This window comes from Dasypus novemcinctus, chromosome 1, assembly GCF_030445035.2.
Source record: "Dasypus novemcinctus isolate mDasNov1 chromosome 1, mDasNov1.1.hap2, whole genome shotgun sequence".
NCBI classification, from domain to species: Eukaryota; Metazoa; Chordata; class Mammalia; order Cingulata; family Dasypodidae; genus Dasypus; species Dasypus novemcinctus.
In genome coordinates, this window is record NC_080673.1 from 40,246,931 (window position 1) to 40,454,487 (window position 207,557).

The 207,557-nt window shown below is 37.3% G+C and overlaps 2 protein-coding genes, 1 non-coding gene and 1 pseudogene across 8 annotated transcripts; 2 read left to right on the forward strand and 2 right to left on the reverse strand.

The window, feature by feature from the left end:
- Positions 1–12,781: 12,781 nt before the first annotated feature.
- On the reverse strand, positions 12,782–147,001 carry ARFIP1 (ARF interacting protein 1). 5 transcript variants are annotated; one of them, XM_058281050.2, is made up of 10 exons: positions 146,613–146,880; positions 129,887–129,966; positions 101,290–101,391; positions 71,313–71,421; positions 65,746–65,841; positions 63,274–63,386; positions 56,396–56,617; positions 48,758–48,915; positions 38,509–38,683; positions 12,782–14,641 (listed from the first exon to the last, which is right to left on the reverse strand). In XM_058281050.2, the coding sequence occupies exons 2-10, from the start codon at positions 129,962–129,964 to the stop codon at positions 14,486–14,488; spliced, it is 1,209 nt and encodes a 402-aa protein (XP_058137033.1). In that variant the 5' UTR covers positions 129,965–129,966; positions 146,613–146,880; the 3' UTR covers positions 12,782–14,485. The 5 variants fall into 5 exon arrangements, with proteins under 5 accessions (XP_058137033.1, XP_058137051.1, XP_058137102.1 ...); XM_058281068.2 differs by having other exon boundaries at positions 146,748–146,856; XM_058281119.2 differs by lacking the exon at positions 65,746–65,841 and having other exon boundaries at positions 146,613–146,883.
- On the forward strand, positions 54,300–54,406 carry LOC111767340 (U6 spliceosomal RNA). The gene has a single exon (XR_002799185.1). It is a non-coding gene; the product is annotated as a U6 spliceosomal RNA (small nuclear RNA).
- TIGD4 (tigger transposable element derived 4) lies at positions 146,909–207,333 on the forward strand. Of its 2 annotated transcripts, XR_011648534.1 has the most exons (5): positions 146,909–147,318; positions 154,753–154,824; positions 154,990–158,621; positions 167,792–167,883; positions 202,096–207,333. XR_011648534.1 is itself a non-coding variant. In XM_058281033.2 (3 exons), exon 3 carries the CDS (start codon positions 155,540–155,542, stop codon positions 157,076–157,078), a length of 1,539 nt encoding a protein of 512 aa, XP_058137016.1. In that variant the 5' UTR covers positions 146,909–147,318; positions 154,753–154,824; positions 154,990–155,539; the 3' UTR covers positions 157,079–158,707. The 2 variants fall into 2 exon arrangements, 1 of the variants encoding a protein (XP_058137016.1); XM_058281033.2 differs by lacking the exons at positions 167,792–167,883; positions 202,096–207,333 and having other exon boundaries at positions 154,990–158,707.
- On the reverse strand, positions 169,575–169,910 carry LOC139436933 (small ribosomal subunit protein eS24 pseudogene; annotated as a pseudogene).
- Positions 207,334–207,557: the final 224 nt, after the last annotated feature.

Genomic DNA, 207,557 nt, shown 5'->3' on the forward strand with positions numbered 1-207,557 from the left:
TCAGCCTTTAACAGCTTCATCCCATTTGCGGGGAACTCTTAATTACCGCATCCCTTAGGTTGCAAGCGTAGCCATGGAGACAGCACTAGTGTGGAGACAGCACGTCTCTCCTCGAGAGGCCACTGTGCCTCAGTTTCCAACAGACCAGCACGATCTGCCCCTTATTGTTCCCCGTGGGCATCTTTCTTTTTGCCCATAGTGCTCTAACCAATAACTTTCTATGGTGGGCCTCAGCAGTAACCCATGCCCACAATTGAACCCAATGCTGGGTTTGCACAGACTTATCATCCTTGGGTGCTACTGATCTTCCTTGGACCGTAACTTCTGTAAATAGGACAGCATGGAACACCTTGCTGGCATGGCAGAATATGACCCATCAACAAATTTAGAACAAGACCTTCTCATTTAAGACTGAGATTTAGCTGCCATTTTTCAATGAGACTCATAATTATCTTTTTCCTTGGAAGGGAACAGGTGAATAAGCCCAGGTTTTTATTAGGATATGCTGTATATAATGGTTTAGGATGGTTAATAGCTAGGTCTGTCACCATAGATTGCATCTCTCCTGTCTTCATGGAATAATAAGAGGGAATCTGTGATGTGGGGTGGTTACCCCGAGTTGTGTAATTTTACTATCAAGTCTAGATATAGAGTAAAGCACATCTCCTGGTGGTTCTACCCATTGGCCATTTTTGTGCCAGGTAGTACTAAAATAGTCACTGAAAAACACATAATGGCTTTAGCAAAAGCCCTTAATGACTCCAAAGTAACAATTTCCTTACTAAATGAAGAAGTTACACAAATGGTAGCATTACAAAATAGGGTGGTTTAGATATTCTTCCTGTATCACAGAGTGGAAGCTGTGTCCTCATTAATGTTCAATGTTGTATATGTTCCTGATCACTCCCACAATAATCTGTGGAATGTAGGTCCTATGGTCAATATAGGCCACTATGGAGGGGTGGATTGTGGGGACCCAGGGCCCCCTCCCCAACTCTTCAGCATGTAGCTGCCTGCGTGACCTGGACATAAGGTAAAGGTTACCAACCCTCCCTGGAGGGGAGAGAACGTATAGATGGTTTCATAAACGATAATCTTCTCAAAGTAGTAAGCATCCTTGGTAAACATCCTTCCTACGAGCATAGTGAAAACATCACCAGACCCCATGTACACCTTCATGGGACCCTAGCAGGAACTCTGCTCTCAGACCCTATGGAATGACCTTGTTACACCTTATATCACCCCTCATTTTCCCATCTTTTTGTGGAGCATGGTCTTCATTCTCCAAACTGCTACCATCAGAGATCCTCTCCTGTCCATAAGTCCCTATAAAGCTTATGCCTGACTAAGTCCCAGGTGCGTTCTTTGGTCTTGGGCCACACCAAATCGTGCCTTTCAGGAGCTAATTGGAACAATATCACTGAGCTTTACTTGAGAAACCTTCAGTTAGTTCTCTTTTTAGTTTACAATTATTCAACTCTTAGAAAACTTGAATCGGTGTTAGTTTTAAATGTAGGGTCTGGCTGTTGTAACATTCTAACTTGACAGGGAAAAATAGCTTTAAAATCTAACATAAAAAGATATCATATCTTCCCATTACCCATTATGGTCACAAAGACAAACCAACTTCGGTCCTTAGAAAGCCCTACCACCAAACGCAAGTGTAATAAAGAGTATGTCAGGTGCCAATGTCCTAAGTTACTCATTTTAACTGTTTTCAAATTGTTTGCTCTTCTAAGAAGCTAGAAGAGTAAACAGTAATTTGAAACCATAACATACACAGTAAAGGGAGGTCCCAAGCAGAAACCCAATGAATCAACAATATTGGTGTGTGAGTGTTTCCCTTGGGAAATGCTATGTGTATGTCCTGTGCAAGATTTTGCAGGGCATTTAAAGATGGGAGAAAGGACATGTTGGTAATCTGTAAAGACCTTTTTGTTCCCCTTGGGAACAAGTTATGTACTTGGTTTAATGAACCAGTTATGGACAGTTCCTCTTCCCTAAACTTTTATTACTTTGTTGTTGTTATTATTGAACAGATTTTTATCTTCTTTTCTCATTCTTACTAGAGTTTTATGACTAGATGATAAATATAGGCTTCTAGTGATCACATTCAGAGCCAACATTTCCATTTCCTCTATGTCAGTGCAGAAAGGCTGTGATTGGTTTCATGAATAATTCGCATTTAGCAAATTAACTTCTGTTTTTAATAAAAGGGTATGGACTTTGGATATGATAGCAAATAATAAAACCAGCCCACAGCAATCAGTATCAATATTTCTCAAGCCAAATTTGTAGTAATAATTAAAATGAACCATTTTTTGGAGAAAGTAAAGGGGGTAAGCTTTTTTGGTATAAATACCATTACTTTGAATGGCATCGAACACAAAGAGAACCCCTATCAAAACACTTAGTATCACAATTAGCTCACATTTACATCACTTTATAGGCCTGACCAGACTGAAACTGAAGAGGGGGAGATCGATTTGGGCTGAATCTTTTTATCTTTACTCCTAATTTGCTGGCTCCTACAGAAAAAAAGAGGGTCCTGTATTTAATCTAATTCAGACAGGTGGTTTTAAACATTCATTTGTTTTTATTTCAGGATGGGTGGGAAATTTTTCCTCATGTTTCTGAATCCCTTTTATTTCTTTTTTGTGTATATGATCAACTTTTGTATATTAAGTTGTATACTAGATATTAAAATATAGTAAACTTTATCTGCAGAATATATTCTATTGATGGATATTTCTCAGGACTGGCTAAAGAAAAGAGCAAATAATCTTACATTTGGAGTTAATATTTCTTGAAATGCAGCTGGTTTTCTAAGTAAAATGCAAGGCTCCCTCCCTCCCCTACTCCTTTATTTAAGGCATGGGTAAACAAATTTCTGAATTTTGAGGTTTTTAATTTATGTCATGCTTCCTGTGTAGTGATTTATTAAGGGCAGGGTTGCTGGGGCCTGTTGCATGCAGGGTCAGGGGTGGAGGGGAGGGCTTGCAGGGCAAGCACAAAAAACACAGGACATTTAATCTACACTGTAAAATGCAATTATTTTTATGCTAAAAATGACTTCACCAAAAATAAGGCAATTTCTCTTCCTAGGAGAACAGAAAACACTCTCCCTGTAGATTCTTATTTACCCAAAGTTTGACTGTCACACAGTTTACAATTTTTTAAAAAGGAATATAAATCAGAGAAAGCAGAAAATACTAGATCCTCACACATTTTACTTAACCCTCTACACTTACCATTATAGGAGATCTGAACATACTTTCTAGCTTTTTTTCCTTTCCTTTACAAGCATGCCCTTTTCACAGTTTATCTCATAGTTTCCAAGGGCAGCTACTTGTCTGCTGGGCATAATCAGGTTAAACCTTGTCTGAATGAGGTAGAGAGGAATGAGTCCTACTCCAGCAGCTCTACAGTGCAGGGACTCATAAAAGGGGGCCCCTTTGTGCTCCTAGTACAGAGTCTACAGAACTCACTCAATGGTTCAAAGACCTTTGTCTCTTGTGACAAGCTGAGCAGAGGCATCATAAAGAAATCTGAGGGGCTAATTCCAATAGTTGGGGGAGCGACAGGGGAGTAAGGGGAAAGAGGGGAACTGTGGAGATTATGACTCATCCCAAATTCCTAATTAGTTTCCAGATTATTAACAAATGTCACCTGCCAGGCTATCTTTAGTCAAGGCTCTTGACATTACCAAAGAAGACATTTTTTTGAGTGCATGTCTTCTCTACGTAATAAAACAATTTCTTCTTCATAAGGCTGCAATAATTGATACTACAATAAAAGACTTATCTACCAGAATTGTTTTCGAATTCCAGAAAACCATTTTATAGATCCTAAGATTCCCTGGGTAAACCTGAAACACTATGCACCCCATAGCCTTATGTGCCTATAGTTAGAATCCACACACTTAAACAGGTGGGTAACTACTTTTTTTTTTTCCTCCTTCTCAAAAATTGCAGTATTCAGGCTGATCTCAGTTTGAAAAGAGGGTCACATATTATACTACTAAATCTTTTGACCAACAATTTTGCACTGATGACCTAGAAACTACAGATGAATTCTGCCTCTTTGTCCAAATATTTAAAGGCAACTAGGGAAGAAGAAATCAAGCATTCTATGTTAGACTGACTGGCAGGGGAAAAGTGATAAGATGAAAAGCCTAAAAAAATAATATTGCACTATTATTAAGGTTTGGTTATGTGAAACTTGGGTAAACAACATGGATAGGACCATATCCACTGACTGAACTACAGTAGTAGAATGGTAAAATGCATTCTTCCCCACCCCACACATTTTATGCATACAGTTGACATTTCAATTTGGAACCAAAGGCTGGCAGCTTCTACACTCAAACACAGTCTGTTCTCCATACTGGTCCTCTTCCTTCCCAACACCATTCATTTCCATGGTTTGTGACAACTTTCTCCCCGTTAAACGAAATCGTTTGAGGACAGGGCAGTCTTAGTCATTGTATTATTTTAGTAGTATCTACCTCTGTGCTCTGACAATGGTTGGTAGTCGATGTGTGTCAACTAAACCTGTGATACTCATCACTAGTGAATAATACCAATGGCTAGAGGCTCCAGCAATGCTATTTGTTATTATTGACTACACGGAATGGCTTTTATGTACAAGACACAGGGAAGGCTGCAAACGTGTTCAAAACCATTCTTGCCCTCAAGAGGCTTTTTAGTCCAGAAGGATATCCTTGGTGAGACTCAAGCTTTCTCAAGTAGGATACAATACCATAACTTATTATTATTATTTTTTGAGGTACTGGGGGCTGTGGACTGAATCCGGGACCTCATATATTTGGGAAGCTGGCACTCAACCACTGAGCCATATCAGCTTCCCTGGGTTTTTTTTTTTTTTTTTTGTTCTTGTTACTTTGTTTTTGTTTCTTTTAATCCCCCCCAAAATGGCTCCCTTGTCTGCTTGTTTTCTGCTCATTGTGTCTACTTGTTGTCTCTGCTTGCTGTATCCACTTGTTGTAACTGTTTATTGTCTGCCTGTTGTGTCTGCTCCTTGTCTGCTTATCTTCTTTAGGAGGCACTAAGAACCAAACCTGGGGCATCCCATGTGGAAGGTGGGTGCCCAACCACTTGAGCCATATCTGCTCCCTGCTTATTGTGTCTTCTTGTTGTGTCATCTCGTTGCATCTGCTCGTCTTCTTTAGGACGCACCAGGAACCAAACCCAGGGCCTCCCAAGTGGGAGGTGGGTGCCCAACTGCTTGAGCCACATCCAATCTCCTGTAACATTTAAGGTGAACCAAAGAAGGGTAGGCATGCACAAGTGACACATTTCAAAAGGCATGCTGATGTTACACCTAATGCAATGCAACCAGGTGTTGAATGAAAAAACAACTCCAGTTTTGGCACAGTGTGGTGGTTTGGTAATGCATGTACCCCCAGAAAATCATATTCTTAAAGCTAATCCATTCTGGTGGGTGTAAACCAATCTAATTTTCATTAGATTACTTTAGTTAAGGCATGGCCCAGGGTCTTAATGCTCTTACTAAAATCCCTTATAAGAGGATAAAATTCAAGCAGAGAGAGAGAAGGTCACAGAAGAAAGCAACTGAAAGCAACGAAACCTCGAAGAAAAGGGGGAGAACAGCAAATGCCACCATGTGCCTTGCCATGTGACAGAGGAGCCCAAGATCACTGGCAACTGGTTTTGGGAGGAAAGCATCACCTAAAGATGCCTTGATACGGACATTTTTCTCAGCCTCAAAACTGTAAGCTTGTAAGCTAATAAATTCCCACTGTTAAGAGCAACCCATTTTGTGATATCTGCTTTAGCAGCCTAACTAACTAAAACAGATTTTGGTAACAGAAGTGAGGTGCTGCTATTGCTAATACCAAAAATGTTAAAAAGTCTTCTTAGTTGGGTAATGAGTAGAGGCAGGAAGAACTGCAAAGAGGACTGAGACTTGAAGCATGTGGTTTACACCCTCTAACTCTTTTAGGGTTACATCAAAGAGACACAAATTCCTAACTTGGTAAGACAACAGTCTGGCTCTGTCACTACTTGAGCTCAACTGTTTGCATAGGTTAGGTGTACAAGATTCCCAAGAGGCTACTATAAGGGGAAAAGATACTATAATAACAAAAAAGTCACTAGAAATTAAGCATGAATGGAGTTTTTCTTAACTGAGAAGTCTCAGTTCATCACTAGTGAAGATAAATTCACATAAAAATGAGCTACCAGGACTGAACAGGCATAGCTCTTCTTAGAATAAAGAAAGGTCAGTGTTCAGGTCACCAGCAAGGAAGTCTGGAGCAGCTCTGACTGAAGCTACTTGTGACTGGGGGGAAAAAGGACTTGTTTTCATTGCTCTAGTCATGAGCACAAATAGTGAACCCAAAAGCAAAAAAAACCTGAAAACAGCACAACAGTCTCTTGGTAAGTCATTGCTTTTTTTTTTTTTAAAGAACAAAGGGGCAAGTTAGAACTCAAACCTGCTATGAAGCTTTAATACTTTACATACCCCTTCCCTTGTGAGTTTAGGCAAGGTCTCCTATATTAAGTTTTTTTTTTTTAGTGTTATGAGACTTATAGCTGTTCATTTCTAACTTCTACTTTGTTTTTCTTATTTTATTCCTGGCTTAATTAGAAGAAAATGCTAACTAAGCGTCACAAAGAAAATACGCCCAGCCTCAATAAAGTTTCGAGAAAATCAAGACATTCAGTTATTTTTTAAAGGACTATCATAGGAAATATAAATAATGAATTAAAGGTCTGTCCCTCTTAGGTGGCATGCCAGTCTAAGAAGAAATTATTAGTATCCACGTCAGGGTGTTAGTGGAGTCAGGTGATGAAAGTCAACATGGGTAAGTCATTCAGCAAATACTCATGACCGTTTACACTTAAACATATTTTTTCAACTCACTTGATTGTGCTATGATTATATAGTAACCACTGTCATGGTAAAAACTCAATTCTCAAAACATTGTCTGGGTTTTTGCTACTTCTATTATTGACGTAAACTAGTTAGATTATTTAAAACCATAGTATGTTCCCTATTCTCACCTCTGAGATAGAAGTGGGGGAATAGGAAACAAAGAATTTGAGAACAATGTAAATGTCCAATACTTTTTTGGGGGTACTTGAAAGATTTAAGCTATTTTAATAATTTAAGAAATGCAAATTAGGAAAAACATGGTCAGGTCATAAAATATTTCAGGTTGAAAATTGGTCATTAAAAATTGCCAGTGTACAAATATAATTTATTTTAAGCAGTCTAAGTTGTTATACATATCACAAAACTGTTATATTTTAAGAAATCTGGTAGTACGGAATAGTAACAAATACAAGAGAACACAAAATTGACATGGGAGAAACCAGTGGTATTAAGCTAAAATAAATTTAGTGTTTATATTTTTGGACTGAACCTCCCTCAGAATTTTAACCAGCAATTTAGAATGCATCAATCTGTAAATGAGCTGAGGAGGAAAAGGAGAAAGAATATCTAGCTTAGTGAATACATGCTTTCCTACATGGTGTCTTTTTTCTTACTTAAGACATATCTTAAGCTCCTTCTGCTTCATCAGTTGCTGTTTCTGTAATCTTAACTGGTAAATAGAAAACTATTTAAGTTTACCCTTTTCTGACTCTGTTTCCAAATGCAAACCCATTTCTTTCATGTGCTAGAGGAGGGATCCTGATATCTGCAGGAGGGAAGCAAGTAGTGTCATTGGTAGTACCAAAAAAGGCTTCCTCATTACCTTGATGCAAGAGGGAACTGGTTTTAGTACATTCCTATCTGCATTTCAGGACCTAACGTCCTAGGTGGCTTTTTTTCTTTTATTACATTTTTATTATGAAAAAAATTCAAAGAAAAGTTACAAGACTAGCACAGTGAAACCCACATTCTCACCCAGCTATTTCAACAACTGTTAACACTTTGCCATATTTACGTTAAGGCATCTTTCCTTCTTTTTCTTTTTCTCCACCAGCTCTCCCCATATATGTAAGTATATATGAATGTATGTATTTTCACTGAACACTGAAAAGTAAATTGCAAACATCGTGTCACTTTACCTCTAAATATTTCAGGCAAGCATCTCCTACTAGGGACAATCCCCTGTATTGCCACAATATAATACCATACTTTTAAAAATTAACAAAAAATCCCTATTAGGAAGAAATACACATTCAAACTACTCAGTTATTCCCCAAATATCTTATATCGGTAATTATTCTGAACACAGATCTTAAGTCTCTTTTTTTATATCAGTATCTATAATTATCATTTGTGGATGACTTTCTGAAAAAGCCAAGTCAATTATCTTGTAGAATGTCCCAGATTCTGGATTTTTCCAATTGATTCCTCAAGGTGTATTTTAACTTGTTATTAATACCCTGTATTTTCTGTACATTGTAAGTTTAGGCAAAAAAGTTTGTTTAGATTCAGGTTAAACAACTCCCACGGGAATACCTCATAAGTGAGGTTGCATAATTTCTCCAGAGGCACATGATACCAAGTCATTAGAGATGCCAAATTTGATCACTTGCGTAAGATGGTGTTTGCTAAAGGCTGCCAAAGCAAAATATCAGAAATGGATTGGCTTTTACAATGGGGATTTATTAATTTATAAGCTTACAGATGAGACTGTGAAAGTGTCCAGATCAAGGCATCATCAGATGTGTTCTACCAAGAGGCAACTGTGAGCAATTAGGCACATGGTGGCATCCATTCATCTCTCTGATCTCCTCTAGGCCTCGTTGCTTTCAGCTTCTGGCCTTCAGTGTCCTCCTCTCAGCTTCTGTGTTCCATTGATTTCAGCTTCTGGATGACAGAACCTTCTCTCTCAGCTTCTGGACACTTCTCAGTGAGCTCCAGTATGTTTCTGCATGTTTCTCCCATTTATAAAAGACTCCAGTAAGAGGATTAAGATTCATCCTGGGCCATGCACTCTAATCAAAGGTCCTAAACTGAGGTAATTTAATCAAAAGATTCCACTTACAATAGGTTTACATGCACAGCAATGGATTAGCATTGAAAACGGGATTTTCTGGGGTCCACAAAAGAATCAAACCACCAAGATCACGAGAGACAAATCTATTTTTGTTAATAGTATTTATTCCCTGTGAAGTTGAGTAGTATGTGGGATAATCCTTGGTACTACGACAATATTGCTTTCATTCAACCTAATGCTTTCAGCAATCCATTGGTGAGCTCTGTGTTAATTATTTCAGTGGGGATGTGATTTTTCTAATTCTGTCATTCTTTACACATTTATTAACTGGCTATTCTTCTGCAAGCATCTTAGTATCTTAGGTAACATCCCAACATGAATTTGTAACTCAAATTAAATAGCAGTGAGAACACCAATGCTTTTCTGCATTTGAATTTCGGTTCAAAAAACTGAACAAGTTTTTATTACATGGCTCATTTGAGATAAAAACTATTCAAGGAGTTGGATATAGGGTGAACAAGACAGGATATACACTGTGTCTTTCTCCTAGAGTTTAGACTCTAGCCATAATAAATACATAATCCTCAAATGAAAGAATTATAATTTGTCTAAAAGTTCAAGCAGTTTTTCATAAAAAGCTTCCTAATTTAGAATTTGAAATCATTTAGGAGAGGAATAAAAGTAAAATAGCATATATAAATAATTTCTCTTGGGTACGTGATTATTAAAAAAAAAACAGCTTCATAATTTAAACACTTTAGGAAGACAGGATTAAAAAGCTACTTTCCCTCTACCCCATAATGCCCTCAACTTTTGAAAAAAGAAATTTTTTTATAGTGAGATTTTGCTTTTTCTTTAGAACATCAATAACCATGCCCAGAAGTAAAGACTTAAATAGTTTACACTTTTTCTTCCTTATGTGCCTTCATGTCAGCTGGGTAAACATTTGAGCCCTAAGTTATTTACATAAATACATATACCTGTACCAAAAGCAAAGTGACTTGAAAGTCTAAGCTATGGAAAGTGACTTCTAAGAGCAAAAAATGGCATTTTGTTCCTCTTTCAGCTTCAACAGTTAATGGTGAAGGTGAAACACAGTTTCAGAAAGCTAAAACTTCAGCATCAAAATCTTGGACTGAGGGTTTTATGGCAAAGTGTAGTTTGGGCACTCCCAAAACAAACTGTAATCTTGTTTTCTTGTGGATTTTTTGGGAACAATGTCACTGAAATTCCTAAATCTGATAGCATCTCAACCAATTAACTACACAGAAATAAAGTTAGGGCTCTGACTGGGTCTAATTTATTTTCTTCATATGCTATTCTCTTCTTCCAAATGAGTTAACACCAAAATAATACATTGTTACCATTTAATATACATAAACTACTAAAAGGCAACTTTTATTTCACAAAAACAAAGCTGAAATTCATAGTTTCCTGTACATTAGGAGGACCACTTGCCAATTTATTATAAGGCCCATTTATGCCAAAAAACCTGTTGAACAGGAAACCCTCAAGAAGGAACATATAACAGAATTTAATGAAATTCCTCAAAAAAAAGGAAAGTTGTTTGCATTGTAATTCTATTGAAATTTTTTTTTAGGTACTGGGGACCAGGGATTGAACCTCGTATGTGGGAGCCGGTGCTCAACCACTGAGCCACTTTGGCCCCCTGGGTTGGGTTTTTCGTTTGTTTTGCTTGTTGTTTTTGTTTTTTCAGGATGCACCAGGAATCAAACCCAGGACCTCCCATGTGGGAGGCAGGCGCTTAACTGCTTGTGCACATCCTCTCCCTGCCATTCTATTTAATAGGTCTTGTTATATTTAAAATTAGTGAAGGATCTTGTATCCCTTTGAACTGATAACCTTTGCACTAATGCAAAATGTAACTGGTCTTTTGATTTAAAAAAAAAATAGCCTATTCACAAATGGACAGTCTTGGCCAATAAAGTTTAAAATATAAAATTTTGTTCTTACAAGGGGATCAGATTTCTTAAAAGTCTAAATTTGGTTCAAATTGAGTGATAAAGCTTCTCAATCTTCCTATGTAACTGAAAGGGTCAAGAAAAGAGTTAGTGGCAAAATATATCGAGAATTATAGATATAAAATACAGGCATTTTATGGAGTACTTCACAAAATCTAGCATAGATTACACATAAATGTTGCACCAAACTAGGAATTTATATAATCTTTTATTTTTTTACATCTATGGTCATGTCTTGTGACAGCAACATAACAGAATGAGCCCATTTTGAGATACATATATAAGTTTGCAAACAAACAGTCTCATGAATTAAAATAGACTTATTTTTAGCCTTTTAGATAAACATAATGTGATGTCTTTTTGAGAATACTTTATAAAGTGCAGTGGGTAGAAAGGACAAACATCTTAAATACTTTAAAATGTACCTAACATGAAATCAATGGGAGAAGATTTTGTTTTTAAAAACCGAGAAGCCGATTAATACATAATACTTAACTTTAGTAGAAGTTTTTGAAACAGTGATTTAATTATGACGTGAAAGGGCATGATTTAAGGGGGGAAATTCATGTATTTAGTCCTAAATACTCATCTGGCATTGTATTTGGCGATAGGAGTTTGGTAAGTCACACATATTTTTGGGCCTTGATGTCTTGATTATTGTGTTAAACAGATGATTTCTAAAGAAATTTCTAGTTTTCACACCCTATGGATAAGCACCAACAACATTATCAGTGTGTTCCAAGTATGGAAGAAATGCTTCTTTAAGGTCTAGATTTCAGATAAATTGCTTCTGTAAACCCAGTCCTTCCTGGATCCTAAGTTCTGGGAGCTTTTTGGATGAAAAGTTCACAAGCCAGCTTTTCAGTGCATTTTTCTGTTTTTGAATAATTTCTACTTGAATGAGAGAAAAGTCAAATATCCCCTTATCCCCTGCATCTTACAGATCCCTAAATCTTATTTGCATCTTATCTTCCTGCTAGTTTTCTCCGTTCCACCCCACACATCTATTAGGTGATGTTCTGCTGATTATATCCATTCTTTTCATTTATGCATACTGGCTTTAAAAGCTAAACATATTAAAAATATGCTAAACAGGTACTTGTGTATAAGCTGCTCTCGGTGGTGTAAATTGGCCTAATTTTCCTTGAAAAGAAACTGATAATATATAACAAAGTCTTAAAAGTGTGGATATACTTTGAGGGCCCATTTTCATTTCTAGAAATACAACCTAAGGGAATGAGATATGAGTACAAAGATTAATACATGCATGTTAAAGGATATTCAAGGCACACCTTACATAAAATAATTGGTAACTAAAGTACCAAACTTCAGGGGATACACTGAGTAAATATGGTTCACAGTTTATTTATTGACTTGGGAAGGTATTCATTATATTCAATGAGGAAAGATGCTTATTTCTATTAAATTATATACTTTATAAAGACATACATGGACAAATCTATAAGAAAACACAAAAAACTGATATATGTTGTCTTCAGTGGCGAGTGATTTTTTTACTAATTTTCTAATTTACTTATTTCTTATTTAATTTACTTATTTCTTTCGTACATGTACCCATTACTCAGAATCACTGATATTTAGTTTATTCTCATCTATCCATGAACATTTTTAATTCCTGCAATTGTAATTAAAATGTGGTAAGACCATGAGGACAGGTTCAGCTTTCAAAAAAGATTCCAACTGAGGGAAAAGGATAACTTATTAAGATAAAACAATTACAAGTGAGAGAAGCATACTTTTTTCCTTGTTTTTTTAAGTTTACAAAAGACAAATCTCATGCCCTCAGAATATCCAAATAGTTGCTTCTTATTTTAAAGTAGGAAGAGTCAGAGAAACAAGGTACTGCAGCAAACATATTTAATAAGAATACAAAATTCATACCAGAGGCACATTCTGGGGAATGTAAATGAACTATCACAAGTAGTAATTCTGCTGGAAGAATAAAATAAGGCTCTCTCAGAGTACAAATATACAGGGAGGAATGACTTAAAATAGGTTTATGATTTACAACCACATTACATTGTATTAATCACTGACAATAGGCAATATTAATGAAAAAGCCAGCTAAAAGGCATTTGAACATATGTAACAAATTTTACACTCCACAAAGTTTGTGTATAATGGTAATTTTAAGTACTTCATTTCAATACAAAAGAAATGAACAGATGAAGATATATCTCTCAAAATATTAATTTATGTCTGTTAAAAAATTAAGAGAACTTTACATTTAATAAGGATTACGTTACTGATAGAATTACACAGCGGACACTCCAACCACATAACATAACCAACACTGCTCAGCAACTAAAACACCACTGGGCTTCCCAATCTCCTTTTTCCCTATTACCAATGCACTGTCCTACATTTCCTTTTCATTACGTAAATGAAAACTCCTTCCTTTCCATTCCTCAAAAGGAATAAAGAAAAACAAAAGAGCTAACTTAAAAGTTGATCTCAGCATAAACTTTAAATGTAGTTTCATGAGTACAAAGAAACCCAATGTTTATACACAGTGCTCCTTTCCAAGGAAGGAAGAGACACATCAAACATTATCTAAAAGGTTTTTTTTTATGGGTTGTGAACATTGGTTGAATAAGAATTACTGTATCTGAGAAGGCACATATTTGTGATTTAAGGCTTAAACGGTATTGTTATATATGGTAAGCTAATGAAAGCTGTCTAGGAATTCACTTTTATCAAAATGGAATTTACCCCCAAACTAGCTTTCTAAGCACAGATTTCTACTCTAGAAACCACTGAGAATCTTTATTCCCAAGTCCATCTGTTTTAAAAAAATTCTCTTTAAGCAGGTTTCATTAGGAATCAAAAGAAATTGCTAACATAACTGCCCAATGACTTTGGATAATGCAAATTTTCATAAGCTTAAAACCCTCACAGAAATGACAGTGTGATTTCTGCATCTTTAAAAAAAGTTTAAACAAACTTACACGGGTACAGTTTCATTTTTAAAAAGGTATTTGCCACAACTCCACAAACAAATCAGTCACTCATTAGAGCTGCTGCCTTTGCGTAAATGCTGCAGGAACACAATATAATTTTACTCTGCAAAATAGTTTCTTTTTTCTTTAAGACAAAACATGAAAATGAATCTCTTAAAGATGTCTAATATATTCATATATAAAATATCTGATGTTGATACAAATCATGTATACCTCCCTTTGGAAAAGTTATGACTGGCCCACATTTCCAGGACCAAAAACCTTAAATTTTTATCTTGCCAGTGCAAATGTATATTAGATGTTTTCAAACTACAGAAATATCCACCAACCCTTAAGATACAAAAGGATTTCTCAAAAAAGAAAACTGTGTTCAGATTATAGAAAGTATGTTTACATTAAAGCCACCCACCTTCCCATCAAATTTAACAGTTCAATTGTTAAAGTGTGAAAAAGGGAAAAATTAAAGCAGCCTGTGTAAGAATCACTACAAAGTTGTCACCCCTTCTCACTTTGCCTGACTCTGCTTAATTCTGATTAGGTTTGTTTAGAAATATAACAATGTGACTCTTTCCCCCCAGGTGTGACTACTGTTCTTCAAGCCAAGATGGGGCATCCACTCCAGGAGTTTTCAATTTGATATGGAACTGTTTAAGTGTCTGTTCAAGTTGCTTCTGATTCCCGGCAAAGTAAGCAGCAATGGCATTGTGGAAAAGGACCAGCTGATTGTGCAGTACTTTAACCTGTTGACAGGGCAGAGTTATAAAAGCAAGCATTAACACGAATGACATGACACCATGACCATGAAATATAAAGTGATCTATCACGTCTTAATTAAATAGTTCATTTCTCCTCAAGAAAGCCTGTTTTAATAATGATAACATATTTTACACGTTTCAATTGTACATTGTCCGTCAGGGTCAGTGTAGCAGTTTGATATTATTTATTAATTCCAAAAATAGATATTGGACTATGTTTGTAAACTGGTCTGTTCCTCTGGGTATATTAGATTGTATTAGATTCAGAGGTTTCATTTTTATTTGATTACATTATGATCAAGGTTTTGATTCAGCCACGTAAGAAAGTGACACAGCAGAGGAGAGGGTTGGAATTTTGATGCTGGAGCCCCGGGACGTAAATGGAGATGCAGATAGGTGAGGAAAGAGAGAAGGCTCCATTAGACCCGGCAGAGGTCCTGGGAAGAGAATGAGCCTGACAGCCTACAGCTGAACTTGTGAAGAGAGCAGAGCAGCTCAGCCTGGAAAGAAACAAGTTCCTGGGGAGAGAGACAAGCCTTGTGCTAACCTACAACTGAGAAAAGAAGCAGCTGGGACCACACAGCCTTAGGAGGAAGAGGACAGCTGAACCCTTGCAGACATCTCCAGCCATCTTGCTTCAACATGTGGCCAATGCCTTTGGGTGGGAAAGTACCTCTTATGGTACCCTGAATTGGACTCTTTATGGCCTTGTGACTGTAAGCTCCTGTCCCAAATAAATATCTCCTTTATAAAACCCAACAGAGTTCTGGTACTTTGCATTAGCACCCCTTTGGATGATTAATATAATCAGTGAGTCTTTTTTTTTGATGACTTTTGAACAGCTCCTCCCCAATAAAATAGAAAGGAAAAAAAATCTAACAGTAAGTCAGTTTAAGAAGTTTATTTTGTTAATCATTTTCAGACATACTGAGGGCATTAATGAAAAATATTAAATTCCCCCTCAAACTAAGCATACTCAAAATTATGTGAGCTATCAAAGATACTTTCAGTTACTTCAGTAAATTCTTCTTAACTTAAAATAGCTTAGATATGTTTATTCTATACACACGCATTCAACAAATACTTATTAAGTGTCTTCTATGAACCTGAAACCTGTTTCAGGTTTTGGGGATACAGACAAAAATCCCTTCCCTCGTGAAGCTTACGTATTTGGAGGCATGGGGGTGGAGACAAACAAGAAACAAAATAAGTAAAATATATAGCATATTATATATTGTGATAAATGCTGTACAGAAAAATAGAGCATGAAAATGAGTATAATTTTGGTGGTCAGAGAATACCTCACTGAAAAGGTAACATTTAAGTAAAGATTTAAGGAAGCAAGATTTGCAAAGAAGCAAACCATGAAGACATATGCAACAGGGTGCTGGAAGAGCATCGTGGGCAGAGGGAGAAAATAAAAAGCAAGGAAGAGTATTGAAGAGTCCAGGACATCAAGAATGCCTGCGTATCTGAGCCGAGTAAGCAGCAGGAGACGAGGTCCGAGAGGTTAGAGGTGTGCTGACCATAGGGGTCCCGCATTTCACAGCGAACATTTGCCTTTTACTCTAAGTGAAATGGGTAGCCTTTAGAGGGTTCTGAGCAGAATGGTGATAAGATCCAGCTCACATTCTAGTAGGCCCCCTCAAATGGCTAGGATGAAAATAAACCTGGGGGGAAGGGTGCTTGTCAAGTTAGAAATGTTTTTAGTTTTAGTAATATCAAGAATTCACAAACAAAACTCTATCAGAAAAATATTTTTCCTACAAGTACTACAGAACAAACCCACAGACAAGTGAAACTGGAAAGTATGAAAAAGAGATTAATAGTATCTGCTAGGTATAGTTTGAAATTAAAATTTCAAAATGATGTTACCAAAATGTATAATCTCATTCCTGTGTTTAAAAGCATGAGTGTCTGCATGCTCACATGCACAGAAAATATATTGAAGGGCAGTCATTTAGAATAGTGGTTAAGAGCATGTGTTCCAGAACCTTAGGCAAGTTACCTACTCTTTTATACCTCAGTTTCCTCACCTGGAAAATGAGGATACTAACAATGTGTACCCTGCAGGTGACTGGAAGGTGGGTAATTTTTAAAAAACTTACTGCTGGGTGGAGAATGGACTGGAAGAGAGTAAGAGTGGAAGTTAAGAGGTTTTGCAAAGGCATCTGTAGTTTAGACTAGGGGATGGGCAGGGGGTGAGGTGAGAAATGGACATATTTTCGTGGAAGAGCTGACAGTAGCTAGTTTTGAAGGGAGGAACTATGGGCATTTATCTTTCTTATACTTTTTTATACTAACTGAGACCTTTAAAATAATAAGCATACGTTTTATTATCAGGAAGACATACATTTTAAAAGGGGTAATACTCAGTAAAGAACACTAATAGAGTTCATACAATTTGCAGGCAATATTAAACTATATAAAGACTAGACAGAATTTAAATCTGGTTTCACTTGTGATTTTAATCAGCACTAAACTAAGTTAGATAAAAAACCCATTGCACCCTCTATCATTTTCAAACATCTGGGTCACCTCACTTGACCAGATGATTTAGTAAGAGGAACTGTGACATCACAAAGGAGCCAACAAAACTTCTTTCCTGAAAAAGAATCTCCTGAGTCTGTTTTATGAAATATTTTGGAATAGTAAAGGGTACAGTGGGTCAGCATACAATTATGTAAGAATGAGGATGGAATGGTATAATGTACCTATATGGGGTGGCACTGCTGCTTACAAAGACACAGAGCATTTTTGCCTCCCATTCTAATACTGGAATAAGTCATCAATTGAGAGCAAAATCACAGAATTTGTAAACTAGAAGGATCATTCTTACAGATTACCACATTCAACCCTCTGGTTTTACCAATAAGGAAAAAAATCCAAGAAAGAGTTAAGTGATCTGTTCTGTGTCACATGATGAGTACGTAGCAGAGTCAGGACTGAAAGCCAGGCCTTGTTATTCTTTGCCCACATATTCTCCCCAGCACAGTCCACATCCCAACATGGTGCAGTCCAAACTGCAAGAGCAATCTGATTAAAGAAGCAAAGCTACATTTTCCAGACTCAATCAGAGTAACTGTTCTGACTGGTATCCTGTTGGGCCAGAGCTCTTGGATTCACTGCTCTTCCATACAGCTGCATACAAACTAATACTTTTCAGATCAGCAATGGAATAGAAAAGGAAAAAAAAAAGAGCTGAGCTGAGAGGCAGGCAGGCACCTCCAGTAACAACCCAAGGCCAGACCCACATACTTTGTTTTGATATTGTTTAACTGGAGATCAAGGCCAAATCACAGTTTAGTACGGCCACACTGTAAACACAGCACTGTCAGAATCCTCTTTTATTTCAGTGAAGTATATATTCATTCATATTGTGAGCTTTCTGTGAGAAGAGGAATAAAATTCAAATGTCTGATACTATGACAGCCAGTAATCAAATGGTGAAGGTATAAATATGATTTCTATCCTACAACCTATACAGTACTGATACCTCAGGGAATTAACATTCTAAGCCTTGAGAACAAGTTGGGTTCACTTTCTAATTATTCAAATCTTTAGGGCATCTGCAGATTTACCTAAAAGTTGTTTAAAACAAAAGAAAATTTCCTCTTCCCTGAGAGGTAAGAAAGTTTCTGGCAGAAATATAGTTTAAAAGGACCAGATAGCATGAAAAAAATGAAAACTAAAAAAATATCTATACAAACTAAAAGAGGTACATCTTGAATTTGTCTGGTTAGATATTCAACCTTTCCAAATGAAAACCTTTCATACGAAATACAAGGATGACAACAAAACATTTAACAATATGTGTCAGGCACTGTACTAGGGACATAATGATAAATAAGGCATGGCAGCAGAAAATGATATTAGGATGATAAATAGGTAGTAAGAATGTATTGGATTAATTTTTTAAAGAAAGGTGCTTGTGGGGGCAAATTTTTTCCCCCCAAAAAAGGCTGAAGGAAAGCATTGGTATAGAAGAACTCTAACTCCCCCTGCCCACCCTCCCTCCCTCCCTCCCTCCCTTCCTTCTTACTTACATGGGGAATATAGCAAAGGATGAGGAATTTCAACTTAGAGACAATTATTAGGGAAACAGGCAACTACAGGAAAGGTGGGTTTCAAGTAGGCAATTTTAGAAAGTGAGGGAAATAGTCAATCGTTGTGAACTGTTACAATAATGGCCCCCAATGAATCATGTCTTTCAGTATACACAGCCTTGTGTAGTCTCTACAATGAAAATGAGCTTGGCCATGTAATATTAGAAAATGATGGCTGATAAGCAAGTGCTTACTCTCTTGGACTATTGCCATGACCTTGGGAAGAAGCCCAGTCTAGTCTTCTCTGGGATGAAAGTCTACAGGGAGAGAGGCCCCGGCATTCCAGCTGTGCCCAGTGCCCAGCAGGCCACTCAGCTAAGAGTGAAACCAGCAGAAGAACCCACCTAGCCAACCAAAGAAATTATGAGAAATAATAAAGAGTTGTCCTTCTAAGCCACTAAGTTTTAAGTGCTTTGTTATGCAGAAAAAAATAAGTGGCACATCTATGAAAAAGTAAATGCAGTTTTCTAGACATAAAAGGTGGTGCTAGAAAAGTCAGTGAAAAGGAGGAAAGTCAGCATGGGAAGGACAGGCTTGGGAAGAAGAAAGTCTAAGTTAGGTAAGAAGTAAAGGAAAAGAAGGCCTATATAACTAGGTAGTTTAGGAATGAGGGTAGTTATGAACCACAGGAAAACCTGAGAAAGGAAAAAGCTACAGAGTAGAGATTCAAATGAGAGAGGCAAAAATGCCACTAACTGGTTCCAAATTCTAACTAGTTTTGGAGTAAATGTGATATAGTATTTTGAAAACTTTTTTTTAAAAAAAGATTTATTTATTTCTCTCCCCCCCCCCCACCCCAGTTGTCTGTTCTCTGTGTCCATTTGCTGCATCTTCTTTGTCTGCTTCTGTTGTTGTCAGTGGCACGGGAATCTGTGTTTTTGTTGCATCATCTTGTTGTGCCAGCTCTCCGCGTGTGCAGCACCATTCCTGGGCAGGCTGCACTTTCTTTTGCACTGGGCGGCTCTCCTTACGGGGTGCACTCCTTGTGTGTGGGGTTCCCCTATGCGGGGACACCTCTGCGGGGCAGGGCACTCCCTGCACGCATCAGCACTGCGCATGAGCCAGCTCCACACGGGTCAAGGCAAGAAGGCCCGGGGTTTGAACCGCAGATCTCCCATGTGGCAGATGGACGCCCTAACCACTGGGCCAAGTCCGCTGCCTGAAAACTTTTATGTCCAACTTTCTGGGAGTAGTTAATAACTGCATTAGGCATAACTTGACTCTGGTTATAGGCCTGGCCTTCCCAGGGTTGTATTTGTTATTCATCTCAGGTCCTTACTAAATATCCCCATTGTTAGTTAATGGTTCCTTTTATGGAATGTAGTAGAAAAAGAGCTTTGGAATTATCAGGCATGGGTTCCAATCTTAGCTATACCACTTCCCAGTTATCTTTGCGACACCAGGCACAGGTTACTTTTAACTTTACTAGTCAAGATCTTTATCTGCTTATCAAGGATACCATTACCAAATTGAATTTGTAAGGTTGTCACGAAGGTTAAATGAAATGAGATACTACCTAGCACATTTTCTCACACATATTAAGTACTCATTGAATTTCAGTGGAATCTAAACTTATCTATTTGAGTCAAAACTTCAAATCACATTAATTTTTCTTAGTAAAATTTCATTTAGAACTCATTGATTTGGAACTTGTGAGAAGGTAGGAACTGATGTAAATTTTACCTTAACACAATGAAAAAAGGTGTGTAAATTTTGTTAAAAAGTAAAAAATAAAAATAGATCACAGAAAAACACAGCAAATGGACAGAGAGCAAACAACAGGTAGGGGGCAGGAAGGGGAGAAAAATAAATAAAAATAAATATAAGAAAATAAAAATAAATCTTTAAAACAATTGTACACTTGAAATATGTGCAGCTATTGCCTATCAATTATACTTCAATAAAGCTTGTAGAATCTGAGGTAAGAGACTTCAGAAAGTTCAAGGAAAGCTCAAGTCTGTCCCTAAAATACATTGCAAAACACACTATGGTAAAACTTCCATTAGGTAGATAATCTTTTTCCTTGCTTTTAGGGACTGCAGAAGGAAGTAGTTGAAGGAGAAAAATGATTTAGGAAGACTTAGCATAATTCCCATTTCTTCTACAAGTTTACTATATGAACTCTCTTTTCTTTACAGAATGAAGAAACTGGGATTAAGATTCCACTGAAATTTTCTGAAAAGTATTTGTTACGTATTTGGAAATAAAATGGCTCCAAAAAAAGCCTTTATGCCAAAATGCTTTCTTCCAACACAATAACATTATTTCTATACATTCATTCATTCATTCATGTTTACTTATTATTTATTTTGTACCAGGGGGCAGGGATTGAATCTGGGACCTCATATGTGGGAAGGATTTATCTATCTTATATCTATCTACCTACCTATCTATCCACCCATCCACCCATCCACCCACCCACCCACCTACCTACCTATCTACCTACCTACCTATCAGTCTTTTGCTGGGGACTGACCCTGGGACCTCATATGTGGGAAGCAGCACTCAACCACTGAGCCACACCAGCTTCCCGGAGTTGGGTTTTTCATCTATTTACTTGTTGTTTTTGTTTTCTTTTTAGGAGACACTGGGAACTGAATCTGGGACCTCCCACATGGGAAGTAGGCTCTCAATTGCTTAAGCCACACCTGTTTCCTCTATTTATTTGTAAATACAGTAACTGGCTCTCTTTTAGAGATTAAAGCCAACTCGAAGTTTATATTCTAGTTTATAAATCAGTCCATGAGTTAAATGTTCCTCCCTATTTAGAGATTTAAGGCTTTCTCACTAGTAACATACCTGAGTCACAAGAAGTAGCTGTATTTAAAAAATAATTTCTCCCAAATGAGGCAGGCTACATTAGGAATAGACAGATCAAGAATCTGGCCACAAGTACCCTACAAGATGGCTGCTGGAAGAACCTCCGAGAACCCCCATTCGGAACAAGATTTTCTCCAGAAGCCAGGAGAAGCCCCGGATATTCTCCAGGGACATTATCATTGGGCCCTCCTGGGCGACTGATGGGTGGGATAACCAATCAAAGTAGTAAACAACCGGGACTCTTCCACCAACATTAGAAAAGGGGTGGAATAATCAATAGTTTAAAAAGCAAGCGCAAAAGCAAAACTGGGGCGCTGCTCCTGCCTTTTCCCCCTGGCATTTTGTAATCTGTAATGGGGAGTTGTACTTTATAAATCAGCCCTCTTTATCTCTTTTCAGCCCCTTTCTTCTCTATTTGGGACCAATAATCTGTTATTTTCTCCCATATCTCTTCCCTCCCTTCCTTAATGAATTACTGGCCTAACTAAACTGGCTTAGCCAAGAACCTAGAGAAAATCCCAACACAACTCTCAGTGAAACCTAATCCATGGGAAATCAAAGAAAGAGGTTATTTTTCAGGACTGAGTTCTAGTTTTCACAACAGAATGGCATAGTACCATAATAATTACGGCAACAAATACTCTCACAGTAACTGTGAGAAGGTTGATGGGTAAAACTTTTTAAACTATACACACTCCAGAGCAGTTCCTTGGTTGAGAGAGAGCCTTTGGCAATCACAGCTTTTCAATTCTAATAAAAACAAAACCAAATTAAATTAAATTAAATTAAAAAAACCACTCCAAACAGAAATTAAAAATTTCATAATTATTTTTTTCTAAAAAGCTAGTCTCATTTTGTCATATCATATCAAATTAGATAAATCACCTGTTTTTTCTATTAGCATGAATGTGTTATACTAATAGATTTTTAGTTTTGATAGGTCTTCAAAATCAGATATATGTAAACTTGACATGAGAATGGTAAGTTATTTTATCCAACCAAAACATTACTAAAACAAATACAGAAGAAAATTCACAACATTGTGAATGTAATTAATGTCACTGAATTGCATACTGAAGAATGGCTAAAATGGGAAAATTTTATGTTATATATATTTTACAATAAAAAAAAAGGATATTAAAATAAACTAACCAACCAACCCTCAATATATTTTTAAAACAAATGAAGTAAAAATCTACAATATTTTGCTCTTCTGCCAACTTTTGATTAATTTTTACTATTCTAAGTGTAGTTGTTTGATATAGTTATGAAGTCCAAAAATAGATACTGGAGTATGTTTGGAAACTGTTCTAAAGTTTCACATTTACTTAATTAAATTATGATTAGGGCTTCGATTGGGCCACATTGGTGGACACTCACACCGATAGGCACTCACCCATGTCAAAAGAAGAGAGTTGGAGTTTTGATGTTGGAGCTTTGATGCTGAAGTCATGAACTGGAGCCCGGGAAAGTAAGGACACAGAGAAGCTTGGTCATGAGGAAAGAGAGATGGCCCCAGGAAGAGAAACAAGTCATTTGCCTCATAGTCTACAGCTGGCCTTGTGGAGAGACACAAACCCTAGAGAGCCTCATAGTCCACAGCTGACTTTGTGGAGAAAACAGAGGAGCTGAGTTCAGAGAGAAATGAACCCCAGGAAGAGAGCAACCCATGAAGCCTGAACCCTCGCAGACGTCAGCAGTCATCTTGCTCCAATATGTGGCAAAAGACTTTGGTAAGGGAAGTAACTTATGCTTTACAGCCTGGTAACTATAAGCTTCTACCTCAAATAAATTCCCTTTATAAAAACTAACTGATTTCCGGTATTTTGCATCAGCACCCCTTTGGCTAATACACTAAGCATATGATGTCTTCAATGCAGCTCTGCTTGACAGGGTACAAAGAATCCGCAAGATGTTTTGGTTATTAAATTAATATAAATCATTACCAATTTAAGTAAACAAATAGTATTAGGAAAGGCAGTTGCAATACAATTTTAAAGAAAACAAATTTTTGCAATCTTTAGTAATGACTGCTGTCACTATGTAAGCAGTTTCAACAGCACATAATATTTTATTTAGTTTATTAGGGTCACTTTACTAGGCCACTTGGCCTTGTAAAGGTCAATCTAGGAGAGATTCTGGTTTCTCAAATAGAACTGGCTCAGGGAGGAGAGTGCTGAAGAAGGTGAGGTGGGGAAACCGTCAAGCTTTGCTTTTAGATAAAGAGCAAAAAGCCAAAAGGTTTCAGGAAATACTTCAGGGTCATTATACCTTTTCAGGTACCTCTATATCTACACTAATGGACTGAGAGAACTAATAAGCACACAAATCAAAGAAAGATTCAAATACATATTCTTTAAAGATTGATTTATTTATTTCTCCCCCCTCCCTCCACTGTCTGCTGTCTGTGTCTTCTGTGTCTGCTTGTACTTTTATTGGGTGGCTCTGGGAATTAATCCTGGGACCTTCTGGAGTGGGAAAGAGGCGATCACACTCTTGAGCCACCTCACCTCCCTGGTCTGCTGAGTCTCTTATGATCTCTCCTCTGTGTCTCTTTTTGTTGCGTCATCTTGCTGCTGCAGTTCTCCATGCGGGCCAGCGCTCCTGCGCAGGGCAGCACTCCTGCACGGGCCAGCACTGGTGCAGGCCAGCACTCTGTGTAGGTCAGCACTCCGTGTGGGTCAGCTTGCCACATGGGCCAGCCTGCCTTCACCAGGAGGCACTGGGTATAGAACCCTGAACCTCCTATATGGTATACAGGAGCCCAACTGCTTGAGCCACATCTGCTTCCCTCAAGTACTCTTGATAGACTGTACTTTGATATGGTGGAGATGACACTAAATTTTATGGAATACCTACTCTGTGACAGACAATATGCTACCATTATAAGTATTCTGTACAGTAGTTATTAGCTTCATAGTATAGTTAAATAAATTGCCTAAGATTAGACCACTAGGAAGCAGAAAGGCTGGGATTTGGGAAATTTTGGAATGTCTTCTTCCCAGGCTGGTGGCCCATACCTATACCAACTTGCCTCTAGTTCTAGGGCAACAAACATTATGGAAAGCTTTTCTAACAAAATTTGAGACAAACCAATAAGGTACTGTTGAGCACTTAAAGAAAGAGTAGAAGTATAGAAAAGATATAACTTTAACCTCCTTCCTAATTTTGTCTCTGACCCTGAAGTTGCATTTAAACATCCTTGGAACAAAGATCTAACACAGGGGCTGGAGCATGTTAAAGAAATAAAAGTTAACTCAATGAGAAATAGTATAATATTAAACATTCATAAAATCTTTCCCCATTCACAGAGTATGAAAAATCTTTATAGAACTATTTATTTATATATGTTCTAACTTTAAAAACAGAACAGCGGAAATTTAAGAGGAGAAAAAGATGAGAGAGTTAACAATTCCACACAGAAATGGATGACGACAAATTTGACAAATTTTCAAAACCAAAAGAAACAATTATGGTAGTTTATAAATACATTAAATCATTGTGAACAAAATTACAAAGAACTTTCATAAAGATCTGCCAAACAATGAACAACCCAGATTAGATGTAAGTAAAACCACTAGAGAGAGCAACATCTGTTGAAGGACCTAAAACATACCATATAATACTTTAATTGCTGAAGGGCAAAACAAACTCCATTGCTGACTACTAAAAAAGAGGGGCAAGCTGGGGTTTTAAATAGAAACTGGTAGGTGAAATTTAGGAGCAGGACTGCTAGATGATGTCAAGTAGATTACACTTGAAAATTTTCTCCTGTTTACACACAGCATGTATCAATAGATGATAAATACAATTTACAAAGTTATTGACTAAAAAACCTAGAGCATTACTTCATAGGCATCAAAACCATTAAAAAGATACTTTACTTCTTACCAGACAATTTTTTTCTTCAAATTAAATTGAGATTACATAGCTTTTTATTCAGGGACATTGAAGTAATTTAAAAAGGAGGTAATTTCCAGTTAAAATAATTTAGCCTTAATATATTTATAATTATTAAGTTCTTCAAAGTATTAATTGGCTCTCCCAATTAATCTATAAAATCAGGGTTTATAGTAAGTGTACAAAAATATTGGGGCAAGGTGTGGCTTAAAAATGTGAGAACAGGCTGGGATAAAATCACTTTTTAGTAAGAAGTCCCCAACCACTAATATGTAAAGTTATTAACTCTTTCTTATTTAAAAATGTGCAATAACATGCTTTCCTTGCCCACCACCGAACTTTTCTAGTAAGTAAAAGATTATAGTAACAAGCAGGAAAGTACACCTGTCTTGGCTTTTTATTAGATTTATGAGGTATAATTTTATTAGTTCATAATAGTTTTTGAAAGGCCAGTCATGTCAAAGCAACAACCAGGTGAGAAAGAGAAGCACTATCAGAAATATGGGTGTGGACATTGGGAAACGAGTAAGAAAAGGAAAGACAAATATGAACTACAAGTGGGGGTAGAAGAATAAAATGTATTTTTCTGACTCACTGGGATAGGTTTCAACACATCATTGACAAGCAGAAGTTTAAAAGAAAAAGAGAAGATAACTGAAGAAAGAGCAGTTCACAGAACTAAGGCAATGTCTTATAATTCACTATCCATTGGTACATTAAAATAGAGAATGCAAAGATCTCACTCTCAGCAAAAATGTCTAGCATGTTTTAGCTCCCTCCCTCCTTTCCTCTCTTCTTTCCTTAATTCCCTCTTCCTTCCTTCTTTGAGCTCCAGGTTTAGATGTGACCAATGTTATTCTACCATCTTCTCCCTTGCAATTTAAAATATTTTATCTTGAGCAGCATGCATTATATACATTATACTTAACTAAAAGCATGGTTCTTGAGTCATAAAAACCTGGATTTGAATTTCAGTCTGGCTGAGACTTTCAACAAGTTACTTTTAACCTCTCTGACCTCAGCATCATCATCTGTACACTGGCATATGATCACCTCGCTCATTGCAGATGATGACTATATACCAGTAGACAGTTAAAGTATAGTACAGCATTATAATACAGTATAATATAATATACAAAATTATTCATATTTACGTTTCCTCCATATAAAGATTACTTGAAGACCAATGTTCATCCATTCTCACAATACTTATTGCAGAGGAAGGGAATGCTCTACACATGCATCCATGGAGCTTACCTCTAAGGGAAGAATGAGACCAGCAGGTAGTGACAACAAATGTGATATGTGATTTAAGAGGAGAAAGCCTTCGACATGATGGCAATACATAGGGGAAGAAAGAAAGAAACTAACTTTTAAGTAGCAAAAATCATTCAAGTTAGAGCTAAGCTCTCATTCAAATTTATGTCAGAACTACAAAAAGTAGTTAAGGAACTGAGTATTTCATTTCATCACTATGATGGAGCTACCTGTTAAGTGGCAAAATGGGGCCAGGAGCGGACTATAAAGTCATCAAATTGTGAAACAGCTTTCCTTCCTAAGCATGGCACTTTATTATATTTTGGAAAACTAATTTTTAAAAATGATTAAGACACAAAATATAAATAATTCTGATCCTATGAACCTAAGTTTATAATTGTTTATAAACTTAAAGGAAAACGCTTATAAAAATATTTAATAAAGCCATTTATTTTCTTTCAAAAATTGGTAAGCAGTAACACTACGTACAGATAAGAAGAGAAAATTTAACAAAAGTTTACAAATCATTTAAACATATAATCCAAGATTTTTTTTTTAGCAAAAATTTTTTTGGCTTTTTTTTAGAGATACATAGATCACACAAAATGTTACATTAAAAAATATAAGAGGTTCCCATATACCTCCCTCCCCCTGCCCCCCACATCAACAACCTCTTTCAACATTGTGGCACATTCATTGCATTTGGTGAATACATTTTGGAGCACTGCTGCACCGTCTGGATTACAGTTTACATTGTAGTTTACATTCTCCCCCAGTCCATTCAGTGGGTTATGGCAGGATATATAATGTCCTCCATCTGTCCCTGCAATATCATTCAGGACAATTCCAAGTCCTGAAAATGCCCCCATATCACACCTCCCAAGGTTTATTTTTATACTGCCACTTAACCTAGCAGATACTTCTAACCCACAGTAACATTTTTCTTCATGGAATTCTTCATTCTTATGGTTAATTTAACATTTTGTATAAACATTTTATTAAATGTCTTCCATTAGACTCTAAATTGCTTGCTAGCAGATAGTTTGTCATAATAATGGGTCCATAACAAGTACATTTTTAAAAAACCACAAAACTTACTGAATCTTCCCTCACGAAAAAAGCATCTTTTGAAAATTTAATGGAAGGATAGAAAATTGGAATATCAGGTACAAGACGAATAAAGAGAAAACTCAGTTATCACATGATTTTTAATCCAACAAAGCAAAGTACAGTTGAGTCATGCAAGGAACATAAGTCAACACAGAAGTGCTGAGTAATTACTAAGAAGATTCAAGGAAAGGTTAAAAAGAACATTGCAAAGTCAAATTTTTAAACACTGCTTAAGCCTTCTGAAATTTTAATTAGAAATACTAATGAAAGGTTTTACTTTTAAGTAAATCTGAAGTTAAAAGAACTAAAAAGAACTAAAAAAGTACATAATGTCAGTCATCTCCACCATCACTAAAACTAATGTAGATTACTAGTGACTTGCTCAAATACCATACTGATTTAGTATCAGTATAAAACTTACCTTTATCACACCTGGCAAACAAGTGAAAAGTAGATCTGAGGAGTACAAAGGCATCAATCATCTTACAGATCATTACAGTAATAATGGTTAAAAAGGAAATTTTTATAAGTGAATCCTATTTTCTCAATATTTTCTGCCATAAAATTAGAAATGTAGTCTCAAAGTTAAAGTAATAAACAATCCCCTCCCTTCAAACATATGTAACAGAAAATGAAATCACCACTCAATCTTCCAAATAAGTTGATAGCTTCTGACCAAAAAGAGTCAGAAAACAGATTTGGTTGGCTAAGGTAGAGTGCTCTCTACCTGGCACTTGCTCATAGTCTCATCCCTACTCACCCACTGACAAATGCAGATTATCCTGACTGTTTCTTGGGTGATTCCAATTTCAAAATCAATCCTAAAACTTTTTTTGACTGCATGGTTTATGTGAAATTAGTTACAGTCTTTTAAAATTTTTATTTTTAGGAGATACCAGGGATTGAACCCAGAACCTTATATGTGCAAAGCAAGCACTCACCACTGAGATACACCCACTGTCTTATTCTAAAGAGAGAAAGCAGGCAATGCATACCACCGGCAAAATTTACCCCTTCCATGTGGGTTTAGAAAAAATTTTAAAGGCATCTGGGAGCCAAATCACTAACAGCAGCAGCAAACAAGGTCCTATATGTGAAAATATTTTTTTATATAAGTGAAAGGTAATATACTATTTCTAATCTATCATTTAAGAATGAAGTGGGGAGCTTGTGTCCTAGCAAGTTAACTGTTTTTCTATTTTTTTCCAACACAGAATTGATAATTTGATTTTAAGCTAAAAGGAAAATTTTAGGCTTTGACTAATGTTTGGAACTATATGGAAAACAGAAATCCAACTGAGCCTCACTTTGAAAAAAGATACGCTTTTAAAAAATATTTTTGCAGTTATACATATTTTTCCTTTCTTTTTCAAATCTTAATTTTTTGAATAGGTAGGGTAGTAATGGTTTAAAATGGAAAGGATATAAAAAGTATACAATGAGAAGTCTCATTTTCACTCTTGTCTTCATCTACCCTGTTCCTCATAAAGGTAATTAATCAATTTTATTAATAGTGCCTTCAGTTTTTCTTTAAGCAAAAAACATGAGAAAATATGATCTTTCTTATAAACAAAAGGTATTGTACCATATATACTGCTTTGTTCCTTGCTCTTTTCATTCCTGAGGCTCTTTTTTAAACAGTTGTAAAGTATGCCATCAGATGAAAGAACCAGTTTATTCCATGGGTTATTTTTAATCTTTTGATATTATAAGCGATATTGCAATGAATAACCTCATACATACCCTTGTGTAGGCATGTCTGTATGACAGATTTTCAGAAGTAGGAATGATGTATCAAAATGTAAATGGTTCTATAATTTTTTTTTAAAGATTCATTTTTATTTATTTCTCTCCCCTTCCCCCGTTGTCTGTTCTGTGTCCATTCACTGTATGTTCTTCTGCATCTGCTTGCACTGTCAGGCGACACAGGGAAACTGCATTTATTGTTTGTTGCATCATCTTGCTGCGTCAGCAATCTGTGTGTGTGGCGCCACTCCCTGGGTGGGCTGCGGCAGCTCTCCTTGCAGGGTGCACTCCTTTCGTGGGGCACCTCCGCATAGGGGTGCCCCTGCATAGCACGGCATTCCTTGCGCGTGGCAGTACTGTGCATGGGCCAGCTTACCACACGGGTCAGAAGGCCCTGGATATCAAATCCTGGACCCTCCATATGGTAGGCAGGTGCTCTATCAGTTGAGCCACATATACTTCCCTTTATAATTTTAATAAATATTACCAGAGTCCTATCAATGAGGCGTTACTGTCTTGCACTACTATCCTTAATATGGAAGGGTCATTGTTTCTTCAATACTTGCCCATCAATGTGTATTGACAAACTTGAATTTTTGCTAATTTGAGAGATATAAACAGTATCTCAATGTTGTTGTTTTTTTCTTTAGTACTTATTTATCAGCTCCACTCTTTTTTTTTTTAAGAGTATTTACGTATTTTTTCCCCTCCCCTTTCTCCACCCTGCTGTTTTTGCTGTCTGTGTCCATTTGCTGTGTGATCTTCTCTATCTACTTCTCTTTTTGTCTTCTCCTTTCATCTTTCTCCTCTAGTTTTCACCGGGATTCGATCCTGGGGACCTCTGATGTGGAGAGAGGTTCCCTGTCAATTGTACCACCTAAGTTCCTGGTCTCTGCTGTGCTTCCCCTTGACACTCTCCTTTGTCTCTCTTTTGTTGAGTCATCATCTTAGTGCATGAATCACTTGTGCAGGCACTGGCTCGCCACACAGGCACACTTTCTCTTCTTTTTTCACCAGGAGGCCCCAGGGATCAAAGTCAGGTCCCCCCATACGGTAGGCGGAGGCCTTATCACTTGAGCTTCATCATCCGCTTCCCTCAATGTTATTTTAAGTTACGTGTCTCCTTATGAGTGAGGTGAGCATCTTCACAAATGTTTAGAGACTATTTCTGGAGGGTTTTTTTTTCCTTCTTTGTGAACTGTCTACTTAAAAGCTTTGCTAATTTTGAGTTGTTGGTTCTTTTCATCTTGATTTCTAAGAACTCTTTCACATTAATAAAATCATCCTTTGCATTTACTTGTCTTTTGATTTTGATTTTTTACATGTAGAAATATTTATTTTTAATGTAGCTGACTTTTTCAATTTTTAAAAAATTTTATGGCTTCTGTACTGCTATATTTATTTTAAATGTTTTAATGTCACTAGTATAAGAACCACAGAGAAATAAAAGTCAAGGTTAAGACTTAGTCACCTATGAATAAATACTGATGGAAAGTTACAAAAAATAAATGAAAATTAGCTGTTATACTAGGCAATAATGAATATAAATGATAAACATTATAAACTGAGTGCTTGTATAAGCAATTAACTGCTGATTTAGTGATTTATCATCTTAAAAGACATAAAAAAATGTTATCACTGTCTTATCTCTTTAGACTATTTAGTAAAAAGATTCAAGTTCCAACATGATATACTAACCTAATTTAAAGCTTTAATTAAAATTAAACATATCACACACAAATAAAAATAAGCAGCAGTTAGGTAAAGTATATTAGGAATATGGTGCTTAATTGTATTTTCTATCAAGCTGTTGGTGCATGTGAGTCTGGCTAAGCTATTTGTACTATTAATTAACCTTTATTGGTTAAAAAAATACTTGACATGTACATAGTAATCTTGGAAGACAGTACAAGTTGGCACTATTTTATAGCTGAGCACTGAGTGTCACCATTTTATACCTGAGGGCACTGAGACACAGAGAAGTAAAAAGGCAAAATCAAGGCTGCACAGCAAGTCAAAGAAGGAGGACCAAAAATTTGGTATTCTGGAGAAGTGGATTCGGCTCAATGGATAAGAGCATCTGCCTACTACATGGGAGGTCCACAGTTCAAACCCAGGGCCTCCTGACCCATGTGATGAGCTGGCCCATGGGGTGCAGTGCTGATGCGCACAAGGAGTGCCGTGCCACACAGGGGTGTGCCCCACATAGGGGAGCCCCACGCACAAGGAGTGTGCCCTGTAAGGAGAGCTGCCCAGGCTGAAAAAAGTGCAGCCTGCCCAGAAGTGGCGCTGCACACATGAAGAGCTGACGCAGCAAGATGATGCAGACAATGAGACACAGATTGCCGGTGCTACTGACAAGAATAAAAGTGGACACAGAAGAACACACAGCAAATGGACACAGAGAGCAGACAATGTGGGGTGGGGGGGGGGGTGGGGAGAGAAATAAAAATAAATAAATCTTAAAAAAAAAATTTGGTATTCTGATTCTTTGTCCAGTGCTCTTTCTGCTACACATACTATTTTCCTTTAAAACATGTATAAGAGAGAGCTAGGCCCTGCCATCATCAAGATGGCAGAGTGAGAGGCTTCAGGGCTCCATTCCCCCCAAAAAGCTTTGAACAACTAGCAAGAACTGGCAGAAATGTTTCTGAGGGCTCCAGAAAACAATTTAAGGACTGAAATAATACGATGATTGCCAAATCAAGAAAAGTCTTCTTAAAAGTGGTAGGATCTTGCGGTGCCCTTTCTTGTCCTTCTCCCACTCCTCCCGGGCTGCATGGAGCTGGCCCTGATCCCAGTGCGGATCCCTGATCCTTGTTCCAGAAAAACCTGCATGCAAATACTAGGAACGTGTTTCTCTAGTCTAGTCTGTCTGTTGGTGGCCTGAGGGACTTGTCCCAGAACTTGACTTGTATGTAGAAGGAAGCTCAGAGAACTCTCCTACAGAATGCTGTGGCAAAGCAGTCAAGTCATGCTGCCTGGGACAATGGATTGCTGGTTGTAGGGCATAAAATGCAATGTCCAGAACCATGAGAAAACTGCTTCCTAGAGAAGAGGGGACATCCTTGTATAAACAGGGGAATTCCTAGGACCTCACAGGCATGCCCAAGAGAAGAAGCATTTGCAGAAAGGATCAGAGAGGCACCTGTACTTTGACCTGGAGCTATTCTCATTCAACCCACTGTATGGATAAGCCCTGAAGGCCAGCGCTTATACAGGTCAATCTGCAAAGAGTGAGAAAAGTGCTTTCTTTTTATTCCTCTTTTTTTTTTTTTATTAGCTACTGGCATTCAGGAAGAACTTGGTCATAACACTAGTTGGATATGAGTTTAAGAAATAGATGCCACAAAGTCTAAATTCCAGTGATAAACACATTGAAATATCAAAATGTCCAGGTTTCAACAAAAGTTGTAAAATACACAAAGAAATAAGAAACAATGGCCCAGGCAAAGGAGAAAGTTAAAGGATTAGAAACCATCAAGGAGGAGGCCCAAACTGGAACATACCAAGGACTTAAAAGTGTTAACTATGCTCCAAGAGCTAAAGGAAAACACGGGGCAAAGAACTAAAGGTTATCAGGAAAATGATAGGTAAACACAAAGAACATAATAGAGATATGGACATTTTGAAAAGGTACTAAACAGAGTTAAGACCACAGCAACAGAAATTTAAAATTCCCCAGGGGAGTTCAATAACAGATTGGAGCTGGCAGAAGAAAAAATGAGTGAACTTGAAGATAAGAAACAGAAAGAAGAGTGAAGAAAAGTGAACAAAGAGAAACCTGTGAGACACCATCAAGTGTACCAATATAACCACTGGGGGAGTCCCAGAAGGAAGGAAACAAAGGGGTAGAGAGAATATTCAAGGAAATAATGTTTGAAAACGTCCCCAATTTAACAAAAGACATGAAGCTACACATCAGAGACACTCAACGAACTTCAAAGAGGATAAACCCAAATAGTCCTATGCCACCACATTTTATAATCAGGCGGTTGAATGCCAAAGGTAAAGTGAGCATTATGAAAGTCCCAAAAGAAATACAATGTGTCACATACAATGGAGCCTCAATAAGATGAAGTGTCGATTTCTCATTGGAAACCACGGAAGCTAGAAGGTAGTGGGAAGACATATTTAAAATGATGAAAGCAAAAAACTGCCAACAAAGAATTCTGTATCTGGCAAAACTGTCTTTCAAAAACAAGGGAGTGATTATGACATTCCAGATACACAAAGGAAAGTTGTGCAAACTGAAAGGAAAGGACAATACGTAATATTTTACTTCCTACAGGATCTAAAAGGCAAATGCATAAAATTTAATGATAAATCAATGGTTTTAGACTCAATGTATAAACATGTAATTTCTGACAAGAAGTATATAAAAGGTGGGGGACGGAGGGGCACGGGAACACAGTTTGTGTATACAATTGAAATGAAATTGGTATCAAAGCAAATGAGATTGTTACAGATTAAGAATGTTAAATTTAGGGAAACGGACTTTGGCCCAGTGGTTAGGGCGTCCGTCTACCATATGGGAGGTCCGCGGTTCAAACCCCGGGCCTCCTTGACCCGTGTGGAGCTGGCCATGCGCAGTGCTGATGCGCGCAAGGAGTGCCGTGCCACGCAAGGGTGTCCCCGCGTGGCAAGGAGTGCGCCCGTGAGGAAAGCCGCCCAGCGTGAAAAGAAAGAAGCAGCCTGCCCAGGAATGGGGCCGCCCACACTTCCCGTGCCGTTGACGACAACAGAAGCGGACAAAGAAACAAGAAGCAGCAAACAGACACCAAGAACAGACAACCAGGGGAGGGGGGGAAATTAAATAAATAAATAAATCTTTAAAAAAAAAAAAGTTAAATTTAGTCCCCATGTTAACTACAAAGAAAATTAGGGTCTTCATATTCTAATTTTTTGCTTCCTCTACCCATGCAAACAACAAATAACTACAGACAATAACAACTTCTTTTTTGAAAGAGTGTGCTTTGCCCTCACTAAAGCAAAGAGTGAGGTAATCAGGATTCACCCTTCTATCCCCTCCTAGTTGACTCATTCTCTTGCCTTTATCACTTCAATTTCCTTCACTTCTCTGTAGTGCACCTCCAATCTTAGGGAGAAATGCAAACACACAGTTGCTGAATGACTACCATACATCTAAGCACCAATGGTGGACACCATTAGGATTATGAAAGAAGAAACAAAGTCTACAAAACACCAGAAATGTCTATTTTCTTCTTTACTAAAGTAGCCTATATTTTGTTTTGAACTTTGAAAAGAACAGTAAAAGTCATACTGCCTTAAGTCACAAAAGAGCTTGCTACAGTAAAGGTCTAGAAAAGGGAAAATATCGGCGAAAGGAGAAATATTCAAAGAGTCTAAATTTGTCCATACTAATGTGCAACTCACTGTTGTTAGTCAACAGGGTGAGAATATCAGATTAGTAAAGATTGTGTACGTTAAAGGTAAACACAACTATATCACTGGAGGTGGGGGTGCTGGAGAGTACAGAATATAGATATTAGAACTCAACTGTTTCTATTGAAAATAAATGATAAACGTAGATGTTTGCATTTATCATTCAGCATTAATGCACATACACAGATACACGTGTACTTTAAAGACCTACTCCTGCTTGTATTTACAAAGCAAGGCTAGATTAAGTACATATGAACACTTCACGTTTCAAAAATACAGCTAAAATCTACCTTCCAATCCCTCTCCAAAAATTAAAAAAAAAAAAAAAAAAAAAAAGAAAAAGATTCTAAGAAGGAAACAAACAAAAACACTACCACAATGTCTGATTACTAAAATACTAAAATTTATTACCATAGTCACAGGCCTGGTTCTTATTCCCTTACCCAAGAAGTATTTACTTTTACTTTATGCACCATTCTAATTCTTTGGTTGTCTGGCCTGCTGTTTTAGTAGAGAATTGTTGCTACTGGAAGACACTCCAAAAGCCATGATAAGAGAATGAAAAGAAAGGGGGAAAAAAAGGCTGGAAAAACAGCTCCATATACTGCCAACAGCCTTCAGGACATCATCAAACTACGAATTAGCATAATCAATGATGTTTGAGATGATTGTTTTTTAAAATCCAATATACAAAATTTAGGAAAGTAGAGAAAGTATAGTATATTTTGTTAAAATTCAAGTACTAAATAGATTACTTGCCAAGTACCTTTGAAAGAGATGTTAAGATGTAAGTTTAAGTATAGCTTAACAAAAGAACAAAAACCCCAGATTTGGGACATATTTTCAAACTGCCAAGAAAGCAAACAGGGATGAGAGACAGTTCCTAGGCCTAAAGGCTTACTTTTTCCTCCCTTTTTAAAAGCTAGTAAAAAGAAAAGGGTAAAAGTTACTCGACAATAACAAAAAACAAAAGTTTTGCAATGGATCTGTCTTAAGCTATTATTTAAAACAACAGAGACCAAAAAGTACTTCTTCATAGTTCTGAAGAGTTAAAAAAGATTAAAAGGTTTTTGGAGATTTTTTTTCTCCTAGGTATAGCTGATTATGGAGTTCAAATACAATATGATGCAAAGCTAATATACTCATCTGTAAAATGGGGATATTGAGAGTATCTGCTTCATAAGATTATAAACTTCAGGAAAAGAGGGTTTTTCGTCTTTTCTGTTTGCTGATGTATCCCCTGCACATAAAGTATTCAGTAAGTATTTACTGAAAGAAGGAAAGTATGAAGTTTGTATAGGGAAGCGGACTTGGCCCAGTGGTTAGGGCGTCCGTCTACCACATGGGAGGTCCGTGGTTCAAACCCCGGGCCTCCTTGACCCGTGTGGAGCTGGCCCATGCGCAGTGCTGATGCACGCAAGGAGTGCCCTGCCACACAGGGGTGTCCCCACGTAGGGGAGCCCCATGTGTAAGGAGTGCGTCCTGTAAGGAGAGCCTCCCAGCGCGAAAGAAAGTGCAGCCTGCCCAGGAATGGCGCCGCACATACGGAGAGCTGACACAACAAGATGACACAATGAAAAGAAACACAGATTCCTGTGCTGCTGACAACAACAGAAGTGGACACAGCAAATAGACACAGAGAACAGACAACTGGGGCGGGGTGGGGGGAAGGGGAGAGAAATAAAAAAATAAAAAAAAAAAATAAATGCCAATTCTTTAAAAAAAAAAAAAAAAGAAGTTTGTATAAGGATTAAGTGAAAGAATGTAAAAATACATGTACTGGACAAGTAAGAATTTTCTTCCCTGATTCATCTCTAAATTTGGAGATCCACTATGAAATTTCAAAAAAGTTGTAGTAAGAGAAGTAGTAATGACACAGGTGTAGCTTATCCTTGTGATATTTTGCTTACTTTTACTTACTCTGGCAAGAACCACATAAGCATACATGGTTTAGGGGTGTTCATTTAAAATAATTTTTCTCTCCCTTTTATAAAGGTAACACAAGCTCTCATAGAAAATTACAAAGAAAACAAAAATTACTTATAATATCATCATCTAGAGAAAACCATGATTATGATTTTATAGATTTCCTAAAGTCACTTTCTCTCTTTGTAGAGGTCAATAACCCCTAAATTAGATAAATTCCTTTCTTTACTTCAAATTAGCTTTGGATAGATCATCCATAAAATACGGGGATACTTCATTTAACACTTTACTATATAATACTGATTCATCGTGGGCAGTATGTCAAAAATATTTTTCAACTTAAAATTTATGTTAATTATATGTAAACAGTGATATATTCATATTCATCAAAATACTGAAAGTGTAACTGATCTATATTTCTCTTTTCTCTTATGATGAGCCATCTTACAGACTAATATCAATGTGCTCAATGAATGCAAAAAGGCTGCACTATGCTTTTGCTGGAATGATGCTGGGCAATTTTTCTAACTGTGCTGATGTTCTCTTTATTGCCATTGTAACATTTTCGAGTGAATAATTTTGACCCACAGTAGCTAAAAAAATATGAGTGTTAGTGCTTACTTGCTAGGTTCCAATGAAATGTTAAGAAAACAAGAAGGTAACAAAAGACAACTGAGACTTTAATAAAGCCCTTTGATATAAAGAAGAATGTAAACATTATGTTTCCTGGGAGGATGGAAAAATTCTTTTGAGAGGCAGATGGAAGAAACCACGGGCGAAAGCATGTCATGACTTCAAAAGATGTGAGGAGTACAGGGTGAGGGACTACCAATATGCAATGTAAGATTCCATCTCCACAGGACTGAGCTATACCTACTCTGTAATGTGTGCCTACCAGCTCCCCCATTTCCAGAACTGTGATCCACCACACAAAATGAAAAGGCATGTAATGAAAGAAATCTTAAGCATGTGAACCTGTCCTGTACTTAAACCAAAACTCAGGAGCCTATCTTATATAGATCCATTTCCAGATGAGGCCTTTGGCAAGTCCATCTTAGCCCTCACTGTTCTTAGTCCTTAGATGTACACACGTTACAAGAAAACAATGTGGATAAGTAATTTTTTGGCTTATTCCTTCTAGATTTTGCTAACCGCAGCCCTAAACTGGATCTTTTAGTCATTCTCATTTATCAGTTACAAGGAAGAATGCTGTTCTCTTCCTGAAATCTACACCTACCATTAATAAAAAGGTCTCAAAATATCTGGAGCAGAGCCCATCATTGTGTAACTTTTAAAAATACTTGCTATCAATACCAATCTGAAGATCAATTTTAATGAACATCATTTTTTTTTTGCCAACTGTTAAATGTGAAAGACTTGCATACTGGAGTTGATGATGACTTTTATGTCAGAAAGATAAATATATTTCGTATGTACTTTTAAAAAGTCAAATATTGATTATAAATGGAATTCTTTCTTGTGATTAACAAGAGAGAGTAATGGAAAATTCCTATTTATCTGTCTTTTGTCATGGTGATGTTAAAGCTCACAGAAAGATCTCAATGTAAAGAGTAAATTTACCTTATTTTCTTCTAGAAATTTCAATTTGATAGAAACATCATTGCGCATTTTGTCATATTTTTCCTTATGTGCTTGGAACAGATGCTGTGACTGCTCAATCTTTGGCAGAGTGTTTGCATCACGTGGTCCAAGATTCAGTTCTTCTAAATCAGTACGATAGGCATCATATTCAATCCTGGAAAGAAGAGAATGAGAATAACATACAACAAAAGCAGAGTGAAATATGGGAGATAAATTGTAAATATGTAATATTTTCATATTATATAACAATATATGAGTTGAGAAAAAATTAATCAGTCCCTTGAACTGAAATGAATTTATTCTTAACTCATACTAAATTTAACAAACTTGGCTCTTTCAGGGCCAAAGAGGATTATTCAGATTCATTAAACAAAAATCAAGTGAGCACGTACGTTCCTTATACTATGCATAAAGTAGAGCTATAAAGATGAACAAAGTTTATCCTCAAGAAGCTTACAGTCTAGGGGGAGAAGCATGGAAACAAATGTAACACAAAGAGATAACGGAAACTGCCATGAGAGAGGGGTAAAGTATGATGGAAATTAAGTACCTTATCAGGTATATAAAAGAGCCTCTCAGAATGGAATTAAAACATTATAATTTTGATGGCAGGGAGCCAGAAGAGATATGGTGTGGGGCATTTTCAGGATTTGGAGTTGTCCTGGGTGGTGCTGCAGGGACGGATGCTGGACGTCGTGTGTCCTGCCATAGCCCACTGGGTGGAATGGGGGAGAGTGTGAACTACAATGTGGACCACTGTCCATGTGGTGCAGTGGTGCTCCAGAATGTATTCGCCAGCTGCAGTGGATGTGCCGTGATGATGGAAGAGGTTGTTGATGTGGGAGGGGTGGGGTGGGGGTTATATGGGGACCTCATATTTTTTGAATGTAACATTTAAAAGAAAATAAAGAAGAAAAAAAAACCATTATAATTAAAGTTGAAGGATGGTAAACGCTTACTAGGTGAATGGAACAGGAACACTGGTAAAACAATTCAGGAAGAGAATAGCATGGAGAAAGGCAGGGATTGGTAAGATATGACGCATTTGGGAAGTAATTCAGTATTATGAGGGCCTACAGATGGAACATAATAATGGAAGGAATTAAAGCCAGATAGGTAGGCAGGGTTCAGATTAAGCAGAACCTCACAAACTGTACTAAAAGGATTAGACTTAATCCAGTAGGACAGGTGATGGATAATGTAGCAGTTTTATACGGTTATGAACTCCAGAAATAGATATTGGATTATGTTTGTAATCTGGTCTGTACATGGGTGTGATTGTGTTATGATTAGAGTTTTGATTGGGTCATGTCATTAGATAAAAGGCATGGCAAAGGACAGAGCCGAGGGTTCTTAATGTTGGAGTTTAGATGGTGGAGTTTGATGCTGAATTCTTAAGATGCAGCACCAGAGAAAGAGACAGAGCAATTTGCCTGATAGTTTACAGCTAACCTTGTGGAGAGAGGCAAAGCCTAGAGAGCCTCATAGTCTATAGCTGATCTTGTGGAGAAAACAGAGGCGCTGAGCCCAGAGGAACCCAGGAAGCCTGAACCCTCACAGATGTCAGCAGCCATCTTGCTCCAACATGTGAAAATAGACTTTGGTGAGGGAAGTAACTTCTGCTTTATGGCCTGGTATCTGTAAGCTCCTACCCCAAATAATACCCTTTAAAAAAACCCAACCAATTTTTGGTATTTTACATCAGCACCTCTTTGGCTGACTAATAGAGAATTTGGTACCGGGAGTGGGGTAGTGCTTTTGCAATTACCAATATGCTGGAATGATTTTATAAATGGATAAAGGGTATTTTTTTTTGGAGAAATTGTGAGATGCTTGATGGAAAAGGCCTAGATTGCTTTGAATAGACTATTGATAGCAATATGGATGTTAAAGAGACTTTTTATGATGCCTTAGAAGTAAATGATGAAACTATTATTGGAAACTGGAGGGAAGGTGAACCGTGTTTTAAAATTGCCAGAGAACTTAGCAAGATTAACTCCTGGTGGTTCATGGGAGGCAGAATTTGAAAATGGTTAGCCTGGGCCTTCAGCTAAAGAAATTTCCAAAGCAGACCCAGAAAATGTGGCTTGGCTTCTACTTGTAGCTTATAGTAAAATGCTAGACAACAGAGATATACTGAGAGCTGAACTGTCAGGCACAAAGAAAACAGAAACTAATTCTGGAAATTCCAAGTGTCTGGAAATTAAGCTCCCAGAAGAAAGTGCCCCATTGGAGGACTTAAATAAACTTGGAACTTGTAAGTCAGGATTGAAAATACTGTTATCGGAAAGACTTGTGGAAAGTCTTACTGTCTGATGGCTTGGACCCCTGCGTCTTGCATGCTAAACCAAACAAGGTTTTTGAGAGAGCTGTATGAACAAAACCACTGTCAGCCTGGAATAAAAGGGACATGGAAAGAAGAGAATGAAGTGGAAATGACTTCAAGAGGAAAACCATGGAAGCTGAGATCTGGAATGAAGACATGACCTTGGGCCAAGAGAGGAACTCCTCCCACGTGTACAGAGAGGGGGAGTTTGCCCCAGCAACTGAAGAGGGTGGATGTTCCCACCCAATGTTTTGGGAGAGTTCTGTCACCCCAGGGTATAGAGAGGGTGGAGCACTGGGATAACTATTGAAAAACGCTGAGTTAGAGAGTGACATGACTCTGTTCAGGACAGGAAGATGATTCTAATGGTTATGTAAGGAATGGAGAATGGACTGAGGTGGAAGATTAAGAAACAAAAAACAAGGAAACCAATTAGAAGGCCATGGGCAAATGAAAAATGAGTTACGGAATCATGACAATGGCAGTGGAGCTAAGAAGAAAGAGCAGATACAAAAATTTAGGAGGCTAGACTAACTTGCTATGATAACAAGTTAGTTAATTCAAGGATCTGTAGACAAACTAAATCCCTACTCTGCCCTTCACTAGTTCTAAGGCTTTGAGTTAATTTTTTCATCTCTTTGTGCTTCTATATAACCTTCATACATGTAAATCATTTAGGGTACCTGGTTACAACAATTATCTTTAGACTACTTATTACTATGACCAGACTAGAAAGGGAACAGCCAGAAGCAGATATTTAAAAATAAGAAATGAAAGAGGAAAAAAGAACTAAAATAAATAGTAATATGTGGTGATTTAATGTAAAGACAAAAATACATAATGTCCTTTAACAGCCTCTGAACACATTTCTAAACAGTACTGATCCAGTTTAACACAGTTACAAAACTGACCTTATATCCCTTAATCTTTACATTCAGAATTTGTAAACATATCAGAGTAAAAACTTTCCATAGAAGCTCTTCTTATAGTGGTCATATCAGGAAGAGAAGTATAGTACTTTTTCAAAATGCAACTCTTTAAGGTTGTAAGTCTGAACCGAGTTCATATCAGTAAAGTTAATGATAATTGGTTATTTTATGGCTTATTTAAGACTTTCAGAAAACGTGTTCATCTCTGAAAAGTTTTCACCACAATTAAGTCCCTTGTGCTGCTACAGAGGAGTGCTGAATGGGTTTTAAGATTTTCTATCATGAAACACCACAGGGCTAGGAAATACTTGTACATGATGCATAATAGGGAGCACTGAAAGGCCACCCAGGCATTTGCCTAATTACCACTTTCTGTGGCCATCAATAGATGACCTTGCCCTATAAGTCAGCAATTTTTGGTTTTGACAGAAGAAAATTCAGCTACTGAGAAAATTTTAAACTGGGATTCTTTCTTTGAATAGTATTTCTCAGTAGGCAGTGTTTCAGTCTTTAAGTTATATTATAGCATTAAAACTGGTTCACTCCTCAGCTAGCTCACAAATGGCACAGAAATTCAAACTCAAAGCTAAACTTAATGAATAAAGACTTAACTTATAATCACAATTAAAAATGATCAATTAGAGATTAAAGTTACTGTTGGTTTTTAAAATATACATGGTTATCTGAAGGTTTCCTTTAAGTAACCAGCTACCAAGTAAATATAAACAGACCAATAATTTAGTCCAAAAGTTTAAAACAAATCTATGTATTAAACTGAGATCTTTTTTTTTTTTCTTTGTAAATATTTTTTTAATTGTATTTGACATTAGCACCAGTGCAGAACATGCTCAGCATCATAAGATCTAAAACACCAGCACAAGTTTTAACCATCTTTAAAAAAACATGTCCTTCTTATTAAGATGTCAGACTAGCAGTCATCAGATCAATAAATCTAACTCATATGATTAAATTTTCACTGTACAAGTTTCTCTTTTAGCATAAACTGAGATCTTATACCACATTGTACTTTGCCATATTTTTCATAAGATATGAATATTATTTTTCATAATTATATGTAAAATGTTTAGATAGAACCACTTCAAGCTTAAGGACTATTGATCAACAATGAAAGGCAGGAAGCCAATGGGTTCTCATCTTGGCTTTGAAATTGATCAGAAATGAGCAAATCCTTTAACTCTAGAGCATCATTTTTCTCCTCTGTAAATTATAAAATGTTTTGTATATAAAAAATGACTTTTCTGATAAATCATGTTTTAATTATGGTTTTTTTAATTAGAGAAGCTATGGGTGTATGGAACAATCAGGCACAAAATGCAGAATTCCCATATACCACCCTATTATTAACACCTTGCTTTGGTGTGGAACATTTGTTACAACTGATGATAGCAAGTTTTAATAATTGTACTATTAATTATAGCCCATAGTTTAAATTTAGGATATACTGTTTATGTAGTGGAGTTCCAAGGATTTTTTAAAAGAAATTATCCTATTACCATATATAAAATCTGATTTCCCCTTTTAATCACATTCAGGTACCTGTTTCAGGGCTATTAATTATGTTCAGAATGTGGTGACAAAGTCGCCACCATCCATTACCAAAACAATTCCATTGCTCCAAATAGGAATGCTGTACATTTAAGCCTTAAATTCCCATTCCCTTTCCCCACCCCACCCCCTGGTAGCCAATATTCCAGGTTTTGATGCTATGAGTTTGCTTATTCTAATTATGTCAAATCACTGAGATCACATAATGTTTGTCCTTTTATGTCTGGCTTATTTCATCAACATGATGCCATGCTGGTACATGTGTTGGGACTTCATTCCTTTTTACCACTGAATAATATTCCACTGTATATATATACAACACATTTTATTAATCCATTCATTGGTTGATGGACATGTGAGCTGCTTCCATCTTTTGGCAATTCTGATTAATGCCACTCTGAACATCAGTGTGCAAACACCTGTTTTGAGTCCCTGCTCTCAATTCTTTTGAGTATATGCCCAGTAGTGGGATTGCCAGGTCGTATAGTAGTTCTATACTAGATATCCGAGGAAATGCTCAACTGTCTGCAACAGTGGCTACACACTTTCCTTAAAAAAATAGCAGCCACCCTAATGGGTGCGAAATGATATATCATTGTGATTTTGATTTGCATTTCTTCTCAGGAGAGGAGTCTATTTAAGTCTTTTTTCCTCCATTTTTAAATTGGGTTGTTTTTTATTGTTAAGTTGAAGAATTTCTTTATATATTCTGGATATTAAACCCTTTTTGGATATGTGATTTCCAAATATTTTCTCCCATTGGGTAGGCTGTCATTTAAATTTCATGATACAGTCCTTTGATGCACAAAGGTTTTAATTTTAATGAGGTCCCATTTATCTATTTTTTTTCTTTTGTTACTTGTGCTTTGAGTGTACAATCTAAAAAACCACTACCTAACACAAGGTCCTGAAGATGCTTCCCAACATTTTCTCCAGGAGTTTGATTAATTCTGGCTCTTATACTTAAGTCTTTGATCCTTTTTGAGTTTATTTTTGTATAAACTGTGAGGAAGGGATCACCCTCCTATTTTTTTTGGCAAATGGAGATCCAGTTTTCCCAGCTCCATTTGTTGAAGAGTCCATTCTTTCCCAACTAAGAGGTCTTTGCCACTTGGTCAAATATCAGTTGGCCATAAATGTGAGTAAGTCTGTCCCTGTGCCAGTACCATGCTGTTTTGATTATTGTTACTTTGTAGTAAGTTTTAAAATCAGGAAGTGTGAGTTCTCCATCTTCATTCTTCTTTTTCAAGCTTCATTCTGTTGTGGTCAGAGAAGATACACTGTATGATTTCAATATTTTTTAAATTTATTGAGACTTGCTTTGTGATTCAACATCTGGTCTATCTTGGAGAATGATCCGTGTATACTCACGAGGAATAGGTAGTTTTTCTTGGGTGAAGTATTGCACATGCCTGTAGTTCTAACTGGTTTAGAGTATTGTTCAAGTCTTGTATTTCCTTACTGATCTTCTGACTAGATGTTCTATCCATTACTGAAAGTGGTATACTGAAATCTACTACTATTAATGTAGAATTGTCAATTTCTCCCTTCCAATCTGTCAGTAATAGCTTCAAATGTTTGGGAGCTCAGCTATTCAGGTGCATATATACTTGTTACATCTTGTTCAACTGTCCCCTTTATACAATGGCCATCTTTGTTCCTTGTAACTGTTTTTGACTTAAAGCTATTTTATCTGATATTAGTATAGCTATTTCAGCTCTCTTTTGATTACTATTGGCCTAGTATATTTTGTTCCATCTGTGGCAGTTTAAAATTATTTTATGAATTCCCAAAAGAGAAAGAATATGTTTGTAAACTCATCTTTTCCTTTGAATAGGATACCCTTTATTGGATTAAATTCAGTTGAGGGGCCTCTTTGATTAGATTATCCAATAAGATCACCTTAGTGCTTTGGATTGGACTATGTCAGTGAGGCATGACTCAGGTTGAGTCTCTGCCCCCTTGCTGGGTCTGATATAAACTGACAGACACAGAAAAAGGGAGCCATAATGTTTGATTTTTCTCATGTGAGAGTTTTGCCCACAGTTGAGCTGCAGAAAGGGACGCTCCCAAAAGGCTCAAGGAGTAGAGGTTGAGAGCGGGGGAAGACGGCTGAGTCAGAGACAAGCCCTACGCCAGGATTGCCTAAAGCTACAGAAAGGTGGAGAACTAAATAGAGATCAGTGATCATCTTGCTTTGCCACATGTCTGGACAGAATCAATAGTAGTTGATGCTGGTGAAAAAGCATCTCTGTTGATGCCCTGATTTGGGCATTTCATGGCCTTGGACCTGTAAGCTTTTACCCCAAATAAATCTCCATTATAAAAGCCAACAGATTTCTGGTACTATGCATTGGCAGACATTTGGCAAACTAAAACACCACCCTACTTGCATCTTTGAATTTAAGGTGAGTCTCTTGCAGAAAGCAAATAGTTGGGTCACACTTTATCCATTCTGCCAATCTCTGCCTTTTCACTGGAGAGTTTAACCCATTTACATTTAAAGTCACTACTGATAATGCAGAACTTTCTCCTGACATTTTGCAATTTAGCCTTTGCATGTCATATTTTTTTTGTCCCTCAATTCTTCTGTTAATGCCTACTTTTATATTTATTTGATTTTTTGTGTGTGTTGTACCATTTTGAGTGCCTTCCCTTTTTTATCTGGGTATATTTTTCATCTATTTTCCTTGTAGTTACCAGGGGGTTCAATTTTAACATCTTAAACTTTGTAACAATCCTACTTGGTTTGATACCAACTTAATTTCAATAGCATATACATATCCTTTCCTATACTCCTCTGTCCCCGCACCTCTTTTTTAGTACTTGTTACAACTTATATCTTTGTACAATGTCCAAAACCATAAATTTAACATTAGTTTTTATGCATTTGCATTTCAGTATCTGTAGGAAGAAAGAGAGTTACATACCAAAAAATACACTACAATAATAATGGATTTGTAATTACCCCAATGGTGTTGCCTGTACTGCAGGTCTTTATTTCTTTACCCTGCTTTGAACCACTGTCTTAAGTGTCCTTTACGTTTAGTCTGCACAACTCCCTTTACCTTTACCTGTAGGGCACGTCTAGTGGCGATGAACTCTCTCAGCTTTTGTTTATCGAAGAATTTCTTAATCTCATTTTTTAAAGAAATCTTCTCTGGTTATTTTCTTTCAGCACTTTAGGTATTTCAACCCATTGCCTTCTTGCCTTCATGGTTTCTGATGAAAAACAGATACTCCCTTGTTCATAACATGCTGTTCCTCTCTTGCAGAGATGTAATCCCTGATATGTCTGTTTCTTGATTTTGTAACCACCTGGTCATAAGACATTTTCTTGAGCTTCAGCTCTCCTATCAGGAAGCCCTGCCTAAGGCAAATACAGTGTACAGGGTTTTCCCTTCCTTCTGGACCTGTGTCTTGTCCTGGGTTTTTGTGTGTTACTTGTTTTGGAACTCCCTTGTTTTTTTTTTCTTTTTTTTTTTTTTTTTTTTTTAATTTTTTAATTTTTTATTGACTTTGTAATAATATTACATTAAAAATATATATGTGAGGTCCCATTCAACCCCACCCCCCCACCCCCCCTCTCCCCCCCCCCCAAAAACACTCGTTCCCATCATCATGACACATCCATTGGATTTGGTAAGTACATCTTTGGGCACCTCTGCACCTCATATACATTGGTTCACATCATGGCCCATACTCTCCTCTATTCCATCATGTAGGCCCTGTGAGGATTTACAATGTCCGGTGATTACCTCTGAAGCACCATCCAGGGCAGCTCCATGTCCCGAAGACGCCTCCACCTCTCATCTCTTCCTGCCTTTCCCCATACCCTTTGTCCATTATGTCCACTTTTCCCAATCCAATGCCACCTCTTCTATGTGGACACTGGATTGGTTGTGTCCATTGCACCTTTATGTCAAGAGGAGGCTCAGATTCCACCTGGATGCTGGATGCAATCCTCCCATTTTCAGTTGTAATCACTCTAGGCTCCATGGTGTGGTGGTTGTCCTTCTTCACCTCCATCTTAGCTGAGTGTGGTAAGTCCAATAAATCAGATTGTAGGTGCTGGAGTCTGTTGAGGCTCAGGATCTGGCTATCACATTGTCAGTCCAGAGATTCAAATCCCCTAAATATATCTTAAACCCCAACATTAACTGCACCTCCAGCACATTAGCATGAAAGTCTTATGAAGGGGAACTCCCTTGTTTACAAGAGTTTGACTGTCCCGTTTCCCAGGAGACACATTTCCCTCTCCTGGATGTTTGAAGCTAGCAAGACTTTGTGGTTTGATTTTTTTAAAAGTATGCTAGGGAAAAAAGTATGCTAGAAATAAAGTCTGAAGAGAAGGATATTACATGCTGAGTAACTAAATATTTCAGTATAGGTGGACAATTTCAAAGTAGACAAATGGGAAGTATATTTATGTCGTTTTTAACTAGTAGGTGGTAGAGGGTACTTCTGAAACAAAATAAAATAATTTTCACTTTCAAATCCCAGAAATATCACAACAATCTGAAAGATGAGAAAATAAGAATGCTTATTAAAATTGTTAAAGAGATAAAAGAAAGAATATCCACTGTGAATGAATTTGGGCATTATGAATAAGGGACAAAGAGATCTGGAAAAGACCAAACAGAAATGAAAAAGAGACAAGATAGATCCTTTGATAAAAACAAAAACAATGCCCATGAAAGATTTAAATAGAGACTGGAAAACCAGTTAATGGGAATGTTACTGAAGAGGTTTATCCAAAATTCTCATTTGTTTCTTTTCTCCACCTTCTGATTTTAATACAGTATTTGTAAATAATTCAAACAATGTAAGTTAAAAAACCAAGACCAAAACCTAAACCAGCCTCACCGCCTCATTCCCACCCTTCCCCCACCAGTCAACCACAACTTTTTGCCTTGAACTTTATTTCCAAATATTGAGTCAGTAAGACTCCCTGGTAGAGTACAGGGCCATGTCCTCCTGAAGCTGAAGTGAAGAGATCTTCCATTTCCCAATTCCTTATTAAGTGGGGTTTGGGTAGATATACATGATCAAGACACAATTTATTGGATACTCTCACTAAAGATTTTGAACCTCAAGGCAATGAAGCAAAAATTTAGGAACAGTTTGGAAATTATTTATTGTAGCTGTGGCAGCATCAAGTCCCAAATGCAACCAACATCAGATATTAGATTTTTGTGAGGTATTATCTTGACTTTGTTTCCTGTACAGTTCCAGAATCTTGTTCTCTTGCCTTTTTAATAGTTCTGTGGGCTACTCTATACCCTTCCAAAACATTCTTTCTCTGCCTATATTAGCGAGAGTTGGTTTCTGTTATTTACAACCAAAAACCTTAACTGAATTATGTGAAGTCTGTAAAATGGACAACATAGTGAAAATTGATACCTACCTGGCACTTTCATACTGTTTCACAGTCATTAATGTATCTTCAATTGTTTTGTTCACCAAAGTGTTCACACTGGCGATGAAAAAATTAATGGCCCCAAGAAGTGTCTCTCCATTTTTAGCCAGGAGCTTCTGGGTATCTGCATTATAGCCAAATTCTTCCTAAAACAAAGAACTCACCTTAACATACCCAATAATAAATTAGCAAATGTGACAAAATATCTCAATCTTATAACCAGTGGGAAATAGTTTTAGAAATCTAGCTATAAAAGTTATATTTTTGCTTTCAATCTTTACATACATAGGAATTTACATCAAAACCAACTATATTACTGAAAAAATCTAGTAAGACAAATTGTCATTAGTTCAGATGTATAAGTAAATTCTAAATAATTTAAAAGTTAAAACTACTTTGTATTAGAAAGAATCTTTTCTATGTTTTATTTTTATTACACTGTAAGCACAGCTGTTAGGAAGAAAAATATAGCAGATTATTAATCAGAGAAACAACTATAACTTTTTCAACCTAATTAGGTAATTGGCTAAAACTTCAAACATAAAATAGATGGTAATTTTTTGTGTTCTGACTCAATCTCCTCAAAGTATAAATATTAACAGCACACATTTCTTTGTAAACTTAGTGACCAGTATCTGACTCCAAGCTCAAGTCTATTTAGGCACCCAGCTGAGGAAAGATCACTCAACACCAGCTTTAATTCATTCTCTATGAATAAACTGAGTCAGCCCAGCAAACATTAAATGCCACTTGTTCAAATACAGCAAGAAGTAACCCTAAATTTCCAGAAGTGAAATCTTTCCAGTCTAAGTTTAATTAACAGATAATCATGAACGCATCTGACCAAAGAGTAATAAAATATTGATCTTATTTTATTGCAAAATGTCTCATTCAAGAATTCTGAAGTCTATTATAAAGTACTATTCAATTCCAGCTGAAAATAATATAATATTAAATTAAGTAGACTCTTAGAAGATGGCAATTTAATGTTAGTATTGTAGCTATAATTAAATTTCTTGGTGATGAAATACTCAGTAATTCAGTACACAGCAGGAAAGCAAAATTATTCTTATTGTGCTAAGAGCATTTTCCATTTAAAAAAGGTCCATGTAACTCTTTACTCAACTCTGGACACAGTATTCAAAATTTTACAGACTTTGATTTCTAAATATTGGCAGATACAGAATTATTGATATTCATGGAAAGAATATAAATCAATATGTAAAAACTAAAATGAGAGCCAGGACAACTGAAGATTTCTGGCACCAAGTTTCTACAAGCTAAGTTACACATTGAAATCTAAATCAACCTTACTTGAAATAGTAAAGTGCAGAAGAAAACATTTTTACAACCGTAAGCAGAAGTCAACAGGACATTTTACAACTGTATTTATTTCTTTTGGTATTCATTAAGTGGTAAAGGGTAAAAAAGAATGAACAAAGAAGAGGAAGAAAAATATGAAAGCTAGATTTGAAATAAATACCATAGTTCATAAAAGGGCAAACTCCTCACTGCATAAAAAAATGTACATCATAACATCCTATCCTTGTTAACATTGTGTTCATTTCTAAAAGTTCTCAGTATGCACAATTCACCTTATTAATTTAAAAAAAGCTGAAAGTCCTAATTTAGCCACAGGAAAATCTAACCTAGGAGACTGCTCATTTACTAAAAAATACTAGTAAATAGTAAGATGAAAAGAGTAGCAAATCATAGTTACATGGTAGAATTTGGAATCCTATATTTACAGATGAGAAAAAAGGCCTAAACTAAGAGTAAACTGACACTATTTTGCTTCCTGAGTGTAAATCCCACCTATACTTCTAGGAAAATAATATGTATAAAACTTAAGATTTTAATGTATACCCTGAAAACTTAACCTGGATAGAATACCCTACATAGAAAGGTAAAAGAGATATAGTTGTACAAGGATATAAAATAATTAGGACATCAGTTAGTAAATTCAGTTAGTAAAAACTGAATATATATATATATACACACACACACACACATTACAAATACATAAATATACTTAATTTTGCATGCTGAAAAGAAAACATTGACTCCTAAAAGTTCATTTACTTAAGATGGCAAGGTTGTGTGAAAAGGCTCCAAAATGTGTTCATCAATTGCAATCAATGTACCACACTAATGAGAGAAGTTGTTAATATGGGAAAAGTGGGAGGAATGGGGAGTGGGGCATATGGGAATCCCCTATATTTTTGTGTGTGGCATTTTATGTAGTCTATGTTCTTTTAAAAATAAATTTTTAAAAAGATGACAAAGTATTTTAGTATTCTCAGTTGGACAGGGGTATTCTATACATTATTTTCAATTGCTAAGGCAATACAAATAAACAAAACATAAAATAATCAAAGGATATACACACTAAAAACACAGCTGTAGTTCCAATCTGCCACTGAAGAAGGAAGGTTAATAAAATTGCCTGATATAAATATTTGGTTGCTTTATAGAAAGCAACGTTTGAAAACAATTGTTTTTTGTTTTTTGAACATCATTTATATCATTTGCCCGGAATAACCACCATTTCCCATTAAACTAATACAGGATGGAACAAATAATGAAAGCATCTGATTGGATCTAAAACACTAAATTTTAAAACTGTGATTACCTAATTAATAACAAATGGATTGTTTTAAACCACAATACAGAGCAGTAAAACACTAGAATTACAAGTATCAATAATAATTGACATTAATATGGATTGAGTGGATTTTCCTGATCTTAACATAGATGTAACCCTTTAGATTGAGAAAACAAAACTTAATTGAGGTGACATGAATAGAACAACTAGGTATGAGATGTGATAAAATGGTCCAGTTTTGGGATTTGTAGCTCTGCAACTCAAACCTTGATTGTGCCACTGACTGCTTTGTGTATTGTAAATTACTCAAATTCTTTGTGCCTTAATTTCCTTACTAACTAGATGAAGACAATTCCCTAACAAGCTTGATAGGAAGTGTAATGAGATAACCTGTATAAAGTTTCTGACAAATAATAGGCATTCATTAAAAGATAATTTCCTATTTCTTTCAGTTGATTTGCTTTTCTCCTTTTTAAAACAAAGGAACTGGACTAATTCCTCAACTCCCAAATGCTACAATCCCAACAATAGCTATCACAATCATCATTTACATAGTGCCACTATGTGCCAGCACTATGCTAGTATTTTCATATAGGTCTCAGTTAATACGACACATGGTGGCACATGAGATAACAAACGTTATCTCAAAAAAGGTCAGTCTGGGAGATTTCAGAAAAGTCTACCCTGAACATAGAGTTGGGGAGGCAAAAGGGAAACTCAAAATGGACAGAAAATAAGGAAGAAGTTGGGTTGGTGTGCAGTCTCATATTGCATGGAGGCTAACTACGTGCAGGATGGAGCAAGATGGCTGGAGTGAGCATTCTGTTTCTACCTCTTACTAACCAGGTGATGTTGGGCAGGTTCCATTATACTCAGTAGACCTAGAAAATCAGTCATCACAAGTTACCATAAGGGCTCAATGGGCCCTTTCTATTTTTTGTACTTTTAAGTAATTTTATAAACAATTTACAGAGGAATAAAGGAAAGGGGAAAAATAACTTTATTATAAATTTTAATAGAAAATTTTTTAAAAGATTTTTTAATTTTTTATTTATTCTCCCCGCCCTCCCCCAGTTGTCTGCTCTCTGTGTCCATTTGCTGTGTGTTCTTCTGTGACCGCTTCTATCCTTATCAGGGGCACCGGGAATCTGTGTTTCTTTTTGTTGTATCATCTTGTGCCGGCTCTCCCCGTGTGTGCGGCGCCATTCTTGGGCAGGCTGCACTTTCTTTCACACTGGGCAGCTCTCCTTACGGGGCACACTCCTTGCACATGGGGCCTACGCATGGGACACCGCTGCGTGGCACGGCACTCCTTGTGCGCATCAGCACTGCGCATGGGCCAGCTCCACAGGGGTCAAGGAGGCCCAGGGTTTGAACCTCGGACTTTCCAAGTGGTAGGCAGACGCCCTAACCATTGGGCCAAGTCTGCTTCCCTTTAATATGAATTTAAACATAGAAAACCCAAATTTTTATTCCATAATTTCCTGGTTTTGACAGTGTATGTACCCAAAGCAGGCAAAGTTCTTTGAATGCAAGTAACTGCTCATCAACTCTCACGTAAGAATGCAGAATATTGCAAAGGATTTGAGCAGACAATTCTCCAAAGAAGATATACAAATGGCCTATAAGAACACGAAAAAATGTTCAACATCATGCAAATCAAACCCACAATGAGATATTGCTTCAAACCCACTAAGATGGCTATAATCAAACAAACAGTAACAAGGGTTGGCAAGGATGTGGAAAAATTAGAACCCATGTACATTGCTTTGAGAATGTAAAATGGTGTAGATGCTTTGGAAAACAGTCTGAGTTACTCACAATGTTACACATAGATTATTTTTGACCCAGCAATTCCACTCCTATGTATACACCCAAAAGAACTGACAACATGTCCACACAAAACCTGTACATTCGTAACAGCATTATTCATAATGGCCAAAAACTGAAAACAAACCAAATTCCCATCAACTGATAAATGGGTAAACAATAAGTGGAAGGTACATACAGTGGAATATAATTCTGCTGTAAAAAGAAATGAGTATTGATACATAGCACATCATGGCTAAACCTTGAAAACATCATGCTAAGTAAAAGAAGTCAGACACTAAAGGCCACACACTATATGCTTCCATTTATATGAAATATCCAGAAGAAGCAAACCCATAATGACAAAGTAAATTAGTGGCTATAAAGAAAGAAGGGAATGGGGAGTGACTGCTGATACAGGATTTTTGATGAAATGTTCTGGAATTTGATAGTGGTGACTGATTTAAACAACTTCGTGAATATATTAAGCAGAAAAGAAAAACAAATCTCCTGAAAAGTATCTTTTAATGACTGCCTATTTTCTGAATTGTACACAAGGGCAAACTTTTATAGTATGAGAATTTTATTTCAATGAAACTGTTATTTTTTAAAAGTACGTGGCATATATCCATTTTGTAAATACTCATTCCAGGTTTCAAATACATTTCCAATAGGTTCTAGCTTATTATTTCTGAGTCTTCATCTTGCACTTGCATCACCAAGAACACAGTATTATTGATTCAAGTGCATCTCAAAGGCATCTATAACTTACCATTACTTTTGGATATTTTTAAATTCATGGTATCACAATGTAAATCCTCTGTAATCTCAAACAGGTCAAACTTTAATTGAAGTGGAGATGGCCATAGTCTTTAGTCCATTAATTTTCATTTTTAGATTTATAAACATCAGAATTTTTGATCTGATGTTCTTTTTATTTCTACATTACCAATCTCCTTCAAATTAACTTTGTATAAAAATCTGCATTTATCCACATCCTTTAGCAAAACAGGATGGTCCAGATTCTTGTCAAAAAGAATTATTACATGATGGAGTAATTTCTGTTGAATGACTAAATTGATGAAAATATATTTCCTTCATTGTTAAAAATATACTGTACTCACTTCAGCAGCACAAATACTAAAATTGAAATGAGATAGAGAAGATTAGTATGGCCCCTGCACGAGGGTGATGTGCAAATTTGTGAAGGATTCCATATAAAAAATACATATAATGCTAACTTATTGACTCTTGAATTTGAGAAAATTCATGTAGGATATCATATGAAAACTCACACTCAGGTTTCACTTAGATCAAATTTTGTCATTATCATTAGAGTTGATAAACTATCTCTTTGCAATCATTTTCTGATTTGTATAATAATAGTGGAATGTCATCCTCTGTTACAGTCCTCTCTTTGCCATTACAGGCAGAAAATGAAAAGTTCTAAATTCTTGACTTAGTTGCATGAACATTTAAAAAAAAAAAGAAAGAAAGAAAAAAGACTACAGATACAGTTTCTCCAGGCTTCCTTTGGGAAACACAATAAAAAGGATGAAGTAATAGTAATGATTTATTTTACTATTGCATCATTATTCTTCTAAGGTAATTCCATCATATCTTTGTTTTCCTATTCTTTTAGTCTTTTTTTGGCTGATGAGTAATGATGAAATAGACTCTAAGATGACGAATTAGCAAAATTTTTCAAGATAAGATCATTAAGATCAGATACTGTATCTCAGATTTAGAAAAGTGTCTGATGGTCCCATATGGCAGTTGCAAGACAAGAGTTTTTATTCTATTAAAAAAAAAAATCCTTCAAAGATCTTTAAGAAGGAATAAATACCCTGAAATACCTATCTTCACAAAGGGAAGTGTTCAAATAAGAAACTCAAAATTAAAACTGGGTCCAATGTTCTCAAATACTGAGAATTATCTTCTCAGTTCTGTAAAAGAATAATTTCCCCATATGGAAAAGGAAGATAATAAAAGCATCTACTAATTCAGAATATTAAAGCATTAAATGAGCTAATACACACACATCCCACTAGAATAATTTTGGTCACAAAGTAAACCCCCAACTTACGTTAATTATTATAATTAGTAGAGTCTACTGAATATAGCACTGATAACACTGCTGTAACACTACCTCAGATCCCACCCCTCACTAGTTCTATTTCCGTATCACTAGGATTTTTCTCCAGCCCATAGGTCCTCTAAAGATTCTAACAGATAGCAAGAGATCATGGAAAAACACAGACAGGCCTGGATATAAATTCCAATTCTAACACTTATTATTGTGTAATCTACCTTACCTACCTCTCTTAGCCTCAGTTTCCTCACTTATAAATTGGGGATAATATTTCTTGCAGTGTTGTAAAAATGAATTACGTGATATAATTGGTATTAAGTACCCAGTTCATTGCATGTTAAATTGTGAGTACTCAATAACTGTAGCAGTTATCATTCTTTATCTTTCCAAATATTATATTAGTTGTTCGGTTAAAACTGAATCTCAATATCTTTCACTATTATGATGTCACCATTTCACCAAAATTTATTTGCCCAAGACTCTAGATATCACTGAAGTGATTTAATGCTCTAAATTATCTAACTCTTCAAGTTAGAAATCTCTAGGCAAGGGATATCTGCACCTTTGGCTTCAGTAGAGAAAACTAACAAAAAAGCAGGCATAAATGGGGTCACTTAAAATACTAAAAGAAATTATTAAGAATGCTTTGCTCAACACTTAAGAGAAATATGCAGAAAAATAATTTCTAAAATTTATAATTTATATTAATAGTTCTATTGAGTATACATCATGAATCCAGTCAAGCAAGTTGCTCTTTGTACAAGGCACTTGGAGACTGGGTAAAGAAGTTTTAAATAAATGCCTAAATTTACTTTTTACCCTTGACTAGATTACATGGCTGTGGTTTTTTTCTATGCTCAGACAAGCTGAGTACTCCCCAGCCCCTTCTTACTTCTCTCAAACCAAGTTCCCTTCCCTGAAAGTGTTAGCTGATATCATTCCTAGAGTACAATTGGATCACTATGGTATAAGAGTCAGATGGGCCTTCTTAAGGATTATAGGAATTATCTTAAAAGAACACCTCAAAATTCCAATGTTCACCAAATCAAAATATAACAAATTACCTCTTAGATACTTCTATTACCATTTCATGTCTGATAGCTATTTAAATTAATCTTACATGGAGTTCTAGTGACTTCAAACTCAGGTCAGCAAATGCATCTCCAAGTTGCCTTTGAGTATGCACCATCTGGAAAAGCTGGGTGGACAATGTCTGAGCCAGTCTTAGAATATGTTCATATTTTCTCTTATTATCTCTTAATATATCAATCTGAGCTTCCAGTTCAAGGTCCACAGTTCTTGAGCCACGGCCTAGTTTCTCAGAGATAATCTGACGAGTGCACTAAAAGTGGAAAGATGCACTTTGTTTAGGAAAAAGTAACAACAAAAATATAGCAATGCAAACATACAAATGCTAGATCATATGGTATACACCATTTTTGGCTTCAAACAAGTTAGTTTAACAAACTGAAAATTGTTAGTCATCTTAGAAGTTCATCAGGACTCAGAAAGAAAATTTATTAGACATATCTCATTGATCAGAGTTAGTTTTAAGACTTATTTAGCTAATTTATATAATGCCAGAAGAGGTTTCTCCCATAATATATTCTAAGCTTAGTACATTTGGGTACATTATTAAAAAACAATGTTTAATTTAAAACACATTAGATATTAAGAGTAATATTGAACTGTTAATATAGGAATAATAAAAATACCCAAATTTAACTCTATTATTGGTTTGAAATTCTTTTTTTCCCTTCTATATTTCTCTTATATAGCCTGTATATATGTGTATATATTGGGGGGAGGGGTGGTGGCTGAAAGGGATAAAGAAGGAATAGAGGGGGAGAAGGGAGTGTGTGTGTGTGGGGGGAGACAGAGTAAGAGATTTCTATGTACTTTTTACTTTTGCCCAGAAAGCATGACATTAAATTGTTATTCTATTTTGCCCCAGAAATAATGATACAGGAATCTTTAATTTTTAGAAAGCACCAAATTTCAGATCTCATAGGAAATAAAAAATTATAAGAAATGTCATCACTCAATACTTTTTAGGGGTAACCACACAGAGCATTAATATACGTAACATTATTAAAAGTTATTTAAAATATTCTAAAGAGTAATAGATAATTTGGAAAGTACTGTGAATTACAATTTTTTAAAAAAGTTTACTGTGCTTTTATATTGTCTTTGAAACTTCTGGTTACAGAATTAATATAGTTGTAAAAATTAAAAGAATGCAGAATTACATGAAATAAAAGGTGAACATCCTCTTCCTGCCTTTAACAGTTCAATGTGTACTCTAGACTTTCCTTTAAACATATATAACCACTTATATAATGCTTTTAAAGTAAGCGAGCTTATGCTATGTAATATGTAACATCCTGCACATTTTTCTTTAAACATAGTACCTTGAGAATTTTCCTTGTCAATACACATAAATCTGTTTATCTATTTAATGTTAGCATATTACATGTACTCATACATTTTTCCATTTAAAATTGAAACAAATTTCCTACCACACGCAATTTTCTGACCAAAGATTTTTATGAATAACGTTTTCTTTTCTTTTCCTTTTTAAAGTAAAGAAATTCTTACTGATATAGAAAATGATAGTATAGGTGAGAGACCAAAACTTACTATGGAAAACACTCCTGGGAGAAGAAAATCACATCAAGAGAAAAGTTTAACTGTAGACATGTGTTTTGAATGCGAAAAAACATAAGCAAGAAATAATATCTGAAATGGCAACAAGATAAAGGAGATATGTCATTCATTTTTACACTTTTCATCCACACCAGGATTTTCTCTAAGCAATATTATCAGAGATGTTTACTCTTTCAGCAAGCCAAAGGACTTGGTGTATTATGTAGTAAAGGCAGATAAAATCATCTATTGAAAAGTCAAGAAGTCAGAATTCAGGAGGAGCTTTGTAGACTGGGCAAAATGAAAGAAATGTCTACTGTTGTCTAAGGAGACATTTATTCAAAGAAACAATGATTACAAGCAGGGAGTAGTGTCAAAGGTTTAAAGAGGAAATTGAAATTTTTTTTTGTTTTCAGGGAGCTCAGGAAGTGGGAAAAGCAAGGAAATACTGATTGTGAGACATATTAAGATAAATTGGACAAATATGAAAAAAAAAAAAAAGAAAAATATTTTAAAAAAAGATAAATTTTGGACACTCGAAATGAGCTTTGAAACTGAATTTACAGAGCTTGTATTCCAGGACAGGTAAATAAATAATCTTAAGGAAATCTACACACTCTGGAAAGAGAGTGCTACATACTACCTCTATAGGCAGCTTTGTTAAGAAAGTTGTACTGAGAAAATATAAAGTTGCTAGCCATTTCCCCCAGTTATCATGGTCTCAAAAGATTTTCATTTGTTTCCCCAAAGAAAGAATTTTTATTTAAATTGCTTCCTAGTGTATGCTGAAATTAAAATGCAAAACGTACACTGAGATCAGTATACTTTAAAAAGTTAAAATCAGAATAATCAAGAGAATTAAGAATCTCAGTTGTCACTGATGCTAAATGTATGTAGAATTTTTAACTATAATAATAGAGTTGATGGTAAGACATTATAGTGAATATAAATAACACTGCTGATTTATAAATGTAATTGTGGCTGAAAGGGGGAGTCTAGGGACATAAATGTCAACTGAAAGAAACCTATAGAATAATCTAGGGACTATATAACAGTGAACTCAGTGGTAGATAAGGATTGTGATTCATAGTACAAATATAAGAATGTTCTATGAATAAGAGGAAATGTATGTCACTATTACAAGGTGTTAAGTATATGGAGATACAGAGGAAAAGAAAAACACAATATAACTTATAGATTATCACTAACAGCAATATTGTACTATTCGTCTATCGTGGTAAAGAAGGTACTATATACCAATACTAAGGCAGTAATAGGCAGGTAAGGCATTTTTTTTTCTATTAAACTAAGGAAAATGTTCTAAAACTGACTGAGGCAATGAAAGCACAAACTGATGAAACTGAGAGTCACTGAGGATACACTTTGGATGGAGTATACAAAGCATGGCACTGTATAACACAGTGAACCATGAACTGTGATTAATCGATCAGATACGAGAGCATTCTCCCACGAATGTTGACAAATGTACAATACTGATACATGATGTTAATAATAGGGTGGTTTATGGAAAAAATATTGCAAATGTAAGTGATAGACCATAGTTAGCAGTAATATTTTGATAATGGTCTTTCATAATTTGTAACAAAATGTTCCACAACAATGCAAGGTATTGATGGTGTGGTGATGTATGGGAATTCTGCACATTATGCATGATGTTTTGTAAGCTCACTACTTCACTAATAAAATATAAAGAAAAAAAAAAAGAATGTCAGTTCTCTACCCTTCTTAAAACTCTTTAAAAACGGAAATGGCTTATGGTGGTGCTATTCAGTTTTCCAACATATAAAATTAAGAATTTATTTTGAAGATAATAGGGTAAATGAAGAAAGTTGAAGGGAGAGGACAAAGCTAAAGTAAATTAATGCCCTATATAACCTCCTACTCGGGGAAGGATGGATGAAAAGAAATAATAGTGTACAAAATTCACTCATTTTGAGTCATGAATTTATAAGATAGTCACTGTGTAATCTGGGTATTTCAGTAACACCAAAAGGTTTTCTGTAATGCTAAACAATGAATAAAGACATTTTAATACTAGGAAAATAATAAATTCATGGCAATAATTAACAGATAGTAAAGGGATTAAAATGAGGGACACAGAAGAAGGGATCATAGAAGGAAATATCAGAAAATGAACAGGGTAACTAGGTCAACCAATAAATGAATGAGGCAAGTTCACAAGAAAAACAGGAATGAAAGTTTGGAAAACACTGGTTTAAGATGATAAAGATAAATTTGATAAGGGAATGAATACTGTTGAAAAATTCTTAAACATTTTTAAAAAGTATTTAATGTTGAAAAAGATGCCATAAAGCTCTATTCTAGACTAGGAAATACAAACATAAACAAAGATAAACCAGAATTCATATGTTACTACATATGAGAACAAGAAAATAAATTTTGGTAATAAAATGAAGTAGATAAAAATAATATTTAACAAGATGAGTTTGAGCCCTAAACTTAAATTATTCCTATTATATATTTGGCTTTAATCACCAAACTAGTCCTAGAGCCAAAATAAACAACCAATAAATGTAACGTAACATATTCTCTTTGAGGGAAAATAAAGCATTTTCTAGAGGATAGAAACAGGTAGAAGAAATTAAAGGTAGGAAACATGCAGGATCTTAAGTCTAAATAAGAGTGGACCAAAGTCATAGCCAGAATCAAATTCCAAGAATGAAATGCATAACATGTATAGACCTAAATCAGCCTGTACTGACAGATTATTCTAAATGACAATGGACCAAAAAGGTCAAAAAGTCATTAAATCGCAGAGAGAGTACTTTAGATTCAGTAAGGTCATTACACTCTGAACTTTTTGTGTGTGTGAGAGGAGTACTACAGTCTACACACCTTGGACTATAACTGCCATAAAAGTAATGTAAGTCAGAATTTTTTTCTCTTTGACCAAGATTAAAATATCCAAATTGAGCTCTGATGGCAAAATAAAAACAAAAAAACAAGCTCACTCAAAAATAAAAGAAGTAATTTTTTTTAAAGGAAAATGATGCCTCCCTCACATAATATTATAACGTGTGTATAACAATACTTTAAGGACTGGCTATTTTCATTAACACAAACTTTAAGAGAGACTGAATGTGGTATAATACTACAAGAGCTAAATTTGGGAGAGAAGATGTGGTTCAAACAACTGAGCACCTGCTTTCCACATGGGAGGTCTTGGGTTCAGTCCCTGGTGCTTCCTAAAAAAAAAACAAAAAAGCAAACAAAAGAAAAAAAAAATCCAAATCAGGAGACAATGTGGCTTAGTGGTTGAGCACCAGCTTTCCATATATGAGGTCCTGGGTTCAACGCCCAGCCTTGGTACCTCAAAACAAAACAAAACAAAACTAAACTAAACTAAATCTGGGGTCTTAAAGTTATTTGACTCAGATTATTATAGAGTTAAGAGACAGAAGAATAGGAATAGATGACATAAACATACAGGAAAAAAGATAAAAGAGTTAGGAAAATGTCAACTAAATGACATAATAGATGAAGGTTCAAATGAACAAAAACTTAAACTTTAAAACATGTAATTTGTAATTACTAGGATGTGGTTCAGAAATAAGGCCTATATTTTTAGGTTCAAAATGTGTGGACATACAATGTTAATAGAGGAAATTTTAACAAATAAATGAACAAATGAATGACTTAATAAATAAATGAATGAAGCTCAGTCTGGTACAGAAGATAAACAAGTAAAAAAAAAAGGAAGCTTTTATAAAAGGGAATTCCAAGCGGCAGACAAAGGAAGCCACATGAACAAAGTTTTAGAGATATGAGAAAGCAGTCTATTTAAGAATCTCTGGATAATTTGATATGGATCACTGGATTCATGGGTGGAAGAGAAGCATAGAAGGAGATAAGTTCGAAAGGTATATAGGTGCCAGATTCACACCATTCTAATGACAATGGGAATTCACTGAAGGACTTTAAGGCAAAAGTGAATCACAGTAGGAATAGTAGAGAATGGAGTATGAGAGTCTGTTAAGAAGCTTTTACAAAAATGTGGGAGAGTAATAAAGACATGAAGTACATATGTGAAGGCTGGAATAGCAAAAAGGAGATAAAATCAAAGAATATTAAGGAGGCAGAATCCATAGGATTAATGGCTGCCTAAATATGTGGGATCAGATAGAAGATGGAATATAAGTTTGTGAATATTGGGTGAACTGTTGTGCTATGAGAGAACACAAAAGGAAAAACAAAACATGGATTTAGAAAATCCACATCCCTGAGAGAAAGGGCAATGATTAATTAGTAAGTAGTGGAAGAAAACAGCTTAAGCAGGCATCACTTTTTGAAGACTACCATTGGCATTTTCAAGATTCCATACTGACATAAAATAATAACTTTTTGGAAAGATTTATGTAACAGGCTTCAGGGCACTTTTACCATCTTAAGAAAACCTATACCCTGTAAGAGGATTTCAGATTATATTTTCAGAGAAATTAACTGGAAGAATAAATTTACTTCTGTAGTACTCTAGAAAAGGCACAGAAGAGGGACCAAAAGAGGGGCCTGCACTGTATAAAAGAACAGAATAATTCCTGATTTACAAACTACTAGACCCACAACAATTTATGAATACAGAGCAATGCTAATGCTTCAATCTGAGCTTCTAGGACTTTGGTCCACATAACTATTCTACTAATTCTACTGTTCTGTCCTTGTCAAGATGCAAAGATATTTAGATGGATTTGCAGCTTCATACTATTAGTGATATATCAAATATAGCACCAATTAAATAATTTGTTAACTTGTTTCACAGAATGCATAAGAAAATAATCAATTCTTTTAAGGCACTGCAACTAACAACATAAACTTTTGAAAGCCAGTTCATTTGCAATCTGGTGCCATTTGTACAGTTAATGCTCAGTAATTAAAACAAGCTGCAGAGAATTTAAAACTCTGGAGAGCAAATACACTCCTCTGACCTACAATTGGCGTGAAGTATCAAAAGGAGGGGTATCTTTAGCATTACTACATTGACTGTCAACTGCTATAAAGTAACAGAAGTGGGGTAGCTGCTATGGCAGCTCTACAACTAAATGTATTCCAAGGCAATATATATCAAGTTACGTATGTTTCAGTTAATAAGCATTTTATAATTTGTAAAATCTGAAATTTATTCTTTTGCTACTGACTTTCAATTACATTTATGCAAAGATCAATGATAAAATGCTTCATTCTTTAACTGTATTTCTATGTTTAGATACAGTATTCTCTCCTATATGTTCATGTAATTGCAATATAACACTAGAACACCATGAAAATGAAAATCCATAGAGCTATGTAGGGTAGGAACATTAAAAAATTACAAACCTTGTAGGTATTTAGACTCCATTTTCTAACAAGTTCTAACTTTTCCATTGCAGGATTTTTTATCTCATCTGCTAGAATAACCGGTCCACTTTTTGCTTGTGTTCTCTGGCCACCTGCATGATTTTAACAAAAGATAAAAACACAAAACACAACCTGAGAAAGAAAACAAAACACCGATGCTGTTCAAATTAAACTACTTAACCATTTTAAAATAAAAAAGCTTCCCACAAAGTGAAGACTAGAACTTGCCAGAATCTTTGAGGATAATTTCATTATGACTTAGAAACATTTCTGCCCATTAAAACCAAAAATCCTGTGGTTTGTCTGTCTTCTTTAAAAAAATGTTGCAATAAACCTTCTTTTCTAACTAAGCTGCTGTTTATTTCATGAAAAGTAAAGTTTTTATAACTAATCTTAGAAACTAGTAATCCAGGTAGCGGACTTGGCCCAATGGATAGGGCATCTGTCTACCACATGGGGTCCGTAGTTCAAACCTGGGGCCTCCTTGACCCATGTGGAGCTGGCCTGTGCGCAGTGCTGATACCTGCAACCCGTAAGGAGAGACGCCCAGTGTGAAAGAAAGTGCAGCCTGCCCAGGAATGGCACCGCACACATGAAGAGCTGACACAACAAGTTGATACAACAAAAAGAGACACAGATTCCCAGTGCCGCTGATAGGGGACAGAAGCAGTCACAGAAGAACACATAGCGAATGGACACAGGGGGCGGGGGGAGAAATAAATAAATCTTTAAAAAAAAAAACCAACTAGTAATCCTACAAAAAGCAATCTTTGCCAATGAGTCTGAAAGGCCATGTATTTCCCAGTCATCATCATCTCTCACTGTATTATGTAGACTAACATTGGCATGGTAGTTTTTGCATGGTAGAGCAAAAACTGAACATTGCTATAATGTTGCAGGATTTGAAAACACTTGAAATTTCAAAAAACCATTAAAAATAAATTAACATCAGAATGAAATGCTGGGTTAAAATAAGATCTCTACCTCCTTTTCTCAAGAGACAAAAACAAAACACACACACAAAAAGAAAAATGTCATAATTAATAAAGGCAGTGTAAAGCCCTGACAATGTATTGCTCCAACAATTAAGAAATTATGATATAAAGAGTCCTACAACTATATAGTTCATAATGTAAGATATTTTTCATAGCAGAAAATGTTTAATAAATTTTTATGACATTAATGATTTGGGATGGGGACTTTCTGATAATTTAAGAACAATAAAGTAAGAAAAGAAAAAGTTGTAAAACTGGTAACAAAATTAAGGTCAACAAAAAAATTTTTTTCTTCTCTCTCTTACTCCTATAGCCAGACCAGCCTTTATTATATCTTTACCACAATATAAGATCAAGAATGGTGCATAAAATCAAACACACTTAAGAATTTACAGGCGGCGGACTTGGCCCAGTGGTTAGGGTGTCTGTCTACCACACGGGAGGTCCGCCGTTCAAACCCCAGGACTCCTTGACCCATGCGCAGCTGGCCCATGCACAGTGCTGATGTGCACAAGGAGTACCGTGCCACGCAGGGGTGTCCCCCGCGTAGGGGACCCTCACACACAAGGAGTGTACCCTGTAAGGAGAGCTGCCCAGCATGAAAGAAAGTGCAGCCTGCCCAAGAATGGCGCCGCACACATGGAGAGCTGAAACAACAAGATGATGCAACAAAAAGAAACACAGATTCCCGTGCTGCTGACAACAACAAAAGCGGGCAAAGAAGACACAGCAAAATAGACACAGAGAACAGACAACCAGGGTGGGGGGGAAGGGGAGAGAAATAAATAAATAAATCTTTTTTTTAAAAAAAAAGAATTTACAAAATTCTCACAGAAATAAAATATAAAATGTTAACATTTCAAATAAAACATTTAGAGGTCAACTCCCTCCCCCCATTTTTATAGTCTAGCCATATAAAGTGCATGGCAGATACAATGCAAAGTCGTTTTCCCCAAATATTTTTCATGGGGTATATAAGGTAAATTGCATAGTATTTTGTTGCAATCTGCAAACTATTTGTAAACTGAGGCAGAAAATAAGAAAACACCATCCTTTCCACTTGACCCATTCCCAATAATCAACAGCCCAATTGTTGAAGACCCCATTTTGTTTATCTGGAAACAGGACAGAGCTGCAAAGACAGGTATTTAGGATCAAATAAGTGAGCCTACATTTTTCAGAGCAAAGAAAAGATGATTTAAACTATGAGCACATTACAATTTTTTAAAAATTAAAATGAATTAAATTTCAGGTTTGAGATAGTCTAAGAATTTTTAAAAGCCAGAAAAATAATCTAGAAAGATTATTTCCCTTATTGTTAAAAAAGAGTAGCAGCCACTAAAAAAGCCAGAATAACACACACCTAAGAATATAAAGCAAGTGATTATGAAACTGAGTGAATTAGTTTAGCTTCAGCAGTAGAAAGAAGGGCTTTATCCAATAGTGTAGCGAATACCTGCAGGAACAATTAAATCATTTCCTTGTTGTGCCAGTCGACTAGCTGCAACCCTGCTAGGAGACATAACAGATGGCAATGGTGGTGTTGGGGAACCTGAAAAGGGTAGACATTCAACTGTGAAAAACCTTTTCCTCCTCCAAATACTGTACATTTTCAATATATTCAAAAGCTAGAATAAGAAATTGAATTTAAACATTAGCTTTCTTGTGGATAAGCTGAGTTCTTCATATAAAGTGTTCATCAAACTATCAAAACCAACCAACACATAACTATAATTAATAGAATGTGATTAAAATCCCATAATTGAATGATTTAAAGTTTAAGTAAATATTCTATAACTTCCTACTCTTACAAATGAAGGTAAAAACTCTTACTCAAAAATCCAAAGGCTAAGGTAAGTAGCATGCTTTTATATCCTTTACAGATAAGTGAAGCACAGCCTTCACAGGAATTGTAGCAAAAATTTCAAATCAAATATCACAGTATAGATCCTTGCTATGTATAGTGTTGACACAAGGGACCTATATCAATTATGTCATCCAAAATTAGAAAGGCAAAATCTCAGGACCCAGATCTACTGGACCCAAATCTGCATTTTAGCAAGGTCTTCAAGTGATTTGTATGTACTTTGAAGTTTGAGTAGTAGGGGTGTAGAGTGTTATTCTCTAAACATATCTGGAACACTCTTCAAGATCTACTGATCATAAATGAAACAGATAACTGTATTTTTAAAAAAGCCACTCAGATGATCAGCAAACACAGCAAAGTTTGAGAACCAGAGAAAAGAATACAATTTTTGAACGAAACATAACTGAATTTCAAATTGTAGATTCTGGGTTTCAAATTCTGGCTCTACCCACCACTTAGAAGAAAGCCCTGCAAAATCACTTAACATCTCTGAGCCTTAGTTATCTACAAAGTAAGAAATGCTAACTAGCCAACATTGTTGCTAATGCCTAAGCATTAAACAACAACAAAAAAAACTACATAGCTTCAACTGTTTTCTTTACTTAAATTCTAAAAGTTGTACATCTTCAGTGAGGGGTGAAAATTAAAATGAAATTGACAAAATTATGAAAGTCCCTCTGTATTTATATTGAGACTATTTTAAGGTGTGTACAGTACTTTCCTATCAATTACACTCCTTTCCAGTTCTCTAGAAAATATCATGCACTGTATAAAATTCATAATTAAAATTTTCTAATAGTACAGAATCAACTTTCTTTACTTACAGTTAGTATTAATTGGTCACATCTCAGATATATTAAGTTCTGATGCTGAAATACTATTTCTAATAGAATGAAAACTTTAATTTGGACTAGATCGCACTTTAAAATTGAAACATGCAATAGATTGTCACTATCTTTCAAAGTGAGAGGAACTTATCTCTTTAAAATTTAAAACTGGAAGAGGTGACTGAAATTGACTAGTCTGTCCCTACCACCATTTAATTATAGGAGCTATGAAGCCCAAAGGAGTTAACACAGCTTCTTATTAAAGACTCAGATGTTCTGAATACTAAACTAGTGCTCTTTGCATCACACCATAATAGCTCCACTATTAAATACTACAAAAAGCAGTAATCCACAAGTTACTTGTTGAATTAGAAGGCATTTTAATAGGTTATATAGTCTAATCACCATTTTAAGCAGATTGTAACTCTACCATCTAAAGCACAAGGGTTTCTATTAAAAGGAAGAGTTAAATAAAAGCAGGCTGTTTTAAGTTTCATTTTTGATGAGCTCAGAAACAGAGTTCTGTTGTTCTGGTTATTAGTTTATTAATTTTGTGTAAGAAATAATCCCATGATACAACATGAGATTTGTATAATACACATAACAAATAACATAAAACTTCCCAAACTAAAATAGCAAATGATGTAGTGCTGAGGTAACTGGGCACTTGACTTTTTTACCTTACCTTTAAGGGTAATTATCATTTTTCTGTTATCTTCAATATTCTTTTTTAAAAAAGATTATTATTTATTTTTCCCCCAACCCCATTCCACCCACTGTATACTCTCTGTGTCCATTCATTGTGTGTTCTTCTGTGTCTGCTTGTATTCTCATTAAGAGGCTCTGGGAAACCAATCCTGGGACCTTCTGGAGTGGGAGAGAGACAATTACTCTGTTGCACCACCTCATCTCCCTGTTCTGCTACATCTTATTTTTTTCTCCTCTGTGTCTCATGTTGCGGCATCTTGCTATGTCAGCTCTCTGTGTTGGCCAGTACTCTTGCACACGGCTGCATTCCTATGTGGGCCAGCTTGCCCGCACCAGGAGGCCCTGGACATCAAACCCTGGACCTCCTATATGGTAGACAGGGTCCCAATTGGTTGAGCCACATCTGTTTTCCTATCTTCAGTATTCTAATCCTTTAAACAACTAATTACCCAAACTATTTGCCAACACCAAATAAAAATAATTTCAAAAATACAGGGTTTTGCTAATTGATTAAATTTGAGGAACTAGCTATTTCATCTCAACAACAGAAATCTAGGAATGTATAACCATATTATGACTTTTAGTCATTGAGTATATATGCAATGGCTAAAAGTGCCAGTAAAACAAAATACAGGTACTGAGTACACTTTGTTCTTTGATTTATTCATAATTTCCATGGATTCTGTAACATTTGTTTTTAGGCAGATTCCAATATTTATTGTTTTTTCTTTTTAAGGTGTGAATTTAAGTATAATTTCTTCTAAATTTGTTCTACATAGAGATGGAAAAGTAGGTGATCAATATTCTTTGGGTAATAACTGTTCAAATAGTAAAGAGTCAATTATTAAGTTATTGTTCAGTGGTTTTTTCCAGAGAGTCAACATCGCTCCAATTTCTTTAACAATCTTTCAGTAGACCTATTTGCTAAATTTTAGTAATTATGTCATTCTTCCCCATGTTCATTCCAATTTATCTATATATGTTTTAAACAAAGGTTCTTAAAACAACTGTAACTTTCCAATAAGTGATAGACTAATTCTGAATATGGCAGAATAAGTATCTTTTTAATATATTGATAAACAATACAGTTTATGTTAAAAAATGTTTTGTCAAGTACTTCAAAAGAAACACAAATTACTGGTAGTATCATGAAAGATTTTTTATTTCAATTTGAAGGATTAGGATGTAGCTATAAGCAAGTGAAACTGACGGACATTTTTATGCTCATGCATAGTAGTTTGTAGTGGTCAGTTGATTTTAAATATTGTAAACACTGTTCCACTTAAGGGAGAAAAGATGACATCAAATGTCACCTAAATAATTGCAATGAAAATACTTAGAATACATTAATAATAAAATAGAGAGCAGATGTTAATTCAAGTGGTTGAGTGCCTGCTCCCTATGAATAAGGCCCTGGGTTCAATCTCCGGTACCTCCTAAAAACCAAAAACAAACCAAGAAACCAACTCTCACTGGGGAGCTGATGTAGCTCAGCAGTTAAACACCTGCTTTCCACGTATGAGGTGTACAAGGTCCTGGGTTCAATCCCTGGTACCTCTTAAAAATATATATATATATGTGAATTATTTTCCATCCTATGCTGACATTTAAATTTTAAAATTGCTGACTGGTAAAAAAAATGACATCACATTTTACAAAGTAAGCCTCTTATTTCTCATGAGCTCTTTAAGCACTCCAACAGCCCTTTCCAATTCAGTTACCTATACCCTTAGATAAGAGTGCTACACAGTGCATACTAAGAAACTGACATGCATGCTCCCTTCCTTTCTATGGCTTTAATTTTCTGAACATAAAATGAAAAGGTCAAAAAAGTCACTAGTCATTTCACAGCCGAGGGCAAAAGTTATCTGGATTATCCTAAATGCCTATTTCTAAGATGACCTAGCAAAGAATATATTTCAAACCCTAATTTGTACTTGAATAAAGTACTCACCATTAGTATAATAAAAATAAAGAATACTCTTATCTGTAAGAGGGCTAAGGATTACAAGAGTATGGAGATCTTTTCATTTTGTGAAATTATAATGTAGCATTAAAATTAGTTTTTATTTCATTGAACATCAACTACAACTACTGCTTTAACTACAGTGTTGTCAACAATCTATTTTCCACATCTAAATTTTTTACATTGTTTTACTTTTTTCTCACCAATGTGAAAATAAAAACGCTTGAGAAAAATTATTATAGGCAAGTGCATTACAAAAGGAGACAACTTCTTCCTTTCTATTAAAAAAACCAGCAAGAACAAAAAAACATGCAGGCTTGACAGCTTCTCCTTAAGATACGTTTTCAAGGTTGTTTCCTGGCTGGAATCTAGGAATAGGAATTTTGGGAGGGTTCCCTCCATTCCCAGAACTGCTACATTAGCTAACTGAGCTTAAATATGTTTACACAGACAATGTGGTTTATGCGGAATACCTGCTTTACTTAGGGGTACAGAGTTTGGAGCACACTAGACAGAGGGTACATATGCAACAAGCCCCAAATAAAAACCCTGGGTACTGAGCCTCCCATAAATTTCCCTGGTTGGCTACATTTCATATATGTTGTTACAACTCATTGCTGGGGCAATCCAGCACAACCTGTGTGGCTCCACTGAGACAGGATCTTTAGAAGGTTGTGCATGGTTTCCTCCAGACTTCAAGTGATGCACCATGTACTTTTTCCCTTTGCTGATTGTGCATGGTTATCTGTTGGAGATTGAATCATGAACCATAAAGGATAAGCTCAAGTTTTAATTCATAGTCCCACGGGTGTGAATTCATTTGTAAACAGTATTTTTGAATAGGATTTTCCAAAGATCTTATTTAGATGAGGCCAAATTAAATCAAGGTGGGTCTTAAATCATATGAGTGGAGTACTTATGAAATGAAAGGAATCCAGTAGAAGCCAGGGAGGAGAGAGAAATCACCATGTAATGGAGGCAGAGATGCAAGCTGAGAAATCCCAATAATTGTGATAAGTCCGCCAGAACACTATAGACTTTGGGGAATAGCATAGCCTGTCAAAACCCTGATTTTGAACTTTTGGCCTCCAAAATTGTGAGCCAATACATTACTGTTAAGCCAACGCATTTGTGGTATTTGCCACAGCAACCCTGGCAAACTAAGATAATATCCTTCTGTTGTAAAAAATTATAGCCACAAGCATGACTATATGCTGAATCTGAGGGTAATCTTGGGAACCCCCTATAGCATTTTATTTGGAAACACAAGTTTATTTCACTCATTGCTTTGAAACAGGAAATAAATACTTATACAAATGAATGTTGTTTTATAGCTATACATCTTGTGGTTAAAAGCTAAAACAATCTGAATCTGCATTTCTGATATAATTTTTGAGTTTTTATTTCAGTATTTTAAAATCAATTCTAAATAATAATCAGTGAAACTCAGTTATACATATCAATCTATATGAAGAAGACTATTAAGATAATTCCTAAATTACTTAAATTGAAGGAAAAAAGGATTATGTTTATAATGTGTTTACTCACAGATTCAGAGGGCTTAATTCTTGTATTTTATTAATAAAGGTAGCATTTAGTGAACTTCTCCCATCCTCTACTCCAGTTCTCTATTTATAAAGTATATGGGTTCTTACCTTGAAGTGCTCCTGCTTCAATGACCCCCTCTTTGGTACTATCAAATCCATGAGATGTAATCTGGGTTTCTGAGAGACCAAGTCCAGCTGGTAATGAACGCTTCACATCCTTAGTATTTGAATAAAAGAGAAAATCCTTGTAAAAAATTCCATATACATAACTGGCCAGCATAATTGTGCACTTCTACTGTCTTAAAATCTTTTTCTTACCAAATAAAGCAAAGTTTACTTTTAAGAGGTACTTTCATTTTCTGGAACTCAACAACATGCAGATATTAAAATTCAATTTCCAAGTTTCCAATCTACTGATCCTTGAAGAAAATTATTATAAACAGTTAATTTAAGATGACTAAAAAGCCATGTCTAATATTAAAAAACTGAGTGCCCAATATAATCTGGATGAGCATACCTAATGGTTAACATAATCAAATCATTCACTTGCAATGAAGCTAGGTAAACTGGTTTTTCTGACTTCAATCAGTGTGAGGTAAAGGAAATTTCCTTGTATTTCAATTTACACTAAATACTGATATTAGTCAACTTAACTACAAATTAGCTTATAAGTGGATATTAACTGTTACAAATGTAATATTCAACAATGAGCATTAAACTTTAAGAAGAGAAGGTTTCCTCAGGAAGCTAACTATAGAACTTCCATATGATCCAGCAATCCCACTACTAGGATATACCCAGAAGAATTGAAAGCAGGAACACAAACAGATATATGCTCACCAATGTTCAAAAAGTTGAACATTGTTCACCAATGTTCAAAAAGTTTGCCAAAAGTTGGAAACAACCGAAATGTCCCTCAACAGGCGAATGGATAAACAAATTGTGGTATATTAATACAACTGTAAGAAAGAATGCAGTATTAAGACACGGGATAACATGACTGAATCTTGAAGACCTTATGTTGAGTGAAGCAAGCCAGGCACTGAAGGACAAACATTACATTACCTCACTGATATGAATTAAGCAAATTGAGCAGATTCACAGACCCAGAGTCTGGAAGATAGGCTTTCAGGAGATAGAAAGGGAAATGAACGTTGTGAGCCAGTGCCCATTTGGGAAAAATCTATATTAAGGTGGAAGGGTGCAGTTGTGCAGTGGATGGGCATGGCAGTGGTGCAGTGATGGTACTGGGTTGGGTGGTACCCGTTTGTGAGGGGGGTATGTGAGGAGGATGGGTTGGGCTGTCCATGGAACTTCGGGGAGGGTTGGAGGAGGGACCAGATGAATTTTGGGGATTTGCGGGTATGTGATTGAAACTGCAACGTTGGGAAAGTTCTTTTGGCAAATACAGCAAGGGAGGATTACTGGTTTATAGTGTTGGATGTGGGAGGCACGCAGGACAAGGTGCACCTGGGGCAGGCTTCTAGGGAGTGAGTGAGTGTTCATCCTGTCATAGTGCATTGTATCAGTGGGTAGAGACCCACACAATGAATGGAAAGGTGTTGGACTCCCACCCTGGGGAGTCCTGCTGTGTTCTCAAATAGGGGGGCAGGAGTTTCTGGAGAGCACAAACAGAGCCTTATAGGGAAGAACAGGCCAGTATGTCAAGCCCTCAATGGTGGTTGCAAGTAACTATGACTCTTGTTCCTCAAGGAGTGAAGCCTGGTGGTTGCCATGAGTCCTGAGGGAAGGGGAAGGAAGGAATAGAATAGATGGAACATGGGGCATTTTGGGGGTGTTGGAATTGTTCTACATGATCTTGCAATGATGGATATAGGCCATGTTAAATTTTGTCAACATTTATAAAAGTGTATGTTCCAAAATGTACACCATAATGTAAATAATTGACCATGGTTAGTAGCAATGCTTCAATATTTGTACATCAATTATAACAAATGTACCATCCACATGTAAAATGTTATTAATAGGGGAAAGGGGAAAAGGGGGAGGATGTTGGCTATATGGGATTTCCCTATATTCTGTGCAACTTTTCTATAACCTAAAGCTTCTTTGAAGATAAAATGAAAAAAAAAAAATAAGACACTGGGGAAATAAATGGAAGAAAATGTCACTGTACATGCAAGACAACAGATCTTACAGTGATGAAAAGCATAATGGCAAAATTTTTTAAATTTTATTTTTTATTTTTTTATTTCAAAAAATTTTTAATTTTTTTGTATTTTATTTGTTATTTTTTAAACTATGATTAATATTTCATTTTCTTATTAATTTTATTCGGTTATTTTGTTGGCTTCATTTTTTAAGACGTTTAGATCACAGAAGGGTTACAACTGTGGCAGGGGAGGATCACTGCTGTGTGGTGTCAGTGATGGGGCATGCATAGGAGCAGGATCACCTGGGGCATACCTATAAGGCATATGAATGTGTTCATGATGCAGTCACAGTGGGTGGAGATCACACAATACCCAAAAGAATATCAAATTCTCATCCTGGAGAGTTCTGTCACATTCTCTAATGGGATAGCAAGAATCCCGAGTGCAAGGGCAATGAATAATATAGGAGGAATGATCGCTGATGGGCCCTTGATATTGATGATGTATTTTTGAACCTGTTCTTTTGAAACTGAAACTTAGCCTAATGTTATAGTTTGCCTAAGAGTTACCTCCTGAGAGCTTCCCTGTTGCTCCAATGTGGCCTCTCTCTAAGTCAAACTCAGCAAGTCCCCGGTGTGGCACACGACTCCCAGGGATGAGCCTCCCTGGTACTGAAGGATACCATCAAGCACCAATTAGCAATGCAACTGGAAAAAGACCTTGACCAAAAGGGGGAAAGGGTGAAGATAAATGAGTTTATATGGCTAGGAGACTTCAAAGTGAGTTGGGAGGTTATTCCAGAGGTTACAGTTATACACGTCTCAGTAGGACCTCATTGACTGTCACAGTAAATATTGCCTCAAATAGCAGGGATCCTAAGGGTTCTGGAGACTTCCAGACACTACAGGTAAGGTTGACAGCTCAGGAGTTTGGTACCCTGCCAGTGGGCCCTACTTTGGAATTTATGCTCCCCAGTATGACAGAGTTGGACTCAGTTGTGGTTTCCCTACACATGGCTCTTCTGCCCCTTCTATTTGAACATCGAGTTAGTACTAGAATTGATAGGCTTCTGTCCAAGAGACTTAAATCTCTGGGCTTTCCATGTGCCATTTGGGCCCTGAATCTCAACAGTGCTGCAACACCTGCTCTCTACTTCATTGCCTCACCCAGGACAAGTATAAAGGAGGTGATGATGGACAATGACCATCCCAAGGAACAGAGAGAGTCTACAACTGCAAGCAAGATAATTCCATCCATCTGTCCTATGGGATCTAAACCCCCTCTCAATTGGAGGCGGAGTGGGCATCACCATCCCAGGAACCTCAGGACTGGGGAATGAATGATGGACTAGAGCAGACTTACTGTTATTCTACTATAGACTTATTGTTATTCTAGCAATGGAATAACTTTTATCATTTATGTAGAGGCAGTGGCCACTGGAGGTTCTGAGGGAAGGGAAAGGGAAAAACAGGTGATTATAGGAGCATTTTGGGGACATTGGAACTGTCCTGAATGATATTGCAATGACAGATACAGGTCATTATATATCTTGTCATAACTTACAAAACTGTGTAGGAGAGTTTAAACTATAATCCACACTTAGTGGCAATGCTCCAATATATGTTCATCAATTTTAACAAATGTACCACACTAATTTTTTTTTTTTTTTTTTTTTTTTTTTCCTTTTTTAAAAAGTCCTTTATTGTAAAATTATAAAATAAATAGAAAAATAGATTGAAAGAAACTGCAAATTTTAAAAGAGATTGCAAGGCAAAGTTAGACTGATATAACCAATTATAAAAAATAAATAGCATAACAACAAACCTTTATAAATGTAAATAATAATTCAAATATAATAGAAATTAATCATAACATAATTCTAATTCTTATGTTACAGCTCTAACTATTGGACATAATACTCTCTAAGAATGAAATAAATTATTGGTTTAGTTATTTTAATTTCCATTTAGGCCATAAGTCTTTCTAGATAATCAAATTCCTATTTGGGAATTCTTCACATCTTATTCAAATAAATTACAGCAGATAGCAATTTGTCAACTCATAATTTTATGAGGTAGAAAACCTCAAACTCTTGGTCAAAAGCATTCATGCTAATTTGTTATTGATCCAGATAGATTATATTAATTAAAGAGTATGAATAAGAAATGAAGTATCCAAAAATATATCTTTTCTCCAGTCCTCCTCAATTAAAAGCAAGTGTTTATTTTATATGAAAAAAATTGCCAATTGCACTGAGTAATTATTGTTCATATACTATAAGGTTGTTAATTTACATTTATCTGGTCTACTCCAGCTTTTTGTTGTTGTTGTTACTATTTGCATGGTATACCTTTTCCCAACCTTTCACTTTTTTTTTTTTTTTTTTTAAATTTTTTTATTTTTTATTGACTTTGTAATAATATTACATTAAAAATATATATGTGAGGTCCCATTCAACCCCACCCCCCCACCCCCCCTCTCCCCCCCCCCAACAACACTCGTTCCCATCATCATGACACATCCATTTGTACCACACTAATGAAGGAGTTGTTAACGTGAGAAAGTGTGGGAGGGGTAGGGATTGGTGTACATGGGAATCCCCTACATTTTTTATGTAACATTTACATAATCTATCTTTAAAAATTTTTAACATATCTTAAAAAAAAAAAAAAGTGAAGTCCACAAAGCAGTGTACTCTAAAAGGCACAAACGAAGTTCAGAATATTATTTTAAAAATTTACCAGAATCTTAAAAATTAAGTCTCAGGACTTAATAATTAGGGAAACCGGTTGAGAAAAATTCTCCAAAATCACTAAGAACCAAAGCTGAGGCTATAGTTTGCAGGTTTTGTGGGATGAAATTACTTTAATAATGCAGACTTTAGTCCTTTAGAGAAACAAACTGAAATGAAGCAAGGCATTAAATTTAAAATAAAATCATTTTTTATTTCCCTCTATTAAATTTTCACAGAAACTACAAGGCTATTACAATATACAAGTGAATACAGCTAAATATTAAGCTAAAATTTTACACATATAGTTTGAGATAACACATTTTGGAACATCAAGTGTAGTAGTGTTATATATATTTTTTACTCATGGTAAAGTACAGAGCCAATAGCAGGAGTAAAGGATATTTCTCCATGGAGGAGGAAGGAGATCACTTTTTGTCAAGGACAAGACATATACATCTAAATTAGTAGTTGAAGGCAATGTATAATCAAATAGGAAAGTATGTAAAAATGTACAATATGGTTTAGAATTCAGAAGAGGGAATAATCAGTAGGCATTGAAAAGAAGAAAAACCTTAAAGGAAGAGAGAGATCCTGAGCTGCATCAATTAATGACCAATGTGGAGGATATGAAATGATGGAGAGATGAAATTGGGGTAAGGAGGGATGCATTAGCATGTTATGGCATAGCATGGAGGCTAGCTACTGCCATGGCCAAAGCAGGTAAGGGTCTATTTTGAGGGATGGGTATATGAATTAGAAGGACTAATGACAAAATGTTAAGGTAGGAAATCCAGCTTTGACTGAAATAGAATGTTACGTTTCAAACAGAAGACTTGATTGAATTGTTAGAGGAATGTTTTAAGAATGTTAATTTGGCAGACATGTGAGAACAGTTTAGAAGGGTTAGAAAGTGAAGGCAAGATCAATTATGAAATACCACTGTATCTCAGGTATTCAGTAACCACCGTCTATGATCATAGAGTTGGGCAAAAGAATGGAGGGAGAAGATGAAATTTAGGAATAATTAAAAGAGTAATAAAAATACAAAATTTTAATGAAAATTCAGGATGCAGCCATGCGCCAAATATAATCAAGTAAAATCAGTAAGATAATATATACAACTGAACTAAAAGGCCAAAACAGAAGTTAATTTCTGTAACCACCAAGGAGGATATGAAAGGTTATTGAAAATCACTAGTTAAGAAGACTTGATTTTTTAAACAATTATTTCTACTCTGCCACTAATGTAAAAAAAAAAAAAAAAAGGAGGATAGGTTAAGTAATATTTATGTTGTTTCATATAATTTCAACACATTATTTTGGAATATTTGCTACAGAAATTTCTATCTGGATTGTAATGTTCTTTGACTTTTAAATTTATCCGTGATGTTTTTCTTGATCAATGTATTAGATTCCAACAATCGTTGGTTAACTTATTTTCCTGAAGTTGTGCACTAATATCAGTGTGGAACTCATTAACTTATACAAGTGGCAGAAACATAATAAGAATGACTATTATTCTCTTTATGTCTGGGAGAAGGCATATTTTGCATATGAAAACAGATATCTGTTTCAAGAACTGAACAAGACACTTTCTGAAGGATGAACAAAATCTCCTAAAATGACTGAGCATGGATTGCTTAAGATCACCTTTATAAGAATCTGTGGGACTATATTAAGATTGGGTGCCCAGGTCTAGAACTTGCTGCATCTCTACTATTCAACTTCCTTAGTTTAACCGTAAACATTTATGGGTATAGGAACTAAAAGAATACCTGTTATAGAACACCCTTAGTATTTGACATTGCTTAAAACTATTCTTGGATATTTTTACAAAAAGTCATTTTAATAATTTAAGTATTAAAAAGCCAATTAAATTATAGCCAAGTAAAGTAAAAATGCTTTCTAAAACTTACTCTAGCTCTTAACCCACGCTAACAATGAAAAAATAAACACCTGTAAAATGAAATCCTACCGTCTTAGTTGACTGTAAAACAAATCTGAAAATGTACCATGTTATAAGATAAATGTTCGCATGTGGTAGATTTGTAGCATCTTTGCTTAGTTCTGGAAAATTTTAGTTTTATTTATTTAACCTTAAACTTCCAACTTTGCACCTTGATTTCCCTTTTTCTATTTAAATAAATATCTGCCCAACAACTATTGGGAACAAATTAAACAGATGAGCTGTGTCTGGAAATAGTTCCTTAATCCTATGTCTCAACCAGGGGATTTTAACATACCACTGTCTTCGGTAGTAAGGTGAGTATTAAATGATTTGTTACTAATAGTAGTTAAAAGCAAAACATTTCTTCAGAGTATAAAATATTCATATTACAAAAGATGCAAGGTAATCCTTATTATAACTTTGTACATTCCCACTAACATTGAATGCTGCATGTTTCTATTTCTCTACATCCTCTCCAGCACTTGTAATTTTTTTTGAATAGTAGACATTCTAGTGGGTGTGAAATGGTATCTCATTAAGATTTTGATTTGCATTTCCCTGTTGATTAATGATGTTGAGCATCTTTTCATGGGCTCTTTGGCTGCTTGTATATCTTCTTTGGAGAAATGTTTTTTCAAATCTTTTGCCCATTTTTTGGGAGTTGTGTGTTATATAACTGTTCATTGTACACTTTTATTTCTTTTTTTTTTTCATTTTAAAAACAATTCATTGAAATCATCATTCCTACACATGGACATACATAAACAATAAGTGTATAGTACAAGTTGTGAACTTACAAAAAAAAACGCGTAACATCATACAGGGCCCCCATACATTATCCCACCACAAATATTTACCTTGCATTGTTTTGAAACATTTGCAACAAATTATGAAAGCGCACTGTCAAACTATTACTACTAACTATACTCCATATCTTACATTTGGTGTATTTCCCCCCAATCCACTCTTTTTTTTTTTTGTCCATAAACCATACAATTTATCTAAAGTGTACAATCAATGGCATTTGGTATAATCAACAAGTTATGCACCTATCATTTCAATCAATATTAGAGCATTTTCATTACTCCAAAAGAATAAAAAACAAACCCTATCATACCCATATGTTAGCTCTACTAATTACAAATTCCATGATGTACTTTTACCATTTTTATTCATTTCCAAAAATTTACAAACAACTTTTTAGTAATTCTGCACAGATTAAACCTCAGCTTCTCCATACTCTAACCACATTCTTTTCTCTGGTGATTTATATCCTATTAAGTCCCAGAGTCTGCTCATTACATTTAGTTCATAATAGTGAGGTCATATAATATTTGTCCTTTTGTGTCTGGCTTAATTCACTTAACGTCCTCCAGGTTCATTGGTGTTATATTCTTCACAACTTCATTTCTTCTTATATTTTACCCAGTTTTTAAAGGGGCTGCCTTTTTATTGCTGACTTCTAAAAGTTCTTTGATTTTTCTATTTAAATGTGTGTGGGTGCGTATATGACCCTTATCAGATATGTGGTTTCCAAATATTTCTCCCATTGAGTAGTATGTCTTTTCACTTTCACAATAAGTCCATTAATGCACAACAATTTTTAATTTTGATGAAGTCCCATTTACCTATTATTTCTTTTGCTACTTGTGCTTTGGGCATAAAGTTTAAGACGCCATTACCTAATACAAGGTCCTGAAAATGCTTTCCCATGTTTTCTTTAAGGAGTATTATGTTTTTAGCTCTTACGTTTATGTCTTTGATCCATTTTGAGTCCATATAATTAACTTTTGATAACCTTTAACTAAATGAAGGTACTAGACAGAGGTGATGTTTGAGAGATCTGAATTACGAAGTTTCAGTATATAAAATTAAAATATCTTTAATAGAAAGTGTATGTGAGTATGGAAAGAGAAGAAGGTGGAAAGGCACACTTTAAAGGGAAACTGATGTTTGATAAAAAAAATTAGGAATATACAGAAAACAAGTTTTTTTTTTTTAAAGAAAAGTCCAATTAGAAGATCATGAACATTAAAAATCTATCTTTCAAACAGTTTATTGGAACACTTCTGAAAATCTTCAAAGGCCACAAGATTGTATATTTCTAAGAATATCATTCTACATTCAACAATAAGTCAGGCATCTAAGGATTCAAGATCTTGGCACATTATATAATTGGTTATTTCTAGTCTAACTCAAACTGCTTCTTTCAAAGAGATACACAACCTAACAAGTCCCCTGTAAAGGAAAAGAAAAATATTGGTCTTAGGACTCAAATGGGTTTCTTAAAACAATAGATTTCCAGTTGAAAGCCCTTTTTTTCCTGATTTAGAAAGAAGAAAATGAGGAACTATCCAATTTTCATAACTAGAGTCTATGAATGGAACCTCTGTTTCCCACAATAATAAGAAATTTGGGATGCACTAAAGGCTAAATATGTCTTTGAAACATTTTTTCAATACTCTACCCTACCACATAAAATATACACTTGTAATTTCAAAACTCAGAACAATCTGAGTTTTCCAATTTGTAAAGTAAGTTAAAAAATTACAGATACAGTCTCTCACTACATGTGAGAAAGCTTTTTCTCGCGGCTCTCATTAATTATGCCACTTACTTGACTGGTATGGTGGGCCCTGAATTAATAATGAATGTGAATGAGGCCTTAGTTATGGTCACCAAAGACCTCAATAAGCCCATATCCAATGGTCAATTGTCCATTCGCAACTTATCTGACTTACCAAACATCATGTGACACAGATGATTGCTCTGTCCTTGTTACACTTCCAAACCTTTGCTTCAGGGCACTATTTGCTAAAAATTTTCCTCCTATTTCACTGGATGTGACTTTTGTCTCCTTTGCTGATTCTTTCTCATCTCCCCCTTGGCTTTAAAACTCATCTATACGTTGGCAAAGCCCCAATTTATGTGTTGCATCTGGATATCCCTCTTTAGAGCCAGATCAATAAATCTAACCACTTACTTATCTCTACTTGGATATCAAATAGGTACCTCAAACTCTGTATGTGCAATATTGATTGACTCCACAGTACCCCTCCAAAATAGACAAAACAAAAGAACACCACCACCTATAGTTTTCATCCATTTCAGTTCATGGCATTTCAATTATCAGTAACTCAAGTAAAAAATCTCAGGGGTTAGCTTTTATTCTTTTTCTTCGCATATCCACATCCAAATCATTAGCAAATCCTATTAGATCTATTCTCAAAATATATCCAGGACCAAACCACTTCTTACTACCTCAACCCCTACTATTCTGATAAATCAGCATATTTCATGTGGATTATTCCCTGAGCCTCCCAAATGGTCACCTTGTATCTACCCCATGTGACATACTCCCAGCTCCACATATTAACCAAAGTGACCCCATGTACAAACCTAAGATCATGTCATCCTCTGTTCAAAACTTTCTGATAGCTTCCTGTTTCACTTGGTGTAAAACCAAACCATTAAATGTTTTCAAGGGACTATATGATTCGACTTATCTCCTATCAGCCACAGCCTTGATGGACTCTGCTTCGGCCATATCGTTTCTTCAAAAACACTAAACCTACCTCTGTTCTGAGGTCCCTGCACTTGCTATTTCATCTACCTGGAATGCTCTTGTTCCGGAAACCCGCAGTGCGTTACTTACTGCTTATCAAATACCATGAGACCAGAGAGGCCTTCCCCTGACAACATATAAAACAGTAACCCCCCACCGTCACCCTGGAACTCCCTACTACCCTTACTCTGCTTTATTTCTTCATAGCAGTTACCACTAAGTGATGATGTTATGTATACATTCGTTTATTTTTGTCTCCCTCAATATATTAAAAGCCTCATAAAAGCAGGATATTGCCCATTTTGTAGGATATTTTTAATAAATATTTGTTGAATAAAGATACTTGTTAAATGAACTAAAGGCTTAAGACTCAACACTATACAGATTAATAAGCTACAAAAGCAATGGTTTGTTATTTAAATTTAATTTAATGAGTATTTGCTTACTCTTAACTATGTGTTAAGACATTGTGGGCAAAGAATTTATTTATTCATTGAACCAACATTTAAAGAGCACCAACTTCATTGCAATCACTGCTCTAGACACTAGAGATACATCTGTGAAGGAAACAGATGAAGTCCCTGCCCATGAAGTCTCACATTCTAGTGGGGGAGGTAGAGGGAGAAGACTAATAGTAAAGAAATAAATGTCAGGTAGTAGTAAATAATGCCTTAAAAAAAAGGGCAGGATAAGATGGACAGTGGTATGCAGAGGGTGCTACTTTAGAAACAGTATTTGGGGAAGGTCTCTCTGAGAAGATAGCATTTGGGTGGGGTCTTGAACAAAGTGAGGGAGTGAGCCATGTGGTTATGGGGGGAAAAATAATGACTCCAAATATAACAATAATGTTCTCATTCTTAAATGAATGGTAGATACATGAGTATTCACTGTAATCTGAATTCACCTTGCTGATACATAATTCACATACCATAAAATTAATCTTTTAAAGACTAGAATCCAGTGGTTTTTAGAATATTCACAGAATTGTGTAACCATCACAGACAGAAAACATTCTAATTTTAAAACATTTCATCACCCCAAAAAGAAACTCTGCATCAATTAGCAATCACTCCCATTCCCCACTCCAGCCCTGGAAAACCACCAATCTACTTTCTTTTCTACGGATTTGCCTGATCTGGACATTTCCTATAAATGAAATCATACAAATGTTTATCATTTAGCATATTATTTTCAAGATTCACTCATGTTGTAGCATGTATCAGTATGTTATTCCTTTTTATGGCTGAATAAATTTACAATAAATACATGACATTTTGTTTTTCCATTCCTTTGTAGATGGATACTTGGTTTGTTTCCATTTTTTAGTTATTAGGAATAATGCCGCTATGAACATAGTGTGCAATTTTTAGGAATTGTCAGATTGTTTTCCAAAGTGGCTACCATCCACTCTTATAGCCATCCTAATAGATATGAAGTGGTATCTTGTGGTTTTGATTTGCATTTTCCTAATGACTACTGATGTTGAACATCTTTCCATGTGTTTATTGGCCATATGTGTATCTTCTTTGGAGAAATGTCTATTCAAGTGCTTTATCCTATTTTTAACTGGGTTATATACCTTATTGTTGAGCTATAAGATACAAGTCTCTTATCAGATATATGATACATATTTTCTCCCAATCTGTGGGGTGTTTTTTCGCTTTCTTCATGGTGTCCTTTGAAGCATAAAAGTTTTAAATTTTGATGGCTTAATCTATTATTTTGCTAGCTGCTTGTGCTTGTGGCGTCTTATCTAAGAAACTAACATGTCTAATCCAAAGTCATAAAACTGTATACCTATGTTTTCCTGTAAGAGTTCTATAGTTTTAACTCTTACAATTAAGTCTCTGATTCATTTGATTATTTTTCTACACAGTATAAGGTACAGATCCAACTTCATTCTTGATATCCTGCTATCCCAGAACCATCTGTTGAAAAGAATATTTTTTCCCTATAAAATGTCTTGGCACTCTTGTCAAAACTCAATATACTATAAACGTAAGGGCTTGTTTCTGAACTCTCAATTCTGTTCCATTAATCTGTATATCTTCCTTTTAACAACACCACACTGTTTTGCTTACTATTAATATAACTTTGTAGTAGTTTTGAAATCAGAAATGTGAGTCTTCTAACTTTGTTCTTTTTCATAATTGCTTTGGCTATCCTGGGTCTCTTGTATTTATATATGAATTTTAGGATCAGTCTTTCAATATCTGCAAAAAGAGCCAGCTGGAATTTTGATAAGGATTCTGCTGAATCTTATAAACACAACCAGATCTTAAGAAATTAAGTCTTCTGATCCATAAACTGGGTTCTCTTTCTGTTGATTTAGATCTTTAGTTTCTTTCGACATTTTGTAGCTTTCCGTGTAAAAGTATTGTACTTCCATGTTAAACTCATTCCTGAATGTTTTTGTATGATACTATTATATTTGGAATTGTTTTCTTCATTTTATTTTTGAGTTTTTCATTGCTAATGTATATAGAAATTATGTGATTTTTTTGTCTTGACCTTATATCCTACAACTTTGCTGAACTCATTTATTAGATTTAGTACTTTTTGGTGGGTTTCTTGGGATTTTCTACATACAAGATCATGTCATCTGTGATTAGAGATTCTACCTTTCCACTATGGGTACCTTTTATTTGTATTGTTATTCTTTATAACCTTCTATGTATTGTATCAAAATTCTTTTATATCTAATAAAATTTTTTTAAAAAAGACTAATGGTATAACGAATGGACATGTAACATCCAGAGTTTTTCGTAAGCAAGACCAAAGGAAACTCTTCCCTAAGTAACCCAATGGAGGATGACAGGTCCACTACAAATGGTAAGCTAATTAACATTAGTTTTACTAGTGTGCTCTCTTTGGGTTGGCCTTAAAAAAGAAAAAAAAGTACTGACTTTAATAATTTGTTATCCAAACAAAAATGACTTTTTTTTTCCTCTTTTTTTAAAGGATCATACTGTGAATCACTATTGGGAAAAACAAAAGTAATAAGCATAAAATAATAGCACAATAACAAAATAATAAATACAGATAAGTTGGAAAGATATATTCTTGTTGTCTTTACCCTTTTTATGGAGGACCTTTTGAATTCTGTATAGCATATTTTTAAAATGTTTACTCAACAATACTCTTAAATAACTTTTTAAAGTCTGTGCTAGTTCTATTAAGCATTGTTACTAGAAACATGACAAATGTGGGAAGATAATCCAGACAGACTTCCTAATTAGTGATTACAGAACCTGAGTAAGTACTTAAACTTTCTTAGCCCCTTTTTGCATCTATAAAAAGTTGCTAAAAATTACCTCATAATATTATGAAAATTAGGTGAAATAAAATGGGCAAAGCGTCCAGTAAATATTTAGGCACTTAGGTACTGAAAGCTATCTCCTCTACCTTACTACAATAATCTTTACAAGTGTGATAATAATAATTACAATGACTAACATTTATTGAGCACCTTCTATGTGTCGGGAACTGTTCTAAAAAGTGTTTTTAAGCTCTTTAAAAATATAACTTTATTTCAAATTCAAAAAAATAAAATAATGGAAAAATGCATCTCAGTAAGTTATAGAAACATTACTGAAGAACTAAAAAGTTCTTTCCAGTTACTTTTATCTCATTTAATTCCAACTACTAACTCAGTTGTTGCTCTAGTATGTAGAAAGATATACAGATGGACACATATTAGTTAAATGACATAGTCACGGTCTCCTTATTAAAGAAAAAAAAAAAAGAGAAAAAGTGCTTAATCATATTTGTATCTCAAAAAACCAAACTCTACATTCTTTTTTTCAACCTGTAGCATTTAGTACCAAGTTTGCTTTTGCTATAAAAACATTACAGTGTTGTTAACTATAGTCCATCAACTACATTAGTTATATTTTCCCATGTATTGCCACATTCTTAATACCAAGTAATTACATTAACATTCTTGTATTTATATTATTAACCACAAGCCTCATCTACTGCCAAAATCATTATTATACATTCTCAATACTATTCTCCAGCTGTCCTCCAACTAATATTAATCTCCCAAGACTACTCATTTCAGCCACATTCATGTCCATAAATCCAGTGTTTGTTACATTCATTATAATGTATTACCATCAAGTCCAACCATTACCACATACTTACATTTGACCTTATTAAACATTCTACATACATTCAGCATCATCTCCCCCTTCTCATACACATTCCATCTCCCACCAACCTATACTTCATTGTCCAACTTCCTAAGTCTACTCACTGTATTTAGTTCTTATCAGTGAGACCACACAATATCCATCCTTTTGTGTGTGGCTTATTTCACTCAACTTAATATCCTTAAAGTTCCTCCATGTTGTCATGTGCTTCCCCAATTGATTTCTTCTTACAGCTAAATAACATTCCATCATGTGACTATATACCACATCTTCTTTATCCATTCACTGGTTGACACTTAGGTTGTTTCCATCATTTAGCAGTTATAAATAATGCCGCTATGAACATCGGTGTGAAAATATGTTTGTGTTCTTGCTTTCAGTTCTTCTAAACATATTCGTAGTAGTAGGATTGCTGGGTCATATGGCAGGTCTATATTTAGTCTCCTGAGGAACTGCCAGATTGTCTTCCACAGAAGTTATACCATTTATACTCCCACCAACAATGAAGGAGTCTTCCTATTTGTCCGCATCCTCTTTAGAACTTGTCATTTTCCTTTTTGTTTTTTTTAAATAACAGCCATTCTGTATGGTATGTGATGATATCTCATTGTAGCTTTGATCTGCATTTCCCTACTAGCTAGTGATGTTGAACATCGTTTCATGTGTCTTTTGGCCATTTTTATTTCCACCTTGGAAAAATGTCTATTCAATTCTTTTGCCCATTTTTAAATTGTGCTGTCACTTTGTCATTAAGTTGTGTGCTCTCTTTATTATAGAGATAAATCCTTTATTAGATATATGATTTCCAAAGATTTTTTTCCCATTGAGTCTGCTACCTTGTACTTTCTTGACAAAGTCTTCTGAAGAACAAGTGTTTAAGACAGTCCCCTTTCTCTATTTTTTCTTTTGTTGTTTGTGCTTTGGGTGTAAGGTCCAAGAAACCAATACCAACCACAAGATCTTGAAGCTGCTTCCCTACTTTTTCTTCTAGGAATTTTATGGCTCTAGTTTATTTATTTAGGCCCTTGATCCATTTTGAGTTAATTTTTGTATAAGGTGTGAGATAAGGAACCTCATTCTTTCTTTTAGATATGGATATCCAGTTTTCCAAGCACTATTTGTTGAATAGGCTGTTTTGACCCAGTAAGTGGGACTGACAGCTTTGTTAAAAATCACTTGACTCTAGATTAAAGGTCAATTTCTGAACTCTCAATTCAAATCCATTATTCAATCTATCTCTCTGCCAGTACCATGCCATTATTACCACTGTAGCTAGATCATATAATTAAAGTCTGGAGTGACAGTCCTCTAACTTTTTAAAGATATGTTTGGCTGTCAGGGGACTCTTACCTTTCCAGATAAATTTGATAATAGGCTTTTTCAATTCTACAAAGAAGGATATTAGAATTTTTATCAGGATTGCATTAAATCTATAGATCAGATTGGGTAGAACTGACTTCTTAATGATATGTAGTTTTGCAACTCCTGACCACAAAATATCCTTCCATTTATTTAGGTCATTTCTTTTAGCAATGTTTTAGAGTTATCTGAATATAGGCCCTCTTATGTCCCTGATTAAATTTGTTTCTAAATATTTGATTCTTTTAGTCACTATTGTAAACAGAATTTTTTCCTGACTTCCTCCTCAGATTGCTCATTAGTAGTGTACAGAAATGCTATAGATTTTTGTGTATTAATCTTGTATCCCATTAACTCTTCTGAACCAACAAATTATGGTAGTTACATTCACAGAAGAGAAACCACACTCAACCCTCCACTGCATCCTCTCTCTTCCAAGGGAGGAATCTGTCCTTTCCTTTCTCCCTTGGCCCTCAGCCAGATTTTCCAAGGCAGTTCTCCTTGGGCAGGGGGTTTGGGGGTGGGCAGCATTCCTAGCTCAGTGCTATCAACTCAAGGTTTTCCTTTTGGCCTCTCGGTCCCCACTCCCTCAGGACAATGCATGCTGCACTCTGCTAAACTGCTAGAGTCCCCAAAGCGGCTCCCTCAGATGACTTGTACACCTTCTCTATTTTGCAAGAGAGCAGCACTCTGCCTGAGCTGCTCCAATGCCCCCTTAGCTCAATCTTCTATTCTGAGCACTTAAATATACAGTGCAGGATCATAAAAATGACCTAGGAAGCTGAAACCATGCAAAGGAATTAGTGGGAAAAACTACAATTGCTCCTTGACTTCTAAAAATTCTTGTCAAAACATTAAAACTCTTTCCTCATTTATGCTGGTAAGTTTGCCTTTACTAAATTCTTCTAGCATATATCAAATAGGGGCAGTGTCAACATTCCTGTAGTCAGTTATCTCTGCTATAACCCCATTTAGGTTTGATTTGAATGTCAATTCTTTCAGAGTTAACACTTTTCATTTCTTTGTTGCACTTTTATCTTTGTTGACCCATTCCTTTGTACTATTCAATTTTATAAAAATCTCACGTGGGTTTATCCCTGGGAGACAAGAAGGTAATGCAACCACAGTTTGCCGCATATGTGTTCATTTAATTACAGATGCACAGTGACCAATCACTGAGAGACCTTCAAAGAAGTAACATAACTGTTCACTGATGATGATGTACATTGTTATTACATAGTGATTTGTGGACTGAAATGCTTTATGCAATTACTCAGTTAAAATACTGAAATTTGAACCATGTTATTGGGATATGGTGTTATTTAAACCATGGTAACTGAAATTCATTGCACGTTGTAACTACACAAAGGAAAGGCTGCTTGTATATTATCACATTTAATCTTGGCAATAACACTGTAAGTACTATCACTCCTATTTTACAGATGAGAAATTGGGGCATAGAAGTTTTTAATTTAGTTTCTAACTAGCAATATAATGGGGACTAAGTTTCAAGAAACAAAGCTGAGTAAAATATATGTTAGATAATAGGTAGTCTCAGACAATTTATTGGAGACTTAGAGTTCATTTTAACTAAAATGCTTTCTAAATCATTACTTCTGAACCTGCTAAAGTTCTAAGGCACTAATGCAAATACGTTCTCAATTTGTAATTTCCCACTGGTACAAAACAGATGAGCAGCCCTTCAATCCATTTCATTCTTTTCCTAATGTCATTTAGCACCTTGTCTAGGACTCACACTGACAATATCCTTTTCATTTACTTATTCAGAAAAGCACTCACAGTCAAAAAGGAAATCTTTATACTCAATTTTTATTTACTTCCTATTTTTAAACCAAGTCTCAGAGTCTGTTCATTTCACCAAATAAGTGACCTTTATTTTCCAGTTTATCTTTAACATCTAAACCAATGGTTTCTAGTTTTAAATATTAGTTATTACTTTATTCATATTTACATTAAAGCCAGAGAAATTTCTCTCTAAAAGATAAACATATCAATCACAAAATAAAATACTGTTAAACCATCAAAATAATTTTTTAAAATTTGCACGATGGGTCAAAAATCATCTATTTTTTAGACTGGTCCCCTTGGATGTTGCCTTGCTCTAAGTCTTGACAGCTTTTTAGCAGCTTATGTTTCAGGGAGGATCACAGCTCTCCTTAAGAAAAAGGAATCAAAGACATTTCTCCAAACATGAGAGATAAAAAAAGAAGTTGTCTGAACACGCACAAACAACATACAGCATGCAAATGGCAGAGAGGTCCAGCATAGTTGTGTTTACTGCTTTCCTGGAACTTATTTGAAAGTTAACCATTCTCCTATCACAAAATATTGTGTAAATTCCCAGAATCATTACAGTAGTAGTATTCGAGAGGAGTGGAGCTAGTTACAGATTAAACGGTAATATGATACCATCAATGATTACTTAAATTGTTGAGCATGCATAACCCTTAGAAAACTTTAGTGCTGACACTATTACACCTCACTCAAAAGCCTGCCAATGAATCTGCCAGAGTTCCTTTACTCAGCAAACAGTTCTTTCAGAAAACCCTCATGTCCTTTATGTAAAGCAGCTATAAAATCTGACAAGCGCTAAATAAGGCCTTCCTATGCCTCAACTGCTACCAACAGAAGAAGCCTAGCCAAAAGTGGTACAGGTGGGTCCACTCAAAATTCTCAAGAGAAGTGTCATTTTGATAGTGGCCTGGCAGCTAGTGCAATGCAAAAATGATATGGGCTATGTGAGAAAAACGCATGACTTGTGAGACAAACACAGTATTTTACGAGCTTGTTGAAAGACTGTTTTTCTTAAACTATACATTTTCTGAGTAATATAATTTAGGCTCTACTTTTCTAGAGAAAGGATCCAGAGGTGGAAAAACCTAATCATGGATTTTTGTTTTGGCCCACGACAGAAAGGGTTTCATTTTAATTAAGTCAAATATGGCAATTTCTCTAAATCTGCCAAATGTAATGTAATTTGCAAAAAATGTTACCATATGGGGCTAATTTTACTTTCTCTCTTTAAATAGTACTAGCTGCTAATTCTAACCTAATATTTTAATCAGCACTATAATAGTATCCATTATAATAAATACGCAGTTTATAATTGAGATTAAACTTTTCTAATCTTTAAAACACATTATTTTTTATTTAGAAGCTGAAATATTTTTGCTTTTAGACAACTGAGTTAAATTATCCTAAACTCTCTATACCTGACTGTTGCTTCTGTCTAAATAAGGGTAACAAACCTAGGAATACTAAAGTGACCAATATGAGGCAATGACTAAGCTGCTAACGGGACTTTTAGGATGAGTTCTTCCATTATAATTTCTCTATAGATGTGTATATTAGTATGAATCTAAACTAGGCCTCTCTCAGGACAGGTTGAAGAAGGAAATCAAATGAAAATGAAACATCAAGGAGAAAGAAAAACTAAAAAATAATTTACAATTTCACTGCCTGTGCCACAGTGACCCCAGCTGGCCAGCCAAGTTATGACAACCTAATGAGTTACTGCCTTAATTTTATATAGGACTTTATACCCTTTAATGTACACTATTCAGTATGTAGTAAACAAGTCAGTATAAGACTTTAAAAAATAAAATAGATATAACAGAAAATTCTGATTATGAGTCCATCTTGCATATGAAATCTCTTTGCTAGCATATAAACAGTCTAATCCTACCTAACGAATGTATATATATGTATATATAAGTGTGTATATATATATACACACACACACACACATATATATACTTTTTTTTTTTAAGGAGGTACCAGGTATCAAACCTGGGACATCATATGTGAGAAGCAGGAGCTCAACTGCTTGAGGCACATCTGCTCCCCTATATATATATATATTTTTAAGTGAGGTACTTTTTATTATTTCAACAATATTGAGATGTTTTGCCTTTCATAGTATAAGAAAAGCTGATGTTCTCCTATATTTCTATACATCTAAGTAACTTTGTATATTTTTACCAACATACATTTGGTTGAATATTCTGTGCAAAGCTATTTTTTCTTGAGATAAATTCTACATGATAAAGTCTACCACTTTAACAGTAATTTTTATATTTTAAATGTGCTATTTTGTACAATCACAACATTTTGCCACTAGCACACTGTTACCAGAGCATTTTCATCATTCTAAAAGTAAAACTTCATAGCAATTAAGAAATCACTGATAATTCATTCCCTCCTCCTCCAACCCCAAACTCTGGAAATCACTCATCTGCTTTCTGTCTGTCTGGTTTCCCTATTCCATATATTTCATATAAATCAAAACATACAATACGTGTCCTTTTGTTCTGGCTTCTTTCATGTAGTGTAATTTCAAGGTTCAACCATATTGTAAGATGAACCAAATCCTCAATTGTAAAGTAATATTCCATTGTAGGACATATCACAACTTGCTTATCCATTCATCTGCTGATGGATATTTGGGTTATTTTGACCTTTTTACCTATTGTGAACAGTGTGCTGGTAGCATTCGTATATAAGTTTAAAATACCTGTTTCAACATCTTTTGGGCATATGCCTTCGATGGGAATCATTGTGCTGTTTGGGAACTCTATTTTACCATATTTATGAACCATGAAACTGTTTTCCAGAACAGCTTCACCCCACATCACAACTAGCAATGTATAAATGTTCCAGTAGCTTCAAATCCTCACCAACACCTGTATTTCCCCCATTCCTGTGGGTGTGAAGTGGTATCTTAGTTTGATTTGCATTTCCCTAATGACTAATGATTTGCAAATAGTTTCTCCCATTCTATGGGTTGTCTTTTCACTTTATCGACAGTATCCTTTAATGTGCAAATTTTTCTACTCTTGATGATCTATAATTTTTCTATTTTTTTATTTCTTTTCTTTTTGTGATGCTGTGAACACTGTTGAAAGGACAACCAAGGATTTAGACTATTACATAAACTTAGTTAAGAAAGCAGCAGCAGCGTTCAAGAGGACTGACTCCAATTTTGAAAAAGTTCCACTCTGGTTAAAATGCTATCAATAGCATTGCATGCCACAGAGAAATCTTTTGTGAAAGGAAGAGTCAATCGATGTGGCAAACTTCACTGTTGCCTTATTTTAAGAAATTACCACAGCCTCCTCAACCTTCAGCAACCATCACCCTGATCAGTCAGCAGCCATCAACATCCAGGCAAGACCCTCTACCAGCAAAAAGATTATGACTCACTGAAGGCTCACATGATAGTCTTTTTTAGCAATAAAATATTTTAAAATGAGACATGATGATACTGCACACTTAATAGACTACAGTATAATGTAAACAACTTCATATGCATTGGAAAACCAAAAAATTCAGGATCACTTATTGTTGTACTCACTTTTTTGTGCTGGTTTGGAATCAAACCTGCAATATCTCCAAGGTACGCCTGTACAATGTAGAAAAGAAGTGACTAAAGTGGGTATCCTCCAGTCTATCCCGAGCTGGGAAGGAAAGCTTTAAGTCTTTCACCATTAAGTATGAAGTTAACTATGGTTTTTCACGGAAGTCCTCGATCAGGTAGAGGAAATTTCCTTCTATTTTGAGTTTTTTTTTTAATCATGAAAGGGCACGTGAGATTCTATTAGATCTTTTTCTGTCTAGATTGAAATGATCACTTTTCATGTTGCCCTTCATGCTACTAATCTGGTATATTATACATAGATTGATTTTTGTATGGTGAACAACTCTAGCATTCTCAATTGGTCATGGTGTTTAATCCTTTTAAAATGCTACTGGATTTAATTTGCAAGTATTTTGTTGGTGATTTTTCTATGTTCCCAAAAGTTATTGCTGTGTAGTTTTATTTTATGATATCTTTGTCTGGCTTTGGTATCAAAGTAATACTGGCCTCGTAAATGAGTGAGGAAGTCTTTCACCTTCTTCAATTTTCGGGAAGAATTTAGAAACTTTGGTATTAATTACACTTAAAATGTTTGTTTGGTATTAATTACACTTTAAATGTTTGAATTTACTGTGGCCCTGGGGTATTCTATTTTAGAAATTTTTATAGATTCAATCTCTTTACTTTATACAGATTGTTAAGATTTTCTGTTTCTTCTTGAGTTAGTTTTTCTAGTTTATGTGTTTCTTGGGACTTGTCCATTTCATCTAAGTTATCTAATGTGTTGGCATAAAACTGTTCATAGTATTTTCTTATTCATCTGTGATATCCATTTCTTCCCTACAAAGTTTGAGAAGAGGGCGGCATTAGTGAGTACACTGTTATCCAATATCTTCCTTATTCTCTTAAGCAATACATCTTTTTACTTTTTGAAAATAAAAATAAACAAACTCTAGTCTCTAGGACTTTCTATAGATTATAGCAAGGGAGTTGCTCTGCTATGTATGAAACCTTAACCATTAAAGCAATATATTTTTTTCCTCACCATTTTACTTCATATGCTCAACACACGATATCTAGCATGTAGTAGATAATCAACAAATACTTTTTTAATGAGGAAAAAATGCTAACATATATACGTAGGCTGATAGTTAAGTGGTTAAAATACCAGAAATAAGAGGACTGTATCTAATATGAAGGGAAGACCCAATCATTGATAATTTTATTTCATTCAGCCAATCTCTACTGAGTGTCTACTCTGTACCAGAAAGTATTCTAGGCATTAGTGATATATTGGTGAATAACAGGCATGGTTCCTATCAATGTGGAGCTTACTGTTTGGTTGGGGGAAATAATTTGTTGGAAATATCTAGAACATCACAAGGATCCAAATTCTGAGCTTCCAAATCATGTGAGAAGGGAGTGGGGAAACTAAAGTCATCTCCTGCTATTCCCATCTTAAGATGGAGTTTAAGCAATACATTAACTTTTTAATTTTAAATTTTTTTATTTTTAGGAGGAACCAGGGAATGAATCTAGAACCATGTACATGGGGGGCAGGCACTCAACCACTCAGCTATATCTGCTCCCTTAAGCAATATTTTAATATATTTTTTATTTATTTTTAAAAGATAGAGTACATAAAAAATATAAGGAGTTCCCATATTCCCCCCTCCCCACATCTCCCACCCTTCCCTACATTAACAACTTCTTTCATTCATTGCAATTGATGGAACACATTTTAGAATATTGCCACTAATCATGGATTATAGTTTACATCATAGTTTACACTCCCACTCAATTCTGTAGGTTATGGCTTTATATATAATGACCCATATCTGTCACTGCAATGTCACTCAGGGCAATTCCAACTCCTGAAGGCTGGTACTCTCTTGCTTGCAGTTGTAAACACTTTTGGTTCCTTGGTGTAGTGGATGTTCATCCTCACCTCCTTGTTAGATGTCCTGGGTGAGTCTAATGAACTGGAGAGTAGGTGTTGCAACTATGCTAAGGCTCAGGGCACAGCTAGCACATGCACAGCCCAGAGATTAAGTCTCTTGGACATACACCTACCAACTCCAGCACCAACTAAAGGTTCAAATAAAGGGGACAGAAGACAAATGTGCAGAGAAGTCATATCTGACTCCAACTCAGTCACACCAGGGAGCACAAACTCCAAAGTAGGGACCACTGGTGAGGTACCAACCACCAAAGCTATCTGCTATAACCGTGGGACCTGGGTGTCTCCAGAGCCCTCAGCAGCCTCATTATTTGGGGTAGTATCTACTTTAGCTGTTTATAAGATCCTGCTGAGACATACATAAGCGTTACCTCTGGGATGACCTCCTGACTCAATTTGAAGTCTTTTACCCATATAAACATTTTCTTTACCTTTCTCCCCTTTTATTCAAGGTCTTTTTCCAGTTGCATCTAAGCAACACATTTTAACATTTATTTTCTCTATGAAACTTTATCTATAGTAAAATAGAAACATAGAATTGAGGTGAAACATAATTTCTATTTTAGGTGCTGAGGAAAATGAAGGAGAAAAAGTATGCCAAAATTTAGATAAATATCTACCTAACAGATCTTCAGTGCAATTTATTCAAATCAGTCAAAGGATGATTATAGTGTTTTCACTCACAGGGTAAGCAAGCACACAGACAATTTTTATTTTAATTAAAGGATATTAAACATGAAGACACTCTTATGATGCATATGCTTTTAATAAGAGCAGGTGCTAACAGAAACAATTAGGTTTTATAATGTTTGATTTCTTTAGGAAGGTGAAATGGGGTGTACAGGTTGAAGTGGATTATTGCTTCTAAGAAAGAGCTTTAACCACTGGTAAAGTTAACAAGGGAGACCTCCAAGACGACATTTCATTTTTTTCTTCTCAATCTCTGAATAGAAAGTGAAATATCAATGCAGGGAAATCTCCAAAAAGAGAATTTGTTATTAACCAACAAGTAAACTTACAAAGCAGCAAGTTCTGGGATTTGAATGCATAAGCAAAGAATTCACACAATGATATGTTAAGGTCTAATTCACTTCACTCTAATAAAAACTTTTTATTCTACAGCAGGGGTTCTTAACCTTTTTTGTTCCATGGACCCCTTTGCCAGTCAGGTGGAAACAAAGGACTCCTTAGTAAGAACATACTATATTGTGTATTATTTAATAAATATATCATACCCACACCAACATGTCCCCACAAGAATGTTTTTTTGAATTTCAATTCAAGCTCATGGCCCCCTTGTTAAGAACTCCTGTTCTACAGCCTGTTAAAGTTTGAAAGAAGGAGAAAGAAACTTTTATCAGTGCTACTTAAAGGCAACTAAGTTATCAGCTAAAGACTCATGATTGAGTTTAAAAGTATAAGACAACCCTGAAAAAGAAACTAGAGGGATTAACTACCAGGCAGCAAGGTTGGAGCTAATACATAGCTCCAGTCTTAACTATAGTAAGTAGTTAAGATAATGTGGTATTGTTGCAAAGATAAAAAACAAACAAACAAAAAACAAAAAACAAAACCTAGCAACAAACCAGTCTCTAGAAATAGACCCAAACATATATGAGCACCTAGGTAACAGCAAAAGCTCCCACTGGAGAGAGGACAGTCTTTTCTCAAATGGTTATCCATTGGAGAAAAAAATGAACCTTGACCCTTACTTCATACCATATACAAATTTAATTCAGGATAGATAATAGACGTAAATGTAAGAAGTAAAACAATAAGACTTTTAGAAAAAACAGAGTATCTTCATGATATCATGTCCAGGTAGGCAGGTTCTTAAGTGGAATACAAAACTCACTAACTATAAAAGAAAACATTGGTAAATTGGAGTTCATTAAAAGTAGTAATTTTGTTCCTCAAAAGATACCATTAATAATAGAGTACAAAAGCCAATCACATACTGGAAGGAGAAATTTGCAAATATTTATCTCCAAACAACTGACTTACACTTGAACATATAAAGAATTCTTATAAATGAATTAGAAAAAGCCATACATACAACACATCAGAAAAATGGGCAAAAGACTGAAAGGTGCTTCACAAAAAAGAAAATCCAAACAGACACTAAAAATATGAAAAGGTGTTCATTAATATTAATCATCAGGGAAATGCATACTGAAACCAAGTTTCCATCAGAATTGCTAAAATAAAGAGGTATGGCAATATTAAGAGTTTGTAAGAATGAAGAACAACTTGAACTCTTATTCGTTGCTGGTGGGATTGTCAACTGGTTCAACCACTTTGAAAAACTAGTTGACAATATCCACTAAAGCCAAACATAAATATTCCCTATGACTTACTCCATTCCTGGATATATAGCCAAGAGAAATAGGTGATCATGTACACGAAAAGACTTGTACAAGAATGGTTGCAGCAGCTTTATTGGTAATAGTCATGGAATGGAAACAGCCTAGATATTCATCAACCAAAGAACAGATATATAAATTGAGGTATACTAACACAATGGAACCTAATACCGTAATGAAAAAACGTGAAATACTGCTACAAGCAACAAGATGAATGAATCTCAGAGGCATAATTCTGAATGAAAGCTAGTCAAAAAGAAGTACATACTGAATGATTCCATTTATATGCAGTTCAGGAATAGTCAAAATCAATCTACAACAGACTTAGAATAGTGGCAGTTACCACAGGGGGAAGGGAGTAGAGGTAGCACCTAGAAGGGGGCACAAAGGAGTCTTCTGAGGTTCTAGAAACATTCTACATCTTAATCTGGGTGGTGGTTCCACTGAGCAGCACACAAGATTTATGTTTTTTTACTGTATATAAAACTACCTCAATAAAAAAGAACACCAACAACAACAAAAAAAAGAATAGGCTTATAATGGCTAGTGACCTCCCTAAAGCTGAATGCTACATTTTGTATGTAATGTACTTTTCTTGGACAAAGGTCCTTAGTTTTCATCAGATTATCCATAAGAATGCCAATTCCCTGATGGTAGGTTTTGTTTTTTGTTTTTTTTTAAAGATTTATTTTATTTATTTATCCACCACACCCCCTCATTGTTTGTGGTAGCTGTCTGCTTTCTGTGTTCATTTGCTGTGTGCTCTCTGTGTCTGTCTGCTTGTCTTCTCTTTAGGAGGCACTGGGAACCAAACCTGGGACCACCCATGTGGAAGAGAGGCAGGTGCTCAATCACCTGAGCCACCTCAGCTTCCTGGTTTGTTGTCTTTCTCTTTGTCCTCTGTTTCTCTTTTGTTGCGTCATCTTGTTGTATCAGCTCACCAGAAGCCCAATGGCTTGAGCTACATCCACTTCCCATGGTAGGTGTTTTTATCATTTCTGTTCACTTTTATATTCACAGTGTCTTCCACAAAGAGGTACTCAATAAGCACTTGCAAATAAATTTATAAAAGGAGCTGTTACCAAATATAACACGATGGAATTATCAATCAAAATCTTGGTATAGCAAATATTTTAATCAATAGAAGATGTACAAAGTTACATAGTAAACTATAATGAAGTTAGCTTGAATTTCCTTATCATGCAGCTATATCTTAGTGTTTTCAAATATCAGAAAGACTAAAATATAATAAAAACAGCCTTTTTTTACACAGAACTTAGGAGTCGTTTTCTTCAGTGAGTCACCCTATATTGCCCCATAGGCCATACATAACATAGAAACTAAGTTAAAACACTTGCAATTAAAATGAACAAATCTCAAGTTTGAAGACACATTAGTCACTTTTAAAAGACTACAGGGTCAGGGGGAGGGGTGATGAGATCTGACGGGATTTTATAATATCAGTTGTATCATCTATCTAAAACAGTGGTTCTCAAACTAGGCAAATCTGCCTCTCCTCTCCCCAAACCTCATACCCCACACCCTATCCAGGGGAACATTTGGCAATGATTAGAGATATCTGTCATTGTCACAAATGGAGTGTGCTACTGGAAGCTGGTGGGAAGAGGCCAGGGATGCTGTTAATCATCCTATGATGCAAAGACCAGTCCCCCAGAACAAAAATTATCCAGCCTAAATGTCAATAGTGCCAAGGTTGAAAATCCCTAAAATATTAATTTCTGTGAAATGAGGATTTTGTTAAACATTTAAAATTATATCTTTAGTTATTTAACATATACACATGTATCAGATATCATAAAAAGGGATGTTTAATGTAGGTATCTCCCAAAATAATGAATATTATTTCTAGGACCATATTAAGCATACTACTAATCTTATATCATTTATTATTAACACCCCCACAAAAGTAAATATGACTCTCTTTATGCAGAGATTAAAAACAAAAACTAGATTAAATATCTGCCCAAGGTTACAGAGTTAGAATTGGCACCGCTGAAACTTAAATCCACATTATCTCCAAGCCCAAGTTGTTTCCTTTAAATTTCATTAAATTAAAATTCAGCTGAGAGGTCAAAATTAAAAGCACCCCAAGTTTCATTTCCCACTGAGTCGAAGATACTACTTTAGAAACTGAATGGCAAAATCAGGAGCAGCCTACTAGGGAGTTATGTACTAAGAAGATTAAACAGTAATAATTTAAAAAAGGATAATCTATAGTTAGTATTTTTTCTTATCACAAAATTGAGTAGTTTAATAAAGTTATATGCCAAAAACATTGGACAGCTTCTTGTTCTTGTCATAAAATAGACTGGTGATAAAGCACCAAAGTCTAATAATTGTGTACTGGCTTCTGAAGCTTAATCTTTTTTTTTCAAATTAAAAAAAAAATTATTGAAATATATCACTCATACATAAACACACATAAACAATAAGTGGGGAAGCAGACTTGGCCCAATGGATAGGGCATCCGCCTACCACATGGGAGGTCCGCGGTTCAAACCCCGGGCCTCCTTGACCCGTGTGGAGCTGGCCCATGCGCAGTGCTGATGCACGCAAGGAGTGCTGTGCCACGCAGGGGTGTCCCCCGTGTAGGGGAGCCCCACGCACAAGGAGTGCACCCTGTAAGGAGAGCTGCTCAGCATGAAAGAAAGTGCAGCCTGCCCAAGAATGGCACCACACACATGGAGAGCTCACACAACAAGATGACGCAACAAAAAGAAATACAGATTCCCGGTGCCACTAATAAGGATAGAAGCAGTCACAGAAGAAACACACAGCAAATGGACACAGAGAGCAGATAACTGCGGGGGGGAGGGGGGGAGGGGGGGAGGGGAGAGATATAAATAAAGAATCTTAAAAAAAACAAACAAACAATAAGTGTATAATAGCTGTGAACTTACAAAACAAACATATATAACATCTCACCTGACCAATAACTTGCATTGTTTTTAAACCTTTTTAATAATTAAAGAGTATTGTCAAAAGATTACTGCTAAAGTATTTTTCCCCTAACCAATCCTAGTATTATTATCTTTATATCATTTATATATGAACATACATAAACAATTAAGTGTATAGTAAAAGTTGTGAGCTTACAAAGCAAACATGCATAACATCATACTGGGGTCCCATACATCAACCCTCCAACACCTTGCATTGTCATGAGACGTTTGTTAGAAATTATGCAAGAATATTGTCAAAATCTTACTACTAATCATAGTCCTTATCTTACATTTGGTGTTTTTCCCCTAACCCACCCCATTATTATTTTTTAAATATATTTTTTTATGACAGAAGTTGTAAACTTATAAAACAATCATACACATGTGCAGAATTCCCAAACAACACCCCTCCATCAACACACCACAATGTGGTATGTCATTTGCTACAGATAAAATAATATCATCTGATTGTTACCGTGTCCATAGTGTACATTTGGCTCACATTTTCCATACTGCCTCAGTATCAACACAGTGCATCTTTCGCACAGATGCAATATTATATTATCACTAGTAACCACAGTCCATAGGACACTCCAGCTGTATTTTTCCCATGCTTCTCCACATTCCCAACATCCTGCAGTAGTGATAAACATTTGTTCAAGCTAACAAAGGACACTCTTGCATCTGTACCATCAACCACAATTCTCATCCACCTCTTGGTTTACAGTGCTATCCCTAGCCTAGGCTTCAGCCCCACCTCTGGCGGGGAGGAGCAGGAGGAGCCCTGCATCAGCCTACCCAGGTAACTGCAGGTAATTTTGGCTGGAATAGACTGAAAATCAGAAGTTTACTAGGGGAACTGCACTCATCTTGGACCCGTACTGCAGAGATTGCTGCCCATACCTGCAGCTCCATCCCTGCCCCAGGGAGGGGAGAAAGGGATGTGAAGCTTCATCAGTCTCTCTGGGCAACTACAGCCTAGGCCTGCATGACTGGGATTATTCCACACAGCTGTGACTCTGTCCCTACCCCTGGCAAAGCAGAAAGTTGGAAGAAGCTTCACTAGTCCCTGGCACAATGAGGGCAGCTTGAGCCTCCACAGCTTACAGCACCAACTACATGCTGGGCTCCTACTGCACAACAAGCAAGGGAGAAATGATAGGAAACCCTAAACTAAAGAGAAAAACTGCACCCAGAATAAATACTCTAGGAAGCCAGATGCAAGACACCAACAAAAAATTACAATCCACACCAAGAAACAGGAAGCTATGGCCCAGTTAAAAGAACAAGATAAGCCTCCAGATAACATAAAGGAGTTGAGACAACTAGTGATAGATGTTCAAAAAATCTCCTTAATAAATTCAATGAGATGGCTAAAGCTTAATCTTGACAAATCACTAACATGGCCTATCTATATGATCAACATTAGCTCCCTGGAAACACACAAAATCTAAGAAAATATTCTTATATTAAACTTGACTTTTACTTTCATCTCAATATTTAAAGCCTTATCACGATTCTTTATATTAAAAGAAAAGATGTTCTTACCCTATTAAAGCCTCGTTCATGAGAGTCATCAAGCTCTCCATTACTAGTAACTGGAATTTCTGCTGCTGAATTTTTGGGAGATTCATGAGCCATGGCAGAGTCCTGAAAAAGGAAAAATAAAAATAAAGCCAAAACTAACGTTAAATAGCAAAAGTCAAGTATTCAACATATTCATGTTTAATATTACAATGCCATTTTAGTATTTTTAAAATAATTTAACCTATCTAATACTTAGATAATAAACATGATACTTCCATATGTACAAAAGAAAAATGTATCTGGCTTTTAAAAATGCATACAACTTAAAAATTTTAATTAAAAGCAAAAATTTTTATAGATACCAGATGGCAATACCATTGCCTCTGAAACAGTGTTATGATAGACCACCATGTAAAACTAGAAAAAATATTACAGAAAGCCAAGACTGGTTGTGAATTCAACTAAAGCAGCTCTACTTTTCTTGTTTTATATAATGGGCATCAAAATCAGCTTCTGTCTAAAGAAAGAGCTTCCCTTACATAAAGAAACAAATTTAAACCTCTGTATTAGGAGAATTAAGTTTTACGTCTTGGATTTACAGTTCTAGAAATAAAATAATTTTTAAAAATACACACAGAATAGCCACAGAAAACATATATTTCTTTTAGAAATTACATCCTTTCATAGAACACCAAAACAAAATACACAAACAAAAAACAAGCAAAACTGTCAGAATCAACTTTGTCAGAACTCTGGAAAATAGTCAAAGGTTTACAACAATAGAGTGAAGGCTTAGTTTAAGTTGTCAAAAAAAGACAACTTAAAAATGGTAGGAATGCATTATGGTATCTTTCTTCCCCATACCTCAACCCTCCCCTTTGCTAAGTGGTGGTCCTGAAGATGGCAGCCTGTGTTCTGATGTGTGACACTGTCCCTAATAACAAAAGGAAGCAGAGCAGACATTCTCAAAGAACTGTGTTTATATGTTTTGACCTGTATACTGACACAAGACACATGCCTTTGTTTTGCCTCACTTAAATTTACTTAGAGCAGAAAAGGAGCTAGGTGGAAGGCATTCTGCAAGAACATCATAAGGCAAATAAATACTCTGTCACTACCAGGGACAAAAGATTACAGTAGAGGAAAAAGAAAAAAAAAAGCCTGAGAAGAAAACCTAGGGAGAAGGGTTTTTTGAAATAAGACATTGAAAACTGCCTATGTATCCCAGGGAATTCAGAAAGGGACATGCATGCCCAGGGCAGAACGCATGCTCAGAAAGATCCAAGATAACCCTAGCCTTTCACTTCTGGCTTATCTTTAGGCTGAGTGCAAAGAGGAAGCAAAGGCTAAGACAGAGTTATGAATGGCCTGGCTAAGCACTGAAGGAGCCAAAGAATGGGAAAGTTGGCATTTTTTCCCTTCTCTTTTCCCTGCCTTTCCTTTTATCTATTTGGCTGCAGGCATTCAAGGAAATCTCTGCCACATCACTAGCTGACCACAGGCTAAAGGAACAGAGACTACAGAGACCACCTACAACAGAGAATAAAGGCATTACAAAAGTAGTTCAGAAAAGTAACTACACAAGTAGGAACAACCCCCAGTAAGCAACAAAAATCCTGAGAGGAATAAGAATCTCATTTCCAGAGTTATCATATTATAATTTTCAAAATCTCCCATTTTCAACAAAAATTTATAAAGCATCCAAGAAACAAGAAAGTATGGACCATTAACGAAAGAAATGAAGAGACTGTCTCTCAGGAAGAAGACATTGAACTTACTAGATAAAGACTTCTAATCAACTCTTTTAAAGATATTCAAAGGAAAGTAAGGACAAAGAGTGAATGGAAGCCAGGAGAACCATATTTCACAAATAGACTATCAGTAAAAGGACAGAAATTGTAAAAAGGAACTAAACACAAATTTTGAGCTGTAAAGTACAATAACTGAAATGGCAATTACACTAGAGGGTTTTGAAAGCAGTTCTGAGCAAGAAGAAGAAAGAATCAGTTAACCTGAAGGACAGACCAACCCCAATTAATATTATCCAATCTGAGAAGCAGAAAGAAAAAAAAAATGAACACAAATGACTAGAGGCTAAGGTACCTGTGGGCATCACAAGGATACAAATATACACATAATGGGAATCCAAGAAAGAAAGAAAGAAAAAAAGGCATGGACAGAAAGACTATTTGAAGAAATAATGGTTGAAAGCTTCCAAACTTTGATAAAACACAAATCTACAATTCCAAGAAGCTCACTGTGGTGGTCTGAAGCTGTGCATACCCCAGAAAGATATGTTCTTAAATTTACCCCATTCCTGTGGGTGTGGGCCCATTTTAAGTAGGAAATTTTGAGGAGGCTACTTCAGTTAAGGTGTGACCCACATCATTCAGGATGGGTCTTAGCACTCTTACTGGAATCCTTTATAAATGGACTGAATAAAGAGAGTGAGAGAGAAAGCCACAGAAACAAAAGCTGAAAGCAATGAAACCCAAAAGAGAAGGAAGAGACCAGCAGGTACCACCATGTGCCTTGCCATGTGGCACAGTAGTCAAGGACTGCCAGCAGCTTTCTTTGGGAAGAAAGCATCACCATGATGATGTCTTGATTTGGACATTTTTCTTGGCCTCAAAACTGTAAGCTAAAAAATTCCCATTGTTACGTCAACATATTTCATGGTATTTGCTTTCATCAGACTAGGAAATTAAAACACTCAACAAATGGCAAGAAGAATAAACCCAGAATAATTCTCACTGAGTAAAATAATATTCAACCTGTTGAAAGACAAAGACAAAAAGGAATCTTGAAAGCAGCAAGACAGAAGGGACTAATCATATACAAGGGATTTTCAATAATATTAATACCTAATTTCTCATCATAAACAATGGAGGCCAGAAGGCAACAGAATAACATATTAACGTGCTGAAGGAAAAAAACCTGTCAAACAAGAATTTTATATTTGGCAAAAATTATTCTTCAAAAATGAATATTTATAGGGGATGGGGGGTATATGGGGACCTCACTTTTTTTAATGTAACATTAAAAAATAAAGACAAAAAAATGAATATTTGCAACCATGATTGGTGATAATGTCTGATGATATTATCTCATAATCTGTAACAAATGTTCCACCATGGTGTGGTGTTATACGTGAAATCTACACATCTGTATGATTGTTTTGCAAGTTCACAACATCTATAACAAAAATATATTTTTAAAAAATAGTGTGAGTTGGGAGAAAAACACACCAAATGTAAGATAGGATTATAGTTAATAGTAATATTTTGATGATGCTCTTGCATAGTTTGTAACAAATGTTTCACAACAATGCAAATTGTTGGTGGAGGAGTGATGTATGAGACCGCTGTGTGATGTTATGTATATTTTGTAAATTCACAATCTTTACTATATACTTGTTTTTTTAAAGATTTGTTTTTATTTATTTCTCTCCCTCCGCCCTGTCTGCTCTCTGTGTCCAATTGCTGTGTGTTTTCTTCTGTGTCAGGTTGCATTTTTGTCCGTGGCACTGGGAATCTGTGTCTCTTTTTGTTGCGTCATCTTGCTGTGTTAGCTTTGTGTGTGTGCGGTGCCACTCCTGGGTGGGCTGTACTTTTTCGCGTGGGGCAGCTCTCCTTTACAGGGCGCACTCCTTGTGCACAGGGCTCCCCTATGCAGGGGACACCCCTGCGTGGCACAGCACTCTTTGCACGCACCAGCACTGCACGTGGACCAGCTCACTACACAGGTCAGGAGGCCCTGGGTTTGAACCCTGGACTTCCCATGTGGTAGGCAAATGCTCTATCAGTTGAGCCAAGTCCGCTTAAAAAATTGTGGTGCTAGAAAAATTTTTCTATGCCTCTGACCATATTTTATCAAAAAGAAAAATGTCTGACTACAGGTTAAAATAACAATTTTATATCTGTAAAGCAGGAATTCTTAAGCAGGGATCCATGAGCTTGAACTGAACATGTGAACATGTTAGTACAGGTGTGATGTATTTATTGACTACTACACAGTATAGTGTAGACTTAGTAAGAGGTGCATGGTTTTCACCTGACTGGCAAAGGGGTTTCTGGAACAAAAAAGGTTAAAAATCTAAAAAATAATCTAATTTCCCTTATTCTAAAAATTAAGAAATTTCAGAGTAAATAAGTTGAACTTATTCATAGAGAACAGATGCCTCCTTCCTCCACACCAATCCAGATTTTTTTAACCTGTAATGGCTTTCAAAATGTTGTAAACACACACACATGCACACACAATTTTAACAACAGTTCCTAATAGAATGAAGGCCCTGAAAGCTACATGTTAGGATCTGAATGAATATCTAACAATGTTATGTTCTAATGCTCAGACCTGAATCCAGCGGCTGTCCCTGATACCTCATTGCACAGAATCACCAAAACCAGACTGAAAAACTGAAAAACATTAAGGTGTGTTTGCAGGGGAGCAGGAGGGATGTCTTTAACCTACAGGTCTGAATCTATTGCCAAGAATATTATTAAGAGGTGCTTTGATTTTCTCTGGAAGAATTTTTTAAAAATAAAATAACCAAGATAACATTGTTTCTAGCTCAAGCATTACACTTTTAATTTTTAAGGCAGCCAGGAAAAATTTTCAAAAAAAAGACTGCACTATACTTTATAATTTAGGAGATTATTATATGCTACATTGTGTTACCGAAAATGAGCATTAATGCAAATAGGCTTGTAATTTAGTCTCTACTTGTATGAAACATTAAAAGGGTTATTAAAATATGAAGGATATATTTTATATGACACCAAACAGCAATTTTCACATAGCAAGTTTGAACATCATTAAGTATGTGAGATAAAAGATACTATTTTCTGGGAAGTGGATTTGGCTCACCTGATAGAGCATCTGCCTACCACATGGGAGGTCCAGGGTTCAAATCCAGGGCCTCCTGACCCGTGTGCTGATGGGCACAAGGACTGCCCTGCCAAGCAGGGTGTACCCCACATAGGGGAGGCCCATGTGCAAGGAGAGCACCCCGTAAGGAGAGCCGCCCCGCACAAAAAAGTGCAGCCTGTCCAGGAGTGGCACCGCACACATGGAGAGCTAACGCAGCAAGATGATGCAACAAAAAAGAAACGCAGTTTCCCAGTGCCACTGACAAAAATAGAAGTGGACACAGAAGAACACACAGCAAATGGACAGAGAGAGCAGACAACTGGCAGGGGTGGGGGAAGGGGAGAGGGAAAAAAATACTATTTTCTGCTCCAAGAATGATTGAAGTGATGAATGCACAAATTTGACTACACCAAATACCACTCATTTTGAACTTTGAATGGATTTATGCTTTTGAATGGATTTATGTGCAGATGCTGTTTCCAGAGTAAATATCTCCTCTTTTGGCATTTTGAAGATTGACAGCTTTATAATCAACTCCCTAAAGTGAACTCTATCACTTGGAATGATTTATCCACATACTTAGAGCACTGATGACACTGACCATCCATTAAAGAGACTTATCCAGATGTAGTCCTATCCTTAGAATTACAGAGGAAATCCATTCATACTACAGTCATTCCTTCTTAAAAATAAACAGGCCATTCCTGTTGCTGAATTTTTAAAGCATAATTAGTAAAATGATTAAAAAATAAACTGGAAGAGCTAAGAATATAGAATAAGAATGAAGAAATAAAAATTACTAAAATAAGATACTACTTGCAAAATGAGTGAAAATCATTCAACACTATATAGATGAGTTATTCTCAAACTTCTTAGGAACTTCTTAGGACCCCTTTACAGTCTTAAAAATCATTAAGGACCCCAAAGAGCTTTTGTTTATATGTGATCTTTATCTATCAATATGTACTGTATTAGAAATTAACACAGATATTTTAAAAATATTTGCTAATCCACTTTAAAGTAATTATAACCCTATTACATGTTAACGTAACATTTTAATGAAAAATATTTATTTTCCAAAATAACAAAAACTGAGGGAGAAGAGTGGTACTGTTTTACATTTTTTGGTAAATATCTTCAATATCTGTCTTTATGGGAAGAGAGCTGGCTATCTATTTCTGCATTTAATTTGTTGCAATATGTTGTTTGGGTAGAAGTATATGAAGAAAATTCAGGCTTATTTAAAATTCATAAAACAGCTATTGTGGAAAATTTTTCCAGTAACTGTGGAAAATTTTTGATACTATACCAAAACTTTACAAGTGAAAGTTCCTTAACAGTTAACTGCAATGCAGAATTTAAAACCCTATCAATGCACTTTTCATGCCCTATTAGATTAAAAATCCACTGGTTTGCATTGTAATTTGAATGGATCTTTTACATATGCATGATTTAGTAATAGCATGCATTGGTCATATGGGAAACATTGGTTCAACAAGTTATGCAGATCTTCCAAATACTGACACATTTCCTATACAATATAAAAAGATCATATTTGTTATATCACTGATCTCATCAGAAAAGACTCTGAGTATGGGGAAGCTTTTAGGCTCAGAGTGGTAGATATAAGTTTTCCAAAATTCTAGTATTAACTTGAAAGTTTGAATTTGATCACTGGCAACAAACACTATCAAAATGTTCTATTTTAAGTAACAGGTTTTCCAAAATATGTCTACCAAATAACCAGGTCTGAATATAGACATAATTTGCCTTTCAGTCACTCTTTCAAGTAAAAATAGGTGCAATTAAAAAGGGAAAAAGAAATCAGTTCATCTCACAACTGAATCACACACTTGTGTTTCCTCAAGATAACCACTGAACTTTGGCATGCAGAAGTGCTTTAAGTATACTTCCCATTTCCTCACAGAATATTAAAAAGATGTTTGAGATGTAATAAATTCAAGACACTACTTCATCAAAGACATTCTTAAGTAAACCTGGAATTTTGTTACTGCAAGTACAGAGTGGTAAAAAAAAATATTAGTAGTACAATTTGATAAAACTGTTTTGATTACAGCAGTTTTATCTACCAATTCTTTTGCACCATTAGCCCAAATACCAACACAAGGTAAAAAGCATATAATGTCTTAGTATTCCTTTTTAAAATGTATTTTTATTGGAGAAGTTGTGAATGTAACAAAAAAATCATGTACATGTGTTGAATTCCCATACAATAGCCCTCCACCAACACACTACATTGTTGTGGAACATTTATTACAGATTTTAAAATAATATTATCAGACTTACTACTAACAATGTTCTATAGTGTACATTGATATATATGAATCACAAAAGTGTTTTAAGTTTGAGGAGGTCCTATTTATCCATGTTTTCTTTCATGGCACATACTTTCAATGAGGTTTAAGAATCCACCACCTACCACCAGGTCTTGAAAATGTTTCCCTACATTTTCTACTAGAAGCTTTACGGTTCTAGCTTTTATATTTATGTCTTTGATCCACTTTGAGTTAACTTTTGTATGGGTGTGAGATAGGGGTCTTCTTTCTTTCCTTTGGCTATGGATATCCAGTTCTCCCAGCATCATTTGTTGAATAGACTGCTCTGCCCCAGCTGGGTGGATTTCATAGCCTTGTCAAAAAACACTTGACCATAGATGTGAGGTCTAGGTCTGTTTCTGAATCACCAATTTGGTTTCATGGGTCTATGTATCCATCTTTATGGTAGTACCGTGCTGTTTATACCATTGCAGCTAAGTAATATGATTTAAAGTCTGAAAGTTAGAGTCTTTCAACTTTGCTCTTCCTTTTTAAGATGTTTCTGGCTAATCAGAGCCCCTTATCCATCCAATTAAATTTGATAATTGTGTTTTCCATTTCTTTAAAAAATGCTGGTGGAATTTTTATCGGGATTGCATTTGCTGCATATCAATTTAGGTAAAACTGACACCTTACAGTATTTATTTTAGTTTTCCAATTCATGAACATGAAATGTTCTTCCAGTTTTTTAGGTCTTTCTTGATTTCTTTACGAATACACTTCTGAATTCGTTTTCTGAATAGGTCCTTGGTTAAGTTTATTTCCAAATATTTGATTCTTGAGTTGCTATTGTAAATACAATTTTTTTCTGACTTCCTCCACAGACTGTGCATTACTAGTGTATAGGAACACTATGATTTTTGCGTATTAATCTTGTATCCTACCACTCTGCTGAAATTGTTTATTAGCTCTTGCAGATTTAAGTTTTTGGGGACTTTCTAGGTATAGGATGATATCATCTTCGAATAATGAAACTATTACTTCTTCCTTTTCGATTTGGATGCCTTTTCTTTTTCTTGCCTGATTGCTCTAGCTAGAACCTCTAGCACTATACTGAACAACAGCTGGCATCCTTGTCTTATTTCTTATCTCAGTGGGAAAGCTTCCTCTCAAGTCTTTTCCCACTGAGTACAATGTAAAGTATGGTTTTTTCATGTATGGCCTTTGTTGAGAAAGTGTTCTGCAATTCCTATCTTTAGTAGTAGTTTTTTTTTTAATCAAAAAAGGATGCTGTATTTTGTCAAATGCCTTTTCTTCATCAACCAATAGGATCACGTGATTTTTCTTCTTTGATTTATTAATGTCATGTATTATGCTGATTTTCTTGTGCTAAACTACCTAGGCATGCCTGGTATAAAACCAACCTGATCAGGATGAATAATTCTTTTAATGTGTTGTTGAATTTGATTAGCAAGTATTTTGCTGAGGGTTTTTACATCTGCATTCATTAGGGAAATGGTTCTATAACATTCTTTTTTCTTTATCTGGCTTTTGGTATTCTGTGATATTGACTTCATAGAATGAGTTTGTAGCATTCCTTCCTGTTCATTTTTTTGGAAGAGTTTGAGTAAGACTGGCATTAAATCTGCTTTGAATGCTTGGTAGAACTCACCTGTGAAACCATCTATCCTGGGTTTTTCATTTTTGGGGAGTTGTTTGATGACTGTTGCAATCTCTTTACTTGTGACTGGCTTGTTGAGGTCTTCTATTTCTTCTAGGGTCAGTGTAAGTTGTTTGTATGTTCCTAGGAATTCTTCCATTTCATCTAGCTTGTTGTTGGTATATAATATCCTTTTATGATCTCTATTATTTCTGTGGGGTCAGTAATTTTCCTGTTTTCATTTTTTAATTTTATATATTTGCATCTTCTCTGATATTTTGTTAGTCCAGCTAAGAGTTTGCTGGTTTTATTAATCTTCGCCAAGAAACAACTTTTGGTTTTGTTCATTTTCTCTATTTGTTTATTCTTAATTCATTTATTATTCATTCATTATTTATTCATATCATTCTTTATTCATTCATATTTATTCATATCATTCTTTATTCATTTCTTTCTCCTCTGATCTTTATTTCATTCCCTCTGCTTATTTTGGGAACAGCTTGCTATTCTTTTTCTAGTTTTTCCACGTGTGTAGTTAGGGCACTGATTTTAGCATGTTGCTCTTTTTTTTTTCCATGAAAGCACTGACAGTTATAAATTTCCTTCTCAGCACTCCCTTTACTACATCCTACAGGTTCTGATCTGCTGTGTTCTCATTTTCACTTGTCTCAAGATATTTACTGATTTTTCTCACAACTTCTTCTTTGACCCACTATTAAGAGCATGTTGTTTAAACTCTATGTTTGTAAATTTTCTTTTTCTGCCTATTGTTTATTTCCAACTTTATTCCATTATGATCTTGTTGAATTTACTGAGATCAGCTTTGTCACCCAACATATGGTCTATTCTGGAGCAAGATCCATGAGCGCTTAGAAAGAATGTATATCCTGCTGTTTTGGGGTGCAAACTTTTGTATATACTAGATTTAGTCCATTTATCATAATATTCAAGCTCTCTGTTTCTTTACTGATCCACTGCCCAGCTGTTCTATCCAATGCTGATATAGTGTATTGAAGTCTCCAACTATTATTGTCTTCCTGGTGAATTGCCCCTTTTTTATTAATATATAATGTTCTCCCTTGTCTCTAATAACAAGTTTGCTTTTAAAGTCTATTTCATCTGAAATAGCTACTTCAGTATAGCCAGTTCAGCTTTTTTTTTTTTTTTTTTGGGTTACTGCATGCACGGAATATCTTTTTCCAGCATTGCACTTTCAATCTATTGGTATTCTTGGGTCTAAAGTGAATCACTTGTAGACAACATATAGATGGCTCATATTTTCTATCCATTCCCCTGGTCTATGTCTTTGATTGGGGAATTTAATCCATTAACATTCAATGTTATTATTGTAAAGGCAGTTCTCTCTTCACTAATTTTGACCTTTGGGTTTTATCTGTCATATTTTTTCACCACTCTTTTTATACTTTGTTACTTTTACTGATATAATCTTCATTTTCAAATTCTCTTTCCAAATCTCTCTCACCTATGTTTTCTTTTCTGCCTGTAGCACTCCCTTTAGTATTTCCTGCAAGGCCAGCCTTTTGGTTACAAACTCTCTCCATTTCTGTTTATCTGTGAAGAGTTTAAACTCACATTCATATTTGAAAGCCAATCTTGCAAGATACAAGATTCTTGGCTGTCAGTTTTTCTCTTACAGTGTCTTAACTATATCACACCACTGCCTTCTTGCTTCCATGGTTTCTGAGGAGAAATAAGCACTTAATCTTACTGGGTATCCCTTGTATGTGATGAGTCACTTTTCTCTTGCTGGTCTCAAAATTCTTTCTTTGTCTTTGTCATTTGACATTCTGATTAGTACGTGTGTCAGAGTAGCTCTATTCGGATTTATTTGGATGCAAGTATGCTCTGCTTCTCGAACATGGATATCTATAAGCTTCAATAGGGTTGGGAAATGTTCAGCCATTATTTCTTAAAATATTCCTTCTACCCCTTTTCCTTTCTCTTCTTCTTCTGGGACACTTATGATATGTATGTTTGTGCATCTCTTGCCGTCATTTAGTTCCCTGACACCGTGTTCAATATTTTCCATTCTTCTTTATCTGTTCTTTTGTATGCTTGCTTTCAGAGGCCATGTCTTCAAGTTCACCAACCTTTCTTCTGCCTCAAGTCTGCTGTTATATGTCTCCAGTGTATTTTTAATTTTATTTATTGTGGCTTTCCCATAAGATCTACTATTTCTCTATATATGCTTTCAAATTCTTCTTTGTGCTCACCCAATATCTTCTTAATAACCTTAATCTCTTTAGCCATGTCACTGAACTTACTAAGATTTGTTTGAACACCTACAGTTAGTTTTTTCAATTCCTTTATGTCATCTGGAGGCTCATCTTGGCATTTGGCTTACTAGATGTATTTATTCTGGGTACAGTTACTCTCTTTAGTTTAGGGCTTTCTTGCCCTTTCTCCCTTGTTGGTTGTACAGCAGGAGTCAAGGATGTAGTTGGTACTGTAAGCTGTGGATGCTGACGCTGCCCACATTGCCCCAGAAACCAATGAAGCTTCTCCTACCTTTCTCCTTTGCTAGGGATAGTGACAATGCCACAGCCATATGCAGCAATCCAAGCTGTCCAGGCCAAGACCATCCACAGTTACCCAGAGACACTGATGAAGCTTCACATCCCTTCCTCCCCTGCCTGGGATGAGGACAGAGCTGCAGGTTTAAACCATGTGGGTTAAAACTGAGTGCAGTTGCCCAGGCAGGCTGACATAGGATTGGACCCTTCTTCCCCTTCCAGTGATGCAAATGGACCTTCCAAAGTACCCAACAATCTAATCTGTGTGGGCCAAAAGTGCCTGCAGGTGCCCTGAAAGGCTGATGGTGTACTGTCCATTCTGCCCTTTAAGGGGTGGGGTTGTAACCACAGGCACCCAATAAACCAGTCCATGCAGGCCAGTAGCACCTACAGTTTCCTAGAGAAGTTGAGGAAGTTGAGGAGCTTCCCTCCTATCCTTAGCCTAGGCTAAGGCTGGCTGGAAATCCCATCTAGGTGGAAAGAAGCTGGTCCTTACCATCACCGTGACTTTCAATTAGCTCTGCTTCCCTTCATGATGGGGGCAGAGTTAAAATGGTGGCTACTGGCCTCTTTCCAACTTGAATAGATTCAAACTTCAGCTGTTCTTAGGATTATAATTTAGCCAGCTGAAATCACTAATCAGTAGCTGAAGTCAGTGCCCAACTGTATCTTTCTCCCCCATTTGGGAAATGGAGCTTCCAACTCCAGCCAAGACAGCCTGCACCACCAATGCAGGATGGGCACCAGCCTCTGGAGCATACAATGCTCCACTCATGAATCTTCACTGCAAATGTGCAGTGTCCTCTATTCCATTCTTTCAAGGATGTTACAGTATGTTTTCTGGGCTCCTGGGCCCCCAAAACAGGTGCTTTAGATAGCTCTGGGTGATTATTAACTGCCCTGTAGGATGAACTTACTCTTGGAGCATCTTACTCTGCCACTACCTTGCCTCTCCTCCTGTCTTAGTATTCTTGAAAACAGTTTTGACCTTGATTCCTAGGAAGCCCCCAGATATTTAGAAACCACACTTTGAAAAACAATGGTGTAGGCTAATTTAATCAATATTTACTGAAAGCTTGCTACATGCAAGGTACTCTGCTAGATTCTGGAGAAAACAAAAATAAGATAGTCACTGTTCTGGGGGAAATTGTCACTGGTTCCATTTGGGAAACAAATCAGATTCTTCAATAAATATACAGAACAGTAAATATCAACCCCTTTTTTTAGGACCCTCTAAAATCAAACTTTTGGAATATTTAGGGTCTTCCTAGGCCCTTGGTTCTTGGCAGCTCTAGAAATGTGCTGTTTCCCTTATAGCCTCATTTATATTATATCTCTACTTCTTATACAAACTTCTTTTTATCATACTGAATTTTATACATGTCTATTGTCTGACACAAAAATGAATATACTATCTTTCCATCCTTGTATACCTAGGGCAATAGTAGGTTCTCAGAGTACTATACTTGTTAAGAATAAAGATCTGAGTAAATAAATGAATACTCTCTCTCTTACTGAAAAGTAAGATTCCTAAGGACAGAGATAGTTTTACTTATCTCTGTATTCTCAGAGACCACCACAGTTTGGCTGCCAAGAGGTCCTCATTAAATGTTTATTGAATAGAATAGATATGAACTATATCACAAGTTTGATTTTAGGAAGCTGTTAAAATGATCACTACATTCATGCTCCACACCTACCCTCTCCTTTGCCCCACCAACGGAGTATGTAATAATACCTTCAATACTTCTTGAGAATATCACTGCAGGAAAACAAACTGAAGGGAAATGATCTGAAATAGCAAAAAAATGTGAACTATTGAAGCTTTCAAAATTAGTGTTCTTTAATTATTTTGAAGACCATATAACGAAAGACTAAAATGTCAAATTGAAACCCTATGTGGTGAAGCCAATGAAAAAGAACTTTTAAAATAATGCAAAATCCTTCTAATGTAATTTCAAATATTTCCCAGGCATCTTATTTCCTTGCATTCCTAGTTTCTTATAAAAAATACTGGTAAAACAAAGTTTTATTTCAGTTTGTCTTATCACAGGCTTCAAAACAGTGAATTAACAAAGTTAATGTATAACGTAAAACTTTGAAAATTAAAAAATAAATAAAAATCGGGGGAAGATTCCAAACATCAAGAAGAAAAAATAAAAACACTTCTGGCCTTAAAGATTGGATTCCATGGGAAAAAAGTTCTGAGACAGAAATTTGCATGCTAGAAATTTATGGAGAGTCTTCAAATAAAGGGAGTGAGGGAAGAAGGCTTGGACAGAGCTGTAATGCTTGTGTTGCAAAAGAGGTCTCAGCCAATTCCACAGGGAGGCCTGCAGCTGGGATGGCTCTTCAGAGATGTTCCAAACTGAGGGAGTGGGCTGGGCCTTTGTACCCTCACATTTGTATCCCTGACCACTGGTTCCTTGTGATCCTGGATTCCTTGAACTCTGGAGACCCTAAATAGAGATGTTAGCTTGGGCTAGGCAGCTCTTTCTGGCACAGACAATTCCTAGGGAGACTTAGTTCCCCAGCAGTAAGCTACCAACGGCAACACTCTTGGCAGCTGGGGGAATGAGGTCATTGGTCCTGAAAGGGTCAACAGAGCCACTCACCATAGCACCCATTATTATCTTCCTTACTACTATTCTAAAGCAGTACCTATTTAAAAGGAATTTAAACATCTTGTTTAAAGAATATTTGACCACTTATGCATAAAGTGGTCAAATACTCTTAAAAAGATATTATAGAAGTTCACTGATCTCTGCTAAAGGAAACTGCCTCTTTCATAGCTCCCAATTGAGTGGTTGATACTGACTGAACCAAGGAAGAACCTCTGGTTCCTCCCTGACACAAATCTGGCTAACCACAAGTTATAAGCTAAGAGAAGGCTGGGTTACAAAAGCATTCTTTGCCCAAAAGAGGAAAGGGAAATTCCCTGAGCTAATCAGACTCTCCGAAGGGTAAACAAGGAATGCTAGGTCAGTCAGTCATCTGGGGTATTGGGAAGGTAAATGAGAACACAGGAAGAACAAAGAGAAGATTTATGTCAACGACAGATTATTACCTTCAAAATCCACACACACCAGTTGACAAACGTTATCAAAACAACTCTGTCCCTAGATCTGCCTTATGCATCTAATACATCCTTATAAAAGATCTCCTGTTCTTAAGAGTCTTCTGAAATTCATATTTTTTTCACTGTTACTTCATCTGTACTACACACCCACATTACTTATGGCTACTGGAGTTAAGTTTTTGCTCCTCAACAGGCTAAGAAATGGACTGCTGGAGAACTTACAAGCACAACTCAGCAGCCACCTCCCAGCCCTCATCCACCTACCTCCTTTCTTATTTGTATGCAATGTTTCAGTATATTTCCATTTTGCAGTCCAGGTAAGATGTTAGGTCTCAATCATAAAAAACAAGCTACCCAGAAATGTAATGGCTTGACAGTACCTTGAACCAGAAACCAGGAACAAATAGCCCCAGCTGCTTGCCATGGTGGGAACTCTGCGCAATGGTTATTTGACACATATTTTTTGCTCAGTGGCAGGGCCGTCTTTCCCTAGGGTGTATAAAAAACCAGAACTTGGGGAGGAGATGTACCTCAAGTGGTTGAGTGCCTACTTCCCATGTATGATGTCCGGGGTTCAATCCCTGGTACCTTATTTTAAAACAAAAACAAACAGGGACACACATGTGGCTCAAGTGATAGGGCTTCTGCCTACCATATGGGAGGACCTGGGTTTGATCCCTGGGGCCTCCTGGTAAAAAAGAAGAGAAAGAGTGACTGTGCGGCGAACCAGTGCCCGCATGGTGAGCTAGCGCTCATGCAAGTGAGTCACGCAGCAAGATGATGATGCAACAAAAGAGAGACGAAGGCAAGGGTCAAGGTGAAGCACAGCAGAAACCAGTAACTGAGATGGTGCAAGTGAGAGGGAACCTCTCTCCACATCAGAGGTTCCCAGGATCGAATCCTGGTCAATCCTAGAGGAGAAAAATAAGAAGGGAAGACAAAAAGAGAAATAGATACACAAGATCACACAGCAAATGGACACAGCAAAAACAGCAGAGCAGGGGGGAGGGGAAGGGCAAGGGGAAAAAACAAACAAAACAAAACAAACAAACATACAAAACCAGCACTCAGGCAGCACCTGGTCCCTCATCTCCAATGTGAAATGGGGCACGCGGAGCTGCCATTCACTTACCCTGACCCCAGCAGGCAGCCTCCTTGGCAGACTGGCCTCAATGGGGACCTCTTTCCCTGCTCTTCTGGACCCTTTGTGATGTGTAAAAAAATAGTCATTTTTAAAAGAACCTCCATTATGCCTGAGACTGGGTTCCTATGAGCTGTGGTTCCCAACAAACAGCAACTTGCTCCACAATCTCAAATGGTTCAAAAAACTGTGTGTAGAGAAAGAAAATGTTAAAGTAAACAGGATGAAAAGTTTGCATTTGGTGAGTCTGGGTAAAGTTTTAAAAGCATTTTCTGTATGAAATTTTATCAAAATTAAAAGTTTAAAATTTTAAAATAAGAAGACAAAAGCCTACAGGAAGTGTATTGTGATGGACTTTATAATGCCAAGCTAAAAAGTGTGGACTTCACTGTGAACGGAATAAGGAGAAAGAAGAATTTGAAACATTTCTTTTAGAGAACAGACTAATGGGAGATTAGACTGAAGGGAAAGAAGGAAAGAATGGTGGCAGAAAAAACTAGTTAGGAGACTACTGTACAGTCCAGACAGGAAATAATAAAGATCTGATTTACGGTAATGGAAATGGAAAAATGTGGATTCAAGAGGTATTTAGGATGTAGACATAAAAGACTTGCAGAGTGATAAGACTGTGGGGAATAAAAATGGAAGAGGAGGGAAGTCAATTTGGCTTAACCAGTTGGGCACCTGCCTACCACACGGGAGGTCCCAGGTTCGGGTCCCGATGCCTACTAAAGAAGACAAGTAGACGCCCGCACTCACCGCAACAAGAGCTAGACACCACACCCCACCGCAACGAGACCTAGATACTCAAACACCATTGCAATGAGAGCTACACAACCGACCCTGCTGCAATGAGAGCTAGATGCCTGCACCCCACTGCAACAAGCAGATGCCTAAATGAGCAGATCACACAAGCCAGCAGACACCGTAGCCTGCAGGGAACAGATGTGGCTCGAGCTGTTAGGCATTTGCCTCCCATGTGAGAGGGTCCTGGGTTCGGTTCCTGGTGTCTCCTGGAGAAGGCAAGCCAACAATGAGCAGACAAGAGAACCATTTGGGGGAAGGGAAGAGGGGACTAAATTAAAAATAAAGTAAAATAAATAAATCTTTAAAAATGCAAGAGGAATCTAGGATAATCCCTCGTGATCCCCCTACCCCCCAACACACACACTTTCTGGCTGGACAACAGGAAAGATGAAAGTGTAACCAAAGTTGGAAAAGAAGGACGTGTATTTGGCCTGGAAAGGTCAGAGAATAAGTTCAGTTCTAGACAGTCTCAATTTCAGAACATTTGTGGGCTATCTGAGTCTACCAGAAAATTAGGAATTTTAAAAATGGAGGCCTAGAGCTCCAGACTGAAGACATCAGTGTAGGAGCTATCATGGAGGGATATAGATGGTATGAACTGATAAGAATGGCAAGAGGAGAAGTCAAAGAGAAGCATCCTAATAGAACATGATGTGGACACAGTAGAGACAGATGTAGCAATGGAACTATGTGTTGTTCTAGTTTGTCACTTTAAATAGGAAACAAATGTTTCAAAAATGATATGCCTTAAAGCAGGTAATAGGAATACTTATTATAAAAAGCTATACAAATATTCCTATTATCTATTCCTTTTCTTTCCCACAAAGAATGACACTTTTGGGAAATGATTTACTAAATAATAATTATAGTGTTAAAAATTAATAGCAGGGAAGTGGACTTGGCCCAATGGATACGGCGTCCATCTACCACATGGAAGGTCCACAGTTCAAACCCCATGCCTCCTTGACCCGTGTGGAGCTGGCCCACATGCAGTGCTGATGTGCGCAAGAAGTGCCGTGCCACGCAGGGGTGTTCCCCGTGTAGGGGAGCCCCACGTGCAAGGAGTACACCCCGTAAGGAGAGCCGCCCAGCGTGAAAGAAAGTGCAGCCTGCCCAGGAGTGGTGCCACACACACGGAGAGCTGACACAACAAGATGACACAACAAAAAGAAACACAGATTCCCGGTGCCACTTGATAAGGATAGGGTGGTCACAGAAGAACACACAGCAAATGGACACAGAGAGAAGACAACTGGGGGGTAGGGGATAGGGAGAGAAATAAATTAAAAAATAAAAATAAATTAATAGCAAACATAAAATTGGCAGACAGGTTTTAAAACCAAAACTACCATGACATCTCTCTGGTCAAAAACGAGTACCTCCCTGAAACTGAAACTGAATTTAAATTAGACATGTACAATAATTAAACAAAAGGTTTTGGGGAGTAAGTATGTCCTTTAGAAATAAGAACAGAATCTCTTTTGTCCCAAGATTCATGTTATTTAAAGTCCTTGTCATAGGACCCAATTTCAGGCTTCATATCTCTTAACTTTCTATAGGTCCTGTTTTTAAACTATACTCTAATATTTGTTATATCTGAAACATGAAATGCCCAGAGGTATCTGTGAACATTTGCACAAAATGGTCCCAATGTTTGAAATATTATTCTATCTTCAATAGCTAGTAAAATCATGCCCACAATTTAAGGCTCAGTTCAAGAGTTTGCTCTTCCATAAAACTCATTACAAAGTCTCAGAGACAACATGGTATGAGACATGTAAGGAGTCTGCAATATCAGAGACTTTGGGCAAAATCCCAGATCTACAATATGGCAGTTGCTTTGTTATATTTGTTACTTAATCTTACTTTTCTCACCTATAAAACTCAGAAAATAGACACGTCTAAGAAAATATCTGACAAGTAAAATAAAGATGCATTCACAGGACTTAGAAAGATTATCTAGCACACAGTAGGCACGCACTGGATAAAAGAAAACTTCCGGTGGTGTGCTGGTAAATATTTACCAGTCTCCAAAATTTACACACACAAAAAACACAAAAATACAAAACTCACACGAAAATCAGTTTCAAGCTTCTAAAGTGACTGAATCCAGAAGCCAGTAAAGTAGCATACTATTATAAAGTATGTATACCATAAAAATAGCATAGCTGTATCCCATAACCCCAAACAGAAATTCTGTACCAATTAAGGATTAACTCCCACCCCCTTTCCCTACCCTCACCCTGGCCCCTGTTAACTGGTATTCTAGTTTCTGATTCTATGAACTGCTTATTCTAATTATTTCGTATCAGTGAGATAATGCAGTATTTGTCCTTTTGAATCTGGCTTATTTTACTCAACATGGTATCTTCAAGGTTCATCCAAGCTGATGCATGTATCAGAACTTCATTTTTTTTATGACTAAATATATTCATACTATATATATATACCACATTTTCTTTATCCATTCATCTGTTATGAGCATTTGGGTTGCTTCCACCTTTTGGCAATTGTGAATAATGCCATTATGAACAATGGTGTGCAAATGTTTCAGTCCCTGCTTTCAATTCCCCTGGCTATATGTCTAGAAGAGGGACTGCCAGGTTATACTGCAGTTCTATACTAACTTTCTGAGGAATTGCCAAACTGTTTCCACAGTGGCTGCACCACTTTACATTCCCACTAACAATCAATGACTGCTCCTATTTGCCCACATCCTCTCCATCACTTGTTTTTTTCCATTTTTTATAATACTCATTCTAGTGGGTGTGAAGTGATATCTCACTGTGGTTTTGATTTGCACTTTCCTAATGGCTCATGATGAAGAAGAGTACCTTTTCATGTATTCTGGCCATTTCTAGTTCCTTTTTGGAGAAATGTCTATTTAATTCTTTTGCCCATTTTTAATGGTCTTTTTTTTTTTCCAGTCAGTTGTAGGATTTTTTAATATATTCTAGATATTACAACCTTATCAGATATGTGGTTTCCAAGCATTTTCTCTCATTCTGTAGGTTTTCTTTTTATTTTCTGATGAAGCCCTATGATGTGCAAAAGTTTTTAATTTTGATGAAGTCCCACTTAGCTATTTTTGGTTGTTTTTTTTGGTCATGCTTTTGGTGTCAAGCTTAAGAAACCACTGCCTACCCATTGCTTCCCAATGTTTACTTCTAGGAGTTTATAGTCTCAGCTTTAATTAAGCTTTTGATCTACTTGCAGTTAATTTTTGTATATGGTGTGACACAGGGGTTACCTTAATTATTTGGCATATGATTATCCAGTTTTCCCAGCATCATATGTTGAAGAGATTGTTCTTTCCCCACTGAGTGGACTTCACACCCTTGTTAAAAACCAATTGTCCACAGATGTGAGGTTTTATTTCTGAACTCCCAATATATTTCCATTGTCTATTTGTATGACCTTGTGCCATTACCATGCTGTTTTGGTTACTGTGGCTTTGCAATAAGTTTTGTTGTTGTTGTTTTTAAAGTTGACAGATGGTTCTACCTGAAAGTGGACGGCTGCAGCACTAAGGAACCTTTTCTGGGATATCTCTGATGTCATCGATGAAGTGAAGTCCTCCCAGTGGGGGCAGAACTTTGAGCAGTGTACCTGATTGTTCATTTTGCTTGGAAGGGAAATGGGTGAAGGTGAATTTGTACACTGGTGGCAGTTAATTACCTTGGACCACTTCCATCATGGAAGGGATAGCAATTTGTTCTAACTGGAACACACACTCTCCAGATACGGGTATGTCATCCCTGCATGTATTGCTTCTGCCAAAACTACCATCTGTGGACTTACCAAATGTCTTATCCACCACCATGGTATTCCACACAGCACTGCTTCTGATCAAGAAACCCACTTTACAACAAACGATGTGTGCGAATGGGCACATGCTCTGGAATTCACTGGTCTTACCATGTTCCCCATCATTCTGAAGCATCTGGATTGACAGAACAGTGGAATGGCCTTTTGAAGACTCAACTACAGTGCCAACTAGGTGGCAATACCTTGCAGGGCTAGGCAGTGTTCTCTAGGAGACTGTGTATCCTCCAAATCAGTGTCACTCTATTATGCTGCTTCTTCCATAGCCAGGATTCATGGGTCCAGGAATCAAGGGTTGGAAATGGGGAGTGGCACTACTCACTATTACTCCTAGTGCTGCTCTAGGAAAATTTCTGCTTCCTGTCCCTACAACCTTAAGCTCTGCTGGTCTACAAGTCTTAGTTCCAAAAGGAAGAGTGCTTCTACCGGGAAACGATTCCACTGAACTGGAAGTTAAGACTGCCACACCTGGCTACGCTGGGCTCCTTGTGCCTCTGAATCAACAGGCAAAGAAAGGAATTACTGTACAGGCTGGGGTGACTGATCCTATCAAGGGGAAATAGGATTGCAACTCTCATAAAGGAGGTAAAGAAGAATTTGCCTGGAATACAGGAGAATCCCTGGGGTGTTTCTTAGTACTACTGTATCCTGTGATTCAAGTCAATGGGAAATTTCAACAACCCAATGCAGACAGGAATAACAATGGCTCATAATCTTCAGGAATGATGGTTTGGGTCACCCTACCAGATAAAGAACCACCGCCAGCTGAGGTGCTTGCTGACAGCAAAGGGAACAGGAAAAAGGTAGTGGAAGAAGATAGTGATAAATACAAACTATGACCATGTGACCAGTTAAAGAAACAAGGACTATAATGGTCATGGATATTTCTTCCTTGTTAAGAGTATATTTGTATATGTACATAAACAAATATCTTTGTTTTCTTCCCCATCTTATTCCCTTACTATATAATGTTAAGTTGTATTAGTTTCATGTAGTAGTATTTAAGTTATAGGATGTCAAGTTTAGAAGTGAATATTACCCAAGGGATTTAGTGTGTTTCTGGCTGTACACAGGACAGTGGAATATTGTTAAGGAAAAAAAAAAGTCTCATTGTTTTCATTAGAGATTTAAGTAAGGTTTAAAGTGGTGAGTATGACTGTCAAGTTGACAAGAGGTGGACTATGATGGTTAGGCTAATGTGTCAACTTGGCCAGGTATTGGTGCCTAGTTGTTTGGTCAAGCAAGAACTGGGCTAATTGTAATACCCAGAGGCATCGCATGGACTTTAATCATCAGTGAGTTGACTGCATCTATGGCTAATTAAATCTACACATAACTGAGGGAATTGAATGAGACCACAATCAGCTGGTGGCCTTAAAGGGGGAATTGAATTCAGTATTCAGAGAGAATTCCTATCTTTACTTCAGACAGTCAGCCTCTCCTGGGGAACTCATCAAGGACCTTCATTGGAACTCCTGGCTTGCAGCCTACCCTACAGAATTTGGACCTGTGCATCCCCACAGTCATGTGAAACAATTTATAAAATTTCATACTATTTACAGATATCTCCTGTCAGTTCTGCTTCCCTAGAGAACCTTGACTAATACATTCATTAACTGATAAATGGGCAAACATAGTGCAGTACATCCATACAATGGAATATTATTCAGTCATTAAAAGTAATGAAATATTGATACATATATAAAATAGATGACCTTAAAAACATAATACTAAATTAATTAAGCTAGTCACAAAAGACCATATATCATATGATTCCTTTTATATGAAATGTCCAGTGTAGGAAAATATAGAGACAGAAAGTAGCTTAGTGGTTGCCTAGGGATAGAGGAAATAGAGCATTAGGTGGTGACAGCTACGGGGTGCAGTTTCTTTTGGGAGTGATTAAAATATTCTAGAATGTATTTTGGTAATGGTTGTACAATTCTATGAATATAGTTAAAACCATTGAACTGTACACTTTAAATAGGAGAACTGTATGGTATATGATTATATCTCAACAGCGATATTTAAAAAGAGGCTTTATATTTGAATGTTCAAGTATTTATACCTTATGGAAAATAATGATGTGTTATTGACATAAGCTCATCCAAAGACTAAAAAATTATCTTAACATTGCAAGAAAGAGCCATACTGGAAATAAGTTTCTTGCTATTATCAACGTAATACATAATTTAAGGCAAACTTTAATTTCTAAAATTCTTACAAACAAGGCAGACACTTTCTAAGAGGATGTAAAAGAACTTTTCTTGCCTTAATTAGACTTTTGAAACTATATAAGGCATTGTATCTCCTAAAAAACACATATTTTACATTGCCCTCTGATCCAGTTTACCACTGAGCAAGCAAAAACAAAGATTGGTATAATAATAGACAACGTTTTTCTGCTTGTTTCTGAAATTTACCATATTTTTAAATGTTATTTGAAAATGCATTTAAAAGTGCTGTGAAATATTTCCAATGCTCAATTCACTGACCATGTATATTCAGTAGGTATTTTGTTCTACTATCTAGCAATTATATTTTTAAAATAATTTAATGGACTAAATTCTTAATTCCAGTCAATTCTAGGCAAAAGAGCAATGAAGGAAAAAAGCAGTGTGAAAGAAAAGAAGCCACAAATACTCAATTCTAATTATTTTATACTTATGGCTTCAGACAATTCAGACAGAGAAGGTTATAGTGCTTAATGGACTAATTATACATGTCAACAAAGACCATATACTGCTCCAATAGCAAAGAACACAAATGCCTTCTGTGTCAAATGAAATTATTTAGATGTTTGCTTGCCTACAAAAACAGAAAGAGAGCAATTCTATTAAACTCATAATTCAAATAGTCTTTGAAATTTTCTATATTAGAAAAAATAATGACTATCTTAAAATGGTTACTGAACTATTAAAGAGTAATTCATCATGGTTCAAAAGTACGACATAATCCAGGTATCAGGATATATGGATTTAAGGCCAGCTCTGCTCCTTATTATAACTTTACATGTCACATTACTTCCCTAAGTTTTGATTTCCTCATTTAAAAAATGAGATTATTAATTTTACCTATTTATCATAAAGCTATGGTGAGAACCAAATATGAAATAGCTCCAAAACTAAAAAGCACTATTAATATATAAACACATTATCACTGTGGCACATTGATTTTAGCTAAGACCAAAAGAATGAATATTGGCATAGTTTAATCAACACTACTATCTACTGGCAGAGTACTCCTAATATTGTTAGTGTGACTACCCTAACTACACTTTTCTAAAACAGATCACCAAGAATAAACAAATCAATAAAAATAAAAAAAGGATAAAACAGACCACCATCAAGAAAGAGTTGAAAGGAGTGGGTGTAGCTCAGTGGTTGAGCACCTGCTTCCTATGTACGAGGTCCTGGGTTCAACTCCCAGTACCTCCTTGAGTTGAAATATGGTTATATGTTCTATTTATAGTTTTGTTTTTCTTTTTTCTTTCTATCTTGGCAATTTCATAGCTTTAATAGATGACTCTTAAACCTATTTTAAAAAGATAGATGAAAGAAATGTGACAAAATCTAGTTAATTATTGAATCTAGATGATGAGTATATGGGAATTCTTTTACATTTTATCTTTTTCATATATGTTGCAAATTTTTCTTAATAAATGTTTTAATCTATTAATGTCAACCCTAAACTTCTCTTATACAGCACTTTCAACTACCTGCTGCCTGAATATTGGCATTGAATCTTCCCCAACTTTCTCATCTTCTGCCTTGTCATTTTTATTTCAATGACAAGCCAATCTTAGCCACTGGGTACCACTCTAACCACATCTTCGTACCCTTTCCTCACTGACATGCAGCCCCTGCCACAGTGCCTTCTCTATTGTTCCTCAAACACACCAATTTTACTTTTGCCCTGGCTGCTTCCTCTGGAAGGTTCTTCTTACCAGATTTTCATGAGCCTATCCTTAATTTCACTCAGGTTTCTGCTCAAACAACATTTCAGAAGGGTCTTTCCTGACCAAACTATGTAAATCAGTACTCTTCATCATTCCTTAGCCCCTTATCCTGCTTTACAGCAATATATATGACCCTATATTATAAAATAATTTATGTATATGTTTAACATATCTGTCTCCCTCCCCAAAATATCTACAAAACAAAAGCCAACTGCTCAGCCTAACATGCAAAATCCTCCATGACCTGAACTATCTTCTTTCCTCCAACTATACTTATCAGATACCCTATTAAGTCTAATTTAATTACTCTTCACTATACATGTTTCTCAATTTCCTTTCTCTATGCCTTTGCTCAATCAGTGACCATCACCACAAGCTCAAATTCTATCCATGCTATAAGACCAGTTCAAATGTCACCTTTACTGATATTCCTGGCTGATGCTCCTCGGAACCGCCACAATTCTTTATCCATACCATGTATAAGGCATTACTGTTTAAAACTGTATTGTAGGGAAACGGACTTGGCCCAGTGGTTAGGGAGTCCGTGTACCACATGGGAGGTCCGCGGTTCAAACCCCGAGCCTCCTTGACCCATACGGAGCTGGCCCATGTGCAGTGCCAAGGCATGCGAGGCACGCAAGGAGTGCCACGCCACGCAGAGGTGCCCTCCGCGTAGGGGAGCCCCACGGGCAAGGAGTGTGCCCGTAAGGAGAGCCGCCCAGTGTGAAAGAAAGTGCAGCCTGCCCAAGAATGGTGCCGCCCACACTTCCTGTGCCGCTGACGACAACAGAAGCAGACAAAGAAACAAGACGCAGCAAATAGACACAGAAAACAGACAAGGGGGGGGGGAGGATTAAATAAATAAATCTTTAAAAAAAAAATGAAATAAAATAAATGATGCTAGAACCATATGGAAATCAATGAGCTTTGACTCTTACCTCACACCACACAAAAAAATTAGTTAGAAATCTATCAAAAACCTACCATAAAAAAAAAACCCTGTATTGTATTTATTTATTAAAAATTTCATCTATTAATCAACATGAAGCTTGAGGGCAGAAACTATACCCTATTCACTTTTTAAACTTACTAACACAAAAGCAAAAGGCAAATAATTGTATATTTTTCTTTTTTTTTTTTTTTTAAAGATTTATTTTTATTTATTTAATTCCCCTCCCCTCCCCCGGTTGTCTGTTTTCTGTGTCTTTTTGCTGCGTCTTGTTTCTTTGTCCGCTTCTGTTGTCATCAGCGGCACGTGAAGTGTGGGCGGTGCCATTCCTGGGCAGGCTGCTCCCTCCTTCGCGCTGGGCGGCTCTCCCTATGGGTGCACTCCTTGCGCGTGGGGCTCCCCTACGCGGGGGACACCCCTGCGTGGCACGGCACTCCTTGCGCGCATCAGCACTGCGCATGGGCCAGCTGCACACGGGTCAAGGAGGCCCGGGGCTTGAACCGCGGACCTCCCATGTGGTAGACCGATGCCCTAACCACTGGGCCAAAGTCGGTTTCCCTGTATATTTTTCTTAATGTGAGATACTGGTATATACATTTGTGTTACTATATTGAAGGGCAGACAGGAAGAAAGAATTTAGGCCAAAATCCCCTTAATATGCTAATAAACATCTACAACAAGTACTTATTTTTTGGTCAAAAATGTACCTTCTTTGTTTGTTTTCCCAATTTTCTTACTTCTAGTAAAAAAAAATTGTTTACCCACCAGTTTCTGAAATTCTCTCATCTTTTCCACTTTCATTTGAGTTTCTATTGCAGCTCCTTACTAGCTATGTTAACCTTTCTAGTCTTAGTTGCCTGATGTTAAAAATGGGGAGAAAACCCCAAATGTCTACAGGGTTTTTATAGCATTAATTCAGATAATACTCTTAGTACAATGCCTGGCACCTAATAGGCTATTAGAGAAATGAATAGTGCCTATTAGGCTACTACAGAGAGAAGCAGCAATATAAAACATATTTCAATGTATGAAGTGAGAGTATTAAAAATACAATATAAAAAATACAAAATCCACTTTTATGTACTCTAATCAAGACTGGACTATAATAAAAAGCAACCAAACTCATTTTTTCTTTCCTCTTTTGTTTCCAAAACGGGGGTGGGGTGGGGAACTGTTGTCTTAAAAAAAACCACAAAAAACAGAAGAAAGCATTTTTATGGTCATTTATAGGATATATTTTTTTAATGGATATATCATTTGACTGAGAGTTAGGAAAACTTACCTGGGTTCTGAAGTTAACTAGCTGAGTGTCACAAGCAAGGCAACTAGCCTTACAGAACTCTAGGTGAATTAAAGCCCCATTTTATGCAGGATTGATAATGTTTTTTGTTTAGGTCAAAATGCTGAGAGAGTGGGGAGTTCTGTTGATGTTTTAAATAAATGAAAACCATCACCCAAGTCATTATTATATTCTATTCACAAGAAACTAATATCCACATATAATTTTGCACTAGTGGAATGAGATTTCATTCATTCATCAGAATAGCCACCAGTGGTATAAGATTAGTCTGAATTGATGAAAAGTCTGAAGTATAGAACAAGTGTTAATGACCATAATAAGATAGAGCTGTGACATATTAAAAGGAAAAACACTAAGATCAACCAAGATCTTGAGAATTCTATTTAAAGACAAGGACATACAAATAGTGTTTAACCTTTAAATATTTTTAAAAGAATTGCAATACAAATAATATAATTTTCCTCTAATTACTTTTGTGTTGTTTTTTTTAAAAGAAAACATTTTATTCAGACTCTAATATAGTCAATTTGGAAAGCAATTTGGAGATACAAATCAAATGTCTTAAAAATGTACTCATACTCTGACTCAGTAATTCCATTTTAGAAATAAATTTAAGGAAATAATCAGAAATGTTAAAAAACACATACATAAATATACTAAAACTTATAAAGATACAAAACATGTTTACATAAAGTGTTCATTAAAGTATTATACATAAAAAGTAGAAACAGCCTCAATGTACAACAGTCAGGGAATATTTAAATAAAGAAGACTTTACTTAAACAATTAAGTGTTCTAAAATCATTTTTAATTAGAAAATATTCCAAAAAATGTGAGGTGGTAAATCACAAATACATTTCATTTATTATTATGAATCCCATCATTGGTTGAGCTGCCAATCTTTCCTGTAGATTACATGCACCAAAGTTCCTCTGTTCACCTCTCAGCAGTATAGATTCAAAGATCTGATCACAATAAATCAAATCCATAAGCTAAGACAAATACAGTACAATTCCCTAGTTTCCCACGACTAAATTTAACTACAACACTGCTTTGTCAAATGGCAAACAGCCAAGCTTTTTTAAATCAGGAGGATCCTGAATCCTTCACAGATAATACACATTTTGCCAACCAGCACTTACCTTTGAAAAGTAAATAAACCAGCTGTAAATCCTCTATTGAAACTTGTTAGACTCTCAGTGTCTCAGCTTAACTAGAAGAAATCCTATGCTACATGTACTTGTGGCAAATTGGTACAGAAACACTGCAAACTAGAGTCAGAAGACCTCATGTTGTATTTCAGCTTTACCAATTCTCTAAAACCTCTTTGAAACTTGTTTGTTCAACTAAAAAAAAGAAAAAGAAAAAACAATAACAACAAACAAAAATGGAGTAACAATAGTTGTTTTACCTATTTACTTACTGATTGAATTATGTCAAATTATTCTAAGGATCAAGTTGGGACAATATGAAAGTGCTACCATAAACCCTTAAGCATTATATACATGAGATGTATTACTAGCATTAAGCTTTCAACAAAACATCTGTTGATCTGAATTCAATATAAAATTAACTGCTTATTAGGTTCTTAATCTAATCAACTAGAGCAACAGTTCTTAAATGGCAAATATGAGAATCATCTGTAAGCTTTCAAAAAGAAAAAAAAATACATGTTGCCAAGTGTCTATCACTATAGATTCAGATACAGTGGGCCTGAGGTGAAGTCAAGAACTCTGTATTTTTTAAAAAAGCTCTATACCAGAGAGGGTATATGGGAGTCGATGAGCTCAAATGTGAGCCTACTTCTATTTTTTCAAGAAAAACCTTTAGCTATCATCATATTTCATATTTAAATTAAAAACCATAATTTGACTCATAACTTTTATGTTCATTCTATGGAACAAGTAAGCTATACTCTAGAATTCAATATGCCCAAAGACAAACAGTAACTTAAATTCCAGTAAGAAGAAATCTCAGAAGCCGATGTGGCTTAGTGGTTGAGTGCCAGCTTCCCACATAGGAGGTCCCAGGTTCAATCCCCAGTTCCGGTACCTCAAAAATAAATATCTCTTTCTTCTCCTCCCTTTCCTTTACACATGTGTATAAAAAAGTTATTTAGAATGGCATATGTTTAGAACAACTAAGTCAATACGGACAGTCTAAAATTTTGACTGACAAGAGTTGACTTCAAAAACAATATAAATACTACCCAATCACCTCAGAATTAGATTTGACTTCTTCTGTGGCTGGTTTGGATGCACCAAGAGTTGTAGTACCATTGCTGCTGTCAGACATACCTAAAAGTAAAATGTGTTAAGCACACATTAAATAATTTAGTTAGAAGACCTGTATTACCTCACTGATAGTCTTACTAACATTCTAGATCATGACTAATTTATTTACAGTCAGAATTTTCTTTTTCAAAACTATACACAATCAGAGAAGTATACACTGATTACAAGTAAATCATTCTAAAAACAAAATTTTATAAAAATACTTAACCAGAATATAAAAATGTATCTCAACTATTAAAAAATTAATTTCATAAAATCATTTTAGATATGGAACAAAATTTAAAAGATCAGAGCATCGACATTATTTGATTGAGATCCAAAATGTTATTCGTGGCTATTTAAAAACAAATTTACAGACCACAATTTAGGCCTACCACCTCCCTGGTCAGTACTCTTTAGTATTGATAACTGATGTGAATGCTCATTGTCTAAGTGTCTATACTCAAATTTCATTAAATAAAGGTTTAATGAACTATTTCTGCTTCTAACTTACTCAAAAAAACATTTAGAGTATACCATCTATATGAAAAAAGAGTAAAATCTAGTTCAGGTTCCAAGAGTACTCTGAATCTAATCAGGGAGATGGATACACAAATAATTACAAGACAACATATTAGAAATTCTAGTGATATTCTGCTCTCAAGGTACACTGAAGAGAACAATTTTACTGTTTGCAAACAGAACCCAACATACCACATTTAGAAAATAACACATCATGACCAAGTAGGATTTATTCCAGGAATACAGGGTTAGTTCAACCAAGAAATCTAAAAATATAAAACTTATTGATAAACCTAAGAGAAAAAACATGATTTTTTCCATTGACGTTGAGAAATCCCTTGACAAAATTCAACAACCATTCAAAATTCAACACTCAAGGAAATAGGAATCGAGGGATACTTTCTCAAGATGATAAAATATAAGAACCTTGGTCCTACAAAAATTATCTTATTTAATGAAGAAATAATAGAGGCATTTACACTAAGATAGGGAACAAAGCAAAGTTGACCACCCTCTTCACTACTATTCAACACTGAACTAGAGACAGTGGCCAATTAGAAGAATAAGTGAAGAAGTAAAACTATCTCTATTTGCAGATGATATGAGAGTATATCTCGAAAAAACTCCCAAGAATCAATGATAAAACTAACTCAAAAATAAAAAAAATTGTAAAGAAGCAGGACACAAAATTAACATATAAAAATCAATATCTTTCAGGATGTGACACAAGCAGTTGGGCACCTGCCTACCACAGGAGAGGTCCCAGGTTCAGTTCCTGGTGCCTCCTAAAGAAGACAAGTAAGACAGCGAGCTGACGTACTGGGCTGACACAACAAGGTAGTGCAGCAAGCTGATACAACAAGATGACACAATGAAGAGACACAATAAGGAAACACAATGAAAGACACAAAAAGCAGGGAGAAGAGGTGGCTCAAGCAATTGAGTGCCTCTCCCATGAGAGGTTCCAGGTTGGGTTTCTGATGTCTCCAAAAAAGAATCAGCAGACAGAGAGTGCAAACAAGGGGGGGGGGGGGGATAAATAAATCTTTTTTAAAAATCAATATCTGGGAAGTGGATTTGGCCCAATGGATAAGGTGTCCGCCTACCACATTGGGAGGTCCAAGGTTCAAACCCAGGGCCTCCTGACCCATGTGGAGCTGGCCCACGTGCAGTGCTGATGTGCACAAGGACTGCTATACCACACAGGTGTGCCCCCTCGCATAGGGGAGCCCCACGCACAAGGAGTGCTCCCTGTAAGGAGAGCCGCCCAGTTCGAAAAAGGTGCAGCCTGCCCAGGAATGGCACCACACACACAGAGAGCTGACACAGCAAGATAACTCAAAAAGAGACACAGATTCCAGGTGCTGCTGACAAGAATACAAGTGGACACAGAAAGCAGACAACTGGGGCGGGGGGGGGGGGGGGGGGCGCGGGCAGGAAAGGGGAGAGAAATAAATAAAAAATAAAAAAATCAATCTTTCATATATAGAAACAATAAAGAGAAAACACAATGACAGAGAAAATCCCATTACAATAGGAAACACTTGGGAATAAATTAAACAATGTGCAAAATCTATATGAGAAAAAATATTAATGCATGACTGGAAGATACTAAAGAAGACTTGAGCAAATGGAAAGTCAACTTCTGTTCCTGGATAATGTGACTACATTATAAAGATGCCAATTTTTTCTAAGTGAATTTATAAATTCGATACAATCCCAATAAAAATACCAACAAGCTATTTTATAGTTATAAGTTGGTACTAAAATTCATAAAATCACAAGGGGGACCACCCTTGTCAGCCATTAAAACATACCATAAAGCACCTTGAATTAATTAGTGTAATTAAACACAGTTGTACTGGTACATGACTAGACAAGACCATTGAGACAGAATAAGAAGTCTGAAATTAGATCCAAATACATACGGAAATTTAGTATACAACATTGGTAGTATCTCAAACCACTGAAGTACAGACGGACATTTCAATAAATGGTGCTGGAAAAACTGGGTAACCATTTGGAAAAAGGTAAAAAAATCTATCAATATCTTAGGCCACACATAAGAATAAACTCCAAATAGATTAGAGATCCAAATGTTAAAAAAAAAAAAAAAAAAAAGGAAAGAAATAAACCACAGAAAGTACTAGAAGGAAATATGAAGAGTTCCTTTTAAATTTGGTGTTGGGAAAGGCTTTCTAACTCTGACTCAAAATCTAGAGGAAAAAAAATGGGTGTTTGACTTCATAAATTTTTTTAAAAATTTGCTTGACAGGAAGTAGTATAAAAACAAAGTCAAAGACAACTAAAAAAACTAGAATGAAATAGTGACAACAAATACAACAAAGGGCTAGTATCTCTAGCATATACAGAACTAGTAAAACTAAGGGGAAAAGGATAAAAAACCAGATAGAAAATGGGGTAAAAAACATAAGCAGACAATTCACCAAAAAAGGCTCTCAAACATATAAAAATAAACTCACTTTTGGAAGAAAAACGCAGATTAAAACAACACTGAGGGGAGCAGATGTAGCTCAGTGATTGAGCGCCTGATTTCCATATAGGAGGTCCTGAGCTCAATCACCAGTATCCCCTAAAAAAAACAACAACATAAGACAACATTCCTCACCTACTACACTGGCAAAAATTTAAAAATATGAGAATACAGTCTGTTGGAGAGGATGTGACGCTGCAGACGTCTACACCCTGCTGATGGGAATGCAAACTGGTACGACTATTATAAAGGGAACCTTGGCAATCCCTAACAAAATTACATATGCACATACCTTTGGACCCAACCATCCCACTTCTAGGGATCTACTCTGGAAATATACCTTTAACAATACAAAAATATGTACACATTCCTGGTAACTATAAAATACTGCAAACAACCTAAATGTCCATACTTAGTAAAGTAGCTGAATAAACTCTGTAAAATTCAAACAATAAAGTGCTGTGCAACTTTTAAAACAGAATGAAGACAATCTCTATAATAAGGGGTAATTTCCAAAATAAACTGTTAAGTAAAAAAAGCAAGGGAGTGGATGTGGCTCAAGTGACTGAGTGCCCGCTTCCCACATGGGAGGTCCCAGTTCGGTTCCCTGTGCCTTCTAAAAACAAAGACAAACAATAAGCAAACAAACGAAAACCTAACTCAAGGGAGCCAATGTAGCTCAGTAGTTGAGGGCCAGCTTCCTACTTAGGAAGTTCTAGGTTCATTTCCTGGCCCTGGTACCTCAAAAATAAAAGGCAAAGCCCAAAAGAGTTTCTATCGTACATTATGTTCATATAGAGAAGGGAAATGCACATGTCAGCTCATTAGAGCAAAACAAATACAGGAAGAATAAGCCAGAAACTAAGCAGATAGGTGACCTACAAAGGTGAAAAATAGGTGGGAAAAGGGTAGAAAGAAGTGGGAAATGGAAAACAGGAACAGGGAAGCAAGGATCAGGAAAGAGTGACATTTCTGAGTTCATGCTCCTTAATAATTCTGACTCTCAGCACCAGAGTAATTTTCACATATCCTTCATGTACTATAATCAAAACTAATCCAGAAGTGAGGAAAACCCAAAATGGAATACAAACACCAACAAGTGAACCTAACTTTATTATAAATAACTAACATAGAGAAGAAAAGGAAACAATATCTTGACCAAAGTCTGTAAAGCTAAAGACAAAAAGAATTGTATATAAATGCCATGATCTACTTAATAAAAGTTTCTAACCAAGGTACAAGTTAATAATTCTGAAATTACTTTCTGTGTATAAAGAAATGAATAAGTAGATTATAGATCTTAAGAATGTGGTTTCTCACTGTTGTAGAAAGAAATTATAAGGAGAAGAGAGTCTAAAATGAACCTCTGTGGATTGAAATTAGAAGTATCAGTACTGTTCATAACTTTGATAACTAATAAACATAAAGAGTGACAAGATTATAAAAATCACAGATTGGAAAATACAAGCCAATGACTGTAAAATTTTTCCTGTTTAAAGATATATTTTCTTATTTTTACTTGGAGTCACAGTTATCTTTAAATTGTCTTCAAAACAGGATAAAATAATAAACTACTATTAATAAACTAAACAACAAAACTACTGCTAATGTTCAGGTCTCAGAGGTCCGGTTACATTGGAGGTCAAAAATGCCTTATGTTATCTCCAGGGTTCAGCTTCTATCAATCACCTAGTGGTATTTATTAATTAATAAGTGTAATAACTAAAGACCTATAAAGTGAATTACTAATTAGCATTTATAATACATAAATAATATCACCTGAAGATTATACCACAGCCCACTGCTGAGGGTTATTAAAATTTTATTATATAAATCACATTTATATTTATTATATAATATATATTATATATATTATATTATATATAATATACATATTATATAAATCACATTATTATATTTCTATAAACTGAACACACTAGATCTATTCAGAAAAAAAACAGATAAGAACTTTTACCAGAATTTAATGCAGAAGAACTCTATATTTTATAACTCCTAAGTGCATTCATGGTGTTCTCAGGACCCAAAGAAGAGAGGTACTAGATAAGCCAGGACCTCCAAACCTAAGAGGAAACAAAAGACTACATGCATACCAGAAAATAAAAGTTGTATTTATAGTTAATGAGTTAATGACTCAGTGTAATAATAAAGGATCCACAGGATGTGTACTGTTGAACAGAAATTATAATGTGAGTTTTTCAAATCAAGGTATTCATATATGGCAGGGGGTCTGAAATGGTATGCCCAACGCACAGAAAGGCAGATATACAGGATAAATGTGGCACATCATTCTAGGATGCAAATGTACATTCCTTTTATTAAGTAAGTACAATACTATGGAATCTAAAGCAAAAATCATTTGAATAAACAAAGTACACGTCTTCAAAGAAATTTCTTGAATTTTTATGATAAAATGAGTCTTCTAACAAATGTTTCAAGAGAAGTACTATAATTATAAATTTTGTATGGGACCAAGGAACTCTGGTGAGTCAAGGATAACACAGCAGAAATATAGAACACTGAGAGCAAAAAAGTAGCAAACGTTGCTTTGATCTGTTTTTGCTTAATGATAAAACTGCTTTATCATTGGATTATAGAGACTGGTTACCATGCTAAAGACTGAAGTAGTTCTGTTTCTTTTGTTCTCGACTGAAAAACTATTGGAATATGTCTATCTTTTCTCACTCATGAATAAACAAAAAGAAATGACTGGTTTTGATTTCATAACTCAACATTAATTTTTTCAAGTTGAATGGCTATGTTGTTTATAATTTTTAAAATGTAGCATTAAAAATACAAAGTGACTTCATTAAATAACTACATATATATATATATTTAGGATTGAAAAAGAATATCCAAAATATAGAAGCTTTACTTTGGGTTAAAACAATTTAAAATAATTTGTTTTTATGATAACAAGGTTTCCAAACATGGAAAAAGTAACTGTCTTTGCCTACTTAGTCAAACGCAAATTATATTTATATTGAACTGAAAATGGCTTGCCACAAGATTAGTTCAAAGTATATTAAATTTACTTTAATAAATAGAAAATAAACAGAAATAAGATAATAAATCATTTACATCATACTTTACTGTCTTTTTATTTTATAAAAACTACCTGGTATCTGTAGAGGCTATTTTGCTAAACATCTAAAAATCCTTTTAGATACTGATAAGCTAAGTTCAGTTGCTCATTAAAATACACACAGGAGTCTAGATAATTCAAAAGTAGCAAACTTTGACAAAATAAAGATAATTCTCATTTATTTATAGTAATAAAATATAATTTTAAAGTCACCCTAACAGATATTCCACTATTAACATCCCTACCACAATTACCAACTTTTAACTAACCAACAAAATTAACTGGAGAAGTCTTTTTCTTTTCCCCACTCAGACTATATTGCAAAGAAAGAATGAAAAATAAAAGGAAAAGAATTTCAAAACCTAAATTACTCCCTGAAAAGTGAACTGCTGTCAATTAACTCTAAATTATTCAGCATACCGTGGCCTCATTCTCCAGGGAAGACTACCCGAGTTCCAGATTATTAACAGTGAAGCCAATCAAGAACCAAGAGAACAGGTCTGCTTTTAGTCTGCCGTAATTGACTTCTTTCCAAAATGAATTAAACAGGTTCCCTGTTGTTGGTATTTTCTGCTTTTTCCCTTAGAAATGGATAATTAATTTTGGAGAATAATCCAAATTTTGTTACTTAATATTTATTACACCTCAATATTCACAATTCATTTTTTTAAACAACAACAAAAAACCCTCAGAGTAAATAATCGAAAAATAAAGCTTAATTTAGATACACATATCTATGTGTAGAAATATTTATAGACATGTATATATACATACACACACATACATGTTAGTTAGTAGTATTAGTATATACATATATACTCCCATAAACTCCCTTGTTCTGTCAACGGAAAGGGCCTTGAAGCAATAACATCCCAGGTGCAAACAGCATATGTAGTGTCCAGATCTTGGCTTCAAATACCATTCAACAATAAAAGACATTAGCACTTCCTGGAGAAATGGCTGATTCTAGGGCTCAGACAAGAAATATACAAAATATGCCTGGAGCATCTTGTAATAACAAAAAGTAAGAAAGCAATCAAAAACACACTCACAGGGAAGCGGCTGTGGTTCAAACAGCTGGGCTCCCATCTACCATATGGGAGGCCCTGGGTTCGCGTCCCGGGGCCTCCTTGTGAAGGCAAGCTTGCCGGCACGCTGCAGAAAGCTGCTGGCTCCCAAGCACTGCAGAGAGCTGACTCAGCAAGGTGACTCACCAAAAAGGGAGATAAGCAAAAACACAGAAGAGTGCACAGCAAATGGACACAGAAAGCAGACAGCAAACAAGGTGTGGTGGTGGGAGGGAGGATAAAAAATTAATAAATAAATACGAACACAAAAGAAGGGACAGTGAATGGACACAGAGAGCAGACAACACGCAAAAAGTCTCGCAGCGGCGGGGGGGGGGGGGGGGGAGTGATAAAAAAATATTAAAGACACACATAATGATGGGGGTATGTCAAAGGAATACAGCCACCTACTAAAAGAGCTCCCAAAGGAAAAACTATTTGAGCAACAAAATAAAGTTGTACTGGATTATAACCCCAATAAATATCCCCATGAGTTCATAATTCTATAATCCTATAAATACATAAATGGCAAGAGGATGCAAATCTTAAATGCAAAGAATACCACATAATTAGTATGGATAGTTCACCTTTAAGGAATAATAGTGACTTTCTTCCAAAGAGTATATTATGGACAGAAAAAAAAAAGTAGCTTTACAGTGGAGAGAACTGACCAACACTACCTCAAACCACATGGTCAATATGACCAATGATAAGTCATATTGACAGTACATTTCCTCGATATAATGGGAATGGCACCATACCTCTGTGGTCTTCCACTCCAAAACAGAACAGCCCAGTCTAACCATAAGAAAAATATCAGACAAACCTCATTCGAGGAACATTCTATAAAGTACCTGACCAATAATCCTCAAAACTATCCAAGTCATCAAAAATAAGGAAAGACATAGAAACTGTTACAGCCAAGAAGAGCCCAGAGATACATAATGACTAAATATAATGGGGTATCCTGGAATAGAAAAAGGATGTAAGGGGAAAACTGAGGAAATCTGACTAATGTATGGTTTCAGTTAGTAATAAAGTATCAATATTGGTTCATTAACTGAAACAAATGTGTCATACTAACATGTTAATAAAAGGGGAAACTGAGTGTGGGGTATAAAACTATCCTCACACTAATTCTGTAAATCTAAAACCATTTTAAAGATAAAAGTTTATTTAAAAATAATCTAAGAATTCTGTTATATTTATATAATTATTAATAATTTATTTTCTTGCACTTGAAAAATTAGTATATTTGGCAATTTAACTACTACTATTCTAACCACTATATTTATACACAACATTCGTTCTTTTTTTTTAATTTAAAAAAAAATTTTTTAAATTAATAGATCACAAGGAATGTTACATTAGAAAACATAAAACAAAAAACATAAGAGGTTCCCATATAACCCACCACATCATTTTTGTAAATTGTATTTTTTTAACATATATACATCACAAAAAAAATGTTACACTAAAAAATATAAGAGGTTCCTGTATACCCCCCATCCCCCCACCCCACTCCTCCCACTCCAACAACCTCCCTCATCATTGCGGCACCCTCATCTTACTAACTGAACACATTCTGGGGCACTGCTGCACTACACAGATAATAGTTTACCCTGTAGTTCACACTCTCCCCCAGTACATTCAGTGGGTTATGGCAGGATATATAAAGTCCAGCTTCTGACCCTGCAATATGATTAAGGCAACTCAAAATCCCAAAAATGTCCCCACATCACATCTCTTCTACCCTAACATTCATTCTTAAAATGCTATTTTACACAACTCCATGAAATGAAATCTTTAATACCACTAAACTACACAAATAAATAAAAACTGCAACTACAGTAAATGTATGGTATTACTACTTACTCTGGGAGATTAGAGCATTCCCTAAGGAAACAAAACTTCAGCTGAGGTGTGAAGAATCAATAGAAGCTAACAAGGTAAGAAAGGGAGAAAAGAGTGGTCCAAATTGAGAGAAAAGCATGTGCAAAGGCCCTGCAATGGCAGATCTAAGGAAGGCCAGTATGGTTGAAGTGGAAGGTCAAGCAGAACATGGTATAAGATGCTGGAGGCTGGAGAGTTAAGCATGTTGAGGAGTTTTATTTTTGTCACAGAAGCAATGGGAAGTCATGAAAGGACTGGGGGGTTGGGTGGGAGGAGGAGACAATCAAATTTGTGTTTCAAAATAAATCACTGTGTCTTCAGGATGGATAGTGGATTAAAGAGGAGCCAAAATAGAAGAGGGTAGACAAAAATGGATGCTATTGTAGAAGTTTCACACAAGATGATGGTAACCAACTAAAATGTTGGTTGTGAAAATGGAAAAAAATAGACTTGAGACATTTAGAGGAAAAAGATTAATAAAACTTGTTAGAAAATTGGATGTATCAGGTAACAGAGAAGGACTTAATAAGAATCACACCTAGTTTTCTGGATTTTACAATTGGAAAGATAATGCATCATCCAATGAAATAAGAAACAAAGAAAGAGGATCAACATTTTGGGGTTTTCTTGTTTTTTTGCTTTTTTTTTTGAAGGGGGAGGGAGATTCAGTTCAGTTTTAGAGATACTGGACTTGCGATACCTTTAAGATATTCAAGAGAGGGTGTCAACTAGACAGCAAGACATACAGGTCTAGAGCTGCTCAAAGAGACAGAGGGCAGCAGATGTAGCTCAAGTGGTTGAATGCCCGCTTCCTATGCACGAGGTTCCAGGTTCAGTCCCTGGTACTTCCCAAAAATAAACAAATGAAAAAAACAACTCTCACTGGGGAACAGATGTAGCTCAGTGGTTAAGTGCCTGCTTCCCATGTATGAGGTCCTGGGTTCAATCCCTGGACCTTCCTTAAAAAAGAAAAAAAGAGATAGAAAACATTCATGTCCTTTGTTCAAGAACAGCAGTTAACTATAATCTACAAATATCCAAGAAAGACATTAGAATTAGACTATGACCATCCGGATTTAGTTAAAACAAAAAGTTGAGGGAAAACATGGCAATATTTCATCAACTAAAACAAAAACTGCTTCCCATAGGGAAGACAGGGATTTTTAAAATCTTGGTTCAACAAGTGTAATAATTACGTGATCAATCTTAGCGCATTTTAGGTTTAGCAAGGGGAAGTAGATGTGACTCAAGCAACTGAGCTCCCACCTACCACATGGGAGTTCCCAGGTTCGGTTCCCGGTGCCTCCTGGAGAAGACCAGCAAGACAGTGAGCTGGCACAATGGGCTGCACAGCAAGGTGACTCAACAAGATGATGCAACAAGAGACACAAAGAGGAAACACAATGAGACAACAAAAGAGAGAGTGAAAGTAGCTCAAGCTACTAAGCGCCTCTCCAACATGTGAGAGGTCTCAGGTTTGGTTCCCAGAGCCTCCTTAACAGAAGATGAGCAGACACAGAGAGCACACAGCAAGCGCAAACAACAAGGAGGGTGGGAATAAATAAATAAAATAAATCTTTAAAAAAATAAAGTTTAATAGGGCTGGCCAATAGCACTTTATGCAATGATGGAAATGTTCTATATCTGAACTGTCCAATAATGTAACCACTAGCCACATGTGTCTACTGAGCACTTGAAATGTGGCAGGTATGGCTGTGGAACTCAATTTTTTAATTTGATTTAATTTGAATTAAATTAAATAAGCACACGTGGCCACCATATTAGAATGCAGGCTTAGAGCTTCCTAATATATTTCATATGATCCCCAACAACACCTTGTGACTTAACTAGGAGTGGGGGTTGAAAGTGTAAGGAGGAGAGATGGGGTGGCAGAAACTTTCATTCCATCTGTTTATTATTTGAATTTTTATTTCAAGAATGAGTATTTATATGCTATTTGAATAATTTAAATTTAAAATTTTAAAACAATTGATATTCATTATAGACAAAATAGGAAATACTGAAAGAGGAAAATAAAAATCAAATGTAAACTTACCAATAAGAAATGATCTCCAATTAAGAGTTAGCCATACAAGAGGATACATTTTTTTAACCCTTTTGTCAGAAGTACCTGTAGTACCATGGCCAAAGTTGCTTTCTTAAGAGTTTTATCACATTTCTCTTCTGTCCCCCAAACACTTTGGAAATCTATTAGATAGCCAACATCTTGATATTGGAAAGAATTCTATCAAAACTACCAAAGATAAACACTCACTAATCCACTTACCTATGTCCCTTTCACCAGGATCATTACTACCCTTGCCACCAATGTCACACTTTAACTGAAACCCAATCTCTACCACTAATGTCAAGCAATTATTTAGTCACTATAGCGAAAAGAGTACAAGCTTTGGAGTCAAGCAATTTTGGTTTTAAGTCTGGGATTCTCCTTTTACTACTTGGGTGACCTTGAACTACTTACTTGTGCTGGTTTCTGTACCTGTTTCTTCATTTGTTAATGAAAAAAGACTACCTAATACACAGTATCCATAAAGCATAATGTCTAGGAAAAGTAGCACTCAATAAATGACAACTAATATGAGGTTCTATGTGCCTGGTACTGCCTCAGATGTTGGAGGTGGCATTCTGAAACAAAACAAATAGGGCGATGGCCATCCTGGTGGTTATGTTACTGCCTTAACCCCCAGTGACTCCTTCCATCTGAAGTTTAGATTTCTGACCCACTCCTCATGAGGTGTGTGACCTTGTACAAGGCACTTTACCTAAATCTCAGTTTCTTCATTTCTAACATGGTAAAGGTGTATGTTCTATCTACCTGACATGGCTGGGGTAAAAATAAAATGAGAATACATGTAAAAGTGCTTTGTAAATTACTGTATACTAAACAAATGGAAAGTATAAGACAAAGAGTAACATTCCTCTTCTCTAGGACAAAGCCTTCCAACAATGTGCCAAGAATGGATTATAGGTATTCTCAGATACTAACTCCCATCAACCTTCAAGGAGCAAGAGAGGACCTTGCTATAGCCTACCATACAAATATAACCATTTTCTATGTGTGCCATAATGTGGAAAACAAACTGGGGTCGGCCAGCTGACTCTGTGTTCGGATGATTCAGGCCTCACCACCAACGCTGTAGTAGTTCTTAGGATCCTGCTACAAAGGCTGTGTGTCACTATTTCCCAAAGGATCAAAGAGGATTAAACATGAAAGTAACTGAAAGTAACCACTGCTATCATAGGCATACAAAACCAAAACAAAATAAAAACTAACAATTATCTTAAGAGAGAATTATTACAAAAATATTGCCATATTTTCACAAAAGGTTTGAGCAACCTTCAGGACCATAATAATCTAAGAATTCTTTCTGGTGGCAAATCTTTGTCTTTTGAGAGAGGATCTGATTTTTTTTAAATGCCCAAAGATACTCAGGGTCTAGTGCCAAAGGGGAAGTGATAAAGCCAGGCAAGTATTCCTGACTCTTGTATATCTCAATCTGAACTGGAAGAAGTTTTAGAAGTAGATTTCAAAGTTGACTCCCTACTCTGAAGAACAGTATTCCCGTAAGTATGCTTGTAAAAGGAAAAAGTAATTACTTCATATAGTAACCTGGTATTTCTTTTTCGGGAATCAACTGCCAATAAGGCTAAAAAAGTACTTGCCTATGCCCAATCTAAGACAAAAGCTTAAAAGAAGGAGGGGAATGAAGGGAGGTAGAGGGATGAGAAAATTAATACAGGAAAGAGAAAAAGAGAAAATATATCCTTGTGTCTTATAGAGAATGGCTGAGACTCTCTAAGGGCGATTCAGTGGCTTTCATGACTATCAAAAGCTAGTAGAGACCAAATAAAAGAAGTTATTTTCACACCCTTTTGTTTTAAAGTCATTTTCATATATCCCAGAACTAATGCTGATGCTAATCTGGCTTTTAGACTGCCATGGTCCCTGTGGCAGTTTGATATTATTTATGAACTCCAGAAAAAGATAATATGTTTGTAAACTGATCTGTTCTTCTGGGCATGATACCACTTTGAGTGTACTAAATTCTGAGTATTCACTTTTACTTTATTAAATCAAGATTAGGGCTTTGATTCGACTACATCATTAAGGTGACTAAGAATTGGTTCACACCCCCCACTGTGGGCTGTATAAATGGACACTCAATCCAGAAGACATAAGAAGTAGATACACAGAGAAAAAGAACACAGAGGGCAGAGACAGCACCATAGACACAGCAAAGTGCCCCAGAAGAGAGATGAGTCTGATAGTTTGCAGCTGAAGAGAATGGAGCAGCTGAGAAGCCCTGAGTACCTAGCCTTATGCCAGCTGAAATGGGAAGAAACAGAGACCACGGGGCCTTAAGAGGAAGAAGGCAGGCTGAACCCTAGCAGACTTGACCTGCCATCTTGCTTCAACACATGTCAACAGAGTTTGGTGAGTAAGGAACTTTGAGTTGGACTCTTTAGGGCCTTGTAACTGTAAGCTTCCACCCCAAATAAATAACTTTTATAAAAGCCAACAGATTTCTGGTCTTTACATCAGCACCCCTTGTGGCTGACTAATACAGATTGCCATGGTCCCCAAGTCATTATCTTCTATATTATTTGGAACAACTCATTTTCCAGTCTATATACATAGTTTTTTACACATAATCATATCATTTTAAGTTCCTATTGAATTAACTGCTTCCTCAAAATTTCAAATTCTCAAATTTATCATTCTGAAATTTATCTGTATCTCCAAACTCACACCAATGTCAAGTTTATTATTTATAAGCTTTATGTTCACATTTTTCCATTCCTCATATAAGTCATAATAATTATACATATAGATACACATACACACAGACTTATATACATCCCCATAGCAAAACCTTATGGAATACTACTCCAAGGACTTTCTCCAAATCCATTTCTTCTTAACATACTTTTTGGTATGATGTTCAAACCAGGTGTTCATCCATTAAAGGTTAATAAAGGAAAGGCATTGTTTTTTTAATGTCTGATAGAAATTCAGGTAAGAGAAGAAATCATAATATCCCTGACTCCTTCCAAAAAAGATGTAGTAGTCTCAAATAGTGGTAAAGAGCTTACAGTCTGGAGTCAGACAGCCTAGGTTCAAATCCTGGTTCCACAGTGTAATTCTGAGAAGAATACTTTATATTCAGTTAATCATTTAATTTCGGTTTCTTCATCTATAATAAAGGGGATTTTAACCACCTTATAAGGTTGCTATAAGGATTAAATGAGATAATCATGTAAAGCACTGAGCATAATGCTTGGCACATAGTCAACAAACTAATGTTAATTGCTTGTATGGTGTTAGATACAATCTACTAATTTAGTACAAGTCTATTCTTTATAAAGTCATGTTGGTTGCTCCCCAATTAAGAATGCTAGATAGAGGGAAAATTATTTTATTATGTGGGCAGAAAATATAGGTCTCTACATAGACTATGAGGTATAGAGGTTTCTTCAAGTTCCAACAGTCTATGAAACAAGCATCAAAGCCCTTAGAATTCAGACACTCAACAAACATTTCACAACCAAATCAGTAAGTTCAAATATGTACTTCAAAACTTTTGTTTAGTTTAGGATCTAACTTAACTTACTCTCTTGAGAGAAGCAATCATTAAATATCTGGTTCAGAAAGAAGGGAAAGGCAATGTCAAGATAAGCTACAAAGGATCATGGTTTATAGCACACACCACTGAAATACCTTATTTCCCCTTCCTAAAAAAGCTAAAGTCCAAGGTACATGCCCCAAGTGAAAAGTAAGAAAATGAAAGCCAAGTGCAACCAGAATTCAAATTTTTTACTCTAAACTACACCTACAGTAGGCTGGCAATGTTCAGTATGTATTAAACAACTATAAACACACCAATTTATAAACTCACTGGATCTCCAGCACATTGGTCACAAAGAAACAGCAATCCCTAAAAAGAAACCTCGAAACCACAAACCAGAAACTAAATAAGTAGGCAGTCTTACTTCCTTCTCTAGGTCTAGGAAGGAATTTAGAAACACTCGGGTTTCGAGGTAGATATTGCAGTATAAAACTAGAATCCCTGCATTCTACTTTTCTAGGTCCCCAAATGAGTCATTTACAGTTGGAAAAACAACAGCTACACACACACACAAAATATTACACTAACCTCAACAGGACACTTGTTTTAACCTTTCTAGGGGTCATATATCCCCTCTGAGAATTTGATAAAAAGAATGAACATCTGCCCCAGAAGAAAAAAATGCACCCAAACAAAACTTTGCATATAATTTCAGGGGTGGGAATGAAGAAGACCCCTGAAAAGTCACTGATCCCTAAACCATGGATCCCAAGTCAAGACCCAGAATTAAAGCAAACCATTAATCCAAGGAAAATTAATTTATCAACTTGAAAAGGAAACTAAGTAACTGAGACACAGATTTTAATCCAGAAAATAAAATAAAATTAGAACTATTTTCTATTTTGTCAGATAATCAGTGTTAGACTTGACGGTTCGGGATGGAGAGAGGATGTTGGTCACTCTAAGTCAGGAAAACCAAATATATATATATATATATGACAAATTAAAAAAAAAAACAAAATTAAAACAGACTATGATAGAGCCTGCAGTAGTCGCTCTGACTTAGGAGCAAGGAAAATGTCAATTCCACAGCCTTAACACACGGCTGACAATGTCTGCAAGCATGGTTGCACATTTCTCTATCAACGAGATGAGTTAGACTGCAACATGCACAAAACCTTTGCAAGTGAAGGCACAAGTTTATTAAGTCTTACAAATCTTCCATTTTTCCTTATTAAAGGGGTGGGCTAGACTTCAGGAAGGAAAAGCTACAAACTTTTTGAGATTAAAGGGCTCCAATAAGAGACAAGAACAAAACAAAGGAAATAATAAGAAAATAAAGTAAAAGAGCGTCCAGAACGTGTTCTTTAAAACAAAACAACAACAATAACAAAAACTTTTTTTCTTAGACACGTAAACGGTAGTAACTTGGCAAAGAGGAACAGACAAGAAAAAAACAGCACAACTCTCTTCCAAACTCCAGCACTCCTTGGACGTCCTCAAAAGCACAATCAGACTTGGGACATTTCACAGGCAAGGCTCCTCCCTGCACCGCTGCCAGAGGAACCTCTCCGAGGGACTCTCACTATCTCCCCTCCCCCTCGCTGGGGGGCGGGGGGAGTGGGGTGCAGAGAGAAGAGAGAAATAAAGACTGATTCCAAACCTGAAGGTGGCCCACTCCAAGACTTTCAAGAATGACCTGTATCCTACAACCCCCTTTTCCACCCAATGCATGCAAACCCGAGAGGGTCCCGCCCTTGGGTGGTCGGTCTTCCCCTTTCACCCGGCTAGTGTTTCGGGGAAACACTAAAAGGGGCAGAAGGAATGAAGAGGCAGAAACCAAAGGCAAAATACTTGGGACAGAAATGGGACAGACTAAGGAGAGAGAGGTGTCCTGTGAAAATCCGGAACCGCGAACCTCTGAGGCAACGTGTCCGCCCCTGCCAATTATCTCAGACCATCCAGCGTCCGAATCTTTCCCTGCGAGCACGCGCCGCCCTCACCTGTCCTGCGGCGATTCCGGCAGCTCACACGCTGCGGCTAATGCCTGCCGCAACTCTTGGATTCTCCTCAATCCTGGCAAGAACTGAGCAGAAATGCGACCCGGATCTTTTCCTTCTTCCCCTCCCCTCACGCACCTCGAATCCTCGGGGGCGGGGAGCAACTGCAGCTGTCACTGCCTCACACTGACCAACCGCCGTGCGCTTTCTAACCAGCGGCCTCCCTACCCGCCCTGCACAGACTGCACCCCGAGCAGCCGAGCCGGAAATGAAGAGACCGGAAGTAGCGTTGATCTTGGCCCTGGACTGCCTCTCCCTCAATCCGGCCCGGCCCAGCCACGTCTCGATGGTGCCAGCCGCTCCTCCCACAAGGCCCTCTCCGCCCCTCTCCCAGAGGCTGGCCCCGCCCCTCCCGCTGCTGCCCTTAGCAACCACATCCGGGGCTCCGCCGGTTCTGTTATCCTGGTCATTTATCTGGCTGTTGCCGAAAGGTAGAGAGCTTTGCTCGCTGATCCTGATGTACCTGCCCGTGCCGAAGCTCGTGGAAGGGCGCGCCGGCCTGGTCTTGAGTGCTCGGAGGTCTCCAGGAGCGCTCAGCATTCCTTCTCTCTCACTCACACGCCCCCGGTCTCACGCGTTAGGCGTCCGGGAGGTCGGCAGACCAACTGAAGAGCCAAAGCTTCTATCACAGCCACCGGAGAGCACCAAGGTTATTACAGCCCCGCGGGAAGGTGGAGGGGATGCGGGGATAAGGGAGCAGACAGGATGCGGGAGCCCACCCTCGCTTCCCCAGCGCCTGGAGAGTCCTTCTCTGCCCACGTCACTCACGCCCACCCTCTTCAGGAAGACCAGACCCCCACACCTGGCTTAGCCTTTTGCTTGTATACCTTTGTGATCACTTTCCGCCCTGCTCGCTCACTGACAGTGGATCCCTGATAATTTTCTTTTCTGCTCCAATGTTTTACAGATCAGCTAGGTTTGCTTTTCTTGCTCACCCCAATACTGCAAAACTGCAAAAACTACTGACCAAATCCTCCTCAGAACCCTCTAGTTTGCTAAGGTGAGGCCGCAAGCTATACTTGGGATAGCACTGAATGGAGGGAGAGTTCGTCTCCAAGCGGTGCTTAACATACCTGGCACTCATTTACGGACAGTTCATATAGTTGGGCCATCATCTACATCTCCCTCACACCGCCTTTTATGACTTCTTTTCCTTAGACAGCATTCGGTGTTCATTTCTACTACCGTTTCACTTGTAGAAATGCAGAAGATAATTTAGTGGGATTTACCCTTCTTTAGCTCATATGCCTCTCATCTGCCTTTACTTGTCAAATTAGCTGAAAACGTTTTCGATTACTAAGTTTCCAAGGCAGGACTCTATCTCTTCAAATTTCCAGGGAGTTTCAGTATAATGAAATTGTTCAAATATAATCCCCTGTTATAATATCTTCCCCCAGATCCATGAACAATAGGTATGACACCATAAATGTTTCAAAAGTAAATGCCAATATTTGTCTGAGATTCTCAGAATACCTCCTCTTACAAAAAGTAGTACTGATATCCCAAAACATAAGGCTTCGCGTGCAGGACCCTTATCTTAAATGGCTCTGTCCTTAACAAAAGAAAACAGCAAATATATAGGGCTACTCACTCAAACTATAACTTTTTGCTCTGTAGTTCACTGTGGATTTTTCTGTTCAAAGCCATCCTGATGATCCCAAACTAGAATAATTACTACTTTTATAGTATAGGAACAGAATGGAACTTCTGTTCCTATACTGGTAGCTGAGGACAAGTGTTATTCTTACGTTTTCTGAAAGTTCACTGGGAAGTGATGCATAGAAGTATTCAGTTGTGCTTATGAACAATGAGTACTTGTTTGAACTGGTACCTTAAGGATCCCTATTAGCCATATTTTGAGTTTGGGGAATCTTAGATTCAGTCCAACTAACTACTAGACTGTTAGACTCAAAAGTGTTTCTTTCATTATCAAGGTGACCAGTTGATGTAGTTATTTGTCCTTAGCTGGATTGCTTCTTGGGCAGCTATTATGCCGATGGGTTTGTTTTTTTTTCAAGATTTATTTATTTATTTCTCTCCCCTCTCCCGCGCCCCAGTTGTTTGTTCTCTTTGTCTATTTGCTGCGTGTTCTCTGTCCACTTCTGTTGTTGTCAGGGGCACAGGAATCTGTGTTTCTTTTTGTTGTGTTATCTTGCTGCTTCAGCTCTCCATGTGTGCGGCGCCATTCCTGGGCAGGCTGCACTTTCTTTTGGGCTGGGCGGCTCTCCCTACAGGGCGCACTCCTTGTGCATGGGGCTCTCCTACGCAGGGGACACCCCTGCGTGGCAGGGCACTCCTTGCGCACATCAGCACTGCATGTGGGCCAGCTCCACACAGGTCAAGGAGGCCCGGGGGTTTGAACCGCAGACTTCCCATGTGGTACATGGACGCCCTAACCACTGGGCCAAGTCCGCTTCCCATGCTGATGGTTTTGAGAGAGGTGCTGATGGAACTTGAAACTACTTGGAACTACTGCTAACTTCCGCTTGTTGAAGATGTTTTTAATTGTGTTAAGTACTCTTCAATCCAGTACTGTGCATAATTAGACGTCCTACATGGTATTATATTGTGCAAGGCTATACCAAGGATCAGTCTTCCCCCAAGATTTCTACTGCCCCAAAAGGAAATTAGAGTGCTGGCTGGCTCAAAGAAAACATTGGCAGACACTTCAGCTGGCAATGGAAAACAGTGAAATTCTATGCATTCTTTGGGGTAAAGGAAGCAACAGCTAGTGTTCTTTGGATTGGGGGACATTTTTTCATACTGACTGAAAGGCCAGATTTTAAACCTAGCACTAGGATATTTTTTCTTTTCCTTTTTCTTTCTTTCATTTTCCCCACTAGCTTAGGCAACTCTGTGTTCCCATTCTGTTTAGAATGGTATTTATGTTTATAAGCTTATTACATGGGGATTACCTATTCATTTACCTTAGCACTTCTATTGCCTATTTATTCAAGTTTTGAAAAATGAGGTACTATTTATTCACTCGAATTCTGGAGGACTCTGGTAGCCTGTCTTTCATTTAGTGATGAGGAAGGCAAGGAGGCGACAGGTTAGAGGAGAGTGTTTTTGTTCCTTTCTTATTGGATTTAATATGCATGAAACTTTTATCTCACTTTATATGTTGAATACTGTGTACTGCTTTTCAATATTGTTATCTAAAGAGAAAGAAGAAGGTGCTATCTTCAGTCTTTTCAGGGGAATTCTGGTGATATCTCAAAAATTTCATCACTCTTCATCAGCAGTTTCCTTTGCATGGGAAGATATTTCGGTTACTGATTACACAGTGCAATATTCTGGAAGCAAACCTTTTATTAGGGGATGCTGATTAATGGAACATTAGAAGAAGCCCATGAACAGTTAGGGTACAAAATAAATTTGTACAGCATGAGTTCCTAGGATTTCTTAGGTTTGTATAACTTTTATAGTAGGTGCATATACAACTTCATTCTTTTATATAGAGACTGTACATGTATACTTGAACTCTGTGTTATGAGGCTCTAAATATCACATATTTCTAAAGGTGGTAGAGTTATGTATTTATTATGATAATTGGGGAAAGCTTCTCTTGTGATCCTTTTTCTCTCTCACTTAGAAACCTTAAATGTCAATTGTATTCTGTTGAATGAAGCCTAATTTCTTATCCTTGCATTCAAGGCTTACCTTTCAGGCCTCAGTCTTCCTTGCCAATGTATAGTTGACCTCAGTCCTACAACCGCAAGGAACTGAATTCTGCAAACAATGTGAAGCAGCTTGGAGGTTGAATCTTCTCCATAGTCTCCAGATAAGAGCTCAACCTAACCATCTTGATCAGCCTTATGAAACCCTAAATAGGGTTTCCACCTGGACAGTGGAACTGTGAGATAATAAATGGATATTGTTTTAAGTCACTAAGGGTGTGGTAATTTGTTATGCCACAATAGAGATGTAATACAATTGTAAGCTAATTATTTTTACATCCATAATTGTTCTTTTTTTTTATGATTTATTTTTTATTTATTTCTCTCTCCTCCCCCGCCCCCACCCCCAGTTGTCTGCTCTCTGAGTCCATTTGTTTGTGTTCTTCTGTGTCTACTTGTATTCTTGTCAGCAGCACTGGGGATCTGTGTCTCTTTTGTTGTGTCATCTTGCTGCATCAGCTTTCCATGTGGGTGGTGCCACTCCTGGGCAGGCTGCACTTTTTTGCGTGGGGCAGCTCTCCTTACGGGGTGTACTCCTTGCACATGGGGCTTCCCTACACATGGGACACCCCTGCGTGGCACGGCATTCTTTGCACGCATCAGCACTGCACTGGGCCAGCTCACCACATGGACCAGGAGGCCCTGGGTTTGAACCCTGGATTTCCCATGTGGTAGGCGGATGCTCTATCCGTTGAGCCACATCCACTTCCCCATAATTATTCTTTTGGAATAAAATCCTAGATCTGAATTAGCTTGATAAAAAGTTATGCACATTTTTATTTTTTGTACCATATTGCTAATTTTTCTTCCTGAACCTGTGTACCAATTTACATGCCATCTAACAATCTATGTTACTGCACCCTGGCATATGCTAGATACTGTAGTGTTGTACTTCCCATGCCCTTTGTTTTTGGCCATTCTGATAAGCAAAAAAATGGTGTATCCTTTTTTAAAGAAGATTTACATTTCTCTTATTCATAGGATTTTTTTTTTTTTTTTTTTAAAGATTTATTTTCATTTATTTAATTCCCCTCCCCTCCCCCGGTTGTCTGTTTTCTGTGTCTTTTTGCTGTGTCTTGTTTCTTTGTCCGCTTCTGTTGTCGTCAGCGGGACGGGAAGTGTGGGCGGCGCCATTCCTCGGCAGGCTGCTCCCTCCTTCGCGCTGGGTGGCTCTCCTTATGGGTGCACTCCTTGCGCGTGGGGCTCCCCTACGCGGGGACACCCCTGTGTAGCACGGCACTCCTTGCGCGCATCAGCACTGCGCATGGGCCAGCTCCATACGGGTCAAGGAGGCCCGGGGCTTGAACCGCGGACCTCCCATGTGGTAGACCGACGCCCTAACCACTGGGCCAAAGTCGGTTTCCCATTATTCATAGGATTGACAGTTGTTTTTATTTGGGGTTCAGTTGGTGAGTCTTTTTTGTGGAATTGCCTATTCTTACTCTTTATCTGTTTTTACTGTTGACATAAGAGAAAGTGTTCCTGGACATGTAGTACAGCATTTCTCAGCTATAATATTTTCAGTGAGCTTGATTAATGAGCTTAATTGAGAGAATGAGTACCTCTGAAAAAAATTAACTTCTGCCATTATTCCTTACAAAAGAATATCCCAAACATTATCCTGTGGGTGAATTAAGAATGTCAGCTTCCTTGATTAGGCAGTATTGATGCCTCATTCTTTCCTAGGGGAAAAAGTCTAGCTTGTATGGTTTGGCATTAGGAATGTGATTGTTTCAGAAATAAAATATGTTGGATCTTCCCATAGAAAATTGTAGCTTTCAGGAAAAAACTATTTTCCTAACTACAGATATCACTATTTTTAGTTTGATCAAGATAATTAGTAATTTTTTATGGATTTTATTGGGAAGAGGTAAGGGAGGAAATTCAGGTTACTTTTTTCTATAATCCTTGTCATTTGAGATGATAGGATTTATTTGACAAATGAAATAAGGTAGGAGAAAGGAATGAAGGAAGTTAAAAAGGAAGAAAGGGAAGGAAGAAGGACGTTAGGAGATTCCTTTTTATTTGAAAAATTAGTTCTTATTACCTATTAATTTCTGAAGGTTGGTATCTTCCCAAGAGCAGATTTAGACTTTTTTAAAATTTTGAAATAATTACAGATTTATAGGAAATTGACCCAAAAAATGTAATACACAGGGAAGGCCTGTGTATGAGTAACATATTTGTGTTAGTTGAATGACCAAATCTTATTTATTTAGAAAGGTCATTTCTCCCTAACATTTGGATATGATTGCTATTTGTGTTCACAGAATTCATAATGGCCTATTCTTCAGTGAAGTCTGATGTTGCTCCCCCCTCCCCTCTCTTTTTTGTAATACTTTGGAAATGCTGACTTAGCTTGGTATAGGATATATAAGTGGTCAGAAGAGGCCCCACCAGTGTGATTCAAGAATGCGGTAATATAGTGAAAAGAATGGTAGACCTGATGTTAGAAAGCCTGGATTGCAGACTGCATTCAACCACATCATAACTGTTAGGTCACTGAAATCCATTTTTGCCTACCTCCTGGGTTATTTCAAATATAGGTAGTAAAGCAATTTGTAAGCACAAGTCCTAGGCTATCCTTGTTATTAAGTCCTGTTTATTGCAACAACAACAAAAACTTATTTCCTTATAATTCCTATGATGAAAAAAACCACTCCTTTGAGTTGGACAACAAAGGAAAACACACCCTTACAAAATGCACTTGTCTTCTGTGAAATCTGGGAGGAGACAGAAGAACTAGAGAGATGGTCTGTCCACACTGCCTGATCTGTTCATCAGATCCACTTGTTGTTATCTTGGCCTGCAGAAGGCCCACAGCCAGTAGATTAGGGAAGCAGAAATGCTGCCTGTGAATGTAGAGGCAAGCCCATGTGGGGGTGTTTTAGTTTGCTAAAGTTGCTGGAAGCAAAATACCAGAAATGAGTAGGCTTTTATAATGCGAATTTATTCGGGTAAAAGCTGAGAGATTCTGTCTCCCCAGAGGTTAGCTTCTGGCAATCCTGGACTCCTGCCACATGGCAAGGCAAGATGGCAACTGATCTCTGCTTTGTCCTCCAGGTTCGTTTTCTCCCTAAGCTCAGTTGTGGGCATTCAGGCATATGGCTAGTCTTTTCCTGGACCTGTCTCTTTAGCTTTGGATTGCTCTACTGATTCCAACCTCTAGCCTTTCTCTTACCCTGTTGGGGTTTCTTTTTCTGTGGCTGTAGGTTATCCTGGAGTCCTTTCTCATACATGGCAGGGTAAAAATGGTGGCTGTCTTTCTCTGTGTTCTGTTTATCTAAGACACTACTAAAAGGATTAGGACCCACCCTGGGACTTGCAATCTAATCAGGGGACTTAACCAAAGTGATCTAATCAAAGTGATCTAATCAAGAGGTCCCTTGACTGAACCTAACCAAAAGGTTACACATAAATAGGTTTTCATGCACAAGAATGGGTTAGCTTAAAAACATAATTTTCTGGGGTCCAAAAAAGACTCAAACCAGGACAGGGGGCTTGTAAATGTTCTCACAGTACTGTTTGTCCTAAGAAGAGCCCTGCTTCAATATATATTTAAGATGGGATTCTTGTTTCTGCTTGCAAGTGGGATTTTGCAAAATTGCTGAATTGTAGATTCATAGAACCAAAGCACATTGGAGAGAAGGTAATGATGAGGAGGTCATAACTATACATTTATTGAGCACTTTTGTAAGGTGCTAAATACTGTGCCAAGTGCTTTATACTCATCTCATTGAATCTTACTAAATGTGCAAAACCCCATGAGGTAGGTGCTATAATTACACATGTTTTACAGATAAGGAAATTGAGGCTTCAAATGGTTAAGTAAACAGTCCAGGGTCACATAAGTACTAAATGGTAGAGTCACTTCTCAATTCAGGTCTGTCTGGCACCAAATTTCACATCCTTACACCATGGTATGTTCTTTATTTTACATATAAGGGAATAGAGTTCCTGAGATATTAAGACCCACTCTTAGTGGAAATCTTTTTCTGCATTATATCCTCTTAAAATTATTCCTGTGCATTTTGCCAAGTATGCCTGGCTTCTGTGCTTTGGGCTCATGTTCAAATTGAAGCAAAAGTTACTGGGTTTTTAAGCATTAGGTAGAATGATATTTAGATTTTTTAAATGGAACTGTCAATCACTTGATTTGATTTTTCAGTGAAGCATTTCCTACAAGACTCCTATAAAGGAGACACTGTCTCCTGTGTGCTATTAAAAGTTGAACCTTGTGACTACCGTCTGACTGTGTTTTTCTTTTAGAGGAGCCAGAGGGGGCAGTCTGTGACTTCATGTAAAAAATAGCCACCAAGCATCTATCCAGTATCATTTTTAGTTCTTTAATTTTGGTAAGCCCACATTTTCAAAACAGATTAAATTTGTCTGATTTCTTTCAGAGGTATATATTGCAAAGCATTCAAAGTCAATTGAGAATTCAAATGTGCAGAGCAGAGGCCCTTCTTCACGAGGTAAGCATTTTCGTAGAAACTTTGGTTATTGTATTTTCAGAAACATGTTTCTATTCTTTTTGTTGTTATTAAGGACATAACTAATTGTAATAAATATTCTTTTATATTCAATTGGCATTTTTTCTAATAGTGCTGCTTTTTAATTTTAAATTTTTTATTTTTAAGAGACAAAAGAAGATACACCATCAAGTCCTAGAAGGATTCTACCATTTTCTTCTTTACCCTGAAGAGCTTTAGAAATTAATGTGTAACATTTTGCATGGGAATTACTGAATGTTTTTTCATCTTACTTCTGAGAACTTCTATGGAGAATTAATAGGAGGTTGAATGCTCACATGGATAAAATGGATCATCTTAAAGGATTGAAGTTCCAGAAATATATCAGCAAGACCGGACAGGTTTGACATATGAGATTTCCATTTTAGCTTGACTTCTGTAACTTAAATAAACTTTAAACTGTGCTACACAAGGTCGTGGGAAGGAAGTTTCTTTTCTAAAATATCCTAGATGCATATAACATTTTTCTTATTCAGATCTTTGAAAAAGTATATTTAGTTATAAATTTCCTGAAGAATAAGACTATTAGACACTTGCCAGCTTTTAATATGTGACGTGGGATAGAAAGCAGCAATCTGTATCACTGGAAAACAAATTTAATTCAAGAAGCAATAATCAGGAGATACAAGGAGAAATCTCTATATAAGCCCTATTTGAGATGGCGGAAGCATCTGAGGATGCCTCAACACTGCCTGTAACAGTAAAGAAAAAGAAAAGTCTGTCAATTGAAGAAAAGATTGACATCATAAATGCAGTGGAAAGTGGCAAGAAAAAAGCAGAGATTGCAGCTGAATACGGAATAAAGAAAAATTCATTGTCATCTATTATGAAGAATAAAGACAAAGTTCTAGAAGCCTTTGAATCTCTGAGATTTGATCCAAAGAGAAAAAGACTGAGAACTGCATTTTATACAGATCTCGAAGAGGCATTAATGAGGTGGTATCGAATTGCTCAGTGTCTAAATGTACCAGTTAACGGTCCAATGTTACGTCTGAAAGCTAATGATTTTGCCCAGAAACTGGGACATAATGATTTTAAGTGCAGTAATGGTTGGCTGGATCGCTTTAAATCCAGGTATGGTTTAGTATTCAGAGCTCAACCTGTAGAAGCTACAGCTACATCAGCAGACCCTTCAACTGTCTGGTGCCAAAATGTACTTCCTTATTATTTAAATGATTATCATCCTAAAAATATTTTTAATATAAAAGAGACTGGGTTGCTTTATAGAATGTTACCTACAAATACATTTGCTTTTAAAGGGGAAACATGCTCAATTGGAAAGTTATGTAAAGACAGAATCACTCTAGTGGTTGGGACAAACATGGATGGCTCAGAGAAACTTCCTTTGCTCATCATTGGAAAAAACAAAAATCCACATTGTTTTAAAGGTGTAAACTCATTGCCTGTGTATTACGAAGCTAATAGAATGGCATGGATGACCTCTGAAGTATTTGAACAATGGATGCGGAAACTTGATGAGAAATTTCAAACCCAGCAACGAAGAGTGGTGATTTTTGTCGATTCTTTCCCTGCACATCCAGAGGTAAAGAATCTAAAGTCCATTGAGTTAGCCTTCTTTCCATCATTTTTATCTTCCAAATTTATAGCTTTGAATCAAGGTGTTATTAAAAGCCTTAAAATCAAATATCGACATTGTCTTATCAAAAAATTTTTAAGCTCTGTTGAAGGTAGCAAAGAATTTACATTTTCCCTACTAGATGCAGTTGATACATTGCATCTCTGTTGGACGACTGTAACCCCAGAGACTATTGTGAAGAGCTATGAAGAGGCAGGATTCACACCCCAAAAGGGAGAGAGTGACACAACAAATGCAGAGACAGACACCAGTCTTGATTTGGTTGCCCATGCTCTGGCAGCAGGAGTAGAATTCCCTGAAGGTTTATCTATAGAAGAGTATGCTGCCCTGGATGATGATTTGGAGACATGTGAAGCAGCCCCAAATGGTGACCCAGTACAGACCAAAGAAAGTAAATCAGATGAGGCTGGATTTTATACTTCTGATGAAGAGGATGATGGTGGATCTGTAGGAACTGAAATCTCTTTGCCATCAAAAAATGATGCACTAGCTGCTTTAGATACGCTTAAAAAATTTCTTAGAAGTCAAGATATGGATAATGTACCTCATAATTCTTTAGCAGACCTCGAAAATTTTATTAACTCTTTAATATGTAAATAGCTATTTAGTGTTCAACGTTTGAAGAACACTAGGTTTTCTTGATTTATTTTACTACATGAGGTATGGAAAGGGAAAATACCATTTAAACATAAAAAATGAAAAATGTGTCATCATTGCAAAAGTCTTTGGTCTGAATACAAAAGCTCCCTAAGTAGATTAAATTAAATAAGTAAATGAAAAATATAAATTTCAATTTAGCAAACTTTTAGAAAATAGAAAGTATATTTCAGAGGCCTTATATATGTAAAAAATAAACATGCTCTAGTTCTCTGATTCATTTAGATGAAATTGATGATTGCTATTTTCTATTGTGTTTTTATTTTAAGTTAAGGTCATGTTCTAGGTAGATATCTAGCCATAGCTTACTTATATTTTTAAAGACATACATACCATATATATTCTATATTCTAATTAGACTAATAAGGAATTGTGTAAAACTACTGAAAATAAAATCTGACCTAACCATACACTAAAATGGTTAAAAATATGTCTTACCAGTTTCAGGGTTTTTTTATCTAAGGTCAAATTAAAGTATTGACCTTAAATTCTATTGTGATTCTATCATGTTTTTTTTTTATCATCTATAACCAGAAAATAATATGGATTCTTCCTAAATATTTGTCTGTATATTTGTGTGCTTCATATAAAAATACACTATTGAAACATTACACTCATGATATTTATATTTTAATAAGCTTACTCTTTAAAAGTAAATATGAAATACACATATTCAGTTTTTTTAAAACTATCATGTGGTTCTTAAGTTATTTTTATGGTTTTACTGGCTCCAGCTTTTAATCTAAAATAATTATTTTCTTGATTTTACAAAATTTTATTTTCAGGAAAAACTGAATGTCCTTTCAGTATATTTTAATGTATTTAATCATTCTCCCACCCCAAAAGGTAGTGGGTAATATTTTGTATACAATTTCTGTTTAAGGAACATTTAGCTGTAGGATACTTTAAAATATTATATGAGATTATTTCGTCTCCATCTATAAAATACTGTTTTTAAATAGTAGAGAAATACAAAAATTGCATCAAATTTTTTCATTGTTAAATTTTAAATATCATGCTTGTTTAACTTGTTAAAGCTAACTTAGAATCCCCTTTGAATAGGATTTTGAAAAAACATTATATAGATTATTTTTATTATGAATTATTAGTCAGATTAGTTTGTCAAGAGAACACACATTTATTGGAAGCACTTATTTTCCACTATTGATTTATTCTGCTTTTGAGAGTAATGGTAGACCTTTTAAAATGCATTAAAATTAAGAAAATTTCTTTTAGAGTGAATATGGATTATTTAAATTAAATTAAAAGTTATTTTATTAATGATCCAATAAAAATTTTTAGTTTGGTAAAATTATGGACTTAAAGGAGTTCTTAAAAGCCCTACCCTGTAACTATCATACCAGGCCTATATTGGACACTGAAATATTTTTTTTCTTTCTTTTTCTTCTTACATGCCATTTTATTATCAATATTTTTTATTAATCATTCAAGATATTCTATGAAGAGTTATCTCCATTTTTTACAGGTAAGAAAATTAAAACCTGAAAAGATAAAATTATTTGGTTAAAAATCCTAGAGATTTACATTAGAAATAAAGTAGTTCCCTGGTCACCTAGTCCTGTGTTCCTCTAACTATATATCATGATGCTTCTTATCTATACTGTTTTTAAAAAAATATTCTGTTGTTTTTTCCCTTGGGTTGAAGGGCCCAAGGGAAAACATTGTTCAGGAAATACACTGGATCCATGCTGATAGCTCTGTCCACACAAGCTGAGAACATGTCTGATTTGCTAATTCTGTACCACTCTTTTAGAAAGGTCCCAGTGTAGTTTTATTGAAAATATTTAAAACAACTTAAATGTTTCAAAGTGCTGACAACACTCATTCTTTTTTTTCCCCTATATGACATGATCCATTCTCTACTATAAGTGCTTCTGAGGCATAATAAATTAAAAGGTGATAAAAAAAAAAAAATAAGGTACTATAGTATAAGGATAAAGAAAAAAGCGTGCTGATTTAAATTCAAGAGATAAACCTTAAATTGTTAATGTACACTCTTCTCTGTAGTTCATAAGACACATAGCGTTAAAGAATTTTTTTAACTTAAATGTTAAAATTCACTTTTCCTAGGATATAGACATGTATACCATGCACCTGATTTATCTTCCCAATGCAGTAAATACAAATACAAAGCTGGGACTAAATATCTCTTGTCTTCTACAAAAACAACTTGACTTAAAATTTGCCTTTTTTAAGTCAAATGTGGCCTTATTTTCACATAATTTTTATAAATTTCCACCTTTTCAACAATGTTTTTTGCATTTCTCTACTTCAAGCAACAAATCTTTCTTTTTTTTTTAAGATTTACTTATTTCTCCCCCTACCCTGTTCCCTCCATTATCTGCTCTCTGTGTCCATTTGTTGTATGTTTTTCTGTGTCTGCTTGTATTTTCATTAGGTGACTCCAGGAACCAATCCTGGGACCTTCCAGAGTGAGAGAGAGGAGATTACTCTTGTGCCACTTCAACTCCAAGTTCTACTACGTCTTCTTATTTTCTCTCCTCTGTGTCTCTTGTTGTGTCATCTTGCTGTGTCAGCTCTCAGTGTCGGCCAGCATTCCTGCACAGGGTGGCTTTCCCGCTCTGGGTAGCATTGAGGTGGCATCCCAGCATGGGCTGGCATTCCGCATGGGCCAGCTTGCCACATGGGCCAGCTTGCCCTCACCAGGAGGCCCTGGGTATCGACCTCCTATATGGTAGACGGGAGCTCATTGGTTGAGCCACACCCGTTTCCCAAGCAACAAATCTTGCTTTGAATTTGGGACATTGTTTCACTCTCGATGGCTACAGAACTACTAATGTAAGGTTTGGTTCAGGATAAAGTAGGACAAAGATTAAATCACGGCCTGGCTTCTCATTTGATTGAAATCAAATCTCAGACCTCCCTTTCGCCGTATACAAAGCAGAAAAATTAGAAATGGGAAGAAGGGAGGGGAGTGGGGTTGGGGGAGAACATCCTAAGCAACCACCTCAGATGGCAGGAGAAGCCCTTGTCAATTGCTGGTTCAGTCAGGACCCCAGCTCCATGGAGACTGGCAGAGAGGTTTTCCCCTTAGGAGAGGTAGAGCCACACACATACCCTCATGTTCAGAGTGGGGGTAAGTGGGACCTTTTGGGGCACCAGGAGCTACCTGAGCTAAGTACCACATGGCATAAGGCAACCAGGAAGCTACATTGGGTTGCTGAGAGGTGATCAGACCACCACCACCACGGAAGACAAAGGCCTAGGTAGAGGGCCCTAGTGCCCACACAATCTGTTCTCAGAAAAAGTTGCATTTGATGGAATGAATTAAACCTAGCCCTATTTCTGTGCTACTTTGTGAACAGTATTTTATTTCTCTGAGTCTCAGATTCCTCCATTGACAAAATGAGACTGATAATACGTCATTGGAATTTATTTTGAGGATGAGACAAAATTTTGCATGTGAATGCATTTAGTAAAATCTAAAGTGTTCCCCAACTCTAAAGAATAATTAGAAAAGAGTCTCCATGTTACTCCTTCCCAATATAATGCCCAGATATTAACATTGTGATCACTTAACATCAGTGACTATTTTCTTGTTGCCATTCTTCTGTTCAATAAAATAGGAAAGCAAACATTTGTAGGAATATGCAATTTATTTTAGAGTTTAAAAACTATTTTCATTCTAAATAGGGAGTAAGATGACTTAGAACCCTTTATTTTTCCTGAATTGGTCCTCATGCGCAGCAATACAATAAAATAAACGCTCCTCACTAAGTAGCCCTTTCTGTTGCTATGTTGGCTAATTCAGGTGTCCTATTTCCTTAGGCTGTGATTTAGTTGTGAAACTAGGGTAACCCCAGGTCAGTGATAAATGCACTACCTATTATAGTGTCAATAAAGGTGTTGACAAATTAATCAATTGAATTTTCAGTTTGTGGTAAACTAAAAGGGCATGCATATTTCAGAACTTGTTAATCAACTGTAGCTATTATCAAAGACTTTGAAGTTTATGAAACTAAAAGAAATGGGAGCACACTTCATGTATAAATAAATGGGAAGACTCACTATGTAAGTGTCAGCTTTCTCCAAATTAATCACTATCACAATCTCAGTATAGGTTTATTTAAAACTTTGTAAAATAATTCTGATTTTCATCAGGAAGAAAGTGAATCAATACCTAGGAAAATTCTTAAAAATAAAAATAATTTGGAAAGATTTGACCCAGCAGATATCAAAACAATAGGTGTTGATAAGAGAATTGATACATCAGTCAAAGGAATAATATGATTCCTAGAAAGAGACCCAATAATTTAGTATTTGATAAAGGGGATTTTTAATCAGTGGTAGAAAGAAAAATTGTTTAGGGATTGGTATTCAGACAACTGGTTAACAATATGGGATTTTAAAAAAAAATGTCTTATACCAAAATGAATTCTGGAAAGATTAAACTCTTGAAGGAATTAAGGAAGCAAATAAATAAATAAATAAAATGGCAACTGTTAGGAAAAAATAGTAAATATTTAAATAATCCTGCAGTAGGGAAAATATTTTTAAAAGTATGGCACTCAAGATGAATAGAGTTGTGTACAAACATTACTAGCAGTTACTGAAAGCATGAAAATATTTTGAACATCACTAGAAATATCAAAGAAATACAAGCAGAACAAGGGTGCATCTTGTTTTTTTTGGCCTGTTACATTGGCCAAGATATTTAAAAGTCATAATACCAAATATAGACAAGAACAAAGGGAAGTGGGGAGGATACTGTTGTTGGAAATATAAATTAGAAAACATTGTAATTACAGAAGTTACAATGAAGATAGACATTATCCTAAAATATTTTGCATATGTTACTTCAGAATAACTCAAACTATTATCATCCCCTTGGGAAACGGACTTTGGCCCAGTGGTTAGGGCGTCCGTCTACCACATGGGAGGTCCGCGGTTCAAAACCCAGGCCTCCTTGACCCGTGTGGAGCTGGCCATGCGCAGCGCTGATGCGCGCAAGGAGTGCCGTGCCACGCAAGGGTGTCCCCTGCGTGGGGGAGCCCCACGCGCAAGGAGTGCGCCCGTGAGGAAAGCCGCCCAGCGTGAAAAGAAAAAGCAGCCTGCCCAGGAATGGCGCCGCCCACACTTCCAGTGCCGCTGACGACAACAGAAGCGGACAAAGAAACAAGACGCAGCAAATAGACACCAAGAACAGACAACCAGGGGAGGGGGGGGGAATTAAATAAATAAATAAATCTTTAAAAAAAAAAAAAAAAACAACTATTATCATCCCCATTTTACTGATGAGGAAATGTAAGTATAGCTACAGAACTAGGATTCAAACCCAGATAATATGATTCCAGAACTTAAAAATATGTATGCCTTTTATAAATTTATCCTAACAAAACCGGAGACATTAAGGAAATTTGTTGTAGTGTTTACAGGTACAAAGCCACTCATCCAAAACCCTGAGGGCAAATGTGTTTTCAGGATTCAGAATTTCTCAGATTTGAAAAGGATAATATATGCATACAGTCTATATTATATAACATCCCCATGGGGCACTAGGGCAGTACCCCATAATCAAACAATAATTTTGCCTGAAGAGCATATTTTCTATGGAACTAACATCTCTTCCTGTGATTCTCCTTGCTAATCATCTTACTGACACCACAGGGCCAGAAAATTTCTTGCCAAGTGAAACAGGAACTATATAGCATAATATTGAATTGGTGAAAAACTAGACTTACTGGCTTGACATGCTAAAAATTACATGTTTACCTTCATGCATTAGCCCAAGTTGAGCCCAAAGAATTTTTCTTCCTCAATCAGAGGACTCGGTATCAGGGAGAAAAAGACAATAGCAGCTCCAGTTTCACTCCACTTTTACTTTTGACTCTAAGTTGTCAATTCCAAACAAGATTGTGGCTTTTTTGAAGAGTGGGACTGTTGTATAATTCCTGTATATCTCTCCAACAGTTCCTGTTGTAGTTTGTTAGCTGCTAAAACAAATTCCAATAAGTTGTTTTAACAACAGGAATTTTTTGGGAATATTTCAGGTCTAGAAAGCTTGCTTCCCCTAGGGGTCAGTATCTTCTGGCTGGCCAGCAATCTTTGGGGTTTCTTAGCTTTTCCATCACATGGCAATGCACCTGGCAATGTCTTTACCTTTCTCTTTTTGGTTGCATTGACTGATTCAGTTGGACCACACCTTAACTGAAATAACTCATCAAAAGTTCCTAGTTACAATGAGTTCACACCCACAGGCATGGATTAAGATCACGGACATGTTTTTCTGGGGAACATAACTCCAGTACTTATTAAATATGTAGCATGTAGATATGACTAAATATTTGCTCATTTGAGAAACTAAATGAAAATTTATGGATAGTATTGTTCCCTGTATTAAGACTAAAGACCAGGCTTTCATTTGTTTTGTTTCCCCCTAACTTCCTCTTTATAAACTACTGAACTTTCCTTGTTAACACAAAGTCACTGCCTGCGTTTTTGGTTGGTACCACATTTTGTTTCCTATATTGCAAAATAGCTCAGCATAGAGGTAGGAAATATTTCCATGTCACTACCTGCTCCAATGAGGAATCACCCCTAAAAAAGATCCAGAAGTGCATCTCTCAACTCTTGGAGTGGTTTGCAGAGAGATATTTGCCCTACCTCTACACTCTAAAAGGAGTATCTAGAGTGGGTGTAGCTCAATTGTTGAGCACCTGCTTCCTATGTATGAAGTCCTGGGTTCAATGCCTGGTACCAGGCGGCAGACTTGGCCCAGTGGTTAGGGCGTCCATCTACCACATGGGAGGTCCGTGGTTCAAACCCTGGGCCTCTTTGACCCGTGTGGCGCTGACCCATGCACAGTGCTGATGCACACAAGGAGTGCCCTGCCACAGAGGGGTGTCCCCCACTTAGGGGAGCCCCACGCGCAAGGAGTGCGCCCCATAAGGAGAGCTGCCCAGCGCGAAAGAAAGTGCAGCCTGCCCAGGAATGGTGCCGCACACACGGAGAGCTGACACAACAAGATGACTCAACAAAAAGAGATACAGATTCCCGTGCCGCTGACAACAGCAAAAGCAGACAAAGAAGACGCAGCAAATGGACACAGAGAACAGACAACCGCGGTGGGGGGGGGAGGGGAGAGAAATAAATAAATAAATAAATCTTAAAAAAAAAAAAAGCCTGGTACCTTCTCAAAGATAAAGGGAGTATCTAAGAGAATTTCATATTGTTCCTATAATCATAATTGTTACAAAATAAATAAGGAAACATGTAACAAAAAAAGAGTCAGACCTATGCACTGCAAACTACGTTAATTTCTTATGATTATTGTATCATTGGCTTTAAACAATTGTTTGGAAAAAGAAGACTCAGGTATAATATCACAGAATAATCATTAATCTGATCTACTCTAATTTATTTAAAAATTTTAATTAAAAAGTACGCAAAGCATATACTATGCAAATACCTATCTACCTTCTCAATGTTAATATTATCATGTTTGGATCAGTTTTACATACATGTCTTTTACTTTTCTTGTTTATTTTGTAGTTTAGTTGCTGCTGTGAATGAGATATTTTCCCTTTTGAATTATCTCATTACTACTAGTATAGAGAAAAATTCATGATTTTTGGCTATTTATTTAGTACCTAATCACATTACCAAATTTTGTATTAATTCAAGTTCTCATTAATTCACATTTGCTTTCTACTGTACAATCATATCATTTACAAATACATATTATTTAATATGCTTGCTTCTTTTATTTGTACTAGTTATTTTCTTTCTCTTCTTTCTACATGAAGGCCAAGAAAATATTCTTCTGTATTTTCTTCTATTAGTTTCAAAGTTTTGTTTTCACATTTAGATTTATTTTGGTATATGGTGTGAAGCAAGTTGCTAATCTTATTTTACCTACATGGAAAGTCACCACCATATATAGACTCTTTTATAATGCCATGTCTAATACATAACAAGACCTACATCCAGAGGTCTTGCTGGGGAAGAATTCAAATCCTGTGATGAATAATTACCAAAAAGAAATTAAGTTTTAAACCAAAACACACTGAGATATATTGAAGTATAAAAATTGTTTGTTTTCTGCTACTAAAAGAAATGGAGGCTTGTGAGCAAGTAACATTTCTTTTTTTTAAGGATATTAATGCATTCCTGCATTGTTGTATGTACAATTTATATCTACTGCAAGGCTAATAACTTTTTACAGCATCTTTGTATTCTTAGGCTCTGGAATTTTAGCTTTGTATCTTTTTCTTCCAAATTTGGTCATGGTCCTCGAGAATCAAATATTCCATAAAAGAAATCATACTAAATCCTAGGAAGTTCAGATTGATCATACCTAATTTGTTTTAGTACTTGAGGTATTTTCACAAATAGAGTTTATTCAAGCCTAATTACTATACATATTTTAGTGAGAACAAATGAGTGTATTCAGCTAGGCCCTACTGTACTCACTGTGCTAGGCCCTGAGGATTTAATGATGAGAGTAGGGGGAAAAAAATTCCTGCCCTCTTGAAAGTGACAGTTATCACTCAGTAATGATAAAAATAAATATGAAGTTGCAACTATGTTAAATACTCTGAAGGAGTTGTACCCATTCAAATTGTATATTTTGGGAATTTGACCTAATCTCAAAGTCAGGGAAAGATTCACGGAAGAAATATGACGGCTAAGACTTGAACCATAAATAGGGGAAAGAGAAGAGCATTCTGGGCAAAGGCTCTGGAAAAGAGGAAACCTGAGTTGGTTAAAGAAATGAAAGAAAGCATCTAGAGTGAGGGTATGTGTGGTGAGGTAAGTAGAAGCCAGGCCTTGCATGGACAGGCCCATAGTTAGGACAAGATAAGCATTAGCTATTTTATTTAAAGGAACAGATAATAGGGGGAAAAGAGGAAGTCTTCCCATCTTCATTTCCCACCAACCTGGATCATTAGAAGAATAGTGGGACTTGGGACATAGGCAAATGTTAGAGAGAAAACTTGAGGAAAACAGAGTTTTCTTCCTAAGATTAAGCAATGAAGGGAGATGCCCCAAGGGCAGAGAGATCAATGGGGTGGCATAATGAGGAAGATTATAGCCAATGTCACTGAAAGGGGCATTATTTGAAGATTAAGAAAATAGGGGAGCTGATTTGGCTATGCAGATGGCTTCGCCCCCACTGGAACGAATCTTGGAATGAGCAGTATCTATTGCCTGAGCCTGTGCCTGCCTCATCCCTCTTTCCTCCTCAAGGTATCCCTGGGGAGGACCTCCTTTGACAGCAGCCAGTACTTTCCCTAATAACCACCTTGCAGAAACGATTCTAATCTAAGCAGATCTTGTCCACTTACCCCCTGTGGGCAACCTGCCTTTTACCCATCAAGAGGACAGTGGGGCCCTGGACACCTCGAGAGATTGCAGGGAAGGGAAATCCTCCCATACCCCAACTTGAAGGTGGACCTCGTCTGAGCCAATTTAAGGCCCCTCTCACTACCCGCCCCCCCCCACTCACAGTAATGAAACCATTTCTTTTATGCAAATATAAATTAGAACCAAGAAAACAGGAGTGTATATATGGAACAAATAGATAAGGTGATACTATAAGCCATATTTCTTCACAAAATCAATAAAATAGATTTTAACAGTCTCATGTTAATATTCTTGGTTCCCTCTCTGCCTCTTCGCTATAAATGTGTGAATATAGTGTGAAATAGTGAAGGACAGAATGAATCATAACCAGGCTTCCCCTAATTCTCTCTTTTGAGGTGTGGTTTGCCATGGAGCAGAATTATGTAGGCCTATGCTCTCAAGCAGACCTCATTGAGAATTTCCATCCTACTTAGAGGATAAAATATCTTCAAATCTGTTGAATAAGAAGTAAGTAATAGTCTGCCTGAAAGCTTTTTATCAACCCTCAAAAGATGATCTGAATGCACCTGAGGGGGAAAAAATATAAAAAAGGCTAAATTTTAAGAGACGTTCCCCCTTTCTTTTTTATAGTATAGTAACAAGATGCATTTATCTGTATGACAGGCATAAGGTGCCAGGTATCAAGAAAAGAATAAAAAGGTTTTATACGTTAGAACATGAGAAACAAAGCAGATAAGTTTCTCTAATTTTTAATTTTGATATTTTCTCTTGGTATTTTCATCATATTGTGCAACTAACCTTAGCATAAAAGATAAAAATTGTAATTTAGAACTATTTGCTACCATTTCCAAATTCTGCTATCACTTTCTCAGCTGGAGTGCTCTAGAAACACATTAAGCAGGAGTCTTTAAAATTACTTTCATCAAAAGTTTATTTTTCTTCTCTTCTCATACTGCTCCATTTCTACCCAGTATAACTGGTAAGAAGCAAGACTTTTTTAAAAAGTATCTTTATTTTATTTAATGCTCCTAGTTAAAAAATGGTTCTTTTAACTTTTATTTTCTGTAAGAAATTTTCCCACAAATTCGGACAACTTTTCTTTCTACAATGTATGAATAGACACACAGTGCTGAGCTGTTGAAAACTTCTTTCCATCTGGGCAAGGTAGAGTTCCTAATTAACTGCCCAGAGAATTGTTTTATTGTGTGGGAATCAGTTAAATGTTTCTAGTTGTTTTTTTCTAGAGAGATAATATGACTTTCTTAATCAAGCAAACTAAAAAGCTAACACTTTTTTATGACTTTGCAGCTCTCTGCCTTTGAGGACTCCAGATGTTCAACGCTCTTAAAAGCAACTCTAGGAAGCCTTGTCAAGTTTCCATGGGCCCCTGGGATCCTTAAGTAAGTTTAGCTTTGAATGCTGCCCATGTTTTTCATTTCTTGTTTAACTTTGAAACTGTTAAGAGTTCTTTGTTTACTTTGAAATGAATGAAAAATGCTTCAGAGCTTGAGAAATGTACATGGAATAAAGGTAATTTGAAAGTATTTCCACCTCTCCTATTAAACTGCAAACAGGGATGGGAAAAAATGTGTAAGAGAAGGAAAATGTTTTTTAATCTCTTTTGAGTCACATCCCCCAAATTTCCTTAAAATTTCAAGAGATTCACTGATTGAGATTTTGCTTCATAGGTTTTCATTTTTCAAAATGTTAAGAACAAAACACCAGTCTTTGAGGAAATTAAACCAGTACCTTACATCTGACCTCCCTTCATTGTTACCAATATATATTTAAGGAGATTTTAATAGAATGTTTTTTCTAAACTTGTATTTGAAATAGCTATATTGCATACAAGTTAAAGGAATTTAGTCTTTTGCACATTATTTTTAGCTTTCTTCTTTGCACATTATTTTTAACAGCTTACTCATGTATTTTTACAAGGAATTAACTTCTCTTGCCAATTAACAAATAGAACTCATTTATCTGAGGTCTTGTGCTCAATAGAAATACAGAGTCTGGAATTAGTACCAGGCTGAATCTCCTTAACCAGGACTCGTTCATTGTGACATTCTCTGATATTGTCATCTAGTAAAGCATCAGAAGCAAAAATTAAAAACTGAAGATTATAAATCCCAACCTAACCTCCAAGCAATGACATGTTTTCTCTTCTCAGAGTTAATAGTGATTCAATTTCATAATCATCATTATTGATTGATCCATTTCTGAACTGACTTAAGAACTGTCACATAAGAGGAGAATACTATATTGAGGGCCTTCTCTGCCTATGCATTGTGTTAGGTACTGAGGAAGGATATAGAGGGATTAAAGAGCTGTTCTCTGTCTTGGATTTTACCAACTAGATGGGAAGACATGATAAATACACTGGATGATAAAATCCATTAATATGCTAAGTTTAAAGTCAGCGTGACAAAAGAATTCCGGGAGTTCAGAGAAGAGGTTGGTGTATGCTGCTGTAGTTCAAGGAAGGCTTCATGAAAAGGGTCTAGACCTGGACAGGTAAAATGCAGGGGTAATAAATTCAGATGCAGAAAACCTGGCAAAGAAACAGAGGCTGGAATGAACAGGTATTTTTTAAAAATTCCCAAATGTTTTTAAAATATATGTTTTTTTTCCTTTGGCTTTTATACGGAAGAAATAATAGTATGCATTTATAGTATTCCCAAATGTAGACTACAGAAGATGGGTCCATTATTCATCTAGGGATTATGTGCATCGTAACAAAACTTCCTCCCTTCCCCCTTGATCACCTACTGTTCCAATGAGAAAATGCCCTTTACTCCAAGTATGTGTCCAGTCTTTACAAAGCCTCTGGACTGAACTGTCACCTTGCTATTTCACCTCCAAGATTCAGGTCTTATGCCTAGATATCCTAAATGAGTGAGTCTGATAGAATTTTTGGTATTTTTCCAGCTAATTCAATCACTTAGCTTTTAGAATTTTTTTAAAAAGTCTTTATACTTTAATTAATCCTCTGGTGAAAAACCTGCACAATCACCAATCAAATCACTGAAGAATCTTTACTCCTCCTCTTTGCCAGCACCAACATTGGCCTTTGCAGTCCCCTTGCCTTTCTTCATTCTGTTCTTGCATTCTTTTCACTGTTTTCTTGAGGTCTTTTTCTTCTTTTGCAGGTCATGTCTTGCAAGTTAATGTTTGGGTTCATTTTTCTTTGCATAATCCAAGGAATCATGCCAAAGCCAGTTGTCTTGCCACCACCAAAATGGGTTCTGAATTCAAATACAAAGATAACATCAGGCGCAGTCTTGTACATTTTGGCCAGTTTTTCCAGAATTTCTGTCTTAGGTACTGTTGCCTTCCCAGGGTGAAGAACATCAATGACCATTTGTTTCCACTGAAGGAGTCTGTTGGTCATGAACTTCCTGGTCCAGATAGTTCCAGCGTCATTCATGATGGCTGGTGATCTTCAGGCAGCCAGGGAGGAAAAGCTAGAATTTTTTGTGTTTTCAGGTTGTTCTGTATCTCTAGCCACTTGTGGGTCCTAATCACTACTTATTGGCTATGGTGATAATTAGACAAACTTTTAATTTTAATTTAATTTTTATTTTTTTAAAGATTTATTTATTTTTTAAATTTCTCTCCTCTTCCCCGCCATTGTCTGCTCTCTGTGTCCATTCGCTATGTGTTCTTCTGTGCCTGCTTGCATTCTTGTCATGCAGCACCAGGAAACTGTTGCTTTTTTTTGGTTGCGTCGTCTTGCTGCGTCAGCTCTCCATGCGTGCAGTGCCACTCCTGGGCAGGTTGCACTTTTTTCACATGTGGTGGCTTTCCTTACAGGGGCGCGCTCCTTGCACATGGAGCACCCCTATGCAGGGGCACCCCTGCGTGGCATAGCACTCCTTGCATGCAGCAGCACTGCGCATGGGCCAGCTCACCACACGGGCCATGAGGCCCTGGGTATCGAACCCTGGACCCTCCATATGGTAGACGGACACTCTATCAGTTGAGCCACATCTGCTTCCCAAGACAAACTTTTTAAAAGATTAAAATAATGATAGTCAAGAAAAAGTTAGACAGGACTGAACTCATACTTCTGCGAGATATATGAGGTGGGGTTGGATGAAAGGATCAAGCAGGAAATAAACAGAATCCAGAAGAGCACTGAGGTTTAAAAAAAATTATTTTGGGAGCTAGAAGTTTATATTAAGCATTTTAAGGAGTGGCTCGATAGTAATATGGCTCATGTTACTTCTAGTTCCTTGTCACAGCGGCGACAAGTTGACTAACAAGGCGCAAGCTTCTGTCTGCTCAAAAGAGTTTGAAGAAGGAGCAAATCACCGTTCCACTAAAACTAACATTTAGTTTACTTTCCAGTAATTCAGTTTCATGGTAAATTTACCATTAACCAACTTAAATGTAAGTACAAAAGTTATTCTAAGTAATGTACATGAAACTAGTTCCCATTCCTGCCCGCAAATCTAAACCATTAAAACCTAAGGCTCCACTTAAGGCAGGTTCATGTTATTTTTACCCTTCCCCCTCCCCCTCCTCCCTCCCCTCCTCAGGAGGAAAATGAAGCATCTACCATGAGTCAGGTGCTGGGTTAGACGGTTTCCTAATTGTCATTTCATTCATTCATTCATTCAACACATATTTATGTAGCACTGCTGTATCCCTGTGTACCATTCTAGGCATGAGGCATACAGCAGTGAAATAAAACAACATAGTCCTGTAAAGGGGCTTTATTAGCGCCATTATTACCAGTGCAAAACTGTGTGCTCCCACGGCACTCTGTACTTCCCGGCCCCTTTTCTTAATGTGTTTTAGTCTAGCTCCTCAGAGGGGTTATAACTTCTGTGAGGGATGAGGCCACACTCACCTTCTTCAGCATTGTATCCTCAGCATTTCACAGATTCCTGGCACTTTGTAGGACCTCAATGAATAATTAAATGAAAAAATTATTCTGGATCTGAACTGAAGAGGTAGGAGTAGAAAAACTTGGAGCTCTGTGTATTTAGAAAGGACTTCTGGAAATTCCTATGCTAAGAATGTGGATATTTTCGTATTGCCGTAAGTGCTGCACGAGTGTTGTGAAATGTACTTCTTAAGTTGACTCTGAAACCAGCCCAGCTCCAAGGTCACACTGGAAGTACTCAGAATATCTCCTCTGATCACTTTCCATTAAGGAACTGCACGTGACAGCTTGACCCTGATAGTTCATGGCTCTAATGATGAAGGTTTATGTCCAGACTGGGGATTCAGGAACAGATGGGACAGGTGCTCTCTTTCAAGAATTCTTTAAAAAATCTTTGGACTAGGTCTCTGAAGTGTACATTAGCTTGGAAGAGACTGAGAGGGAAGCCAAGCAGGGTTGTATTATTGAGCCTGGTTAGGGCACACGAGTGTCTTTGTCAGTTTCAGAAGGGTCAGTGAGTATCCTCTTCATTGAAAAAAAAAACCATACATTGCAAGGAGATGAAATGACATTGAGAATGAAATGAAATGTCATCCACAGTGAAATGAAATGTCTGGGAAAGGGAACGGGGGTATACAAGAATGATAGAGTTGACAGTCATGGGCAGACAGCCGTTTAGCATAAGTTAATTTACTGGCCAGCTCAGTCCAAAAGGATGCTTATATCTGACTGCACTGTGATATATTAGAGTCTGACATGATTGTGGGAGGGGTGAGGGGGAAAAGGCCATTTCCAAGGATTTAATATATTGTACGCAAGAAGAAATTAAGTGTTTTTCATCTTTTTCGGACTTCTGTTATCCTTGGAAGGCAGGACACAGGCAGTTCTGATATATCAAGTTAGACTACAAATCTCCATGGAGGTGGATAAATGATTTCATTTGGAATCAGCCAGAGATATGCATATTCCTCCCCTCCCTTCCATGTATGGAAGTATGTGATTAACTTTCCATGGGTGTCAATTAGAAAGCAAGCATACATATTACATATGTACATATTAAATACCTTCTGTTGGATATTGGGAAATAAGGCCTCTGGTTGTCATTCAAACAACATTTAAAATGCAAAGATGATTATGATCCTTCTAGATGTTTGAAATCTCCAGAAAGATCAAAAGACAATTAAGGGATGTGGCTGTGGCTCAAGTGATAAGGCCTCTGCCTACCCTACAGGGTTCAATCCCTGGGGCCTCCTAGCGAAAAAGGAGAGAAAATGTACCCACATGGTGAGCTAGTGCCTGCGTGGCAAGCCGAGTGCCTGCGTGGTGAGCCAAGTGCCCTCATTGTGAACCGAGTGCCCACGTGAATGCCCACGTGCTGAAAAAGTGCCCACAGAGCAAGCCAGTGCCTGCACAGTGAGCTGAGTGCATACGTAAGTGCCTGCGTGGCGAGCCGAGTGCCTCTGGTGTGAGCCAGTACCCACGCAGTGAGCCTGTGCCCATGTGGTGAGCTGAATGCCTGTGCAGTAAGCCAGTACCCATGCAAGTGAGTCATGCAGCAAGATGATGACGCAACAGAAGAGTGACAAAGAGGAGAGTCAAGGTGAAGCACAGCAGAGACCAGGAACTGAGGTGGCACAATTGAAGTGAACCTCTCTCCACATCAGAGGTCCTGAGGATTAAATCCCAGTGAATCCTAGAGGAGAAAGACAAGAAGACAAAAAGAGAAGTAGATACAGAAAATAATACAGCGAATGGACACTGGCAGCAAAAAACAACAGGGAGGGAGAGGTGGAGGAGGAGGGAAAAAAAAGACAATTACGTGCTTTTCTAAACATAAGCAGGTGACAGAAACAATTCCTATTCAGGCATCTGTAACTATTGCCTTTTCTCCTTAAGTGTATAAGGAGGGAAACCCCAAAACCATTGCAAAAAAGAAATATCAAGTAGGTAATGAAGATAAACCATAAGTGGACTGTAAGCCACTCCCTTTGGAGTTCCTTGGATAGAGGAACTCGCTGCTTCTTTTAAACAAGCTGGGTGAGAGTTTCTATCTGAAAGAAGGTCCTGGTTTTGTGTCATTCAAAAGCAAAAGTCCAGGAAGTGGAAGTGGCTCAATGACAGAATGTCCACCTACCGTATAGGAAGTCCAGTGTTCGGTACCCAGGGCCTCCTGACCCGTGTGGTGAGCTGGCCCACATGCAGTGCTGCCGCATGCAAGGAGTGCTGTGCCACACAGGGATGTCACCCATGTAGGAGAGCCACACATGCAAGGATAGTGCCCACAAGGAGAGCTGCCCTGCATGAAAAAAGTGCAGCCCACCCAGGAGTGGCACCACACACATGGAGAACTGATGCAGCAAGATGACTCAACAAAAAGAGACACAGATTCCTGATGTTGCCTGACAAGAATGCAAGCAGACACAGAAGAACACACAGCAAATGGACACAGAGAGCAGACAACAGGGGGAAGTGTGTGTGTGTGTGTGTGGGGGAAATAAAGAAATAATAAAAAATCTTATTTAAAAAAAGCAAAAGCCCCTGTCTCACTCAGTTTTTTCAGATCCCAGTCAATGGGTCATTCAGAAGGCTCAGGGAAGAGAAAAACCAGTGTGTCTGGTGCAGAACGACCACATGCAGTCTGGGTATGGCTTCCCCCTCTGCAGTCATTCCTCATCTCTGCTGCAGTCTTTCCACCTGCCTGATCTCAGGGTGCACAGTGGGAAGGTAGGTGACAAGAAAGAAGTACTGTAGGAATATCTTGCCTACCAACAGCAGCCTCAGGAAAAAGTAGAAGTACAACTTAATATGCAAAAGGTCTATACTCCTGAAGAGTTGGATATAAATATAAAATGGAATCATATTTGGAATGTATTGTGTCAAGGAAATCCATAGTATACCTTATGCTAAGTGTAGACTCTCTCTACTTTTTTAATATACTTTTTTTTTTTAAAGAAACTGAGATTACTTAAATGTTACACAAAAAATACAGGGGATTCCCATTTGCCCTGCTCCCTAGCCCTCCCACATTTTCCCACATCAACAACATCCTTCGTTAGTGTGGTACATTTGCCACAATTGATGAACACATCTTGAAGCATTGCTACTAAGTGATGATTATAATTTACATTGTAGTTTACACTCTCCCACACATTTTTGCAAGTTATTATAAGATATACAATGGCCTTATCTGTCATTGCAATATCATAATTCCCAAGTCCCAAAAATGCCCCCAAATTACCCCTATTTTTCCCTCTCCCTCCCCTCAGAACCTCCAGTGGCCACTGCCTCCACATCCATGATAAAAGTTCTTCCAGTGCTAGGATCACAAGTCTAGAGTAGAACAACTCTTAAATCTCCACTAGTCCATCATCCATTCTCCAATCCTGAGAATTCTGTGACCATGATGCCCATTCCACCTCTAATTAAGAGGGGGCTTAGATCCTATGGGACAGATGGTTGGGACTTTCTTGCTTGCATGGTTTTACTATTTCATCTTCTTACATCAGTGTCCAGGCATCTCCCATTGATATTTATAACTACTGGCCCATTTCAGAGACTCTTTTTTTTTGCTGAAATAATCTTCCCTTATTTGGTAACCCCTCCCTGGCCCCTGCATGTCTGCTCTTGTGCTATAGTAATCACCTATTAAATTCAAGGCTTAAAGCAGACTCCCCTGCTCTTTTTTAAAAAACGACTCACATAATATGCTTAATCAGTCAAGAAAGTACACAAATATTTATAGAGCACCAGGCAAGGGCCCAGTGCTATATTGGAGAGTTTCTTGTATATATATCATCATATATTCCCCAAATAGAAAAGAGAGAAATTCCTTAGTTTTCATTTGTGACCGTCTGGCTCTCCTTAAATGCTAGTCCACTCTCTCCCAAATACACCCAGGGCAACACCACACCAGAGTTATTTGCTCACACACCTGGAGTTTCTCCAGCCAATGTGAAACAAAGGAGAAGATATATTCTCTTCTGTTTCTGAACTCTAGTATACTGCCTTTTTGGCAATAATGCAGAAAGGACGGGTGAAAAACAACTGTGCAAAAGACTGGTGCCTGGGCACACACTCCTTCCAGTCTCCTGTGCCCGCTGCCTCTTCCCCTTGCCCCCCCCCCCAGTCCACCCATGTTCCCCTGCATCTCCTGTACCCGCCGGGGAGCCTAAAAGGGCTGAGTGCAATCACCACTAGAGTGAGGACTCTTGCAGTTGCTGGGCCATGAGGAAGGGTCCTGGCACTGGGGGTGGTGGGCGGTACTTGGGGAGCTTGGAGCAGCAGTGATTGCTAACCTATAGAGAACTATTTAACTTTTTAAACTGGTACAACCGTAGTGTACATACCAACTGGTATCAGCCCTGCCTAACTGGGCGACCAACACTAAGTGACTTAACCTCTCAGATTCCATTTCCTCACGTGTCAACAGAATTATATTTGTCCTGTCTACCGTGCAGCATTACAATGGAACAGACTCTGTAATGAATACTTACTGCTGAGTCGCAGAATTTAGATGACTTTTCCTTAAATTTTACCTTTCTGTTTACCAGGGCAACCTGGATAAACTTGAACAAATGATTTGACATCTTTGCATGTGTTTCCTCATCTGTAAAATGAGAGAGAGAACAGTAACACCCACCTCAAGATTTGTTGTGAAGATGGCACACATGAATACATGTGGAGAGGTTAGAATGGTGTCCACACTAAAACCATGATTAGGTGGCACCTCGTTGGCAGCTACCTAAGCTGAGTCCTGGGCTCTGGGCTCTGGTTAGGAAAACAGAAGCCTCAAGGGTGACCGGAAAAAGAGGTCATACTTTTGCTTTGTTTTGTTTGCTAGATATTTAAATTACCCAATGCTGATACCTACCAAACAACAAACATAAAAAGTCAACAGGATTATTTTCAACCTTTACATGCCTTCTAAAAAATGCTTTCTGATTTTCTTGAGTCATCACATGCCTTGCACTCTCATTTCTTGACAATCTTATTTTTTCCATCACTTTCTCACCTTCAGCAAGTCACTTCTGTGACCTTCAGCAAGTCAGTTCACTTCTTTGAGTGTCATTTTCTCATCTGTAAAACAGGCATGCACGTGAGAGCCAAGCAAGGTAAGGAGATGAAAGTACTTTGAAAATTAGAAACATTATATAAATATTATGAAAAAAGAAGTGCTTGTGATTTATTGATTTCATAAGCACGAGCTTCTCTTTAAGATTGGAGATGCTCCCAGAAGATGCATTAAAGCCACAAGAGATACAACAAGACCTATGGAGATTTTCAAAAGGATGGCAGACCATTACCTTGAAGGCAGAAAGAACAGACTGCTGGAAAGTGACTTAACAAGGCTGTTCACATATAGAAGTTCGAGAGGATATGTCCAGCTGTTTTCCATCTTCACTGATGATAGAATAAAAGAAAATGGGCCTCTTCAGGAGGGATTTAGATTAAACATGAAGAAGTTTTCTGCTGGTGAAGATTTTTAAAAATTGAAACACATGCCCAGTCTGCATGGGGTATTTTCTCTGGAGGTCCATAGATTTGATAAGCAATAAGGATGTGAGAATTTGCACACTGGGTCAGATCAGAGGATTTTCCAGGACTGAGAAACTGTCTGAGAGAAAGGCATTTGCCCACCCGTGACATTCTAAACCTCCCCCCAAACTGCATTGTTCATACCCAACGTTTTATTGAACGAATTTAATGTTTATGTTTACTTTCTATCTAAATTAGTATTCACTTTTATTACAGGATTGTAGCATCTAGAAGTTAGCAGGACATATGTAGGAGTCGCACAGCCTGGGTTCCAGTCCTGATGTTTCCCCCTTTCAGTTTTATCACCTTGGCAAATTAAATGATTGTTATACTTCAGTTTTCTTATCTGTAAAAGGGAAATAATAGTGGTTCCTACATGTGATGGTTTGGACCTTTGTACCCCATAAAAATATGTTCTTAAACGTAATACATTCCCGTGGGCGTGAACCCATTGTAAATAGGACATTTTGATGAGGTTGCTTCAATTAAGATGTGGCCCAACTGGATCAGGATGGGTCTTAATCATACTACTGGAGTCCTTTATAAGTGGAATGAAAATCAGACAGATGAAGAGAAAGCCACAGGAAGCAAGAAGCTGAAGGTCAGTGGAACCTGGAAGAGAAGGGAGAGGCCAGGAGTGGCCACCATGTGCATTGCCATGTGACAGAGAAACCCAGCGCCAAGGATCAATGGCAGCCATCCTAGAAAGCCAGTCTTTAGAGAGAAAGCAAAGCCTTGATAAGGCCTTGATTTGGACATTTCCCTGGTCTCAAAGCCATGAGCCATTAAATCCCCATTGTTTGAGCCCACCCATTGCATGGTATTTGCTTGAGCAGCCAAGAAAACTAAAACACTACATTATGGGGAGTTGTAAGCATGTTTAGCATGAAGCAAATGCTCAAAAGAGGTAGTCAGCATTATGTTAAAACATCCTCTTCATGGTTTCAAAGGATGCTTCTTAGATCTAATACCTGGAGATTTGTTTGTTCTATTATTTTAGTATTTCATAGACATTGACTTTCCAGTTTGTAGTAAATGCTTTTAAAAAAAAATCTATTCTCACAGGAAAGTACATTTTCCTCCTTGTTTATTCTAGTTGCCAGTCTGAACTTTCTCAAGCTCCATTACATCTTCCTTGAAGAGAAATGACCTGGAATTGTTCAAGTGTATCCTTCCTAAAATCAGAAAGAGGGACTGAATAATTTATTAAGGTACCTTCTGGCAATATGAATCCACACAATAGCTCTTAGGTTAAGGAAATTTTCCTTTTTAGACTGCCTCATCAGTTAGCAGAGATCTATTTATAACACTAGAGGTCACTATTAAAGCAATATTTCAAAAGCAAAAGACTTTGGCAATGAAAATTGAGAAAGAGAACTTCAGAACACTGTGAGTGAAAATCTACCGTATGGGTAGTTTGTAGGCAACAGCTGGAATTTTATCAGGTTCCTAAATTGAAATTCACTTCTAATTTCTTCTTGTTTCTCACCCCTGGAAAACAATTCCCTTTTCCCTGTGATGGTAAGCCTTTTCCTGGGGTAAGATCTGGGGCTGAGAAATCCTCTCTGGCTGGGATTGCCAATTTTCCAGCTCTGACACCCAAGCCAAGCCTAAGTGTATATGTCTGGCTGCCTTTAACCCATTTTTACTTGTCAATCTCCCCTGCCTGCACCTTCAACTCTAAACCTGTTAAATGGGAATCAACTTCCCAGTCCCTTCTTCCTCTCTACTCTCACACCCAAACAGATTTCCGTTCATAACTTCCCTATTGGTGATTAAGACCAGATTCAACCTACAATTGCCTACATTCACCAGGTCCTCTTTTTTTAAAAATGTCCTATTTATTTTTTAATATTATTTCTTCTGTAAAATGGGAATACCAATAGTAATGATGTGGGCTATGGGTGGGAGGCTATTCATCTCTTTGTAGGTAACCTAAGCTCTCTATGACTTGTGGGTGTGGGACAGTAAGAGGCTACAGTCCTGCCCTTGGTGACCATGGCAACGACTCCAGTCCCAGGAAACAGTTTAGCAATGCAAACTCTATAAACTTTAAATATTCAGGGAAAATGCAAACCAAATGTGCTAAAAGCTTATCTAGAATGTATAAGGTCCATGCTAAAAGCTTACCTAGGATGTGGACGATATATGCTAATTAAAGCCTATTGAGCACTGAAACAAAGAACAATTTAACCCTTCCTCTCTGTGTAAAAGGAACTCAAAATTCTTGTTCAGGGCTCGGGTTTAAAACAGAAAGCTCCCGAGTCCGGCCAGCCATCAATAAACCATTTTTCCTTCTCAAAATCATTCCTGAGTCCTGGCCTTTCTATACGCAAATAACTGAACCTCTCTCAACATCTACAACAGTATCACTTCATGGTTGTGGGGATTAAACAAGGCCACCATTTGGCAGTGGCCAGTGTAAGACCAGCCCTCTGCCAACTCCAGGCCTTTCCCAGTAGCCATCAGGGAGATGCTCAGAACTCACCTAGCTCCTGTCAAGACCCCTGACACCCCTATCAACCTTATGACCATCAAGACCGAGCTCAGGGATGCGGATGTGACTCAACTGATAGAGCATCTGCCCACCATATGGGAGGTCCAGGGTTCAAACCCAGGGCCTCCTGGCCCGTATGGTGAGCTGGCCCATGCACGGCACTGCCGCGCACAAGGAGTGCCGTGCCTCGCAGGGGTATTCCCCACGTAGGGGAGCCCCATGCGCAACGAGTGCCCACCATGTGAAAAAAGCACAGCCCACCCAGGAATGGCGCTGCACACATGGAGAGCTGACCTAGCAAGATGATGCAACGAAAAGAGACACAGATTCCCGGTGCTGCAGAGAATGCAAGCGGACACAGAAGAACAAACAGGGAATAGACACAGAGAGCAGACAAGGGAGGGGTGGGTGGAAGGAGAGAGAAATAAATAATAAAATAAATCTTGAAAAAAAAAAGACAAAGCCCATCATGCCTCTTATCTTCACTGATGTCGGTTCCCACGCAAAGCCCGGACTCCCAGTCATCTGTGGTCCCTGAGTCTCCTCCCCACATGACTCTACCCAGCCCCTCCTCCAGCCTCATCTCCCACCCCTCCCCATCTCCCCAAACCCTTTCACCTGCCCTCTAGAACAATCACCTGCAAAATCCTCTTTCTCCTCAATCTCTTTCGTGAGTCTTTCCTCCACCTTCCTGTCTCTGAAACTTAGCTCTCTCCTGGGGATGCTGCTTGGGGCTGCAGCGGAGCCTGGCTGGTCTCCAGGGGCCTGGGGGTGGGGAGGGCTCCTCTGCTTCTCCTCGCTGCTTCTATATCACACTCCCTCGCCTCCTCCATAAATCACCCAGCTTTGATGATCACATCATCTCCAGGCAGTTTTCAAAACACTTTTTGAACAGTTGGTTCACACCTGTCTCCCGCCTTCGCTCTCTGCAGTATTACCCCTGTCTTAGCACTTTCGACCTCACCCTGGCTTCTCCTCCAATGACCTTGTATTCCACTCGACCTCAGCCACTTACCCCATGGTCAGACCCTGCCCAAAAGAACTCTCTGCAATATATCTGCTCTGCTCTGTCCAATAGATTAGCTATGGCCACATGTCACATGTGGCTATTAAGCACTTAAATGTAATTCGTGTGATCGAGGAAGTGAATTTTAAATTTTATTTAATTTGAACTAACTTAAATGTAATACCTCTGTCTGTGCTTGTGTTCTCTTTGTTCTCTCTCATTTCTCCGGATGAATTTACTTATTCCCCTAGTTAAAACCAACTCTCTTCTTATATCCCTCTCACTACTAGAGAAATTCTCGCTTCTTTCTTTATCACTTTTCTCCTCTCTACAAGATCATTCCCAACAACCTACAAACATGTTGTTTTTCTCATCTTAAAATTCATCTTGAGAGGTGACTGCTAAGGGGTTTGGAGTTTTTCTTTTCAGAGTAATGAAATTGCTTTAAAAATTTTTGTGGTGATGAATACACAACACTGTGATTATACTAAAAGCCACTGATGGTACACTTTGGATGAATTGTATGGTATGGTAATATATCTCAATAAAACTGCTTTTAAAAAAAGAAAAGAAAGAGAATCCTCTCTTGATCCCTGCTTTCCTTTCTGGCTACTGCTCTCTTCCTCTCATTCTTCTTAGAGCAAAACTCCTTGGAGGAATTGTCTTTATTCACAGACTGAAGTATAGTATAGACCATCACTCCCTGAGGGAAGGGACACACCAAATTATTGGTTGCTTCTCTCCACCTGGCACCTGGCTCATAATAGGTGTTTAATCATACTTGTTGAATGAAAACCTGACAGTACATATCCCCCTGGAGAGTTTAAGGCCGTTTTTGTGCAAGGATATGCAAAATCCCATGGATAAAACTATACTTTCCTTTATCATCTGTTGGGGATCAAACCACATTCCCACAAAAGGCTTGTTCAGGTCCCAGCCCCTGGTCCTGTGGTTGTGAACCTGTGTGTAACTACGACCTTTGAAGATGTTCTCAGTGAAGATGTGCCCAAGCCGAGTGAGGGTGGACCTTAATCCAATCTGGCGGATGTCCACGTAAGCAAAGGAAGTTGGACACAGGAAAAAAGGCACAAGCAAGAGCAGGAAGCAGGAAGTCAGTAAAGCCTGGAAGAGAAAAGAGAGGACACTGCCATGTCGCAGGAAAGCCAAGGACCCCCAAGGACTGCTGACAATCCAGCACCAGAATGCCATAGTCTTTAAGAGAAAGCAAGCCTTTGAGCCTCCCACACTGTGGAACAAATTCCCATTGTTTAAGCCAACTCATTGGGTGGTATTTATTGTAGCAGACAGGCAACTAAGATAACATCCATATTACTTGAAGATTTAAGGGGGAAATAGTAAATAATTTCCTTCATAGGTGACTTCAATCATTGTTGTATTTTCAAACAAACATATACTGTGGAAGCAAATATTAAAGCTCAAGAACTTTTAAGTCTAAACAGGGCACTTCAAAGAGATGTTGGCTTTCTAGTGGGTCCCTTTGGGCTGTTGCTTCATGCCTCTCAGAGATAAGAGCTCATTCTCCTCTGGTGCCAGTTAAGCTATTCAGTGGAAATAGTTTTAGAAATGCTGCCTTTCATTCATGTCACTTTTCATTTTCCTTGCTCGTGTAGGCACTGTCAGAAAGTTCCATTCGTACCCTTTACAGCTTTATCCATAGGGCCTGTGCCCATTCATGTCTTTGAGGTTTTCCTCCTGCTACCCTTCATCATCAAATTCACACCCCTAGAATCTATTCTTACTCCCCCAAAACATAACATCCACCGTAGTAACTGTTGCTAATCTTAATCCCCTTCCTATTGGGGGACTTCCCTGTTGTGTGTGTCTTGGTGGAAGGCATGACTCTGGTTTTCCCACCCTCTGTCAGTTTGGCAAGCTACCTTGTAGCCTTTCAGTAAAATTCTTTCCTGTTTAAGTTAACCAGATTTCTGTTGCTTTCAAACAAGAAACTGCGTGGCACACCACATGCACCCACCCACGCCCACACAGGCATGCCTGTTTTTTTTCACACTAATATTTAGGGAGCATTTATTATGTGGCAAGCTCTATGCTAGGGCTTTACGTGCATTATCTTATTTAAGCCTCATAATAACCCTACGGAAAATGTACTATTACGGGCATTCTACAGATAGAAAAACAAAACAAAGAGATTAAATGCTTCGCCAAAGGTCATACAACTTATTAAGTACTAGAAGTAAGGTTTGAAGTACAAGAATATGGGAAGCAGGCTTGGCCCAATGGATAGGATAGGGCATCTGCCTACCACATGGGAGGTCTGCGGTTCAAACCCCAGGCCTCCTTGACCCGTGTGGAGCTGGCCCATGTGCAGTGCTGATGCGCACAAGGAGTGCCGTGCCACACAGGGGTGTCCACCATGTAGGGGAGCCCCATGCACACTCAGAGAGCCGCCCAGCATGAAAGAAAGTGCAGCCTACCCAGAATGGCGCCACACACACGGAGAGCTGACACAACAAGATGATGCAACAAAAAGAAAACAGATTCCTGGTGCCGCTGATAAGGGTAGAAGCGGTCACAGAAGAACACACAGCGAATGGACACAGAGAGCAGACAACTGGGGCGGGGGGAATGGAAGAGAAATAAAAAATCTTTAAAAAAATAATCAAGTATGAGAATATGGTTCTGGAGCACCCCTTAACTATCACAATAATATATTGCCTTACCCTCTTGAGGTGAACTCTGCGTCTTTAAATCTTATGCTCTCTCAAAGCTCAGGTCTCACTTCTCCACGAAGCCCTCCTGACTACTGCAGAGCACACTGCAGGGTCTTCTACCAGATTTCTAGAGGGTTTATTGTATATCGACAAGTAATTCAACACTTGTCAATATACCATCTTGTGCTATTATTTAGTAGCTTAATGCAGATTCATTTTTCCTTCTCAGTTCCTTTCTGCACCCCTAAAGCAATCTGCTACATCTTTTATATGTACCTTAGCAAGAAGGAATTAGGTTAGATGAGATATTGTATAAGATGCTAGGTTTCTCTGCCCATGGTATGGTAAGACTTAAGACTAGGGGCTTCTGTTTTTGAGGTTCAGTCTATTGCCCTTGAGCTGAATTTTTTGTATTTCCACCATGAATAGGGACAGTGAGAAGGCTTTAGGGCCACGCTGACCCAGAGTCATTCTAGTTCTGCTACTCTACAACCTGAACAAGTGACAAGTTCATGGAGCCTATTTCCTTGTTTGTACAAATGGGGAAAAGACAACACAGGGCTATGGTGAGCATTAAAGGTATTTTATTTTCTCCTCCCTTATCCACCTTCTGTCACCCTACGTGGTTATTAAGAGACATCTGGGAATTTATTAGGGATACTTTTCTTTTTTTAAAAAAGAGATTAAAGCCAGGTTTCTCAGCCTCAACAGTATTGACATTTGGGTTTGGATAATTCTTTATTGTTGGGGTCTGTCCTGTGCATTGAAAAACATTTAGTAGCATCTCTGGCCTCTTCCCAGTAGATGCCAGTAGCACCCTCCTCCAGTGATGATAACCAAACCAAAAACGTCTCTTAGGGGGCAAGATCACCTGTCGAGAACCTCTGAGCTAAGAGAGATGGAAGCGCTCTATAGGATATAAAATCTTTACAAACAACATCCTATTTAGCAGTTTACATTAAAACCCTTTACCACTAAAAAGAACCTATTTATACCTTAGGTAGTTAGACAAAAAACTTCCAGGATCAGGTAGTGAAGTAGAATTGGTCAAGAGGCCATTACTTCTTGAGGAAAGAAATTTCTTGAGGCTTTTTGCCTAAACTGCCCAGTGCCTCCTGTGACGGGGCCAGTTGGGGCAGGCAATGGATAATTTTCAAAGGCTTACCAGGAGGCTGGGTTAAGCTGGTACTCCAGTTCCTATCCATAGTGTGGGAGCAAATAAACAGCCTTAAAAAGTTGTGATGTTTTCCTCTTCCCATTTGGATTTAAGTTAAGATATAAAAAGACTGGTGGGAGGTCTTCCCCGCTTCCTTCCTGTGTGCAAATGATTTAAAAGTCCTTGTTCATAACATGGTGTAGTATCTTGGTGAATGGTGACAAGAAGCCTAGTTTGATTAGCTAAATCAACAATTAAAATCATTCCTCGAGCACCTCTCCAGACTCCCAAGGTGAGCATTTTGAAGGAAGGGTTGCAGGGGGCTTACAAGACTATTGTTCTTTCTTGGGCTTTAATGAACATTTTCAATATTTCTAAATCAAGTCTAAAAAGTTTATTAAGAAAAAAGGGGTAAAAATTTGTAGTTGACAGTTTGAATATCCTTACATTCAACCATTTTGTAAAACATCTATTTTTCTTGTGCTATCTTTCCCATTTTTCAAATTATAGAATCTCAGAACTGAAAGAAACCTTTGAGGTTTTAAGTGGTAGTTATTCTTTCTGTGTCATGGACTCCTTTGACAGTGTGGAGAAGCCTATGGACCCCTTCTCAGAATAATATTTTTAAATGCATAAATAAAATGCACAGGATTACAATCCAAAGTCAATCATATTGGAAGTTACCAATATGTTAAAAATGCAAAGTTGTAATATAATAATACACTTTTTATTAACGTATTAATTTTAAAACTCTGGTTGCTAGTCTATTAGCTAACATAATTTCGTAGTAGTGATGAGCCTAAATGATATTTTAAGACATCTGCAACAACAGTCATGTAATCTGAAGATATCTGTGGTTCCCACTGATGACAAAGCACAGCTAATACATTGCTAATACTCTTTGTTGCCTAACATTGAAGGAAATGGTTATGCTCAGTTAGAGGTTAGTGGAAATAAGATGTAATTTTCCCCCATGTAAGTTCATGGACACTCAGATATGATCCTTGAATGACTGGGGGACCATGGACCCTAGGTTAAAAACACTGATTTAAGGGAGCCAGTGCGGCTCAGTGGTTGAGTGCTGGCTTCCCACCTACGGGGTCCCGGGTTCAATCGTCGGCTCCGTTACCAAAAAAAACCAAACAAACAACTAAAAACACTGATTTAGTTCTTCCCTCATACAGATGAGGAAAGTGAGGCCTATAGGGGTTAAGTGATTTGTCAAGAGTCACAAAGTTGGCAGCAGAACCAGGACTAAAACTCAATCTCCCAATACCTAATACTCTGCAAAATTTTATATTGATTCAGATCTGAGCTGTCTCTATATGCACCAAAGCCCTTAACTCATTTCTTTGTACATAGTAAATCTCAGTAAAGATACAGAAGATGAATGGTGTATGGTATGGGCAACGGAGACCAAAGCTGTACACACAATCAGCCCTCACTGCTGAGAATCAGAGTGTGTGGTCATTTTTCTACCCAGCAGTACAATTAATACAATAGAAATTATTTTTAATTTGTATAAATAAGAGAAAAGGGGTTAAAAATCAAAAGTGCTGTTTTGGTTCCAACATATATATTTATAAAATAAATTTTGTTTTTTCAACTGAATGTATGAAATCCTGATCTTTTAAAAAGTCTGATAGTGATATTTAGATGCAAGTCAGAAAATAATTTCAAATTTGAAGTTATTTTTAAAAAATACCCATTCATTTAACTTGTGTGTTTTGAAGGTTATCTCAACCTTCTGGATATACCCTGTATCTATACTTATTCATGTTTAGTTTCTAAGGCATTAACTGGGTGTCATTAAGAAAGGACGTGTCCCAGCCTGGAAGCAAAAGAATTTGCAAGACCCAAAGAAAATTAAGACAACAAATTCAGCTTCTCGTTACACCTAAAGTGATTTAATTTTTCTTGCTAGTAGTTTTAAGTTCATTCTCTGAATATTCTTCTAAAGCAATTGTCTAATTTTTACCTATTTAGATTAGTTAGAGTAGTCATTTGTATGATACAAATAGGTTGAATATTTGATGCTGGTTTTTCTATTCCAAACGGGACTGGCTAGTATGAGCAATTTTCTGTTTATTTGTGGGTGAAGCTACAGACTTTCAAGCTGTCTGTTTGCTGCAATTTTTATCTGTCTGCCAATAGGATGCCTACCTATCCATTTGCCAAATGGATAGGCTGATATTTGTTCCTGGAAGGGAATCACCTCCATTTTGATATGTGTGTGGACTTGGTGTTCCTAGCTTATATCTGAGGCAAAAGTCCAAATCTCTTAAATTTTACCTGTGACAAGATTCAAGGGACTGGCATTCTTTTATTTAAAGAGGTGGACTTTTACCTAGAAAGATCTTGAATGTACTGGCAAAGAAAAAATTGGAAAAATAATAATTTGGCAACATTTCAATTTTTGTTGTCTTGGCTTTGGGAAAATGATTTTAAAATGCCTTTAGATTTTCAAGTTCCTTGGATGCTTCCAGTGCTTGGCTCTCTGACACACAAGTCATACTTGGTTGATAGTTCTTATTTTTATAACATAATAAGTAATATTTTTACTTTTTAATACTTGACAATCTCAAGGTGTTTTAAGTTGAATAAAGGCACACATTTTCACAGGGCCAGGAAGCAACCTCACAGGTTAGCCAATACTGCCTGTGGTGATGTACTTAAGAAACCTGCTGTTACTAAAACATGTTCAGCAAGACTGCTGAGCCCCATGGCAAATATCCAATTCTGATTTTTATGGTCTGGAACCATCATTTTACATATTCCCCTACCCAGTTGTTTTCTTTTCCTTTCCTCTTTTTTTTTTTTTTTTTTTGGCACCAGAACAGGATGGTCTGCCAAAAATTATGAAAAAAAAGGTGGTCCTGCCTTCCACGGTGTCCTCCCAGATCATCAACATTCTAAGCAGGTAAATACAAATCTCCCTTTAAATCAGACCTGCTACTATGTATTTCCTGATCAAAAAATAAAATAAAATAAAATCAGTAGGTGGGTTATGCCTTACACAGTAGGGAATTACTTCCAACAGATTGTGAAGTCCACTGGGGGGCCTGGCGAGGGGGTTATGGGGTGTTTTCATCCTTGAGCTTAGAATTCCTAAAAGGAGTGGGCTCCTGACCAAAGAAGAGCAGCAGCAGTTTGCCCACCGTCCATCCTCACTTTTGTAGGAGGTCCACAAAGGGGAAAGAGAGGGTGGGACCTACACTGTGTCTATATAGTTTGATTTGAAAAGGAGGAAATTTCTTTCTTCTCCTCCTCTACTACCCACCCCAATCATCTCTTCCACAGATATTTGCAGTTTTACTAATAGCACTCTCCTCTCTCTTTGCTTTATTTCCATACTCCTGGGAATCTGCGGGGAGATCTGATCTGTCAATATGATGACATTATCCATTCTTTTCTCCCCCTGGGACCAACAGTGTGCACGAGAAAAAAGGAAAACAGACCCTGTAGATGTTCTTGGTTTAAATAATCATTTTAATATTTATTCTTATACTATCAGTCGGCAAATATTTATTGAGCACCTACTACTGCAGCACGGTTCTAGGGGCTGGATATGGCTGGGCTCCAGCGTTACAGGGATGCGTAAGAAAAACAAGGCTCCTTCTGTAACAAAATTTACATTCTAGTAGAAGGAAATACAAACAATCAAACCAATTACAGAACAGAAGTTCATATAGTGATAAATGTTATGAGGGAATAATTGGGCCATGTCAGGGACACATTTCTGGTTTTGGAACCCAAGATTTAGAATTAAGTTCTGCCTCGCTGGCTTCTGGGCTGTTCCTAGGGCACAATGGGCACTCCTGACTGGAGGCTCTCATTCTGTTGTTCCATCTATCCAGAACGCTCTTCCCCCAGATGTCCACATGCCTCATTCTCACACCACCTTCAGGTCTTTGCTCAAATAGCACATTCTGAGGAAAACCTTCTGCGATGATTAAGTTCATGTGTCAACTTGGCCAGGTTTTGGTGTCCAGTTGTTTGGTCAAGCAAGCACTGGCCTGATTATTACTGTGAGGGTATTTCTTGGACTTAAATTGTCAGTAAGTGGATTGCATCTATGGTTGACTACAAATACACTCAGCTGAGGAGCTTGCCCTCAACAATGACAAGTATCATCCAAATAGTGGAGGGTTTTGGAAGGAGACATGATGATATCAGCAGTCAGAAGGGAGAATTTCCCTCTCTACTTCAGCCAGTCAGCTTCCCCTGGGGAATTCATCAAGGACCCTCTTTGGAGTTCCCAGCTTATGGCCTGCCCTAAGGAATTTAGACTTGCTTGTCCCCACAACTGCACGATCCAATTTCTATAATGAATCTCATAATATTTACATATATGTAAATATTTATATATCCTGTTCGTTCTGTTTGCCTGGAGAACAATGGCTAATATACCTTCCCTAACCACCCTATTTAAAAATACAACTTCCCCACTGCCTACCTTCCTTTATTTCTAAATAAATAATACTTATCACCTTCTAATATGCTATATAATTTATGTTAATCCATTTATTTCCTTTTTAAAAACATATTTGGACAATGGACATGTGAGTTCCACGAGGGCCAGGATTTATGTCTGTGTTGTGCACTGCTGTATCCCAAGCAGTGGACCAGTGCCTGGCACATGGTAAAAGCACAATGAGCATTTGTTTAATGAATTGATGAAGTTTCTGAGAAGTCGTGACTTTCCATAGATGTAATTATGTAAGAATTTTAAACAAGCAAGGGAAATTTGCTTTTAAAGTGAATCACTTTACCTTAAATATTCAAATAGAGTTGAAAGATCACTGTCAGAGATGTTTTAGATTAATTCCTGTACCTGGGCCACTTTGAACCTGGGATTCTGTGGGGATTATGTTGCCACCGCCAGCCAAGTTGGTATAATGTCATTTCAGTGGGCAGCCTGTGCCCACTGAAGTATTTCAGCTGCTTCAGGTGAAAACCTGGTTCTGAAGGAGCATAACATTCAACCACCCCAAGGCAACGCACACCCAAAGCTTCAATACAGTTCTGCCAAAACTGGCTTCCTGAGTCTTTCGTACTCCAACAATTATAGATGATTTTCATTTGCTTAATTTTAGTAACAATTGATTTATGCTATACAAACTATTATTTGGGAAGCAGATGTGGTTCAAGCGATTGGGCTCCCATCTACCATATGGGAGGTCCAGGGTTCAATTTCTGGGGCCTCCTGGTGAAGGCAAGCTGGGCTGTGCGGTGAGCTGGCCAGAACGGAGTGCTGGCCCACGCAGAATGCTGACTTGCGTGGCGTGCTGACCCGAGTGGAGTGCTCACCCACGCAGAAAGCTGGTGCAGCAAGATGACACAACGAAAAGAGATGCAGAAGAGAGACAATAAGAGATGCAGCAGACCAGGGAGCTGAGGTGGCGCAAGTGGTTGAGCACCTCCTTCCCACTCTGAAAGGTGCCAGGATCCGTTCCTGGTGCAGCCTAAAGAAAAAACAAGCAGACACAGAAGAACTGACAGCAAATGGATACAAAGCAGACAGCAAACCCAAAACAATGTGGGGGTGGGGGGGTGGATTAAAGTAAATAAATAAATCTTTAAAAAAAAACACACACAAAAACTATTAGTAACCTGCTTCCCACATGGGAGGTCCTGGGTTCGATTTCAGTGCCTCCTAGGGAAAAAAAAAACTATTAATAGACTATACAACACAGTGAACCCTAATGTTAACTATAGGCCATAGTTAACAATATAATTATAATAATATTGTTTCATCAGTTGTAACGAAGGTACCACACCAATGCAAAGTATTAATACAGGGAAAAATGTATGTGTCATTAGGGTATATGAGGACTCTGTTTTTCGGCCTGATTTTTATGTAAAACTACAATTTCTCTAATAAAAAAAAATACAAAAAATCTGTTAGTGATTCTAGACCCAGCTTCCAATTTAAAGGAAATACAGAAGTCAGAGGAATATTAAACTACACCACAGAAATGTAATCAGCAAAATCCAGACTGGAAAACTCTCAAGACACACATAGAAATACTAAACTAAATTAATGATTGAACAAATAAATAAATGGGAAAGCAAAGACAAATCTCCTATTCAGAATTCCAAATAACATATAGATACTCCACCCCAAGGAAGGGATCATAACTGCCCACACCTTAAATATAGACTGTGCACAGTGACTTTCTTCTAAAGAGTACAGTATGGAAAGGAGAAAAAAGTCCCTTTAGGGAAACAGACTTTGGCCCAGTGGTTAGGGCGTCCGTCTACCACATGGGAGGTCCGCGGTTCAAGCCCCGGGCCTCCTCGACCCATGTGGAGCTGGCCCATGCACAGTGCTGATGCGCGCAAGGAGTGCCCTGCCACGCAGGGGTGTCCCCCGCGTAGGGGAGCCCCACGCGCAAGGAGTGCACCGGTAAGGAGAGCCGCCCAGCGCGAAGGAGGGAGCAGCCTGCCGAGGAGTGGCGCCGCCCACGCTGACGAAGCGGACAAAGAAACAAGACGCAGCAAAAAGACACAGAAAACAGACAACCAGGGGAGGGGAGGGGAATTAAATAAATAAAAATAAATCTAAAAAAAAAAAAATCTTAAAAAAAAAAAAAAGTCCCTTTAGAGTGGAGAATTCCGCCAAGCACTATCTCAAGGCCGGTGGTCAAGGTTAACAGGAACAGGAAGTCCCATTGGTGGTATGTTGAGCATGGCACTTTGCCTCTGTGGCCTTCCTCCCCAAAACATTACCACAGTCTAATCATGAGGAAAAGGTCAGACGAACCCAAATTGAAGGACACTCTATGAAATACCTGACCAATATTCTTCAAAACTGTTAAGATCATCACAAACAAGAATCTGGTTCATCAACTATAATTAATACACATACCACACTAATGCCTGGTGTTAATAATAGGGGAAACTTTGTGTGCGTATGGGGTTGAGTGGGAACTCTGTACTTTCTGTGCAGTTTTCTATAAACTTAAAACTGGTCTAAAAATAAAGCTAGTATTAAGGAAAATATATATAAGAAAGTCTGAGAAACCATCACAACCAAAAGGAGCCTAATATGATGACTAATTGTATTGTGCTATCCTAGAGGGGATTCTGGAAAAGATGAAGGACATTAGGGAAAAAAGAGGAAATCTGAATAAAAAAAGTATGGACTTTAGTTAATAATATTTGATTCATTAATTGTGACAAATGTGCATACCAATGTAAGATGTTAATAAGGGGGAAACCGGGTGTGGGGTATGTGGGAACTTAATGTACTAACTTCACAATAATTCTGTAAATCAAAAAAATATTGTAAAATGTTTATATATTTTTTAAACCTATTGGTTATTGGGTGTCATAAGATGTACTGAGCCTCTTAGAATTTTTCACTTCTACTTTTAATGTTGTTTCCCTCCAGCAATCCCTCACTGCTTAGATAAGGATGGTTTTAGTTATGTTTGTGTGAGAAAGATTTAAAAAGGGAAGAAATTAAAATGTGACTGAGAGTTTCTATTTCACAGGCATTCCTCTGCAAGTTTGAATCTACTTTTGTTCAGGAAAGGGAACAGGGAGCTCCTAACTCACCTCAGCCTTGCAGAGACCCTGGAGAGGGAGCAGGCCTGCATCTCCTGGTTGGGGGAGTGAAGCGGCAGGGGGGGCTTGCAGGGAGTGGGGAGAACAGAGGAAACTGTGCTATTAACACAATAATGTTGTTTCCTTAGAATACAAGCAACTAGTTGGGCCTCTTCCCTCCCACATTGCCCCAGCAGAAACTGTGTTCATTTATACCTTTGATATCACTGCAAGTTCTCTTCGAGAACGTTCTTGCAGGAACTTGGTTGTCATTTCAATAGGGGGATAAAAGTTAGTAAGGTTAGGGGAAGACGGTGAATTATGCCAGGAAAGTTAAGAATAGTGAATTCACATGCTCTTCGGTAATAAGTGGCTCCATTTGCTTTAATGTCAGAGCCTTGCTCAAGCATTTATGATAGATCTTGTTCATTCCCCACCTTGTAATGTTTGTCGAGAAGATACTCCCTGCTAGCAGTGTGTGACTCCTGAACGTGAGTTCTTTTTCTTCCAGTAACCACAGAGAGAACGCAGCATGGGATCCCGAGTCTTACTATCGCTCAGCGGGAACCACCTCTCCCCTCCCTTCGATGCTTGGCAAACAACCTTAGTGTGTGAGGACCCGTGGCCAGGCGGTCCCCTGGGTGGGGTTGTCCCTAAAGGGGCAAAGTTTAGCCAACTTCTACAAAAGCAACAGTCTTTTTGTAGTAAAGGAATTGTTGAAGTCTTTGGGCCAATTTTTCAGTGACTTTGGAAGCCCTGGGTGTTTGTTTTTCCTAAACATATTCTCTGGGGAAAATTGGAGAGAAAAGAAAAGTGGTAAAAGTGCACACAGATGGTAAACCCACAGCTCCCGTCAACCGTAGCAAAAAAGCATCTTGACTCAAACAGACACGCTCTGAGGTAGAAATGAAGCCTCAGGGGAAGGTAGGGAATGGAAGCCCCTGCGTGGGAGTGCTAGGCTGCTCCCAGGAGACCCACAAAATGGCACTGAGTTCAGCTTTCCCCCAGAGGGACCCCTTTAAAATGGTAGTGAAGTCAATATTGAGCTAAGCAGTCAAGTCATCAGATAAGTTGTTGTGATTTTCTCCATTTTTCCTCACTTGATAAGAAAGTCATTAAATGGGATAGTTTGGAAAAAATGGAAACAAATGTAAGTGGATATTTATCTTCCTGAGGTAGGGAAAGCCTTTCTAAGCATGGCATTAAAAATAGAACATAGGAAAGTGGATGTGACTCAAGCATTTGAGTGCCTGCCTACCACATGGGAGGTCCTGGATTTGGTTCCTGGTGCCTCCTAGAGAAGATAAGCAAGACAGCAAACTGACCCAATGGGCAGGCACTACTATATGACACAACAAGGAGACACAAAGAGGAAACACAATGAGAGACACAACAAAGCGGAGCAGAGATGGCTCAAGCGATTGAACACCTCTCTCCCACATAGGAAGTCCCAGGTTTGGTTCCCAGTGCCTCCTAAAAAGAAGATGAACAGTCACAGAGAGTGCACCATGAATGCATACAGTGAGCACAAACAACGGGGGGTGGGGGGGGCGTGTGGGGAAAGGAATAAAGAAATCTTTAAAAAAAGATAGATAGAAAGTAAGGGGAGCAGATGTGGCTCAAGCAGTTGAGAGCCCATCTCCCACATGGGAGGTCTCAGATTCAGTTCCCAGTGCCTCCTAAAGAAAACAAGCAAAACAATGAGCAAACAGATGAGGGAGCCAACACAGGGGGCCAGTTTGGCTCAGTGGTTGAGTGCCAGGCTCCCGCATATAAGGCCCCGGCTTCAAACTCCAGTCTTTTTCTTCTTAAAAAAAAAAAGAACATAAGAGAAAAAGTCAATGAATTGACAGAGTAAAAACTAAAAATGTCTGTATATATTAAAGACACTATAAACAATATTAAAAGGCAAATAGAGGAGTGGGTGTAGCTCAGTGTTTGAATGCCTGCTTCCCATGTGCAGGTTCAATCCCTGGTACCTCCTTAAAAAAAAAAAGAAAAGGCAAATAGCAACTTTGAACAATGTTTCCAACATACATAGCGCACAAAGGATTGAAAAATCTTAATATACATGGAACTCACAAATCAAATTTAAAAAAATACAAATAGCAGGTAATGTTACCAAAAATAATTTCAACCAGAAGAGTAAATAAGAAAATTCACATTAAAACAATCACAAGCAACTATTTTCACCAATCAAATTGCAAAGGAAAAAAAACCCAGCATTGATGAGAGTTCATTTAAAAAAGGTAGTACTTTCATATATGCAGATTGTAATTTGGTTTATTTCTGGAATTTAGCAATATGTATCAAATGGTAAAAAGGTAGCACCAGAGTCCTCAGGAGCCCCACTATTGGGGTAGTATCTACTTTGGCTGTCTATGAGATCCTGCTGAGATGTGCATAAACTTTACCTCTCTGATGACCTCCTTACTCACTTTGAAGTCTCTTAGCCATATAAACTCATTTGTCTTTACCTTTTCCCCCTTTTATTCAAAGTCTTTTTCCAGTTGCATCACAAGCCAGAGCTTTTTAGTAATCCCTCAGTGCCAAAGAGGCTCATCCCTGGGAGTCATGTCCCACGCTTTGGGGAAGGTAATAATTTATATACAGAGTTTGGCTTAGAGAGAGGATACATTTGAGCAACATGGAGACTTTCAGGGGGTAACTCTTAGGCACCCTACAACTGTAGGCTAAGATGCAGTTTCAAGAGCAAAGGCTCATAAACATAGTTGTCAAGGGCCCATCAGTGGACCATCCTTCTTCACTAGTCATTGTCCCTGTACTTGGGGGATTGTTGCTGTTCCATTAGAGGATGTGGCAGAGCTCCCCAGGATGGAAATTCAATATTCTTTTGCTTGTTGTTTAAATCTCTACTCACTGTGGCAATGCCCCATGAAGACTTGAATATATTTATATACCCTTTTGTAATCCAAAATGTCTTCAAAAATGAAGCCAAGAATATTGGCAAATTGAATTAATAGGAAAATGAAATAATAATGATAGGTTTAAACATAAGAAATAAAATATATAATAATTTAGAAAAACTAAAACTAAAATAAAGTTTTAAAAAATTGGGGTATTAAAAAATGAAAAATACTAAAAAAAAAATTTAAAAAAAATTTTTTTTGATGTTTTGCCTTTCATCACTGTAATATCTGTTTGTCCTGGATGTACACTGGCATTTTCTTCCATTTCTTCAAGAGCATCTTACTTTTTTTCATTTTGTCTTCAAAGAAGTTTTAGGTCACAGTAAAGTCACATACAGAATAAAAGGGATTCCCATATACCCATTATCCTCCCCCTCTTCCCCCTTCCCTATTAATAACCTTTTTACATATGGATGGTACATTTGTTATAACTGATATGTAAGTATTGATACTCTACTTTTAAATGAGCATTATATAGATGCAAAACTGTTGCACATTTCTTATTTTATCATGGTGGAGTGAGGTGGAGCATACTTTCTACTTGTTTGTTAAAGTCTTTAATTTCATGCTACTTTTAAATTTATACCCTGCCTCTTCTTTTTCCTGGCCACTAGATTTGGCAATCCAGGCAAGGTCTTTAGGATGACTTAGTATCAGGTACGCACCTTTGTTGCCCAGAATTGCTAAATAATGTCTTTGCTCATATCTCCTAGCGGGAAAAGTGAAGGAATGAGAGAGCCCAAGATCTTAATTGGTTGAAGAAAGCACTAGAACTAAGGTATATGAGTAAAACAGGTTTTTCCCTTTCTCCTTGACTGAAAGCAAGAGAGAATTTAGGTGTGTCTAAGTCTCTGTCTGAGTCACTGATGGGCCAGTTTCGGTCTTTCCTGTGAATTTCTCAGTGTTTTTCTCTTGTTTTCTGAGCTCAGCATGTTGTAGGTACCCCATACATTTGGTGAATGGTTGAACAGTTAAATGAATGATTGAGAGGATGAATAAGTGAATGGATAGATGGATGGATGATTGGCTGAAGAACGGAAAGATCAAGATTGGCTTCCTTGAGCTCCCTAATCTTTCCCCTCCTTTAAACTTCTCAGAAAGAAGAGGCGTGTCACCTCCCAGTATGCTTTGTAATCACAACCTCTCCTGCTGGCAACAGTGATGCTGAAACAAGAGCAGGCTGCACTAAACTGGAGACAGCCCAAAGCTGGTTATTTGGTGCGAATAAGGCTGGCTATTGGATAGTTGCAGATTAAAAAGATATTTTCAATATAAGGTCTTTTGGGAAAAGGACAACTAGCAAAATTTCTGAGTCTCAAATCCTGGGGGTCCACGCAAACAAAGCTGGGTTCAGTAGAATTCTAGTTAGACCAGTGGTCAGCACTTGGAGGAACTGGTATTCAAGACTAGGAAAACCAGTTTCTGGAGATCTGTGGGCGTGGCCAAGAGTTTATTCACAAGGGAGAATGCAGAAATAACAGCCCTGGGAAACTAGGCTGCAGGCCACTGGAGACCCCATTGTTGAGGCAGAGCAGCTCAGGAGTACAAGGGTCGAACCCGAGTGCTGCTGACTGGGCTCTCCATGGGTGGGAGCTGAGTGGCTGCTGCAGGGAATACAGGGTGCCTGGAGTCAGGCAGCTAAGCAGATCTTTATATTCTCTTGTTGGAATTCATTCCATTAATGATCTACTCAATTTTTAAACAGTCTCACTCCATTGGTTCATTCTCCTTCAGAATACCAACATGCCTCATTCTCCCTTATCTTAAAAAATCCTGAATTGCTATCGCCTTGAACCGTCAGCACTCACTTTCCCCTTCGCAACCAAAATTCTCATAAAAGACATTGACATTCGGTGCTCCTTCACTTCCCCTCTGGCTCTCATTCTGTAATCCCTTAGAATATGACTTCCTCTGATGCTCCTTCACTGAAACTGCTAGTGAAGGTCACCGTGATTTCCAAGTCCCCACTCTGGTAATTTTTGATCCGTTCTTAGCCTTCTTGACTTTTTGGTAGAATTTGACACCGATACTATTCCAAATCACTTGAAGTTGTTTCCTTTCTTGACTTCAGGGGCATCCGGTGTTCTGGTTTCCTGTCCCTGGGATCTTTCTTTCTGCACCTCTTTCTGTGGCTGGTACTCTCTCCTGCTTTCAGAATGCAGGCATTACTTAGGGAGACGGCGAAGCACAGTGGTTACAAGTCTGAGCTTTATGGTGCTTAGTAGAGTGCCTGGCACACTGTAAGCAATCAAAAATGTAGTCGTAAGAAAGAAGCCCTCCCCGCCCCGCCCCCCCCCCCCCCCCCCCCCCCCCCCGGCCCTCTCAGTCATCTCATCCACCCCAAGGTTTCACCACGGAGTGTTCCCACAGAACACCCTCCGCGTTGTACTGGAATCTGTTCCTGCAGAAGGGGTCTGTTTTCTCTTCACTCTAGAAGAGAGGGACCCTGTCCTTACCATTTTTGTAGTCCCAGTGAGTAGCACAGTGTGGGGTACTAGAGATTCTCTTGTTTATGTTTGCTTGTTGTATAACAAATGACGGAACTCCGGTGTGGGCAACCTTAAGGTCCGTGTTTTCAAAACTGTAGATTTATGCTTCTAATTGCCGGCTAAACATTTTCAATGTAAATGTCTCTGTTTAGCTAAAACCAAACTCATGGTTTGGAACCACCATTCTTCTAGAATGACTCGAAATTGCAGCATGGTCCCTGTCTCCTCTCCCTCACCCTTGGCATACAGTCCCACCCCACCCTGACCCCAATCCTGAGGAGTCTCCCTTCCCTGCTTTCTCATCCAATCCATTTTTTTCTATTCCCAGAATCACATCATGGCCGAGCCCTTATCCCTAGGCTGATACAGTAGCCTCCTGACTGTTCTTACCTCCCAACTCACCCCATGCTGATCCATCAAGGCACACTGAGGCCAAATCATTCTTAAAGCACCGTTTCGGCTCTGTCACTCTGTATCCCCCATTACCTAGCCTTCAGGTAGGAAGAGTCAAGGTGGCAGAAACATTGAGTGGGACTTATGGGGAAGATGGCAGAATAGGGAATGTCAGGACGCAGTCCTTCCTCCAAAACAGCTATTAAACAGGCAGAAACTGTCTGCAAGAACTGTTCTGGGGGAAGCGGACTTGGCCCAATGGATAGGGCATTTGCCTACCACATGGGAGGTCCATGGTTCAAACCCTAGGCCCCCTTGACCTGTGTGGAGCTGGCCCATGTGCAGTACTGATGTGTGCAAGGAGTGCCCTGCCACGCAGGGGTGTTCCCTGCGTAGGGGAGCCCCATGTGCAAGGAGTGCGCCCCGTAAGGAGAGCCGCCCAGCGCGAAAGAAAGTGCAGTCTGCCCAGGAATGACACCACACACACAGTGAGCTGATACAGCAAGATGATGCAACAAAAAGAAACACAGATTCCCGGTGCTGCTGATAAGGATAGAAACAGTCACAGAAGAACACACAGCGAGTGAACAGAGAGAGCAGACAACTGGGGGGGTGGGAGGGGAGAGAAAAAAATGTGGTATGTACATACAATGGAATATTATTCAGTCCTGAAAAGAAATGAAGTTCTGATACATGCTACAACATGGTTGAATCTTGAAAATACCATGTTAAGTAAAATGTCAGGCACCAAAGCAAATATTGTATGATCTCACTTGCCAATTACACCTCCATAGAGCTGCTTAGTAGCGAGAGAGACAGAGACAGAGGCAGAGAGAGGGAGAGAAAGACTACTTCTGGTTAAGAAACCAACAGCCAGAAAAGAACAATGAGAAGAGAAGAATAATGGTGAGAAACCTGGAGCCAAGGTTAAGGTATAGGGTGAACATGCCAGCACTCTTTTGACCCCCATACTGTGGAAGGTTGGGGTCCTGCCCTGGACATGGTAGACTGAGGGGAATTCACCTGACAGAGCCATCCAGGTTCCTGATTCTGCTCTGCCTCAAAGCGTTCTTTCCAGAACCAGTGACAGGCTGTGATGTGCTTTCTGTGATGAAGGGAACCCACATTTCCAAACTGGCTCTGGGATGGACCTCACTCATCAGAGAAACAAGGGCTATTAAGGATCTGCCTATTCTGAACCATGCCTGACTTTCTCCTTCTAAGCCAAAGTCAGATGGCTTTCTGGGTGAAGAGTGAGACATTACTCACCATGACAGCACCCCATGGCACTAAGCACTGTGTGTGTGTTTTGGGGGGTAGGGTAGCCTGCATTTGGGGACCTTCCTAGGCTTATTGTGTGCTGATCACATGGTAGGCAGGGCTTGTGAAGTGGCTTGTGGTGACCATGCTCAACCTCAGCAACTACCACTTATTACGTGACCACTGAGTCCATGGTTTATAAAGGACAGCCCTAACAGAACTCCTTTCAGCTAGATTTAAACCTCTGGAAGGGGCCACGGATTTATCATTACATTTTATGCACTTGCCTTTAAGTGCTGTAGGAAGTAAAAAGTGGAGTTATAAACCAAAAATACAATAGTACTGGCACTTATATTTACCCAAGTTGTTACCCTCTCTGGAGATCTCTATTTCTTTTTTTTATTATTATTAATTTATTTATTTCTCTCCCCGTCCCCTCACCCCCACCCCCGGTTGTCTGTTCTCTGTGTCTATTTGCTGTGTCTTCTTTGTCCACTTCTGTTGTTTTCAGCACGGGAATCTGTGTTTCTTGTTGTTGCATCATCTTGTTGTGTCAGCTCTCCGTGTGTGCAGCACCATTTTGGGCAGGCTGCACTTTCTTTTGCGCTGGGCGGCTCTCCTTACGAGGCGCAATCCTTGCGCTTGGGGCTACCCTATGCGGGGGACACCCCTGTGTGGCAGGGCACTCTTTGCCCACATCAGCGCCGTGCACGGGCCAGCTCCACATGGGTCAAGGAGGCCTGGGGTTTGAACCGCGGACCTCCCATGTGGTAGACGGACGCCCTAACCACTGGGCCAAGTCCGCCGCCTGGAGATCTCTATTTTTAATGTGGCTTTGATCCATTGTCTCTTGTCCGTTCCTGTCAACCTTCAGCACTCACATTTGCATGTCTTGTAGGACTGATCTAGTAGTGAGTGACAAATGCCCTCAGCTTTTGTTTATCCGTGTATTAATCTTACCCTCATTTTTGGAAGACACTTTTGCTGGATACAGAATTCTTGGTTGACAATTTTTTGCTGTCAGCACTTTAAGTGTGTCATCCCATTGTCTTCTTGCCTCCATGGTTTTCTATAAGAAATCGACGCTTAATCTTATTGTGGCTCCCTTGTCGTAACATGTTGCTTCTCTCTTGCGGCTTTCAGATATCTTTGGCATTTGGCAACTTGGCTAAGTATGAGTCGGTCTGGATTTGTCTTGTTTGGAGTTCATTGAGCATCTTGATGTGCATGCTCATGTCTTTCATTAAATTTAGGAAGTTTTCAACTATTATTTTCTCTGCCCATTTCTCTCTTCTTCTTCTTCTCGCAGTGCATGTACTAGTACGCCTGATGGAGTCCCACAGGTTCCTAGGCTCTGTTCACTTTTCTTCATTCTTTCCTCTTTCTGCTCCTCAGACTGGATGCTTCCAATTATCTTTAAGTCCTCTGATTCCTTTTTCTGCCAGCTCCAATCTGCTATTGAACTCCTCTAGGGATTTTTAATTTCTCTTACTGTGGCTTTCACCACTGTTTTGTTCCTTTTCCTAATTTCCATCTCTCAATTGCTACTCTCTTTGTGTTCATCTTTTTCCTGATTTGTTTTAGTTCTTTGCATATATTTTCTCAGCTCTTTGAGCATATTTAGGACGATTTTTTAAAAAAGTCTTTGTCTGGTATATCCTAGGTCTAGTCTTCCTCATTGCTATTTCTAATGCTTTACTCTTCTCCTTTACCTGGGCCATCACTTTCTTTTTCTTTACTTGTTTTGTAATTTTTTGTTGAAACCTGGACATTTTGATATTTTTGTGTGTTATGACTGGAATTTTTTAGACTCTGAGGCATCTGTACCTTAAGCTTATATCCAGCTAGTATTATGATAGAATTTTTCTTGAGTGCCAGGAACTAACAAAAAGAAGAAAAGAAGAAGGGGAGGAGAAAGGGGTAGAGGAGGGCAAGAAAACACCTTTCCCAGACTGCAGGTTTGACCTATGCAAGTGTTCTCCTTCAGGGTTTATCTGTACAATGAGTCTGGAGAAAAACTCCAGCCAAAGCGTAAGGGCTGCCCTCATTCTTTCTGCACATGCATCCCCTCATGACATGGGCATGTGTCCTAGGAACCTTCTCCCCACTTTCAATTGGTCTCGAATGTCCCCTCTTTTCCCAGGAAACAGTGTCCTCATGGTCTTGGGCACTGCACTGCATGTTCTACAGCCCTTGTTCCAGGCAGTGAGACTTGACTGCTTGCACACAGCATACTGCAGGAGGGTTCTGTGAACTGCCTTCTACATGCAGGACAAGTTCTGGGATGGCGTGTCGATCAGGCCACCACCAGACAGATCGGGCCAGACACAGATGCTCCCAGTATGTGCATGAGGATTACTCTGCTCCCTCGGGAACTGGGATCATTGATCTACACTGGGAGTGTGGGCTGGCTTCCCCCCTCAGTGAGGGGTTGGGGAAGGTCCAGCCAGGAGATCCCGCTGCCTTTAAGTGGTCTTTTTTTGTGATTCGATGTTCACCTAGTATCTGCAGTCCTTTAACTCTTTCCTGGAGTTTGAGAAAGATATTTCCGCCAATTCTTGCTGGTTGTTCAAAGTTTCTGTGGGGAGGTGGAGCCCTGAAGCATCTCACTCTGCTGTCTTGATCTGGGAGGGGCTGTTTTAGCTCATTTTTATAGCTGACATTGACATTGTCCATGCAACACATCTGTCTCTCCTGTACCTGCCTGTACAAGCTATGTGATGGGCCCAATTTTAGGAACTCAAAGTAAAACAATGCACTCTGAGAAATAAGCAGATCAATCAGGAGGGGAGGACAGCTCATACACACCAGAGTCATGCTACCAAGGGAAAGAGGAGTGTTTAATTACACTGTGGAAAGGCAGGTGTATCTGCAAAACCAAGGAGCACAGAAAGGAGAAAGGAAGCCCCATTTGAAATACAGGAGGAGCAAAGGTATGTGACATTTACCATGAAGGGAATGAAAAACATTCTACTATTCTTGAAGGCAGCTCAGCAAGATGCCATTTCCTTGGGACTTTCTGGAGGGGAAGGTTTATGGAGGCAAATGATAATATGAAATGGTTAGGCGTTATCAATACAAAACATGAAACTGTGCAAAACATGAGACTGTAGACAGAAAATGAATGTGTGCCTTATTGTGTTTAACTTTTTCTCGTGGTTGCTAAATAATGTGGTGCCCTCCATCTTTCTAAGAGTTCGCTTGTCTTTTGCAGATGTGAAGTAAACAGCCTTCTTTCCCTCCGCTGAAGCAGCAGCATTCCAATGACAGGTGCACATTTAGCGGAGGTTGGTCAAGAAAAGTTTGCAGCATTGTTAGATGACACTGGGGCTGTGCCAAACGCTTGGTGTAGGAGGTGCTGTCCAGAGAGCCACTGCAGGTCACCGCCCTGGCTTCCGGGCTCCCTGGCTGCTGAAACCGCTGCCCTGCCCTGTCCTGCCCTCCTTTCTGTGGCTTCAGTCTGCATAACCCGCTGAGTGCTGGGAGGAGGAGAGAAGGAGGAAGCAAGTCATTCAAAACCTACCACACTGCTGAAGACTTTGACTTAAGCGTAGATTTAACCTGTAGTAAGAAATGAAGGCTGGAGCACAGAGGGGAAGCCTGAAACACCCTCATGCGTTTCCAAAGCGCACCACAAAGGGGGATACAGCAATAGGGCTAAGATGCAATTCAAGAGAAATATCTTCAGGGAGCACCCAATGGAAATGTTGCCAGGGGGTGTCTCACTCGTGGCCACCAGTGTCCAGCTGCAAATAGAAGCCATGTCCCTAACGTGCAGGGCAGGAACCGGGCATTCATTTTTTGTATACTCCACTCTCACACACCATGTTTAACAGTGACAGATAAGGCTCAGAAGGAGTCCCGAGAATGCCAGAGGCTGGCTCTCCCAAGGAGAAAACATGAAGTGGTTTCATTGCTTCTGCTCTCCGCAGAGCCTTGTAGAAGACACTCATCCTTTTAAGCAACCAGCCTCGAGGTCAGGCCTGAGAAGCAGAGACTCCTGTGACTCCTTTGTTTTCCTCAGGAGGGTTTTGTCCAGGTGAAGCACAGCACTGGGACCCGTGCCAGAAACTGCTTTTACTCTCATGGTCCTATTCTGAAGATTTATAGATTCTTATTTGCAGGCTTAGAACGGAGTTCAGTTTCACATATTAATATTTCCCTTTGCTCAGTAAATGATCGCCACCCCCCATCTTTTCCAGAAGTCACATGAAAGAAGAAATATTTTTTCTCTTCCTGCCTCCAAGGTCACTGGAAATCAGATGGAGATACAGGGGTAACCACCTACTCCCTTTACTTTGTTGGTTGGTTTGGCCCAGGGCACCGAGTATGACTGGATAGTTCACCCCAAACCATGACATCACTCCGGGTTCCTGTTTCACTGGAAAAAATATCTCCGCAGGAAGAGGACTTGCCCTGAACCTTCTTCCTGAAGACTCTCTGATCTTGACAGCGCAGAATCTTTCTTCTAATCTGCACAGCTCTGAGTCTCCACTCTACGGCTGGGGTCTCCAGCAGACACACTTGGGCAGAGAATTACTAGAGAATTTATTACTCTGTTGAGGGCTTCAAACTCTATCAATTTTTGAATGTTGTTTAGGCACTGCTGTAACATGAAAGTTTTGTTTTTTGATTTCTATGAGTATGTATTATGGTATATCTGCTGTTATAAATCATTTTAATTAATGAGTTGGTATATTCCATCCTTATGCATACCCTACAGAGCCTGAGAATCCTGAAGAAATTACTGTATATGTTCAGTTCTTATATACCCTGGAATAGCTCTCGCACTATGTATACAAAATGTGAGCCCAAGTGGAGGTTTTGAAACTGGCTTGTTTTCTCCTTGAACTGGACATAGGTGGGAGGCTGTTGTATTGTTTTGTTTTGTTCTGTTTTTTTTCTTTTTCCTTCCAAATAACTCTTATCCTTTGATATAGAGAAGGACACAGAGCTAACTATTTAATTGCAAGGACAAGCACCAAGAACATGTAAGGAACATAGTGTGAAAAAAAGAAGGGTAAAAAAAATTTGGAGGGAGGGCAAAAAAGGCCTTCTTATACAATATAATACATTCTCAAGGGAAGACAACAGTCATAAAATTTAGAAAAGTAAATGGAGAAAATAAAAAAGTCACTCATAATCCCACCACTCAAAATTAATCTGTTAACATTTTGATATATGCTCTTCCTGAGTTTTTCAATGTGTGTATGTATATTTGTGTATGCATGTATCTGTGTGTTTACATATGATTTTTACATGTTTTGTAATGTGCTTTTTAATGCCATTATCATAACAATCTTTTATGTCAATATGTACTAAAACATCATTATATGTATGTGTCACAATCTACCCAATAAATTCCCTCTTACTTAGGTTTTTTGCATCAAACGAATCAACCAAGTAAGTCCTAAAGATTCTGGCTCTAAATTCCAGAAAAGAACTTTACCAATTCAAAAGAATTAAGTATAATGGGTTTCAAGGGGAAACTAGCCATGGAAAGCCATGGAAATAAACATTGTTTCATGTGCTGAGGGTGAATATGAGGAAAATTGGATAATGGATATAAAAAGTATTGAATCTGTGATGTCATAGAAAAATGTAGTTTTGAAGTTAGATAGATAAAGGTTATAATTATTTTCTTAGGCAAGTTTGAGGCTCAACTTTTTAAATCTGTAAAACAGGAAAAATTGTTTCTACATAAATAAGCAACTACAGGAGGAATGGAGGTAAAATGGTGGAGTAGGAAGCTTCAGGAATCAGTCCTTCCACCAGAACAACTATTAAACAGTCAGGAACTGTCTGAATCAACTATTTGGACACTCCAGAGTCCAGTAGAACACCGTGCAGCACCAGGGAAGAGTGAGAGGAAGAGACTAGTAAACTGGAGTAAATGCCAGTGAATGGCTCTCCATACAGAGGTTGCCATCACCCATCCCCTACTCTTGTGGCAGGCAGCAATGGAGTCTTACCCCTAATGGAAATTGCTGGTGCCAGCAAGGGGCATAAAGACTTAGTTCCACAAGATCCACAGGGATGGTGAGGATGGATGCCCCAGTAGCTCATCACTGCATTTTTTCCCCATAGCATCCTAATAGGTGTGAAATGATATCTCATTGTGGTTTTGTTTTGCATTTCCCTAATGTCTAATGATGTTGAGCACCTTTCCATGTGCTTATTAGCCATTTTTTATTTTGGGGGAAATTTCTATTCAGATCATCACCAATTTTTAAGTGGGGTTATTTGTCTTTTTATTATTAAGCTGTAAGAGCTCTCTACGTATTCTGTGTACAAGTCTCTTATCAATCTATAACAAAGTATTTTTAAAAAATTTCTCCTATTCTGCAGACCGTCTTTTCACTTTTTTGATGGTGTCCTTTGAAGGACAAATGTTTGTGATTTTGATGCTGTCCAGTTTGTTTTCCTTTTGTTGCTTGTGCTTTTGGTGTCATATCAAAGAAACCATTGCCCAATCCTAAGATCATATAGATTTAAACCTTGTTTTCTTCAAAGAGTTTCATAGTTTTAGGACTTACATTTAGGTCTTTGATCCATTTTGAGCTAATATTTTATAAGGTGTGAGGTAGGGGTCCAATTTAATTCTTTTGTGTGTGGAGATCCAGTTGTTCAGCATCATTTGTTGAAAAAACTTCTTTCTTCACTGAATGGTAACAATTTTTGTTTTAAAGTCTATTTTGTCTGATATCAGTATAGTTACTCTGCTTTCTTATGGTTACTATTTGCATGATATATCTTTTTCCATCCTTTCACTTTCAATATATTGTATCTTTGAATCTAAGGAGTGTCTCTTACAGATAGCATATAGCTGGATTTTATTTTTTAATCTAATCTGACAAGCTGTCTTTTGATTATATTGTTTAATTCACTCACATTGAATGTTCTTTTTTTTTTTTTTTCTGTTTTTGTTGTTGTTGTTGTTGTGCTTTTTTTAGGAGGTACCAGGGATTAATCCCAGGACCTCATACATGTAATGCAGGTGCTTATCCACTGAGCTACACCCGCTCCCTAATGTTTTTATTGATATAGATTTATGTCTGCTAATTTACTTTCTTTTCTGTTTTACGCCTTTTTTGGATCCTCTGTTTTTCCTTTACTCCCTTCTTCTGCATTAAGTGAATATCGCCCTGTGTGCAACACCTTAATTCCTTTCATGTTTTTTCACTAAATATTTTTATGTTTTAACATTTTTCCTTTCATTAACTAGAGAAGTTGTGAGCTTGCAAAATAATCGTGCATAAGATACAGGATTCCCATACATCATCCCACCATCAACACCTTGCATTATTGTGGAACATTTGTTAAAAATATGAAAGAACATCATCAAAATATTACTACTTACTAGAGTCCATAGCTTACATTTTGGTTTATTCTTTCCATAAACCATCCTATTATTAACACCATGTATTAGTATTGTATATTTGGAATAGTTTATGAGAGCACATTATCATATTTGTACTGTTAACCCTAGTCCATTATCCACTACAGGGTTCACTGTGTTATACAGTCCCATGTATTGTACAATCTATCCAAGGTATACACTCAGTGACTCTCAGTTTCATCAGAGAGTTGTGCTGTCATCACCTCAATTTTAGTATGTTTTCCCTACTCTAACAGAAGAAAAAATTCCCAAACATTTTTTGTTCTCCTTTTTTGGTCTTTAGTGAAAATGGAGAAGAGTAAGTCACCACTCTGTGGATGCAAACCGTTCATCTACATGAAAAGTGTTATGAAGTCGTTTCTCAAAAGCCTTCCTCTCTTTCCAGGCTGAATAATCGTGCTCTCTTTCACCTCTGCCCAAAGACCTCATTGTATTAATACTACCTTTTGGTCATCTTCATTTCTCTTCTTGAACCCTTTCCAGGTATTAATACTTAAGCCACAGCCTCTTGTGAATGTGACTTCCCAGTCCTCTTGGGTTCTGGAACCTAAAAGTGGACAAAGAGCCTTGTCACCATCAGAGAGGTTGCTGGGAGATGACCTCATGTTCTAGCAAAGCTCGGTGGGCACTTCACTCCATGAACAAACCACCGTGATGTCTTAGCTCCAGGATCCGCTCCCTCCAAAGCTCAGATGTTTCTCAGTTTTGCTCTAAATTACCTAGTCATTTATGCTTTTATTTTTCATTTCCCCTGAGGTACCATCTTTTATATGCACCTAGTAATTATTTTCTAGTCTCCCAATTTCTTCACTGCCTCTAAGAGAAAGTAAATTTAACATATTTTACCATGCACAAAGGTTTTGAATATCTTTGCATTAAAAAATTGGAAGGAAAAGCATGAAAATCTTAACAGTAATTTTCTCTGTAAAGTGGGATTTACTTCCTTCTTGTCTCTCTTAATTTTAAAATTTTTCTACAAGTCACATATTACAGGCTTAATTTAAAAAAGCACACATACAAGCAAAAAAATAAAATTGGAAAATTATCTCCCTACTGCTTTTCAGGAACTCTGTCTTTGCTCCAGGGACAACAAGGAAAATCTGAAATGCCTGTGTTAAGTAACTGGCCTACATGAGAGGTTCCCCCAGGACACAAAGCTGCACTTGGCCTTAGGGTGACCAACTTCTCCAGTCTGCCCAGGATTGCCCCAGTTTTGGGTGCTGAAAACCCATATCCAGGTAAAGTGGGACGGTTGGTCACTGCACCTCTCCCCCCTG

Coding starts and splice junctions, on each gene's coding strand:
- TIGD4 (XM_058281033.2), top strand. CDS start 155,540: ATGGCGGAAGCATCTGAGGATGCCTCAACACTGCCTGTAACAGTAAAG.
- ARFIP1 (XM_058281050.2), bottom strand. CDS start 129,964: ATGTCTGACAGCAGCAATGGTACTACAACTCTTGGTGCATCCAAACCA. Junction 56,618..63,273: donor GGAGTCTAAATACCTACAAG/GTTTGTAATTTT, acceptor TTCCACTTTTAG/TGCACTCGTCAGATTATCTC. Junction 14,642..38,508: donor AATTTCTAGAAGAAAATAAG/GTAAATTTACTC, acceptor CCCTGTCAACAG/GTTAAAGTACTGCACAATCA.